The 277851-nt window shown below is 48.6% G+C and overlaps 15 protein-coding genes, 2 long non-coding RNA genes, 1 other non-coding gene and 1 pseudogene across 39 annotated transcripts; 8 read left to right on the forward strand and 11 right to left on the reverse strand.

Moving 5' to 3' along the window:
• Nucleotides 1-5854: 5854 nt before the first annotated feature.
• LOC110123796 (large ribosomal subunit protein eL34-like) lies at nucleotides 5855-8437 on the reverse strand (annotated as a pseudogene).
• A 99-nt stretch (nucleotides 8438-8536) lies between these two features.
• Nucleotides 8537-18445, reverse strand: HINFP (histone H4 transcription factor). 3 transcript variants are annotated; one of them, XM_020872008.2, is made up of 10 exons: nucleotides 18298-18445; nucleotides 13813-13997; nucleotides 12279-12508; nucleotides 11908-12019; nucleotides 11577-11729; nucleotides 10977-11054; nucleotides 10774-10894; nucleotides 10550-10688; nucleotides 10333-10457; nucleotides 8537-9508 (listed from the first exon to the last, which is right to left on the reverse strand). In XM_020872008.2, exons 1-10 carry the CDS (start codon nucleotides 18351-18353, stop codon nucleotides 9091-9093), a joined length of 1617 nt encoding a protein of 538 aa, XP_020727667.1. In that variant the 5' UTR covers nucleotides 18354-18445; the 3' UTR covers nucleotides 8537-9090. The 3 variants fall into 3 exon arrangements, with proteins under 3 accessions (XP_020727667.1, XP_020727668.1, XP_020727669.1); XM_020872009.2 differs by lacking the exon at nucleotides 18298-18445 and adding an exon at nucleotides 17279-17396; XM_020872010.2 differs by lacking the exon at nucleotides 18298-18445 and adding an exon at nucleotides 16850-17271.
• A 3387-nt stretch (nucleotides 18446-21832) lies between these two features.
• C2CD2L (C2CD2 like) lies at nucleotides 21833-36103 on the reverse strand. Of its 5 annotated transcripts, none has more exons than XM_070473488.1 (16): nucleotides 35475-36103; nucleotides 32047-32102; nucleotides 31061-31784; nucleotides 29001-29096; nucleotides 28308-28427; nucleotides 28041-28151; nucleotides 27837-27953; nucleotides 27628-27739; nucleotides 27377-27485; nucleotides 26399-26463; nucleotides 26178-26305; nucleotides 25914-26088; nucleotides 24883-24984; nucleotides 24602-24738; nucleotides 24229-24514; nucleotides 21833-22925 (listed from the first exon to the last, which is right to left on the reverse strand). In XM_070473488.1, the coding sequence occupies exons 3-16, from the start codon at nucleotides 31412-31414 to the stop codon at nucleotides 22714-22716; spliced, it is 2124 nt and encodes a 707-aa protein (XP_070329589.1). In that variant the 5' UTR covers nucleotides 31415-31784; nucleotides 32047-32102; nucleotides 35475-36103; the 3' UTR covers nucleotides 21833-22713. The 5 variants fall into 5 exon arrangements, with proteins under 5 accessions (XP_070329589.1, XP_020727612.2, XP_070329588.1 ...); XM_020871953.2 differs by lacking the exon at nucleotides 35475-36103 and adding an exon at nucleotides 32279-32385 and having other exon boundaries at nucleotides 24602-24735; XM_070473487.1 differs by lacking the exon at nucleotides 35475-36103 and adding an exon at nucleotides 32279-32385.
• Nucleotides 36104-36122: 19 nt separating this feature from the next.
• Nucleotides 36123-41226, forward strand: DPAGT1 (dolichyl-phosphate N-acetylglucosaminephosphotransferase 1). Its single transcript, XM_020871954.2, has 9 exons — nucleotides 36123-36453; nucleotides 36749-36869; nucleotides 37045-37258; nucleotides 37525-37671; nucleotides 39056-39140; nucleotides 39692-39880; nucleotides 40195-40282; nucleotides 40449-40604; nucleotides 40688-41226. Exons 1-9 carry the CDS (start codon nucleotides 36293-36295, stop codon nucleotides 40751-40753), a joined length of 1227 nt encoding a protein of 408 aa, XP_020727613.1. The 5' UTR covers nucleotides 36123-36292; the 3' UTR covers nucleotides 40754-41226.
• A 313-nt stretch (nucleotides 41227-41539) lies between these two features.
• Nucleotides 41540-43296, forward strand: H2AX (H2A.X variant histone). Its single transcript, XM_020871955.2, has one exon. The coding sequence runs from the start codon at nucleotides 42033-42035 to the stop codon at nucleotides 42462-42464; it is 432 nt and encodes a 143-aa protein (XP_020727614.1). The 5' UTR covers nucleotides 41540-42032; the 3' UTR covers nucleotides 42465-43296.
• A 318-nt stretch (nucleotides 43297-43614) lies between these two features.
• Nucleotides 43615-50932, reverse strand: HMBS (hydroxymethylbilane synthase). Of its 4 annotated transcripts, none has more exons than XM_020872012.2 (14): nucleotides 50738-50931; nucleotides 48274-48327; nucleotides 47851-47923; nucleotides 47431-47480; nucleotides 47286-47341; nucleotides 46828-46905; nucleotides 46542-46619; nucleotides 46352-46427; nucleotides 45131-45244; nucleotides 44845-44883; nucleotides 44604-44723; nucleotides 44323-44376; nucleotides 44109-44195; nucleotides 43615-44024 (listed from the first exon to the last, which is right to left on the reverse strand). In XM_020872012.2, the coding sequence occupies exons 1-14, from the start codon at nucleotides 50768-50770 to the stop codon at nucleotides 43851-43853; spliced, it is 1086 nt and encodes a 361-aa protein (XP_020727671.1). In that variant the 5' UTR covers nucleotides 50771-50931; the 3' UTR covers nucleotides 43615-43850. The 4 variants fall into 4 exon arrangements, with proteins under 4 accessions (XP_020727671.1, XP_020727672.1, XP_020727673.1 ...); XM_020872013.2 differs by lacking the exon at nucleotides 50738-50931 and adding an exon at nucleotides 50464-50571; XM_020872014.2 differs by lacking the exon at nucleotides 44323-44376 and having other exon boundaries at nucleotides 50738-50932.
• Nucleotides 50933-52747: 1815 nt separating this feature from the next.
• LOC139037306 (U6 spliceosomal RNA) lies at nucleotides 52748-52855 on the forward strand. The gene has a single exon (XR_011490127.1). It is a non-coding gene; the product is annotated as a U6 spliceosomal RNA (small nuclear RNA).
• A 1620-nt stretch (nucleotides 52856-54475) lies between these two features.
• Nucleotides 54476-64766, reverse strand: VPS11 (VPS11 core subunit of CORVET and HOPS complexes). The gene is made up of 16 exons (XM_070473486.1): nucleotides 64539-64766; nucleotides 63376-63520; nucleotides 63143-63278; nucleotides 62666-62829; nucleotides 61819-62066; nucleotides 60909-61110; nucleotides 60359-60510; nucleotides 59314-59500; nucleotides 58498-58644; nucleotides 58000-58188; nucleotides 57733-57894; nucleotides 57170-57309; nucleotides 56879-57081; nucleotides 56580-56751; nucleotides 55069-55291; nucleotides 54476-54983 (listed from the first exon to the last, which is right to left on the reverse strand). Exons 1-16 carry the CDS (start codon nucleotides 64727-64729, stop codon nucleotides 54819-54821), a joined length of 2826 nt encoding a protein of 941 aa, XP_070329587.1. The 5' UTR covers nucleotides 64730-64766; the 3' UTR covers nucleotides 54476-54818.
• Nucleotides 64767-64794: 28 nt separating this feature from the next.
• Nucleotides 64795-85374, forward strand: HYOU1 (hypoxia up-regulated 1). Of its 5 annotated transcripts, none has more exons than XM_020872044.2 (26): nucleotides 64795-64935; nucleotides 74797-74894; nucleotides 75134-75227; nucleotides 75423-75501; nucleotides 75656-75810; nucleotides 75934-76010; nucleotides 76441-76622; nucleotides 76867-76982; nucleotides 78093-78285; nucleotides 78498-78632; nucleotides 78775-78857; nucleotides 78950-79082; nucleotides 79253-79440; nucleotides 79684-79822; nucleotides 80371-80431; nucleotides 80567-80646; nucleotides 81145-81330; nucleotides 81427-81599; nucleotides 81682-81769; nucleotides 81892-82014; nucleotides 82146-82279; nucleotides 82361-82445; nucleotides 83064-83304; nucleotides 83397-83444; nucleotides 83718-83771; nucleotides 83885-85374. In XM_020872044.2, exons 2-26 carry the CDS (start codon nucleotides 74804-74806, stop codon nucleotides 83953-83955), a joined length of 3009 nt encoding a protein of 1002 aa, XP_020727703.2. In that variant the 5' UTR covers nucleotides 64795-64935; nucleotides 74797-74803; the 3' UTR covers nucleotides 83956-85374. The 5 variants fall into 5 exon arrangements, with proteins under 5 accessions (XP_020727703.2, XP_020727702.2, XP_020727700.2 ...); XM_020872043.2 differs by lacking the exon at nucleotides 64795-64935 and adding an exon at nucleotides 73742-73820; XM_020872041.2 differs by lacking the exon at nucleotides 64795-64935 and adding an exon at nucleotides 73875-73958.
• Nucleotides 71859-75426, reverse strand: LOC110123817 (uncharacterized). Its single transcript, XR_002309597.2, has 2 exons — nucleotides 75278-75426; nucleotides 71859-74792 (listed from the first exon to the last, which is right to left on the reverse strand). It is a non-coding gene; the product is annotated as an uncharacterized lncRNA (long non-coding RNA).
• A 25481-nt stretch (nucleotides 85375-110855) lies between the features above and the next one.
• On the forward strand, nucleotides 110856-117136 carry SLC37A4 (solute carrier family 37 member 4). Of its 3 annotated transcripts, none has more exons than XM_020872022.2 (10): nucleotides 110856-110913; nucleotides 112080-112412; nucleotides 113230-113462; nucleotides 113773-114016; nucleotides 114497-114655; nucleotides 114903-114988; nucleotides 115459-115572; nucleotides 115767-115832; nucleotides 116191-116329; nucleotides 116437-117136. In XM_020872022.2, the coding sequence occupies exons 2-10, from the start codon at nucleotides 112265-112267 to the stop codon at nucleotides 116601-116603; spliced, it is 1356 nt and encodes a 451-aa protein (XP_020727681.2). In that variant the 5' UTR covers nucleotides 110856-110913; nucleotides 112080-112264; the 3' UTR covers nucleotides 116604-117136. The 3 variants fall into 3 exon arrangements, with proteins under 3 accessions (XP_020727681.2, XP_020727680.2, XP_020727682.2); XM_020872021.2 differs by lacking the exon at nucleotides 110856-110913 and adding an exon at nucleotides 111005-111833; XM_020872023.2 differs by lacking the exons at nucleotides 110856-110913; nucleotides 115767-115832 and having other exon boundaries at nucleotides 111009-112412.
• A 641-nt stretch (nucleotides 117137-117777) lies between these two features.
• TRAPPC4 (trafficking protein particle complex subunit 4) lies at nucleotides 117778-121378 on the reverse strand. Its single transcript, XM_020872026.2, has 5 exons — nucleotides 120904-121378; nucleotides 120552-120726; nucleotides 119131-119234; nucleotides 118377-118503; nucleotides 117778-118104 (listed from the first exon to the last, which is right to left on the reverse strand). The coding sequence occupies exons 1-5, from the start codon at nucleotides 121076-121078 to the stop codon at nucleotides 118026-118028; spliced, it is 660 nt and encodes a 219-aa protein (XP_020727685.1). The 5' UTR covers nucleotides 121079-121378; the 3' UTR covers nucleotides 117778-118025.
• A 114-nt stretch (nucleotides 121379-121492) lies between these two features.
• On the forward strand, nucleotides 121493-123969 carry RPS25 (ribosomal protein S25). Of its 2 annotated transcripts, none has more exons than XM_070473491.1 (5): nucleotides 121493-121595; nucleotides 121833-121928; nucleotides 122474-122657; nucleotides 123010-123108; nucleotides 123412-123969. In XM_070473491.1, exons 1-4 carry the CDS (start codon nucleotides 121593-121595, stop codon nucleotides 123102-123104), a joined length of 378 nt encoding a protein of 125 aa, XP_070329592.1. In that variant the 5' UTR covers nucleotides 121493-121592; the 3' UTR covers nucleotides 123105-123108; nucleotides 123412-123969. The 2 variants fall into 2 exon arrangements, with proteins under 2 accessions (XP_070329592.1, XP_020727686.1); XM_020872027.2 differs by lacking the exon at nucleotides 123412-123969 and adding an exon at nucleotides 123209-123383.
• Nucleotides 123222-131186, reverse strand: CENATAC (centrosomal AT-AC splicing factor). 2 transcript variants are annotated; one of them, XM_020872025.2, is made up of 11 exons: nucleotides 131000-131186; nucleotides 130694-130857; nucleotides 130168-130266; nucleotides 127736-127802; nucleotides 127598-127660; nucleotides 127215-127279; nucleotides 126956-127061; nucleotides 125853-125883; nucleotides 123726-123815; nucleotides 123516-123648; nucleotides 123222-123431 (listed from the first exon to the last, which is right to left on the reverse strand). In XM_020872025.2, the coding sequence occupies exons 1-11, from the start codon at nucleotides 131117-131119 to the stop codon at nucleotides 123356-123358; spliced, it is 1014 nt and encodes a 337-aa protein (XP_020727684.1). In that variant the 5' UTR covers nucleotides 131120-131186; the 3' UTR covers nucleotides 123222-123355. The 2 variants fall into 2 exon arrangements, with proteins under 2 accessions (XP_020727684.1, XP_020727683.2); XM_020872024.2 differs by having other exon boundaries at nucleotides 123222-123648.
• A 10069-nt stretch (nucleotides 131187-141255) lies between these two features.
• FOXR1 (forkhead box R1) lies at nucleotides 141256-150952 on the reverse strand. The gene is made up of 5 exons (XM_070472872.1): nucleotides 150798-150952; nucleotides 143896-143970; nucleotides 143557-143801; nucleotides 143091-143317; nucleotides 141256-142118 (listed from the first exon to the last, which is right to left on the reverse strand). The coding sequence occupies exons 1-5, from the start codon at nucleotides 150856-150858 to the stop codon at nucleotides 141632-141634; spliced, it is 1095 nt and encodes a 364-aa protein (XP_070328973.1). The 5' UTR covers nucleotides 150859-150952; the 3' UTR covers nucleotides 141256-141631.
• Nucleotides 150953-157731: 6779 nt separating this feature from the next.
• On the reverse strand, nucleotides 157732-174432 carry UPK2 (uroplakin 2). Its single transcript, XM_070472804.1, has 7 exons — nucleotides 174334-174432; nucleotides 160243-160353; nucleotides 159866-160029; nucleotides 159257-159429; nucleotides 158933-159071; nucleotides 158633-158703; nucleotides 157732-158251 (listed from the first exon to the last, which is right to left on the reverse strand). The coding sequence occupies exons 1-7, from the start codon at nucleotides 174430-174432 to the stop codon at nucleotides 158115-158117; spliced, it is 894 nt and encodes a 297-aa protein (XP_070328905.1). The 3' UTR covers nucleotides 157732-158114.
• An 8426-nt stretch (nucleotides 174433-182858) lies between these two features.
• On the forward strand, nucleotides 182859-211403 carry BCL9L (BCL9 like). 5 transcript variants are annotated; one of them, XM_070473492.1, is made up of 11 exons: nucleotides 182859-183653; nucleotides 189843-189898; nucleotides 195553-195752; nucleotides 198369-198470; nucleotides 199714-200099; nucleotides 200828-200947; nucleotides 203979-204189; nucleotides 204345-204429; nucleotides 204529-206812; nucleotides 207284-207565; nucleotides 207999-211403. In XM_070473492.1, exons 4-11 carry the CDS (start codon nucleotides 198445-198447, stop codon nucleotides 209090-209092), a joined length of 4488 nt encoding a protein of 1495 aa, XP_070329593.1. In that variant the 5' UTR covers nucleotides 182859-183653; nucleotides 189843-189898; nucleotides 195553-195752; nucleotides 198369-198444; the 3' UTR covers nucleotides 209093-211403. The 5 variants fall into 5 exon arrangements, with proteins under 5 accessions (XP_070329593.1, XP_020727632.2, XP_020727630.2 ...); XM_020871973.2 differs by having other exon boundaries at nucleotides 195605-195752; XM_020871971.2 differs by lacking the exon at nucleotides 195553-195752.
• On the reverse strand, nucleotides 211279-224189 carry CXCR5 (C-X-C motif chemokine receptor 5). The gene is made up of 2 exons (XM_020872016.2): nucleotides 223858-224189; nucleotides 211279-214019 (listed from the first exon to the last, which is right to left on the reverse strand). The coding sequence occupies exons 1-2, from the start codon at nucleotides 223912-223914 to the stop codon at nucleotides 212952-212954; spliced, it is 1125 nt and encodes a 374-aa protein (XP_020727675.1). The 5' UTR covers nucleotides 223915-224189; the 3' UTR covers nucleotides 211279-212951.
• An 11286-nt stretch (nucleotides 224190-235475) lies between these two features.
• On the forward strand, nucleotides 235476-257146 carry LOC139037161 (uncharacterized). The gene is made up of 3 exons (XR_011489998.1): nucleotides 235476-235581; nucleotides 236156-236234; nucleotides 249866-257146. It is a non-coding gene; the product is annotated as an uncharacterized lncRNA (long non-coding RNA).
• Nucleotides 257147-277851: the final 20705 nt, after the last annotated feature.

The following is a 277851-nucleotide window of genomic DNA, read 5'->3' on the forward strand; positions in this document are numbered from 1 at the left end:
AAATGAGGGGTTCTTCAAAGGTGCAGAATGCCAAGTTTCTCTGCCCAAGTCATTGTCTCTCTCTCCTTGAGAACCCACACACCTCTGCCTCCCGGTCTGAGCTTGCCATCTTTCTTTTCCTAGAACCTGAACTCCCACCACACCCTTTGTACTCTTTGCATGGAACCAGCCTGAGACCAGGTGTCTGTCCAGATTTTCTCTGTGACCTGTCCTCTGGCTCCTAACATGGATTACTCACTGGAGGGTGAGAAGAAAGGCCACAGCTAGTAGGTATTCAAAATGCTTTATTTCCATTGGTCTCCGCTATTCCAGTGACCTCTGTCTCCACTCAGCAGCCTACTTCTTTGTGGACATACTCCGGATTCTTAATAGCTACATTTTCAAATGTCCCTTTTCACACACACATACACACACAACCCAATCAAAAAGTGGGAAGAAGACCAAATAGACATTTCTCCAAAGGAGAAATACAGAAGGCTGATAGGCACAAGAAAGATGCTCAACATTGCTTATTATTAGAGAAATGTAAATCAAAACTATTGATACTATGAGGTACCACCTCATGCCAGTCAAAATGGCCATGATTTAAAAAGTCATGGCCATTTGTTATTTGTATAACAAATGCTGGAGAGGGTGTGGAGAAAAGGGAACCCTCCTCGAGGGTTGGTGGGAATGTAAATTGGTACAGCCACTATGGAAAATAGTATGGAGGTTCCTTAAAAAACTAAAAATAGAGCTACCACACCATCCTGCAATCCTACTCCTGGGCATATATCTGGAGAAAACTATAATTCAAAAAGGCATTTTTACCCCAATGTTCATAGCAGCACTATTCACAATAGTCAAGACATGGAAACACCGTAAATGTCCATTGACAGATGAGTGGATGAAGAAGATATGGTACCTACATACAATGTAATGCTACTTAGTCATTCAAAAAAAAAAAAAAGCCATTTGCAGCAACATGGATGGACTTAGAGATTATCATACTAAGTGACGTGAGTCAGAAAGAGAAAGACAAATTCCATGTGATATCACTTACCAGTTCAGTTCAGTTCAGTTCAGTCGCTCAGTTGTGTCTGACTCTTTGAGACCCCATGAATCGCAGCACGCCAGGCCTCCCTGTCCATCACCAACTCCCGGAGTTTACTCAAACTCATGTCCATCGAGTCGGTGATGCCATCCAGCCATCTCATCCTCTGTCATCCCCTTCTCCTCCTGCCCCCAATCCCTCCCAGCATCAGGGTCTTTTCCAATGAGTCAACTCTTCGCATGAGGTGGCCAAAGTATTGGAGTTTCAGCTTCAGCATCAGTCCTTCCAATGAATACCCAGGACTTATCTCCTTCAGGATAGACTAGTTGGATCTCCTTGCAGTCCAAGGGACTCTCAAGAGTCTTCTCCAACACCACAGTTCGAAAGCATCAATTTTTCGGCGCTCAGCTTTCTTCACAGTCCAACTCTCACATCCATACATGACCACTGGAAAAACCATAGCCTTGACCAGACGGACCTTTGTTGGCAAAGTAATGTCTCTGCTTTTTAATATGCTATCTAGGTTGGTCATAACTTTCCTTCCAAGGAGTAAGCGTCTTTTAATTTCATGGCTGCAGTCACCATCTGCAGTGATTTTGGAGCCCCCAAAAATAAAGTCTGACACTATTTCCACTGTCTCCCCATCTGGTCCGAGTGCAGTGGTGTTTAAAATTAATTGATATCACTTTTATGTGGACACAAATATATGTGGACACATATATGACACAAATGAACTTATCCACAAAACAGGAACAGATTCAAAGAAATACAGAACAGACTTGTGGTTGCCAAAGGAAAGGGAGGTTGAGAGAGGGATAGAGTGGGATAGGGTGGTAATGTGGGATTAGCAGGTGAAAACTATTATATATAAAATGGGTGAACAATAATGTCCTACTGTATAACACAGGAAACTATTAAAATATTCAATAGCTTGTGATAAACCATAATGGAAAAGAATCTGAAAAAGAATGTATATATATACATATATATATATATATATATATATATATGTATATATGTGTATACCTGAATCACTTTGCTATACAGCAGAAATTAACACAAAAAATTGTAAGCTAACTGTACCTCAGTTTTCTAAAAAAACCCTTAAAAATGTCCCTCTGTTCTGACCACCTTTCCCTCCTGCCCTCTGATCTCCAGAGGTTCACTTCATTTGACTCTAACTAGTCTCCGAGGGTCTCTGTGTCCAGTTTTGATGTCACGATGCATCTCTGGCTGCTCTAGCTACCTTGATCCTTGACCCTAGACAATTCACGTCCAGGCTGGCAGATCATGGTTGAGGATCAATCCAGATCAATTTCTTCTTTTGCTCCAGGAGTGATGATATCTTCTTCAAAAAGGTGTCTGGTTGTGTTAAACTTGCCTCTGCCTGTTTTTGGATTTCAGCTTTGCTGACTTGTCAGGTGATCTATCCCACTCCTATATCTATTAATGGTATTTCTAAAACTTGACAATTCTTATAAAGAACCTTAATCCAACAGGTTATCCCTCAGTCACATTAATCCCCACTCTATCAAGAAAACAGAGACCTCCAGGCATGAAATGCCCCTTGCACCTTATACCTCCTACAAACTAAACCCATGTCCTCTCTCATTCTGCCTTCCCACTACTTTAAAGAAGGGGTGTCTCCAGTCCTTTCCAAGCTCCCTCTCTCCACTTGTCCTCCATACTCCTTCCCTAGTCAAGAAATTCAGCTATTTAGCATGCTAGGAAAAGTTTTCACAACCCCTGAACCCTCCCTCTCAGCCTCAAGCTCCTCTGCCACTGTACATGAAATGAGTATGCTCCTCATTCTCCAAATGCACCATAGTATTCCTGATCTTGCCCACATTAATTCATTCACTGATAATTTATATCCACTACATCATAATCTGACAGAAATGACTTTGTTCCCCATGACTATTCCTCCTTCTTCTCATTTTGGAGAAATATTTCTCTTTTCTACTGGCTCACTTTTTCCGTGCTCTTGTCTGAGGTTATGGACTTGCTGCAAAGAAGAGAAAAGAAAGAGAGCTTCCACCTTCCTGGACCACCTGCCCTCTCTTCCTACCTTCACCCCTTTGTGAAGAGTAAGACAGGTGTCTCCTTAATCTTCAGGCACCACGATCTGACTCTAGATGAAATTCTAATCAAATTAGTATTGGCAGCCTCCTCCCTCCAGGGATCTGCTCTCACCCACCCCCAGCCTCTAATATCCTTCCACAGGCATCTGACTGCTTAGACTCAATACTCTGTCTCTCCAGTTCAGCGCGTTCTAACCCAGGCACACAGAACCCTGGATCCCCTCCTCCTGGAGAGCTAGAATCATACAGTATCAGGTCAAAATGTCTTCTTCCCCTCCATGGTCCAGACGGAGCAATGGGATTTGGTGTGGGTGTGATCCATACGACTGGTAGGCAAGGCCCTTTTCCCAGGGTGCTGTCCTGGTCCTGAAAACTCTGCTCAGCTGAGGAATGAATGGCATCAGTAAATGCTGGAGTAACCACTCAAGGGGCAGCCCGTGCCATTGCTTAGAACACCAGCAAAACATGGGCACCAAAAAAATGAAAAATTGATGCCAGAATTTGATAGGTTATAAATATATGTTTGTGAAAGCATAATCATACTGTTCTTCCTTATATTTGCTTCCTGGGTTAATATTTTCATTCTGAATTATACACAAGAATGGGGCATCATGGGGCGCCACACTCTTATCAGGGTTCAGAGGTTTTAGTCTTCATCTGGTCTTTTTTTTTAATAATTTAAAAAAATTATTTATTTATTTGGCTGTGCCAGGTCTTATTTGTGGCACTTGGGATCTTTGATTGCAGCAAATGGGATTTTTAGTTGCAGCATCTGAGCATTTAGTTGAGGCATGTGGGATCTAGTACCCTAACCAGGAATGGAACTCAAGTCCCCCGCATCGGGAACACAGAGTCTTAGCCAGTCCCCATCTTCATCTGCTCTTGATTAGGAGAAAGGTCTCTAACTGACTTGCCTTTGGGGGTTTGCCTTTGGCCCTGTTAACCTGCCACTTTGAGACAGTTGTCAATTGAGTCTAACAAGTCAAAATTTAATAAGGATAAACATGAGGGCCTGCTGTTAGGCCCAAGATCACCACTGCAGACATCCAAAGTGAAAAAGCATGGTTTGGGTAATAACAACAGATATTTAGGGATTTCAGAGGGCAGTGGCTTCATAATAAACTGAGAACATGGTATAACTACCAAAACCATAGGCACTGAGGATGTGGGGATGGAGTGGGGACCCCAAACCACACAACACAAGAAAGTTTAGAAGAAAATTAGGGTACTTAGCCCAAAGAACTTCTGTTGTTTCAACTATTTGAAGGCCTAAGCAGGGGAACTAGAATTATACTTGTTTAGTGGAGGGACAGGGTGTGGGGTAACCGAATTAATACAGGATCCCAGAGGAGGGAGCCTGGAGATGCAGTAGTTTTCTTATGGAGTCTTCACTCGCTTTTCCTCTCTCCTCTATGTTACCATTTTTAACAATTACATTTTCAATGCCTTCTTTATAAAGTCATTTTTTAAAATTGAACTATAGTCAATGTGCAGTATATGTTAGAGGTATATAATATAGTAATTCACAATTTTAAAAGTTATACTCCATTTATAGTTATTATAAAACATTGGCTATATTCCCTGTGTTGTACAGTATATCTTTGTAGCTTATTTTTCCTTGGCTGTGCCACTTGTGGGAACTTAGTTCCCTGGTCAGGAATTGAACCCAGGCCCTCAGCAGTGGAAGCACAGAATCCTAACCACAGGACCACCGGAGAATTTCCACTCATAGCTTATTTCGTATATTAAAGTTTGTATTTCTTAAAATATTTGTATTTGTTTTTGGCTGTGTCCAGTCTTAATTGGGGCAGATGGGAACTTCCTTGCAGCATGCATGATCTTTCATTGTAGCTGGCAGGCTCTGTAGTTGCCACACGTGGACTTAGTTGCTCTGTAGCATATGAGAGCCTAGTTCTCAGACCAGGGATCAAATCCACATCCCCTCCATTGGAAGGCAGATTCTTAACCACTGGACCTCCAGGGAAGTCTCTTCTTAATCCCCTACTCCTATCTTGTCCCTTCCCACTTTCCTCTCCCGACTAGTAACCACTCATTTATTCTCTGTATCTGTGAACCTGCTTCATTAGCTTGTTACTTTATTTCGATTCTACAAATAAGTGATATCATATAGTATTTATCTTTATCTGATTTACTTCACTTGGTACAATATCCTTCAAGTCTACCCATATTGTTGCAAATGGCAAAATTTCATTCTTTTTTTATGACTGAGTAGTATTCCTGTGTATATATATATGTATATATTTACATACATGCTACATCATCTTTATTCATTCATCTATTGATGGACACTTAGGTTGTTTCCATATATTGGCAATGGGAAATAGTTCTGCTATGAACATTAGGGTGCATGTATTTTTTTGAATTCGTGTTTTTGTGTTTTTTTTTGGATACACACTCAGGTAGAGTTGCTGGATGGTATGGTGGGTCTACTTTTAGTTTTTTGAGAAACCTCCATACTGCTTTCCACAGTGGCTGCACTGATTTACATTCCCACCAACAGTGAACTGTTTCTCCACATCCTCACCAACATGTTATTTGTGTTCTTTTTTGATTATAGCCGGATAGGTGTGAGATGATATCTCATTATGGTTTTGATTTGCATTTCTCTGATGATTAGCAATGTTGAGCACCTTTTCATATGCCTATTGGCTATTGTTCTGCTGAAAGTTTTAAGTTTCATTTCAGGTTCAAAGGATTCCTTAACAAGAGAAACCACTCATTATACACAAATAAACAATTTTAATATTTAACAGAGAAGTATCTAACTTACTTTCAACATACAATCATTAAAAGAAAAGAGAAATAGAAACTGTAGAGGGGAGTAACAGCATATACATCACTGAACTGGACTGACTAACATCCGGATTCAAACAGCACTGGGATGTCCTGTGTAACAGCAATCTGGAGTCCCAACTGAGAAAAGGTCCCAGGTAGTGCATCCACTCACAGGCAAGACTTCAAATTGAAGTTTTCGGGACTCCCTGTTGTAATCCCAAGCTTCAAACTGACATCATCATGTTTACAAGCAAAAATGCAGCTCTAGTTTTTTGACCTTTCTACAAAGCTATTTATCTTGTGAATGATGAAATTTTTTAGGTCCTGAGGAATTGGCCAGATTATCAGGACTCAATTTCAAGACTCAATCTCTATCTTATCTATAATGTCATGCACCTTACTGGTACCAATTAGTACATTCACAAGCAAGCATGTAGTCAAAGCAGTGTCAAGGCAGGTCATAAGCAAGGTCAGAGGCCTGCTCTGCTTTCTTGTCTTTGAAACCTGAACAAGACTTCCTCCATCTTAATTTCCCTAACAGTTATCTGCATGTCCTCTTTGGAAAAATATCTATTCAGTTCTGCCCAATTTCTAATTTTTTCCTTTTGATGTTGAGTTGCAGGCGTTGCTTTATATATTTTGGATACTCTTTGAGTATCATTTGAAAATATTTTCTCTCCCTCTGTAGGTTGTCTTTTCATTTTGCTTAGTTTCCTTTTCTATGCATAAGCTTTTTAAAATTGGGTCCCATTTGTTTACTTTTGTTTCCTATACTTTAGGAGACAGATCCAAAAATACGTTGCTACAATTTATGTCAGAGTGTTCTGCCTGTTTTCCTGTAGGAGTTTTATAGTTTCTGGTCTTACATTTAGGTCTTTAACCCATTTTGAGTTTATTTTTGCATATGGTGAACACATTGGTGTTTCTTGAAGCGGCTCTTGCAAAGGCAAAGGAACATCTACACTGACTTGACCTTAAAGCCCTCAGGATTTCTGCCTGAATTCCTGCAGCAACCCCTTAACTTGTCGGCCTGCCCTCTCATTCCCCATCATGGCCAGAATCACCATTCTAAATCTTGATGCAGTCCTTCTGGGTGGCTTTGCATTCTTTCCCAGTCTTCTCTCTCTCTACAACCTATGGCCCTCAGTGCTTAAGACCATAAAGTCCCTCTTTAAATTCCAGACCTAGTCTCTTCTGCCTGGAATAACCTGCCACCCCTTTGTAGATGGTAGCTCTATTCGTTTCTTTGCCGAAGCCCTTCCTGAGCCCTTGCCCAAGTAATACTGTCAGCTCCTTCTTTTGAGTCTCCTCAATGAACCCTGACCGGCCACTCATTTAGGTCTTTCCTCACCTCTGTACTCCAAGTCACTCCAGGGCAGGTCCTGCCTTCATTTATCCATCTTTGTATCCTTAGCACCAGTCACAGTGCCTGAACTATAGGAAGAACTCAGTAAATGGCTGATGGAATTAACTGACTTTTCTTTCTGAATTCTTTCACCAACAGGCACACAAAAAAGTAGGTTTTTGTAGTAAGAATTACATTTAATTTTTGAAGGGAGGGGGGATAGCTTCCTGCCCATCTAAGACCCCTGAGAGTATTTCCTTGATCTCTTTTTTTTTTTTACTCAAAAATGGTTCATTTTTTATTTAGCTTTCTGACTCTGTGCTTGTGCTTTCAATACTTTCAACAATCTTCTGCTCTTCAATAAGGAAAGCGCGCTTAATCCTGTCCCAGACACATTTAGCACACATGGAACCACCATAGGCCTAGCTGACGTGTTTCTTCGTTTTAGACAACCTCATGAGAACTTTAGGTCTCACAGCACGAATGGCCTGGGCATACACCACATGCGGATTCTGGTGCTTTCCCAACCTTCTTGGTACAGAGGTAAACAATTCTATAACCAGGGGTTCGAGACAGTCTGGTTTTGTTAGAGGCTGTATTGTAGGACAGCATACGACGGTACGTCAGACGCTGCACCATCCTGAATGCCTCTAGATGCCGTCCCCGGAAGAGCTCCTTGATCTCTTGAGAGTGGCAGAGACTCTAAGAGCGGATATAGAGTCCTAAGATGTGACTAGACAGGCCTAAAAAAATGATTCCTATTTTGAAAGCTTCCAACCCCTTTAAGAATCTACTGAAAACACAGACCCTTTTCTTCAGGAAGACACACCTTCAGACACGTACCTTTCTAACTTGGTTCTGGGACTCCAAGTACCTGTTCTTCCCTAGGGACTTTCACATCCACCCCCACCCCATCCCCAGAGCTGCCTCTGCAGAACCGCTACCCTAGAAGCACTGGGCTCTAACCAGCACCGAGTGTGGTCGTGGTCGGGTGCTCCGTCTCCCTGGTGAGCTCCACTCGTCCATTCCAGAGTGTTCTACTGCCCACTGCTGGCCTGTGCCTGGGAACTCTATGGAGGTGGTAGATGTTCCAAGAGGAAATGGAGAAGTTTCACCAGAGGTGGGGTGAGGGGGAGGGAGGCAGGGAATAAGAGGACACTTAAAAACAAAACAAACCCCAGTCACTAAAAGGTAAACAAGCCTAATTATTCTGCTCCACTTCTGGGCAGCGGTATCTCATTACCTAGTTAATACCACCAAACATAAGGAAGAAGAAATGAGTAATGGCCCACACGTTTCTTTTATTACCAAAAACAATTGTTACGCACAAACTCAGTGCCTCCAATCCCATCCCTGAGGATAACCATGAAAGTCCTTGGGGCTATAAGAGGAACCATTCAGAGGGAAATGCCTTGGCTGGTTTTGAGGAAAGGGCCCTTGGAGGGATCAGTTACTTGGCATCCCTGGGCCCAAGGACCCCTACAGATAGGAATGGATGTGAGTTGACTATGGATTTTCATCCCTGTTTTTTAGCATGTCTAGGGGATTAGGGTTTTAAGCCTGACACTAGCCCCCTCTACAGGAACACACACACAACCAGGGTGCCCCCCCTCAAAGAATCAAAACTCTTCAGGATCACCAAAGAATGTGGACTGGCAGAAAAAGGATGTCCCTCAGCCCGCCGAGTGACACAAGCCAGCTCCAGAGTGGACCATGCTGCTCTCAGCATCACTCCTAAAGGCATCCACTGACAAGGGGTGCCCACTAGGGGCGCTGCCACCAGCCCGGCTCAGACTCCAGAGCCTGGAGGTAGCAAGGGTCGGGGCCTGCAGCCTTCACACCATCTGGACTTCTGGCTCCTCAGCAGCTCCCTGAAGCTCTCCTATAATGCCCCCCACGGGGGGCTCAGAGGCGGGTGGGGGCTCTCCCGGGGCTTCGAACAGCACATAATAGACGACCTCCCGCTCGCCCTGGGCATTGGTCTGGTTCACCACGTGGATGATAGGGCTGGACGTGTCCTGAGAGGCCGGGAGGGCTGTGCCCTCACCGCCCCCACCTTCCTCTTCGGCTTCCTCCTGGGGTCCTGGCTCCCTGGGCACTGTTTCCAGAATGATGTCCTGCAGGCTGCTCTCATTCAGAGATGCTCCCAGGCCCGATCCCTCCTGTGGCTGCCGCAGCAGTTGCTGGGTCAGCTCTACACTCTCATAGCGAACCAGCTGCAGCCGCATGTAGCCATCCTCATGCTCCTTGTACCTGGTGGAGGAGGAGGACGGAGGGTATAGCAAGCAGGGGCGGAGGGCACGGCGTGGACGGGGAGCAGACACTGGAGACTGGCGAGGTAAGGGACAATAGAAGGGAAGGAAGAAGCCCTGGGATTCTAAGTGATGGGTGTTAAAGACAAAAAAAAGTCTTTATTGTATAATATTTAGAAGAAAAGGCAAGAAGGCTCATTACTCAGAAAGGAAAGGGAGGGACTTCCCTGGTGGTCCAGTGGTTAAGAACAACCTTCCAATGCAGGGGATGGGGCTTCAATCCCTGGTGGGGGAACCAAGATCCCATATGCCACAGGGCAACTAAGCCCATGTGCCTCAACTAGAGAATTCATACGTCGCAACTAGAGAGAAGCCTGCACTTCTCTCTAGAAGCCTTCACAGTAGGGCTGCGATGAAGATCATGTGTGCTGCAACTAAGATCCGATGCAGCCAATAAATAAATATTTTTTGAAAAAAATAGGAAAGGGAGGGGAGGGAAGAGAGAGGAACTGTCTGTGTTGGACAGTAGGGCTGTCAAAGGGTTTATGAGAAGGCCATGAAGCTACTGATTAGGACCCTTGGGTTCACACTCTGGGCTCTGGTTCTGGCTGCAGGGCTTTTGGGATCATTTATTAGGTTTGGTATTGTTCCCTGGATTCAAAAATTAGATAAATACTCTTTGTCCCACCAATATTTTGGAGGTTCCTTGAGCCTAAATGGAGAGAGTGGACATCAGAGCACCATCAAATTCAAGGTTTTTAAATTGCTGAAAAGTATGAAGAAAAACTGCAGAAATCTTGGTAGGGGGGAGGTTGGGAGACATACCGAAAGCGGGGGTGCCCTGAGGGCCACTTGAACTGGTGTTTCTTGCGAAGGTGCACAGTGAGGTTGTTGCCCCTTGTGAAGCATTTGTCACACACGTGGCATCTGTACCTTGGCTCGGAGTCTCCCTGGTGGGGAGGGGAGAGTGAGGCCAGCTTCCCTCCTCCCCAGGCACCCCCCACACTTCTGCCGGCCCCTCCCTACCATCAGCCCCACTCACTTCATGCACTTTTCGGTAATGCGACTTGATAGAGTAGAGCGACCGGGCACTGAAGGTGCAGTTCTCGAAATCGCAGCTGTAGGCTGGCTCCTTGCTATGGGTATCTAGGTGCTTCCGGAGGTCGATCAGATTCTTGCAGCTGCCAAGGTAGGTCAGGAGGGATCAGAAAGCATGCAGGATCCTGGAACCCAAGTTTTGTGATTTCCCATCCTGTTTCCTCTTACCTGTAGTCGCAACAGTCACATTTAAAGGGACGGGCCTCGCTGTGGCGAAAGCGCATGTGGTTTCGGAGGGAGGACGGCAGTGGGCAGGTCATGTCACACAGAGGGCACTTGTAGTGGTTCACTGAGGAGCAGAGAGGCTGTGACTGGGAAGCTGGCCGAAGCTTGCAGGGCAGGCCAGGAGGAGGGGACGGCCGGCTACTCACCATGGTTACGCATGTGGTCCCGCAAAAGCCGCTCTGTGGCAAATCTCTTGGAACAGTGAGAGCACTGGAAGTGCTGCTCTGCAGTGGGTCAGGCAGAAGGCAGGTGGGGCACGGGGGTGGCAGAGAGGAGGAGAGCATGCTGGGAGAGGGGAACCCCCCCCAGGCAGAGGGAAACCACCTAAGAAGAGGGGAGCTTAGGGAACTATGGATGGACCTAGTATCATGGAAAGAGCATGGGACTTGGAGTGGAGAACCTGAATTAGAATTCTGACTTGCCCACTTATTAGCAGCGTGATCTCAGGTAAGTGATTTAACCTGAGCCTCAGTTTTCTCATCTGCAAAAACGGGGGATAAGAAGCGTACCTCACAGGGCTGCTGCGAGGATTCACTGAGATAAGAGCCGTGGCACACACTAAGCATGGAGTGAACAACGTCTAACGAGTCCCCATCAGCAGAGACTGTGCCGGTGACTGAGCCCTCAAGATAGATATGGCTAAGCTGCAGATACCTTCAGGGGTCCCTTCTCCTGGGAATGTGCCCCTAGCCACCACCCCTAGTAGGACAGCCTGCACCTATGCCCCTTCTTTTTCAATCGCTTACGATCCAACGAGGACTGGCGACGGATATGATCTAAGAACTTGGTGTTGTTGGCGAACATGCCCCCACAGGTGGGACAGGCCACCACCTTCTCCTGGGTATGGCTGCGGAGGTGCTCTCGAAGCTTAAAGCGGTCCTTGAAGGTGCAGGTACAGCCTGGGAAGGAAGGCCCAGTCAGGTCCAGCCACAAACCCCCAGAATAGGGTCTGTACCCCCAAGTCTCTTCAGTCAGCAGCCAACCCTGCCCTGCAGGACTGGTCCTACCCCTAGCTGCCCTGGTCCCTTAGCAATCCCAAAGTTTCTTTAGAAGCCAGAAATTAAGGAGTGGCCCTACCTTTCCAGCCACAGAGCACCACATTGTTGTCCTTGCCGACTACTTGGTATTCACAACACAGGCTGTGCGCTTCCACATGCCGGTAGAACCACTCGGGATTGTCGAAGGAGTTCTGTGCCACAAGCAACTTGGGGTAAGGACAGAGGATGGGTGGAGGGACTCCTACTCCCAGGTGTCCAGAGGGGGGTTTCTTGGTTCTCTCCCAAATTAATTGGTAGGGATAGGAAAGTTTGAGCAAGGGGCTACCCAGAAATGAAGAAAGGCTACTAACAGAAACTTCAGGAATACAGCATATCCCAGAAAGGATTAAGAAGTCTTGAGTTAAGATCCCCAACCCCTCTCCATCCCTACTCCTGGCTCTGTCTGCTGACCTCACAGTGCTCCCACAGACACAGGAAGTGGTCGGGAATGTCAGGGATGAGGTTGCGGCTCTGGAAGTCCAGGATGCAGGGGCTGAGGTCAGCCTGGCTCTGCAGGGCCTGCAGTCCCCACTGTTTCAGCTTGGTGTGGTAGCAGTGGAAGTAGACATGGCGGATGAGATCAGCAGAATTGTCCGGAGAACAGAAGCCACACTCCCGCCACAAGCAAGAGAATTCTTCCTCTGCAAAAAGGGGTTTAGAAGGAAGCAACTGATAACTTTCCAAAGCTCTCCTTCCACTTAGCAGCAAGGGACCAGGCTGGGGTGACCTGGTATACCAGGAGTTCATTTAGCAAATGGTAGCATTTAGTGACTACTAATTGTGTGCCAGGCACTGGGAATAGAACAACGAGTACAAAAAGAGTCCCAGTCCTTGCCCTTACACAGCTTTCAGTCAGGAAAAAAACACATCAAAATAATCATATGCATAAATAGAAAACTGCAACCAGGTGGAAAGGAAGCATGGTCTAGGCAGGGAGACAGTGTGTGCACAGCTCAGTGCCACTGACTCAGACACAGCAGGTGTGGCTGGCATTTGCTACTGTGGCTTGGAGTTTCTGCTCTTCCCTGAGGAACCTGGGATGCCTCCCACTCCTTCCTGTCAAACCATAGGTTTTTCCTTTCCCCCATATTCTGCCCAAGATCAGCCTTCTCTAGGAAGGCCTATCAGCTATCCCAGTCTACTTCCTATCTCTCTAAGCACCAAACTTTCAGTGCTCTATAGAGGTTTACTTGTTTTGAAAAGTAGGCACTTTTAAAAATATAATAATCACCTAATTTCCCTTCTGTATAAATATTACTTGACTTTTGAAGCTATTAGTTATAGGTTACAGTCACTGGATTCAAACGGAATTTGAGGTAGGGGGAGGAGAGCAATCTCTATCTGTAGAGACCTCTGTAGAAAAGTTTTTTTCAAACTGTGTTGTGACCTATTAGTGAGTAGTGAAATCAATTTAGGGCATTGCAAATCACAATTTCTTTTTAATTAAAGAGAATAAAATAGAACAATTCAGAAATAATTTAATCAAGGCAAGGATTGTTTTTGGTATTTCTTAACTTCTGTATACAGGGTTGTGACACAAAATGTATTTCTAACTAGTGGTCACAGTAAAAAATAAATAAATAAAAACACTGCCGGACAGTGAAAAAAGAAGACTGCCAACAGCTTGTACAATATGATCCTTTTTAAAAAATAAAATCCTATCTAATTTATATATATACATGCAGAGAGAGGTCAAAAAGAATGTTCACTAAAGTACTGTCAGTCAATTGACTTATAATGGCAAGAGGAAAGGTTCATTCCACATATCCTTGCTGGATGAGTTTTCCAGAATGAGTCTATAATGTTTTCATAAACAAATTAAAAAAGCACAATTAGGAAAATAAACCACCACTCTCACTGGCTGCTTTCTCCCTCTGTGGCAAAGAGAGTCAGATTTTCCACCATCCCTTGAGCTCTTTCCCATTCCTGTGTCCTGCTTCCTTACCAAGCAGGTCCTCCTCTTCCTCTTCTTCCTCCCCGGAGCCCTGCAGGTGCTGCTGCAGGTGCTGAGTGACGTGCTGGCAGAACTCCTCCATGGCAGAGCACACAAAGGAACAGGACCCCCACTCACACTGCAGCCCCAGGTTCTCCTTTCGGGGAACTTTCCCAGGAGGCGGCATGGCCTTCACTCTAGAGGAGGAAGAAATCGACACTGTAAGGATTCCACCCAAGTGCTGCTGAGGGTTAACACGGGACAGCCAGCCAGCCTAGAGCCAAGAGGTATTTTTCAGTGACCCGTGAGAAACGCTGTGCTTTTCAGTAAGGACAGAGTAGCAGTTCTCCAAACCCCTGGAAGCCGTCTGGTGTTCTTGGGAATGGAGAATACAACTGACATTATTGAGCGTGTGCCAGGCTCTGAGCTAAGAACTTTGACACTTTTTCAAGGTGCTTCAGAGCAACCCATCAAGAAGGAATTACTCCTACAGGAGGCAGAACAATGCTCAGGTTCAAAAAGATGGCTTTGAAAAATGACCCAGAGCTCAGACTCAGACTCCTCTGTCCACCACCTACTTAGTTGTGTGACCCTGGCCAAATAAACTTAACCCTTCTATTCCTGAACACCCTGATCTTCAGAATGGGGATAACAAACCCTTCTGCTTTTAATCTGCTATACACCAAGCACCTACTAAGCACATTGTGTCATCTAATTACCAACACCATCCTATGAGGGAAGCACTGTTTTTAATTTCATTCGTAGATAAGGGCATAAGGCCTGGAGAGGTTAACTGGTTTGCTCAAGATCACACACCAGTGGTAGGGTCAGGTCAGGCTGACTCCAAAGTCCACATTTTTCCTATGCACACAGATGAGCCTAGAAGCTCCTTATTTCTCACTGGATCACATTGTAAGTACTCCATCAGACTTATGAAGTGCCACACATACTCCTTTTGCCTAACCTATCTGGTGCTTTACTTCGCCACTGCCCTAATATCCTCTGAACAAAAATGTCAATTCTATTTCACATAAGAGGCAGTTGTCTGTCCAGTTTATACTGGGTGTACACAGTGTTAGGCACACTTAGGCGGGTAATAAACATTCGTTGAAGAAAGCTGAATAAAAAATAAAAAGGTTCTCAACCTTTAATATGCACACAAATGCAGAGGTTTCCAGCTCCTGCCCTAGAGATTCAGATATGGGAAGGCTGGGGTTAGGCCCAGAAATCTGCCCTTTAACTCAGCAGCCCAGTTGTGATGGGGCCTCCAGAAACAGAGTCTGAGGAACAATAAAAGGATAGTTTCCCTCATTAAAACAAAACACAGAATGACAGGTGACACTGCAAACAAAAATCTCTGGGGGAAGAAAAGACAGTAAGAGGCCCTGACTCTGTCCCCTGAGCATCACCTCCTTGAGGATTCTCACCAACTCTCACTGTGGTACCCAGGAAGGGAGTGGGGTATTGCTCCCTCTGGCCTTCCAGAAAGAGGTGGGAACTCTGAAAAAGAACTTTACTACACAATGAAAGGGGAAGACCCCAGAAAATACAAAATGCATAAAATCTTTCATACTTACAAGTATAACAACCTACTATATCTAACTGGTTACCAAAGGAACCCCTCCCCCTTTTTTGTCCACACCTCTTGGCATGTGGGATCTTAGTTCTCTGACCAGGGACCAAACCAGCAACCCCTGCCTTGGAAGCATGGAGTCTTAACCACTGGACAACGAGGGAAGTACCAGAAACCCCTTTTTAAGGAAGCCTTAAGGAAATGGCAACCTATTCCAGTCTTCTTGCCTGGAAAATTCCACAGACAGAGGAGCCTGGTAGGTTACAGTCACGAGGTCTCAAAGAATTGAACGACTGAGCAAGTAAGCACAGCACATAGCAGCACAGAGGGTATAAAAACCCAGGGCTTCTCTGGAGGCTCAGGGGTACAAAATCCACCTACTAGTGCAGGAGATGCAGGTTTGATCTCCACATTGGGAAGATCCCCTGGAAAAGGAAATGGCAACCCACTCCAGTATTCTTGCCTGGAAAATTCCATGGACAGAGGAGCCTGGAGAGCTACAGTCCATGGGGTCGCAAAGAGTCAGACATGACTAAGCATGCACAGAAGCATATGCAAACCACTGTTCTAAGTGTCTTATATTTATAAAAACTCATTAGTACAACAATCCTATTGAAGTAGGCAGCCTGATTATCCCACTTTACAGATGAGGAAATGGCCCAGATAGGTTAAGTAACTTACCCAAGATCACAAAGCTAGGAAGCGATGGAGACAGAATTCAAAGCCAGGGAGCATGCCTCCATTCTCCTCCTCCATCTGCCTGTCTTACCTCTTTATGTTTGATTCCCTCCTCACCAAAGACGTCATACACAATACCCAAAGCATGCTTTATCCAGCAGCTATTTTTTAAGTTTCCTCCAATAAGCTGTGAGCTCCTAGAAAGCCTGGTCTGTGTTCTCTTCAGTTCTAACTGCAGAGTCAGCACACACCTACTATGAGCTCTTTTAATGTTCAAGTAAATCTGTAACATTATTTTACTTTTGGACAAATCACCTAGCTTCTCTGAACCTGTTTCCTTAAAGGTAAAATAGGATATTAATATCACAGCAGTGGATGAGGGATTCTGACTGATATGATTAGAAAGCTCCAAACATTTACTAGCCCTGTGATCTTAGGCAAGTTACTTAAACCCGGGTTTCCCATGTATTATTAGCACGAGAATAATCATGCCTGTTTCACTGAAATGATTCCTGGATTAAAACACATAATGGATACTAAAATGCTTAGCCTAACTCAACAAGTGTTGGCTCTTCGTATCCTTGCTTCTAAGAATTAGATGATCCAAGCACGAATGGTACAAAAAGATCAACAAAAGGAAAACCCGAAGTATTCCTAACCCTTCCTTTCATAGGGAATCACAGTAAGAAGCAACGAGCAAATACTTGAGTATAAATTGCAACGCAAGGCACCGAGCATGAACCCTGAATGGTATTAAAGAAAAGAGGGACCAAGGTATGGAACCTTCTAAGGACTCACAATTTGGCTGAAGAGATGATTCTGACGTATTTAAACAACGACCAAAACAAAGAGCCCGGTGAGGGGAGCTGGACAGGGAGAAACCGCGGCGGCAGGCGAAGCAGGAAAGGTTGCCCTTAGCGGTGGGGACCGGGCTCCTGGAGCACAGGTAGAATTCGGAGACAAGGAAGGAGGCCATTCGGTTGGGGAAACCTCCCCCTCTCAGCCCCGCTGGCTTCCCCCTAAGGCGTGGCGACGATCGTGCTTCAGCTGCAACGAAGCCCCAGACTGGAAACCAAGTCGGGGTTGAGGGTGGGGGCGCTGCAGGCGCCAGGCAGAACAGCGTGGCCGAGCAGCAAGAAAGCGCCTCGCCGAAGCGACCGGAAAAGTGCCTGGCTTCAGCAGCCGGCCCAAAGCACAAACCGATGCCGCCTGGCATCCCCTGCTTACCTCCCGTCAGTCAGCTCCCGGGTCTCTCCAGCTCCCCTCCCACCTCGCACCATCTCCGGGAGGGAGCTTGAGTGACGGCCAATGATAGCCAATCGTCGCTCTCGAATCCCTCTAACAGCCAATCGCCTCTGCGACTGACGGAACCCGTGGGCGACCAAAACACGGAAGGGGCGGGAGTGAGCGGCAGCCGGCCGCGCGGGAAGGTAGCGCTGTGGACGCCAGTCTGCAGGCGAAGTGCAGGAGGGCATCCCTAGGGTCCGAATTTCCCCGACTGCGCAGGCTCGGAGCACGGCACCCACTGGGCATGCGCAGAGCTCCGGCTGTGCGCAGAGGTTCTCCCTCCTCTCGTTGGTTACAGCTCCAGCTGGCCGCGTGGGCGTTGAGACGGAGGAAAAGGCGGAGGAGGCTGGGTGCCCAAAACAACGAACCTCGCTCGGCCCAAACTGGGGGTCCTTCACCTTCTTAATCTTCCTGTTTCTTAAATATCAGTATTCCTTATGCCATCTTCTCTTCCTCCCACAACTCTGCCTCCTTTGTTACCAGTCTCAGTGAACGACTGCTGAAACCTGGCAGTCATGTCTGATTCCTCCCTCACACGTCACATCCATTCCATTGCCAACTCCTATAAATTCTACCCCCTTAACACAGGATCTCTCAAGTCCCCCCCGCCCTTGAGCTTCGCAGTCCCATTTCTCGTCCATTAGCGACGTCCATCCCGGATGTCTACACTGACCCAACTGGTTCCCTGCGGGCACTCCTGCTTCCCTCCAAATCATTCTCGACGGAGCTCTCAAAGTGATCTTTGCAGAGAGCAAATCTGATCAAACCACCACGCTGCTTTAAACGCTCAAAGCCCCAGACCATACTGAGGCTCTCTGGACCCTTCAGCATCTGGGTTCTGCATACTTGCTCTCCATCGTATCTTCAGTGCTTTTCGACCGATCTCTGCTCCCCACCCCGCATTTCTTTCAGCTTCCCCACCACACCTAGCCACCTTTCCTCTGCTGCCTTGTACTTACTGTTTCCTCTGCCTGGAACAATCTTCTGAAACTGACTGGAACTGATTCCTACTCATTCTTCTGGTCTCAAGATGTTTTTTTCCCCCTGGAAATCTTCCTGTACATCCCTTTTCTGTGTTTCCCTATTACAGCTCTATCACACTTCCCAGGTGGCGCTACTGGTAAAGAATCCGCCTGCCAATGCAGGAGAGGCAAGAGAGGAGGGTTGGATCCCTGGATGGGGAAGATCCCCTGGAGGAGGAAGTGGCAACACACTCCACCATTCTTGCCTGGAAAAATTCCCTGGACAGAGGAGACAGGCAAGCTACAGTTCATGGGGCCACAAAGAGTCAGACATGATTGAGCACACATTGTATTCTATTTGCCTATTTAACTTGTCTGCATTCTGCACTGACTCACTCAGTTCAGTGGGGGGGGACAGGGAGTGTGTGTGTGTGTGTTTCTATACTCAGTTCAGTGAGGGAGGACAGGGAGTGTGTGTGTGTGTGTGTGTGTGTGTGTGTGTGTGTGTGTTTCTATAACCCCATTGCTTAGCCTAGTAACTGAAACTCAATAAGCATCCAAGGCATACTTGTTTAAAAATTATGTACCTTAGTAAAGTTCATTAGGACTGATACTATATTTTCTAGCCTAAATATAAGCCTATATAGTTTACAAAATCATAAAACCCATTAAATGCTCAGTGTAAATAAAATGAACTTAAAGATGCTATAAAAAATAGCAGTCACAAGAAAATCAAATTTGTGCATGAAATTTTTTACCAACTGATTAAATTTTGTCCCTATTTTAAAATAAGGGTTTTAAAATATAATTCAAGTAACAAAAATGTTTTATCAACTTTATCCATTCAAAAGCACATAGCTTCAGTAATACTTCACAAATTGCCAACCATTTTAGTTCAGAATTAAACCACCATAGACGGCTCTTAGCTTTAATTTAGCAATTCCTAAAGAAAAATTCATTCACAGAGCTGTGTAGACTCAAACAATTTTTACAGAGAAAAAATTTCAGGATATCTCTGAAATGCGCACGTTTCCAAAATTTGAGACAGTGCTTTACTGTCTAGCATAGTTTACCTCCATCTCAATCTGCTTCTCTTGAAAAGAGGCCACAATTTTGGCTGGATAATTCAAGACACATCCTGAGATTTGTTCTTTAAAAGCTGCCACAAAACCTTGAAGCATAATTTATACTCACCAAAAACTCTGGGTCTCTCTTGAAAGTAGAAAATGGATAAGCTGAATTATGTTTTGTGTTTCTTCTGCATTCATTTTTTAAATGTCTGTTTTTGAAAAGTGATGAGACTCTTCTTCACTACAAAATAGGTGATTGCACTGGGCAACTCAGCACTGGAAACTGAGTAAGTTTTCCAGTCATCAGCAACTCAATCCACAGGTCCAGTAGGAACCTGAATACCTGCCCTCTCATCAAAAAAAATTTCTCGTAAAATTCTGAGTTCAGTGTGTTGGCTGTCTTGTCATGTTGGTAAACAAACTGCCCCTCTGTGAACAACTAAGAGTTTCATTTCTTAGATCAGGGGAAGGAGCTTGATAAATCTCTTTGAGTTTTGATAACTAGAATTTGCCATATCGCTCATACAAATTGGGCTTCCCTGGTAGCTCAGCTGGTAAAGAATCTGCCTGAAATGCAGGAAACCCTGGTTTGATTCCTGGGTCGGGAAGATCCACTGGAGAGGGATAGGCTACCCACTCAAGTATTCTGGGGCTTCCCTGATGGCTCAGCTGGTAAAGAATCCGCCTGCAATGGGGGAAACTTGGATTTGATCTCTGGGTTGGAAAGATCCCCTGAAGAAGGGAACAGCTACACACTCCAGTATTCTGCCCTGGAAAATTCCATAGACTGTATAGTCCAATCAGTCAGTTCAGTTGCTCAGTCGTGTCCAACTCTGCAACCCCATGACTGCTGCACACCAGGCTTCGCTGTCCATCACCAACTCCTGGAGCTTGCTCAGATGTCCATCGAATTGGTGATGCCATCCAACCATCTCATCCTCTGTCATCCCCTCTCCTCCTGCTGCCTTCAATCTTTCCCAGCATCAGGGTCTTTTCCAATCAGTCAGTTCTTCACATCAGGTGGCCAAAGTATTGGAGTTTCAGCATCAGTCCTTCCAATGAATATTCAGGACTGATTTCCTACAGGATTGACTGGTTGGATGTCCTTGCAGTCCAAGGGACTCTCAAGAGTCTTCTCCAACACCACAGTTCAAAAGCATCAATTCTTCCATGCTCAGCTTTCTTTATAGTTCAACTCTCACATCCATATGTGACTCCTGGAAAATCCATAGCTTTGACTAGATGGACCTTTGTCAGCAAAGTAATGTCTCTGCTTTTTAATATGCTGTCTAGGTTGGTCACAGCTTTTCTTCCAAGGAGCAAGTGTCTTTTGATTTCATGGCTGCAGGCACCATCTGCAGTTATGTTGGAGCCCCAAAAATATAGTATAGTCCACAGGGTCACAAAGAGTTGGACAAGACTGAGCAACTTTCACTTTCACTCTGTACAAATGAACCAAATATCCATATTCTGCCACCCTTTCAAAATGTTCTGTATTCTGTGGCTTGTATGGACAGGAACATGGGGGAATATTAACAACTCCAAGCTGACTCCCCAAAGGCAGGTACCCTAAAGCCTCTGTGATATAGGTTAGTCAAAATGTCAAGGTTGGAGTGACCTGGAAGATTATCTCGGCCACCCTTCACTTTATTATTTTTTTTCCACCCTTCACTTTAGAGATGAGGAAGCTGAGGTCCAGAAAGGAGAAGTGGACTTCTCAAGGTCACTTGCAAGGTCTGTGGTACACCCAGGTTTTCTGACCTTGGTTCAGTGCTCTGACACCCTGCAGCAGCTTATCTGCTTCAAGTCCTGAGTAAGATCTGGGAGAATAGGAACCAGGATCCTCGAATTTGCTAGTACCCATGATCCCCTGAAACTTGCCCACATTTAGGAGTGAAAGACTTTTTATGATGAAACCCTTATGAGACTTCACCCTTCCAATCTGTCTCTTTTGAGGCAACAGCTCACTCTTATTCAGCGCTGACTGTATGCCAGCCAAGTTCTAAACACTTTACTCACTTACTTCTCACCCACAACCAAAGGATAGCTATCATCACAGTCCCCACTCTACAGATGAGAAAACTGAGGCACTCTGAAGTTACATAATTTGTCCAAGGTCACACAGATAATTATGTGTGGAACTGGGACTCAGATCCAGAGGCTCTACTGCAGACTCTCCTATATTCCAGGAGGAGCAGCCTGTTCAAGGAAGGGGAATGAAGATGCCCATACTAGCTGAAGGGCTTTTTTTCTTCCTGATTGAAATTACCACTACAACTTGACCTTTCAAAGACACTGTGCTCCCATCCTCTCTCAACATGTCCCTCCCTCTCTGCAAGAACTTCACAGACCCAATATATGTGTCACCTACCCCACCTGGGTCCCTGTCTCTGATCCTCCCACTAGACTGACACCACAGCCTCACTACCCATTTGCCTTTCAAAGGATGACCATTTATCCAGTTTATAAACTCCAGTTTGACTTTAATAAATTAAATTCCAAGCCATCACACAGCAATGGACATCATCATCTCCCACTACACAGAGGGGCAACCCTGCTCTTGCTCCATCATCACACAGTCTGTAAATAAAACTCCTAAAGCCATCTCTCTGGGGAAGGCTTCCCAGCAGGCTGCTAGCTCCCTCCTTCCAACAGAGCCACTGCTCACAGAGAAGGCATCAAGTACAAAAATGGTAATAAAGGGGGAGGGAAGGATGAGGAGCAGAAGGGGAGGCAGGGAGTGGGGAGTACCTGCCCCCCATCCCGGGCACCGGCCCGGCATTCTGTGAGCTGCCAATGTCCTCAGAGGCAGACACTGGTGCTGGTCAGGGTGGGGACCTGAGGGAGGTGTGGGAGCCCCATCCCAAAGGGAATGGCCAACCCTCCTGGGGCAGGAGAGAAGGGCCACCTGGGAGAGATGCCCTCTATCAGCTGTTCACTGAGGGTCCGGGACCACACATATAAATAGAAAAGAGAATAAATAAGGGAGGAAGGGCCATCTGAGGAGCTGAGCACCCTGGGACTCCTCTGAGGGGGTGGGTGTCAACAGCAGGCAAACGGGTCTGAAGAATGCCCACAGGTGTCAGGACTAAGCCTCCTCTTGCTCCCAGCCAACCACTCCCTCTTCTACGTCCTTGGCAACGGGTGTCCACTTCTCACACGCTTCCCGTTGCAAGTACCCTTCCAGCTGGCCCCACAGCCCAGGGTGGACAGGGCTTCCCAGAACTCAAGGGGCTTCCCTGGCCCAGGCTGTTGGGAATCCAGGGAGGGGAATGGAAGGGAACGTGGGGAAAGGGCTGAGAGGACTCCCGCTCTCTCCTAGCTCAGAGGGTGAACAGGGCCCTCAGAGCTGAGGGCTGGGGTTGCCATTGGCCTTGGATTTGGATTTGAAGGAAAAGCGCTTGATAAGACGCCGAGAAAAGCTGCCAGCCTTCTTTCGGACGCTGGGTGTGGTCGCCGTGTTGGAGAGGTCATCGTGTGATTGGCTCAGACCAGCTTCCTTCTGACGTGGCCTCCTGCGGAAGATGAGCTTCGTGCCGCTGCGCAGGAAGCTCACTGTGGGGGGAGAGGGGAGGCTGAGGGGCGAGGTGGGGAGCAAAGCATGGAAGAGCATGAAGGGGGCCAAGGCATGGAATAGAAAAAACATGCCCACCCTCCTTCCTGTGAAAAACATGGCGGCGCTCGTGGGGTTCTGTGTGCACTCCTGAGGAGGAATGTCCCAGGGCTGGCTGCTCTGTGAGAACAGACTGACAGTTGGGCCTCTTTATTACAGAAAGAAAAAAGCTGAGCAGAGGTGTTCCTAAAAGCCTATAAAATCACGAAGGGACAAAGTGGGTTGACCTTGACTTGTTGACTAGATTCCAGGATGTGAGCAAGGAGCGGTGTGTCTGGAAAACTTTAAAGGGGTAAATTCAAGACTAATATAATGAGAAAGGTGCTTACACAGCAGGCTTTGGACTTAGGACCCTCATTATCCCAAGAAGTGATGCAGGCTTAAATCATAAACAGTTAAAGACATAAATCATAGATAGTTAAAATAGTTAAAGACGCACTGGCAGAGGGAGGAGGATATTTGGGGCAAGTCCTACAACCTTATAAATTAGAAATACCACAGGTATGCACCGACTGTGTCACTGCTACAGGGACACTCCTAGGGTTGGCCTAAGGAAGGATTTCTTATAGCGGAGAGAGTACGGAATGAAAGGAAAGGGGGAAGAAAAGAATAAGGGAAGGAAGATATGCCCTTAGATCCAGGAAGAGAGAAAAAAGGTTTTTTTAAAAAGGGAAATACTTTTGCGTCTCTTCTTATTACCCACGCCTGTTAGATCCAAGCCAAGACCCAAGGCAGCAAGTCCCCAGTCTCTACTCTGGCATGGCTGAAACAGTCTGGGAACTCTGATGATCCGTTGGAGGAGGAAGGAGGAGACTGGCCCGAGGCTCCCATGTCCCTAAGTGTCCAGTGGGACCCAGGTGATGAAACTGGGCATCAAAGAGGGGTGGGGGTGGGGGCTTCCCTGGTGGCACAGTGGTTAAGAATTTGCCTGCCAATGCAAGGGACATAAGTTCGAGCCCTGGTCCAGGAAGATTCCACATGCCTTGGAGCAACTAAGCCTGTGGACCACAACCACTGAGCCGGAGCTCTAGCGGCTGGGAGCCGCAGCTACTGAAGCCTGCACGACTAGAGCCTGTGCTCCACAATAAAAGAAGCCAGTACAATGAGAAGGCCACACACTGCAATAAGGAGTAGCCTCCCTGTCTGAAACTAGAGAAAGCCTGTGCGCAGCAACCAAGACTCAGCATAACCCCACAATAAACAAGTAATTTTTTAAAAAAGGAGAGGCTGTCAATATCACCCCACCTTTGTGATCCTTGAGACTGCGGGTTTCCAGGGCACCAGTAGACCCTGTTTCCGACTCAACATCATCCACGGAGGGCCTCTCAGAAATGTCCGAACGTGTTGTCTCATCGGCTTCCTGGACACTCGTGGGACTGGAGAGGGCATCTAGGGGTCCTGGGGACATGGCTGGGGGGTCTGAGGGAGGTGAGGAGGGACCTTCACTGGGCCCTGCATCATCCTGTATTGAGGCGTCCAAGGATGCCGCATAGCCCAGGGACAGTGCCAACTCATCCTGAGCGATGGGCACCTGGCAGGAAGGACAAGTTTTAATGGGCAACAGTGACCCATGAGGGCTTTCTCCCGAGCCCACCTCCTTTCCCTGGAGCCCTGTTACCTTGGAAACACCCGAGATGATAAGTGTGCTACGCTTGGTGGGTGTCTTCTTGGCTGCCCGCCCACTGGGTTCAGTCAGCTGGCGAATGGCTGTCTCTGCTACAGGGTCCAGGCCGTTGGAAAGGTGGCTCTCCCCTGCTGGATGATGGATACAGAAGACGGGCAACCTGACTCCTCCCCAGCTCCTTCTTGGATTTGAACTCCTGTGCCCCACCCAAAGTGGTTTTTGACTCTGGGACTCCAGTGTCAACCACCACTCACACTTCCCAAGTCCCTACTCACGGCTGCTGCTGTGGGACGTGCTGCTGGGGCCACCACTCTCACTCAGCACAGTCGTCGTCTTCTCGGTCACCTCCACCTTGGACGGGGAGCGGGAGGGGGAGTCTGGTGGGTGGGGGAGGGTCAGTGAGCTGGGAGGTGCTTTAGAGTGGTCCCCACCCCCTACTGTCTTTATTGAGAGGCAGACTTTGGCTGACTCATGGCTAGGGCATGATTAATCACAGGGGTGACTAAGAAGATGCCATGGGGACAAAAAGATACCACAGGAACCAATAGGAGTGTGGGAAAGAGCCAGGGGGCCCATCAAGGGCATGAAAATACTGAGAGTGTGCAGAGATGGCATAGGGGTCCAGTAGAAGTAGGGGAAATGCCATGGGACCCGTAGAGCTGGGAGCAATGTCATGGAGAGGCCCTGGGAGTAGGAGAATTGCCGCTGAGGTCACTGGGTTTGTTGGAGGCTCCCACGGGCTGCTACAGGTTGAGGGGTGAGGGAGGGGCAATTAGGCAGCTGGGGCTGGGAAAAGGGAAGAAGATAGACTTGTGAAAAGAAAGAGGGGAACTTGGGGAGGTGGAAGTATGAGTACTGTCATCGGGGCTGGTAGGTCCAGGCTTAAAGGGGAGAGGGCTAGTTAGGGAAATGGACAGATGTACGGGAAAGTTAACGGCTTCCCTGGTGGCTCAGATGGTAAAGCATCTGCCCGCAATGCGGGAGACTTGGGTTCTATCCCTGGGTCAGGAAGATCCCCTGGAGAAGGAAATGGCAACCCACTCCAGTATTCTTGCCTGGAAAATTCCATGGACTGAGGAGCCTGGTAGGCTACAGTCCACGGGGTGGCAAAGAATCGGACATGACTGAGCGACTTAACTTTCACTTTCAAGGGAAAGTTTGAGAGAGGCATAGGCGATATGGAAGATGTGGTCAGAAAACAGGGGGAGTTGGAATTAGGGCTTTCTTTGTCCTCTCCCTGTCCTGCCATGGATCTGCAGTCCAGGGCCCCTGGCTAGAGCTGGGCTCCCAGGCTCCTCCTCTTTACCTAATTTGCCATCTACCCGGGGCCGGGACTGGACAGTGGTGACTGTGGTGACAATGGTGCCATCCGGCATGATGGTCCGGTCCAGCTCAATCTTCTTGGTAGGTGTGATGCTGGGGCGTGGAGTTGAGGGGGTGGAAGTGCCCAGGTTCCGGGGGGAGCCCTCCTCATACTGAAGCTGCCAAGGGGGGAAGAGGAAAGAGGCAGGGCCTCAGGACTGGCCTTCCCCCGGATCTTCCCATCTCCCCCTCAGGGGCAGCTTCTCACCTCTATTGCCATGGTGGCTGCCTGCCCCAGGGCTTTCCCAGGCCCAGGGATGAGTGGGCATACCTGTCTTCGGGACAGTGGTCTGGAAGGGGAGGCCACAGACAGTGTGGCCTGGCCCAGGAGTTCAGCTGGGGAAAGGGGTGGCACTGTGAGTTGGGTCCATGACCAGGCGGCCCCACTCAGCACCCACCCAGAGGTGCTCCTTCCTGCCCCATACTCACTGTCTCCACAGCTGCTACTCCTCAGCACTTTGAGGATCAGCTCCCGGCTCTGGGGGCCCAGATCCCTGTGGCCAACAAGAGGTGGGGCAGGGGGGGGGCGAAGATTAGCAAACTGAATCCACCCTTGAGTTGATCACAGGCCAGAGGCAGAGAATGTGTGCATGTATGCTCAGTTATGTTTGACTCTTTGCGACCCCATGGAGTATAGCCCACCAGGCTCCTCTGTCCATGGGACTTCCCAGGCAAGAAAAGGAGTGAGTTGCTATTCCCTCCTCCAGGGGATCTTTGAAACCTAGGGATCAAACCTGCATCTCCTGCACTGGCAGACAGATTCTTTACCACTGAGCCACCTGGGAAGCCCAGAGGCAGAGAGAGATGGATGTAAATAAGATGGAACAAGTGCTCCAGTATGCTTCCAAATACAGACTCTTCCTTACAAAATGGGATGGGGCTGAGCAGGGACCATACTCCTCAGCTGGGCATTCAGATCTTCCAGGTTCCTGCCTTTCTAGTCTCTCTCTCTGTTGAATCACCCTCTTTTTCTTTTACTCAAGTTGTTCCATCTGCCATGAACCCTTGGTCTCTCACACTCCGTTGAAATCCTACTTTTGTTCAAAGGTGTGGTTTAAATGCCACTTCCTCCATGAAGCCTACTCTGATCTTTATTTCTATGGAATTAAGCTCCCTCACCTAAGCACTCCCATGGCACTTTTTATAAACCTGGACTGGAGCACTTATACCATCTTCTTGACGTACATCTGTCTCTGCTTTGAGCTGGTGATCAACTCAGGGTTGAGGTAGGTGCATCTTGGTCATGTCTGTAGCCCTTGGAACTAGGCCAGGGCCTGGCATACAATAGAGGTTCACACCAAAAATTAAGACCTGAAAACAGCTGATTCATGTCAGGGTTCTGCTGGAAGGACTTGATCTCAGTTCACCCGTGGGAGCAGGGGTGGGGGCTGGGGAGTCACTCCTTACAGTGTCAAGTCCTCGCTCCACTCCACCTCAGGCCCAGCCCTCGTGGGCTTGGTCCACTTCTGTTGCATGGGGTTGTCGAGTTCAGCTACACAGCACACTTCCCCAGTGCCTGTGAGGAACCAGAAACGTAAAAATGCTCATATCCAAGCTGAGAGGCCACTGAGTAGTAGAGAGGTCACACCCTGGGCAGAGGGGCCAGCAACGCCTGCAGCCACAGCCTTGGTAGCCCACCAGAAGCTTCTGGCTCTCACCTTCCAGCTCACCTCCCAGGTGAGATGCTCGAAGCTGCCTTAGGAATAACCGGATAGGTCTGGGGATGGATGGCTGGGCCTGGGGCGCTGTGGGTGGCTTCTCACTGGGAACCTAAGAGCAGGAGGAGGTAAAAAGAGCTGCAAGAATCCCAACACAGTACACTGGAGACAACATGCACACAAACTATTTGCTTGGAGTGCCTACTCACCAGGCCCCCAGGGGCAGAGCAAGCCCTAAGGTTGACCATCATAGCTGGCTGGGTGCTGACTATGGCATCCTCAATCAGCTCCTCAATAGTAGAAAGCTCTACTTGCTCCTCACCTCTCTGCGGGGAGGGGAACAAGGAGGTGAGGCCCTCAGCTCTCCCTCCCCCTCCCTGTTCTGTCTCTTCTCTCCAGCCCTTCCCCCTTACCTCCCTGGCCTGCAGCTTGGGAAGCACCGTCAGGCTGAGATCTGGGCGATCGGTGAAGGCCCAGGATACAAGCAGGCCTTCGCCAGGGATTTCCTCCAGGCTGACTTCCAGCTGGGGACAAAGGGACTGGGTTGACTTGCCCCACTCCTCCAACCCCCTAGGACACTCTCTTCCCAAATTCCATCTTAGAGAGGAACCAAACAGAAAAGGCAGAGGCAACTGAACCTCCCACCCCCTGCCCAACTCAGCTTCCCACACCCCCTCCACCTGTGTTGGTGGCAGTGTCAGAGTGACGTGGTAGGTCTCCATGGAGACGGCAGCAGGGGACTGCTGGGTCACAGAGACTGGGAACATCACCTCCTCAGCAGAGAGCTGGCAGTGCAGCACCTGAGACAGCCAAGGCACAGAGGCAAGGAGGGTTAGGCATGGAGGAAGGATGCTCAACTCGGCCCTGCCCTGTCCTGCCTAAGAGTGGGTCAGCAGACCCCTCTCCAGATTCCCTTGAGAATCACTTTTTGGGGGGTCCAACTCTTTTGCGACTCTTTTGTGACCACAAGGACTGTAACCCGCCAGGCCCCTCTGTCCATGGGATTTCCCAGGCAAGAATACTAGAGTGGGTTGCCATTTCCTTCTCTAAGGGGATCTTCCTGACCCAGGGATCAAACCTGAGTCTCCCGCATTACAGGCATATTCTTTACCACTGAGCTACCAGGGAAGCCCCTGGGGTAGTCATAAATACATAAAAGAATGATAAAATTCAGACTCCTCCAGAAAAATGCAGATATGCACACAAGTACTACATTTTGCCTGTAACTTCAATGGGATTCTCCAACCTCCTGAAGTCAATTCTGGGATTCCTAAGGCATTCACAGACTTCAGGTTAGAACCCTCAGACTAAAGGGAACTCAGGATCAGCCCCCACCCCAGTCCTAAAGAAGGCAGTACCCATCAGACCCTTACCATGGTGCGCTCTGATTGGTCTATGCAGGTCACATGACTGATGCTGGCTTTGGGTGGGAGTTGGGGCACTTCCTCAAAGGCGATTTGGATGGAGCTCTGGGGGAGTAACGTGGACATAGGATCAGGTCTCTGGAGCTGCCCCCGCAGGGCTGACCTAGTCAGTTGCTGGCTAGGCCCTGGCACTGCAGAGGCCTCAGCTGCAGGCTGGCTTCTGGCCCTTCCTTGGCTCAGGGCTTTAGGACAGGAAGTGTTTCTTTTGAATCCCACCTCTTCAGGGGTCTGCAGCTGTGAGGCAGACCTGGGGAGCTAGACCACCTCGGAGACCAGATCACCTTGAGCTGAAGACCCTAGATTCCTCCTTGAATGCCAGGAGCCTTCCTTCTCCCCCCACCTCTTCCCTACCCCTGAAGAAAGGTGTGCATAGGAAAAAATAACAGTAATAAAGGTGTTGGTGCCACCTATATATCCTAGCTGGGCGGGAAGAGGCATGGCTGAGCCAAGGGTGAAAGCAGTAGGGCCACTTATTCAAGATAAGAACTAAGCCTTCTTCCAGCTAAATGGGATGTGGAGGCACAGGAGTATGACTCTACTCATATTCTTGGAGATGAAGACTAGCTCAGCATGGCCTTGGGGAAGTTTACCAGAGGAACTGGGAAGAAAAGCAAGCTCAGAGGGCTCAGGGGCCAGGGACCTGGCTAATTCCTCAAGGCAGAGAGTAAGGTGGCATTAGGGAGCAGAAAGCTGCTTAGCTTAGGTGTTGTAAGAGCTTCCTAATTCTTCCACGGCAGCGGAAGCAAACTGCTGCAGCCCCATCCAGGGAGCAGGATGGGAAGAAGTGAGGAGGGGGCACAGCCTGAACACAGACAGAAACAAATCTACAGGGCTCATCTGCCTGGCAAACCGGGGAAAGCCAACTTCTCTGCTACCGTAGCAGTCTTGTCCGAAGGTCAGGCCAAGGGAGAGGGATGGTTAGAACCCCAGTCTCCCCACCCTCTCCAAGGAAGGCTAATGTCCAGCTGAGTCAGCTGTCGTGGGGAGTCAGTCCTGACAGAGGGACAAGGTACAGGGAGATCTGGATGGAAGACTGAGTTCATGGTGCAGACTGACAGATGCCATCTGGCTTTCTGGTCAGCTGGGTGAAGGAGGAAGAACAATTTTTTGTGTGTCTACTTCTGTTTCCAGGCATCTGAGCAGCTAGTTGAGTGAAGCCCTCCAACTAGTGGTGGCTGGAAATGGAGAACCCTCTGAGGAAGGCGGTTCCTAGGCTGTGAAGGCCAAGATGAGTGGGGACCCCAAGACAAGGAGGTCTTCACTTCCCACTCCCACCTTAGTCTTATGACCATGCTTCCTGCCTCACTTCCTGGGAGGCCAGCTGTTGGTGGTGCAATGGGAGGAAGTAGGCTGGGCTGGTTTGTGATTGACCCTCAAGGGACTGCTCTAGGCTCATATGCTGGGAGGGCCATGGATTGTCAATCTCCTTTCCTCCTGAACACCTTTCCTTCCACACAGACATGGCAGGGAGCATGAAGAAGGATGTGTTAGACTGGAGCCGTGAAATTACAGAGGGATTGGGGGTGGGTGGGATTCAGGTTTCTCGGGGACCTGCCTGGTCACACCAAGGATCTGGTGCATGAAGTGCTGACTGGGTGTGGTGGCAAGAGGACCAGGCAGATTCTTTCACAGGTGCACCTGTCTCTTTTCTACGCCTGCCAGCCCTGCTCTCTCCCCATTGCCCCCCCTCCACACACACAACTAGCACCCAGGCTAGGCGGAAGTGCCCTGGGGCACAGGGATTAGTGTTGCTATGAGAACAGCAAGTTGTGCACCGGTTTGAAGCCAGAGAGTACCTAGACCACAGGAATAGAAAATTTGGGATATAGCTGGATTTCCACAACGCCCAGTCACACCTGAACCCTTCCCTCTGACCCCAGAGGGGAAGAGATGCCATGGGGTTCCTCAGTTGATCCCCACCCCCATATGGTCCTCCTGGCCTGAGCAGTCCTTCCTCGAAAAAAAAAAAAGGCAGAGTGGGGGGACCATCTAGGTCCTGTCCAACTCACCCCATCCCTGCAGGCCTGCTCGTTCAGCGCTCGCACCCAAGCCCGCTGCCAGTTCTCCCGGAAAGACTTGAAGGCGAAGAGAGATGCCAGAAGGCCCCGGACGCCTGGCTCCTCGGGTGCGCCGGCCCGTGTCGCCCTTAGCCTCAGCAGCGAGCGCCACACGCCCAGCTCCCGCAGGGAGCCGGCGGGCTCGGCAGCGAAGGCGGGTCTCTGGCCCCGGCCCCCGCGGGCCCGCGCCAACCACAAGCCCCGGGCATACTGCAGCAGCCAGCCCAACACCGTGAGCAGTGAGGCGGCGAAGAGGATCAGCAGGGCTGCCCAGCCCACGTCCCGTTGCCCCCAACCCGGATCCATGCTCGGCGCGGGCTCCGGTCCCGGTTCCAGCTCAGGCTCAGCCGCTGCCCCGGGGGAGCATGGCCCGAGCGGGCCGTGGGGCGGGGGCGGGCTCCCCCGGGGCTGGGCGCGCGGGATTGGGGGCTCTCCGGGGTTGGGTGCCCGGGACTAGTGGGTGCCACAGATCGAGGAGAGGAGGTTCCTGGGGGGTCGCGACGCCGGAGTCCCTCTCTCCGTAATCCGGGGCCCTCCTCGGCTGATCCACCAGTGCGACCGGGTTAGTCGCCGGCCAGCGCCCGACTCCTCCCACGGCGGGGGCCCCGCCGGACCCGGGCGGAGACTTGTCTGCAGAGACGCTGTGGCTCACGGGCCGGCACCGGCTCCCGGAGGGCTGCGTGCGCAGAGCTGACACTGACAACACGGCCGGCCCCCCGCCCCCACCCTGCCTTAAAGGAGCCGCACCCGCGCGGGGCGGGGCTTAGGGAGCCGGGAACTCCAGCTCTGGAAGACGATGGGAGGAGGAGAGGAACGGGGAGGAGGTTCCTGGGTGGGAAATGGGAGGGATCTTTAACTACCCCGCCCCATCCTGGAATCGGGGGTACTCCTGCTCCCCTGAGCTCAAGGTAAGAGTAAGCAAGAGTAACTGCACTCACCAGAGAGGCCGCCTCTGCTTTCCCCAACGCTCCTTAGCTTTCCGTAGTCTGGACCCCTGTGAGGTTAAAAAGGAGGTACCCCCTGTGGATAGCATCAGCCCCTTATCCCAACACTCCCAGGTTCCGCAGCTTCTTGGTTCCTGTGTCCTGGCCGAAGCTAGGCTTTGGGTGTGTAGCTGCAGAGCATCCCTCCTAGATAGAAGTGGCTGGCAGAGGTCCAGCTGATACCTACCGGAGAGAGGTTGAGAACATGGAATATTGACCCCTCTCATCCACTCCCATCCTTTGGAGCCAGGACCAAGAGACACCCTATTAACCTCCTTGCTCGTGTGGAGATACTTCCCAAGCCTGGGGCTGCTTCTGTTTTTAAAAATAATGTATTTCCATAGTAACAGCTTCTGCCTAAGGAGCACGTGTAGAGGGGGTGGTAATGAGAAGGGAGCTGGCAGTGCAGCACTGGACTATCAATAGATTCAGCCAGAGGACTGAAATATGTGATATCTCAGCATGCATCCAAAAAATGATGTTATAGGTACACTCTGGCCTCAGAATCCATCCCTTTTCCTAGATGTAAGGGGATGGATTCCATTCCCATAGGACAGAGGCTTGTCATTGCTTCCTGGAGGCAGGGGAAGGAAAATTCTACAAAAGGATTCAGAGGAATCTCCATTCCCCAAGAGGCCCTTTTTCTCCACGTACATATGGCAGGCCTTCCTTAGAGAGGTAAACAGGAAGGTGTTAAGTATCTCTCTCCCAAATCCAGTCATTACTCTGAGCAATGAGCACATGGAAGTAAATAATGTCCTCTTAAAGTGTGGGGTTGCAGAGCTAAGCAGAACCTGCCAGGTTAGCGACAGGGTGCCTGAGCCATGGGAGGTGTAGGAAAGCCTGGGGCATCCCCAGATTTCACTCTAAGGAATGGGGTGTGGGTGACCTTGCTGTGGCCCTGCCCATGCATCATCACTGGATCCCACAAACTATAGGTTTCCCTTGTAGCTCAGTTGGAAAAGAACGTGCCTGCAATGTAGGAGACCGGGGTTCGATCCCTGGTTCAGGAAGATCCCCTGGAGAAGGAAATGGCATCCCATTCCAATAATCTTGCTTGGAGAATCCCATGGACAGAAGAGCCTGGCGGGCTACAGTCGATTGGATCCCAAGAGTCAGATATGACTTAGCAACAAAACCACAAACTACAGAAGTCTTAGAGTGTGGATTTTAGGGGCAAAAAGAGTGGGGACCCTGTCTTAACTTATCTCTTTTTCCTCATATTCAGTCAAGATACTTTAATATAATGAAGTCAACTCCTTCAGGAAAACAATCATGTTTATATCAGTTTGTATCCCTACAGTACTTAAAAGTTTCCCAAGCACAAATTCTTTGTAATTTTAAGAAGTCTAACAGAGGGACTTCCCTGGTGGTCCAGTGGCTGGGACTCTCTGTGCTCCCAATGCAGGGGCCCCGAGTTTGGTACCTGGTCAGAGAATTGGATCCCACGTGCCACAACTAGGAGTTTGCATGTCACAACAAAGATCGAAGGTCCTCCGTGACGTGGCTAGGACCCAACACAGCCAAATAAATAAATATAAAGAAGCCTAACAGAAAATATTCCAATATACCTGTAAACACTGAGAATTTCTATACTGTTTCCATCTTTTGAAAATCTATTTGTATCATCCAAGTGGAATGGGAGATCTTGGGGCTTGCTGATAAAGGAGAGGCAGGAAGAAATGGAAAAAACTCAGTCGCCTGGAAAAAGCCACAGATATGGTCCTGTAAGTATCATAGATCCAAACCCTCCAAAGCTGTCTCATAATGACTTGTTCAGCACTGTGAAACATTTCTAGGACAGTCTTTTCAGGCAATCAGACTTAATAATGCATTGGCTTTGCTTACAGGAAGGTACTCATGGCTCCCTAGCAGGAGATGTGCATATCAGACCTTGCCTGCTCAGCCCAAGAAACCAGCTGAAACCATTGACAACCCACCTGATCCATGGATCCTAGGATGAGCGTCAGCATATAGGCAGATGCTTTGAATTTGTATCAGGACAGGCACAAAATTTCAAGTATGCCCAATCATGCGTTTGTTCCTCCTTGTGAGTCTGATAATCAACTGGGCATTTACCATCATGGGAACAAAAATATTCTGATTATATAAGAAGTATCCAAGTAACCATGTTCTGATAGTAACATGTATTCATGGACCTTGAATCCCCGGTGTCTTGTTTTTGAATAAGTCCCCTACCCTCTTCCAGAGAGGGTTATAGGGGAGGGCTAACGATCTCTGGAGAAAAAAGAGAAGACAAAGGTTCCCAATGCCAAGATGGGAAGATTTATTAGGATTGGCCTCCTAATAAAACAGGAAATAGATACAGATTATTCCTCAGATCTCCAGGGAGCCTCAGTCTGCTCCTGATCAACAAGATAACTGAATGCTGCCTCCTCTGGGGCTCTCACAAGCTCCTCCTTTCCACCTGCTCCTGGTGTCTCACTTTCCCTGTTTGAAAGGCCCTTCCACTCTTGTCACATACTGAAATCCTTGGAGATATTACTCTTCCTCAAGGTCCTTTCACTTCCCCTGGTCACAACTAATTGTTCTCTCCTTTGCCCTCTGTACCTCTTTCAGATGGAGACTGATTATATGTATTGATGCCTTCTATACAGATATCTGTGTGCTTAGCCCCAGGGAGACACCCTGTGGAACAGAAAACACTTTGCCTCTAGGGGGTTTCCAGTCTAAGAGGCACAGATGCACATTCATGTACCTATGTGCAGCTGCACACTCACACACACAAAAACAATACCAGTGGGATAATAAGTACTGAAAAACTGGTGGAATACAACTATCAAGTAAATACTGGCTTGGTATATATATAAGCCATATAGATGACTTTATGTTGTTAATCAGAGCCACCTTCAAGTAGAAAGGACATTTGAGAGACAAGATGGACTACCTTTGACCTAAAAAGAGTCAACCTGACTCTGACTCCTATTCAAAAGAATGAAGAAACTATCAGCATACTTGAGTTCGCTCCTCAACTTCCTCGTGATGATTTCTTCCCTGAGGACTGGAAATCATTTGCCACCTAAGAGCCTGTGAATGCGTGTAAAAGGGAAACAGGTGCCAAGCAAAAGGCACCTGAGCTGGAGGGAGAACCCTGCCTGGGAATTCCTCAGGTTACAAGAAGCCAGCCACTTTTGGGTCTGCTTCTCCTATTTAGGTCTTTCCAAAGCCTCGGCCTCACCTTCTCGGACTGGAAGGCTGCCACAGTCTAATGATCCAGTAGGAAGGAAAGTCAAGTATTGGGTTAAATCCAAGACCTGAGAGCACTCCCCGCCCCATCAGTTCTGAAGTGCGCAGCTCTGTTGCCCGGCAACTAACTGCTACTGCGGGGGTAGAAGGTGGGTGGGATGATGAAGGAAAAGTACCTGAATCAAGGACACCGGACATGAAGTGGGAGGGGCTTCTCAAGTGTCGGCGCTTAAAATTTACATCATCTTCTAAACTGTAGCTGAGTTTCGGGGAACTGAGTTGTGTTTACCTTGGCTTCCTTCTCAACGTTGACTACCTTGGCAACAGGTTTTCTACCAGGAGCAGGTGCTGCTCCACATCCTTATCCCGCCTGCCCCCTTCGCCCCCGCCCCTTGCGTTCCTGTAGCCATCTTCCCGGTTCCTGAGGCTTCCCAGAGTAAACGCCAGGCATTGGCTCTTTTAGCGTGACCAGCGGAGGCCAACGGAGCTAAACCTGACGTGGAACCAAAAATAAGCCGTGTCAGACACGTGGTACAAGGAAGCGTTCATCTTGGAACCTGGCAAGGAGTTTTTCCCCTCTGGGCTGTACATCTTTAATATGATGTTGGGAAAGAATCTGCTTTTGTTTGTCCTTCTTTAATTGCTTTTCCAGATCCCTGGTGATGATTCATCTCTCGAACAAAGGGTGTGGTTTAAAAAATCACACTTCTGTCCCCACTATTATGCCCGTATTAAAAATGGCCGCCTCCTTCCAGTGATCGTTGCTCGGCGAACTAGATCCGGGCGGAAACAGTGGGTAAGCAGAGGCAGAGAGGCAGAGCCAAGGTTGCTTCATAGAGGCTCGCGGGAGTCAGAAGGCGGCTCAGGTCAGAGTTCTTGGGTTTTGCTCAGGCTGCTGTAGGAAGAGCCAGCCTGTGGGGAGCGGCCACACCTTACTGCTGGAGCTTGTCCATTAGCTAAGAAGGCGGCCGAGTGGGCCCCCTGGCAGGTCACCATGTGGGCCTTCCCGGAGTTGCCGATGCCGCTGTTGGTGAATTTGATCGGCTCGCTGATGGGATTTGTGGCCACACTCACCCTTATCCCTGCTTTCCGAGGCCACTTCATCGCCGCGCGCCTCTGTGGCCAGGACCTCAACAAATCCAGCCGGCAGCAAATGTGAGGGGCCGGGCAGGGGGGGAAGGGGTGTGGGCAGAGGCGGGGACTGGAATGCTTGACTGCGCTCGAGATAAAGCGCTAACCTAGGAGCCAGCCCGGGATTCTGGGAGGTGGAGGGCAGATCTGATTAGTATTGGGGAAGGGATGGAGGCGGAAAGGTGGGACCCTTGGGTGTATCTGGGATTCCAGTGGTGGTGCCCTTCCCCGCCAAGTTAAGTGACGGTACTGCTTGCATTAGTGACCACGCCCCCTTTCCTCTTTTCCCCTCTCCACCTGACATGCTGCTGGGCCACAGCCCAGAGTCCCAGGGAGTGATCAGCGGTGCTGTTTTCCTTATCATACTCTTCTGCTTCATCCCTTTCCCTTTCCTGAACTGCTTTGTGGAGCAGCAGTGTAAAGTCTTCCCCCACCATGAAGTAAGTGGGTTATTGCGGGCGGCTGCCTGGGGCTAGGGCTAAGAGTTAGTGAAGACAGTTGGGGTTATTTGGATTTGCGGGGAGGAGCTGAGAACGAACGAAAAGACGGGTCTTCTTGAAAGGAACGGTGAAGTGGGAGTAGACTGGAGCCATGACATGCCCGAGCCTCCCCCAGTTTGTGGCCCTGATAGGTGCACTCCTTGCCATCTGCTGCATGATTTTCCTGGGCTTCGCGGATGATGTACTGAATTTGCGCTGGCGCCATAAGCTGCTGCTGCCCACAGCTGCCTCACTACCTCTCCTCATGGTCTATTTCACCAACTTTGGCAACACGACCATTGTGGTACCCAAGCCCTTACGCCCGATCCTTGGCCTGCATCTGGACTTGGGTGAGTAGCACGGCCACTTCTGCCCCTATGACCCCTATTTCAGGGCACCCTTGCCAACCACCCCCCTACCTCGGGGGGGCGGTATCTGGCCGTGCATCCTTCCTGGTGCTCCACATTCTCCTTCCTGATTTGTCCCCCCATGTCTTCTTAGATCCTTTTGTTGACCTTTCATCCCACACTCAGTCCTCACCACTTTTGTCAAAAGAATATCCTTAAATCCTCATTCCACAGGCGGCATTACTTTTCTTACTGTCTTCTTTCCGCAGGAATCCTGTACTATGTCTACATGGGGCTGCTGGCAGTGTTCTGTACCAATGCCATTAATATTCTAGCAGGAATTAATGGCCTTGAGGCTGGCCAGTCACTCGTCATTTCTGCTTCCATCATTGTCTTCAACTTGGTGGAGCTGGATGGTAGGTGGGATTGGAATAGGGAGAGCAGTCTGAGTATTAAGGAAGCGGCCTGATCTCTGGCTTTGGGGAATTCAGAAAAAATGTGATATGTAAGTAATTATGGAAAATAAGGGGAGCTATTTACCTATTATTAGTAAGTCACAAATAGTAACTAAGATTTGTTAAATGTGAGAAAGAAAGCCCTACCATTTATAAAGGGATTGTCACTAATAGGTAGGCCATAGTCTTCTCCTGTTGAACATAAACAGTTTTATAAAACCCCAAATCAGACAGGGTAACTCTTCTCTGTGACCAAAACCAGACCCCCTCTATAACTGCGTCTGAGAATAGACAAAACCACAGGAACACAGTACATCTCACAATGACCAAGATCCCCTGCTGGCTAAAATGAGTGGTAGCTGGTTCCTTCTGATAACAGCTCAGTTCTTCTCACTTCTTGGATAAAAATTACTAAGCTTCTCAATCATGGCACTAACACTGCTGACAGCACCCAGTCCAGGGCAAAACTCTGCCTCCTTGCATCCTCCGCAGAATTACTTAAATCGTATAACAAGTCCTCCTAACACCTCCTTACTGAGGCATCCTAAGGTTCCCCACAGTGTGTGGGTTCCAAAGTGTCCCTTGTTACACCTCAATAAACCTAGCTTTGACTCCAGGCATGTTTCTAGTGGTCTATGGCTGAAGGACCTCCATAAGTGCTTATTAAAGTTAAGCACTTTAAAAATGTAATCTCACTTTAAACTCTGTAGCCACTCTATGTGGCAGGTTTTTTTTTTTTTTTTTTAAGTTTGAGGCTAATTACATTACATCATTGCAGTGGTTTTTGTCATACATTGACATGAATCAGCCATGGATTTACATGTATTCCCCATCCCGGTCCCCCCTCCCACCTCCCTCTCCACCCGATCCCTCTGGGTCTTCCCAGTGCACCAGGCCCGAGCACTTGTCTCATGCACCCAACCTGGGCTGGTGATCTGTTTCACCCTAGATAATATACATGTTTCGATGCTGTTCTCTTGAAACATCCCACCCTCGTGTGGCAGGTATTTTTATCAATCTTTTTTCACAGATAAGAAACTGAGACTCAGAGAGGTTAAATGTGTCATGATCAAGGTCACTCAGGAAGTAAAGCTGACATTCAAACCAAGGTGTGAATGGTCTGAACCAAATGTAAGACAGTAACTAGTTTAGGAGGGGTTCATGAAAGAGGTGAAGTACTGGAAATTGCCTGGGTGATATAAAAGGGGTATTGAGTCCTTGAGACTTTAGAGAGGTGGACTGTATAGCTTGGGACAGAGCTTAGAGACAGAGGAAAATAGGACCATGATGTGCAGGGGAAGTGGACATCAACTTTTCCTTCTTTCTTTTTCCCCTTCTTCCAAAGGTGATTATCGAGATGATCACATCTTTTCCCTCTACTTCATGATACCCTTTTTTTTCACCACCTTGGGACTGCTCTACCATAACTGGTAAGTAGGCCTGTGGACAGCGGGGACAGCTCTTTGGACATGTGGCAAGTATCGTCCTGATTGTGACCCATCTCCTGATACAGAGGCTAAACCTGCACATCTCTGTATTGTTCTCTGGGTCTTTAGTTGGTAATATTCTTAAATCTTGGGCTTCCCCAGTGGCTCAGTGCTAAAGAATCCACCTGCAATATAGGAGACCTGGTTCAATCCCTGGGCCAGGAAGATTCCCTGAAGCAGGACATGGCAACCCACTCCAGTATTCTTCCCTGGGAAATTCCATGGCAGGCTACAGTTCATGGAGTCACAAAGAGTTAGACATGACTGAGCAACTTAGCATGCATGCATTCGTAAACCAGTCACTTGGGCAGATGCTGTGGAGCCCCCAGGAATAGAAGGAATCAGGGCCTTGGTTCTTGGAGAGTTGCTGGGAGAGCAGGAACCCTCTCTGAGCCAAATCTAGCCAGGGCTAGCCCAGTGCCCAGGATGTGTGATGTGAGATAAAGGATTGCTAACACCTCTTGCTGCTGGCTCAGATCCTCTCCCCCACACAGGTACCCATCTCGGGTGTTTGTGGGAGATACCTTCTGTTACTTTGCTGGCATGACCTTTGCCGTGGTGGGCATCTTGGGACACTTCAGCAAGACCATGCTCCTCTTCTTCATGCCCCAGGTGTTCAACTTCCTCTACTCACTGCCTCAGCTCCTGCATATCATCCCCTGTCCTCGCCACCGTATGCCCAGGTAGCTTTGGGGCTTGAAAGGGACATCGTAGCTTTGTCACTTGGGATGCCTTAGACGTTTGCTGTGCAAAGGGAGTGGGCCCAAAGAAGGGCTCTCTCCATACAGTTAGCCCGTTATACATTACAGAGCACATTTAGTTACATGATCTCATTTAATGTTCACAGAAGCACAGATCACACAGAAGTATGCAGCAGAATCAGAAATAGATCTCAGGGTGTTTGACTCTACATTCAGTGCTCTTTCTATGAATTAACCACAGTGAGGAGAGTTCTTGGTGTAGTGGCCCAGTCACATGAAGCTCTCTTCCCCCGCAGACTCAATACCAAGACAGGCAAACTGGAGATGAGCTATTCCAAGTTCAAGACCAAGAGCCTCTCTTTCTTGGGCACCTTTATTCTAAAGGTAACAGGGTAACAAGGAGGTAAGGCTCTAGGCTGCCATTCTGAATTCAGGGAATGGGAAAACCTAGGCCTACATCAGACCCAAGGGGAGTTTGCAAGCATTCAGCAGATCCCATTCCTGAAGCATAAGTATTAGCAAAAGTTCTCTCCACTTTTGGCCCCTCCAGGTAGCAGAGAACCTTGGGCTATTGACGGTGCGCCACAGTGAGAATGACGATGGTGCCTTCACGGAATGTAACAACATGACCCTCATCAACTTGCTACTTAAAGTCTTTGGGCCCATGCATGAGAGAAACCTCACCCTCTTCCTGCTGCTGCTACAGGTGCAATGCTCTTGGGGGTGTGGTTTACACCTCCTTGTCTCCCTTTCTCCAGGGTTCTTACTATAATTCATTTCTCCTTTCAGGTCGTCGGTAGTGCTGTCACCTTCTCCATTCGGTACCAGCTTGTCCGACTCTTCTATGATGTCTGAGTCCCCTGATCCATTGTCCTTTGCCTCACAGCCTCCAGGGTTCCTGACTCAGGCCACCATCTCCTGGACCAAGACTGCCAACTGGCCCAGGCCTCTCCCACCCTTCATTTTCCTCCAGATTTTGTTCTCAGCATTTCCTTTCCCGTGATTATTGACACCTGGGCCTGTCTTGCTCTCTAATGACTGGTGATTGGGCTTTGCCTATGACTTTCTTCAGCTTGCCACTCTCCCTCTCCATCCCATCTTTGCTGCCTCTTAAGTTGGGGTACTGTAGCTTTTATGCAATTGCCCACAACTCTGACACTCAAGGAAAATGCTGGACTTGGAGACAGAACCCTGGCTGGGGATAGGGACACAGGTTCAAAGGTGACTTGACATTTGACTATAAATTAAGTATCCTGATGATTAAGAGTAGACCGGGGGGCCAGGTGCTCCCAGTGGTGACAATAAAGTATTGTCTTTTTCTTATTGTTCCTATAGGTGTATTTCCTACATGGGCATTATAGGGTGGATGGGGAAGGTTGAAGGAGGTATTTCCTCAGAGAGGATGCCTATCTCTGTCCCATCCTTTTTTCTTTCTTTCTTTTTTAAGCACATCAGGCGCCTCCTGGCAAGAAGTGATCAGAAAGAACAGACCAGACAGAACATGTTGAATAAATGTGAAATCCTTCTGATCAGGTGGCATAAAGAGCCATGATTGGCGTTATCTGTTCTCTGGGAAAGGATTGGACTTTCAGGGGGTCTCATTCCTTCCCCTTTTCACTCTCCTTTTGCCAGGTAGGAGGAGGGAGTGACCAGACATAGGACGGGAGGCAGAGGTAGTTGTGGTGTTGACTCTTTTCCTTTAAAAGTCCTAGGCCTGCCGTGCGCAGACTTCCCAGACGCTCTTGAGGTGGCTTCCGACTCTACCCTTTTCGTCTTCCGGTTCTGGGCTCGGGCTGTAGCGTTTAAATCTGGCGCGCTTCACTTGGATTGGCTACAGCCGAGACTGGCTGGCTGTCGGCTAGTCTCTGCGCCTCCTCGCCCGTTCCCCGGGCAAAAGGTTTTCAAATTCGACCAATCGGCGGACGCGTTCCCTCAGCGGAGGCGCGTCACCGAAGAGTTAACCGCAGCCAACTAGAGGCGGGTATTAGAGAAAAGAGCCAATCAGGAGGGCGCGGGGGTGTGCCCTGAGGGGCTTATAAGGGCGGCCCCTGGGCGCGCGCGGAAGCGTTAGACTGCGGCGGGTGGTTGTTCTTCTGTTGGCCCTCCTCCTCACCGCTCCTCTACCTCATACAGCATGTCGGGCCGCGGCAAGACCGGCGGCAAGGCCCGCGCCAAGGCCAAGTCGCGCTCTTCGCGAGCGGGTCTCCAGTTTCCCGTGGGCCGCGTGCACCGGCTGCTGCGGAAGGGCCACTACGCCGAGAGGGTGGGCGCCGGCGCGCCGGTCTACCTGGCGGCGGTACTCGAGTACCTCACCGCTGAGATCCTGGAGCTGGCGGGCAACGCGGCCCGCGACAACAAGAAGACACGGATAATCCCCCGCCACCTGCAGCTGGCCATCCGCAACGACGAGGAGCTCAACAAGCTGCTGGGCGGCGTGACGATCGCCCAGGGAGGCGTCCTGCCCAACATCCAGGCCGTGCTGCTGCCCAAGAAGACCAGCGCCACCGTGGGGCCGAAGGCTCCCGCGGGCGGCAAGAAGGCCACCCAGGCCTCTCAGGAGTACTGAGGGCGCCCGTGCCGCCACCGCCCGGCCCTCCCCTCTACACCACAAAGGCCCTTTTAAGGGCCACCACAGCGCTCACGGAAAGAGCTGGGCCACTTCGGGCTCCGGGCCGGGCGGCCGCGCGCTCGCCCCTTCCCGGCCCGCCCCGCCCCTCCCCCCGCGGCTCGCTCCCGCCGAAGCTCGGCGGAGGGCGTGCGTTCGAACGCCGCTCGGCCCTGAGAGCGAGCTCGTGACTCGGCCGGCTTGGCCCCAGAATGCCGATGGGCTGCGGGGAGGCCGCGGCACCTTGCGGAAGGCTGGGCCGGCCGAGCTGACGCAGGGCTGGGGAGTGCGGGAGGAAGGTGAGTCTGTGCGGACGGTCGCCGGCGAGGCAGTGCGCTCTGCTACAGCTCGGTGCTTCGGACTGGACTCGATTGTCGCCGCCGGCGGAGTCAATCGGTCGCTTCATTTCGTCCCGGGACCACTTTTGCTGCCGGATCCCGGGCCTCGCACGTCCGCGCTCCCTCCATCTTCATTCGCAGGCCTGTGCGCGTCCCGGAAGAAACCCTTCGCGGCGTGAGCGTCTCCAACGGTAGCCGGGCTTGGCGGCGTGGGGTCTGCGGGAGCCCTGCCCCCGGGCCCGCCCCTCCTCCCCGCTCCCTTCCCGGCGGGTCCACTTCGCCAGCCAAGCACCTAGATACCAGCACAAGTCCGTTAATCCCCGTCTGGACTGAGCCGCCTTTGGCTTCGGAACTGGAATTTTGCAGCTAACCCATTCAAAACTAGTACTTTAGGTATTGGGGGGAGTTTCAGATGGACTAATTTTATTAAAGGGTTGTTTTTTTCCTAAAGAAAAGTGAGGTGTCTTCATTTGGCGAAAGGGTTGTAGAGTCGACTCTAGATACCTAAAGATAGTGGGAGAGGGGGAACCGATATAAGGCTTTACTGTTAACTGGAGCGACAAATTGTAGCTTATTAAGATGATGGGTCTTAAAAAAGAAAGAGAAAAAAACGGTGGGTCTTTCTTGGCGTTCCCTGGGAGACGATTCTGTCAGAAAATGGGAACTATTGACAGGCCTTTTTCAGGAGAACTTTAAAAGGGTCCTAGCCTCTGAGGTCAGGCATAAAGGGTTTTGAGTTTTGTCCTTTTCTGCAGCCCCACCAAAAACAAATACCACCTTCAAATTTGGTTTATTAGTAGAACTGGTTACATTCAAAGGCTGTGGCTTATTAAGATTTTTTTTCTCTAAGAGAGGAAGCCCCCACCTACTGGGGAGGCAAGGCCCCACGGTGAGACAAGTCTCTGCCCCTGCAGTTCCGCCCTGTGGGGTAGTCACTCCTCAGGTAGCAGAGGGCTGGGGTGTAGGCACCGGGCACCAGCAAGGCAGGCACCTGTGCCCCACAGGCCAATTAGTGGGCTTCATTGAGCTGCCGTGCAACATCCAATATGTTCTTGGCGCCTTTGTTCAGCAATAAGGTGGCCAGACTGATGCCCAGGTTCTCAGCAGCCAGCTGGGGTTGTCGTGGAATGTTGTGGGCAGTGATGCCCACCAGCTGTGGATCATCCTCAGGGCCATCTTCATGCTGGATAGGGAAGAAGGGTTGGGTTTGGTGAGAACGAAAGGGAAGCTAACATAAAGGTGTGTCCCTTCCCTCCAGCCCTGGCACCTGGACAGGGACGTGGATGGTGGTCTGCATGGTGTCCTGCATGGTCTCTGCACCATTCAGACTCCAGACTCCTCCAGTCAGGTACAACTGGGAAAGAAAATGGCTGCCTCAGTAGACTGTCAGAACTACTTAGAAACCTGTGCTCTTCATGCCGGTGGATACACGGGAAACGCGAGTCCCTTCCCTGCCCTCCCACCCATCTTCCCCTGCTTACTTGCCCATCCTTAATAGCTGTATGCACTGCCACTGGCACACTGCAACCTCCTTCCTGCAACAAGTTCTCCCTGTTAGCTAAGACCCTTATCACCACCCTGTAACCAGAAGCCCACAGAGATAAAGCAGACCCCCGCTAAGGACATAACGGAAAATGAGGCAGGGGCCCAGACCTGTCCTGTCCATTCTTGAAAGAATGAGTTATGACTAAATACACAGCATTGAGAAATCTCCCCATTACCCTTCCTAATACCCACCCCTCCACAGGAGCACAGGTCCTACCAGGTGCCTCAGGAAGGATCGTTCAGCAATGCAGCGAAGTAGAGTCTCAGGATCGTGCAACACACCCACCAGATCCAAGATGTCCTGGTCTTTGGCTCGAACTTCCACACCCAGAGCCCCCTGATGGGAAAATAGCCTAAGATACCAGAACCAATCTTTTTCCAGCTAATAGAGCTAAGGGACAGTACTTGGTTGAAAACAAAAGGGGACAACAACACATGGCTTCGCTGGTCGAGCATACCTGACCCACAGCATACATGCACTCCTCAGGGTGCAGGATCTGTGGGGGCAGAAGAGGCAGTCAGAAGGGTGGAGGTAAGGGTGCCCAGAAGCACACAGCACTGAGTTGGGGTTTCCCTACCTACAGAAAGCCTGGATAAGCAAAAGTGGGAGTCCAGCCTCTGATCCCCAACCTCCCCAACCTGGGACTCATTTCCAGCTTGCACTGGCTAGAGGTGGGTATTCAGAAAGAATATAGGCAGGAAGGAGATGAAGATTACTAGAGAGGGGAAAGGGACAGGCCCTACCTGCCCCACCCGGTTCTGCCAGCCCATGCGCTGCAGGCCAGCTGCAGCCAGGATGATGGCACTGAACTCCTGCAGCTCATCCAGCTTCTGCAGCCGCGTGTTGAGGTTTCCCCGCTGTGGAGAGACGCTAAGGACCACAAGATCTGGGCAGGCTGGAGCCTGATACTGTTTCCTCTGCCTGAGTCTCTCTAGCTGCTAACTTCTCACCTTTGAGTTCTCAGCTTGGTGACAACTGCTAACACTTACTCATACTTGCTATATGCCACACACTGTCCTGAAGTGCTTTATATACATCAATTCACTGAATTTTCACCAAAGCCCTAGGGTGATAGAGTAGGCAGTAGTAGTACCATCTCCATTTTACAGATGAGGAAATGATACAGAGAGGTTTTAAGTTATTATATTTAACCTTACCCAAGGTTACAACACCTCTGAGAAGCCTTCCTTGACCCTCAAGTCTGTTTAGATGTTCCAGGTATAAGCCTCCAGAGAATTCTCTACTTTCCACATTGAAGCACTTAGCAAATACTACTTTGAAAATCAGCTTTACAAACATAACTGTAAAAATCAAAATATGGTGGAATATAAAATAAAAATGGATTTATGGTTACCAAAGGGGAAAATAATAGGGTAGGGATAAATTCGGAGTTTGAGATTAGCTGATACAAACTACTACATAAAAAACAGATAAACAACAAGGTCCCACGGTATAGCACATTGGAACTATGCCCAGTATCTTGTAATAAACCACAATGGAAAATAATATGAAAAGGAATATGTATATATAACTGAATCACCAAATCACCAGAGGTTAACACAACATCGTAAATCAACTATACTAAAATTAAAAAGTTTAATTAATTAAAATGGAAGCAACTGCCAATCCCACTGCCTCCATGTAATCATTATTCAGCATCACTCTGTATTGTCAATGCCTGGTTGTTTGTCTCCAGAACTAAAATGTAAACTATGTTAGGAGGGACAATGCTGATCTTCCTCACCATATCCCCAGTGCCAGACACTTGCTTGGGGCTAAAAAAACATGAAAGGATTATGAATGGATGGATGGATAGATGGGTGGGTGGATGAATGGGACAACATGCAGTCTACTGCATTCACAGTCCACCTCCTCTGGAAGTCCTTCCCACTCACAACTCCCAGGGCCCTCTGGACTTTGTCTTCCTCCTTGGCTGCTGCCTCCTCCCTTCTCTGAAAGGATACAATACTCTTGAACTCCAGATGTGGGAACTTTCTCTGCAGCTGGGCTGCTCTCCGCAGGGAGCTAGTTCCTACCACGCTGTGCAGAAAGATGGTTTAAAATTATATTTAACCCTAAGCAGGAACTGTTCTGAAATCTCTTCCTTCCACCCCTCCATCTGCTGTACATATCCCAAGATGCCTGTCCACTCACCTCTTTTCTGGCAAGGTTTCTAGAGTCTTCCCAACAAATTTTGGGTGAAAGACAACAGCATCATAGGGGCTTTCCCGCCTGGAGATGGAGAGGTCATAGAATGAGGGAAGGATCTCAGTTCAGGTCACTTCCAGTCTCTCTAAACAGTCAACTAACTAGCATTTTCTGAGTTTTCTGCCATGCATGACATTCCTTAGGTTAGGGGAGACAGCCTAGAGACAGAAGGCCAAGTTCCAAGGGGAAAAGTCAAGGTTAATGTGATTTCCCTGACTGGAAGGGATCTTACTTGCAGACAGCGCCAATGGTGAAGCCAGGAGGAAGCACCGTGGGCAGGTCCTTCAGCGAGTGAACAACCAGGTCCACTCTAGGGAGATGGGAGAGAGGCAAGAAGAAGAGTCTGAGCAGCAGGCCCCAACCCTTCTCCACTCACTCCTGCCTGTTTGTCACTGGTGGAGCCTATAGCAGTTCAGGAAGCAGGCATTTCTGAGACCTTGGGTCCCTGAGACTTGCTCCCCCTCCTCTCTTCCCTCTCACCCCTCTCCCCCAGCCAGTCCAGCACCCCAGGCAGCCAGATGGCTCAGATCCAGGACTCTCTCCTTTTCTGAGGCCTGAAAATCTCACATTTGAGCCCCTCTCTAGCCTATCTAAGCATTTAAGCCTAACAGTCTAGCTGACACCCAGATGTGATGTGCACTGGGTCCTAGTGAGAGCTTGGGAGGGTGTCATGCTCCCGATTTCACTTACTCATTCCTCTCCAAGGCATGCTCCAGCTCCTTGGTGAACAGGCTCTTCTCTCCAATCTGCCAGGCAAGAAAGAACTTCAAGGTGAATCTTTGGGGGAAAGAAAAGAGAAGCAGGGAGGAAAGGGTTGGATGAAAAATGGTGTTACCTTAGAGAGCGCGGTATCAAGAATCTTGTCCCCCGTGGTGGACATAGCAACTGAAGAGAAAGTCAACCAATTAGATGCTCATGAAACTGCACTTTCTGAGCCCCTCCTAAGCCCAGCTCTTGTGCTAAGATCGGCACTGGAGAGAGAGGCACAAAAGTGACAGATCCTATCCCCTGAGAAAGTACAATCTAGGAGGAAGACCAGACGCAATCATAAGAAGACCCAAAGCAGAAGATGTTAAAATGTTAGGCTAGCCCAGGTAAGCTCAAAGCTGGAGGTGTTCAGAGGAGGAATGGGCCCTCCAAACTGGGGATAGCCAAGAACTCTCAGAGGCAATGGGACCAGGCTCTAGTCAAAGAAACCCCCTCCAGCGGGGGTAAAAGCTTCCCATCAGCTTCCATTCCTGTCCAGAAAACTCACTTATTTCAAACTGCAGGCCTGGGTATAAAGCTTTCAGCATTGCCACCACACTGTCCGTCTGTATGCGAGCCAGCTGGGGGGAGAAATTCAGGTTAGCCCTGTACTCTGGCCACTGCCCTAGGCTCAAATCCTCACAGGGTCATGGAGATCCTGAAGGGACTGGAATTGAGAGAGGCGATTGAATGGCCACCTAGGAAGGGGAGGGGTCTGGACTAGGAGTCCTCTGTACCCCCAATAACTTCCCCAGCCTAGGGACTATCTCTTCACAGAATGCCATCTGTCATTCTGCATGGGATTTAATGCTCAGTCACCCCATTTCCTTCATCCCCAGGCTGCTGAGAACCCTCTGGGCCCCCCAACTTATAATACTATGAACACAGAACTCTTCGGACAAACCTCCTCCACCCTGGTACCTGCACTAACCTGGCTCTTGCGGGTACCCACTCGAATCACTCTCATCTTTGGGGTGTCTTCTTCCTGCAAAAAAAGTCCCCAGGTTACAGTTCCCGCTGCTATTCGAGGTCCTCAAAACCTTGTCCAAGAACCAGAGTCACTGGCTTGGAATAAAGGATCCTCAGCCCCTTCCCTGTGGCCACCTGAGCCTCAGAGTGGGGAAAGACTCTCCAAGACAGTCCCTTTAACTTCCCTAATACCTTCTGCCTCCTCACGGATCCAGAGAAGCAGAGACCAGAGGGAGACGACAGCAGGACCCGCTGTTGCTGTAATGCCAAGGACACTAAACCTGAAGCCCATCTAAGCAAAGGCACCAGGAATGCTGCACCCAACCAGGTGGATAGAGAGATAAAGCCCATCAGCCTGGCCCCAGAGAGGGCGGGCCTGCAGCAGGCAGGGGCAGGGCAGCTGGGGCCACACAGGGGAACTTGCGCTGAGTCACTGAGGACAAGTTCAGCATCCCCAACAGAGCAGCACTCAAGAAAGCGTCAGTGCTACCTAGGTACTGTAAGACCTACCCAATAGCTGCCACACTATGGATCCCGTAATCTGGTTGGTATGCAAATGTAAAGGACTGGGGTCAATAGATCTGACATATAGTCCTGCTCAGCCTCTTGGCAGGGTGACCTTAAATTCACCATCTTTGTTTTTCATCTATAAAGTTATTTGTTCATCTATAAAATGAAATTTGCACTTAAGTATCTTCTGCTTTTGATATTCTATAAGACTAAGAGGATAAACTGTCTAATGTCCCTTCACCTAGAATGTGGCCTCTGATTTCACCAAGAAGGAAATATTAGGATGTCATAGACCAAGCCAAGAACTCTGGGACATACCTCTTCCTCTTGTCAGGGTACCTTGGACAAACGTAATCAGTGCCAACCAGGGAGAACTGAGTTCTCCAGTCTGAGGTCCTATTTCTTTCCAGATCAGACAATAGCCCCTACAGACACTATCAACTTTCCCTATTCTGGAATCTTCATCCTATGGAGTTCTTCTGCAGCCAGGTATCTGGGGCCTCTGTTACTAGAGGAGGTAACAGCTGGTTGCTCTCAGACTCTAGTCTGCTCCACAGCTATCACTTCTCCAATAAATAAACCCTAGGGTACCCTGAGCAAATTAGACTAAGCTCAAAATGACAAACATGGCCACTAAAATTCTGGGCCACAAGGAGCCCACAGAAACATCCCGGAAACTGCAATGTTCAAACTATCCCTTAGTTTTATTGACTCTGCACAGAATATTCAAGTAAAAAGATTCTTATCAAGTACATATATACTAGAGCTATTGCTATTAATCTTCATAACAACTTAGCAGGTAGAGAGGAACCTGTTATAGAAGCAAAGGCTGGCTGTGAAGAGCAAAGCAACTTGACCAGGGCCACAGGTTAAATCATGGGTGCATGCCTGTGCAGGTTCAGTCATGTCTGACTCTCTGTGACCCCACGGATTGTAGCCCACCAGGTTCCTCTGTCCATGAAATTTTCCCAGCAAGAATGCTGGAGCAGGTTGCCATTTCCTACTCCAGGGGATCTTCTGACCCAGGGACCGAACCTGAGTCTCCTGCATTGGCAGGCGGATTTACCATTGGGTAAAGAATTCTTTACCACTGAAAGTTGGAATCCACATCTTGTTACTTCTAGTCCAGCTCTCAGGTATGTCAAAAATGGCAAAGAATCCCACTCCTAACCAGCAGGTAGTTCAGGAAGAGATAAACAGCTTCTCCCCTCCTTATCTCAGGCTGACTTTGGCCTCACCGGCTCTGCACTTTACATCTGCACAAGCCCAAAGTTAGGACCCCAGGCTAAGGATAGGAAGGCTCGAGGGCGCTCCCCACCTACAAAGGTAGTAACTCAATGGTGCCTCAGCGGGGGAATTTTGAGTGTAGGTTGGGGCTAGGTGGCCGTTAAAAGAAAAAAAGGGGGAGAAGGTGCACTTCCAAAACGTTTGTGTGTAGTTCGGAGACTTAGAGGTAAGCTCTCTTCCCTCGGTCCGAAGTGCCTCGGACCTGTCTCGAGTGAAGGGATCCCATGGAATAGCACCCTGTCTCGTGTACATGAATTTTCCTGGGTTGGGTCACTAAATCTAGAGCCGTGGACTCCAGGCCTCATGGAATGCCATTCAGATCCCCGCAGCAACGTTGTTCCAGTCCGAGACAAACCTTTTGCTCTTAAGTCTGTCCTCACCGTTCACAGATTCCCCTAGGGCAACACGGATTTTAAGGGCAACACGGATTTTAAGGGCAACACGGATTTTAAGGGCAACCCAGCTACTGGCCCTTTAAAAACTATTCGGGCCAAAGGGGGTTGAAAAAAAAAAAAAAAGACAGATAATCGTCCCGACCAATAGGTGACGGACAGTGGCAACTTGGGGCCAATCGTTGCACCGCTAGTGCGGAAGACTGAGGTTGAGCGGGTCACCGGCTCTGAACTCACCGCCGTTGCGGCCGCGTTGCCATTACCAGACATGGCTGTGCTCAGCAGGTAGGCCGGGGGCTGCCGCCAATGTCCTCCGGTGTCGGGGAAGCCGAAGGCCCCTGCCGGCCGGACACTGGGCTCGCGCAGGTCTCCAGCTTCTCCAGCAGCCACACTCCCGGCTCCGCTAAAGGAATACGTCACTTCCGGCGCCGCCCGACGGGGCGGGACTTCCCCTGGGCGGGAATTAGAACGATTGCAACAGCAAAGACCTTACCTGGGGTTACCATCGCTAGTGATATTGCAACCTTACTTATTTAATTTATATGCAGAGTACATCTTGCGAAATCCCGAACTGGATGAAGCACAGCTGGAATCAAGATGGCGGGGAGAAATATCAATAACCTCAGATATGCAGATAACACCACCCTTGTGGCAGAAAGCAAAGAATTAAAGAGCCTCTTGATGAAAGTGAAAGAGGAGAGTGAAAAATCTGGATTAAAATTCAATATTAAAAAAACTAAGATCATGGCATCCGGCCCCATCACTTCATGACAAATAGATGGGGAAACAATGGGAACAGGACGGACTATTTTCTTGGGCTCCAAATCACTGCAGATGGTGACTGCAGCCATGAAATTAAAAGACGCTTGGATGGAGAAGGAAATGGTAACCCACTCCAGTATTCTTGCCTGGAAAAGTCCATGGACAGAGGAGCCTGGCGGACTGCAGTCCATGGGGTTACATGACTGAGCATGTGTGCACGAGGGTGGAGGGAGATGGGTTGGTAGCAAAAAACTGGTAGAACTAAAAATAAATAAAGACGCTTGCTCCTTGGAAGAAAAGCTATGACCGACCTAGACAGCATATTAAAAAGCAGAGACATTACTTTAGTGACAAAGGTCTGTCTGGTCAAAGCTATGGTTTTTCCAGTAGTCACATAAAGATGTGAGTTGAACCATAAAGAAAGCTGAGTGCCGAAGAATTGATGCTTTTGAACTGTGGTGTTGGAGAAGACTCTTGAGTCCCTTGGACTGTAAGGAGATCCAAACAGTCCATCCTAAAGGAACTCAGTCCTGAATATTCATTGCTAGGACTGATGCTGAAGCTGAGGCTCCAATACTTTGACCACCTAATGCAAGGAACTGAGTCACTGAAAAGACCCCAATGCTCGGGAAGATTGAAGGCAGGAGGAGAAGGGGACGACAGAGAATGAGGTGGTTGGATGGCATCACTAACTCGATGGACAGGAGTTTGAGCAAGCTCTGGGATTTGGTGATGGACAGGGAAGCCTGGTGTGCTGCACTCTATGGGGTCGCAAAGAGTTGGACATGACTGAGCGACTGAACTGACTGAGAGCTCCTACTCTCCAAGGCTAGCTCCGGTCTTCATTGTTTTGAGACCCAGGCCCAACTATTCATTTTATTTTTACCTAGCCAGGAGTACCGATGTCCTGTGGCTAAAATATGCTCCCCAGATTTACCCACAAAATAAGTTCTTTGTTGTCCCTACTGCCCCCCAAAAGTCAATAAGCCAAAGTGTGAGTCCCTGAGAAGAAAAAGATATTAAGCCATACTATGCAGGGTTGCGGACTTCCCAGGTGGCGCAGTGGTAAAGAACCTGCCTGCAAGTACAGGAGACACAGGAGATGCAGGTTGGATCGCTAGGTCCAGAAGATCCCCTGGAGGAGAAAATGGCAACCCACTCCAGTATTCTTGCCTGGAGAATCCCATGGACAGAGGAGGCTGGTAGGCTACAGTCCAGGGCATCTCAAAGAGTCCAACATGACTGAGCACCCATACATGTATGAGGGTTGGAAGTAAGGCTACTTGAGCAATTTACCATGCCCCCAGGCTGGATTCAAAGTCTACAAATGAAAAGGGTCTGCTCTTGAAAGTTAATCATCCAGAATTCTACAGCTTTATCTCCTTAGCTGTGTCACAAGCAATTAGTGCAGCTTATGCAGTGCTTCTGCTACAACCCTGAAGTAGGCAACATTTTTATTTTTATTTTAAAAAATATTTATTTTGGGTGCTCGCTTCGGCAGCACATATACTAAAATTGGAACCATACAGAGAAGATAAGCATGGCTCCTTCACAAGGATGACAACGCAAATTCGTGAAGCGTTTCATATTTTGCTCTTTTTCCCATGGTCCAGATATTGCCTCCAGCCCAAAGGAAACGCCTTGGGCACGCAATGCTGAAATTGTTTTTTTTTCACTATTTAAAAAAAAAATTTATTTTGGGCAGGGCTGGGTCTTCATTGCTGTGTGGGCTTTTCTCTATAGTTGCAGTGAGCCAGGGCATTTCTATTTTTATAATGAGTCAAAACTGGCTCAGAGATCCAAGGTCATGCCTAAACACAAATAACTGTGAAATGGGAGTGCCAATACATTTTTAGTATTAGCCAGGAAAGGACTTGTTAGTAACGCTTTACCCATTAACAGTGCTAATAATTGTCTATTAATCACTTCCACAAATCTGGACACCTGTCGTCCATACCAGCCCCTGAGGGCTAAAAGTGTCCAAACTTGACTTACCTATGTGTGTTTCAAAAGCACCTAGTATTTGACAGAGATGTTTTGCAGTTGAACTTTAAAAGATATGGGGTGGTCAACAGCCCCAAAGCAGATGAGAACTGGTGGTGTCCTAAAGCTAGCTTTTCTTCATCAACATGCCAAGATCCCTGCCCAAGGGGGCTATCTGTACACTACCAGGTACAATTCCTGCCATGTGCAAAGAAGCATGGAAGACTGTCATGTCCAGGCTGCCCCCCCAAATCCTTTCCTAGAGTCTGACCTGTCTGCCTCCTATTTTTTGAATTCCCTTACTCCCCTCCTTGCAGGGAGAAGGTGTCTTTAGAGCATGTGCTCTCTCTTCTCCATTCCTTCATCAGTGAATACAGTTTCTACTCTGCTATACCAAACTTGATTTCTACTGGCATTTGCAACTTCAAGCAAAGGATCCATTGAGGAGTCACCAACCTGCTGGGGACCAATAACACATCCATTGATTGGCTCCTTAAAGCTTCATAACAGCCATACCAGAAAGATGTTGTAATTCCTTATGCATAGACGAAGAACTGAGGTTCAGAGAAGGTTCAGAATTGCCTTAAGTGGAACTAGGATTCAAGCTCTGGAGAGCTGATCCAAAGTCTGTATTCTCAGCTGCTTCCAATGTAGTGCACTCCACCTTTTCTAAATACTGCGTAAACCACAATGTCCAAGTTACTTCTTTTAATCAAACAGACCCATAGGAGCAATTTTCCAATGGGCAGTGTAACCCAAATGACACACAGACACCTATAACAACACAAACTTCAGCTGACAACTTCCAAGACAGAAAAAAATGTTTCATAAAGGCCCTTTTTATCCTGCTTATCATCTGGTGCTGAATACAGCAAGACACCGACCCACCCATTATGAAGGCAAGCTTCAGTCCAAGGCCCCTCACCAGACTCCGCCTCCTGCCTGAACACCTTGTCCACACAAGAGCCAGAGACCAGCCTCACTACAGAGCAGCCTCAGTCCAGGCTGCTCTTGGGCCTCAGGCCTTAGCCTTTGCAGACGTTCTTCAGTAGACTGAACTGTGCTAAATGCCAGAGGCCTGGCTTGTTACTGGCATGAAGTCTCGTTAACATCATCTTTAAGGAACTCTGTAGCAAGGGAAAGGACGCTCTAGGAGAGCAGAGGTAAAGAAGTACATTTTGCAGTTAAGAATCACCAAGAAGTCTCCACAATAAATCCTTCAACCCCGAAATCATTATATGTTTTTATTTATAGACTCTGGGAGCCAGGACCCAAGCACAGCCTGGTGCTCTTGGATAGAGAATAAAGCAGCTATTGTCCAGACTCTGAGGTTACTGAGGTGCCCTCCCCCGCTGGTCTGGAATGATCTACACTGCTCAGAAAGGCAACAGGAGGAAGAGTGGATTGGCCAGCCAAAGGAGGAGGCAGGAAAAGAAAGTCCCCTTAAGTCCTGAGGGCAATGGCATCAGATGAGAGGGGGGTCCTGGGTAGGTCTCCCCAACTCCTACGCAACAGCGCTGTCTCTGCGTTCCTGCTGCCGGGCCTCTACCGTCACCCCCCTTCCCACTAGCGCCTACGTGCCCCTCCTGGCGTGCATGAGCAAGTCGCGCTGCAGCCCGGCCTCCAGGCTCGCAGTCAGTCGGGCTGTGGGCGGGTCGGTCAGCAGAGTCAATTTGTTGAAAACACCTCGGCCAAAGTAGTCAGCAATCACAGAGAAGCTGTCGTTGGAGCACTTGAGCTGAGGAAAGAGAAAAGGTCAGAGTCAGAACCCAGAGGAGGAGGAAAAGTGGGGCAGTCATGTGGCCACTCCCCCCCCCCACAACCTGGTGCTGGAACTGATCGTGGAGATCTCGCTTCTGTTCCTGGGCCCGGATCATATCCATGACCTTGCGGTTTTCAGGGAGGCAGGTGGGGCAGTCAGCGTCACTTTCTGAGTAACTCTCAAAGCAGTGTTGGTGGAAGGAGTGGCCGCAGAGAAAGTGGACTGAGGGCAGCTCCAAGGCACTGTTACAGATGCTGCACTTGGTCTTCTGGAAAATCTTCGGACTACAGGCAAAGGAGACCAGAAGAGTGGCAAAGAGTGAGGGCAGGGCCAGGAGCCATGTGGAAAGAGGAGATAGCTCGACAAAACAAGGAGAGCAACGTCCCCATTAAGCAATGACAAGGGACTCCCTTGAAGGTCCAGTGGTTAAGAATCTGCTTGCTAATGCAGGGGTCACAGGTTCAATCCATAGTCTGGGGCAACTAACCCTGTGCCCTCCAATTACTAAGCCCATGCTCTAGAGCCCACAAGCTGCCAACTACAGAAGCCCACACATCCTAAAGTCCATTCTCATCAACAAGAGATGCCACCATGATGAGAAGCTCAAGCACTGCAACTAGAGTAGCCCCTCACCACAACTAGAGAAAGTCTGTGTGCAGCAACAAAGACCCAAAGCAGCAATGAATGAAGGAATGAATGAATAGGAACTACGAGGCCCTGATCTTCCTACCACCTAAAGGAGGTCACAAGAGGATCCCACGTTGGGCCTTCAGGGAGTCTCAGCACACTCCCAGCATGTCCATCCAATCCATGGGGGGATTGCTATCTCTCTTTCAATTTCCACTACTGCCACTAAATTCTTTCAGGTCTTAATCGCATGTGACCCTTTCCTGACCTTTTTCTTTCCTGACCTTTCCTGACCCTTTCCTGAAACAAGACCTTTCCTGACCACTTTATCAATTACAACACACCTAAACCTCTCACCCTATTCCTCTTCCTCAATTTTCTTCTTAGAACTTAGCACCATCGAACACACTACAGTAGTATGCTTATTTAACACGTTTACTGTCTATCTCTACCTCCACAACATAAGCTCTGTGAAGGCAGGACTTTCTCTCTGTGTTAAGAATGGGGCTTGGGACAAAACGGACTCAGTAAATATTGATGGAATGAAGAAACTGGACATGACTTAGTGACTAAATAACAATAACAAATATTTTATAAAGTTAATGGCAAAGTTAAGGGTTAATGTCTACTATAAATACTTGTAAACTATCCACTTTTTTGTCAACGTTTTTTACTTCCGAGGGCTTCCCACCACAACTTAGATGTATCTTTAGGAAAGGTAAAATACAGGCACATATAGAGAGAAAAGTACCTGCTACAAGATAACAAAACCCAATAAATCATGTTCTATGTAATAAACCATTCTTTGGAATTCCAGCATTAAAACAGATCTTCAAGAATGAAATGCTGATACTTACTCCATATAATCCTTTGTATGTAAAAAATGACACCCTGTGAAGAACAAGCTTATCCCTGGATACCTCTACACTCCTGGATGCCAAGTACCTTGCCTTCAGCTCCTGGATCTCCTGGCGGATGCGGGTGGTCTCCTCTCGGTAGCGCCGCACCCGGAGCTCGTCCTGGGCGATCTGCTGGCTCTGTTTCTGCAGTTTTTGGACCAGATAGTCCCGGATGACAGACAGGGTGGCCGTGGAGTTGTGGGCCAGGGTCTGCACCACTGAGATGGGGGGAAGCAAAACCATGAAGCACGCAGCTTTCTGGACAGAGCTGAAGGACTCCTGCCCCAGAGCCCGACCGCCAGCAGCCTGTACCCACCTAGCCACCCAGCCCGCCCCCCAGAGTACCTAGAAGGGGTGGCATGAGGTTCTTGCTCTCGATGTGCTTGAGCACAGCCGCCACATACTCCTTGCAGTCCTCTTCCTTGCGGGCAAAGTAGCTGAGCGCCTGCTCCCACAGGGAGGGCTCCTGCTCCCCGTGGCGCTCACACACGGCAATCACCTGCCGGTACTGCTCGTGCTGCATGTGGTAGTGCATGATCTGCTGGAACCTGCGGCCAGGCGGGGTGTGCGTCAGCGGCCGACCCTCACTCACGCGAGCGACTCAGCTCTGCCCCTCCCCAGTACCCCGACTCTTACAGTTTGCCCTGCTCATAGAGGTAAAGGACTCCATCCTGGAAGTCGTGCATCTGGCAGAGGACCAGGGCCTTGTCAAAGACATCACAGAAGCGGCCACTCTTCAGTAGGGAGATGGCCTCTGCGTGAAGCTTCTCTTTGACCTAGAAGAGAAGGGTGGAGCTGCCGGACATTAGGGGAAAAGTGACTCCTAAGGAAGGCAACTACTCTTCCCCTCACTCCAATTTCCTCTTTTTTCTCCCCAGTATTTATTTATTTAGGTTACGCTGGCTCTTAGTTGTGGCATATGGGATCTAGTTCCCCGACTAGGGTTCGAAACCAGGCCCCCCACACTGGGAGTGCAGAGTCTTAGCCTGCCTAAAACTCTGGTTTTAGACCAGCAGTGAAAGTCACTCAGTCGTGTCTGACTCCCTGCAAGGAAGTCTTCAATTTTCTTTTCATGGGGAACCATTTAGCCCCTCAGGGTGAGGTGTTATTGATCTAAAGCAAGCAGCAAGTGGCAACCAGGGAAGAAATGGAAGGGCTGTCTTTTTCTCAACACCTCTGGTAGCTCTGCCAGGCCTCACCTGTGGATCCTCCTCGTGGGCCCAGTTCTGGAGTCGCAGCTCAAGCAGCGTGTCATAGATGCCCTGCGGGGAGTCAGGTTGCACCTCACTCATGTGCTCTAGGAACGCCTTCAGCTCTCGAGGGTTGTTGGCAAAGATGGGGATGAACTCCTCCGAGTTGGCCTAGGATGGCAAGGGACGAGAGAGGAGGCCAAGTGAGTGGGCCTGCTACCCATGCCCCTAAGATGACCCCCATATGTTCAAAAGCCGTTCTCCCTGAGGCCTCACCCTGCAGCCTGGAGCCTCCCTATCACCTCGGCCTTCAAGGCTAGGCCGATAGTCGGTACAGAGTCCCTTCAGCAGCTGGGTTGTCTGCTCTGGTATATGGTGCATGAGGATCTTGCCATAGCGTTTCATGTTGCTCTCCGCCTGCTCAAAAGGCAGCTTGCCAATATATCGGAGGGCTTCCTGATAATTCTGTGGGGACAGAAAGGGCAACGGAATTGCATGCTCCTGCCTCACCCATCAAGACACATTTTATTTCTATTACTATTTTCTTCTTTGGGCTCCCTGCGTGGATTCTCTAGTTGTGGCGCACGTGGGCTCAGTTGCCCCACAGCATGTGGGCTCTTAGTTCCCTGACCAAGGACTGAACCCATGTTCACTGTATTGGAAGGAGACCCTTTAACCACTGGACCCCCAGGCAAGTCCTAGAAGGTACTTTCATCATCCGAGGGATATCCCAGAAAAAGAACACGGCCTGCCCGAGTCAGGAGGCTCACCTACCTTGATGTCCTCTAGCTGGATCTTTAAGTACCACTCATGATGAGCATGGTTCTCAGCCAAATAGAGGGCGTGAGAGTAGTAGCCAGCCTGCCGGAGGACCTTGATGGCTGTCTCCACATCAAAGTGGACTTCACTCTCACTCTTTGTCTGTCAGGAAGACGTTAGACAAAACCATTCACAGAGAGGTTGTGGCTGGGCAAGGGAAAGGAAATATGCATCTCATTCTAAGACCAGATTCTTAAGGTAACAGTAAGGTGGATTTTTTTTTTTTTTTTGCCACACCGAGTTGCATGTGGAAACTTAGTTGCCCCACAGCAGGGAGCGAACCCATGATGCCTGCAGTGGAAGCAAAGTCTTAATCACTGGACTTCCAGGGAAGTGCCACAGATGATGCTTTTAAAACATAGTTATCCTGCCTCTCCACAAGTGTTCCTCTGCCTCTACTGTTAGAGGGATGCCTCTAGGGACACTGGGCTTCCTGAGGCTTAGATACCACAAGAAGTTCTGGCATCAAGAAACAAGACGGGGGGAATTCCCTGGAAGTCTGGTGGTTGGGACTCTATGCCTTCACTGCTGGGGGCCCAGGTTCAGTCCCTGGTGGGGGAATGAAAATCCCACAAGCCACACAGTACAGCAAAAAAAAAAAAAAAAAAGAGAGGGGAGACAGGAGAGAACTCACAGAAAAGGCTATTTCTCTTCCTTGCCTACAGACCAGAGGACCAGAGGCTTCTGGTTCCTAAATACAGGCAGCTCTTCCCTCTCCCTGCAGTCCTGGTGAAGCCCCTCAAGGAACCCTCTGCCAGCACCACTCTGCACCTTGATGAACTCCTCCAGCTTCGAGCTGTCCTTGAGCTTGGTGTAGCAGTTGAGCAGCAGGGTGGTGTGGTCGGCGTTGGCCAAGGACTGCCGGTGCAGGGTCTGCAGGTAGGCCGTCAGGTTATGGATGCGCTGGGCATCGAGGAACTTGCGGATCACGTATGATGGCTCCAACTTTCCAATGGTTCTAGGGAGACACAGGTGTCCAACAGCATCAGGATCATCATACTTCTCAAACTTTCATATGCATAGGAATCACTTGCAGGTCTCGAAATGCAAATTCTGTTTCAGCAGGTCTGGGGTGAGGCATGAGATCCTGCAATTCTCACAAAATCCCAGATGCTATCGATGCTACTAGACTGGGGACCAGAGGAGCAGCAAGGCTCCAGAACACTGGTTCTGAAAACAGGAATTCTAGAGAGGTTGGCAAAGAAGCTAGACAGGGTCTTAGAACCCTTCACTAGGTCAGAAAACTAATTAGTACCAAGAAAAGAAACGGTGGAAACAAGAGATGAATACCCTTTCCCCTTTAAAGAATTTGATCAAAATGAGTATTAACAAAGGCCAAGCTAACATTTAAAATAACAGGTACTTTTCAGCTCAACTTCCTTGAGAGCTTTTCTGGTAGCTCAGACAGTAAAGAATCTGCCTGCAATGCAGGAGATCTGGTTTCAATCCCTGGGTTGGGCAGACCTCCTGGAAAAGGCTACCCACTTCAGTATTCTTACCTGAAGAATTTCCATGGACAGAGGAGCCTGGTGGGCTACAGTCCATGGGGTCGCAAAGAATCAAACACAACTAGTGACTAGCACTTTCACTTTTCATCAGCTCAACTGCATACTGGTCATGTAGCATCTGACCCTAAATATTCCCTTTCCAATAAGGTATACTGTCTCCTCATTTGAGGAATCGCAATTTATGTAGGAAAAAAGGACAATTCACGATGGAGTCCACCATCCGCCCCAGTCCCCAAGTGCAGATTTCAGTCTAGCTGGCTCTCCGTTCCTGCATTCACAGGTTTATCCTAAAGCGCCTCCAGACTGACCGGATATACTGCTGGACAGCACCATCGTGGTTGCCCTTGCTATAGAGATGGTCCCCATACTGCATGAAGATCTGGGCCAACCCATCACTGTCTAGATGCTGGCTCTTGGCCAGGTTAATCGCCATCTCAAATAGGTTCTTCTTAAACAGCATCTGGAAAGGAAGAGAGATTAGAAAACTGGAAGAAGGAGGCCTAAGAAGACACCTTCCCAGAATGCACCCACAACACACAAGCCAGACGGTTATGAAGTTCCAATCAGCCTAGATCTTAGGGTGAGACCCCCAGACACCCCAAGACTAACATTAGCTCACCTCACTAGGTTCTCTGCAGGCAGGCAGAGTGGACCCTGAGAGTGGGCTCAGGCCCCCAGCCACTGCTTCCCTCTAAAGCCACATCTCAGACCACTGACCTTGGAATCTTACCCTAAAGAGGCTGAGTAAGGCTGTGACCCAAAGGGAAGGAAACACCCTGGCCAAGGCGACTTGGGGAGTCTGTTCCTAGAGCCGTGTCTGGGTGCCCATAGCCAGCTCTGGGAACCTGGTGGCCTTGCCTCCAGTTTGGTCTGTGTGTCCTTCTCCTGCAGTGCGTGGACCCGCCCATCCCGCGTCAGCACGTACAGGGAGCCCCACTCAGCAAGCACATCCACTATATCCTCAAAGACAGCGCTATAGGCTATGAACTTGTTGCACAGGTCATAGATGTTGAGAATCTGTTTGTCAGAGCTCTGGGAGTCCCGGCTGGTAAACTCTGACCTGGGTGGGAAAGAAAAAGCACCGGATATTTATCTGTACCACCTCAGTCTCAGCTCCCCTCTATTTCCTTTCCCTTGACAACTCTGGTGCTACCTATTCCTCCCAAAACAAGTCACTGCTAGCAGCTCATCCTTCAATACACAGCGTGGTGCTGGCAGCTGTGGGAAGAGTATGTGTAGACCTGATCTTACCTTTAAGGATCCTATAATTAATACAGGCAACAGATTGAAAACTTAAGTAATTCCAACATCCAAGATTTAACAAATAATTAGTGCTGAATGAAAACTAATATCTGACAAGGATCGCCTGCAACACGCTGAAGATTCTGTCCCACTTTCTGATGACTCAGGAAAAAAAGAAAGAAAAACCACCCTGTGTTGCATCTCCCAGCATTTTCCAATCTCTCCACTATTCAATCCCTTGTTCCTCTACCCAATTCATTTCGCCCAAGTAATTAAACAACCCAATACCAGGCCCCAAATTCCCTGGACCAGTGAGTGCAAAAGGATTGCTCAGCAAATGTCTGCAGCAAAAGCACACTTTTCAGCAAAAAAAAAAAAAAGTTATAACTGAGTCTAGGTGTAAACACCTCTACAAAAAGTACAAAGTAGGAGGTTGACAGGATGTAGGCATCAGGAGTTTGAAATCAGGTTAATTCTAGGGAACAAGCCCAGGCCACTCCCTTTTGCTTCTCCATAGAATCCTTACTTGGGAGAAACCTTCCGGTCACGGGAGACAATGACAAGATAGCCTCTAAACCAGTGAGCGATGAGTTTATGGCCCTCAAAGGCAAAGCAAGGCCCACGTTCATCAGGCTGGTACAGATAGACACATTCGTCTCCCGCCACTATGAACTGCAGGTCCTGAGAAGGGTCGCTGAGGGCTGAGCAGCGCAGGCCGCAACCATGGGTGTCCAATTCCACACGAGGATAGTCCTTTCCAGAAACTATGTAGGACTGTGAGAAGTAAGAGAGGGGTTAACAGGCTCCCTTTGAGGAGGTGGCATCTAAATGTTCCCAAAGGTATCCCCACCTCCATACTGGCTCTCTTAATTCTTAGCACCCTAAGACTTTACCTGGATGCTTGCCTTCTCCATTAAATGGGCCATTACCATCAGCCATCTACTAAATATATAAGCAGAGACCACATTTTCTTCCTCTGTACACACTATCACTACTTACTACAGATATTCAGCAAGTAAGAGAATTTTACTGCTTTATCAGAAAACTCTGGCTGAAAAGAAAACTATTGGTGTGAGTAAGCTGTTATATTAGAAGCACAAGAACCAAAGAAGTAACTTGTCCAGCATCACTTAACAAGCCTATTAAAAGAAAAACTTATGTCTTCTGCTACAAGCCCAAGAGTTCTTTTCCTAGCTCTAACTCTTCCCAGTCTCCTAAGTAAAGAAATAAAATATTAAATTAGGCGAATGTTTCAAGGCTATGATTAAAAATATAAGAACCTCTTTTGTCAGTTCCTTACCCTAGCCCACTGAACAATAAAAAAGCCTTTCCTACTTGCCCCTAACAGTCATACCAGGAGGCGCTGGTCATACCTGAACATTCTCAGTTGTCACAACAAACAAGTGAGTGGTCTTTCCTGCTTGGCGAAAGGCCAATCCAGTAACAGGATAGTTGCCCTTGTGCAAAATCTGGGTCTTGCTATGTCGGTCCCGAGTGATGTCCCCTTTGTTCAATGTAACACTGCCATCTGTGAAACCTGTAGGAGAGTGGGGAACAACATTTTATTGAGGCTGAAAAGGCACAGAAGCAGAAAAAAACCTTTAGAGGCACTTTTAGAAGTGACCATCTTTCTCCTCATACCCAACCTCTCCAGTGGTTACCATGAAAATTAGTACTTATTTTCAAAAAACAAAACTATATGCTTTCCCATCCTAAACTTTAAAATCTCAAAAGGCCTCACTTTAGTACAAAATAGTCTCATGAAAACAGTGAAAATGAGCTGTAGAAGCAACTCTGAAGGAACTCTATAAAGAATCATGGGGTGTTAGCTTTGCCTTCTTTCTTCTTACCAATGGCCATAAAGTTGAGATTTTCATGGACAGTCAAACAAGATACAACAGTCGGTTCTGTCCCCGGGATGGCAGGGAAGATTCGAGTGCAAAGTGGATTGCCACCATCTCTCTTCTCCAGGTTCCAGATCTTTACCTGGGGATAGACCTCAGATGTGTGAATGCTAGTCACCCTCCAGCGAATAATCATTCCCAGGCCTCTGGGTCTTTCTTGTTTCCCTTCTAGGACTCACCAGGGGGTTGATGCCTTCTTCATCCTCACCAACAGAGGCCAGAATATTGTGCTGCTTCAGTTGGTACAGGTGTGTCACCCGTAGTTTGTAGGCCTGGAAACCTGTAAGCTGTAGGGAGCGGGGCAAGAACCAGATCTGGCCTTCCATATGTGCAGAGCAGTCAAGGAGCCTCCTTTCCAAGGGGAGATTCTTACATTTAGCCCAAATAACAACTACCCCCCAGAGCTTCCCTGGTGGCTCAGATGGTAAAGAATCCACCTGCAATTCGGGAGACCTGGGTTCGATCCCTGGGTTGGGACGATCCCCCGGAGGAGGGCATGGCAACCCACTCCAGCACTCTGGCCTGGAGAATCCCCATGGACAGAGGAGCCTGGTGGGCTACAGTAACTGGGGTCCCAAACAGTCAGACATGACTGAGCACAGCACAGCACCCCAGTGGCTCAGCTAGTCAACAACCCACCTGCCAATGCAGGAGATGCAAGAGATGGAGGTTTAAACCCTGGGTCAGGAAGGTGCCCTGGAGAAGGAAATGGCAACCCGCTCCAGTATTCTTGCCTGGGAAATTCCATGGATAGAGAAGTCTGCATGGGTGTCAGTTCATGGAGTTGCAAAGAACTGGGCATGACTAAGCATGCATGCACAATAAAAAACAAAATCTACACAACTGTTTAAATTTTTCAAGGGTTTTGCCACATATTATCTCTGGAAACTCCCCATTTTAAAAAGAGTACAAAGGCCAGAGATTAGGGGCAGCATTATACAAAACAAAGCAAAAAACCATGGTTTCATTTAACTCTTCTCCCACAATATGGGCTGGGGAGATAATGACACCTTACATATTCATCTTTTAAAATCAACTTGCATCTGTTCTTTTGATCGACCTTAAAAACAAAAACCTTGCCCAACTGTTATTTTACGCCCCTTTTGCAGATAAGGAAATTGAAGTTCAGAGAGGTTAAACGACTTGCCCAGGATTATTCGCTCATTTGGCAACAAGCTAAAGAGAATGGACTTCCTCTTTTCTTCCCTCAGACCACAGAAGGAGCATTGAGCGCCCATCTAAAGGACACTGGCACGTAACACGAACCCCTCTGACCGACAGATTTCATCCAGCTGGATCTCTTCAGGGATTCGAGGAGGGAAGGGACAGCTCCACAAGAAGGATATCTCCAAAGACTAGGCTCCCTCTGCCTGAGTCGCAGACTGTGATGCCAGGAGGGAGGCAAAGGAACTTGGAAGCAGCGGGTCCAGAGGCAGGCGCGGCTCCGGGAGCAGCCCCATCATTGCCTTGTGGCTCCTTCACCAGCTCCTTGTCGAAGAAAACGAAGCGCCGCCACTGCAGGTAGGTCGCCATCTTGGCCGAAGGTCCCCGCCTTCGGGGAAGAGGTCACATGACAGGAGCCGGCGTATCACATGACCCGTGGACGGCCTGGAGTCGGGGTGCACCTGCGCTCTCCTCTCGAAGTGACGGCTTCCCGCTGCTGGGACAGTGGGCGCGGCCGCTTGAAGCAGGGTTCACCACCCGCAGCTCGCTCCGCAGTTTTCGGTTTTGACGGCTCTGTAAGTGCCTTGGCTGAAATGCTTCTTAAGAGCTAAACTTTCACCTCTCTGAGCATCAGTTTCCTCTTTAAATTGGCGGGCAGTGAGGGATCAAGATGAGGGATGACACGCGATTTGTGAATTGTAACCCGCTGTGCCTAGATGAATTACCTTCTGCCTCACAGGACTGTTTTGAGGCCTAAGTGAATCGGTGTATATGAAACTGGTTTTTCGTCTGTAGGAAAGGAGAAATAATATCAGCGGTTTGTGTCTGCCTTAAGGTACAGAGTGTAACTATAGTCAGTGTGTTTTTATGTCCCTCTGTCAGAGGCATGCCGTTTATTGGGCACCTAAAACATGTTTCTTAAGGAAGCTGGGAAATACTTCTGGGGCACAAATTCCAAGAACCTGGGCTTTCTCTCCTTGCCATAATGACAGGGTATAAGCAGAGTATAGCAAAGAACCTTGAAGCCGCGGCACTGAGCACTGCGTGATTTTATAGGTGACAAGGGCCGAAGACCCTTCATGGTACCCACGGGTCCCAACTTGGCCTAAACCAGCTGTCTGTGTGGAAAACTGCAGGTGTGCTGTGTTTGCGCCACTGGAAGCTACACATGGGAGTGACACAGAGTCATTTGAGACAGTATGCAATATGAAAAAGTGGCCGTATGATTAGTATTTGTGAAGTTTATTTTTGCATCCCTGCTCCCCACAGCTTATTTTGAGAACATGTTAGGCTTTATTCCCTAGATTCTGGATTCTCAGCAAGCAGGGCCTGTGTGTTGCTTACCGAGAACCAGGTCTAACAGCCTGGTAGATACTCCAAGTGGATTGAAGTAATGGATGTGGATGATTTTCCTCTTACCCTCTCCTTGATCTAGTTGATGGAAAAAGTTGTGTCTATTTGTCTAAATAAATAAATGAGGGGAGGGCACACAGATTTCCTGATTTACAGCCCAGATTTCTTTCTTCTTTGTCATGCAGGTATTAGAACTGTTTTGGATCTCAGTTTGTGGGCACAAGCACAGATAGGGGCTAGATGGGACCCTCTTTCACCTTTGAGTTATGTCCGTTATTAAGGCTATGGATAATACTTGTTAAAGGAAGCAAAGTGAAAGCAAAGAGAGATGTGGACAGTGGAATGACATCTTTGTCGTTGATGTGTTTGCTCCCCCTACTGTCCAGTGGTAGAGGCTCTGATGTCTAAGCCACTGGATCTTCTGTTGATGAGGGTACATGCTCATATACTAAAATTGTTGATGAGGGTACATACGCAGAGACTGGCCCTCCAGGGGACCCATGGCACCTCTTCAGACTTGCTCCCTTTCTTTCTTTCCTCTTTTTGACAAATTTGTCTTTGGTTTTCCTGGAATTGTACTAAATGCCCAGCATATATACATGAAATAGACATGGTGCCTGCTCTTCAGGGAGCTTGACCACCACCATAGGAAACAGACATAAAAAGGACTGACAGTAGTGAGCCCTTAATTTCTTTTTTCTTAAATTGAAGTAAGTTTATTTAAAAATAAATATCAATCAATAAATAAATTGAAGTAAGTTGATTTACATTGTTTCAGGTGTACATCAAGGTGATTCAGTCATATATATATTCTTTTTCAGATTGTGTCATATGATACTCATCTTTAACTTACTTCATTTAGCATGATAATTTCTACGTCCATCTATGTTTCTGCAAAAGGCATTATTTCACTCTTTTTATGGCTGATATTATTAATATATATATAACATCTTCTTTTTATACCACATCTTTATCCATTCATCTGTCAATGGACATTTAGGTTGCTTCCATGTCTTGTTATTGTGAATTGTACTTCTATGAATATTGGGGTACATGTGTCTTTTCAAATTAGAGTTTTCATCTTTTCCAGATACCAGCCCTAAGTTTCATGTAGTGAATTATACCTAACAAGGTGCTTTTACTCTTCATAGACTCTTCATAGCAATCACCTGCAGAAGTATTATTATCTCTGATGAGAAACATTCTCAAAGAGGTTCAGGTGATTCTCCCTGAGCAAAAACATCAAAGTCCTTTGGAAATAAAACGAGTTCTTCAGTTCCCTGACCTTTAATTCAATAACTTCCCCGGGGTGTGAAGCTAGGCTACACTTGTCAGAACATACACCAGGATTTGTCTTTTAGGTATGCTTTTCTGAATCCAGGAACTTCAGTGTAGTGAGGATGTAAGAAGGCAGACTACACAGAAAGTGACTGTGTGTTCAGATTCACTTCCAGTTCTGCTCACTGAGAACTGGAGTTCTGAAGGGACTAAAGGTAAAGACGCAAATCAATTCTTTAGCTTGAAATTAACGAGCTCATGACTCAGAATCAAGAATTACCTAGCAATGCCCTCTCTTTTGCACTTCAGCAAACTGCTGCCCATGATGTACAACAGTCATATCCACTAGAGCAAAACAGGAACACTTCTTGTTCCAGTTACAAACTTTTATTTTCTATCATTCCCCCCCCTCCACACACACACATCTGGCTCTCTGGGTAGAAACCATTTTCTTAACTACTGAGAAGTCTGGGTTTTTTTCTCTTAGCCCCTAAAAAGGCTAGCAGCACTTTCCAGTTTAGGAACAAAAAGGTCAACCTAGTAAACTCAGAGGTCTTACAGTATAAGAGAGCACAGGTCTTCAAGGCAACCATGAAGCAGGAGAAAGGCACAATTAGCTGATTATTGATTGTGAAAATCTGGCCTGCAAGAGGGAACTTCCTCATGAATTTGGTAAAGTGCTTAACCAAGCTTTTAGACTGCAGTGGTGCATATCTTTTAGTTTTATTTCTCTAGACTGAAAAAAAAAAGCTAACTAAAATGTATTTGGTGCTTAGGATTCCCTAGCACTGTGTGAAGCACTTTACCCCCTTCTTTAATTTTGACACCAACCCTGTGATGCCAAAAGCTCAGCTTCTCTGTACACAGGTGCTGAATCAAATCTCAAGAGTTTTGAGTGAAGTGGAAAAGAATAGTTTTATTAGTTTGCCAGGCAAAGGGGGCCACAGTGGGCTAATTCCCTCAAACTTGTGTGTCTTCACTTGGAGAAGATAGTGAGTTTTAGAGTAATTATTCAAAGAGGGCGTGATCAACTTGTGGACATTCTTCTGATGGGTTCATGGTGATGCAAGAAGTCAGCATAATTAACCTTCAGGTCAACTAAACTGAGGTCTACATGCTTGTGGGCAGTATACCATCATTAACCATGTAAACTTCTCTCACCTGGAAGGGGTTTCAGTATCTGCAAAGTAACTCAAAGATATTGTTGTATGTATCCATTGATGGGGAAACCGGACCTTGCCCCAAGACTGCTCTTGACTGTTTGTTTCTCCCTGGTCTCACATCCCCTCCCTTCCCTAGTTAACAACTGCTTGAATCTGCCTACTGGAACTCAGGGAAAGTGATGGAGGCTGAATGAAGGCTGTTTCCTACAATCAAAGAAATGGGGACACAAAGCCCTTGTGCCCAGGAGCCCTACACGCCCTTTTTGGTATGACCTGTGAGGCATGTACCCGCATGCCTCTTTGAAAGATGTTGACACTGAGGCCTAGGAGAGCTACACAACAGACATTTCTTCTGTAATTCTAAAAATATTGCTATAAAAGTAGGAAAAAAAACTTATCCTGGTGCTTCTCCTGCCTAAGTTTACAGTAAATAAACCGTCTAGTCTTGTGTGTGACACAAAATAATTTCTGAAATTATTATTGAAGTGTAACATGCAAACAGATTAAGTGTACATACTACAATCTATTGAATTTTCACAAAAGCCACTGCAACCAGCATCCCCAAAGCCAGCCTTATCCCCTCTTCTTACTGTGAAAGGGTAAGTACCATCCCAACTTCTATGACTAGAATTTAATTTTGCCTGTTTTTGAACTTTATACAAGTGAAATCATAAACTGTGTGCTCTCTGGTTTCTGTTTGCTTTCACTGAATACTGTTTGTGGGATTTATTTAAGAATTTGAATGTAAGAGACCAATTGCTCTATAGAATTCCATTGTGTGAATCTACCACTATTTATTTGATCTAATTTTTTTTTACACAACTTCACATGGCACTCAGATCTTAGTTCCCCCAATGGATCGAACTTGTGGCCCCACCAGTGACAGCACTAAGGTCTAACCACTGGACTGCCTGGGAATTCCCTATCGATACAGCTATTGCTGGGCATTGGGGCAGTATTCCATTTTAGTGCATTTTGAATTAAGCTATTACAAAGTCTCAGTGAACAAAGTCTCTTAGTGAATCTGTTCAAATAGATACATACCTAAGAATGGGGTAACTGAGTGACAACACATTTTTTTAATTCACCTGGACCAGGATGTTCACCATAATTGACATTGGCCTCAGCCCTTGACATGGTTATATAATGTATGCATGGTTTATAATGTATGCATGTGCTCTGACTTAGGTGTTCATTTTATTCATGTTCTGTGAGATGGCAGCTTTCTCCCTTGGGCTTCTGCACAGTGTAGGGGAGGGGAGGTAGTCCTCAAAGGTTATTGTTGTTCTGGAGCAGAACTAGTGGATTCAGCTGTCTTGTGCTGTGCTGTGCTTAGTCACTCAGTCGTGTCCGACTCTTTGCGACCCCATGGACTGTAGCCCGCCAGGCTTCTCTATCCATGGAGATTCTCCAGGCAAGAATACTGGAGTGGGTTGCCATGCCCTCCTCCAGGGGATCTTCCCAACCCAGGGATTGAAGCTAGTTCTCCTGCATTGCAGGTGGGATCTTCCCAACCCAGGGATTGAAGCTAGTTCTTCTGCATTGCAGGTGGATGCTTTACCGTCTGAGCCACCAGGGAAGCAGCTGTCTTGGTTCATCTAAGTCAAATGTTCTACATTAAAATTTTCCCACTGTTTTACACCTTGCTCTTGTGAAACTCCAATCTGGTCAGAGAACAAAACAGGTGACTCCCCAGAGCAATTGCACCTGCTGCCCCTCCCAGGGGGACAGACATCCAGGTCGAGGAGCATAGCTGCTGCAGACTGTGCTCCCACCGAGGATATTCTGGGAGTGGGAGCTCACATAAGGAGCAGGACAGACTGACTTTCTTACTCTCCCAGTAAAGTCATTCAGTGATTACAACAATCTGTGGGAAATTCTTAAACAGATGGGAATACCAGACCACCTTACCTGCCTCCTGAGAAATCTGTATGCAGGTCAAGAAGCAACAGTTAGAACCAGATATGGAACAAAGGACTGATTCCAAATTGGGAAAGGTGTACATCAAGGATGTATATTGTCACCTTACTTGTTTAACTTATATGCAGAGCACATCATGTGAAATGCCAGGCTGGATGAAGCACAAGATTGAATCAAGATTGTTGGGAGAAGAAGTAAAATAAAGTGAAAGTCGCTCAGTCGTGTCTGACTCTTTGTGACCCCATGGTCTATACAGTCCACGGAATTCTCCAGGGCAGAATACTGAAGTGGGCAACTTTTCCTTTCTCCAGGGGATCTTCCCAACCCAGGGATCGAACCTAGGTCTCCTGCATTGCAGGTGGATTCTTTACCAGCTGAGCTACAAGGGAAGCCCACCCAGAGAGATATCAATAAACTCAGATATGCAGATGACACCACCCTTATGGCAGGAAGCAAAGAACTAAGGAGCCTCTTGATGAGAGTGAAAAAACTGGCTTAAAACTCAGCATTCAAAAAACTAAGATCATGCATCCGGTCCCATCACTTCATGGCAAATAGATGGGGAAACAATGGAAACAGTGATAGACTTTATTTTGGGGGGCTTCAAAATCACTGCAGATGGTGACTGCAGCCATGAAATTAAAAGATGCTTGCTCCTTGGTAGAAAAGTTATGACCAACCTAGACAGCATATTAAAAAGCAGAGACATTACTCTGCCAACAAAGTTCCGTCTAGTCAAAGCTATGGTTCTTCAGGTAGATGTGAGAGTTGGACTATAAAGAAAGCTGACTGCTGAAGAATTGGTGCTTTTGAACTGTGGTGTTAGAGAAGACTCTTGAGAGTCCCTTGGACTGCAAGGAGATCCAACCAGTCTATGGGACCAAACTATGGGAAGTTTGTTCTGAATGTTCATTGGAAGGACTGATGCTCCCGCTGAGGCTCCAATACTTTGGCCACCTGATGCGAAGAACCGACTCATTGGAAAAGACCCTGATGCTGGGAAACTTTGAAGGCAGAAGAAGGGGACGACAGAAGATGAGATGGTTGGATGGCATCACTGATTTGATGGACATGAGTTTGAGCAAGCTCCAGGAGTTGGTGATAGACAGGGAACCCTGGTGTGCTGCAGTCCATGGGGTCGCAAAGAGTTGGACAGGACTGAGCAACTGAACTGAAAGTCATTCAATAGGTTTTTAATAAGTGTGCAACACTGAACATACTTGTTTCCCAACAGATTGACCTCTGAAGGAAAGGACAGGTCATTCCCATCTCTGGAATCCCAATACCTAGCACAATGCCTGCATGCAACACAGGGCCAATAAATGTTAAAGTGCATATTCTGTTTGAAAGAGTCTACCCTACTGAATTGGGGAAGGAAAGGGCAGCCCACTCCAGTACTGTTGCCTGGAAGATCCCATGGACAGAGGAGCCTGGTAGGCTGCAGTCCATAGGGGTCACAAAGAGCTACTTCACTTTCACTTTCACCCTACTGAATAGGTGGTCAAAAGTATAGTCAGTTATTGAGAAACAAAATCTTGGGGACTTTGCTGGTGGCTCAGTGGTTAGGAATCTGCCTTCCAAAGCAGGGGACACAGGTTCAGTCCCTGGTTGGGGAACTAAATCCCATGCGCCACTGGGCAACTAAACCTGTGCACCACAACAGGCTTAGAAAATAAAATCTTCCTCTGTGAAACTGAAATGACAACTTCTATGTTCATCAGTATGACTAAATAACTCCCATGCTATGGAATGTTCTACAGCAGTAAACAAGATGAATCTGTACATTGGTATGGAAAATACGCCATGATTTATTTTAACCAAAGAAAAAAAAAGCAAGTTGCAAACAAGCTAATTGTATAACATTTTATCATTTAAAAAAGACAACAGCTACATGTTTCAAGAGACATACATGTATGTAAATAGAGGAAAAGACCTGGAATGTTACACATCTAGTAACAGCAGATAACTCTAGAGATTGTGGATATTAAAGAGATTTAACTTTATGGTATATTATAACTTTTACAAGATTACATTTGTATATTATTTGTGTAATTAATAAATTACACAATTTATTGTATAAATTTATTGTATAAATCACTGGGTTAGTTTCAAGCGAATTTCTATTTCTACCAATTTCTTTACTACCTGAAGACTGAACTATTCTTAAAAGGAAGGAAAATAGACCTCCCCTTGATACTGCCAGTAGCTTGATCTTCTAAGCATAGACACCAGACTCAAATCTGAACTCAGCTGGATCTGTTTACTTTAACCTTTGCTTTTTGTCGCTTTTAGTCACTAAAAGGAGGCTGTCTACAACTGTACATATATATAATGACCTGGCTAGGGGAACCTGCCCCCCTGCCTGAATGTTAAAGTGCCTTTATTCAGCTCCTATGGATACACTCTGACCCTGCCCACCTGTGAATGGTTACAGAAAAGAAGAAATTAACACATCCCTTCCCTGATGCTTATTTTGCAGGATTTATGACCTTTTTACTTTACTTCCTCACCACCTCCTTCTCTCTGTTCTATAAAAGAAACTGATAACCAGACCCCAATCAGATGGTACTCTAGGGTGCTAGCCTGCCATCTACTTGATTGCCAGGTTTTCCAAATAAAGTCTCTAGTCTTTGCCTCAACACCTTGTCGTCCAGCTATTGGCGAGTAGACAGAGCTTGGATTCTGTAACAGCCCTAAGCATTATTTAAAAATGTAGGGAAAGGACCAAATAAGATTTCCTTAACCAAGCCCGGGCTGTCATAGGCAAGGCCTTCAGAAGAACCTTCTGTAAAGCGAGGTCAGGCAACGATTTCATGAGAGGAAGCAGTGATACCATATTTAAGAAAAGTGCGCTGATGTCAATAAAACTGGGAAAAGAAAGTGTTTTGTCTCAGGACCATGCAGAGTTCTATGGGATTGTGAAGTACAGAGAGAGGGAGTTAGCAGCATCAGATACCTTTCCGAGGTGCTCTCATTCAGAAAGAAAGTGAACAGGCATAAAGGAAAAGAAACAGGAGGTGGTGCATCTGTGCTTAACCAATTACAGCCTCACAAAAGCGTCTTTTGTGTCAGGGATTTGCAGTTCGGAATGTTCTTTCTCAAACTGGAGTAAAGAGCCCAGGCCAACTTATGCCACTAATACAAGCGTTATCTCCGACTCATCAGCGAACACCTCTCTTGGTGGCTTTAAGTTTCCGCAAAGAAACAAAGCGGGGGTTGAGATGGACTAAGCAGTCGTTCTCTGATTTCCAGCCAAAGCCTAGGGCAGTTCAATACCGACCAGCAAGCTAGCACCTCTTCCGCGTGGCTGCCTCAGGGATGCAAGGATGCCTGCTCCCCGGACCGGGCTCCCAGATGACCAGAAAAGGAGGCCCGAGTGCTGGACTGCCCGTTTGCCAACTCGCTCCAGGCACCGGCCACTCCAGACCCGGTCAATCAGACCTTCAGCGCCGCGGCCTTAAAGGTCCCTCGAGCACACCGGGATGGACGCTGGGCCGCGCGTGACGTGGACCAATCGGCAGCGGGCATCGGCGGTTTTCCTACAACTGGTTGACTGGCTTCTCCTTCGCCTCCGCTGCGGTGGCCGGAGACGGGGGAGGGGGCGGGCCTAGGACGTGGCCCAATGGGGACGCGCGCCGCGGCGGCGAGGGGCGGGGCCAGTCCCGCGGCGCAGGGCCGGGCGGCGGAGGCGCCAATGAGCGCACGCCGCGTCCGGGGCCGGCTGGTGCGCGAGACGCCGCCGAGAGGTTGGTGGCTAATGTAACAGTTTGCAAGCCGAGGGGAGTTGTGGAGGGCGCGGGTTTGGGGGCCGCGCTGCTAGCCTCGTGGTTTCGTCTGGCGCTGCGTTTGTCCCAGAGCTGGGGCCACGGGAGCGGAGGCGAGAGGTAGCGGGGGTGGGGATGGCGATGGGAACCGGCCACCCTTAGAGGAGGCAACGTGCTAGCTCCGGGGGCGGGTCAGTAGAGGGAGTGAGGGCCGCACGGACGCCGGTACGCTTAGCCCCGCAGCTCGGTCCCCAGGGTGCCTTCATGCCTTAGAGGTGGGCTGGCACCCGTTTCCGGGAGTGGGAGCCGCCGCCGCCTTTGGGAGGTGAGGCTTGGGTGAACTCGGAATACTCGCTGTCTTCTCGACGCGGAACCTTATCGTTCCAGGCACAGCGTCTGTGTAGGCAGCGGGGCCGAAGATGGGATGGAGAAGGGGAGCGGGAGGGACAACCCGAAGGGATGCTTAGAACGAGACGTGCCCTTTTTCCATCCCTGCCTCCTCCAGCGTCACCATCTCTCAGTTCCCGGCCAGGCTTTCCCCGCCAGCGGGGGAGCTCCAGGTTGTAGGGAGGTAGTCTAGTCCTGAGCGGGGATCCCTGCCGGCACCCCAGGTGTGTGACGGCAGGGACAGTGCTGGGGTGCGCCCGTAGAGCTGCCTATGCAGTGGCCGGAAGGCCTTGGTCTCCTTCCTCCTGGCCTGTTACCATCACTGTTTAGGGATGTGGTGGCCAAAGGCTTGAATCCCCGGTGGTTCACCTGGGCTTTCCTGTGGTCACTTCTGAAGGTGGTGAGAGTGCTTGGTTCTCATTAGAAGGGAGAGGAGGGGTAGGATGTAGCCTGTCCTGCCCTGAGTGAGGATGAAGTAGGTATGAATTTTAAAGCTTCTCTGTTGTGGATGACGTTCTGCCTCCTTCACTCAGGGCATCCAGTTACAAGTGTTGTTTTTCTTCTCTCCTAGGGACACAATGGTAGCCACAGTCAGAAGGCAGAGGCCGAGGAGGCTAGCCTGTTGGGCCTTGATGACTGTGCTCTTGGCAGACCTGTTGGCACTGAGTGGTATGTACCCCAGCAGAGGCGTCAAAAGAAATATAAATGAGTGAATGATGGATGACATGTGGCGGGCAGGGGTTATGAAGCTAGTGAATGGGAAACCTCTCGGCTCTTAGGTTCCCAGACCCAGATATTTTTGTCTGTCTGCTGCTGTCACCTTCTCCACGGAAAGCGGTGTGCTTTGATTAGCGGGGCCTCAGGAAGGCGGGGAAAGAGGCTAATTGATAGATCTGTTTCCCCTTCAGACACACTGGCAGTGATGTCTGTGGACCTGGGCAGCGAGTCTATGAAGGTGGCCATCGTCAAACCTGGAGTACCCATGGAGATTGTCTTGAACAAGTGAGGGCGGCCCCAGGGTCGGGGGGGCGGGGTGGGGAGAGGGTCCGCACCTGAGGCCCAAATGTGGTCTTGGTAGTGCCCTCAACAGACTTTGTGTTTGCATGATTGTCGGGTGTTGTATGTATGTGGGAGTGTTGAGTCTCCTGAGAACACACCGTGCTGTAGGCACGTGGCCCCAGTGTGTCTTTTCTTCAGGGAGTCCCGGAGGAAAACCCCAGTGACGGTGACCCTGAAAGAAAATGAAAGATTCTTTGGCGACAGTGCGGCCAGCATGGTGAGCTCGCAGCCCACCCCCTTCCCAGAAGCAGTGGGCAGAGGAGAGGCTATGACAGCCTCCAGAGTCTTGCTCCCTGGTCAGTCTCCGAGATAGGTAGGTGATGGCGGGTTTGGGAATCTTAACATTCTGCTCTTTCTTTACCTCTTCTCAGGCCATCAAGAACCCAAAGGCTACGCTGCGTTATTTCCAGCACCTCCTGGGGAAGCAGGAGAATAACCCCCATGTAGCCCTTTACAAAGCTCGTTTCCCCGAGCATGAGCTGGGCTTCGACCCACAGAGGCAGACTGTGTACTTCCAAATCAGCCCGTGAGTGCCCTGCTGGGGAAGGTGGGCTCAGGGGGCCTGGTGGGATCCCTGTCAACATGTGCTCACCACTGTCCTTGAGTGGATGCTGGGCTTTCCTCGCCACTAACCATCCCCCTCCCCCAGGCAGCTACAGTTCTCACCGGAGGAGGTCCTCAGCATGCTTCTCAACTACTCCCGGTCTCTGGCTGAAGATTTTGCAGGTGGGTGGCCAAGGTGGGACCAGTGGCAGCCACATTCCCTGGAGACAAATGAAGGCAGTTCTGAGTCCCCAGGAACATTTAGTAATATCTGATGACATTTTTTGTTGTCACAACTGGGGAGCTGCAGCCACTGCCATCTACCGAGTAGAAGCCAAGGGTGCTGCCCGTCATCTTAGACTGCACACCTCTGCCCCCCAAAACAGAATTATCTGGCCCAGGAACTTTCCTGGTGGTTTAGTGGTTAAGACCCTGAGCTTCCATTGCAGGGGACACAGATTCAGTCCCTGGTTGGGAAACAAAGATCCCACATGCCATGTGGTGTGGCCAAGAAAAAAAAACATCTAGCCCAAAATGTCAACAGTGCTGAGACTGAGAACCCCCCATCTAAGGTGTGGAGCTGGTGGGAACCCTATTCTGTTGTCCCCTGCAGAGCAGCCCATCAAGGATGCAGTGATCACCGTGCCAGCCTTCTTCAATCAGGCTGAGCGCCGAGCTGTGCTGCAGGCTGCGCGAATGGCTGGCCTCAAGGTGCTGCAGCTCATCAATGACAACACCGCCACCGCCCTCAGCTATGGTGTCTTCCGCCGGAAAGATATCAACAGCACTGCCCAGGTGAGCCAGGAAGGAGCTACCGACTGGCCTGGCAGGGTGGCTGAGTCTGATGATGGAAGCCACTTGGCTTGTTTTGCATCTTATTTGCATGCTGGCCTTTGACAAATGCAGCAACAGCCCCCTCTCATCCCCTTTTGGAGTTGTTTGATTTTCGTTTGAGTCAGTGCAGCCCCTTGGAGGCAGGCAGGCAGGCACCCTGGAGTTGGGTTAGGTTCTGGTGACAGTGGCCTTGATGTCTCTGCAGAATATCATGTTCTATGACATGGGCTCAGGCAGCACCGTGTGCACCATCGTGACCTACCAGACGGTGAAGACTAAGGATGCGGGGATGCAGCCACAGCTGCAGATCCGGGGTGTGGGGTAAGTGGGTGCTGTGAGGAGGGCTGCTTGCTGAGATACCCTGGGGTCCCAGTTTCTTCTTGGAGGGTCAGCGGCCTCACTTTCCTGCTCCCTGAAGGAATACTCTCCTGGCTAAAGCATCAATCTTTGTAGGATACCTTTCCCAAAGAGCATGGGGTAGATGGAGATGTGGGGAGATAGTTTGGGAATGTTGAAGGGCAATGAATGTCCCAAGCTGCTTTTGAGGAAATCCACAAGGCCATAGGCCACATGAGGAGTGTCAACTTCAACTATTTTTTTGTTCTTGGCACCTTTGGTTTACTTATTGTTAATGTTATGTTATTTCATGAACGTGTTCTTTTCTGTCCACTTTTACCGCTTCCACATTAGTCCAAACTGCCGTCACCTCTCACCTGCAGAATAACGTATCTCACTGCTGCCAGTGTGGCCTCCCTCCAGTTCTTTCTCCACATTTCAGCCAGAGGGTTCTTTTCAAACCTGTCTGTATCCCGTGTTTTGTTGTTGTTTTTTTAATCTCGTTTCTTTAGAAACCCTTCAGTGGCTCCACACCTTGGTCTTGGCCTATAAAGCCACCTGTATGTGCCCTGACAACTCCAGCTTGGCTCTGACCCTGAGCTCCAGCCGTCTTTGCCCTCCATTGAACTTACACACTCTTGTTCTCTCACACCTCACCATCTGCCTAGAATGTTCTTTTCTCTCTTCTTCACCTCGTTAACTCCAGCTCATCTTCAAGTTTCAGCTCCAGCATCGCTTCTTCACAGAACTTTTCCAGACATCTCTAAATAGCTGAAATTTCACTTATTTATGTTCTAGTGGCATCATCTGTTTCTCTGTTATAACACAGAGGATTGCTAAAATTTCACACTGTGGTTGATTGCTCAATTATAAACTGTTTGATAGCAGGGACCGTGTCTTTTTTTTTTCTCCCTTATTACAGTTGTATTTCCAGAGACAAATACATAATTTGGTGCCTAGTAGTTACAGTTGAATAAATGGCCAGTTGGACTATCGCTGAGAGGTGTTAGCCGTGGGGGTGAGAGCCAAGTTCTTGGGTGGATGAAGGGACCCCGTGTGTTCCTCACACTTTTCCCTCTTCCCTTTCCTACACAGGTTTGACCGTACCCTGGGGGGCCTGGAGATGGAGCTCCGCCTGCGTGAGCACCTGGCCGGGCTCTTCAATGAGCAGCGCAGGGGTCAGAGAGCGAAGGATGTGCGGGAGAACCCTCGTGCCATGGCCAAGCTGCTGCGTGAGGCCAATCGGCTGAAGACCGTTCTGAGCGCCAATGCCGACCACGTGGCCCAGGTGCTCACATGTGGCTCTTGAGGGCAAAGATTGCCGCCTTCCCTACCCCAGAGGGTGGAGGACCCCGCCACCCTGAGGTCGATCCGGGTGGCCCATCCCTTGTTCACGTGCTTCCTGCCTGCCTCCCAGCATCCTTTTCTCTTGGTGTCTGACTCCCCCACCCAGAGAGCAGGACCCGGGTGAGTGCCCTGACCTTCCTGTTCCTTTCCCAGATCGAGGGCCTGATGGACGATGTGGATTTCAAGGCAAAGGTGACTCGAGCGGAGTTTGAAGAGTTGTGTGCAGACTTGTTTGAGCGGGTCCCTGGGCCCGTGCAGCAGGCGCTGCAGAGTGCAGAGATGAAACTGGTGAGGCAGGGTCATTGAGATGGGCGTGGTGGGGAGACAGGCGGGATGGAAAGTGAAGAGGTGGCAGAGAGGAGGGAAGAGGCTGTGCTGAGGAGCAGGGTGACCTCGGAGCTGACCCATCCCCTGCTTTCTCCCCGTGCAGGATGAGATTGAGCAGGTGATCCTGGTGGGCGGGGCCACTCGCGTCCCCAAAGTGCAGGAGGTGCTGCTGAAGGCTGTGGGCAAGTGAGTGTGGGGCCTGAGCAGCAAGAGGGCTGAGGGGAGGGGGGCCAGGCCAGGCTGCAGATGGACGGTCCTGAGCCTTGGGACATTCACAGGGAGGAGCTGGGGAAGAACATCAATGCTGATGAAGCCGCCGCCATGGGGGCCGTGTACCAGGCGGCCGCGCTCAGCAAAGCCTTCAAGGTGAAGCCTTTTGTCGTCCGGGATGCGGTGATCTACCCCATCCTGGTGAGTAAGCCTGTGTGCTGGGGTGGCGGGCTCCCGATACCTCTCCCAGGGCCATCTTCACTGTGTGCTCGAGCCTGTCCCTCTGTCTTCCTGCCATTGGCATTCCCCACCCCTCTTCCCCCAGTCCCTGCTCTGCTTCTCCAGCGGGTCTCCCCTCTCCTGCCATGTAGGTGGAGTTCACGAGGGAGGTGGAGGAGGAGACTGGGGTCCGCAGCCTGAAGCACAATAAGCGCGTCCTCTTCTCCCGCATGGGACCATACCCTCAACGCAAAGTCATCACCTTTAACCGCTACAGCCATGACTTCAACTTCCACATCAACTATGGTGACCTGGGCTTCCTAGGGCCTGAGGATCTTCGGTGAGGGGGTGGGGCCAGCTGGGGACTCCACGGAGGGAGGGCGTGGGGTCTGCGGGTGACACAGGGGAAGCAGCCTGTGAGCTTGGGCTTGGGTTTGGGCTGAGCTGCTTCTCTGGTAGGTGCTTCCATCCCAAGGGTGTCCTGGGGGAGGCCCTGTGTCTTATACCCAGAGGCTGTGTAGACTAGAGCTTGGAGGCAGGCTTGTGGGGGGCTCCCCTGAACGGCTTTCTCCTCCCCACCCAGGGTATTTGGCTCCCAGAATCTGACCACGGTGAAGCTAAAAGGTGTGGGTGAGAGCTTCAAGAAGTATCCTGACTACGAGTCCAAGGGCATCAAGGCTCACTTCAACCTGGACGAGAGCGGCGTGCTCAGCCTGGACAGGGTGAGAGCAGGAGCCCCCGTGTGCCGGGGGGGCCCAGGCGCCACCAGCCTCTTCCACAGTGGTTCCTTGTGGTATTCGAACATGGTTAATAAAATGCTATACCGTGGTCAATAAAATGGGTTTGGGAGTTGGATAAAGCTTGGGCTAAACAAGGGATCTGGTGTGGGCCATCTCAGAGCCTGTGAATGCTCCCGGACGTTGTAATTTTCAGGGTCTAGGATGGCTGAGAAACCTGCTTATTAACAACAGCTGAGGGTATTTGTATCTTTTAGAACATACTGTGGGCAACAATGGCCCATTCTGTTGAGTGGAGGAGTGTGATGGTGAGGAGGGGGGAGCTCCAGTCCCCTCCTCAGAGGGCTTTTAATCAACAGGGGTGGAGGAGACTCCATCCAGGAGCCCTTGAAGGAGGCGGGGGAGAGGACCGGCTAGCACAGCTGGAAGTTGTGCACAGGGTTGTGCCTGAACAGTAACCCACGAGGCAGGATGTTTGTGGAGAAAAGGTGGGTTAGCATGTGCTTGTCTTCACCTCGGATCCCTGTTTTCAGGTGGAGTCTGTGTTTGAGACGCTGGTGGAGGACAGCCCAGAAGAGGAATCTACTCTGACCAGTAAGATGAGCGTGTGCACATGTGTGAGAGTGTCCTTGTGTGTCTTCCAGGGAGGTGGGCAGGCCTTACCCTTAGGGTTGGAGGTGGAGTCCCTTCTGTGGTGCTCTTTAAGTCTTTGGGTTTTTCTCTTTCTAGAACTTGGCAACACCATCTCCAGCCTGTTTGGAGGTGGCAGCACACCAGATACTAAAGAAAATGGTACTGACACAGTCCAGGTAAGGCCAGGATGGAGCCAGGGAGCACGGAGGACAGTGCATGGGACCAGGCAGCAGCATGGTTTGGGGTGTCGACCCCAGCTTCTCAGGATGTGATAGGCCCCGCCTCCTTCTAGCCTTTGGAGAAGGGAATGGCTGCCCACTCCAGTATTCTTGCCTGAAGAATTCCATGGGCAGAGGAGCCTGGTTTCTACAGTCTATGGGGTTGCAAAGAGTTGGACACGACTGAGCGACTTTCTTTCCTTCCTCTTAGCCTGAGCCGGGTTCACCACACCCTTCTCTGGACTCTGAGCCATCCCAAGGCTCACTGTCACCTCCAGACACTTCCTTTGTCCAGCTAGACTGCCTCAGTCCAGACACCCATTGCCCATTTCCACACAGTGGTCCTCTGTCTCCCCCTAAGCTGTGTCATGGGCAATGAGCCCTTCAAAGCGGAGCCAGTCCTGATCCACGGGCCTTGCTGGTGACTCTTCAGAGGTTGTGTCTGCTTGTTTCCAGGAGGAGGAGGAAGGGCCTGCTGAGGGGAGCAAGGACGAGCCTGGAGAGCAAGCAGAGCTCAAGGAGGAAGCTGAGGCCCCAGCAGAGGACACCGCTTCGCCCCCACCCCCTGAGGCTAAGGGGGCTGCAGCCCCTGAGGGAGAAAAGGCCACAGAGAAAGATGGCGGGGACAAGCCCGAGGCACAGGTGAGCAGAGAGAAGTCGGCCTGGACCCAGAGCCATCCCCTCCTGTGCAGGACAGGAGGGCTGATGCTTTCCTAACACCCTCGTCTCTCCCCACAGAAGCCAAGCGAGAAGGGGGAGGCGGGGTCTGAGGGTGCTCCTCCAGCCCCGGAGGAAGAAAAGAAGCAGAAACCAGCCCGGAAGCAGAGGATGGTGGAGGAGATCGGGGTGGAGCTGGTCATCCTGGACCTGCCTGACTTGCCTGAGGACCAGCTGGCCCGCTCGGCCCAGAAGTGAGTAAAGGCTGCGAGCGTGCAGACGGTGGGCACAGGTTGTGGAGCGGCACCCCTTACACCTGCTGCCCCTCGGCCACAGACTCCAAGACCTGACACTCCGGGACCTGCAGAAGCAGGAACGGGAGAAAGCAGCCAACAGCTTGGAAGCCTTCATCTTTGAGACCCAGGTTGGTGGGTTGGGACACAGGCCTGCCTCAGGATGAGGGACGGGGTTGGGGAGGAGGGTCCTGCCCCAAGAGCCTTGCCCCGAGGGTCTGCTGCACGCTAGTGCTCTGGCGCACCTCCCCAGGATAAGCTGTACCAGCCTGAGTACCAGGAAGTGTCGACCGAGGAGCAGCGCGAGGACATCTCTGGGAAGCTCAGCACCGCGTCCACTTGGCTGGAGGATGAGGGCTTTGGGGCCACCACAGCGGTGAGAGGGCTCCCCGGGTGCGGCAGGCAGGATGGGGAAAGAGAAGAGAGCTGGAGTGTGAGGTCATAAAGAAGGATGCAGGGCGGTCATCCCCTAACCCCTCTGCTCTCTCCCACCCCCACACCCATCAGATGTTGAAGGAGAAGCTGGCTGAGCTACGGAAGCTGTGCCACGGGCTGTTTTTTCGGGTGGAAGAGCGCAAGAAGTGGCCCGAACGGCTGTCTGCCCTGGATAATCTCCTCAATCATTCCAGCATGTTCCTCAAGTGAGTGGCCCCTGTGCTCTTCTTCCCCACTCAGTCCCGCCCCTGTCTCTCCTAGGCTGACTGTCTCCCCTCTGACTGCAGGGGTGCCCGGCTCATCCCAGAGATGGACCAGATCTTCACTGAAGTGGAGATGACAACGTTAGAGAAAATCATCAATGAGACCTGGGTAATCCCTGTATAAATACTTAACTGGAGTCTTATCTGGCAAGGTGTGCCATCCTTGGCAGTGAGGGAGATGCAGAGAAATGGAGACTTGGCAGTCTCTGCCTCCTGGCTTGGCAGCTCATTGGAAACGCAAAAGATGGCTGCGTTTGAGATCACGTCTGATCAGTTCCAGACCAGGGTCACAGCCATATGTCCTCGACTAGAGGGGTAGAGGAGCCCATCCCTGCGGGGTCAGAGAGAGCTGCTCTGAGGATCTGGGGCTTGAACTGAATGCAGAAATTGGGTCAGGGTTTGGGGAGGTGAGAATGACTTGTTGTGAGATGCAGAAGCCGTTCTGGATGTGGGGGCTGTTTTTTGAACCAGAGCACCAAAGCGATTGAAATAAGGAGAAAATCAAGAGGTTCAGCTGTGGTTAGTCCATAGAAATAGGATGGAAGCCAGAAATGGGCAGTTTGGCACTCCCTTGTGGAGAGCCTCGAGGTATGTATCTGCTTCTGGGGCTGACAGTGACGGGCAGTGATTTGAGGTCTGAGGGGAAGAGCCAGAGGTTGGTTGGGGTGTGTTTCGTCTGGGACAGAGGCATCTGCTGGCTCCAAGCCTGTCCTGACCTCGCCCACAGGCCTGGAAGAACACAACCGTGGCCGAGCAGGCCAAGCTTCCCGCCACAGAGAAGCCCGTGTTGCTCTCGAAAGACATCGAGGCCAAGATGGCAGCCCTGGACCGTGAGGTGCAGTATCTGCTCAATAAGGCCAAGTTCGCCAAGCCCCGGCCCCGGCCCCGGGACAAGAACGGGACCCGGGCAGAGGCTCCCCTCAATGCCAGTGCCAGTGACCAGAGCGAGAAGGTCATCCCTCCACCAGGTGAGGACCGGGGACTGGTTCAGGCATCGCTGGGCAGGAGGAATCTTTCCCTTCCCTCCGGGGACTACCTGTTCCTCCTGGTTTCCCTCCAGGCCAGACTGAAGACACGAAGCCCATCCCAGAACCCGAGGAGGCGGCTGGTGAGCCGGGGAAGCGGACGGGAAGCGTGGACGTCATTTAGCCCCGAGGGGTTGGCAGACTGGCAGGACAGCCTCTCTCTGGACAGCCCTGGAGCTTTGAATGGCCTTTACATTTTGTAGATGGTTGTTTCCAAAAACAGAATAGACCAGGTGTGGCCCACAGATCCTAAAATACTGATATTTACTGTCTGGCTCTTGTCAGAAAAAGTTTGCCAACCTCTCCATCAGCCCCTTCTTCCCTCTTGCAAACACTAACATGTTCTTTCCACAAAGCAGGATCTGAAGCAGCAGACTCTGAGCCTCTGGAATTAGGGGGTCCTGCAGCAGGTGAGGGTGGAGGTGGCGGGCTCTGCTGGGGGGCAATGCCTGCCCTGAGCTGGTCCTGTTCCCTCCGTCTCACCTCCCTCCACCCTTTGCTCTCTTCCCCCGATTCCTCCCAGAATCCGAACAGAAGGAACACGCAGAACAACCGACAGGACAGAAGCGAACTTTGAAGAATGATGAACTATAACCCCCGCCTCCCAGTTCCCCACTCGTCCCTGCCCCCTTCTCTCACCACCTCTATTTATTAAACACCAAGGACTGGGGGAGGGTTTGTTCCCCCCACCCCAGAGGCTTCAGTTCCTCTTCTCTCACCTGTGACTGGAGGTGCAGAGAAGGGGAAGGAAGGGACGGCTTACTGGTTCCTTCTGGAATAGTTCTGTGGTTCAAACTGAAATCGTTCTTTTCCCCAACCCCACCCGCTGGTTCCCTACCCATCCAGGTCCTCGTTTGGGAAAAATCACTATTGTGTCTTAATTCTTTGCCTGCGGGTAGGTGAGAGCATGACCATCAGTAGTTGGTTGACAGACCTGGTAGTGGGAAGGGTGTCCTGGGTTAGAGGGTCTCCAGTCTTTTCTGGTTGTCCTTCCCTCCATTTTCCACCACAAGATCAATGCCACACAGGCCAGTGTCTGCAGAACGTTGGTTTCCAGGTTTGGTTTCTGAGCTCCTGTCTGTACTTTTGCCTCCTCCAAGGTTTTTTGCCTCTAAAAATCCCCATTCCCTGCCTCTTCCCTGTGAGTCTCCTTGCCTTCCTCTTGCAAGTTGGACAGTCCTCTGCCTTTTGGCCAGAGCCTGTCCATCTGGACTGCCTAAGTCACTCGAGATCGACCCCCACCCACACGTACAACCCCAGTGGCCAGAGTAGACAGGGAGAAAGTGAAGAAGGGAATCCAGCCGCCTCTCCAGGGAGTGAGATGTGTAAGAGCTCTGTAGCTCCCCCACCTGTGGACTCTGTGCCAGGAAAGGTGTGTGGAGTGGCTGGCGCAGGGTGCCAGCATCCTGCAAGCAGCTGTTGAAATCTGCATCTTCCTGGTAGCCTGGTACTCCATGGCCCTTGGACTTCTGCCCCACTTCTCTCCCTATTGTTCTGCCCTCTCAAAGCCTTTCCCTCACCCCCGGGCCCCCTGGGCTGACCAAAACGTGCTTTCTACTGTGAGCCCCTTGTCCCAAGACCCTGGGGGCAGGAGAGACTGTGGCAAGAATGTAGAACTGCCACCTCGCTCTCTTGGAGGCAGGCCTTGTGGGCAAAGGAAGAGGGTACAGGCTGGCCCTTCTGTAGTGCATTGCTCTGCTGGGATGGGGGCCCTTTACCCACCACGTTGATGTTGGGCAGCCCACCCCCCAGGGTCCCATCTGTAGCAGGAGCCAGGGCTGCCCCCCCCACTCCCAGGGCATGGGGGAGCCTGGTTGTGTCTGTCTCTTGTCTTTTTTTTCTTTTTTTTTTTGCCACATTGGCAGAAATGTGCCCTGAGGGTCCTATCCTGTCCTATATGTTTGAATTGTTTCACTAGCAGTTGAGGCTGGTTGGACAGATCTTGAGTCAAATTGTACTTTGCTCCATTGTTAATTGAGAAACTGTTTCAATAAAATATTCTTTTCTACAGTTTTTGTGCTGTGATTTTTTTTTTTAATGTGTTTATTTCTAGGACTTAACCTGGTAATCCAGTGGTTAAGATTCTGTGCTTCCAGCGCAGGGGGCACGGGTTCAATGCCTGGTTGGGCAAGTTCCACATACCACATGGGATGGCCAGAAGAAAATATGTTTATTTCTTAAATATAAATAATGCATGTTTATTATGGCAAGTTTAGGAGGTAAAAAATTTGAATAACAAAATTATCTATAATACTACCACCAAAACATCGTTAACATTTTGAACTTAGTTGAGATTCATGCATATAATTTTTCTTCATGAAAACAAAATTGTTTTATTTTTCCTGTGACATTATTTGGACCAGGTATTTTTAGATAATAACCATTTTTAAGGTAACAGTCTCATTTTACAAATAAGAAATTGCAGTTCAAAGAGGTTGAGTGGTCCAAGGAATCAGAGGTATTGAGAGGCTCAGCTAAGTTTGAATGTAATGCTGACCCTATAATAACCCTTTTCTCGTTATCCTGACACAGGAATGTGTTGCTACAGCTTCATTTGTAAAACAGTTGATTTGGTGGTTCATTGGTTGCAATGAAGCCATGTTTCACCAAAGGAAAGTCACTGTAGTCATTAATCATTTACATGTCTAAGCAGTTGAATAAAAAATGACCATGAAGGTTGTGTTTTTCTATAAAGCTTGAACAACTCAGGCAAGTTTTGAGCCTGAAGCTTTTTTTTTTCCCCAACAGACTTTTTAAGGGCAGTTAGGTTCACAGCAAAATTGAGCAGAAAGTACACAGAGTTCCCATATACCCTCTGGTCCCATACATGCACAGCCAACCCCAGCATCAACATCCCACACCGGAGCAGGTGGTTTGTTACTATCTATGAACTATTATCATAGCTATTACAATCTGTGGTCTATCACATAGCATACAGAGTACTCACCATGCTAAAAATCCTCTGTTCCTTGCAGATTCATCCCTCCCTCCCCTTTATAACTCCTGGCAACCACAGATCTTTTTACTGTTTCCATAGTTTTGCCCTTTCCAGAATGCCATGTAGTTGGGAGTCCTATGGGACATAGTGTTCTTTTCAGGTTGGTTCCTTTCACTTAGTAATATGCATTTAAGGTTCCTCATTGTCTTTTCGTGGCTTGACGGTGTCTTTTTAGCACTGACTAGTGTTGCATCCCAGGGACGGTGGAGCCTGTTGGGCTGCTGTCTATGGGGTCGCACAGAGTCAGACACAACTGAAGCGACTTAGCAGCAGCAGCAGCAGCAGTGTTGCATCGTCCAGATGTATCATAATTTAAACATTCACCTACTAACAGACATCTGGGTTGCTTTTTCAAATTTTGGCAATTATGAATAAAGCTGCTTTAAACATTTGTGTTCAGGTTTTAAGTTTTCTATTCATTTGAGTATGTAATTATAATATGTATATATTTGAAGTTAACATCATGACCATGTTATTAGCAATTTTTAATATATTCTTATTTTTAAAAATAATTTTATTTACTTATTTTTGGCTGCAGCGGGTTTTAGTTGCTCTGGTGGACTTTCTCTAGTTGCAGCGAGCGGGGCCTACTCTTTGTTGCAGTGTGCAAGCTTCCCACTGTGGTGGCTTCTCTTGTGGAGCACAGGCTCTGGGTACATGGGTTTCAGTAGTTGCTGTACATGGGCTCAGTAGTTGTGGCAAACAGGCTCAGTTGCTCTGCGGCATGTGAAATCTTCTTGGACCAGGGATGAGACACGTGTCCCTCTTGTTGGCAGGTGGATTCTTATCCTCTGTGCCACCAGGCAAGTCCAGTTCTCAGTTTTTAAATAGCCATTTTTCTGCAGGGTTGATTTTTTTTCCCTCTAGTTTCCATCATCAGGCAGGCATCATCAACAACTTTGCAGTCCTCTTACTAGATATGCATGGTTTATGGAATCTTTTCCTCTATTATTGCATACTTAGAGTGTTTCTGCTACTCAGGACTATAGACAACAGGATTCAGACATAAGGTTGTATTCATGATCTCTTAGGTTACATTAAAAAGGCAGGAATATTTAAGGCAACGGTTATCAAGAGTTTTGCCAGGGGGCAGTTGATAATGTCTGAAGGTACTTTGGGCTGTTGTAACTGGGGAGAGGAGTGAGGATTTCTAATGAAAAGATGTCAAAGATGCTGCTAAAACATTCTGCAATGCACAGAACAGCCCCCCACTACAAAGAATTACCCAGCCCTGGGGAATTCTCTGGTGGTCCAGTGGTAAAGAATCCACCGTGCAACGCAGGGGACACATCCCTGGTCAGGGAACTAAAATCCCACAGTCCTCAGAGCGACAAAGCCTATACACCGCAGGTACAGAGTCTGTGCTGAAACTAAGACCAGATGCAGCCAAATAAACAGAGAAGAAGAAGAATTACCCAGCCCTAAAAGTCAATAGGGCCTTCCCAGGTGCCTCAGTGGTAAAGAACCAGCTCGCCAATGAAGAAGACGCAGGTTCAATCCCTGGGTTGGGAAGATCCCCTGGAGGAGGAAATGGCAATCCACTCCAGTGTTCTTGCCTGGAGAATCCCATGGACAGAGGAGCCTAGTGGGCTATAGTCCATGGGTTCACAAAAAGTGAGACATGTCTGAGTGACTGAGCGCACATGCATGCAAATGTCAATAGTACTGACACTAAGCAGCCCTGATATATATCCTCATAGTATTTTCTTTCAATTCTTTGCTAATGTGTGTGGGAAGCAGCACTGTTCACTGATTAAGAAAATGGGTTCTGGGAACTGGGCTCCTGGCTATTCCTGAGACAAATCTTTTGGCTTTGGTATTTCTTACATTTTTAAAGGAAGATGAGACGCAAGCTTGAATGATTTCTAAAACCAACACTGCATTAATACTATAATTTTGCCAAACTGGTAGATGAAAAGTGGCATCAATTTTATTTCATGATTGAGGTTGAGCATCTAATTGAAGAACCATTTATATTCCTCTTCTTGGTGACATTTGTTCTCTAACATTTGTCCATTTTCCCATTAGGTTGTTGGTCTTAATGATTTTTAAGAATTCTCTATGCATTAAAAATCAATCCCTTGTCCACCACTTATAAAGGTAATGACTTCCCTGGTGATCCAGTGGCTAAGACTGCCCTTCCAATGCAGGGGTCCTGGGTTTGATCCCTGGTCAAGGAACTAGATCCCACATGCCACAGCTAGAGATCCTGGGTGCTGCAACTAAAACCCAGTGCAGCCAAATAAATAAATACATAAATATTTTTTTTAAACCTACAATAATTAAATTTGTACATTACTGGCATATAAGAAACATTAGCCAGTTACTAAGAATTCTGAAACAAAAAGTGAAAACAACATGGGGATGGTAAGTAGAGGAATTAAGAAGAAGGGATTTGTTTTGTTAAGAGGATGATACCAATTTTGAACAGCTTAAGGCACTGATGAAAAAATCAGCATGACTATAGATCTTAATAATTGATGATATGCTTACAAAAGACTCACTTTAAAGAGACAAATAGGTTGAAAATGAAAATACAGAAAATGATATTTCATGCAAATAGTAACCAAAAAAGAGCTGGATTATTTCATTATTATTATAATTATTATTATTAAATACCAATTTAAACTTTAAAACAGACATTAAAGGGGACTTCCCTGGTGGTCCAGTGGCTAAGAATCTGCCTTGCAATGCGGGGGATGTGAGTTCCATCCCTGATCTAGAAAGATCCTGCGTGCCAGCAGAGAAACTAAGCCCATGTGCCACAACTAGGGACCCCTGTATGGCCACGAGAGACCCCACATAATGCAGTGAAGATCCCCTGTGCCCCAACTAAGACCAGATGCAGCCAAATAAACAAATAGTTTTGTTTATTTGTTAATTTTTGTTATAAAATTTATTAATTTTATAAAATAAAATTAAACAAAAATAGACATTACAGGACTTCCCTGGTGGTCCAGTGGCTAAGACTCTGTACCCCTGATGCATGGGGTCCAGGGTCGGGGAACTATATCCTACATGCCGAAAATAAGACCTGGTGCGGCCGAATAAGTGAATACACATTAAAAAATAAAACAGTGAATTTTGTGCTATATGAATTATATCTGAATTTTTAAAATATGTGTAATTAGTGTTATTACTATTTTTTATTTTTTTTAGTGTTATTATTTTTAAAATTTGCTCTATGTAAGCAGTCATATTATAAAAGGGGTATATATAGAGAGAAAATTTTGTAGGGCAGAGTAGTGACTTATTTCTATTTTTTCTTGATCAGTATCTTCAGACTATTCTCTGTTTTTTGTTTTTCAAAGAGTCTAGCTTTGATACACTGTATTATAGTTTGTTTTTTGTTTCCTTAATTTCGGCTATTATTGCTGATTCCTTTTATTTTCTTTGAATTTATTTTATTTAAAAACAATCTTAGGGCTTCCTTGGTGGCTCAGTGGTAAAGAATCCACCTACCAATGCAGGAGACATAAGTTTGATCCCTGGTCCAGGAAGATCCCACCTGCCACAGAGCAAGTAAGCCCATGTGCTGCAACTACTGATCCCGTGCTCTAGAGCCCGGAAACTCTAGCTAATGAGCCCATGTGCAACAACTACTGAGGCCTGCACGCTCAGAGCCTGTGTTAGGCAACAAGAGAAGCTACATCAATGAGAAGCACATTCACTGCAACAAAGGGTAAACTTCACTCATCGCAGCTAGACAAAGCCCTTGCAAAGCAACAAAGACCCAGTGCAGCCAAAAATAAAATAAATAAATAAATAATAATAATAAATATATATATATATATATATATATATAGTTTTTTAAAAAGAGAATTGTAGATAATTTGAGGCTTTTGATGATGTTATCCTCCTTCAGAGAGGAATTTCTTTTGGCTATTGTAGGTAGTGTAGAGGAAAATCGCCTTTTTTTTCCCCCTAAAATTGTATTCCCCAGTTTTATTGAAGTATAACTGTCAAATAAAATTGTATTACACTTAAACTGTATTACAAATAAAAGTATAATATTATTTAAAGTGTAAAAGTGATGATTTGATATATGTACGTATTATGAAATGATTCCCAAATCAAGTTAGTTAAGATCTACTCTCTTAGCAAGTTTCAAGTACAAAACAGTGTTATTAACTATAGTCACCATGCAGTACATCATTAGATTCTCAGAACTTGTTCATGTTTTATCCTTCGACCAACCTCTCCCCATTTCCCCAACCTTGTAGCCTCTGACAGCTACCACTTTGAGTTCAACCTTATACTTTTTGGCTGTGCTAGGTCTTAATTGCACCATTCAGATGCTCTAGTTGTGGTGCTTGGGCTTAGTTGCCCTGCAGCGTGTGGGATCTTAGTTCTCCGACCAGGGATTGAACCTGAGTCCCCTGCACTGGAAGGTGGTTTCTTAACCACTGCACCACCAGAGAACTCCTCTTTGTCCATTTTTAAACTTGGGATATTTGGGGAGTTTTTGCTATTGACTTGGAAAAGTTTCCTTATATATTTTGAAGGTTAATCCTTACTGGTTTGCAAATATTTTCTCTCATTCTGTACATTGTCTTTTCTTTTCTTTTTTTTTTTTTTTGGTTGTTTCCTTTGCCATGTAGAAGCTTTTTAGTTTGATGTAATCTCATTTGTTTATTTTTGCTTTAGTTGCCTGCACTTTTGGTGTCAAATGAAAAGGAAAAAAAAAAAACTTTGCCACGACCAATGTCAAGGAGCTTTTCCATGTTTTGTTCTAGGAGGACTATATCTTCAGCTCTTAAGCTTAATTTTTTAATCCTTTTGAGTGGACTTTTGTGTATGGTGTAAGATATAAGTCCAATTTTATTTTTTTGTATGTGGATATCTCATTTCCCAAATGCCATTTATTGAGGAGATTTCTCCCATTGTGTATTCTTGACACCGTCATCACAAATTAGTTGACTGTATGCATGCGCATGTGCTCAGTCACTTCAGTAGTGTCCGACTCTTTGTGAGCCCATGGAGTGTAACCCGCCAAACTCCTCTGTCCATGGGATTCTCCAGGCGAGAATATTGGAGTGGTTGCCAAGATCCTCCAGGGGATCTTCCTGATCCAGGGCTTGAACCCAGGTCTCCTGTGTCTCCTGTCTCCTGTATTGCAGGCAGATTCTTCATTGCTGAGCCACCAGAGAAACCCCAGTTGACTGCATATATGTGGGTTAATTTCTGGGTTCTCTACACTGTTTCATTGATTTATGTGTCTATTTTTAATGCCAGTATCATACAGTCTGATTATCCTAGCTTTGTAATACAATTTAAAATCAGAAAGTGTGATACTTCCAGACTTGCTCTTCTTGCTCAAGACTATTTTTTTAGCTACTTGGGATCTTTTGTGGTTCCATATGAATTTTGGAATTGTTTTTCTATTTCTGTTAGTAATGCCATTGGAATTTTTATAGGGATTGCACTGAATTTGCAGCTAGCTTTGGGTAACATGAACATTTAAAGCATTATTAATTCTTTCAATCCACAGACACAGACTATCTTCCCATTTGTGTCCTCAATGTTTTTCAAAAATGTTTTATAATTTTCAATATACAGATATTTCACCTCCTCAGTTAAATTTATTCCTAAGTATTATATTCTTTCTGATGCTACTGTAAATGGGATTGTTAATTTCTTTTTAGCCTTTTAAAAAAGTTATTTTTGACTGGGTTGGGTCTTTGTGCTGTGCATGGGCTTTCTCCAGCTGTGGCGAGTGGAGGCTACTCTCTAGTTGTGCTGCACAGGCTTCTCATTGAAGTTTCTTCTCTTGTTGCGGAGCACGGGCTCTAGAAGAAGTGGGTTTTGTAGTTGTGTCATGAAGGTTTAGTTGCCCTGTGGCAGGTGGAATCTTCCCAGACCAGGGATCAAACCTGTGTCCCCTGCAGTTGTGGGCAGACTCCTAACCACTGGGCCATGAGAAAGAAAGTGAAAGAAAAGAAAGTGAAATCGCTTAGTCATGTCCCACTCTTTGCAACCCCATGGACTGTAACCCGCCAGGCTCTGCTGTCCATGAGATTCTCCAGGCAAGAATACTGGAGTCGGTTGCCATTTCCTTCTCCAGGGGATCTTCCCAACCCAGGGATCGAGCCTGGGTCTCCCAAATTGCAGGCAGATTCTTTACCCTCTATGCCACTAGGGGAGGTCCTTAATTTCTTTTTGGGAGCCCATCCAGCAGCCAGGCAGATCTGCCTCTTGCTTCAGCAGTAGTTGGTCAGAACAGACCAGGGGCTTTCCTTCCAGCCTCTGACCATCCTGTAACCTCCTCTCCAGTCACCACCTCCAGGACTATCTTCTTAGCCATCCCCTACCCCTAGGACCAACCAACAGGGTTTTGTGTGGTGGCTCCTTACTGTCATCAACCATGAGCTCCCAGATTTGTCAGATTTATTCCACTGACATGGAGACTGTGGCCCACCATCCAGTCAACCAGTGTCTGGGAGTCTCTGGCCTTCTACCTCTCTGGGCTTCTACTTCAACTGCAACAGTGCAGCTCTGGAGGATGTGGGCTGCTGCTTTCTGCCAGTTGGTCAAGAACTGTGAGGGCTCCAAGCATCTTTAGAAGATCAAAACCAGCTCACCTGCTCCGCCCTCTTCCAGGACTCAGAGAAGCTGGCCCAGTAGGGGTGAGGCAAGACCTGGAGGCTATGGAAATCACCATGGCCCTGGAGAAGACACTGAACCAGGCTCTTCGGCATTTGCGTGCCCTGAGTTCTGCTCACACATACCTGGATAAGAGCTTCCTAGAGGTGAGACAGGCTGGGACTCAGGACTGGGACCTTTACTGCAGTGCTTGCACCTGGACAACTGAATACATCTCTGCAGCAACAGAATACAAAGAAACTATAAGGGACTAAAAGCAACTCCATATATGCACTGCTGCTGCTGCTGCTGCTAAGTCGCTTCAGTCATGTCCGACTCCGTGCGACCCGATAGACGGCAGCCCACCAGGCTCCTCTGTCCCTGGGATTCTCCAGGCAAGAATACTGGAGTGGGTTGCCATTTCCTTCTCCCACAGTTGGGGCAAATTAGGAACAAGATACAAAAAGATCAAAACCCAACTGCCACTTCTGAGATGTCAGGCCCTGCACACAGCATAACCAAGGGGTTGGACAGATCACCCAAGCCACCCCTCCACCTTGACAGGGGACCCATCCCTCCCCTCCCCCACATTTTTTTTTTAATGGCCAAATGGCAAATGCATTGGATCCTGGGTTCAGATTTTTTTTTAATTTAATTAATTTAATTTATTTATTTTTGGCTGTGTTGGATCTTCATCGGTTCTCGGACTTTTCTCTAGTTGTGGTGTGCAGGTTCTCATTGCAGTGGCTTCTTGGGTCGGAGTACCGGCTCTCGGGCACTCGGGTTTCAGTAGCTGCAGCATGTGGGCTCAGTAGTTGTGGCTCCCAGGCTCAATAGCTGTGGTGCATGAGCTTAGTTGCTCAGCAGCATGTGGGATCGTCCCAGGCCAGGGATCGAACCTGTGTCTCCTTCACTAGGCAGATTCTTTACCATTGAGCCACCAGGGAAGCCTTCCCCTCCCCCACTTAAGGGACCAGCTTACACCTCCCGCCTGCCTGCCCCCCCCCCCCCCCCCCCCCCCCCGCACCCCGACCCCACCGCAGGGAGTAAGCAAGGGCACTGGTTACTTATTCTCGCTCCCTCCAGCTGTAATCCCAATAAAGTCTTGCTGAATTTTTTTCCTGGCCTCCTATCAATTTCTACTGATTAAAGATTTCACGAACTCTGGTCTGTAACAGAGAAAGGTGAAAGTCATCAGGAAGACGGTGGCCACATGACTAATCTCGGCAAGGCTGGCAGCCTCTGGGCTGAGATGGGCAGAGAATCCTTTCTAAAGGCCCTATGAGTAGCCCCCCAAAGCTCAGTAGCCTTTGAGGGGCCCCTCTGCATCTCCCCGGAATAAGGGCTTTGCCTGAGCCTCTCCCTGCAATCTCCAGACAGGTTTTTAACCACCCTGGAGCCCACCAAATGGAAACAAAGCTTTTTGAAGAAAAAAAACCTCTTTCCAGATAATTCTTGTTAGTGTATAGAAACTGGCTTTGAGTATTAATTTCATATCCTGCAACTTTACAGAATTCACTGAGATAACAGATTTGGGGTTTTTTGGGTTTTTTGGTGGAGTCTTTAGAGTTTTCTCTATATAAAACCATGTCACTTGAAAGCAGATAACTGTAAGGGTAGGGGAAGATCATAATTCAGTGACCTCAGGACCATTTTACCTTCTTTTGTTTCTCTATTTTTTAAGCATGTATTTCACTCTCACATGTGAGACAGATTTGAATAAAAATATGTGAGGTAAACATCAGGTTTTTATTTCTTTCTATATGCCAAAGACAAGTGGAGAATAACACAAATTATCCTTTCTAGCCAATAAAATTCCTATGAAAATAATAAGTTCAGCTGTCAAAGCTAAAACAAATTATCTCTAAATATAGTAGCAACCCAAATGCGGTGAGGCCAAGAAACAGCTTTCAAACCATCACAGCCACAAAACTAAGGTTAACTGAGGAAATGGCTTGTTCATTTTGCCTTCTTAGAAATGATCCAAAAAACTGATAAGAACAGATAATACACTTGATCTTAGCGAAAAGACTTTACACTATCATACGTAAAACAGGTAGCCAGTGGGAATTTGCTGTATGACTCGGGAAACTGGAGCCTGGGCTCAGCGACAACCTAGAGGGGTGGGATGGGGTGGGAGGTGGGAGGGAGGCTCAAAAGGCAGGGGACATGGGTATACCTAGGGCTGATCCACGTTGATGTATGGCAGAAACCAACACAATATTGTAATTATCCTTCAATTAAAAATAAATAAATAAAAGACATTTTAAAATAAGTTAAATCTGGAACAGGAAAAATAAAAAAAGCGCTCGCCGTACCAGGATATCCTTACCTTCTGCAGAGAGAGCTAGGGCAAAGTGCCGGGGGTTGGACAGTGTCATCCACTGCACAGACAGGGAGTTCTACTAGGGGACAGCCAGGCTGCCCTTCTGCAGCCGCCCCAACCCACGCCAGCTACCCTGCTCCTGCCAAGACTTAGCACTGAGCCCAGTGATTGGAAACCCATCCCTAATGTCCCACAGAGCAGGGTGGAAGTCCCAGGCGTGCCCAGTGCTCAGTTCAGGTGTTTCCTAAACTGTTGTCAGAGAAAGTGCTAGCAAGGACACGGGGAGTAGGAGGGGGAGTTGCCCCCCCCAAATAAAAAGTAAAAGATTATTGAGGACTCCAAAAAGCTGTTATGTATGTGTATTATCTCTTTCTATGTTTTTCATATTACAAGATTAAACAGAGACAATTTAATGACTATTTACTTATGAATACATTTTAAATAACAGTAGGGCTTTCCTGGTGGTCCAGAGATTAGGAACCCGCCTTGCAGGGAACACGGGTTCCACTCCTGGTCTAGGAGGATCCCACATGCTGCAGGGCAGCATGCTCTAGGGCCGGTGCTCCACCATAAGAGAAGCCGCCACAGTGAGAAGCCTAGGCACCAGACACCGCAGCTAGAGAGTTGGCCCCGCTAGCCAGAACCAGAGAAAGCCCATGAGCCCCAGTGATGACCCAGCAAAGACAATAATTCATAAATATTATTAAACAATAAATATTACATAAATTTAAATAAATATTAAAATAACACTAGTAAACCTACTACCACATGTCAATGTAAATAACATATTCTTATGAAAAACAATTATATTTTCAGAATTATGAGGGAATTCCCTGGTGATCCAGTGGTTAGAAAATTGTGCTTTTACTGCTGAGGACCCTAGGTTCAATCCCTAGTTGGGAAACTAAAAAAAGAAAGAATTTTTAGAACAGCGGGGTTGTTTTACACCATATTTGTGAATCTCTTTGATGTCTGGTTTGAAACAAGACCACTGCATCCTCACACCTGCTTCAGCATTCAGTGCCACCCCTGCTATTTTGGTTGAAATATAGGAAGAACCTCCAGCCTCATACAGATATGTAGTTGGAAAAGGAGAAGTTGTTTAATAATTGCCTTTTCAGACAGTTGTGAATATTCTTTTTTTTGGTCTACACTTAATTAGACAAGTGGCAGTTTCTTAAAGATTAGTTGCAATGTGGAATCAGAAACCAACTCAGGAACTTTTCATATCTTATCCAGTTAAAAACCTACTGACCTATTTTGCACTTTGAAGGGATTTTTTTTACCCCTGTGTGATTTTTTTTTTTTTTTATATCATGCATTGGTAATTTGGAAAGTGTTGGTTCACTGAATTACACAGATCTTCAAGTGTTAGCACATTTCATGACATGATACCAAAAAATGATTCTGATAATACACCACCAACCTTATTAGAAACATGTTAAGATGGTGGGAAGTTGTCAAGCTCAAACTTTATTGTTGGCCACAAATACTATCAGTTGTTTTCCTTGAAGTGATGATAGCTTACAGTGAACAGTGTCGGATTCGTGATCTCCTGGAGAAGAAGAAGATTTAGCTTTGGGACTAGGGACCAGGCTTGATCACTCAAGAGCTTTTGTGTAGCAGTTTTATTAAAGCATGAAAAGGGAGAGAGAAAGCTTCTGAATAGACATCAGAAGGGGAAAGGAAAGTGTCCCCCTGCTAGTCTTTAGCGAGGGAATTATATACTTTTTAAATTAGTTATTACAATAAATCAAAAGAATGTCTCAAGGTGGTAAAAATTTTACCAGACCCACTCCCACAATTTACGTTTTAGGGTAACAGGATTAGAATTTTAAAATAGAAAGAGCCTATCAGACGCACTCCCATAATATACCATATTACGGGATATATCCTAAACTATCAGGATTAGCCAGAAGGTTCTCAGCAAGGAGAGACTGACCTCAAGCAGGACACATCGCTGTTATATAATCCCTACTGCAGAGTTTAAACTGGGTTGTTTGTTGTTTAATCATCAGTTCCTGGCTTAAAGAAAAAAAAAACGTTTTTTGGGACTAAGACTAAGGAATGTAGAAGAAAAAAGAAAAAAAAAGTTTGTCCTTTCCGCCCCCTTGAGAACCCCAGACTCCCCTCTCCTTGGGGACCCCCCCAACTTCTTATCAACCTGCCTAGGAATTGACTCTCTCAGAGACAGGGTTACGCTGTTCATTTTGGGGAAAACGTTTGCCAAATGCCTGAAGTCTAGATAACCATAGCTCCTCTCTCACTTGTTCTTTCAGGTAAAAAGCATGTTTCTTTGAATAAGAGGCTAATTCAGCTCACAACTCAAACAACTGCAAAGATGCATTTCCTTGGACAATCATGGTACTTCCAGAGGCAGCAGAAGTGTTTTAGGCATACTTCACATTTTATCACACAAAATATTAAAAAGATGTGTACTTAGAAGTTCAAAATTAATAAAATTAATGAGTTTTCCTGCTTCATCAAGGACAGTCTTAAGTGAAACTGACTTTTTTCTTTTTTTTAACTTCGTGCAGTGGTGAAGAAAACAATGATTACTAGTGTGGCTTGATGTCACTGCTGATTCATGCCAAGGGGGCAGCAGCTTAATTTTCCATTGCTTTTGTACCACCAGTGTAGATATTAATATGGTGAAAAAGGGCAAATTACACATCACTATTATTATAAAGATAGTTTTGACCTCCCTACCGCAAAAGACCTTAAAGAATTCAAAGGTAATACTTTGAAAAACCCAGGATTTGAGCTGATTTGACAGGACTTTAATTTTAATTAACTATTAATTTATATTTATTAAATTAATAATTTAATTTTTAATTTAACTTGGCCATGGCAGGTGGCTTGCAGGATAGCAGCTCCCCCGACCAGGGATTGAACCCCGGCCATGGCAGTGAAAGCCTGGAATCCTAACCACTGGGCCACCAGGGAGCCCCCAATTACACTGTTGTCTTTGTGAAGGTTGTGGTATTCCATGTGGGCCCTTATTTCCAGAATGCGATCCTTCAGGTGGTCCAGGTTAGCGCCTGGGCAGGTTTTCAGGCTGCCTTCTCCTTGAAGGCCTGGAACTTCAATTCTTGTCCCCCAAATCCTCGACTTCCAAGAGCAGGGATGAGCTTCCCTTCCTATCCACAGTTTCACTTGGATTGCAAAAGCAATCCTTTGTGAGACAAACAGCACCAAGTGCTGGGTTCACTTCTTTGGGCTTCTCTTCACTCTGGGATCTTGACCTCTGTGGCAGATCGATTGGAAGTAATGACTCTAGTCCTTCATCTATAACTTTTCGTTTATTTACTTGGTTGCGTTGGGTCTTTAGGCGTGGCATGTGGGATCTTTGTTGCTTCATGTGGCATCTTTGGTCGCCATGCACGGACTCTCTAGTGGTGGCACAGGGGCTCCAGAGCAGGCGGGTTCAGTAGCTTCAAGGCACGTGGGATCTTAGTTCTCTGACCAGGGGATCAAACCCTGATCGCCCGCACTTCGAGGAGGATTCTTAACCACTGGAGCACTGAGGAAGTCCCTATCTACAACTTTTGCAATGTGATTTTGCAACTCCTTTCATCAAGAGGTGGAGACTTTCCCCATCCGTTGAATTTTGGGTGGTGTAAAATCACTGCAGATGGTGACTGCAGCCATGAAATTAAAAGACGCTTACTCCTTGGAAGGAAAGTTATGACCAACCTAGATGGCATATTAAAAAGCAGAGACATTGCTTTGCCAACAAAGGTCCATCTAATCAAGGCTCTGGTTTTTCCAGTGGTCATGTATGGATGTGAGAGTTGGATTATATAGAAACCTGAGCACGGAAGAACTGATGCTTTTGAACTGTGGTGTTGGAGAAGACTCTTGAGAGGCCCTTGGACTGCAGGGAGATCCAACCAGTCCATCCCAAAGGATATTGGTCCTGGGTGTTCATTGGAAGGACTGATGCTGAAGCTGAAACTCTAATACTTTGGCCACCTGATGCGAAGAGCTGACTCATTTGAAAAGACCCTGATGGTGGGAAAGATTGAGGGCAGGAGGAGAAGGGGACGACAGAGGATGAGATGGTTGGATGGCATCACCGACTTGATGGACATGGGTTTGGCTGGACTCTGGGAGTTGGTGATGGACGGGGAGGCCTGGCATGCTGCAGTTAATGGGGTCGCAAAGAGTCAGACACAACTGAGTGACTGAACTGAACTGAACTGAACTGAATTGTCTGCTTTGGCCAATAGAAGACGACAGAAGCAATAGTGTGCCATTTCTGGAACTAAGCCTCCTTAAGAGGTTGGCATGCTTCAGTTCGGCCTCAGACCCCTACTGCAAGAATTGCCATGAGACCAAACCGAAGCTACTCTGCTGGGACATGCAAGACTGCATGGACTAGAAAAAGACTGTCTCACCTGAGTCCATCTTAAATCAACTAGACACCAGCCGAGACACTCCTGACTGCAGACATGTCCCCTGAGCCTAACCTGGATCAACAGAACTGTCCAGGTGTCCCAACTACCCCATGGACTTGTGAGCCATAATAAAATTCTTATTATTGTCTTAAACAACTAAGTTTCGGGGTGATTTTGTTCTATAATAATAGCTAATTGCAAAAGCTAATTGATACCTTGCCCCTTTGGTAGCTCTCTGACACCTTCAAACACCTATTAATACTTTATATTTTGACCAGCTTTTCTATTTGTTACTGGTGGGAAGATTAGTCTGAAATAAGCTAGTCTGATGTTACTCAAAGCAAAACATCCTTGATGACTTCTTGCTTTTCCTCATACTTTCATGAGTCTGCTTTATCTTTTTGAGAATATTTAATATGTTGATTTTAGGTTCTTGGCCCACCAGTCTGCCTTGTCTCTTATGTGCGTGCTAAGTCACTTCAGTTGTGTCCAACTCTTTGTGACCCCATGGACTGTAGCCCACCAGGCTCCTCTGTCCATGGGATTCTCCAGGCAAGAATACTGGAGTGGGTTTTCTCTTATAGGCTGCTCAATTTGTTCTATCTTATTTATTTTTTAAGTCTTTATTGAATTTGTTACAATATTGCTTCTGTTTTATGGTTTATTTTTTTGGCCCAGAGGCATGTGGGATCTTAGCTCCCTAACCAGGGATCCAACCCACACCCGCACCACCTGTATTGGAAAGGAAAGCCATAACCAGTGGTTCACCAGGAAAGTCCCTCAATTTGCTTTGTCTACTTTTTGTACTTATTTATTTTATTTATTTTTGGCTGTGTAGGTCTTCATTGCTGCACAGGCCTTCCTCTAGTTTCGGTAAGGGGTGCTACTCCCTAGCTGCAGTGTGTGGGCTTCTCACTGTGGTGCTTCTTGTTGCAGAGCACAGGCTCACCAACTGCAGCACACTGGCTTAGCTGCTCCACAGCATGTGGGATCTTCCCGGATCAGGGATCGAACTTGTGTCTCCTGCTTTGACAGGCGGACTCTTTACCACTGAGCCACCAGGGAGGCCCTGTTTTACCTAATTTTTTAAAAAAATTTATTCTTATAGTGGTTTTTTCACTAGACTTTGCCCCCTTGAACTCATATTCCCCTAGGGATATTTGCTACTTTGGCACGTGACTCGTGAGAAAGGGCGAACATTCTGGTTGCTAGCACAGGCCCCTCTTGGTGAAGCAGACTTGCATTCGGAGGAGGGTATGAGATGTGATGGAGAGACGTTAAAATTATCCAGGGCAGTACAACTGCCTTTTGATGAGCTCTTTTCCTCACTTAGAATCATTTTGTTATTCAGATTTTGAGGTGTTGAATTAAATGCTAGGATCCAGCTAGTCTGCCTGTTGCTAAGTCACTAAGTTGTGTCTGACTCTTGCAGCTCCGTGGACTGTAGCTCACCAGGTTCCTCTGTCCATAGGATTTCCCAGGCAAGAATACTGGAGTGGGCTGCTATTTCCTCCTCCATGAGATCTTCCCAAGCCAGGGATCAAACTCCATATCTCCTGATTTGCAGGTGGATTCTTTATCCTTGAGCCACCAGGGAAGCCCTATCTGCCTGTACCCACAGACAGGGGATCTCAAAGGACCGGCCCGGATAATGCTGAGGGAATGAGTTGAAGATCTGAAAACTCTGTCCTCCTTTGTCTCCTATCCACAGTTCATGGTCCCTGTCACTCTGGGCTGCCTTCTACCATCCTCCATCCCTACTCCAAACACAAACAGGATCTTATTATCCATCTTTCCTGGAATGCCTCCATGTTTTGATATTAATTTGACAGATCCACCAGCTGCCCTTCTATTTCTGAATCTGGGCTGGGGTTGGTCCTGGCAGCCAACAGCTATTGATACTTACATCTTATCATAAATATCTTTATTATTATTATCTTTCAATGTTGTCAAATCGATTGTGCTTTTATTTGGTGATTTCTTCACACTATCTCACCCAGAAACCAATTTATCGATTTCATTTTCTTCAATATGTGTGTTAGTCACTTAGTCGTGTCTGACTCTTTGTGACCCCATGGACTGTAGCCCACCAGGCTCCTCTGTCCATGGGATTCTCCAGGCAAGAATACTGAAGTGGATTGCCATTGCCTTCTCCAGGGATCTTCTTGACCCAGGGATTGAAACCGGGTCTCCTGCATTGCAGGCAGATTCTTTACCATCTGAGCTATAGGGAAGTCCATTTCTTCAATGGCACTGTTTGTCTGGAGTTTATTCTGTGTGTGGTTTGCAACAGATATCTAAATGGATTTTTTCCCTAAATAACTAAACAATAATCTTACACCATTAATTAATTACCTCCCCCCAATTGATTTATCATGGTTTAAATTACACATGTGAAGGCTGCTAGGACATGTTGTTCCTTTCTAATGTCTGGCTAGTGACTTCCTTGGTGGTCCAGGGGCTAAGAATCCGCCTTCCAATGCAGGGGATGCTGGTTCAAACCCTGGTAGAGGAACTAAGATCCCACACGCTTTGGGGCAATTAAGACAGAGTGCCACAACTACTGAGCCCACAAGTAGCAAGAGGCCTTCAGTGAAGATCCCTGCATACCACAACTAGGACCTGGCACAGTCAAATTAAAAAAAACAAAATGGCCTGGCTATACTCTACACCACATAATTACCATATCCTTACAATTGTTATTGCTTGGCAGTGGAAATTCTCTTTACTCTTTTTAATTTGTCGAGTTTCTTACTCTGATATTTTTTATTCTCCCAGATGATCTCTAAAATAATTTTGCCCAGTTTCCAAGAAGTCCTATTGGGCATTTTGATTGGATTGAAATCGCTTTTAAAACCTCAAATGAAGGGGATTCTCTGATAATGTAGCAGTTGGGACTTCGTCCTTTCACTACCTACGTTCAATCCCTGGTCAGGGAACTAAGATCTTCCAAGCAGCATGGCCAAAAAAAAAAAAAAAGGAAACAAACAAACAAAAAACTCCAAATGAATATGGAAAGGATTGATGTTTTTGCTGTATCAAAATCATAGGTTATTTTTCAGGCATGTAGTATGATTTGCACTTATTCACACTAGGTTTTATTATCTAGTAAAACCTGCTTACTTGGGGGGACGTCATCTTCTTATTTCCTTTCCCAACTTTTCTTGGGCTTCTCTTGTTGCAGAGCATGGGCTCTAGAGTACACAGGCTCAGTAGTTGTGGCACTTGGGCTGAGTTACCTCTTGGCATATGCAATCTTAGTTCCCTCATCAGAAATACAACGCACATCCCCTGCATTAGCAAGGAGGATTCTTAGCTACTGGACCACCAGGGAATCCCCACAAGCTGATTCTTAGTTTTTTGTGTTTCACTCTACTTAGCTCAAAATTCTTAATTCTATAGAACATGTTTATGTTATAATAGGAAAAAAAAATCAAGATATAAAAGCATTTAGATGGTGTGAGCAACTGTTCATCTAGCAATGTAAAGATTATGACAGTAGTGTTTTGTATCAAATACTATCTGGGCACTGTGGTGAAGGGGCCATCATCCATCCTCAGGGAATTTATGTAGTTGGGGAGGCTAACAAGTAAATGGGCAATTTCAACTCAACAGGAAAGATTATAGGATTATATTTATATATGCTAAGGTATACATGTGTATGTATATAGAAAAGAGTAAAAATAGAAACACTCAATTTTACATGACAATCATCAGCTAGTATTGAAAACTTCTTTTTGGTGTTTTCCAAATTTGCTCTAAAGATAATGTGTAACATGAAAAAAATTGAAAAGTTAAAAAGAAATGGGGCTCCCTCTGGCCAAATGTGGGACAATTTGAGCATTAATAAAAATAGTGGTGGACTTCCCCAGTGGCTCAGCAGTAAAGAATCCACCTACAGTGCGGGAGCCCTAGGAAACATGGGTTAGATCCCTGGGTGGGGAAGATCCCCTGGAGGAGGGCATAGCAACCCACTCCAGTATTCTTGCCTGGAGAATCCCATGGACAGAGGAGCCTGGCGGTCTACAGTCCATAGGGTCCCAAAGAGATACAACTGAAGTGACTTGGCACCACATAGCATGACACAGATAATGGTAGCATGGAATATAATACAGCAAATACAAAAACCTATGAATCCACATTGATCCTAATCTTTTCAAGGTTGGAGGAGGGGGACAGGTCTTTACAGGAGACTACTAACATAAATACAATAAGAATGATAGAATGAGAAAAACTCCAATTTGCAACCACCCATATTAATAAATGATTCAGGCAAGAATCATCAATGGATGCTGAGACCACTGGGTGAAAAATTGTTGAAACAGGAGGATACATTTGTAGTATCAAAGTATGGTCCCATAGATTACTAATTACAAAGAGCAAAAGCTTCCTACCATATAGAAATCAGGTGGGTGTCATTTTAACTATAAATGATCAAATTTATCACATGCCTCCTGATGTGGTCCACTGAAGACACACCACCATCTATACAGGTACTTCTGCCAAAATTATTTAACATGATCTGTATTGCAAAAACAAGCAGACAAATTCATATGAGGGACATTCTTGAAAAGCAACTGACCTAGACTTTTGAAAAATATTAAAGTCATGAAAATTTCTTTTTCTTTTTTTTTTAAAAACATGTTTATTATATCTCCTTTTAGAAGTGGCATCTACATCCTCAACCTTAACTCAAATGGACTGAAACAGGTAATAAAGTGTTTTGAAACACTGATTTTGTGTGCTTGCTTAGTCTGACTCTTTGTGACCCCATGGCCTGCAGCCCACTAGGCTTCTCTGTCCGTGGAATTTTCCAAGCAAGAATACCAGAGTGGGTTGCAATTTCCTACTTAATCTTTCTTTCTTTCTCTTCCTTTTCTTTCTTTACTGGAAACTCATTTCTTTTTATTTAGGCCTTAGGAAGAAAATTAAATTTGGTTACTAATATTACTTTTTAAAATATCTAGTTTTGGGAGGTACCCTGATGGTCTAGTGATTAGGATTCCAGGCTTTCACTGCCGTGGCCTGGGTTCAATCCCTGTTAGAGGAACTAAGATTCCACAAGCTCTGCAGCACAGCACACCACCCCCCCTCCCCCCCCCAAAAAATGCTACTTTTACACAGATAGGACCAAAGGAGATCAGTCCTGGATGTTCATTGGAAGGACTGATGCTGAAGCTGAAACTCCAATACTTTGGCCACCTCATGCAAAGAGTTGACTCATTGGAAAAGACCCTGATGCTGGGAGGGATTGGGGGCATGAGGAGAAGGGGACGACAGAGGATGAGATGGCTGGATGGCATCACCAACTCAATGGACATGGGTTTGAGTGGACTCTGGGAGTTGGTGATGGACAGGGAGGCCTGGTGTGCTGCGATTCATGGAGTTGCAATGAGTCGGACACGACTGAGCAACTAAACTAAACTGAACTGAATCAGAGAAATAATTTCTTCTGTAAAAATTGGCCAAATTTTATAAAACATCTAATGTACAATATAATTCAAATTATACAAAGCCTGCTTGGGATCATATCATTCTGAACATATGACAGACTCTACCACTGGACCAACAGGGAAGTTCTACTTTTAATACAAAGACTAAGTGGGAGCTTTGAATGACTGAATTTAACAAACATCATTTTATAGTTGCTTTAAGCATCTTTTTTGTTTTGAGGATTCTCCATTTCATTGAGGCTATCAGTAGCTTGGAGTTCTTCAGCAAGTTCTTGTTTCTCTGACTGTGAGTCACTTTCAGAATCATCTGGACTTTCAGAGTCAGGAGAATCCTCTTCCTCCTCATCCCCACCATTATCTCCAGCCACATCACCTTCTCCATCATGACTTTCTACTTCATTGTGGAAGGCAAGTCCACAATGTTGTTGATATCTTTCAGATAATTTACTGTCCATACTTCGCTAATACTAAGACTCCAGTCAGTCAGTTCAGTTGCTCAATCATGTCTGATGCTTTGTGACCCCATGGACTGCAGCATGCCAGGCTTTCCTGTCCATTACCAACTCCCAGAGCTTGGTCAAACTCATGTCCATCGAATCAGTGATGCCATACAGCCATCTCATCCTCTGTCATCCCCTTCTCCTGCCTTCAATCTTTCCCAGCATCAGGGTCTTTTCCAATAAGTCAGTTCTTCACATCAGGTGGCCAAAGTATTGGAGTTTCAGCTTCAGCATCAGTCCTTCCAATGAATATTCAGGACTGATTTCCTTTAGGATGGACTGGTTGGATCTCCTTGCTGTCCAAGGGGCTCTCAAGAGTCTTCTCCAACACCACAGTTCGAAAGCATTAATTCTTCGGCACTCAACTTTCTTTACAGTCCAACTCTCACATCCATACATGACTACTGGAAAAACCATAGCTTTGACTAGACGGACTTTTGTTGCCAAAGTAATGTCTCTGCTTTTTAATATGCTGTCTAGGTTGGTCATAGCTTTTCTTCCAAGGAGCAAGCATCTTTTAATTTCATGGCTGCCGTCACCATCTACAGTGATTTTGGAGCCCCCAAAATGAAGTCTGTCACTGTTTCCACTGTTTCCCCATCTATTTGCCATGGACTGATGGGAACGGATGCCATAATCTTAGTTTTCTGAATGTTGAGTTTTAAGCCAGTTTTTTCACTCTCCTCTTTCACTTTCATCAAGAGGCTGTTTAATTCCTCTTCATTTTCTGCCATAAGGGTGGTATCACCTGCATATCTGAGATTGCTGGTATTTCTCCCAGCAATATTGACTTCAGCTTGCGCTTCATCCAGTCTGGGATTTTGCATGATGTATTCTGCATTTAAGTTAAATAAGCAGGGTGACAATATACAGCCTTGACATACTAATTTCCCAACTTGGAACCAGTTCATTGTTCCATGTCCAGTTCTAACTGTTGCTTCTTGACCTGCATACAGATTTCTCAGGAGGGAGGTCAGGTGGTCTGCTATTCCCATCTCTTGAAGAATTTTCCACAGTTTATTATGATCCACACAGACAAAGGCTTTAGTGCAATGAAGCAGAAGTAGATGTTTTTCTGGAACTCTCTTGCTTTTTCCATGATCCAGTGGATGTTGGCAATTTGATCTCTGGTTCCTCTGCCTTTTCTAAATCCAGCTTGAACATCTGGAAATTCTCAGTTCACATACTTTTGAAAACTGGCTTGGAGAATTTTGAGCATTTCTTTGCTAGTGTGTGAGATGAGTGCAATTGGGTGGTAGTTTGAACAGTCTTTGGCATTGCCTTTCTTCTGTATTGGTATGAAAACTGACCTTTTCCAGTCCTGTGGCCACTGCTGAGTTTTCCAAATTTACTGGCATACTGAGTGCAGCACTTTTACAGCATCATCTTTTAGGATTTGAAATAACTCAGCTGGAATTCCATCACCTCCACTAGCTTTGCTCATAGTGATGCTTCCTAAGGCCCACTTGACTTGGAAATCCAGGCTGTCTGGCTCTGGGTGAGTGATCACACCATTGTGGTTATCTGGGTCATTAAGATCTTTTTTTGTACTGTTCTTCTGTGTATTCTTGCCACCTCTTCTTAATATCTTCTGCTTCTGTTAGGTCCATACCATTTCTGTCCTTTATTGTGCCCATCTTTGCATGAAATGTTCCTTTGGGATCTATAAGTTTCTTGAAGAGGTCTCTAGTCTTTCCCATTCTATTCTTTTCCTCTATTTCTTTGCAATGATCACTTAGGAAGGCTTTCTTATCTCTCCTTGCTATTCAAAGCTAGTGGAGGTGATGGAATTCCAGTTGAACTATTTCAAATCCTAAAAGATGATGCTGTCAAAGTGCTGCACTCAGTATGCCAGTAAATTTGGAAAACTCAGCAGTGGCCAAAGAATTGGAAAAGGTCAGTCTTCATTCCAATCCCAAAGAAAGGCAATGCCAAAGACTGTTCAAACTACTGCACAATTGCACTCATCTCACATGCTAGCAAAATAATGCTGAAAATTCTCCAAGCCAGGCTTCAACAATATGTGAACTGTGAACTTCCAGATGTTTAAGTTGGATTTAGAAAAGGCAGAGGAACCAGAGATCAAATTGCCAACATCCACTGGATCATGGAAAAAGCAAGAGTTCCAGAAAAACATCTACTTCTGCTTTATTGATTATGCCAAAGCATTTGACTGTGTGGATCACAAAAAACTGTGGAAAATTCTTCAAGAGATGGGAATAGCAGACCACCTGACCTCCCTCCTGAGAAATCTGTATGCAGGTCAAGAAGCAACAGTTAGAACTGGACATGGAATAACAGACTGGTTCCAAATCGGGAAATGAGTATGTCAAGGCTGTATATTGTCACCCTGCTTATTTAACTTAAATGCAGAATACATCATGCAAAATCCCAGACTGGATGAAGCGCAAGCTGAATCAAGATTGCTGGGAGAAATATCAATAATCTCAGATATGCAGGTGATACCACCCTTATGGCAGAAAATGAAGAGGAATTAAACAGCCTCTTGATGAAAGTGAAAGAGGAGAGTGAAAAAGTTGGGTTAAAACTCAACATTTAGAAAAGTAAGATTATGGCATCTGGTCCCATCACTTCATGGCAAATAGATTGGGAAACAGTGACAGACTTTATTTTGGGGGGCTCCAAAATCACTGCAGATGGTGACTGCAGCCATGAAATTAAAAGATGCTTGCTCCTTGGAAGAAAAGCTATGACCAACCTAGACAGCATATTAAAAAGCAGAGACATTACTTTGGCAACAAAAGTCCGTCTAGTCAAAGCTATGGTTTTTCCAGTAGTCATGTATGGATGTGAGAGTTGGACTATAAAGAAAGTTGAGTGCCGAAGAATTAATGCTTTCGAACTGTGGTGTTGGAGAAGACTCTTGAGAGCCCCTTGGACGGCAAGGAGATCCAACCAGTCCATCCTAAAGGAAATCAGTCCTGAATATTCATTGGAAGGACTGATGCTGAAGCTGAAACTCCAATACTTTGGCCACCTGATGCGAAGAACTGACTTATTGGAAAAGACCCTGATGCTGGGAAAGATTGAAGGCAGGAGAAGGGGGTGACAGAGGATGAGATGATTGTATGGCATCACCAACTCAATAGACATGAGTTTGAGTAAACTCTGAGAGTTGGTGATTTACATGGAGGCCTGGCATGCTCCAGTCCATAGGGTTGAAAAGAGTCAGACATGACTGAGTGACTGGACTGACTGACTGACATGCAATATATAATCCTTGACTGGATTCTAGATTTTTTAAAAGCTCTAAAAGACATCTTTGGAAAAATTGGAGACATTTAAATATGGACTATATATTAACAAAAACATTTTTTTTTGAATGTGAGAATTGTAGTTAGTTATATAGGAGAATGCCCTTGTTCTTAAGGCAATACAGGCTAAAATATAGAGGGGTGAAGCTTCACAATGCCTTCAAGTAACTTTCAAATGATTCAACAACAAACACATGTATAGTTATACAGAGATTTTCAAAACATAGCAAAAAATTTAACATTTGAGAGGTGAAGGGTATTCTTGCAACTTTTCTATTGGTTTGAACATTTCTAAAATAAAGTGATAGGAAAGTTAACTTAATCTGAGCAGTAGTTACAAGGGCATTAATGTATGTTTTTAAAAAACAAAACATTGAACTGTACACTTAAGATTTGAACTTTTTTTTTTTGTTTTCTTACCTTTTTTATTTTATACCTTAACAATAAGTGAGGGGGGGAACAATGGCTCCCTGTCTGCTAGGTGAAGTAAGGATTCTAATATGGCTTGGTTTTGGAGAGAATAGTTTTCCTGGCCCTGGGCTCTACCTCTTGAAAGCACCGGTGCCTGATATACACTAGGCTCTGGCTCAGTAGATATCTGTTCAATTAATCAAGTTCAGCCACAAATTGTCCCATCTTATCTTGCCCTCTCCTCTACCTCTTCCCTTTCCTGATCATTTTTCTGCTGTTAAAAAACAAAATTCAACTAAGTAAATTCTAAAGATCTTATTGACTTTATTCAACAATTTATAAATCAGGACACATCCAATTTAGCACTTAGAAACGCACTCTGAGGAGCTGTACAAAATGAAAGGCTTTTATAGGTAGAAGGAACAAGAAATTAAACTAGGCAAAAAGCAGATTGGTTATTACCAGGTTACTTTCCTTTAGGGAATGGTAGAGGATCTATCAAGTAGATGACATAACTAATACTGATCAGGCAACTCCTGATTAACTTATTTAAGATCCCATTTCTGGGAGAGGCAAAACTGTATTGAAGTCTCCCTTTGTTGACATGGGGCTTAGCATAAGCAACTCAATTTTGGACCTGTTGCTGTATTTTTTAACATCACTCTAAAAGAGCTTTACTCTTGGGACTTCCCTAGTGGCCCAGTGGTTAAGAATCCGCCTGCCAGTGCAGGGGACACGGATTCGACCCCTGGTGCAGGAGGATCCCACATGTCATGGAGCAACCTGTGTGCGCCACAACTGAGCCCATGCACCCTAGAGCCCATGCTTAGCAACAAGCAAAGCCACCGCAACGAGAAGCAGACACACCAAAATGAGAGAGTAGATCCCGCTCACCACAACTAGAGAAAGCCCACACAGCAACTGAAGATCCAGAGCAGCCAAAAAATAGATAATTGATTAAAAAACAAAACAAAACACAGCTTTACTCTCAACTTTGAAGCACTTAAAATAATTTCAGCAATTCTTTTATATACTCGGTGAAAGCAGTTATCTAAATTTTCGTAACTCTAAATCTGTTCCACCCTCACAATCACCCTATGAGGTTGGTAAGAAACTGGGGCTCATAGAGATTAATTACCCAGAGTCACGCTGTTCGAAGTAGTGGGTCTGGAATTCAAATTTAAGCTTACTCAGGGTCCACACTTTAAACATTCCAGCTATTTTAACTATGTCCCCAACAGTCTGACCACAAAATAAATGTTCAAATTGTTCTTACTGAGGCCTGCATTAATTTCTTACAGAAAACATAAGACATCTCCCAGACGATGTGAGAACAGTGACTGGTAGCGGGAGGCACTCACTACAAAATGGTTTCTGGAAGCCCATCAGTTAAGAAGGGAACATATGACTCCAACCCCTAAGCGGCGCTGTCCTCCTCCGAGGACCAGGGTGACCCGCAAGATTAAACCTAAACCGTTAGAGCAGGATTGACTCTCAGGACTGCAAGTCGCAGGCGGAGGCCCCGCCCCATCCAGGGCGCAGGCGCATGCGCCCGGCAGGCCCGGCCGGCCCCGCCCCTTGCTACTCCGGCTCCCACCTCTGTTCAGGTAGGGGGCGGTGGGCGGGGGAGGGGCGTCTCCTGAGGGCGGAACTGGGGCGCGAGTCTCGGGTGTTACGGCTCTTTTGTCCGAGGTCCAACTTTCTACTCCACAGAGCTGTTTCTGCGGCTGCCGGTTCGGGGGCAGGGGCACTCGCTGTCTGGGACCAGACCGCGCCGGCTCCTTTGTGTTGCACGACTCCTGGTGTCTCCGCACCACTCCAGCCCCTGCCCTCGGGCCCTCGTCCATTCCCAGCCGGAGTCGGGTGTCCTGGGTAGCTTGAGGACACGGGGCTGGGCAGGTGCCGAGAGCACGCCGCCTCGCTCCCTCCTTCCCCTTCTTACCGCTCGGCTCCACCCCGCCAGGCCGAGCCACTCGGCCGCCGAAGCGAGGGCCATTTGGGGCCTCCGAGCGGCCAACTGCTCCGCTTGCGCCCACGCCTTCTGCTCCAGTTGCTTTCCCCACCGAGCCGAAAAGCCGGGGGACGTGTTGCCGGGGCCCTGGGAAGCGGGGAGCTTGGGCACTGCGCCGGGAGTCCGCCGCTGCACCTTCCCGCCCACGGGCCGTCCGGTCACGGTCCCTGAAGCCCCAGCCTGCCAGACCCGAGCCCATACTGACGTCAAGGATAAAGGCGATCAGACCTCAGCCCCTAGCGGGGCTTTCGATGTGACACTGTGTGTCTTGAGCTAGGGAGTTTCTCCTGCCTCGCCTTGCTTACAGTTCTGCAACTATCAATACACAGTTACACCCCACCGTGTGCTAAAAAGCATCGGGAGTTACAGGGCTTGAAGTCAGCTCTGGAAGACTTGGAAGAGAGGTTGTTTGGCGTTCGTGTCTGATTGAATGTGTATGTGTAGAAACTAACGCAGCACCTAGTGCGGTGCCTCGCAACCAGTAATCCCTCAATAAACTTTCCCTGAATGAATGAGGTAAGTGGCTGAGGAAGCCGGCTAGATCATTCCACCCCTGCCTCCCCTGGGCGCAAGGAGACAAAAGTAATTAGGTTAAGTCTTTAATCACCGCTGGTCTCATAGGCTCGCGGAGGCGGAAGCGCCGTGAAAGAAATCCTGGTGACACCAGGTGCTGGCCTAGGTCAGGGACACTGCCTTCCCTCCCGAAACCCCTCCAGCCCCCACAGCTTGGGCGTCAGTAATCTATTTTCTTGTCTCCCTCAGGACACCGGGTTCCCTAGGAGCCGCCCCAGGCTTAATGATTGTCCAGAAGGAGGCTATAAAGGGAGGCTGGGTGGAGGAGGGAGCAGAAAAAGCCTAACTCAGCAGACCTGGCACTTAGAGCCCGCCAGCCCCAGCCGTGGTCAGAGACTTTGTGTCCCAGCCAGTAGGGCCTGCTCCCTGCCACCATGGCAGCCCGAGGCTATGGCTATTACCGAACCGTGATCTTCTCGGCCATGTTTGGAGGCTACAGCCTGTACTACTTCAACCGCAAGACCTTCTCCTTTGTCATGCCGTCGTTGGTGGAGGAGATCCCTCTGGACAAAGATGACTTGGGTGAGTCCTGGCAGGGCCGGGTGGTGGGCCCAAGAACACAGGACCAGCAGGACAAGCTGGGTGTCTGTGCAGTGTGGTGGGTATAGGCACGGAATATGTGTGGATTGTCTGCACAGCTGAGCCAGCGCATGTGCAGGATGAAGCAGCTCTGAGATCCATGTCAGTAGGCACTGGTAAAGGACTGTGGGTATGGTCTATGCATGTCTGACGGCTGCGTTTCTGATGTGTGTGCACATGTGTGTGCATGCATGGGTGCCTGTGACCAACAGGTGTCTCGGAGGCACTGTGTGTTAGGGGGATTCTGAGCAGTTTCTGCACTTTGTGGGTGCAGGCTTAGACCACAGGGTGAGTGCTGGCTGCTGACACTGTGAGCGCTGGGAACCACGGAGTTGGCACAATGACTCCATGTGGTCTAGCAGGCTATCCCTTCAGGAGGAATAAGGTCCTTGACTCCAATTCTAAGCCTTTGCCCCATGTTCAGAGGTGGGGCAACAGAACTGCGAGAGGCCGAGTGAGGGGGAAATCAGGTACATGAGAATCACAGGGAGGAGGGCTGTCCTGCCCCCGACAGCTGCTGCTAGAACTCTCCAAGAGGCTGACAAGTCATGGGTCAGCCTGGGGCTAATGCTAATAGAGAGATAGGAGGAATAGCCTGGCACCATGAATGAATGTCAGGAATCCTTCCTCTTGGAAGGAACCTGTCTCACCCTGCCAAGCACCTCTACACACCTGACCCCATGACTTCCTCCACCCTCCTGTGCCTTTGCCCTGTCCCTAACCCCCCAGGTGTCCTGCTCCCTGCTCCCCTCCTCTGCAGGGCTCATCACCAGCAGCCAGTCCGCTGCCTACGCCATCAGCAAGTTTGTGAGCGGGGTGCTATCTGACCAGATGAGTGCTCGCTGGCTATTCTCTTCTGGGCTTCTCCTGGTTGGCCTGGTCAATGTAGCCTTTTCCTGGAGCTCCGCGGTGCCTGTCTTTGCTGCTCTCTGGTTCCTCAATGGCCTGGCACAGGGGCTGGGTTGGCCCCCATGTGGCAAGGTCCTGCGGAAGGTGAGTGTCTGCTTCCAAGGAGCCGGTTCAGATTGGCAGAGAGGACACCTAAAGACTATATGGGTGCACCGGCACCTCCACCCCAGAGCAGTTTCCTCAGGAGTTTCAGCCCAGCTCCTGTTGCTTGTCAAGATATTTCAGGAGGCTGAATGTGGTGGGATCAGGTGGCAGATGAGGGAATTGGCCTTGCCAAGTAGAAGCGCCCTTTCCCTCCTTCCTGTAACGTGAGCTCCTGGGTCTGTCCCACCTGACCCCACCTTCCGTATGGACTGGAGGCTGGGCACCTACTCTGTTCCTCTCTGCCCCACAGTGGTTTGAGCCATCTCAGTTTGGCACTTGGTGGGCCATCCTGTCAACCAGCATGAACCTGGCTGGAGGGCTGGGCCCCATCCTGGCAACCATCCTCGCCCAGAGTTACAGCTGGCGCACCACGCTGGCCCTGTCTGGGGCACTGTGTGTAGCTGTCTCCTTCCTCTGTCTCCTGCTCATCCACAATGAACCTGCTGATGTTGGACTCCAAAACCTGGACCCCACCCCCTCCAAGGGCAAGAAGGGTGAGTACCCACCAAAGCCACCCTCTGGGAACCTTCATCATTCACCTAGCAGACTCTCGCTGAAGACAGCTGTATGCTTGGCCCTGTGCTAGCCAATGGATGTCAGGGGAGGGATGGTGATGGAGTGGGTGGGGAGTAAGTAAAACTCCATCCTGAGAGACAGTTAAGTGCCAGACAAGTGGCAGAGCCAACAAATGCTATGACTCATGTTATAGCCTGGTCCTTCCTTATAACAAAGCCACACTTCCTTGTGTGGACAGCATCCTAAGCTCAAGTGTCTTGGGTACCTCTTCCATCCTCACTGGTCCTCACATTCAGTGGAGGGGAGAGGGCAGAACATTAGGTGAGGGGTTACCTTTGTGCTGATCCTTGTGTATGTGGATGGACTCTGTCCCTGTGGCTAGTTAATGAATGGTGGGGGCTTGAGGTGGGCAGGGCAGCTGGAGCAGAGTCTGAGGCCTGGCCTCCTCCCACCCCCAGGCTCCTCGAAGGAGGAGAGTACCTTACAGGAGCTGCTGCTGACCCCTTACCTGTGGGTGCTCTCCACTGGCTACCTTGTGGTGTTTGGAGTAAAAACGTGCTGTACTGACTGGGGCCAGTTCTTCCTCATCCAGGAGAGAGGACAGTCTGCCCTCGTGGGTGAGATGAGTGTTGGGATGGGGCAGGCCTAGGGAGCAGGAGCCAGTGCAGGGGATGGGAAATTCAGGCCCAGTTCCCTTTGTCCCCTCTCCTCTTTCCCTGAGGCCAGACACTACTCAGGCAGCTGTAGTCAGTCACGCTTGGGGACCCTGTGCCTATCTGGGTTTAAGCCAGTCTGGGACAACCCCAGGGTGTAACGCCCTTCCACCCTCCCTTTCCCTCTTCCTACTGCAACTCCTCACTGCAGGTAGCTCCTACATGAGTGCCCTGGAGGTTGGGGGCCTTGTAGGCAGCATCGCAGCTGGCTACCTGTCAGACCGGGCCATGGCCAAGGTGAGTGGGCAGAAGGGACAGGAAGGAGGAGGGTCCCTTTAAATCTTCCCAGCATGACTGGGACACCAGAAGTGTTAGCCTTGGGCACATGTAGCCTGGCATGTGCTGGTTTAGGCCGGGTGAGGTGGGAATGTTACCAGGATATTTTTCTTCGTTAAGAATGTGGAGTTGAAGCTAAATGATGTCAAGGAGAGCCAGCATTTCTCTCCACCTAGCTTCTCCACAGCCCCAGGAAAACCAGGTACAGCCTGCCAGCCCATGTCCTCAAGCCTGCCCAGGTGGAGGAAGGGATGTTGTGGAGTTTGGCCTCAGAACATAAGCAGGTCCCAGGGCCTCCCAGAGCTGCCCTGGGCCAAGAACTGCAGTGGGATTGCCAAAGACCAGTCAGCAGAGGCCTGCTGTGTCAGAGTCCAGGGGTGGGGGTTCTCTGCTGCTCCTGGGGCCTGACATTGCCAGGACTGTGCCCACAGGCAGGGCTGTCCATCTACGGGAATCCCCGCCATGGCCTGCTGCTATTCATGATGGCTGGCATGACAGCATCCATGTACCTCTTCCGGGTCACTGTGACCAGCGACTCCCCCAAGGTAAGTAAAGAGGGCCTGGCTCACGGCAGGGACAAGGATGAGAAAGCAAGGGCCACTGACTCTCTCTCCCTCTCCCTGGCCTTTTTCTGCTTCAGACTGTCCTTTTCAGTTGTTTGTACCTCAGTTCCCCTCTTCTTTACTCTGGTGATCCTCCTTGACTCTGGGCCTGGTTTCTTCTCTCTGTGCTCCTCTAGGATATTGCTTTCTGGACTCCGGCTCTTCACCCTCTTGCTGAGCTCACAGGCTTTACAGAGAATGAGGTGCTCCATCTTTATCTCTGGTTTTTCTCTTGGTCTTGTCTCAGCTTTATCTTACCCCACTCTGCCTTGTCCCCAGCCAGTCTGGCTTGCACAAATCCTGAGAGGGGACAGCATCTAACTCGAGAGGGATGGCTTCTCTACCTTCCTCACCTACCCACACAGGTCCCTTAGGTTGGCTTAGTGTGGCCGCCGCTCCTCCAGTCTGTAGTCAGTTGTACTGGGACACGGTCTGTATGTGGGAGCCACTTTCTCCTTACAACAACTATTTGTTCCCGGGGCCAAGCATTCTCTCCTGTGGCAAGGGCAGGTAGGTAGCAGTCTTTCTGACTCTAACTGCCACCCTGCACTGCCCTTACAGCTCTGGATCCTGGTGTTGGGAGCTGTGTTTGGTTTCTCCTCTTATGGTCCCATCGCCTTGTTTGGAGTTATAGCCAATGAGTGTGCCCCTCCGAACTTGTGTGGCACCTCCCATGCCATTGTGGGACTCATGGCCAATGGTAAGTGATACCCCCACTGATGCCTTGCACTCAGGCCAGCGAGGGGCTGAATTAAGCCCCTCCGGCTCCAGCCTCACAGTGACACGGGCTCTTCTCCTCCCTGACAGTGGGCGGCTTTCTGGCTGGGTTGCCCTTCAGCACGATTGCCAAACATTACAGTTGGAGCACAGCCTTCTGGGTGGCTGAGGTGATCTGTGCGGCCAGCACAGGTGCGTTCTTCCTTCTACGAAACATCCGCACCAAGATGGGCCGAGTGCCCAAGAAGGCTGAGTGAAGACAGTGCAGGCTCCAGAGCATGCTGTCCTACTTGTGGCCTTTCCCCTCCGTGGTGGTAGGGAGGGAAAGAAGGGAGGGGGCCGTCTTCACTAGCACCTTTTACTTTCCCTTTCTGCTCCTTTTCCCTTATCTACATGGCACTGGAAGTTATCAGTAGTTAATGAGGTCCCAGCTCATCTCATCTCTATTTAAAGGACAACCTTTGTTCTTAGACTCCATTAGCTCCTATTTCCTGCCTTCAAATAGGAAACCCCCTGCACTCAGGAAGTCTCCTATACCCTTCTCCCTCTCCTGAGCCCCACCCTGTCTCCATCTCACCCCATCCTCACCTGAGGTGAGGCATCTCCTGCCTGCAGCAGCTGGGCAACCATGGCCCGAGACTTCTGCCAGAAGGCCTCAGCAAGGAGGCAACTGCTCCTACCAATACCTTGGAGTTCAGGGCCAAAAGGTCACTCTCACCAATACAAGGATACAATAGGTGGGAGGATAGAAAGATTTGTTATAGAGAATTAAAACTAGATTTGATACTAACCTTGTCAGTGAATCATTCTTTCAGAAGGTGTAATACAGAGATAGCTTTGAGAAATACTCCCTTAATACCTGCATTCTCTACCCCAAGAGAGCGAGGGAAAGCTGAAGGGTAAATGGACTCCTTTAAGCTCCTGCCTCTTCTGCCTTCAACTTCATACTGCAGAATTCAATGCACATTTTTAGAGATGACGCTACTGGGTGTCAGGCAGTTTAAATAACTTGCTGGAGGGAGGCAACAGTATAGTCAGAAAGTCTAGGTTCAAGGTCTACTGGTAACTAGCTTTGAGACTTTGAAGCAGAGAGTTTGTACTTTGCTAAATCTTGTCTGTAACACAAACAGGATGAACATCCTGAGCTAAGGGAGAGGATGAAGTGAGATAAAGCAGTAAAATCTGGCTGTGAGCCCTTGATATGTTCCATTATTGTTTTCATTATCATCATCACTACCACACCACCCAGGAAGTCAGTGGCAATCCAAGACTCCTGCTTCAAAGTCCCGTGTTCATTCATTCACTTAATGAATATATATTTGTTTTGTTTTCTACTGGAACACAGTATCTCAGCTTCCTTGATTCCCTTATCATTCCTGTTTCCCCTTCTGAGGCTTTCTCCCCCAAAGCATCAATTAGGATAGCAAACACTGAGCTCAAAGGAATGTTTATTACAACATTTATGGGCCTACCTCCTATAAATAACCTGTACAGAGTTGGGAAGTAGGACCATGACAGATATAGGAGGAAAGAGAGAATCAGAACATGTCATCAGGCTCAGCATCCTCCCATTTTCAAGTGCACTAACAATGCTGCCAGGATCTCCATCAAAGTGGAAACCGCAGGATTCCTGCTGTAGGATCTCTCAAGAATTTGGTGGGGTCCACTGTAGGTTCAGCCTAAGACCCAGGTCCAAAGGTTCCAGCCTTCTCTGCCACCTCCAGGGCTAACTTCAGGTTCTGGTCAAACAGTTCACACCTAGGCCAGGCCCAGGAGGCACAAGTAAAGACAAAGTGTTAGGCCTGGCTCTCTCCCCACCGTGGGTACAGAGGCAGAGGCAGTGGAAGCTCTGCTTGAAGGCCATCAAACTCAAGGAAAGTCCTTGCTTTCTCAAAAGAATAATTAAGTTAAAGGCTAGTTACTTTTTATTTAAAAATAACTATTACACTTCAAAATGACATTGGGGAAGCAAATACAAGGAGAGGAAACAAGGAGGCTTTGACCAGAATCTGCAGACTGGGACCGCTTACCTGATGGGCATTTCCAGGGAGTAAAATGGATTCTTCAGGGCAAAGTCTGAGTAAATCTCATAAATTTTTCGGAGAAGAGAATCTATCCCAGCCTGCCTAGGATCCGCCAGCACCACAAACTTTATCCCTGGAGAGGGACCAATGATTACCAAAGGGTAGAGAATCAGCAAATAAAACTGTCCTGTTTGTACAGCACTTTATGTGCTCATTTTCATTTTATCCTTATTGCCTCATAAACCATGAAAAGCAAGACTTTGAATTTACAGGGGAGAGCAGAGAAGTGAAATGACTTTATAGCACCACCCAGCTGATGGAGTGACTGGGCTTTGGGTTCTAGCTCTGTTGCTTACTTCTGGCCTGGGTGCCCCTCAGCACAAAGTGCCAGGCAGGGAACAAACTCACGCAGTTTTCCATGCTCTGCCTTCACGAAGTGAGGCAATGCCACTCAGGATCCAAAGGCCATTTTCAACTGGCATTCCAATTTTATTCTGGAACAACACTTACACCTTCCAAAATGTGTGCAACATGAGAGAACACTAAGATAAGTTTATCTGTGCACAGGATAACGAGGGCTGAGCATGGAAAAAACTGGCGTCAAGATTAAATATTGGCTTTAGATTCACAAAACAAATAACTGTGCACTTGTCCCAGAAAAGGCTAACCACCACCCCCTTGCTTACCAGAGCCAACTGTGGTTAATGCCTTCCTCCAACCAGACCCATCGCATGCCTTTGGCCTGTCTGGAAGCGCGTACCTGTCAGTGTCTGGAAGCAGTGCAGTTTGAATGTATCTGTCTCCAGCATCTCAATGCCTGAGCTGCCCTGTTCAGGAGACAGCTGGGAGCCAATTGCGAACAGCCTATTTGCAAGAAAGGCAAAGTTGGGAATGCACCTCATTGCTATAAGGGAGGAGTGCTTCTCAAACTTTTCCACCGAGGTGACCCTTACCTTCTGAACACTTAAAATTACAGCTTGAAATAGAAGCAACAGTGTGAACTGCCTGGCAGCAGTATCAAAATTTCGTAAGAATTCATTTGAACTCTGCATGTATTTTACAATCACATTTTGCTATAAAACATACTACATTGAAAACTTTGGGTAAAATTAACACTCTGGGATTACCATGCCATGTTTACCCACCAGCTGACTATGCATATCCAACACATCTTATGATACAACTGACAGCAGGAAAAGATCTTAAAGATCATTTAATCACCTTACTTTAAAGATGAACATATTAAAACTCAAGAAAGAGAAGGTAACTTAGGCAAACAAAACCACACCACTGCCAGCATTACCTAAAGCCTTGTCAAACTGGATCAATTCTTTTCATGACACAGAACTGACAATTTAGGAGGAGGTAGAGAAGGCTGATGGGACCCTACACTCAGACGGAGAATAAACGACATTGGAGGTGGACAGCTTGCCCAAGATCCTTGACACAACTTGTACGATCATTATTTTCTTGACTTCTTGAAACTCAGCATACAAATCAAATGTTTTTCTATCATAGGCATGATCCTATGCTAGTTTTGGAAATCAATCCAATTGTTGGGTTTGTGACCAATTAACTATTGTCTAGTAGTTCTGGGTTACCTTGGTGGACTTCACCCCTCAAATGCTCTAACTGGCTGGCCCTGAGAAAATTTACTTTAAAGAAAAATTATAGTTATGTTCAGGTCACTCTTGGTATGACTAGATGGACTCCCCTCACCAGGCCAACTGATAATGACTACTCTGACCCCAGTCATAAATATGAGTTTTCTTCTATTACTCAAGCTCAATCAGAAAAACAAGCAAAGGTTTAGCCAAGGAATAAAATCTCCCACAATTATGGAATGGATTTATGTAGATGGGGTGTCCCTGGTGGCTCAAATAAATGGTAAAGAATTCCTTTGCAATGCAGGAGACCCAGGTTCCATCCCTGGGTGGGGAAGATCTCTTGGAGAAGAGACTGGCTACCCATTCCAATATTCTTGCCTTGAGAACTCTATGGACAGAGGAGTCTGGTGAACTACAGTCCATGGCAGGTGGGAGGGGGGTTACAAAGAGTGGGACACAGCTAAAGGGCTGTGTTACTTTTTTAGAGAAAGGTAAGCACCGCCAGTCAGCAAGTCTCTGAGCGCAGAACTACACTAATCCAGTCAGCCTATGAGCCAAGAGTTGTGGGACTTACGAGTGGAACATGGAGGCCAGCATGAGCTTCTCATTGGAGGTGAGGCGAGGGCGGCCGAACCGAATGGACACTGGGTAGTTAGCAGGGTTGCCCAGGTACTCCAGCACCTCTTTCCCATCGGCCGTATACTTGCCATTCACGTCCACACCATTGATAGCCAGCACTGCGTGGCCCACTGCAATGGCGAAGCTAAGGGTCAACAAAGCCTCAGACTGCGGATCCCGCCAACAGTACAAATGACCCGGCCCCCAATTTCATCCGCTGCCCTCCCAGAGATAGCAGCCCACCAAGGCAGCACCTGGCCCCGCCTCATCCCCCCCAACCCAGCGCCCCGGGAACGAGCCTAACCCACCCCGGATGCCGTCTCGCTGGCCAAAAGCTACCAGCACACGCTCGTCGTGCAGCTTAAGCAGCAGATCCAACGGGTAGCTGAAAGTTTTCTCAGCCTCGGCCCGTGGGGCGTAGCTGTCCAACTGGTAAATAAGGCCGCCAGCTTTGTTCACCACATAAACACTGAAAATCGCCATAGCTGCCGCTGAGGCTGCCGGACTAGGACACAGCCTCTTCCTCCCGGCCCCGCCCCGGAAGCACGGCACGGGACCCGCTCTCGCGCTCCAGACCGTGCTTCCGTTCCCCGGCCCGCGGGGCCCGCTGAGACGCTTGCGCACTTGGAGCACGCCTGAGTGCCAATAACAGAGGGACTTTAGATGCCGGGACCTACGAAATTGTTCTCCTTTCTTTTTTACCGGATCTAAGCGCCAGGAAAGTGTAAAACGTGACTGCCTCAGAACTGGCCGCAAAATCGAAAAGTCAGGGATAACGCCGAGAGTGTGACGTTGCGGAGGTGGACCCTGCTTCCGTAGCTAGTTCCGGGTCTGAGCCCAACCTGTGCCTCCGGACTTCCTCCGCGCGGCTCCGCCCCTTGTCCCGGAAGCAATCGCTGCAGTCGGAGGTTTCTGGGCTTGCTCGCGGGGCGCACTTCCTTTTTATCCGACATCTTAGCAAGGCGACAGTGGTCGCGGTTGTTCTCCGGCCTTCACTATGGTGAGCTCGGTGTAGGGGAAAGTGGCGTGGTTCTGGGAGCAAGCGGTGCCGGCGCGCGTTTGGGGCAGCATCGGCGGAGGGCTCACACAACTGCTAGGCCACGTGTGGAGATGGGAGGGCTGTAGCTTCCCCCATGTGCTCCGGTAGTGGAGTCTGGGCAGGGTGAGGGGCGAAGGAGTAGCGGGAGCGTGGAGGGCTGCCTTGTGACCTGGCCGCATTCCGGCTTATCTCCTACAGCCGCCCAAGGACGACAAGAAGAAGAAAGATGCCGGGAAGTCGGCCAAGAAAGACAAAGATCCAGTGAACAAATCCGGGGGCAAGGCCAAAAAGAAGGTAGGAGTAAAGCCCCTCAAACGGTGAGGGATGTTGGGGGCGTCTAGTCTCATTTACCTGTACTGTAACAAATGGCTTGTAAGGTTGTGGGGTTTAGAGTCAGGTTATTAAGAGTTTACACTCACATCACCATTTTGGTTTTGACTCATATAAAGAATGGGGGTGTATATGCTACTCGGAAATAAAAAGTGTGTACTGAGCTACTTTAATTGGGCTAGTGGGGCTCAGCCAATATCCGAAAGCCTCAAAGATAGTTTATTTTCCCCCCAACGTAATGTCTCCGGTGCCTTCAGCAATATCCAGGGTCTCTTATACTTTGAACTTGGCTCTATGATTAGTTGAGCCTTCATTTGCTGTGTTTGCAGATTCTGAATTTTATAGGTTTCTGCAGCCCAAGGGACAGACCCACTCTTGTATAACTCTGCAACCGTGTAACAATTCTTTGAGTCAGGTTGTTCCAGAGAAGGGAAATACTGGTCCTTAGAAGAGCACTGATTTTTTTTTCCCTCCTTTTCTTCCTTTTTTTTTTTTTTTGTGGTGAGCAGAAGTGGTCCAAAGGCAAAGTTCGGGACAAGCTCAATAACCTAGTCTTGTTTGACAAAGCAACATATGACAAACTCTGTAAAGAAGTTCCCAACTACAAGCTTATAACTCCAGCTGTCGTTTCTGAGAGACTGAAGATTCGTGGTTCCCTGGCCAGAGCAGCCCTTCAGGAACTCCTCAGTAAAGGTGAGAGGAGGGTGTGTTGTACTGGTCTGTATGCTTTTTGCACCTTGGTTTGGGCTGACCATGTTAGCCATTTTAAATGCAGTAGGTGGAGGTTAGCAATACAGTTCTAGCATGTTATTTAGGCTATCGGTAGTGCCTACGTGGAAACAGTGATTTTCAAGTTATAGTAAAGTGTTATGAGGGTAGTCATCCCAAGAGCTGGTAATGAGTCCCTTCTTTTTAAGGGGTGAGTCAGGTTAGATTACACCAAGAAATACAGACATGTCTCGAAAACTCATGCTTAAATTAAGAATTTTTAGTTTGTTGAGTTTTTATAGTACTATTGTGTGAAAATTTTATTCTCTCTTTCTAGGACTTATTAAACTGGTTTCAAAGCACAGAGCTCAAGTGATTTACACCAGAAACACCAAGGGTGGAGATGCCCCAGCTGCTGGTGAAGATGCATGAACAGGTGAGCTGATAAAGATTCGTGAACCTGGGGCTCCTATACGAAGTACACATCCCCTTCACAAGGGTCTATAGTTCTGATTTGATTTTTTTTTTTTTAACAGGTCCCACCAGCTGTACATTTTGGAAAATAAAACTTTATTAAATCAAATAAGTGGGTTTGTCTGTTTCCTAAGAAAGGCAGTTACAGGATAATAGCCTGTAACAGATTTGTTGTCTTGGCTTTGAGCCTTATAGTGGTTGGAAATACATCAGGAAGCCATTAGCTTTTTTCCTTTATGTGACTGCTGTTTGTTTCTTGCTGCAGCTTCAGTTTTGAATTGATGCCTGAAAAGAAATGAAAGGTTAGCAGCACAAAGAGTGAGATCTCCACGGGGCAAGCAGGTTGGGCTCCTGACACAGGGCTCATACCTGGATTGCCAGCGGCGTCCATTATTCCAGACCCGGCCAAAAGAGGGCAGCCAGCCAGCACTGGTGCTGGAGCTATGGTCAAAGTTGGCCCCAACTCTGTCTGGTGGGAGCTTCTTCAGTTTCTGTTTTTCCTCTACAATGAGTAGTTTTATTTGAGTGGGAAGACTTAAAGAGTAGGAAGCCTTCATCACCATTCCTGTATTAACTTACTTTCTTTGAGAAACTCTTCATAGGAGGGTCCTATTTGTTGGTTCCCAGAGCTATAGTCCTCATCTTGGACCATCCAGGGAGGTGTGGCACCTGGAAAAGGAAGACCTTTTAAGCAGAAATGAAAACATTTCAGGACTTCTGGACCATGGGAATTAGGCTTAAGCTTATTGCGGGCATGACATAACAAATTGCACACATTTAAGGTGTACAATTTGAAATGTTTGGAATAAAGTCACACCGTGTATCCTTGTGCCACTTTAAATTGGTTTTTTAGCGCACCTCCTTTATACCCCTTTCCCAGGCCCGGGCAACCACTGATGTGTGTTCTGTTGCCATAGATTAGTTTGCCTCTTCTATAATTTTGCATAAATGAAATATAATATGTACTCTACCTTTTAGCATATTCTGAGATTGTGTGTTGCATGTATCAGTCATTCCTTCCTTGTTGAGTATTCTTTGAATTGTTCAAATTTGCTGGGGCATGTTTAGATTTTTTCAACTTTTAAAGAAACTGCTGAACTCTTCCAAAGTAGTTAAATCATTTTGCATTCTCACCAGCAGGTTATAAGAGTTCTGCATATATACTTTTTTTTTTTTTTTTTTTTTTTGCTGTATGACATGGTCAACTTGTTCCCTGTCCAGGGATCAAACCCACACCTCGTGCATTGAGTGCAGAGCCTTAACCACTGAAGCACCAGATAAGTTCATAGTTCTAGCTATTTTGATGACCAACTTTTTAAATGCCTTTATTGAGTTTTGTGCTGCACTTAAGTTGCTTGAGTTGTGTCTAACTCTGGACTGTAGCCCACTGGGCTTCTCTGTCCATGGGGTTTTCCAGGCAAGAATACTGGAGTGAGCTGCCATGACCCTTGCAGGGGACCTTCCCAACCCAGGGATCAAACCCATCTCTCTTAAATCTGCATTGGCACGCAGGTTCTTTACCGCTAGTGCCACCTGGGAAGACTGTTGAGTTTTGAGAGGTCTTCACATGTTGAAGATAGTTTCTTCATCAGATGCTTTTCTTTTTTTGAAAAACATGTTTATTATTCTAAAGTTTCGCAGTGTTCCATTTTTCAAGCAAAATATTTTTTTCCCTTAGTTGAAACACAAAGAGGCTGTGTGGCTGTGGCAGGTCTAATGCTACTATGGTGGGCATTATGTAAGGTACAGAGACAAGTAGTTTTAGATATTAAATACAGTTCCCTGTGCTATACAGTAGGACCCTATTTAGTTTATACCCTTTTTTTTATTTCCTTCTCCACAACTGCATGTATTCTTGCTATAAAAGAATTATCCTTAGTTGTTTTTCTTTAATATAAAAATATTATGCAAATTATTTTTAAAAACACAGAGGTTGAACAAAAACCCACATAAGAATTACCATGTCAGGTGGGAGGGGGGACCGGGATGGGGAATACATGTAAATCCATGGCTAATTCATTTCAATGTATGACAAAAACTACTGTAATGATGTAATTAGCCTCCAACTAATAAAAATAAATGGAAAAAAAAAAAAAAGAATTACCATGTCCCTGTAATATTATCAAGTGTGAAACAGATCACCAGTCCAGGTTGGATGCATGAGACAAGTGCTCGGGGCTGGTGCATCCCAACCCAGAGGGATGGGATGGGGAGGGGGCTCAGGATGGGGAACACATGTAAATCCATGGCCGATTCATGTCAATGTATGGCAAAAACCACTACAATATTGTAATTAGCCTCCAACTAATAAAAATAATTGGGGGAGGAATAAAGCTGCTAATACTTAAAAAAAAAAAAAAGATGTGAGAAAGACATCAAGATAACAAATGTTGGCAAAATTATCATACACTGTTTCACTGCCAAGTAAAACATCCCTGGTGAATAAGTAGCCAATTGGATAAGAAAATAAATTAAGAACAATAAAAAGAAAAAAAAGAATTACCATGTCCCAACACATTTACTAACTTTAAAACATCTTAGATATGAAAGTTAAAAAAAACCTGGTAAGCAGGTAAACATGTCTGTTACTTTTCTGAGTTAGATGCATCTGACACAGGTGTCGGGTACCCTCCTACCAGCGAAAGACCTACAACTCAAAAAAAAAAAACCCTCTTACAGTTTGAGAAACATTGCCATGGGCCTTACCTGAGTGTATATTACCAATTCCTGGTGTATCCTGTAGTGGAAAATGGGAAAATTAAAAGAAAGCCAAGAGATGATAAGGATACTCAGCCTAGAAGAAGAAATTGTACAGGAGGCGGATGGAACCACTGCCACAATGCTAATGTTGCACTGAGTTTATGTTAAATCTCACAGAGCTTAGTAAATCACTGAAAGACAAGTCTTGTCCCCACCATACTCAAGGGCTCAGGCTGGAGATGTCCAAAAATAAAGTACCTACTACATGGTAGGTAAACAAAACCCTTTCCTCACAGAGCATACATATTACTGGGGAAAAGAACTAAGTATGAATTACACAAATTACATGCACAGCTTTTTACATGGTATGACATAAGTTTTTCATGAAAAGGTGACATCTGAGCTGAAGGGGAAGGTAAGGGTAAGTAGAGAAGGGAAGGAAGACATCATTTAAGACAGTGGGAGGGAAGTTAAAGAGGAAAAGGACATAGTTGTGGCTGATTCACGATGTATGGCAGGAATCAACAGTATTGTAAAGCAATTATCCTTCAATTAAAAAATTGCAATTACATGTTCAAAAGTAAAGAGCATAGCAGGAGGCTGGAGGATAGGATGTAAAGATAGCAGGTGATGAAGTGTTTGGGACAAAACTGCAGGAGTAGAGGTTGTTCCAAGGTGAAATAGAGGCCAAATTCAGGAGATAAGGCATACTCACTGAGCAATGTGAGAGAGGAAGAAAAGGAGGTGGACATACTCATTAAGGGAATGTGAGAGATGAAAAAAAAAAGGAGGTGATAATCCGTCTACAGTTACTAGAAAGAGGAGTGGTGGGGGTTAGGTGCCTGTGGGGTATCTGTAAGTGTCCTTGTGTTGAGCTGGAACTGGATTCTGCACAGGATGATTTAGGAATTGGTGCTCCTATGTGACAATGTAGGTAGTGGATACCATGGAGGGTGAGGAATGAGAACATGATACTATGGAACAGGGCAGCAAGAGGGAAAAGCCTACTAACACAGGAACAGCCAGAATATACAGAAAAGCCAGGGGAGATGGGTGTCCTGGGAACTGAGGGGGCATTAGCCCTTTCCCAACGTGCTTATCCATTGTACCTGATGACCAATGAATGTCAGAGGTTGTCCTGTCTCCATCCAGTCAAGCTCTGGGGCTGGTGGCAGGTCCAAGTATGAGGGCTGCTGTGAGGTGGAGGCTACTTGGCTGAAAAAGACAAAACAGGAGCCAGGCTGGCAGACTAGGTCCTTGAGCCATGAGGACAGCAAGAATGAGATTTGTTTCCATGTGTCGATCAAAGTTACAGAATGTCCTGAGATGTCAGAATGTCCAATAAGAGGTTTCCTAACAGTCTTTTACCTGTTTGTCCCTTTCCGGCTTCCAGGTGCTGAAGAGCCCTCTTCTGGGTCTGGCACTGTCTGAGGCTGAGTTTGATTCAGGAAAAATAAATGTGTCTAGAATGCTTAAGAATTTGCCTAGGCCATGCTCCCCACCTCCAGAAGTAAACAAATTGACAAATTGAGGATACTGCCCCATCTGGCAACTTCCCTCCCTCCCAGCCCTGCCCACGTTTTCCCCACTGGTAAGGCCTGCCCCCTGGTGGGCAGGGAAGGGAAGTCAAGACAAGCAGATGGAGTCCATAAATTTTTCATCAGAAGAGCTGGTAGGTGAAATGCTGGACCTGGGAGAACCAGGAATCAGTGGATTTGGATACTGCTCTGGCTCTTCCGAGGGAAACCAACCTCTAAGACAGACCGAACCATCTCCTGCCGGCTTTGCTCCACCTCTCGGATCTGAGCTGCCATCTGTGGGAGAGGGGTGACTCAGACAGGTACCAGAAGATGGGGCTGGGTCCTTCAGAGGCCGTTCCTTTAACTCACCTCTTTAATCACTTCATCCTCTTTTTCCTCATAGGAATCCAGACTTTTCACCATGGATTTCTTGAATCTAAAAAGGAAAGGGACAAGTCACCCCAGAATCCCAATCCCTGCTAGTGTGAAAAGATCCTCAGTAGATCATTTTTCTCTAGATTCTGAATAGTGTCAGACTCCCAGAAACTAAATCTCAGTAGTACAATGAATACCCATGTACCTCTCACCCAGATCCACTGTTAACCTTCTGCCATGCTTGCTCCAGTTCTCTTACAAACACATTTCCTTTCTCTCAAGAACATGAGACTTAATTCTAAATTTTTCAGCATGCATTTCCTGGGAAAAGGAACAGCCTATGAAACCATTACCATACTTTAAAGAAGAAAAATCAGTTACCCTTTTCTGATGTCCAAATTGTCCCATATTTGGGACAATATATTTGCAATAGTTTTTATCCTACAATACACACAAAGATATCTGCATATCAGTACTACTATCAACGAGACTACTAAGTAAAGCTCAAGATTTCTTTGCAGTTCTTCAATCCTTGGAAAATATCCTTCTAAGGGTGTACAGATTTTTGTTTTCAAATGTTGCTTGAATTCTGGGCCTCCCTGGTGGTCCAGTGGTTAAGAACCCACCTTGTAATGCAGGTGATACCAGTTCAGTCCCTGGTCCTGGAAGATCCCATATGATGCGAGCCAGCTAAGCTCGTGCCCCCAACTACTGAACCGGCACTGTGGAGCCTGCAGGCTGCAACTAGAGAGTAGCCCCCCCTCCACAACTAGAGAAAGTGCACACGCCGCAACCAAAACCCAGAGCAGCCCCCAAAAAAATTTTTTTAAAGATGTTAAATTCTTATTTTTTTGTCATTGTTACCAGTTTGATTAAGTTACATGATAATTTGTCTTTGCCTAATTTTAATATGTAAAACATTAATGGCTCTACCATGGTGCCCTGGCAGACCTTACAGGCAAAGCCTTGAACTGCAACTTATCAAAGTCTTGACAAAAGGTTTGAATGATCCTCCAGGAACACAAAAGGACAGGAGGTCTGAAAGGAACTGCTAGGAGGCCATCTCCCACTCGTCTCCTTATCTCCCAGAGGAGGCCGTTACGAAACAGTTTTTCACTAACTCCCAGTTCTGATGGGGTATGGGGCTTTCTGCTCTCAGATTAGAGCTGCAGATATAAAGCCTGTAGCTGCAGTCTAGTCTTGGCTCCCCAACAACAGTATCCCACAGTTCATGCTACAGTCACCCAGCCCTATTTGTATCACTGTGGTCCTTTTTGGTGTGTGGGACAACCTGGGAAGCTGGCACTTTGGGCTTACTCTTTTCACTGCCTATGTAAGTAATAAGCTGCCTGAATCTAAAAGTAGCTCATTTGTATCTTTACGGGTCAAATCAGTCAAGCCTGGCCTGGCCTAGTCTTGTGTGAGCTTGAAATTTATAAAGTTCAAAAATCAAAACTATATTTACATAAAAAGTTCAGAGAGTCCATCCATATAATTCTCAGTTATAACCTTTCTGCTAACTACCCTTTATTCATCCACCAAAAATTATACAGAGCTGGGTCAGGCTATAACAAGTAAGTGGCCTCAGTTTCTTTTTTTTTTTAATTTTTGACCACTTTTTAAAAAGTCTTTAATTTGTTACAATATTGTTTCTGTTTTGGCCACAAAGCATGTGAGATCTCTGCTCCCAAGAACCTGAACCCCCTGCACTGGAATGCAGTCTTAACCGCTGAACCACCAGGGATGGCCCTGGCCGCAGCTTCTTATTTCCTCCCGGCCTGAACAACAGACTGGAAGACAAGGTGATGGGGTTTAAGTACTTCTTAATTCCTCATTATTCTCCACACTGAGTAGAAAGGAATACTAATAAACACTATGTATTTTCTTAACTTTGGGATCCCCTTGGGTTCCACTCTCCATAATCTCAATACAGTCCCAATAAAAGTGGTGATGTGAGGCTGCCTGAGTCCTCTTTCTGAGGCAGTCACAACTCAGCCCCTCTGTGCTGCCAAGCTTCCTGCACTCCAGGTAGTTGGGGCCCGCCAAAGACAGTTAAAACTATTAAAAGTGAGCACTGGGTAAGCATCAGTTTTTTGCACTCTATAAAAAGCATCTTCTATTTCTAAAGAAACTTAGTAGTCTCTCTGTTACATATTAAAGTGGTTGACTATGGTCAGCTTTTATTATACGCTTCTCTATTTGCTAAATATATTGTAAATCCCACCCCCCCAAACTAGATTATAAACCTTTCAAGGACTCTGTCATATTTCATTTGTGTTCAACATGGTGCCTAGAATAATGAGTGCTACAAAGACAATGGTCACTGATGAAGTCCTTACTAAACTTTACAATTAGGAGAGGAAGCTCCTGACACAGATGCAAAGAATCCACACACTGCTACCTCATCATGTGGAGGAATGACTCACCGTGCAAAGTCCTGGGGGGAGATCAAAAACTTCTCTTTCATCTGGAACTCAGCCTTGTTTTCCCACCAGAATTTGTTGGTTGCTTTCTTGTGCTCTGGACTGAGAATGGAAAGGACAAGTAATCTCAATGACAGATTACAGAATATTACATGGCATTTGATAAATAAGGCAAACTGACACCTGGGTACTCTGGGCAAGGCTGAGAGAATACTGACAGTAGTTTCCTCAAGTTCTCCAGTTTCCCCCTTCCAATAAAAAAGTGACAATCTGAGAGGAAGTGATGGGAAGGAACCTTGACTGAGCCAGTTGTCCAATGAAGGCCATCCCCAGCACTGAGACCACTGGAACCATAAGGCCTAACCCTCAAGGTTGGCCATGCCTACAAGATGACTGAATCATCCAACCTTATCAAATCACAAAAAGTTTTTCCTCTCACCCCCCCTAAACCCTCCCTCCGTTACTTTATAGATTAATATAAACCTGTTAATACACTACCGCTGTGAGGGGTTCCGGGCCCGGCGCTCACCTGGCCAGATGCTCCAGCAGCCCCCCGTGCAGCACGGTCAGGTTCCCGTGGCTCAGGTGTTTCCGCACCTCACAGCCGCAGCACAGGCACCAGCACCATCGCTCGTGCTCGGGCACGTAACGCTCCACCTGGGCGGCGCGGACGGCCTTGCGGGCGGCCTCCACCTGCGGCGGAGAGGATGCCAAGGCAGACAGGCTAAGTAGGACCCCGGCGGGATCCCCAGATCCCACCCCCTCGGGCCTTCACAGCCCCGCCCGCAGCCCCGCCCCGGGCCGTCCACGGTCCCCTCCAGCCTCCCGTCCGTACCTGCGGCAGGAGCCGCTCCAAAGCCACCTTTAGCTGCCGCTGGTGCTTGCGACTGTAGACATGCCCGCGACCGCAGAAGAAAGTCTGACGGCAAAGAGGACAACGCTGCGCCGGCGCCATCTGGCCAAGACTGGGAAGCCGCGACGCAAAGCTTCTCCTACGCGGCCCCGTGACCTCTGACCTCTGGGGGCGGAAGAACTCCGGGGCCCCGCGCCCCCAGCGGCTGGTAGGCGCCACTGCAAGTCCTTTAGCTGCTGCGCACGCTTTTCTCCCGGCTCCTCCCTGTGCGTAAACCCAACCAGTCACCAGCATCGCCAAATGCTGTCTGGCTGGGAAAGGTGAAGGGAAAGAGCGCCCCAATAGTTAAGGGAGACCGCACACGTATCGGGAACACTGACAAGGACCCGTGCAATGTAACAAATCGTAACTCGTGTTTATAGGGTGCTCAGTGTGTGTCCAGAACTTTACACGTACTCTGTGATTACAATAACTATGTATGTGCTTGCATGCTGAAGTCGCTTCAGTCGTGGCTGACTCTTGTGTTCCCAAGGACTGTAGCCCACCAGGCTCCTCTGGCTATGGAATTTCCCAGGCAAGAATACTGGAGTGGGTTACCATTCCCTTCTCCAGGGTATCTTCCTGACCCAGGGGTCGAACCCCGGTCTTCCTCATTGCCAGCAGATTCTTTACCGTCTGAGCCACCAGTGACCTCTTGGAAGCAGAAGGCGGAAAGCCTAATCTAAGACCTAGTCGCTCACACCCATGCCCCTACAGGAGCGATCTGAACGCGGCCCCTGTAAAACTGTAAAGGGGGAGCTATAAAGGGTTCAGAATTATTGCTGACATCTTTAATCTGTAAACATGCTAAACTAGTGGAACTTTATTCTTTACAAGTCACTTCTAGATCATAGGGCTGAAATCCCCAGACTGTTGTTGTGATCTGCACCCTAGAGCTCCCTCCAAAAAAGCTGGGACCTGGCCCAGACTTTATTTGTAGGACTTGCAAACAGAGCCGTCACAGGGTCCCCAGCTTCCCTGACCATGTGTTACCTGTACTGGTGCATTAACCTGGATGGGTTACAATGTCTGTGGGTGTATACAGTCAACTCTACATAATTCAGACCCAGGAAGTAGGCAGACTCCCCTTCAGAGCTTGACTTCCTGTTGGCGCTTCCCCTTAGACTCAGGCCTTCACTAGATGTGATCCATTTTAATGACCCTTGTAGTTCTCAATTCCTTGACCTCTCCTCACTCCGCTGGCAGGGGTGATCCTGGACTTTTTTCACCAAAAACTGCACCTTCTCTGACTTCAAACTCTGAAGTTCTTCTCTGACCACCATCTTCTACCCTTCCTTGTGGCCCTACCTTCCAGCTAGTCTTTAACTGCAGGGATGAATATAAGCACTCTTATCCATTCACTGAGAAAATTATTCAGCATTTGCTAGCTGCTAAATACTTTGCTCCTTTAAAGGTTTAAAAATCTTTAAAGTGTGGCCTCCAGGTCAGCAGCATCAGCATCTGCGAGCTTGTTAGAAATCCAAGCGCTTGGGCCCCACCCCAGACCTACAGAATTGGAAACTCTGGAGTAGGGCCCAGCAATCTGTGATTTAATGAGCCCTTCAGGTGATTCTAATGACCAGTCAAGAATTGCTGGTCTAGGACTTCCCTGATGGTACAGTGGGTAGGAATGTGCCTGCCATTGCAGGGACCATGGGTTCAATCCCTGGTCTGGAAAGATTCCATATGCCTTGAAGCAACTAAGCCGGTGTGCCGCAAGTGCTGAGCCCACATGCCAAGAGCCAGTGCTCGCAACAAAAGATGCCACTGCAATGAGAAGCCCATGCACCACAACTGGGGAGTAGCCCCTGCTCACTGCAACTAGAGAAAGTCTGCACGCAGCAAGGAAGCTCCAGCACAACCAAAAATAAATAAATAAATAATAATAAACAATAAAAACCTAGCTGTTAAAAAAAAAAAAAAATCACTGGTCTAGCTCTTAGGTCCTCTTGGCTTTGCTTTACCCACTGGAACCCAGAAATATTTTCACCACACTCTCATGGCAACCTATTACTTCACTTGACTTACCAAGCTCTCTCATTCTGTCACACCCCAACCATCAACCCAGCTATCTCATCTGTCTCTGTCATTTGTTCCAAAACTGCATTAGGTAGTCTACACTGTCTGCTTCAAATTCTAACTTCTCAGCCCTCTGCAGTTTGGCTTTTGAAACTGTTTCTCTAAAGTCCTCCACTATTTATTGGGCTGCCATTTGAACTAGATTGTGTGAAATGGAACTCACCATCTTCCTCCTCAGATCATTCAGTTTTCATCCTCCCAGAAAATACCACCAAGTTAAAGCCTGGAGTTTTGGAGTGAGTTATCTGTGACACTCCTTTAGTCCCCACATCTACCCTGCACAAGTTGTCTTATTGGATTTATGAGATGTTTAAAATCTGTTCTCCACCTTTTACACTCACAGAGTACACTTTATTTCAATTCCCTTCCTTTCTTGTTTTGATTCATGTAAAATCTTTGACTGGTTTCCAAGTGTCTGGTGTACTTTACCTCCATTTATTCTCCAGACTCTGGTCTAAAGGTAGTCTCTAAAATGACTTTCCTGATTAATGTCTAAATTGCCTTCAAGAAGTATCTTAAGTTTTGCAGCAAGAATTTTATACTAAGTTTCCTAACCTCCTTTTCAGTCTTATACCCCACACGCCCTTCCCCTTCTCCAGGCAATATTCCTACAGTTCCACAGCTTCTTTGCACTTTAGCATCTCCAGCCCTTGGTTCTCCAGCCTAGAATTTACTTCTTTCCAGCTCTGCCTGGTAAATTCTATTATATATAATAGAAATATGAAACTGCTGTGAAATATGAACTAGAATGGAATTTCCATAAGGCTGGTGATTTTGTCTGGAACATAGTAGTACCTCAATCTATTCATAAACTCTTGGATCAATTCATGATTGAATGAATGAAATGTCACCCCTTTTGTCAAGCCTGCCAGAGTGGATCCTGCAGGATTAATTTTTCAATTCCAAGATCCTTTGCTCATCTTGTTGTCATTTTGTTCAATAATCAGTTGAAAATCTAACAGTTGAAAGAGCAAGTGTAGGGACTGTGTTTTGGTCATGCCTGACTTGGCAGAACTAGCAGAAAGGTGTCATCAATGCATGTTTGTCAAAATCATCAAAACTCCAGAAACCCTTGTGTTGACATGCCCATGGGGTAGTAATCTGTACTGGGAAGAGCCTCAGAAACATGCAGCTAACAGCCTCCTAATTATGTTGCAGAAAGAGGGCCTGAGAGTGGGCTCTTTTCTAACGCTCAGAAATGAATTGTCCAAGGAAATACATGTGCTGACAAAGCAAGAGACTTTATTGGGAAAGGGCAGCTGGGCAGAGAGCAGGAGGTAAGGGAACCCAGAACTACTCTGCCCCCTGGCTCACAGTCCCAGGTTTTATGGTGCTAGCGCTAAGTTGCTTCCGTCGTGTCCAACTCTTTGCTACCCTATGGACTGTAGCCTGCCAGGTTCCTCCGTCCATGGGATTCTCCAGGCAAGAATACTGGAGTGGGTTGCTGTGCCCTCCTCCAGGGGATCTTCCTGACCCAGGGATTGAACCCATGTCTCTTAAGTCTCCTGCATTGGCAGGTGGGATTTTTACCACTAGCACTTATGGTCATAGAATTAATTTCCAGGTTGTCTCTGGCCAGTCATCTTGCTTGACCCATATTTGATCTCAGGGTCCTTTCTAGTGGCCCACGCATCTCTCAGCCAACATGAATTCCAGTGTGAAGGATTGTGGGAGGTTGGTAGGACAGTATTATGGCTTCTCCGCTCTCCTTTTGGCCCCTCCCAAACTCTCCCAGTTTTTGGTGGCAGCACCATGTTCCTTACTGGGACCTCCTGTTGTGAGATAACTTAAGCAAATGGTCATTATTGTGCCTGGCCAAGGTGGGCAGTTTCAGTCAATGGTTCCCTAACAATTAATAGTATCAACCTACAAAACAGCCTAGTGGATAAGTTTAAAGTTATAAAAAGTAATTTCTTATTAAAAAAAAAAACTGTACCAAGGTTATAAATAAAAAAGATTGGCCTCCATCTCTCTGCTACCTGCCAGTCCCCAAAGATGACTACTACTGTTCGATATCTATATTCTTCAAGGCACTTTCTGCTTCAACAACATATGTGTATCTATATAAACATAGTTTCTGTCACATTTGGAATCATATCGAACATACTGTTCTGCTACTGTTTTTTTCACCCTAAAAATGCATTGTGGATATCTTTCTACATCAGTATATTGAGTGTGATTTAAATACTGTCTGTATATCCCTCTGTCAAATGTGTTTACATCTTCAGCTCAGCCTTATCTTCTGAACTCCAGACTTACAACAATTATCATCTTGACATAACCACTGCGAGGTCTCAGATTCTAAACACAAAACTGCTCACACCTACTACTCATTCACCCAGTCACTCAAACAAAAACCTCAGTCACTCTTTTCTTCTTCTGCATCTAATCAATCCTGTTGACCTGTTGATTCTGTCTCCACCCTATAGCATCAAATTGGGCTGCTTCTCCCCCTTTCTATTGCCATCTGGATTCTGCAGTCATCTCCCTACAGGCTTCCTGCTTCCACTTTTGCCCCTACAAGTCACCTTCAGTGAATAGCTAAGCATCATTTTAAAAATTAAAGGGAGTTATGTCAGTTACTTCAATTACTTTTCGCTATACTTGGGAAAAAAACAAAACCTCTCAATTTCACATCATAGCTTAGAAGGGTCTGGTCTCTGCCTCCCTTCCCAACATCACCTTGGTTACCATATTCTGTAGCCCATCCCCATTCTCTCAACAGGCCAAGATGAGGAGGTTCCTACCTCCTGAGCTTTGTCTATTCTGTTCCACCTACTAGAACACTTTTCCTCACCATGCTTCAGCCTGGCTACTCATTAAACAGGTCTCAGGTAAAATACCTTTCTTAGAAAGGCCTTCTCTGACCTCCTCTCCAATCGGAGTTGAGTATCCATATTGTCTCTCTCACAATAACCTAAGTCTACCTTATTAAGATTTATCATCATTGTACATTATTAGCACATCTGTTTAATATCCTTTGAGACTGTGAGGGAGGTTGCTATCTGTGAGGGAGGAGTCATTTTGGGTTTCACTCTATCCCTAGCAGCTGGCACTGGGCCAGGGATAATGAAAGATCAAAATGAATAGTTGTTGAATGAACAAAAAAGAGGAGGTAGGTGTAGGACTATAATAGTCTATTAGAGAACAAATGGGCAAAGGCACATTTTTCTCTGAGTTCCTTTTCCCACAAAGGCTATATTGTTGTGTTCCTTCCTTCTGATCTGTTGCCTTTTGGGATCCACTTGTGGCTTAAACCAAACATCAACAAGAATGTGGACAGGGATAAAGATGTGTACATAGTACAGGTGAGGCAAGCTAAGTCCAGATCAGCTGAAACCAGAGCTTAGGATTCAGGACCCTCTTCTTCCTGGGACCTGTATAGATAAGGGCGGTCGGTAAGGGGACTCTGGCTACAGTGTGTTGGGTGGGCCCAGAGCCGATGACACTAATGACCTGGCCCTCAATCCTTCTGGTGGATGCCATATATTAAAAAAAACACAACAGCATCCAGAGAGTCCAGAGAAAATCACTCCAGGTGGGCCAGGGAAAGGCAGTTCTCTTTTTTTCAAAGAATATACTTGGTGGCTTCCCTGGTAGCTCAGTGGTAAAGAATCCACCAGCCAATACAGGAGACACAGGTTCGATCCCTAGTCTGGGAAGATCCCACATGCTGTGGAGTAACAAAACCCATGTGCCAACAACTATTAAACCTGTGCTCTAGAGCCGGGGAGAGGCAACTACTGAGCCCAGGCACTGTTAACTACTGAGGCCTGAGCCAGACAGCCCATGCTCTGCAACAAGAGAAGCCACCACAATGAGAGCCCATGCTCTTTGTAACTAGAGAAAAGCCCCCACACTAATGAAGACCCAGCACAGCCAAAAACTTTCAAAAAGGGGGAGGGGGGGTATACTTGTTTTGTTTTTCCCCAGTGGCTGGAGACTTTATTTTGGCTGTGCATGCAGGATCTTAATCCCTCAACCAAGGATTGAATCTGTGCCCCCTGCATTGAGAGCAGAGTCTTAACCACTGATACAACAGGGAAGTCTCAGAAAGGCAGTTTTTTACTTGCTCCAGCCGGGAATCTGCACGAGTCTGTCATCTCTTTCTTGGCACCAGTCACTTTCTCTTCCCTGATTGACCCCACCTCCCCAGCCTCCTGAACTGCTTGCCCAAAGCATCCTGACCCCTCACCCAGCGGGGCAGGGCTGCCTCTAAGCTCTTCTGGAGAAGAACTAGCTGTTGTTTTCCAGACCTGGAAAAAATACCCTGTGCTCATGTCCTCTGTGAGAAGGCTTCCCCGGTTCCTCTCAAGTTAATTGCTCTCTTCTTTGGGCTTCCAGAGAACATGGACTCTGTTAAGAGAAGTTACTAGTGACAAGTAATAGCAAACAGCATTCTTACTACCTAACGGGCCCCATGCTAGGCTCTGGAGTTTGGACGTGAAAGGGACTTATTCCACTGTATTTTCCTCAGTGGTTGCCAAGGTCACCGAGGGCGAGTGCCTCTGGAACAAGGACTTATACATTCCTTGGTTTGGTGGTCTTCTATGTCATTAGCCTTAACACCCTAGAATGGAGCAAATACTCTAAGACCATCTTTATTGCTACACATGAGCTTTCTCTTTCTCTAGTTGCAGCGAGCAGGGCTCCTCGTCGTTGAGGTGCTCGGGCGTCTCACTTTCTTGGCTTCTCTTGTTCAGCACAGGGTTTAGAGCAAGTGGGCTTTAGTTGTTGTGGTACGTGGGCTTAGCTGCCCCATGGCACGTGGGATCTTCCGGGACAGGGGTCAAACCCGTGTCCCTTGCATTGGCAGGTGGTTTCTTAACCACTGGACCACCAGCGAAGTCCCGCACAACCATCTCTACCACCCTGAGGTGAGCCTTGCTGGCAGAATCACCTACCTACACGTATCATTAAAACCAAACAAACTGGAGGACTTCCTTGGTGGGCCGAAGGTTAAGAATCTGCCTGCCAAGTAGGGGACTTGGGTTCAATCCCTGGTCCTGGAAAATCCCACATGATGAAGAACAACTAAGCCCATGCATCTTAACTGTTGAGCTCTGGAGTCTGGGAGCCACAACTACTGAAACTTGCATGCCCTAGAGCCTAAACTATGCAACAAGAGAAGCCACCACAATGAAAAGCCCACACACCACGATGAACAGTAACCCCTGCTTGCCGCAACTAGAGAAAGCCCACGCACAGCAACGAAGACCCCGTACAGCCCAAAATAAATCATAATAAAATTTTAAACAGACAACAAACTGTAATGCTCTGTAATATAACAGAAAGATAATGGGAGATAAATTTATAAGAAGAATATATTCTAATGGATAAACTATATTTGAAAACATGAAACAGTTGAGCATTTGCACATTCTTACAATAAATAGCTGAAATGTCATTCAGATGATTATTGAAAATCCTTTTCCTTTATACTGGCTACCTTGACACCACCACATATTTGTTTATACATGTAAAATCCTTGTGGTCACAACAGATACAAACACAGGCCAATACGGGGATGTGGTACTGGTGACTTAAATACCAGAGCAGCTTTGCTGTCTGTGATTTTCCAAAACGGCAAACAACTCTTGGTAAACTTCCAAACGAAAAAAAGGACAGTCTTCCTTCATTTTACATAAGAGTTGCATTCCTGGAAAAGTCAGTGTATAATAAAACAATACAACAAATAGTTTCTGCTTAGATGTAAAACCAGGTTAGGTTCTTGGCTCAGCTCATTCATAGGTATAAGGGTCTAAGCTATAAGGGTCAGCTCTTCAAGGTGAGACACTGTCTCCCACACTGACATTGGACACTCCTGGGCCTTATGCCCCAAATCACTGCACAACCATAGTGCCCCCCAGGGACAGTGAAAGCCCTTGGCCTAGCACTACTTTCGGTGCATGTTCCAGAATGAAGGCAAAGCTGCAACCAGTAGAGAAGAGATGGCTCTGGTGATAGACTGGTGACCAGGGAGAGACTTCATTTCTGTTACCAAAAATATGCAAACCACGCATGAACTGGGGCCTTTCTTCCAAGGTAGAGATTTTGGTCAGGTGGGATACTGCTTGTACTTTTCAAGAATAGCACTTTTCAGAGACCAGGGAGGAAGCAGTCTGATTTTAGTGATACAGACTACAAAAATGAACATAATGACAATCACACTCAATGACCTGACAGTAACAGTGCATGTATGCTCAGTCACTTCAGTCGTGTCAGACTCTTTGCGATCCCATGGACTCTATAGCCCGCCAGGCTCCTCTGTCCATGGGATTCTCCAAGCAAGAATACTGGAGTGGGTTGCCATGCCCTCCTCCAGATTTTCCCGACCCAGAGATCAAATCTGCATCTCTTAGGTCTCCTGCGTTGGAAAGCCAGTTCTTTACCACTAGCGCCACCTGGGAGAATAACAGTACCTACTCCTTAAGGCTTTTAATCCAGGTTTAATTGTATGGATGAACCCTGCAAAAGCACATAAAATGATGTTTGGTCCAATTATAAGCACTCAGTGTTAATGTTAATATGCCAGACATGGGAGTATACACTTTGCATTGTCCTATTTAGTTCCAAAATCAAAATCTGTGTGTACTTATATTATCCCCAATTTGCATGCAAAAGAAATGGAAGTTTAGAAGCGTTAAGAAAACTTGTGCTAAAAAAGATACAGTGAGAGGGGACAGGTGATTTGCTGAGAGGGAGCTGACCTGGGAGTCAGAGATGGAGAACAAGACTATTGCTGGCAATAGCAAGGTCCCAGTTCCCACTGAGAGTTGCCAAGCACTGAAAGTAGATATAGGCTATTACTAGCCCACCAGCCTCCTGGAGCAGAGAGGGTATCCTAACCAGACATCACAATGAGCAATAAAATAGCTACCCTTTATTTAGAACTGTGTATCAGTTTCAGGAGGAAGCACTCTACTCTATCCCCCTCGATCTCCACACTGATACAGTGCTAAGAAGGCCATCATTAACTCGTTTGTCTCATCAAGACACAGAAAATGGCTGCCTGAGGCACGTTCTTCTGCAAGGAGGATGCAGGAGAAACAAGCAGCTACATCAGAGCTGAGAGCCAGGAAGGAGAGCAGGGAGGAAAGGAGAAGTGAGACTATCTCAACCCTGACCAACCACAAAGACCAGGGAGCTGCACGGACAAGGCGTGCCCTTCCTGAGACTCAAGCACCACCCACTGCTACCTCTGGGGACGAGTGATATCCAGTCTCCTGGGACCATGTCTGAGGCTGGAGCCATACTTCTGTGCAGGCCAGCTTCGGGGTAACGGGGAGCAGCAGCAGGACAGGTATTTCAGCCCCATGGGAAACCCAGAATCATCTTTGAGCACTGTGGGGAACATCTGTGGCATCCTGATACAGTTCTGAATCTTGTTCCCTTCTTATCCATCCCCCTGGCTTCTCTCCCTATAGCTCAGGTCTGATCCTGACAGCTGGCTTTGCCCTGGACAGTCTCCTGCAATCCAGAAAGCCACCTCAGCCCAGCTGAGATCTATAGCCTCTGCAACAAGAGAAGCCGCCGTGATGAGAAGCCCAAGCACCACAAATAGTGATAGTGAACGTTGCTCAGTCATGGCTGACTCTGTGAGAGGCCTCTGTCCATAGAATTCTCCAGGCCAGAATACTGGAGTGGGTAGCTGTTCCCTTTTCCAGGGGATCTTCCCGACCCAGGAATCAAACTGCGGTCTCCTGCATTGCAGGTGGATTCTTTACCAGCCTAGCTACCAGCCCTTCCTTACTTGCCGCAACTAGAGAAAGCCCAAGCACAGCAATGAAGACACAGCGCAGCCAAAAGTAAATTGTTTTAACAAAGAAATTCTTTCCTCTCACCTTTCTTTCTCATTGCTCCCTCATGGCTTCCCAGAAGGTCTTCCCTTCAACTATTCCATAAACAATATGTTTCCCTAGGCCTCTCCTCACTGTCCCCAGCTGATTACATCCACTCCTGTGAGTGGGTGGTGATTTGGGGGGCCTTTTGCAGGGCTGGCTGCTTTATGCTAGCCATCTCCCAAGGAAAAAAAAAAAAAAAAAGAGAGAGCCCGAAGAAGTTTGAGTATTTTCTTCCTTTGAGGAAAGAAGAGTATGGGCTCCCTTTACTGCACACCAGGCAACTGGCCCATTGCCTCTGGAGCATCCAACATCTCTGAGGGCAACCCGTGTCCAACCTCAGAGCTGACCTGCACCTCCCGTGCTACCTCATCCTCAGACCACACACACGCACACGAGGCTGCTGCAGATTACTTTAATAAGGCATGGGTTGATGGTTGGTTCTTGGAACTAAAGGTCAAAGAGGGAGGACATCACATCTGAAAGGAAAGAAGAAAGTCAAAGGGATCTGTCTGCCCCCTGCAGCTGCTGTTCCCTAAGCCTGGAATGCTCTCTCACGGCAGATGATGTACGTACTTCTCTCTAGCTCAAATGCCACCTGGTCTCCAGGAGAGGAAAAAGCCCCCTTTTGCAGAGAATCTCCCGTACCATGCTTCTCACATCATGTGGTCACCACTTCCCCAGGCTGTAAGCTCCCAACACCTCACGTTCCATGCCTGTGTATGTGAGGATCCCTCAGGCAGGCACCATCCCAGCATCTCAGAACACCTCTGGCCTCTCCCCTTCCTCCAGAAACTGCCCCCCTCCACCTTGGTGTGACCCTGGCTCCTTCCGTGCACACCCAGCCTCGGGTCAGGATCTTCAGGTCCCTTCCCTGGACCTCGCGTGTGACAAGGCCTCACACCTGGCTGGCTCATGCACTGTCGGATCCTTTCCAGCCGGGTGGAAGCCAAGGCACGGGCCTCTTCTGCAAAGCGGCGGTGTCCCTCGTCAGTCAACTTCCAGAGGCACGATCGGGGCCGTGAGCGGGCCCCACCCTGCATGCCGACCGGCACCTTCTCGAAGCTGTCTCGGAAACAGAGATTGTGGCGCACAGTATTCTTCCAGCCTTCAGGAGCCGTCCGGAAAAAGGGGAAGTGTTGTCTGTGGACATGGAGGAATAGTAAGGAAAGGGGTGGTCTTTCTGGAAGATGCCTCTCCTGGAGAACACTCTCACCCAGGGGCCAGGAGCCCTCAGCCCTCCTCTCAAGGTGGTGACGCAGAAGCTGGCCCATGCTGCACTGTGCTGACTAGGCCTGTGGCTGCGCAGCTGGTACAAAGCTTCACCCTCTGAACTCAGTCCTGCACCCACTCCCAGGCTCGCTTTCCTTCCTCCCTCCTACCAAGGGCTCAGGACTGACAACTGGAACAGAGCTGAAATCAAGCCAACCAGCTCCTGTCAGAGGAATCCTGGTCAAGGAGGACACCTCTTGAGGATTAATATTCTGTGATTCTGACCCTTCTAACAGAGGGAAAAGGTCTGAAAAACTCCTCATACTCATGGGTACCTGACTGTCAGAAAGCAATGTAAATCCTTTCTCAGCTCGGCTTCCCCGGGTCCCTGGGGGACAGGCCATGCCAGATTAGTTTAGTCCAAAGGGAAAACATGAAAAACTGCTGGGGGATCTTGAGAGGGAATATGAGAGAACTTAGGACCCAGGTGAAAGTATGTTTTGAAGAACTAAGATAGGGACTTCCCTGGTGGTCCAGTGGTTAAGATTTCACCTTTCAATGCAAGCGGTGCAGGTTTGATCCCTGCTCAGGAATCACATTCCTCATGGTCAAAAAACCAAAACATAAAACAGAAACAATATTGTAACAAAAACTTAAAAAAATATATAGAAGAACTAAGCTATAGAAAGGTTGGAGTCTCTTAGATGTGAGGGGTGGTGGTGGCTATCCTATGTGAGGTGAGGACACACATTTGGGGACAACCTGGAAGCAGAGCCTGGGGATCCTCTGGGATACATAGGGGGGAACTGAGGCAGCAGCCCAGGGCCCCGGGCCAACTGGAAGGTATCAGAACAGGGCCCTGCCCCCTCCCTTCGCCCTCCTCACAGGGCCCCTGGCACATACCGAGTGAAACTGTAGATCTGTTGCACGTTGAGGCCACAGGGTGCACTGTTTCTTAATGCCAGTGCAATTAGGTGGAAGTAATTGAGAGGGGGCCGGGACCAGGGCCTCCTCTCCTGGCTGTTGGCTTGCCGAAGCCTCCGACTCTGGAGGGCGGCCGGTTTGTGAGAGGATGGGAGAGCCACAGAGGAGCAGTCATCCTGGTCCTCGGCCTCCTCCTCTTCTGTGAGCTGGAGGAGCACAGAGTAGGAACTGGTCCTGACTCCATGGTCTCGACTCCAGGGGTGAGGTGGCAGGAAGGGGTGGTGGGCCAGGGCCACCATCTGGGCTTCTCCCCAACCCAGGAGAGAGGGGGGAACAGCTAATTTCTGAACCCATTAACCCTTTGTCAGTCCTAAGAAAACAAAGCCCTTTGCTGCGTCATCCCTGGGCCCACCCCCTGCCTAGAACCCACCCCAGAAATCCCTACCTCCCAGTTGCTGGGGAAGGTGGCAAACCGCTTCCAAGGGGGAGATTGGTCTCCAGGAGGTGACAGTGACTCCACCTCTGTGGCCTCCGGGCATTTGGCAAAGTCTTCTTTTGGGACTGGCTGAAGGGAGGGAGCTGTGGTTGTCAGATTCTTCCCCTTACTGGCTTCTGGGACCTCCAGCTTTCCTAGGGGGAACATGATGTTGGGGTTTATCCACATCCACAGGTTGGGCTCAAAATCTGGACCTGCAGTAGAGAAAAAAGGAGACTGTGGCCCATAGCTCAAGGACTTTGGGTGTCCCACCCAGGCCACAAGGCCATGTCACTTCCCTCCACTCACCATCTTTATCAGGGTTGGGTTTTTCCCCCAGAGGTAGCATTGGTGGCTCAACTATTCGGAGTTTATATCTGGCAACTGGGAAAGAGAAAGAGAGTCAAAACATCCTAGGATTTCCATTGTGGCCCCAGGGTTCTGGGCGTTGAAGCCTCCCTGGGAGGTGACTGTGGGTCCTGCCTGGGAAATGATGTCTTATTCTATTGGTTTCCTCTTACCTCTCTGACCTTCTCATTTTCCTCTGTGTCCTTCCCTTCTCACCCCACATTACGTCCTTGGACCATCTCATTAATTCCTGTTACTTCAGTCAGTCACCATCTATAAACTCAAAGCTTCCATATCTTTATTTCTAGCCTAGACTTCTCTGCTAGCCCTTAAATATAACTGTCTATGGGATAACCCACAAGCACTTGAACCAAGCAGGCTACAGTCAACAAGGTCAAAAAAAGAGTCAGATACAACTTAGTGACTAAACAACAACACATATATATATATGTATTCTTTTTCAGATTCTTTTCCATTATAGGTTATTACAAGATACTGAACATAGTTCCCTGTGCTATACAGTAGGTCCTTGATATATAGTAACATGTATCTGTTAATCCCAAACTCCTAATTTATCCCTTCCCTCACCTCCCTTTTGGTAACCATAAGCTTGTTTTCTATGTCTGTCAGTGAAAATCATTCTTGTCTCCTCTTTCCCATAGAGCCACAGCCAATCAATCACCAAGTTCTACCATCCCAGTCCAAGCCTGTAACCTAAAAGTTCTGTTTACCTTTTCTTTATCATATTGCAGTTTTGAGCCAACTCATTGGAAAAGACCCTGATGCTGGGAAAGATTGAGGGCATAAGGAGAAGGGGGTGACAGAAGATGAGATGGTTGAATGGCATCATCCACTCAATGGACAGGAGTTTGAGCAAACTCCAGGAGATAAAAACAAGGAAGCCTGGCATGCTGCAGTCCAGGGGTGGTAAAGAGTTGGACACAACTGAGCAACTGAACAACAATTGCAGTTTTGAGTGATCTCCTAAAATGTTAATTCAATGTTGCCACCCTTCACTGTAAACCTTTTGACGGTTTTCCATTGCCATTGGGCCAAATCTAAATTCCCTAAGATAGTCTATAAGGCCCTGGCTCCAGGCTCTCCATCCATCTCCAACAGACCTTATCTAGGAAGATCCTCAGTCAGTTCAGTTCAGTCGCTCAGTCGTGTCCAACTCTTTGCGACCCCGTGAATCGCAGCACACCAGGCCTCACTGTCCATCACCAACTCCCAGAGTTTACTCAAACTCATGTCCATCGAGTCAGTGATGCCATCCAGCTATCTCATCCTCTGTCATCCCCTTCTCTTCCTGCCCCCAATCCCTCCCAGCATCAGGGTCTTTTCCAATGAGTCAATTCTTTGCTTGAGGTGGCCAAAGTATTGGAGTTTCAGCTTCAACATCAGTCCTTCCAATGAACACCCAGGACTGATCTCTTTTAGGATGGACTGGTTGGATCTCCTGGTCTTCCCATAAGCTGTTCCCTTTCCTGGAAATCCTCTTCCTGCTTGCCTCATTAATTGCTACTCATCCATCAAGTCTGTTTAAACATCTTTCTAAAGCAGCCTTCTCTGACTATCTGTCCAAACACTCATATAGCACACATTTTATTCTAATTGCTTGCTTAGAGTCTGTCTCCCTCACTGTTCCCCTCAATGGGACATGGGAGGAGCTCAATTTAAATTAATGAATGGATACATGGTGGGCTCATCAGAGTAAATCAGGTATGTATTAGAGCTAGCTGCTTGGTATGGATCTGGCTTCTGGTCCAGTTAGGGGGAACTGGTTTTGTCTTCCTCATTGTCCCCATGAGTGTCATATTACAGAAGAATCTAGGTCTTTGTCTGGAAAATGATGATATACTTATTGGAAAGCTCAGTATCTAGAAACGAAAAAGTAGTAAGAGATATAAGAAAGAAAAAGGCAAAACTATAATCATTTACAGGGAAAAAAATAGATTAGCATAGAAAACCATATAAAATTGATATAGTAATAAAAATTATTAGAACTAATAAGAGTCCAACAGGTTTGATAGATATAAGAGCAACATACTAATCACCACTGTTCCTCTATACCAGCATTAAGAAACTGGAAAATAAAGTTTTTTCCAAAAAGATACTGTTTACAATAACAACCAAAGTTATAATGTGGACCTTTATGTGAAAAAGATGTAATTACTATTTGAAGACCTAAAAGAGTTCAATAAACCAAGACATATAGTACATATTATTAAAGATGCCAATTGGCTTCCCAGATGGCACAGTGCTAAGAACCCATCACCAATGCAGGAGATGTGGGTTCAATCCCTGGGTTGGTAAGATAACCCATTCCAGTTTTCTTGCCTGGGAAATCTCTGGACAGAGGAGTCAGAGCTGGCTACAGTCCACGGGGTTGCAAAAGAGTCAGACACAACTTAGTGACTAAAGCAACAATAAAGCTGCCAATTATTCTCAAATTAACCTATACATTTAATGCAGATATTATAACACATAAAAATTAGAAGGGTCTGCACAGTAAAACTCACAAGGGGAAAAAAAAAATCAATAGATGATAAACCAGAAAAAAAAAATCATCTCCCAAACTGTCAATTCTCTGACAGACAACGCCTACAAATCAAAAAATAAAAGGCTAAGACAAAGCTGTTTGTGGGTAAAAGATACAAATCCGTAATCAGAAGAAGGGGATACCTGAAGACGCTCAACCTCACTAGTCAGAGGAACACAATAAAAGAATGAGATAATACTTTACATGGAACTGACAAGAATTATAAAGACAGGCAAAAAAAAGCATTGACAAAGATGCAGTGAAACCGGATCCTTTATTACACTGCAGATCTGAATAGCAACTGGTACAGGTGAAGAATAATCAAGCAGCACTACAGATTACTGTCTGCCACTGGGTGTGTCTATTCTAGTTAACAGAGGAACTTATACACTAATCTTCACTGTTGCCATCACCTACCTAACTCTGGTCCATTCCCCTCGTTTAAAGGAATTTAGTTCCTCGCTCACAGTCACTAATGATACTCCTGCCTTAAATCTTGGCTGTTTCAATTGATACATAGATGATTCTCCAAAGACCCTGGCCTCGAAGGTTTTTTTAATTCTTCTGCTCCCCAATTTTTGCCTTCCATCCTAATATAAACAGTCCTTCTCAGTGTAATAACCTGAGCCAGTAACTGCAACCTCTCCATAACCTCATTGCTGCACCCTGTAAAAGTGTTGCACCACCTCCCCTTTCCAGCCATCTTCTTCTCAACACCAACCATCTTTTGATACCAGTGATAACACCAATCCACTGATCTATGGCTTTGAAGCACTGGTTTAGAGAGCTGGATTTAATCAGGGTTGTGGTTTGGTGTAGCAAGTGTTCCAGAGCCAAAAGAACTAACGGGTGTATGCAAGAGAGTGATTGTGTCTGACTGCAGGATTCCAGGTTAAAGAGAGGACTTCCCCTCTAACTCTATTCTTTGAGAGCAAGAAAAATGGTGATAGGATCATCAGACTGGTGATCTCAGTGGATCAAAGGATAAGGCCTCTGTCCCTTCTGTCCTTGCTCTGACACAGGTGGCTCTGTGCCTCCTCAAGCATACAAAATGTACCTTTTTTTTTTTTTTATTGGTGGGGGGAGCTCTTGGAGGTTTGTGGGATCTCAGTTTCCTGACCAGTGAGCAAACCCGGCCCTGGCAGTGAAAGTGCCAAAAAAAAAAAAAAAAAGAGTCCAAAAAGCTGGACTGCCAGGGAATTCCTGTCTCCTCTCTTTTCTGATGCTAATAAGACTGACGGCAGGAGAAGAAGGGGGAGACAGAAGATGAGATGGTTCGATGGCATCACCAACTCAATGGACAGGAGTTTGAGCAAAATCCAGGAGATAGTGAAGGACAGAGGAGCCTCAAGTGCTGCAGTCCATGGGATCGCAAAGAATTGGACATGATTTAGCAACTGAACAGCAAGAGCAACACTCTTTTCTGTTATTAATTTCTGTCTCTGGACTATTATCAGCATTCAAATATGCTGTTAATTCTCTGATCTTATTAAAAAGAACTTGTTGGCACTTCCCTGGTGGTCCAGTGGTTAAGACTTCACGCTCCCAATGCAAGCGGCTGTGTTTGAGCCCTGGTCAGACAACCAGATCCCAAATGCTGCAACTAAAGATCCTGCACATGTCAACAAAGGCCAAAGATCTCACAAACTGCAACTAAGACTCAGTGAAGTCAAATAAATAAATACAAATACTTTTTAAAAAACAAAAACTTTTGCTCCCACTTTCTGTGCCAGGCCACTACTCCATATTTTTGCTTTCTTTTGAGGCAGAACTCCTTGAAAAAATTGCCTGTACTTTCTGTCTTCACTTCCCCTCCCTGCTACTCTTAAATCCTTGCCAATCAGACTCCTCCACCACTCCCCCAAAACCACTATGCTTAAGGTTGCACTCCACCAAAACCATACACTCAAGGCTCTGCTTTGATAACTCCAAGTCAGCCCACCCCTGATCTGATCTCTCCTGTGACCACTCCTTCTTTGAAACACTTTCTTCACTTGATTTCCAGGAAAAGACAATCTCAGTTTTGATTCTCAATGGTCATTTCCTCAGTTTTTGTTGGTTATCTCTCTTCTCTCCAATCTCTTTAGAATGGAATGCCCCCTAGGGCTCACTCTGTTTTCTCCCCTTAAATGCCACACGTGTAACAGACTTTCAAAATTCCTCTCTCTCTCTATAATTAAAACATATCCAGCAGCTTACTCAACATTTCTACTTGGATATCTAAGAAATATCTCAAACTTGGCATGTAAAGAAGAGAATTCCTGATTTTCCTCCCCAGATCTTCCACATCTTCCAACCTTGAACTTGGTCAGCCAAAAGCTCTGGAGGAGTCATCCTCTAATCTTTTTTGTTTTTTTTTTACATAATACATCCAATCCATCAAGAGAATCCAGCTCGTTCCTCCTCACCACATCCTCCACCACCACCCTGGTGGTCCAGTCCACCATCAGCTCTTGTCTGGATTACTACTACAGCCTCCTAAATAGTTTCCTGGTTCCCAGTCTCTCTACACTTCAACCCAGCAGCCACAATGATCTTTTCAGACTATAGATCATTCAGGATGAGCTATGTAATTTGCAAAACCCAGTGCAAGAGGAAAATGTGGGGTTCCTTGTTCAAAAATTATTAAAAATCTTGACAGTGATAATAGGACATTAAACCCAGTATAAACACCCTATGTAATGGCACAGGTCACTCACTATGTTGGCAATCAGGTCATTCCACTGTTCCAAACGTTTCAACCGTATTAAACCTTACTCAGAGTTAACCCTAATGCCCTCAGAGGGGAAGAGGGCTCTTCCTGACCTGCTCCACGCTCCACACCCTCTGAACTCTTCACTAACCTCTTTACAAGTTCCTCAAACACTCCAGGCATATACCTTTCTGAGGACTTTTTACACGGGCTATTTCTTTTGCTTGAGAAACTTTTCCTCTAAGGATGGTCCAGCTCACCATCTCACCTCCTTCAGCTGTGCTCAAATATGTTCCTGGGACTTTTCTGGTGGTCCACTGGCTAACACTCGATGCTCCCCAAGCAAGGAACCCCAGTTCAATCCCTGGTCAGGGTACTATATCCCACATGCCGCGACTAATATATATAATATATATTACAGACACACACACACACGTGTGTGTGTATGTGTGTATATATATATTAATATGAACTGCCTGTGTGACCCCAGTGGAATATCAGCTCCATGAAGACCTGTCTGTTTTGCTCATGGTGTATCAAGAGTGTCTGGAAAAGTGCCTGGGAAAATTGGAGGTGCTCAATTAATATTTCTCTTTTTTTTGGCCATGCCTTGTGGCATGCAGGATCTTAGTAACCAGGGATTGAACCTGGGACCCCTGAATTGTGGAATCTTAACCACTGGACCACCAGAGAAGTCACTTGATAAGTAAATATGTCTTGAATCAAGACACAGGAACGTTCAGCATTACTCATGGTGACATGGCGTTCCAATGGAGTTTTGTCTCCGTTAGTAACGAAAATTAAAATATGAAAAGATAATATATGCAAATGATAGACTATCACACAGCTCTCAGAAATGATTAATCAGATCTTCACTTAGCAACCCAAATAACTCTCAAAAACAATGTGAATTGGGGGGGGGGGAAGCAAAGAGTATTATGTACAGTAAGGTTACCTATAAATGCAAAATAATGCTAAGCAGTTTTCAAAGATACATCTATAAAGACATTAAATGAATTGGGAGTGTGGTAAGTGAGGAAAGAGGGTGGGGACTGAAGGAAGAAAATGAGTTAATCCAACTACTTTGCCCAAACAGATGGCAATTATATATCAAGAATGTAGTAAGCAATTACCTCAACTCTCAACACCTGAGAACCAAACTAAAAAAAGTTTTTTTAAAAGACAACGGTCAACTATCCATTCAGCAAATACTGAGCGGCTCTAGGCGTCAGACAATGTATTAAGAGAGGGATATGACCACAGACAAAACTGACTAAAAAAAAATTTTTTTTTAAGAGAAAGATGAGCGAAACCCGTAGTGTGCCCAAACGGCGTTGGCGCCACGGAGAAAAGGCTGAAAAGAGACCTAGAAAGTTTTGCGACGGCGCCCGTGGACGAGGGTGGAAAAGCAGTGTTCAGGCAGGCCCCTGCCTTCCGTGGGCTTCCAGTCGAGGCTGGGGCCCCCTCGCCTCTTGGAAAAAGTTGGGGGGGGGGGGGTAGGGGCGCAGCAAAGCGGGCAAGGAGTCCAGAATGGCAACATCGGAACGGGGCTCGTGAGGGCGGCGGGGAGGAGGTCAAGGAGCCGGAGCCTCCGGCCTGGCGCGCCCATCCCCCCCCCCGGACACTCACGGTTCTGTTCGGCTAAGGGCAGGTGCGACGTGGTGAAGGCCAGAAAGGACTCGTTCCCCATGTCCCAGTCCAGCAACCCCGGGACCTGGCCATGGAGGCTGGCCCAGAAGTCGACGTGCTGCAGTTTCAGGTCCACGGTTAGGAAGGAAGAGGAGGGCCAGCCGGCACCAGGTGGGGGAGCTGGGAGAGACTGAGGCTGAGGCCTGGGAGGCACGTCCTTAAACCCCCTGGCGGTGATTGACTTGAGTGGAGCCCGCTCAGGTGTGCCTCGTTTGACACCCTCGGTCTCTCGGGCCTGCACTGTGCGCCCCCACCCCCACCGCGGCCCGCCTTTTCCACAACCCCTCAGGCTTTCACTTTGGGGTTTGGGGACCTTGGGGCTTCAGAAGGGAGGGATCCCAGGCTCTCTTTCCCCTCTACATTTGCCCCAAGCTCTTTTTTTATTTGGTAAATCAGTCTACCAATCAAGAATGATCCTGCGATGGTATTAGTAGCTACTTTCTAGAAGTTTGAGGATTTCATGGTTTATCCAAGATCGCATCTGTAAGTGTAAAGTGGAGATGGGATTAAATGATTTTTTTAATGAATTTTTGTATGTCATTTTTTTGGAATGGTGACTCTTAAATTTTGTTTTTCATACTTTCAAATTTACAGAAAAGTCCCAAGAATGCTATAAAAAAAATTGCAGTATACCTAAGTCCTGTAACCAATTATACCAATTATTAATGTTTTATCACATTTTTTTTTTTCTCTCTGTGTAAGACATACATTATCTTTTTCTGAACTACTCGAGAGTAATTTGCTGACATCATGCCCCTTTACCCATAAATACTTCAGTGTGTATTTCCTGAAAACCAGGATATTGGTTTACATAACCAGAAAATCAGAAATGAGAAAATTAAAAAATTTAACAAGGATTCAATGAAAGTGAAAGTGGCTCAGTCATGTCCGATTCTCTTTTTTTTGTTTTGTTTTGATAGGTAAGAAGTAGACTTATTCAGATTCAGAGAGAAGCACACCCCGAAGACAGAGTGTGGGCCATCACAGAGGCCGAGTGCGGCTGTGTCTGACTGTGACCCAGGCCAGGATCCTGGAGTGGGTGGCATCCCCTTGTCCAGGGGATCTTCCCAACCCAGGGATCAAACCCAGGTCTCCTGTATTGCAGGCAGATTCTTTACCAGCTGAGCTACCAGGGAAGCCCTTATGGATTCAATACTGTGTTTAAAATACAGATCCTATTCAACTTTAACCAATTGCTCTAATAATGTGCTTTATATGACTTTGTTTTATTATCTAGAATCCAATTCAGGATCATGCAAGGCATTTAATTTTTATGTCTCTTTAGCCTCAAATCTGGAGCAATTTCTCAGACTTAAATCTTTCATAACATTGGCATTTTGAAGAGTATAGGCCATTTATTCTGTTGAATGTCTTTTAGTTGAGGCTCCTGTTTCCTCACAACTAAATTATGTAATTTTGGCAAGAATGTCAAAGAGATGCTGTTTCCTTACTAGTACATCACATTAAGAGACCCGTGATGTCAGTTTGTCTCATTATTAGTGGTATCCATTATGTTTTTCAACTGTGAAGGTACCGTTTTTTTTTTCTTTTGTTATTAGTAAGCGATTTGTGGGGAGATATATTAAAGTGTTCTAAAATCTTGTTTCTCATCAAGTTTATACCCACTAATTCTAGTGTCCATTTATGATTCTTGCCTCAATCAATCGTTACTATGATGGATGTGAAATGATTATTTTATTTAGTTATTTTTTTGACTGCACCTCGCATCTTGTGGGATGTTAGTTCCCTGACCATGACAGTGAAAGCAGAGTCCTAACCGCTGGACTGCCAGGGAGTTCCCTGATTTTTCTAAATCTATCATTCTATCTCCATTTATTTAGTTGGCATTCTTTTGTAAGAGTTTCCCAGGTGGCGAAGTGATAAAGAATCCACCTACCAATGCAGGAGTTGCAGGTTCAATCCTTGGATCAGGAAGATCCCCTGGAGAAGCAAATGGCAACCCACTCCAGTATTCTTGCTTGGGAAATCTCATGGACAGAGAGGAACCAGAGCGGGCCACAGTTCATGGGGTTACAAAAGAGTCAGACAGGACTAAGCATAGCACAGTACATTCTTTTGTAAAGAAGAACTTTTCTTTATCTCATATTTGTTTGTTATCAATATGGACTCAAAGGATTGATTCTTGTGTTACAGAGTGGATTATAATTCAGTACTGTATTTGTTTTATCCTTAAATTGTTCATATTTGGCCAGAGGGTGAGGCAGCCCCCTCTGGTTCCTTTGTACATTCTGGGTTTTCCCATCAGAGCCCATCCACCCTGTACTGTGTTGCCAGTTGCTTGCCTACTAGACTGGAAGCTTTGAGAGTAGTACCTGGTGTATAGGAGACCCTCAATAAATATTGTTTTAACTATGGTTAAAATAACAACTTCCTTTTTAAAAATTTACTGGCACCCTACCTTTAGTATCAGTAATAACAGTAAATTTATGATAATTTCCCTAGTTATAAAATAATACATGTCTGATACAGAAAACTTGGAAATATAGAAAGCACAAAGAAAAAGACAAGAAAACAATAACCATTCTTGTTATCCACCAGAGATAATAATTAATTACATTCTGATGTATAGTATTCCAATCTTTTTCCTGTGTTTCATTTTGTTTTATATCAAAAGTTATTGTAATGCATCTACCCTTTTATAGTCCCTTTTAAATTAATGTATCATTTGAGAATGTTAATATCATGTAAATCATATCTCTGATGAAGTTAACACCCAGAATGTATAAAGAACTCCCACAAGTCATCAAAAAATCCAAACAACCCTGTTTAAAAACGGGCAAAGGACTTGAATAGACATTTCTCCAGAGAAGAAATACAGATGTCCAATAAGCACATGAAAAGATGTGCTTTTATATCATTAACAGTAGAGAAATGCAAATAAAAACCACAATGAGATACTACTTCATATCCAGTGGGATGGCTATTATAAAAATAAACAAAGAAAATACAGGAAATAACAAGTGTTGACGAGGATGTGGAGCAATTGGAATCCTTGTGAATTACTGGTGGGAATGTAAAATGGTGCAGGCTCTCAAAAAAAAGAATTACTGTATGATCTAGCTGTCTCATTTCTTGGTTTATACCCTGAAGAACTGGAATCAGAGATTTGGATAGGTCTTTATATCCATGTTCAAGACTGCCTATTCACAGTATCTAAAACATGGAAACAGGGACTTTCATGGTAAGAATCTGCCTTGCAATGTAGGGGACTTGGGTTGGATCCCTGGTTGGGAACCTAAGACCCCACATCTGTGGGGCAACTAGAGAGAAACGCACACACCTCAGTGAAGAGCTCACAAAAGATCCCCTGTGCCACAACTAAGACCCAAGGCAGCCAAATAGATATATTTTAAAGATGGTTAAAATCATAAATTTCAAGTTTGTATTGTGTGCTTTGTCACTCAGTGTGTCTGACTCTTTGCCACCCCATGGACTGACTGTAGCGCAACGGGCTCCTTTGTGCATGGGAATTCTCCAGGCAAGAACACTGGAGTGGGTTGCCACTTCCTTCTCCAGGGGATCTTCCTGACCCAGAGGTTAAACCTGTGTCTCCTGCATTGGCAGGCAGACTCTTTACCGCTGAGCCACCAGGGCGGAGAAGGCAATGGCATCCCACTCCAGTGTTCTTGCCAAAGGAATCCCAGGGATGGGGGAGCCTGGTGGGCTGCCGTCTCTAGGGTCGCACAGAGTCGGACATGATTGAAGCGACTTAGCAGCAGCAGCAGCAGAGCCACCAGGAAGCAAAGAATGAATGTGCAGTGCTGTGCTGAGTCGCTCAGTTGTGTCCGACTCCCTGCAACCCCATGGCTAGAGCCTGCCAGGCTCCTCTGTCCATGGGGATTCTCCAGGCAAGAATACTGGAGTGGGTTGCCTTGACCTCCTCCAGGGCATCTTCCCAACCCAGGGATTGAACCCAGCTCTCACGCGTTGCAGGCAAATTCTTTACCATCTGAACCACCAGGGAAGCCCTTTATGTTGGTATTACCATGATTTTTAAAATGTTTATATCATCCCCCTACCCACATCCATTTGACAGAACTCTAGAAGCAGAGCGCAGGCAGGAGGGAAACTGAAAATAAATAAATAAATAATGTACATATCAGTTATTTCCAAACTTTGCTGCATGTTGAATTCCCTGGGGATCTTTAAAAAGTACTAATGCCTGACTCCCACCCCCAGTCATTCTGATTCTGGTGTAGGATATGGCCTGGGTGTTGGGAATTTTAAAAGTCTCCTGGATGATTCTAATGTGTGGCACAGTTTGGCTCCCTGTCTGATGGTCTTGTTGTTGCTGAGTCGCTAAATCATGTTCAACTCTTTTGGGACCCCATGGATGGGGGCCTGCCAGGCTCCTCTGTCCATGGGATTTCCCAGGCAAGAATACTAGAGTGGGTTGTCATTTCCTCCTCCAGGGGATCTTCCCAACCCAGGGTCTCCTGCTTGACAGGCAGATTCTTTATCACCATTGGTCACCTGACACAAAGGGCCAACTCGGAAAACACCATTATAATGGGAAAGATTGAAGTCGAACGGAGAAGGGGGCAGCAGAGGATGAGATGATTAGATAGCCTCATAGACTCAGTGGACCTGAATTTGAGGAAACTGCAGGAGATAGTGGAAGACAGAGGAGCCTGGCATGGAGCCTGCACTTCATGGAGTCACAAAGAGTCAATAAGACAGCTACTGAACAACAACAACGAAACCAACTGATGCTCTTCCCACCATACAAGAACAGTGGGCACCATACCTCCCTTGGCTGGTACAGTTAGGATGGGAAGAAGGGCCTGAAGGATTCTCCCTGACCCTCCTTCCTAACTTCAGGCCTCAGGGGAGTTGGACCCACCCAAACTAAGGAGGGTCCCGTGTTCACCTCATGTCATCTATCATGACACTTATTGAAATTTTTTATTAAATGCATTTACCTGTTCACACTTTGGGGAATCTCTTTTCCCCTAAATTCCCTGTAAGTTCCATGAGGGAGGAAGAGTGTCTTTTCACAGTTTATTTCTAGCACCTGGCACACAATAAATGCTAAGTTAGTGTTTTGGAATTAATAAATACTGTTGCTCTCTTCCATTGCCTCCCTCTCCAGGATCTTCTGACTCCGTGTCATTTATTATTGTTTTTGCAGAATTTTTGGCACTTTTCCTAGCCCCCCACCTTCTCTTCAGTGGCTTGTTGATTCAACCATTTGTTCACTTATTCTACAATATATATTGAATATCCACCATGTCCCAGGCACCACAAAGGTACTGTAGGCCCTTGGGAGCAAAGAGACAACTCTCAGGTAACATAAAGTCTGGAGGAAAGACCACTGAATAATCACATTAACATAGTAATAAACAACAGTAATGCTATGAAAGAGCGAATGGGAGAACCCAACCTAGTGGTGGGGGCGGGGTGGAGGTCAGAGAAGGCTTCCCTGGAGAAGCTGGGTTAACTATGCAAATAGAATGGAATTGGGGGTGGGGGTGGGTGGTCTTAAAAGTAGTACAGGCCTCAGGAAGGGGCTTCCATGGTGGCTCAGATGGTAAAGAATTTGCCTGCAATGTGGGAGACCCAAGTCCTCCCTGGATTGGGAAGACCCCCTGGAGTAGGAAATGGCAACCCACTCCAGTATTCTTGCCTGGACAATGCCATGGACAGAGGAGCCTGGTGGGCTACAGTCCATGGGGTTGCAAAGAGTCAGACATGACTGAAGCGACTTAGCACGCACACAGGCTTAAAGAAGAGTCTGTGCAAAGGCCTCGAGGCAAGAGGGAATGCAGGACATTAGAAGGAATATAGTGAGAGCTAAGAGGTAGTTACGGGACAGATTCAGGGCTGGCCTTGAAAGGCACCACAAAAATTTTGGTCTTTACCCTAAGAGCAAGGCAAAAATTACTGATTCTTAGAAGGAATTATTTATTGGGGAGAACACAAGTGAATGAGGGTAACCACTCCCACTGTCCCCTTGGTTACTCGCAGTACCACTTTTGCTCCCTCTGGCAGGGTGTTTCACTTCTTCTCTCTTCTCCTTGTGCCCTTTAGCCTGTTCTTCACTCCCCCTGAAACTGTAACCCCTCTTCCCCGCCTCCCTGCCCCATCCGCAGAACCCTGTCCTTGGGTCTCACTCTGGTAGCCTTCTGGTTTTTTCCCTTTGCTGTGCTGGTTGTTCATCATGATGAAGAAAGCCAGGGCTTTCTCTAGTTGCAGAGCACAGGCTCTAGGGTGCTTGGACTTCTCTAGTTGTGGGATCTGAGTCCCCCCACCCAGGGATCAAACCAGCACCCCCTGCATTGGAAGGCAGATTCTTAACCACTGGACCACCAGGGAAGTCCTGGCCCTCTGGGTTGTTTTTTGTTCAGAGCCTCTCTTTCTGCAGCACTTCCCCTTGCTCTCCCGGCTACCACAAAGGCCCTCAGGCCTCTGGATCCCAGCCTTGGCTTCACTCCCACCCCAGGGCCCTTGGATGGTGCAAAACCTACCGTCCAGGTGTGTGTCTGAGAACTCTGACTCTTGGATTTTTATCTCATCGCACCTTCCTGCTTCCTGGGAAAAGTAACTTTGGGGTTTCAGGGCAGAGAGAAGACTGGGAGCAGCCGCAGCCTGGACATAGATTCTGTACGTTTGCCCAAAGTGAAAGTGAAGTAAAAGTCACTCAGTCATGTCCGATTCTTTGTGACCCCATGGACTATACAGTCCATGGAATTCTCCAGGCCAGGATACTGGAGTAGGAAACTGTTCCCTTCTCCAGGGCATCTTCCTAAACCAGGGACCAAACCCAGGTCTCCCGCATTGCAGGTGGATTCTTCACCAGCTGAGCCACCGGGGAAGCCCAAAGTGGAGCCCACCGAAGAGAATCACACAAAGCAACGTGGCCTCAGGCTTTACTGTAGGGGCTTTACTGTAGGGGCTGAGCTCACTGAGGGGGCGAAAAGTTCCCGTCTGTCAGGGGTAGAGCGGTGAAAGAGGTGCAATGGGAGAAAAACCAATTCTGACAGGAGTGGGGTGAGGGCAGTAATAGGGAGTGTTGGGCCAAGGGGACACCTAGGGGATGAGAAGGGGACGGAGGGAGGAAAGGGCTGTAGTGGAGAAGGGAGGGGAGATGACGGCTCTGAGGGAGCCCAGGCCTGCTGCCTTGGCCTGGGAGCGGACCATCTTCTCAGCAGCGGAGGCAGGAGCAGACGCAGCACCCCGGGCTGAGAACACAGACAGTGCCTTGGACTTGCTGCCTGCTGCCTGGTGCTGTCCTCCTCACTTTCGGGCGCCCAGTGCTAGGGTGATGATCAAGCCCAGAACCAGCAGGAACATGGCGACCGAGAGCAGCACCGTGATGACCACCATGCCCCCTGTCCGGGCCATTGCCAGCCCAATGGATTCTGCCTTCCTTCCTGTAAGAAGAGAGGAGGGAGGCAGTTCTAGGCAGGAAGGGCCCCCACCCTGCCCAAGGCTCCCAGCATGGCCTCTCATCCATTCATCCAGCCAGCCATCCCCTCATCCATGTATTCATCCAACCAACCAACAAATCATCAGATAAACATTTATGAAACGTCTCCTATGTGAGGCACTGAGGACTCAGAAATTAATCGGACACAGTCACTACCCACAAAGTTTAGCGGTCCGGAGAAATGTATCAGCAGCCACTTAAAATGCCAGGGGCTCAGTGTGAGGATAGAGGAAGGCAGAGAAGCTAAGGGAGGATAGGAAGGGGCAGGTGGGGTTTGGGGCAAGAGGGGCCAGGGAAGGCTCTGGGGCCCTGAGACGTTACTCACGAGGAAGTGTGGACATTGGGATTTCTCTGCTGGACTCGGTGGATGCCCCCTTTGTCACGAGGTAGGAAACGCTTTTGTGGTGAGGTTCGGGAGAGGAGAGAATCCTTGGTCAGTGTCCAGGACTTAGAATATGAGGGAGTCCAGGCCTCCCCCTCCACAGCTGTGCCCAGGAGAGGCCTGTTCTGTTAGCTGTGCCCCCGCTCTCTCCCCCATACTCACCACATCCCACCAAAGACAGGACCCAGCTCCTCTTCCTATAGCCCTTCCCACCCGTGCCCCAGGCCCAGGTCTGGTACTTACTAGTATTTGGTTCCTGGCACCAGGTTTGTCACCTGGTATGCAGTGAGCCGGGTGACTGTGAAGCCAGACCCGCTGTCCACCACGCTCACCAGCTCCCTGCGTCCGCGGCACGGAGGCACCACGAAGCTAGATCTCACCACTGGGGGGAATCAGTGGTGAAAGGTAGGGTCAAGCTTTGAAAGGCCCCAAGGAGGAGGGCAGTATTTAGAGTATGGATGGTGGGAAAAGGGGGTCAACAGGAAGGGACAGTGGGAGGAGGGATGCCTGGGTATCCTGGGAAGGGATCTCTGGGGACTAGGGGGTGCCTGGGAGCGGGAAGCAGACCTTTGCTGTCATTGGCTCGCCGGACAGTCAGGGTGGCATTGCCCCCTGTGAGGTGACACGGGGGCAAGGCAATGAGCAGGCTTTCCGTCATCACTGGGGACAGCAGACCAGAGAGGCTTGAGATGTTGAAGTCAGCTAGGGGGCCGGAAAGGAGTTCAGGGGAGGATCGATCCCTTTCTCACCAACAGATCGGCCATCCCGCTCCACCCCTGGGGGTCCTCTCTAAGGATGAAGAGTCCCTTCTACTCCGTGGTCTGTTTGCAGAACACGAGTCTTTGCCCATAGGACCACCAGGTGGCAGGCTTGGGCTGCAGAAGCTGGGTACTCCTCCAAGCCTCCAGATGCAGGGGTGCTAGAAAAGGGCAGCTCCCAGCCCCACCCCTGTCCAAAGCCTTGGTCTCTTCCCCACTCCTGCCTGCCTCCTGGGTCTGGAAGGGGACAGGCGTGTGCCCTGGGTCCAGTGACAGATGCCTGGTCACCGCCATCACCAGGTCCCCAGCCCCAACTGGCCAGACCAGCCCCTCTTTGACAACCCTGGAAAGCACAGTGCGTCCTCTCCAGAAAACCCCTTCCAAACCCCTCCCCACCCTGACCAGAGATGGCCGAGACCTGCAGCCCCGGGGGCCAGGACAGCCAGCGGAATCAGGATCCAAGACAAGGTCCACATAGGCCGCGGAGATGCCATCGCTGGGCTGGGAGCTGGGGTGGGTGCTGGCGGGCTGTGACTGCCTAAGGCAACTGAGGCCCTGCCCCAGGGGCTGTCTGGTTTTGTCCTGGGGGGGGTGGGAGGAGCTCGAGGGGAATCCTGTCCAACCTGCCCCTTGGGCACCAACGGCCTCAGGGGAGGCCCCCAGACAGGTTTTTCAGGATGGGGAGCTGGCCCTCAGGCCAGGAGGGGGAGGGCCTGGCTGGATCTCAGTGGCTTAGTCACCGCAGAGGGGCAGGGGAACTGAGGTGGGGGTGGAAAATCCTTCTGGGACACCCACGTGTAAGAGCACGAGTGTTCCCTCCTGCAGGAGCATCTGGAGCCCGGCCTGTAGAGGACCATCCCCCGTGGTGGGGGTCTTCCCAGGAGGGTGGCCAGTACTGAGTTTGCCCTGGTGTGTGGGGAGAGGGGAGTCACCCTGAGGGGCTCCTGAAAGGGCCTTGGCTGGGTAGGAACGGGGGAGAAACAGAGAAACTGGCAGGACAGGGTCAGGGCATCAGAGCCCAGGGCCCCAATTCTTGGCATCCACTGAGGCCCAGGCACTGAACTCTGGGAGAGGCAGAGGGGCATGGGTGCCTGGAAGCACACAGGGCTTCCCATTCCTATGGAGAGTGGGCCAAGGATGCCACGGAGGACTTCCAGAGATCGGAGAGGTGGGCATTGACCTGCCCAGTGGGGGTGGGGGATGCATACTGTCAGCCTTGGTCAACAACATTTGCTGAACTGTTTGAAAATAAAGGAGAGAGAGAGAGAGAGATGGGGAGAAAATGAAAGAAAGAGAGTTCTCCAAACACCCTCCCACCCCTGTGCTCTGTTAGAGAGCCGTGAAGGAGCTGTGAGCAGAGATGACAGGAGGAGGAGAAAGCACCTCTCCTGGGCCCGGGCAGGTGCTTTGCTTGCCCTACACTCACTGTCACTGTCAGCCCAGGCGGTGGATGTTATTGGCTCCTTTCGTGGATGTGGAAACTGAGACTCAGTCAAAGCCACTTGTGGAACGTGGAATACTTTGTCAGGACAGGTCGTAGACCTCTGCAGAGAGCCTTTATGTGTGTCTTTCTGCTCGTGGAGCCACTCTGGCTCCCCCAGTCCCAGAAAAGGGCCAGGGTCCCACCAGGGAAGTGAGGGGCTAGTGAGGGTGTGTCCTTAGCCCCACAGTGAGAAAATCAGCTCACATCCTGGGGTTTGAGCAGGGGATGACAGTAAAGACAGGACTCCTGGACCAAAGCGGAGAGTGGGAGGGCCTCAGACCAGCGCTTCTCCAAATTGAATGTGCATGTGAATCACCGGGGATCTTGTTAAGATGCACTATCTGATTCAGTGGGTCTGAGGTGAAGCCTGAAATTCTGCATTTCTAACGAGCTTCCAGGTAAGGTTGATTGATGCTAGTCTGGGAGGCACACACCAGATGCTCAGTATGGCCTCTCCCTCCCCCCACCCCCACACACACTCTGGATCCTCTGCTGGAGATCAGAGTCAGGTGTTTTTCCCCTGTCTCCCAGGACAGGCTGCCTTTGGGTGAAGAAATGAATTCTGTTTTCCCTGCGCCTTGGCTTTTGTTCCCTTTTAGATAAGATCTGATTATTATTCTGCAAAATGAAAGAGGATCTTTGGCACATTGAAGAACTTTGGAGAGAGGGAACAGACTAAATGGTGGAATTCCAGGGGTGAGGGATCTTCTTAGTACTCTTCAAATCCCATCCCCAGCCAGGAGGATGTTTACACTTGGGCTTGGGAGAGATCACTTCCCATTTCAGTCACAAACCAGCAGCAGAAAGAAGAGATTGGGTTTATTGCAGACTGGGTCATGTTGTGTCTACTCCTAAGCTCCCATCTCCATCTGAAATAATGAGTGGGACAGACTGGGGTAGGGGATGACAGAGCTCTGACCAGATTTTAAAAGATTAAGAGGGGCCTGTGCCTTTAAACCCTCCTTTCTCCCTTCAATCCTCCCCCCTTCCCCACCCTTGGCCCTCCCCAGGTTTCTGGAGGAGCTGAGAGTTGCGTCTTCTCCCTGCCCTGCCGAGCTGCTCACTGGCTGCTCTGGAGGCTGTGCTTTGGGGTCTCCATGGAAACCATTAGTTGCTAAGCAACTGGAGCATCATCTGTGCTGAGCTCTCGCATCTAATTATCCCATCACAGCCGCCGAGAAGGGTTTGGGGAGCTGAGAGGAGGGGGAGGACAAGCACAGGAGCAAGAGGATAACTCTTTTAGCAGAGCAGATTCATTGACAACGCTGAAGTCATTTAAAGCCACAGCACTCTTCCTCTGGAGGATTTCCTCATGGCTTGGAGAAATCGAGCCAGGGCCACAAATGCCTGGGGTCTCTCTCTTGGACTCACTCTTTCTAGACTGTCTCTCTCTTGGTTTCTCGATTCTCAACTCACTCAAGTTTCCTCCCTTGCCTCCTTCCTTCCAAATAGCAAATAGTTATTAAATACCAGTTATGTCCCTGGAACTGTGCTAGGCACCAGGGATATGAGGGTAAGATAAATTTTTGCCCTCGAGGAGTTCCTGATTGTTTTATTCTGCTCCAAAGATTAGCTCCTGAAACAGACCTACTCTTTCTAAACTCTAAACTGTGGTTCTTTCTTTCTTCCTCTCTTTCTCCCTTCATTGCTTCCTTCTTCCCTTCCTCCCTCCCTCCTTTCTTTCATTCTTTTTAAATTGAACTACGGTAGTTTTGCAACCAAGAGAGCTTGGATCAGAACCCAGGTCTGCCTGACATATTATACTTTTGTTTCTCCTTTGTCAATGCCATTCTTAGTCACTTAGAAGAACATGTCCACTTGGTTCCATGGGCATGTCAACCTCTGGTGGGCACTACCATGTAACTTTAAGTGAGTCGCGTTGAACCTCAATTTTCTCACCTATAAAATGGAAAGACTCTTTCCTTACCATCTAGCAACATATGACAGATGTAAAAATGCTTTAAAAATAAAGTTGCAAAAGGAATGTAGAGACCATTGTCAGAATCTATAGTAGCAGACCGGGGGAAACCCTGGCGACTTGGATCTAGAGGTCAGATGCAGTGCTCACCAAATGTTGGTCCAATGATGAATGGTAGAGCATCTGTCCTTGAGATATGAGGCTGGAAAAGGCTGTGAGAGTAAGAAAATCTGGGTTGTTCAGTGATAGAATGCAACTGGATGCTTCTTTATTTTTTTTTCTAATATTGCCCATGACACAACCACTTCCCTCAAATCTTTCAGCTTTCTGACCTTGACCAAGTTAACTACCTAACTACTCTGAGCTGTAGTTTTCTCTTCCATAGAAAGGGTATAAAATCTGTCTTATCAGGATACTATGACTATCACTCAAGGTAATTTATTTAAGAGTGCCTAGCACTGTATTTGGTTCAATAAATATTAATTTAAGTAATTTATCTTATCTTCTCTTTTTTATTAACCCTTGGTGCAGAAGAAGACTAGAGGCTCAGAGGCAATAAATAACATTCTGAAGGTCTCAGAGTGAGCAAAAAATGAGTTGGGATAGAATTCAGAATTTGCTTTTCCAACCATGTCATTGATGTAAGGGCTTCCCAGGTGGCTCAGTGGTGAAGAATCCACCTGCCAATGTAGGAGATGTGGGCTCAATTCCTGGGTCAGGAAGATTCCCTGGAGGAGGAAATGGCAACCTGCTCCAGTATTCTTGCCTGGGAAAGCCCATGGACAGAGGAGCCTGGCAGGCTACAGTCCATGGGATTGCAAAGAGTTGGACATGATTGAGCGACTGAGCATGCATGCATTGATGCAAAGGAGGTGGCTGGGCAAGAAGGGTCGTCTGGGACGGGGGTGGAGGGTGAGTGACTGTGGTGGATCAGCTGTAACACACATACTGAAGGGGTACCAGGCACAAGGGAACAGCCTGCTCACACACTTATTCATTCAATAAATATTTGTTGAACAGCATCTCTATGGTGGGTACTACACTAGGTGATGAAATACAGAGACGACAAGACACAACTCCTGCTCTCAAGTTGCTGATTTTTGGAGGGTTGCAGAGTTAGCCTTCCTAAGTGGGAAGGGATATTCCAAAAAAAAGGGAACAGCACATGAAAAGGCTCAAAGATGTGAATTATCCCGACACCTGGAGCTGTGAACAATACATCTTGGCTAGAAAGATATATTCAAGGATGAACATGGTGACAGCTCTAGCCATCAGTTAGGCCACCAATGGCTTTGTAAGCTATGCTGAGGAGCCTGGCGCGCTTTTTTTAGATTTATTTATTTTTGGCTGGGCGGGATCTTCGTTGCTGCTTGCAGGCTTTCTCTAGTTGCGGCGAGCAGGGGCTGCTCTGCAGTTGTGGTGTGCAGGCTTCTCATCGCGGTGGCTTCTCTTGTGTGGCACAGGTTCTAGAGTGATGGCTCAGTAGTGATGCACAGGCTTAGTTGCTCTGTGGCATGGAATCGTCTCTGACCAGGGATCAAACCCGTGTCCTCTGCGTTGGCAGGAGGATTCTTAACCACTAGACCATCAAAGAAGCCAGGAGCCTGATTCTTTTGCCGAAGAAAACAGGAAGCCTGTGAGGAGTTTTACTTGTTTAAATATCTTTCGGGAAACAGTGTGGGAATGGATTGGCAGCAGGTAAGAGACTGGTTCATTGTGTCAGGGTTGGTTTATGTGGCCAATAGAATATGACAGAAATGACAGTAGGTCACTTCTGAGGCTACGTCCTAAAAGGCATTGCATCTTCCCACTTGCTCTCATAGATTGCTCACCCTGGAGGATATGGGAGCACCTCCATTGGGAGGTCCACGTGGCAGGGAATTGAGGCCTTCTGTCAAGATCCAAGGAGGAACTGAGGCCTCCAACAGACAGCCATGTGAACGGGCGAGCTTGGAGACAGATCCTCCAGACCCAGTCAGTCCTTCAGGTGACTGTGGCCCAGGCTGACACCTTCACTGAAACTTCATGAGACAACTGGCTAAGTCTTACTCAGATTCCTGATTCTCAGAGTAAATGTTTGCTTTTATAAGCCACTAAATTTGGAGATTAGCTGCTATGCAAGACTTGATAACATTCTTTCCTGGAGAATTCCATGGACAGAGGAGCCTGGTAGGCTACAGTCCATGGGATCACAAAGAGTCAGACATGACTAAGCGACTAACGCTTTCACTTTTTTTACCAATATATTGGGCAAGTCAGATGAAAGTGACATTTTCATGTGAAGTCAAGTGAAGTGAAAGTATATAAGTCTGGAGCACAGTAGAGAAGTCTGGGATGAAGAAAGGGAAGGTGGACAATGGCTAAAATCATAAAGTAAGGACTTCCCTGGTGGTCCATTGGTTAAGAATCCGCCTTGCAATGCAAGGGATGCTAGTTTGATCCCTGATCCAGGAAGATTCCACATGCCAAGGGGCAACTAAGCTCATGAGCCACAATTACTGAAGCCTACGTGCCCTGCAACAAGAGAAGCCACCACAATGAGAAGCCCTTGCACTGCAACAAAGAATAGCCCTTACTGGCCACAACTAGAGAAAGCCCACAACAGTAACAAAGACTCCACACAATAAAAAATTTTTAAAAATCAGAAATGTAGAAGAGTCCTGGAAGACCATGGTGGAAGGGAAGGATTAGAAAGCCAAGTACAGAATACTAGGGAACACAGTGTCTAAAGGACAGACGGAGGGAGAGGAGCTGACGAAGGAGGAATGAGCCTTAGGAAAACAACCAGGAGAAAGTGGATAGGTGGTTTTGCAAAGGAAGTGTCAGATGGTATGAAGGTCAGGATTGAAGTCCAGGACTCAAAAATGTCCCTGGGGCACTTCCTTGGTGGTCCAGTGGCTAAGACTCTATGCTCGCAAGGCAGGGGGCCTGCGTTCCAACCCTGGTCAGGGAAATAGATCCTACATACTGCACTTAGAGATCCCGAGTGCTATATCTGAAACCCAGCAGACCCAAATAAATAAATATTAAAAAAAAAAAAAAGTGTCCCTGGGCCTAGCATCTTGAGGGGTGTTGTGTGTCCTTCGGAGTAGGTTCCTGCAGGTGAGCGGGGCAGCAGCCAGATAGTAAGAGTTCAGGGATAATTGGGAGTAGGTGGAGTTAGAACTGTGTAGATCTCTCTTTGAAGAAACTTGGCTGCAAAGGGAAGGAAGCAATTGTGGGTACAGAACAATCTCATCTGTTTTGTTTTTAAAGTTGAAGAGGGAATTCCCTGGTGGCCCAGTAGTTAAGACTTCATGCTTCCAATACAAGGGGCACAGGTTTGATCCCTGGTTGGGGAAATAAGATCTCACATGATATGCCATGCCATGCCTTGCAATGCAGCCAAAAATTTTTTTTGAAATAAAATAGAATAAAGCATGTTTAAAACATAAACTAAAGATAAAGAGAAGGGAAGGTATAATTTATGGGGAGGCTCCCGGAGGAGGGAGAAGATGGCGCTCAGATTAGAAGTGGAGGTATTGGCCTGTGGCGGTAGGAATGGAGGTATTAGCCTGTGGCGGTAGGAATGACACTTTCCAGCAGAGAAGAGAATAGGAGCAATGGTGCAGAGAAATCTTATACCTGTGGTGGGGGGCGGGGGCGGGGGGAAACGGGTTGGGAAAGTCTGGGAGATGGAAGAAGAAAGTTAAGGGAGCTCCCTCCTGACCTGGAAAGTAGAAAGCTCATGGGGGGAGGGAGGTTTGGGGCCTGAAGAGCTGCTGGGGGAGAGCAAGACACAGCTCCCAAGAACCCTGCGGAAGGCTGTGGAGGAAACAGACAGCTGAGAGTGGGGACCGCTGGTCTTCAGGGGCACGGACTGTGTTAGTCAGGGTTCTCCAGAGAAACAGAACCAACAGGATGTGTATATATAGACAGATTTATTTTAAGGAATTGGCTCATGAAGTTGTGGAGCCTTGGCAAGTCCAAAATCTGATGGGAGAGGCTGGCAGGCTGGAGACTCAGGAAAAGAGTTGCAATTTTGGAGTCCAAAGGCAGTCTGTTGGCAGAATTCCTTCCTCCTAGTGGGGAGAGGGTGGAGGTCACCTTTGCTACATTAGAACCTTCAACCTTCTCCCATATTGTGAGAGAATCTACTTTACTCAAAATCCACTAATTTAAGTGTTAATCTCATCCAAAAAAAACACCATCACAGAAATAACCAGAATAATGGTTTGACCAAATATCTGGGCAACATGGCCCAGCCTGGTTGATACATAAAGTTAACCATCATACGGACCTTGACATGTTGGGAGTTTTTCAAATTGCTCAACAGCTGGAGCATAGAAATGATAAAACTGTCTGGTTGTAGTGACTCAGGGTTAGGGTTTTCAAGGCATGGAAAGTTGAGGGTATTGGCAAGAGTGAAGGGATGGAGAAAAGACCTAGACTGGTTTCGAGAAGGAGCAATAGATAGGACAGGAAAGAGGATGGAAGGAGCAGGTGTTCAGTGAAGTCAAGGCAGAACAAGGCGTGGAGAGGTGAAGGAGCAGGGGTTTGTGGACCTGGCAGGAGGTGACGGGGGCTGTCTAGGTGGCTGCTGAGGAGACAGAGCCAAGGTCTTCACTGCAGCTGGATGGGATCAAAGTGTTGTGAGGCTGGCAGGGACTGCAGACCCAGTGTCTCCAGGGTCCAGGCAGATAACAGAAGTAGTAAAACCAGGTGGGGCCAACTAGAGAGAGTGTAGCAACATGAGCTCCGTCTACTGAAAGAGTTGCTCTGGGGAAGGGGGAACATAGTGTGGTCACGCCTCCGCGCTTTTTCAGGAGAAGCCAGAAATCTGAATTTTTTGGTAAAAGTCATATTTTCAAATTTTAAACTAAATATATATTAGGAAAATGCACTTTGTGAGCCAAACAATATACACCTCCGAGGCCAGCTTTGCCCTGGAGTCCCCAGGTTGTGTCATCTGGGACATAGGATGTTGGAAAGGTATTTGAGGCTGGGGCAGAAAGGCTGGATGGAGGGTGTGGAAGCAACTAGGGGCTCGGTGCAGCCAGTTGGTGGGATCCTGGGCAGGAGGGTTTGTCCTGGGAGGAGTGGGTGCATAGGTGAGGGAGCGACTGCCCTGCCGTTTCCACAGACGGCAGGAGCCTTCAACGGGGTTTGAGCAGGGAAGTCGAATAATTCATTCTAGTTGTAGAAAAATTACTGAAAGTGTAGGTGGAGGCTTGATTGTGGGGTAATTAAGCCTCTCCTTAGGCTGAAGGAAAGCTAATCCATACAAGAAATAATCATGGCCTGAATTAATTTATTCAATAAATGTTTATTAAATGCCTCTACATCAGTCAACTGTGCTAAGTGCTGGACATTCAGAGGTGAACGAGACATTGTTCTCCCTTAAATTATGGTCCAGTGGGAGAAACTGAAGAGGCCACTACTCACTGTATCAAGGTTTTAGTGGAAGATGTAATAGTAACAGCTATTATTTACTGAGTGCTTACAACATGCCAGGCACTGTGCTAAATCCTTTATGTTTATTTTCTTGTTTAATCCTCATGATAACCTCTATTATTATTGTCCTTATTTTTTCCTTATTTTTTTTAAATAGTTAAAAAATATTTACTTACATGGCTGTGCCTTGTCTTAGTTGCATCATGAGGAATCTTTTACTTGTGGCATGCAAACTCTTAGCTGTGGCATATGAAATCTAGTTCCACAACCGGGTGTCGAACCGGAGCCCCCTGCACTGGTAGCGGGGAGTCTTAACCACTGGATCACCAGGGAAGTCTCTCTCCTTATTTCATTAATGAGGACTCTAAGGTCAGAGAACTTAAGTGACTTGCCAAAGAGACACCTCACAGAAGGGGCCTGGGTAGTTACAAAGGGCTTCCCAGAGGAAGTGGTGATTAAGTGACGACCTGAAGGTTGATAGGAATTAGCAATGTAAAGGCTGTGAGGGAGGAGTGGGGAGGGGAGATTGTTCTAGGCTGTTAGGGACCAGGGAATGGGCCCATCAGTGGGGGCAGGGTAGGGGTGTGTTAGAGTGGATTTTGAGAGAGTCACTGGAGAAGTAACTGGGACCAGATGAAAAGTTTTGTAAGCCCCATTCAGCAATTTTAGTTTTTTTAAATATTATTTATTTTTGGATGTGCTGGGTCTTCATTGTTGTACGTGGGCTCTCTCTAGTTGTGGCGAATGGGGGCTACTCTAGTTGTGGTGCAGGGGCTTCTCATTGCGGTGGCTCATCTTGTGGAACTCTGGCCCAAGGGTGCTTGTGCTTCAGTAGTCACGGCACATGGGCTTAGTTGCTCCAAAGTATGTGGAATCTTCCTGGACCAGAGGTTGAACCCGTGTCCCCTGCATTGCAGCTGGACTGTCAACCGCTGGACCGCCAGGAAAGTTCTAAGCAATTTTATCCTAAGGCTAAAAGGTTTTAAACTGGAGAGCATCATGATCAGATTTGTATCTTATAAAGATGGCTTTTGCGGCAGTGCAGAGATTTTGTTGGGTGAACAGCTGGGAGATATTTTGGACATCTCTGACATGCTGTGGAGATAAGATTCCAGGCAAAAGATGATAGAAGAGGAGATTTGGGGGTGATGGTTGGGCTGGGAAGGCTGTGGAGAGGTGTGAAGAGCAGAGTTAAGGATGCCTCCCAGGTCCTGGCTGGGGCAGCTGGGTGGAGGATGGCAGTGTCACTAGCTGGGCATGTGTCGGGGTGGGGAGGGGCAGATTTGTGGGAAGAGGAAGGAGATCACTGAACTTGCTGAGCTGAGGTGCTGGAGGACACCCAGGTGGAGGTGTATGGAATGTGGGCGGGTGCGTGTTCTGGAGCCCCAAGGGCTGTCAGCTCAGGTGTGATAGCTGCAGCCTTGGAGAGAAGGATGTGCCAAGCAAGAGGGCAAGGTCACGGAGAGAACCTAGGGAACACCAATACTATGGGCAGAGGAACAGAGGAGCTTGCAAAGGAGATTGAGTGCATGCTTGCAAGCTCAGTCGCTTCAATTGTGTCCCACTCTTTGCGACCCCATGGACTGTAGCCCGCCAGGCTCCTCTGTCCGTGGGATTGTCCAGGCAAGAATACTGGAGTGGGTTGCCATTTCCTTCTCGGGAGAATCTTCCTGACCCAGGGACTGAACCCGAGTCTCTTTTGTTTCCTGCATTGGCAGGCGGGTTCTTTACCTTCAGCACCAACTGAGGAGACCAAGAAGCTTCCCAAAAGGAAAAAAGAAGAGCCAGGAGAGGTATCCCAGGTACAGAAAAGAGAACACTTCCAGGAGGCATGTTCCCCATCTAGCTGGTGCTCAGCGAATAAAGGCCATGACGTGTGCTCTTTGCATGTGGCAAGTAGAGGAGTCATGGGGACTGCTTCAGACTAGGGGACTCTTGAGTGAGGGGGACGGGGCTGGGCACGAGGGTGTTGAAGGCTGGCAGGTCTGGGAGGAGTGGGGTCTGAGGCTTGGCGACGGGCTGGTTGACCAGACAGTCTGGGGAGGGCAGGTGTGAAGAAGGACATGGAAGAAGCTCTTTTTCTCACCGCCCCCCCCACTCCCATGCAGTCCAAACCCTTTTGGGTCTGGAACCTATGATGGGAACAGGGAAGGATGGTCAGGAGGGTCATCCTGGATGTTGGTGGCTTACGGAAGAGATGGTGTGAATTGAAGCAACAGAAGTGGGTCGATCTAGATCAGCTTTCCCTTCAGGCCTCAGGATGAAGCTTTACCTCCGTCCCCACCCCCGCCCCACCCTCACCCCTGCCCCTTCCCCCTCCTCAACCTTCTCTACAGGGGTAGGGGGCAGGGACCTGGGACCTCCAGCTCAGAGACAAGCTGGAGCCACTACATGCACACACACATTTTACACACATGCACACACACACACACACACACACTTCCTGGTTAGGGTGCGGCTCAAGCCAGCCCCCAGAGAGAGTTGTTTCAAGGTAGCCAGGTGTGCCAGAGGGCCAGAATCCCCTTGAATCCCAGGGCACCCTCCTGAGGGGGAGGGGTGGTCTTGGCAGAACTGTCCAGGCCATAGCCCCAGACTTGGCCTTCTCCCACCTCCCCAGGCCCTGTTTAATATGCGCATCAGCTACAGTGCCCTTTGCAAAACTGTTATTTGTACAGAAGCCCGAGGGAGGGGGAGGGAAGCCGCGCCCCACTTCGCCCCCTCCAGGCACTTCACTTGCAGGGACCTGCAGTCAAATACCAGCCCCGAGTCCCTCTGGCTCACTAGCTCAGAGACTTGCAAACCGAGACCGCCGGTTCCCGGCTCCCCACGTGGCCGCGCTGGAGTTCCTCCGCAGCACTGCCGGAAATGGTCTGGCCTCTGCGCTTCCCCCACTCCCACGGTCCTCCCCACCTCAGCTCTTCCTCCCCACTCCCCCAGCCCTGAGCTCTGAGCACCCCAGCGCCTCCCACTGAGCCCAGAGTCTGACTGCTGTGGTGTATTTGCCTCCGGTTTCCCCAACTCTGTCTCTCCGAACCCTTTCCCCAACTCTCTCTCTCTGTCTCTTAACTCATCTACCCCACCCCTCCCCACTCCCAACGGCGCCCATCCTGCCCCGTCCAGTCCCAAGGGGGTGCAGGAAAAGCCAGGAACTGCGACATAGGTTCTGCAAGGTAGGCAGTGGGCTAGGAAGGGAGGAAATGACTTTGGAGGAGATGGGCCCCACTGCGCCCCACTCCGGCTGCTGCTTGCTAGCTTGGGGCCTTGTTCGAAGTTTCCTGCCTACCAGTGGAGGCGATCAAACCTACCTCCAAAGGCTTCACTGTGGATGGAATGAAATAACGCCTGAGGTGCCCAACACAGTGTTTGGCACATAGTAGGTGCTTAAAACAAGTTCCCTTCCCTCTCTTCACTGTGGGGCTCTGATGAAGAGGTAGAATGACAGAAACTAGGGTCAGTGGAGAGAACTCTCCAAGATCCGAGGAGGCCCGGTGTAGGGGGGCGCCTAGGGCCCTCTTTCGCTCCTTGCTCCCCACTGGCCTCGAAAGACCTCTGAGAAAGGCAGTCCTATGGGTTAAGGAGGTCTGGTGGGGAGAGCCTGAGGTGGGGACACTGCCTCTGGGTCTTGAGCAACCCGCCTTTCCACTCCCCCAACTCATAATCCGATTTATATTCCTACTCCCTCCTCTGGACCTGTCACCATGGCAACAGTTTTCTCAGTTGCACTTCATCAGTTTCTCGGCAAATCTTTTTTTCTGCCCCCTCCTTGAGTCTCATTTTCCCTTCTATCAGTCTGCCTTTTTCTGTACCTATGGTGCTCACCTTTACCCCACTCCCCCCCCACTCCCCCACCCCTTCAGCTTTTCTGTTTCTCTCTTGCAGCTTACTTTGTCCCTGCCTACCCCTGTCTCTACACCTTCCCCTTCGTCTTTTCCTTCTCAAGTCCAGGATTGTAGCAACAAGCTAGAGTCTATTGGCTGGACAAGAGCTTGAGTTCCTTCTGACATCAGGGTAGAAAAGCGGAGAGTTGTGGAGGGACACTTACGGGTTCCAGTGAGCTCTGGACAGAGGTCAGTGATGTGAAGATGGATGGAAGGTCTCATTGCTATTCAGTTCTGACCAGGGGGGAGGAAATGGGAGTGGGGGAACGGGATCAGAGTTTTTTCAGTCCCAAACAGAATCAGTGTGGCTCTGGGATGTCCTGCATGGCACAGTCCTTGGTTCACTTCCTAACTCACCCTCAGAGACCTCACTCCATGCCTACAACACCCACTGGCATGGGGTGTGTCCCAAATACATGAATTTGGCTCTGACTTCTCTCCAGACTTTACTCAAGTCTCTTACTTGCTCAGGGTCAGAACCAGGGTATACTTCTCATCATGCTTGATTCAACAACTCTAACCATGAACCTGTCTTCTGAACACCATCACCCCTCCTTACAGTACTTCCCCATCACAACCCAGTGTAAAAACATTAGTGCTACCTGTGAGTCCTCTCTCTCTGTCATCCTCCATATGTAGCTACAGGTCAAGAGGTATTAACTCCTCTTTGTAAGAGGAGAATCTGCTTCTATCTCTATACCTTTTCGTCTAAAGGACTTGAGACCAAGTGCCCAGTGAGTCATTTGGGGCTCTCCCTATAGCCTCTTTCTCTCCTGGGCCTCCTAGAAAGATAGTCTCCTCTTAGAAACCAAACCCATCTGAAACATGGCTTTCTTCTCTCCCTTTTTCTTTACCTGATTTATTGAGTGTGCGTGCTCAGTTATGTCTGACTCTTTGCGACCTCGTGGACTGTAGCCTGCCAGGCTCCTCTGTCCATAGGATCCTAGCAAGAATACTGTAATGGATTGCCATTTCCTCTTCCAGGGGATCTTCCCTACCCAGGGATCAAACCCATGTCTCCTACATTGGCAGGTGAATTCTTTACCACTGAGCCATCTGGGAAACCTGATTTATTGAACAACCATTATGTATTAGGCTCTTCATATACGTCATTTAATTTAATCTTCACCCTAATCTATAAAGTAGGTATCATTTTACAGAAGAAGGAGTTGATGCTCAGAGTGGTTAATTTGTCCAAGTTCTACAGCTAGTAAGCAATAAGGCTAGGACTCAAGTCCAGATCTGTGGATTTCCACAGTTAGTGTTTTATTCTGTTGCTATACCTATAGTCTGCTTCCATGTGACTCTTCTACTCAAAATATCTGTTCTGGTTCTGAGCCTTCTGACTTTCTTAATCTTCTGTTAGGCTTGTGAGGTTCATTATGATCTGACCCATTCCACCTATAAGACCCTGGATCTTTCTACTTCTCAGTATGACATGGACTGGTATCAACCAGGAACATTTGTTTGGTTTAGGACTCGCCTTCATCTCTGTCCTGTTAAATATTTTTAGATAGTATATATGAAAATATAGTTTCACATTTCACAGAGGTAAACCTCGAGGTATAGTAAATGCTTTGAAAGACAGGGTAAGGATCCAAATATCATCTCCATGCATAGAATGGTAGGAAAACCTAACAAGATGAAATGATCAGAGATCTGTGTAAGATAGCAACACACACAGACTACACGTGTCTTAGAGGCATTTCAGGTAAAACAGAATCAGGGGGTTTAGTAAATTCAGTCTGAGTCATCAGCGTAACATGGTCACCAAAAGTGAATCCAAGTTTAAGCCATATTAATAGAGGTATAGTTTTTGGAATAAAGGAGAAGATTGATAGTCCTGCTTTACTTTAAGCTGGCCATGTGTCATTGTGGGCATACCATTAGTGAACTGGGAATGTTTAGGCCGGAGAAAAGAAGAGTCTGAAATCCTTAGAGCTTAGATATATGAAGGGCCAGAAGGTAATTCATGGACTAATGAATAGAGACCACTAGGAGATAGAATTCAGCTCAAAGGAAGGAAAAACAGATGTTCAAAAGTAGAACGGACTGCCCCATTACTGGAGATCTTCATCAAGATGCTGATATACTGCTTGCTTGGGATGTTAACAGAGAGTTGAGAATCAGAAAGAATTAGAGCTAAGTAGTTGGTCTTTGAGACCCCTTCCCACCAGGATCTGTGATTCCTCCTGCTTCGGCTCCATCTGCGCCCCTCGCCGAGGCCGCTGTGCTCCCCTGTACCTGAGGCCAGTTTCCTGTTTCTCTTCCATGTCTACCAAAGGATGCAACCTGCACTGGTTGCATCAACCCCACATCGTTTAATGATTTAGCATCTTTTATTGTTCTTTAGTTGTCCCCATTTTATAAGCTCCTTTAGGGCAAGTGCCTTTATTATCTGTTACAGGATAAAAACTTATTAACCAATGACTGTTCTCAGACGCCCTCTGCCCTGCAGCCCCTCACCCCCGAGATAAATTTATCCCTCACTTGCTGTTGGAAATCTTGTTGTGGCCTGCTCAGGGCTTTTGTAACATAGAGCTGGGAGAATAGGAGGTGACAGATAAGACTAGAGAGACAGGAGACAGGTAACTTTCTTGTGTGTTAGGGAGAATCTGGGTAATGGGTGAAGGAAAAAAGAAAATAATGAAACCGGAGAGGCTAAGCTACTCTATGAAAAAGGAAAAAGAAGGTGACTGGTGAAAGAGACAGAAAACTTTTTTGAATACAAAGAACAGAGAGAGGCAGAGAAGGGGGCTGATTTAGGGTTTGCAGAGAGCCATTTAACTGTTGCAAGGTTTAGCAGAATAGAAGAGGAAAGGGAAAAAAAAAAAAAGAAGAAGAGGAAAGGGAATTTGAACAAGATGTGCTGTAGGTTAAGAACTGTATCACTTTCAAGAGATAAAAGTAAATAATGCTCTGTGGTTACCTGAATGGGAAGGAAGTCCAAAAGGGAGGGGCTGTGTGTATACATACAGCTGATTCACTTTGCTGTACAGTGCTGTTCTAAGTTGCTTCAGACCTGTACGACTCTTTGTGACCCCCATGGAGGGTAGCCTGCCAGGCTCCTCGTCCACGGGATTCTCCAGGCAAGAACACTGGAGTGGATTGCCATGCCCTTCTCCAGGGTATCTTCCTGGCCCAGGGATCAAACTGGAGTCTCTTACATCTAACCTGCATTGGCAGGTGTGTTCTTTACCAGTAGTGCCACAGTAGAGACTAAAATAACATTATAAAGCAACCATAGTCCAATAAAAGTTTTTTAAAAGAAAAAAAAAAGGAGATACAAGTAAAAATTGTGATTCCTTTTCGAAATTATTCTTGTTATTTGGGACCCCAGAATATACTCAAGGCTACACATTTGTCACTTTCATAAGACCTAGCATGGTGTCAAGGTATCAGTGCCTGCATCAAGCAGCACCTAGTTCCTGCGGATAGAGCAGACAGTCCTGGGGTTATGGGGTCCTGCAAAAAGGCAGAAAGTGAAGTGAAAGTGTTAGTTGCTCAGTTGTGTCTGACTCTTTGAGACCCCATGGACTGTAGCCTGCCAGGCTCCCCTGTCCATGGGATTTTTCCAGGCAAGAATACTGAATCTTCCTGACCCAGGGATTCAACCCAGGTCTCCTGCATTGCAGGCAGACTCTTTACCGTCTGAGCTACTGGGGAAGCCCAAAAAGGCAGAAAGGTTAAGCTTTTACCCTACCTCAGAGTTATAGCTTTTAAAAACACATCGTAATCTGAGATTTCAAGTTACAAATGCTCCAGGAGTTAGAATTTGCTATAGGTCTCGACAGATGGTGAAAATGAGGCCCAGGGAAGTTAATCAACTTGCTCAGAGTCACAGAGCAGGTTTTAGGCCTGGGAATATGCCTGGCCCAAGGCTCTGTCCGCAATCCTGGGATGCCTTTTTAGATTGAGTCAGAGACCTACGTGCATGTAAATAGGGTCATGATGAGAGAGGAAAGGGCGGCTGGGAGACTGGGAGTTCTGAGCACCCCTCCCTCTGTTCAGAGCCATGTACCAGGCTCTGGGGGACGTCCAGATAAGGAGGCCAAGCCTGCCTTCCCAGATCTTATGGCCTCACAGGGAAATGAGCCAGATGCAGGAAGAAGTCCAATGGAAAGTTGGAAGCAAGTGCTGCAGTGGTGTCGTGGAAAGAGTCTGGACTGGGAATGAGGAGACCCGGGCACCCCTTCCAGCTGTCACTCACCAGCCATGTGATTTTAGGCCTGTCCTTTTACCACCCTCTGCCTCGGTTTCCTTACCTCTGAACATCCTATCTCTTCAAAATAAAAGCTCTGTGGTGCTACATGGGCTTCCCTGGTAGCTCAGATGGTAAAGAATCTGCCTGCAATGCAGGAGACACAGGAATTGCAGGTTCCATCCCTGGGTCAAGAAGATCCCTGGAGAAGGGAATGGCAACCCACTCCAGTATTCTTGCCTGGAAAATCCCCAAGGACAGAGGAGCCTGGCAGACTGCAGTCCAGGGGATCACAAAGAGTTGGACATGGCCAAGTGAGGGAAGAGCAAATTAATGCAGCTGCATTATATTGATATTTAGGGGGTGCTGTCACCCAGGGCTCACCCCTCCTTGCACAACCTCAGAAAGGCACTTGCTTTGAGTTGATGACAAGAATTAAATGTTCCCAGGACTCACAACTGCCAGGCGACCTGGGAAGTGAGGAGTAGGAGGTGACTTGAGTGGCTTTCTCTGGGCCCTGCCTCCGCCAGCCTCTCCTAGGCTTATGAACTCTGCCTTCTATTCCCAAGCTGGCCAGAGCCATGTGATTGTTTTTCTCTGAACAAACTAAGCCTGCTATTTAACTGCTATCTTCCTGATAAAAAAAGAGCCTGCAGATAAGCTCATCCAACTCGCTTGAAACTAAGGTCCAGAGATGAGGCTAACTAGTCCAAGGTCATATACTCTTGGCTTTCAGGCCAGTTTCCTTTCTTTTGGAACTTGGAGAACTTAATAGAAATGGATTGTTGGGGAATGCAGCCTTGGCGATCTCTCTCTTTTTAAAAAAATTATTTATTTTTAAAATTCATTTTTATTTTTACCTGGCCTGGGTCTTTGCCACTGCGCATGTTGGCTGATGAGCAGGGGCTACTGTAGCTGTGGTGGGCAGGCTTCTCATTTCGGCGGCGGCCCTTGTTTCAGAGCAAGGGCCCTGGACACTGGCTCAGTAGTCGTGGTGCACCAGCTTAGCTGTTCCGCTGCATGTGGTATCTTCCCAGACCAGGGATCGACAAGCAATAAAACCCATGTGCCCTGCTTTGGCCTTCAGATTCTTAACCCCTGGACCACCAGGGAAGTCCTCAATAGATAGTTTTTGAACAAATAAGTAGATGTTAGAGAAGGATTCCTGGAGGAGTCAGGTATCATAGCCTCCAAGTAGGACAGGATTGTCCTTGGTTGGGTGAACTGCTTATGGGAAACAAGTCTTAGATAGAAGATAATGGGAAATGGGAGAGGGAAGGAAGTGGGGCAATTAGGGGGAAAAAAAGGAGACAGGAACCCTTGAAGGTCACAACCTTCGCTAACCTGGGAGGGTTTCTGGGTAGAGGGGAGGAAGGGTGTTAGCCCTGCCTTCGATAGGAGGAAATGGTTGTGAGCACCTCGAATCCATCAAGAGGCCTCCTGTATGGGGGAGAAATCTGAAGGCAACTGAGCTTGAGGGGAGGGACACTGATGGGGGATCATGTAGCTGATGGGAGTGTTGAAGCCTGGCTAGAGGTCTGCTTTTGCTGCTGGGGTCTGGAGGGAAGCAGATTGCAGGGGGTTCTGGGAAGGCCTGGAGATAGAAAAGAAGATGAGGGACAGCTTCCCTCTACTGCCCCCCCCCTTCATTAGGTTGAGACTCTGGCAGGATAGGGTGTCTTCTATTTTTGCCTATCCTCCTCCAGGTGTCTGGGCACCTGGGACCCACAAGTAGAGTCCCTAGGGCAAACATCTGGAAGTGACTGAGGCAGTCTGATAAGCGGGGATGGCATGGCAGGGATTGTGGAAGCTCCACCAGCCTCCCCAGAGGATCCTCTCTCTCTCCGAAGACTCAGTTCCTGCAGAAGTACTTGAGCAGTCTCCAAAGTTTTCCTTCCACCAATCCCCACCTGAGCGCATCTTTTGCAGAGACTGCTAGTCCAGGTCTAGCCACCAGGGGGCAAAAGAGCAGCCCCGAGGTCCGCGTCTCTCAGCTTCCCCACTCGCTCACCTGAAGGCCAAGATGGGCGGTGCCTCACCTGGCTCTCACAGGGCGCCTGGGAGCTCCGTTAACCCCTTCCTGCCTAGACTGAGGCACTGCCTTCAGTTAGAGTCTTCCGTGGCCGAACTGGGCGCGCAAATCTGACGGCGGAGGAAGTGCTGCTTAGGAGAGGGGCTAGGGTGGAAGTGAAGTCAGGGTTTCCGGCTCCTCGGGCTCTTGTCCTAGCTGGGGCTGGGGGAGGCTAGCATTCCCCGCCTCGGTTGGGTAGCTACTCCCGCAGATGGGTGAAGGCGCCCTCTGGAATCCAAAGAGGCCCCGGGCTGCGGTCACCTGCGCGGGGCCTCGCGGGAGGGATGAGGAGAACGCCGAGGCCGCCACGGCACCCAGACTTCCGGGTTCCCCGCAGCCTTCTATCTGTCAGGGCTCTTTGCAGCAACTAGTGGGGGTGGCGGCGGGAGGGCGGCCGAAGGGAGGAGGAAGAGGCACCGAGGGTTAGGGTGGCGGGGGAGGGTAAGACAGTTAAGATTTGGAAGGAGAGCGGGCTGGGCTGGGTTACGCAGCTCTCAGGTGCCGGTTTTTGTGGGTCGCTTTTCGAGGACTAGGCAGCTTTCCAGGGCTCTGACAAGACCGAGTTCCAGAGACTGCGTTCTGGGCCATAAGGTGTTAAGCCGTGGGTGGGAGTGGGGTCTGGAGTCCCTCCCTCTTGCCCTCCCTCACAAGCGTCACCACCTAGGAGTCCACCGGGCTGGCGCTCAAGGAGTTAAGTCTGCCCGCAATCTGCAAAGACTGGAGCCGGGGAGGGGGAGGAGGGGGGAAGGAGGGGGTAGAGGACAAGGGTAAGCAGACTGCAGGGAGACAGCGCCAGGAACCCCCTCCCCAGGGACCTGGCCCCTGGGCCCCCAGCCCCAAAAGAGGCCCTGCCCTCCCCGGGGTCGTGCTCTCTCCCCGCAGCCCTGCCTCCACCCTTCAGCTTTGTGTCCCCAGGAGGGTGGGCTGCAGAATTTCCAGCCAAGCCTTGGCTGCCTGCTCAGTTTTTCCAAACCCTCCAGTCGGGGAAGGCGGGAGCCCTGTCAGGATAAGAGTCCCTCCCCCCCACTGCCCCTGCCGGCCCCCTTTCCCAGCCTCCCTCTCTCCCTGCCCCCCGCACGTTTTCCAAACTCCTTCCCCAATCCGACCCTGGCCCCTGCGCCCCCAATCCCCACCTCTATTTGCCCCCAAGTTCCAAGTTCAGGTTGGAAGGGGCCAAGTGGGTCCCACAATTCTGGAGAGGCGCTGATAAAACCTTACTCCGCGGGCCAACCCTGAGACCTGCTAGGCGCCCGCCGGACTCCCAGCCTGACGCCCGCCCCATCCCAGGACGTGGCCCCAAAGGCCACCAGGGAGGGTGGCCCAGGGGTCTCCCGCCCCGGAGTGGAGGCGGTGCCGGGGGCGCCGGTCGAGCTGGGCGGCGGGCCCTGTGCTGCTGGTGCCAGGCCCTGGGGCAGGCTTCGAGGAGGGGCAGAGTGTTCCGAGCTCTGGCACGGCTCTGTCCAGCAGGTCTATTATATAATAATCACCATCTATCAGGAAGCCAGGCAGCTGGAGTGAGTGGAGAAGCCAGGATGCCCAGATCCGTTCCTTCTCCAGGGCTCAGGAAGGTGTCTTCATCAAGGTGGGGGGTGTGGCAGCAGCCCAGAGGTGAAACCAAGTTGGGGGTCTAGGGGCAAGTGAGGGGCGCTGGGCAGTCTGAAGGCGGCCCCCACAAGCCCCGCCCCAGAAATCTGACTGACAGTGCCCTGAGCCAATGATTGAAGTCACTGTGGGGGTTCAAAGTTAACCCTTTCTTGGATTTTTCGTAGCTTAGGGGCTAGTCCCTTCCCAGGAACTGTTCCCTAGTTCAGAATTCCTCCCACCTGCCCGAGGTCGGCGATGAGTACCAGCTGGAGGGTCCTTTCAAGCTCGTCATCCCAGGTAGAAATCTCAGATAATCAATAGACCTAACACCGCCCACCCCCTACCCCCACCCCAAAAGTTAATTGCATTACAAAATGTGGTTGTGTGTACACGTTGTGTTTCCAGAAACCGACCCGCGGAACGCTGGCTCACCCACACTGCACCACGAATGAACAGGCACTCACACAACGAACATGCCCGAACTTCCACTGACATTCGCTGACACACCTGTGACACTCCTCGTGACATAGTGACACAGCTACGGGAAAACACACGGTGATTCCCAGAACTCGCCAGTAGAGGGAGCCACTCTATTCCAGCAACGGGCCACGGGCCTCTCTCCTCTCCTCCTCGCTCACTCCAGGGTTCCACCCAGAACTCGTGGCTGCCCCGAGCTCCGCATCCCAACCTGGAACCTACGCTGGGGCAGTGAGTCACTGCCCCACCCAAGGGAGTGCTCTACATGGCTGCTCCACGGGACGTGCCGAATACACTGAAACTTACACGGTGTGCCACAATTAACTGACCCCTTGCAACATGGCCATCACTCCCTGCTACAAACATTGTTTTCCGGACCTGCTATGAAACCGCATGGACTCTGTGGGGGTAGGCGAGGGTGGGATGTTTCAAGAGAACAGCATCGAAACATGTATATTATCTAGGGTGAAACAGATCACCAGCCCAGGTTGGATGCATGAGACAAGTGCTCGGACCTGGTGCACTGGGAAGACCCAGAGGGATCGGGTGGAGAGGGAGGTTGGAGGGGGGATCGAGATGGGGAATACATGTATATCCATGGCTGATTCATGTCAATGTATGACAAAAACCACTACAATATTGTAAAGTAATTAGCCTCCAACTAATAAAAAAAAAAAGAAGAAAAAAAAAAAAGAAACTGCATGATGCCAAATAGATAATCACAAGCCCCTGGGGTCTTGTCACGTATGTAAATGGGAAACTGACCCAAGTAACTGAATGGACCATTCCTTCTAACAAGCAAATCCTCTTTGAGAAAGAACCCTCTTGTCTTTTGGCTCATCTTATACCCTCAGGACCTAGAGAGGGGAGAGGGGGTGAAACCCTACTTCTATGGGTCAGGTACCATCCTAGGCTCTGAGATCCCTTATACCAGAGCTGAGCCTCTCTGGGCTTTAGTTTTCTTTTCCTTTAAGTGAGAATAATATCTACCTCATAGAGCTGTGATGATTCAATCCCTGACCCAGCTTGATGTTAGCATAGCAGATAATAGACACTTGTCAAAGTTTTGTTGATTGGCTCAAAGCAGGATCAAGAGATAGTGTGTATGAAAATGCTTTGTAAATGTCAATGTTAGGCACCCACAGGGAGTGTTATCTTCTTTCAGGGTTTCTCCCCCTTTTCTACCTGGGCCTCCCCAGACCTTGCTCAGCGCTCAACTCCAGGTACCATCAACCCATCAAGTGAGTATTTACTGGATCCCTATTATGAAGCCAGCACTTGAGTGCTGTGGGTTTATGTAGAGGTAGAGAAGGCATGGTCTGGGCCCTCAAGAATCTTTTGGGTCAACTAGACGTGCACACAGGAGAGTCAAGATAAAACATGCAAGTAGGTACTCAGTTGGGTGACGTAGATGTAATAGTTGGTCAAAAGTGTAGGAGGGGGGGCAGGGGAGAGCTCAGAGGAATCAAATAGCAGGAGCAAAGGGGCTTGCTAGTGTCCTTCCTTTCTGAAGTGTCCATGCTTATTCCTTCTTGGTATTAATTCTGGGTGCTTGGGGACAGTGGGATCCAGGGAAAGTACCCTGGGATAAAGAGACCCAAACTCTAGTCCTGAGCTTGCCACTTTTGATCAGTGTAACCCTGAGGAAGTCCTTAACTAATGCAAGCCTTGGTGTCCTCATCAGTGTCTTGGGGCCATAACATCTTTCCCACAGGTTTTTGGCAAACATTGATATAACATATGTGAAATGCTTTTTTAAAGTCCTTTACTTCTTTTTCGTTGGATCTATTCTCCTGTAGGGTCTTGGGTGTTTTTGCATAGCACTTTGAGACTGGGAAAGAATTCTTTTGGTAAAACAAAGGTTTCATTTTCACAAACACTTTATTAGTATCCACATTGCACTCTGCTGAGGATTGAGATGAAAAAATTCAGTCCACATCCTCAAGGACCTCATGGTCTACTAGGAAAGAGTATATAGGAAAGTGAATAAAGAGATGTTCAGCGCATAATGAATGTGGGTGGGTACAATGAAGAGGGGACCTAGTGGAGGGCGTGCGTGTGTGTGTGTGCGCGTGTGTGTGCGCGCGCGTGTGTGTGTGCGTGCATGTGTGTGTGCGTGTGTGTGTGTGTGTGTGTGTGTGTGTGTTGTGGGGTGGGTGGGGAGGTCTAGGCAACTCCCACTGCTTCCAATCACTGTAGATAGGCAGGTAGGCTTGTCAAACCTCTCCCCAGCTTGAGATGTTAGCACGTCTCCTCCCCAGTCCTTGGGAATGGGGTGGAGGGAGGGATAGAAGCCCCCACCCCGCCCCCCCGGCCAACCAGCCTCCCGCTAGCCGGCCGGGCGCCTTACCGAGTCAGACCACTGGGAGGCTGGGGGAGCCGGGTTGGGCGAGGAGGCGAGCGAGATGGGGGAGCTCTTATTTTGACAGGGGCCTCTCCGGGCTCTGGTATGAAGGCAGAAGGAGGCAGCCAGAGAGCCCCGATGCTTATTCAGGCTGGGGAGCGGAGCCGAGTGGAGGGGCGAGCGAGGCTCCGGCAGCGCAGGGGAGCCCGGGAAGGCGGCGGCGAGCGGCGGAGCCAGTGGCCGGACATGCCCCGGACTCGGGGCCGCTGCACCACCGCCGCCGCCCGGAGCCAGCCGGCCGGACGCCCGCACGCCTGGGTCCCCCGGCGCCGCGCCGCCCGGGGGCTGCGACCCGGACCCTCCGCGTCCGACCAACAATAAGCGCCCAGACAGACCCCTCCCCGCCCCGCGCCCGCCTTCCCCGCGGGCCTCGGGGAAAGTGAAAGGAGGAGGCGAAGGAAGGAAGGAAGGAAGGAAGGGAGGAGGAGCAGGAGCCGGAGCCGTGAGGTTGGGGCCGAGACCCCAGCCCCGAGCCCCGAGCCGGGCGGGTGTGCGCGCTCTCCAGCCGCTGCCCGGCGCCCACGACCATGCTCCGCGGTTGGGAGGCAGGAACCCAGGCTCCCAGCGACCCCCGGATACCCACTCCCGAGCCGGGCTGGTGTTGAGATCAAGGCGTCCAGGATCAAAAGATCACCACCTGCCCGCCTTCCTCCGCACCTCCAACTGGCGAGGAGGAGGACCCCAATCCACCCACCGACCCTGACCTGGTCATGGCGTCCAACTCCGGCCTGGCGTGAGGACCCCCGACCCGCGCGAGGTGAGGGGTAGGCTGGGATCGAGGGCGAAAAGTCATGTCAGGCCAGCTGAGGCGCGAGGAGGGAGATCCAGTTCGAACTGGGGCGGGGGGACACAGTTTGATTGTCTCTGGCCCTCTGGCACGCGCCCTCAGGCTGTATAAGGGGTGGGAGACGCCCCCAGGGTTAGCGGAGGCTACTCTTGGGTCCCCAATCAGGTTGGCAGCCCCAGAGCACAGTGGGGAGGGCTTAGGGGCAGCCAGGGGACCCTGCCACCCTAGCGCAGAGAACAAGGCCGGCCTTGGGCCAGCTGGAGCAGCAACCCTGCCCTGGGGGCTTCTGGGAGATGTAGTCCCCCTCCCAGGCTCACCAACCCCTTGGGTTTCAGCCCCCAGCACTCCTCTCCTGGCTGATAGGAGCCTCCGGAAGGAGGTGCACTGGGATTGGAGATTGCTGGGGGTCCCCCTCTGCCCCCAAGCACTGTCTAGGAGCAGCAGGGGCTGTGACTGGAGAAGTCTCCCCAAGACTCTTAGTGGTGTGGGCTTGGTTGGGGGGTGGGGCAGTCACACAGTTCCTTGGAGGCTCAGAGGGGATGGCCCCTGCCTTGGTCTCGAGAGCTCTTGGGAGAGTAACATGATGAAGAGAAGGGAGGCTTAGGGCTTCTTGCTTGGCTGGAGTATGCCCTGTCCCAGGGCTGTTGGAATTTGGTTTCAGGGGACACTGAGGTCCTCTTGGGAGCTGAGAGAGAGGGTGTCCCTGACAGTCAGGGAGTTCGGAGGGTGTCTCTCTGGAGCAGGGAAGCCAGGATCAGCTTCTGTCTGTCTGTCCAGCTTCCTTCCTTCCGGGTTTTTCTGACACCCCCTCCTCCCTCCTCCTTCTGTCTGTCTGCTGCTGGGGTGTGGGTCTGTGTCTGTGTCTTCGGGGGCCTCTGATGCAGGGAGGAAAGTGTTATTCTGGGAGAGGTGAGCTGGGCATGTGATTGAGCCCTGGGAAGGGGGCTTGGAGGCCCCCTTGATCTTTGGCCTTGGTTTCCTGTTTTACCTAGGAAAGCTGTCTTCACACAGTGTCTGCTGTAACCCTGCTGATGCCTCTGGAGGAGGGCAGCTCTCTGAATGAGACCTGCAGGGTGGGTGGGCTTCCGCTCCGCTTGCTCTTCCTCCATCTTCAGCCTCTCCAAGGATCGGCCACTTCTGGGCTGGGGCTGCCTGGCTTGTCTGCTGCCCCCCAGCCCTGGCTTGGCTGCCTTCTCTAGGTCAGGACCGTGATTTCATGGCCCCAGGGGAAGAGCATGTTCAGGCCCTGTCTTTCTGGTATCAGCTCTGAGGCGCCTGCTGATAGAAGCCTCAGGACAGAGTGAGAATGGGAGAGAAAGGTAAGGGGCAGGGAGGTCTGGTATCAGGACGGAAGGTGCTGCCTTCCCTCAGCTGATCAGGTTCCTTGGTCTTAGAGCACCAGGCCTGGAAGATCAGCCTTCTGGCCAGTTCCCTCTGGAGGTTCTTTGCTAACCTGTGTTGCTGCAGATTGGGGTGGGGCAGGGGTTAATGTTGGGGAGAATTCTCTCCTGAAGGGGAGACTATATATAGTCTTGGATACAGAGTATCTCCTGTGGTTGGGCTAGCAGGGCTCTTATGCTGGACACAGCTTCTGGAGGGCCATATGGAGACTCAGGGTGAGTCTCCAGGTACTGAGGTTGAGGGTCCAGGTGGGAAGAGATGACAGAGTCCCGGAGAGGGGCTAGTGTTTGTGATCACAACAGTGATGATGTGGGACCTAGTGAACTTGCTTTTTGAGTCTGTGTTGGGCACTTATGCTTTCTCTGGATAGTTTCTGCCTCCCAACTTCTGGGTACGTGAGTTAAACAGGAGCCCTGGGCTGGGGACTCAACTTCCATGAACAGGCAGGGCAATAGCCTTCTGGGCAAAGGCCTAGTGGGTGGCAGTGTCGACTCAGCAAGGGCTGGAATGCCTGGCACCTGCTTTAGATTAAAGGAGATGCCTGCAAAGGGGGCTGCCTGCCTGCAGGGGGAGGGGCTGGGATGGAGCTCCGTGGAGCCCAGGAGTGGGGTGGAAGGAAAGGACCAGGGTTGCAGACAGCTCTGGCAGGAGTGGAGGGAGCCACCAAGAACAGCAGCCCCACCTCCAGGGAGTCCAAGGCGGGAACTGGGGGCTCTCCGCAAGGCCTCTGGCGCCACAGGCTGCCACTCTGTCCCAGTGCCCTGGGCGGGCAGCTGCGGGGAGCCAGGGTGTCTCGGTGTCCAGTCTGCCCAGGACTGGAAGAGGCCTCCAAGGAGGTGGGGGGTGCTTGGGGGTTCTCCTTGGCCTGATGCCACGTTGACTCTTCTGGGGACTCCTGGGTTGCTGCTAGTGAGGCACCCTGAGAGCTTGGGCACCCAGGGATGCCGGAAAACAGCACCCTTTCCCGGTGCCAGGAGTCCTGGACTCTGCTAGGTTGCTGACTTGGGGGGGAGGGGGCAGAGGGGATGACACCGTGGGAAAGTGGGCAGCCGTGGGAGCCAAGCGGGCACAGGCTGGGTGCCGCGGGCAGGGAGCCTCTGCCAGGCCTGCTCTCCCCAGGGTGGGGCTGGTTGTTCCAGGGACTGGCTCAACCTGTTGAGCGCCTAGCTGCTCTAACCTGGCATCTGTGTCCCTGCCTGCCAGCCCCGCCAGCTGCCCACCCGCAGCCACACTGCGGGGGCTGCCCCCCACGGATCTGTTGCCAGAAGGCTCTGACAGGCCGAAGGGCCAGTCGAGGCTCCTCCAGAGGCTCCTGCAGAGGCTCTTCCAGGGTGTGCCAAACTTCCCCAGGTCTTACCCTCTAACTCCCAGTTGGAGGGCCAGGTAGCCAGAGCTAGGAGCGAAGGGCGAGGTGAAGAAAGCCACAGCGCTGAATCCACTGCTGGTCACTCTGGCCTCCCTGAAGGCAGCCTGGAGTTACCGCCTGGAATTTCCTCCGCTGGGTGCCAGGGCCGGGCCTCCAGAGCCCCACCCCCAGCCTGGCCTGACCTCCCCTCCCGGGGAGAGACTTTCCCTGGGGGTTGGGGGAGGGGCGGTAAGGACATTCTGGTGCCCTGGGAGGAGAGGGGTGACTTCCTGGGTGTGGGGGTCTGTAGTACTGCCTCAGCCTCCTAAGTAAGGGCTGGCCCTCCCCATGGAGAGGGGAGACGCTCCGGGTTCCCTGGGAGATGTCCCCTACCCTGCCCAGAGTGTGTGTGTTGGGGGGGGGGGCGGCCCTGGGTCCCAAGGAGGGTCCCTGACCCGCCGCAGGCCCTTGCTGTCCTCCCACACCCTCTGCCCGGTAGCTTGAGGCCTGCCTCCGGGCTCTGCTAGCCAGCAGCCAAGGGGAACCAGCTGCCACTCCGCCGGGGAGAAGGTGGCCACCACCGCGCCCCCAGGTAGAGGGGGAGGGCCCAGGCAGTTTCCCCGCTGCCTTCTGACTTCTCCAGGCAGTGGCTGGAGCAGAGGCCTCCCCTTCGCCTCCTTTCCACCCTGGGCCCTCCCAGCTGGGCCCTCCCAGCTGGGCCCTGGCCACCTGCCCCTCCTAACCTTGGTGTCTGGCTGAGTCCCCATCCCCGGGGGCCGGGATGCCCTCTGTCCAAGTCCCTCCTCCCACAGGCTGGTGGCCCTGTGCTGGCCTGTCTTCCTCTCCTTCTCCCCTCCCCCCACCCCCAGCCTCAACTGAGAATGGCCCTGAATCCAGCATTTCCAGCATTTCGAAACCAGGATTGTTTTGAAATCCCTGAGCACTTCTCCACCCTCCTCTGACTCCCCTCCTCCCCACTAGCCCAGAATTTAGTGCTCTAATCTGGCTTCATGCTGTGCATTGCCTGGGTGTGTGTGTGTGAGAGAGAGAGAGAGAGTTTGTGCTAGCACATGGCCATGTGCATACTACTCAGTGTGTGTGTGTGTGCGCGCGTATCCCAATGTGGGTCTACCTTCTGTCAGCAGTTCTGTGTGACCGGCCGACGTCATTTGTGTTTCCTGGGCCCCCTTGGGCTTTCTCTGTGAGTGTGGGCACCTCTGTGTGTCTGAAGGAGTCGGTTTTGGAGAGTTTGTGTTATTTTAAAGAGGTATCTTGGTTGTGTGTGTTTGGGGGTTGCGTCTGTTTCTCTCCCAGGTACACATGTCAGAGTGTCTGAGGAGTGTGTCTTTGATACACGTGTGTGTGTGTGCACAGGCACACACTCAGTGTGCTCTATTCCCGCCTCTATCCTCCTCCCTCGGAACACGTCTGGGGGTGTAGCCACAGGTCTCCCCACAGCTCCCTGGGACATGAAGTCCTCTGTCCTTTGAAAGGGAGGTTTTCTGGAGGGAGGCCAAGGCTTCTGGCAGTTCTGTGGTCCTTGGAGAGAAAGTGTGCAGTGGGGAGACTTTGGGATAAACTGTCCCCAGAGCTGGACTCTCCTCCTCTGCCCTCCCCAGCCACCCGGCATCTCAAGGGGTCTGATGCTCCCAGTCCACCCTCTTCTTGTCCTGGTGCTATCAGAGGGATTCTGACAGGGAGGCCCAGTGCTCTCCAGAAAGGGATGGGGGAAGGGACTTAGCCCCCCCCACCCCCGCCCTTGGGGTAGCTTGCTTCATTGGAGACAAGAAACAGCCAGCCTCACCAGACCTGGGAGCTTTCAGAAAAGTTGACTTTGCTAGTTAGGGGCAGACAGCAAAACAAAACAAGACACTCATGTTTCCAGCCTGAGCAGAAGACAGAGGGGTCTGGTCTCTTGGGGGGTTATACCACCCCAGAAATATGAAGCATTGGGTATGGGGCCAGCTGCCATTGTAGCCTTGACCCTGAGAAGTCCTTCTTGTTCTACAGTCCTTTTTCGTGTTCTACAGGATGAGAGGTTGTTAGGGGGAGCTTTCTTTCTTTCTCTCTTTTTTGTGCCAAAGCTAAAATTGTGATGGTCATGTTTGCACGGGATATAGGCACTTGGAACCCTGATGCCTTGCTATGACTCAGTTTCCCATCCTGGGACCTCAGGCTATAATTGACTACTTTCTTCTAGAAGCACTTGTAGCAAGTCAGTGAAGAGGAAGAGGGCTGGGGCAGGGGCTGGTTGTCGGAGTCTAGGGCCTTTGGAGACAGCAGCAGAGGTGAGCAGAGAGAGAAGCTGTCTCCTTCTAACCCCCCTTCCCATGGCCTCTGGGAGGAGGGGAGGGGTAAGGGCACAGGTTGGTACAGTGCTCAGTGACCCAGCAGGGGGAGGGCCTTGGCAAGGAATCTTTAGTTTGTTTCTCAATCTCTGTCTCTGAGACCTGTATGCCCGTCACTGCAGACACCTTCAGGAGATGAGCCCAGGAAAGTCACCCAGGTGATGGTAGGACAGGGCGGTACCAGATGGGGACAGGTGGTCCCATGTTCTGGCAGGCACGCTACGCTAGCCCCCCTAGAATGGGAAGCTGGGCCCAGCAGGAGGTCCCCTCCCCAATCCCCCTGCCCTGGCCTGGGCACACCACAGGCTGGAGAGGGTTAAGTCTGGTTGGCAGGGACAGCGCCCCCCCCCCCCCCCCCCATTGCAGTGAGAGAGGGAGGGAGGGGTAGTTAGCAGCTTGCTCTAGTTGGCTTCTGTCCCAGAATTCTTCGGAAAAGAACTCCCCTTTGACCCCCAGTACAAACTGAGCCGAGCCACCAGCCTCCCTCCCGCCTGCCTGCCTGTGGGAGCTTCACCCAGCCCCCTCCCGCTGAACTGCTAAGCCCGATTCTCTCCCTCCAGGCCCTCCCAGCTAGGCCCGGTCCCCAGGACTGGAGTCTTTCGGGGACAAGGGAGGCCACACAGGGACAGAGGACCCACGCCACTCTTTTCCCTGACACAGGATAACCCTGGGGTGGCGGGTGCTGGAAGCTGGGGTCCTCAGGCCTCCTCTCATCCATCCCTCACACCCAAGTCCTCAGGCCAGGACGAGGGAGTCCTGCCCACCCCACCCCCGACCCTGGGGCTGAGCCCTAAGGCATCTCCAGGGCTTGCTCCTTTCCTGCTTCCAGGGGAGGGAGGGGGAGCCGTGCGGTGGGGCGGCTGGGTCAGGCCTGGCTCCCGGCCAATCCACAGAAGCCGTGGAGCGGGGGGTGGTGTCCGAGTAGCTCCGGGACTTCCTGGAGCTACAAGCCCGTCTGTGTACATGCTTAGCGGTGTGCGTGCGGGGGGTGGGGCTGGGGTTCTGGGAGGAGCAGGGGTAGAGATTGCTGGCCCGGGGCTTCGAGCTGTGACCCTCTCTCCACAGGGAGCCCCAGCCCCGATCACACCCTTGAGCCCGAGCCCGACACGCGTTATCCCGAGGTGAGAGGTCTGTGTGCTTGTGTGTGTCCTCACACCCTCCGCGCTCAGCTCTGCCTGCCTCTGCCGGAGCCTCCTGCTTGGCTTTTTGTCTTGAGCGCCCTCCTCCTGGCTCTCTGCCCCTACTTCTCCTTTCATTCTCCTCCCCCAGAGGAGGGGGTGCTGACAGCTTACAACCTGGGACCCAGTGGGGATGGGGGCGGGGCCCGGGCAGGAAGGGTTAAAGCGCCGAAGCCGCAGTTCCAGTGAAAGTCCCAGCCGGGGTAGGTGGTGGGGAGCTCCAGCCCAGTCACCCCTGGAGAGCAAGGTACGGTTTCCTTCCTGGTCATCCCAAGTGCCTGCTACCCCTTGCCTGCTGGCTTTGGCCTGAGCTGGCTGAGTCAAAGCCAGGGTGGCCACCAGCCACGGTAATGTGGTTTCTGCCCTGGCTCCTAGACACACACACACACACATGCACGCACTCGCGCACGCACGCATGCACGCAGGCACACGCACACTTTCTCCCTATTGCCACCCCACCCCCTCCTTCCCTCGTCCCTCCCTCCCCTTCTTTCTTACTTAGCAACAACTCCCTGAATTCACAACAAACACGCCTGTAGGATCCCAGACTAGGGAAAGCTGGAGAAAGTACAGGACTGGGAGGAGGCCCTTCTAGACTGTCCTCAGGAGGGAAGGGCTTCGAATCCCCCCACCCTCCCTGTTGGAGGCAACCACCCCCCAGGGGCTGGGAGGAAAGTGGTCCTGCTTCCAATCAGGCAATGAAAACACTGGGGGGCAGCAGCCAGGTGGGGGGGCAGGGCTGAGACTCCACCCATCACTAGTGGAGTCCCACTTGACCTTTGACCCCCACCTGCAAAGTGGGAGGGGCCACAGACTCCTCAGCCTCTGGGCCTCTCAGCAGGGGCCTGTGCTATTGTCATGGTAACTTGCTGGGCTCCCTCCCCAGACTCTTAGGGACCAGGATGGGTGACGGGTGGTAGGTTGGGGCCACGTGGGCGGGGCTGGGGTGGCCCAAGAACTTTACTCTCAGAGCCCCAGCAGGCCAGGCACCTGGGTTGAGGGGGCGGGGAGTTGTGGCCTCTCTTTGATCTCATCCCGGAGTAGGAACTGTGGCCTCTGGCTAGGACCTGCTGCGCTTCAGGTTTGGAGGGAGTCTGGAATGAGGGAGTGAGGCACCAGGGTGAACCTGTATTGTGAAATGGTTAAGAGCAAATGGCTGGAGTATCTGGGTGCAAATCCTGACTCTTCTAAGTTTGGACTGTCTGCCTTAGGCAAGTCATTCAATGTCCCTGTGCCTCGGTTTTCTTCTCTGTAAAGTGGGGATAAGAGACTTTTCTTGTAGAGTACTAAATTAGAGAATTAAATTAGATAATGGCTGTGATTAGCAGCTTGATGTTACAGAGTAAATGCTCAATAAATATTAGAGATTTTCCTAATTATTATTAGTCATAGGAACTCCTGATCCTCCCAGAGGCTTTAGCAGGGAGAGATAGGGGTGGGGAAGAAACAGCCTTTCCAGTGCTTGAGATTCCTAGATTCTAATAGCCTTCCGGACCCACCTTCTTGCTGCCTCAGTTTCCCCACTGCTGGTGCTGGCAGGCATTATGATTGCAAGTTTGGGAAATAGCTGTGGGCCTGGAGAAGGGCCTGAGGGCTTAGGGCCTGCCTGCCTCCCCATCGCCCAGCACTTCCCAGGGCTGAGCCCCTCCGCCCCCAGGCTATTAGCTCAGATCAGCTTCAACACCCCTCCCACCATCCCACCTCCTGCTGCTCTGTTCCTTTACCAGGCTGAACAGCCCTTAAAAGACACACTCCTTCAGTGGCTTCAATGGCTGCCTCCTCTCTTTCCTGGCCTGAGGGGTCCGGGACCTTCCTTGGGGAGAAGAGTAGAAGTGAGGAGCTGTGACACGGCTGGCAGCTGTCAGGCCTGCCTTGGGGCCCAGGGCATTTTCCCTGAGTGTGGCGGGGCAATGCCAAGGTCTCTGATATGTGTAGAAGCCCAGATGGGCAGGCCCAGCACCTGCTGCACACAGATGGGCAGGAAGTCCATCCTGAATCCCAGGGGAGGGGTGGGGTCATATCGGCATCCAGAGGACAACCCCAGAACCCTTTCCTCTGCTACCCATGCATGGGTAGCCCACATGGGTACATGTGGGCAAGGCTGGGAAACGTTCTGTTTCAACCCTGTGTGCCCTGGGGCAGGCCAGGGGAGAATGCTGAGTGACTCTGGGTGAGCAAGGTTCCCAAAGGCCCTGGGATGAGAGTGGGATGATGGAGGGGCTAAGGCTTGGGAACTTCAGGGTGAAGATCCCAGGACAGGGTAGCAGGCATGCCCACCAGGAGGGAAGCTCTGCAGACACGTGGTTTGGTCTTCTCGGGAGTAAAAGTGATCAGATGTGGCAGAGTGCCTGGGATTCCAGGACTCCTGGGGATCTTCTCTGGCCTGGTACCAAGGTGGGTGGGCTGGAGCCCCTGGCTCTACTCACCACTTCTTTTTGGGAACAGAGGAATCTCTTCCCTTCCATGGGCCTGGGAGTGAGGCATCAGTGTTGGCCTGAGCCATGCCTGACTGCTGGGCCGGCCATGCCGCCTTTGCCCAGCCCCTGGGGCCTGTTCCTTGGGCAGGCTGGGGCTATTTTTGGGATCGGGCTGGGGCTCTGGGGCTGGTTTCAGATGTTCCAATGTGAACAGGAGAAAATGGGAACAGATGGCTGGAGGGTTCCAATCAGTGGGTCCTGCTGGGAGCAGGTTATTTTTAGGGACTTGTTAACCCTTTGGGGGCTGTGGAGCCACCCCAAGAGGGACAGCCCTCTTTAGCTGAGAAGAGGATAGGTCTTCTCTCTGGATCTCTACTTTCAGAACTGCATGTCCCAGTTGCTCTTCTTACCTTCTCAGACCCTCCACTCTTTAAAGAGGCCCATGGTAACAAAGTAGGCTCCTGCTTCCTCCCAGCCTAGACCCTGAAGGGAGACTGCCAAGGGGTTGGGGTGGCTGGTGGAGAGGATGTGGCCACTGTTGGAAGGAAACTCCCCTTTGCTTTTCTCCTGGGGTTCTGAGACAGCCCTGAGGGTAAGAGAGTGGATAACTGCTCTCTGGATTCAGGCTCTGGGTTTGAATGTTGATAAACCCAGTGAGGCCCAGAGGAGTCCTCGCCCGAGGGACCTGGCCTCTGTGAGGACAGAGGAGGAGCCAAGTTTTTGTACTTGTTACCACTGAGATGATGCCTGTGGGCCCGATGTCTTGAAAGTCACTCCGTCATGTCCAACTCTTTGTGACCCTATCGACTACAGCCTGCCAGACTCCTCTGTCCATGGAGTTCTCCAGGCAAGAATACCGGAGTGGGTAATCATTCCTTTCTGCATCCCATCATCCCAACCCAAGGATCGAACCCAGGTCTCCTGCATTGCAGGCAGATCCTTTATCGACTGAGCCATCAAGGGCAAATCTCTCGACAGTGCCCATCTTTACTAAATGCCCATGGATTTGGGTGCTATGTAGTGGGTAAATAAGGGGGCATCATGGCCCGAGGTGGTTTGTTGAGGGCTATGGCACAGGCATTCTGTTGGCTAGTTTCGCTATTAGCATTTCACTTGATACATTGATCCTCATTCTGCAGATGAGGAAACTGAGGCTCTAAGGGCTGAAGGGATGGATAAAGTCCTGTCATTCAGAGCGGGTGGGATGTGATTGGCAACCTTGTCAGCCTGACTGCAAACCCACCTCTCATTCCACTGCATAACTCACTGCCTGCCCTGTCGTGGCCACAGAGGGCAGCAAGGCTGCCAGGGCTAGGCCTCCTCAGGGAGCAGGTCTGAAATGAGCCTAGGGACTGAGGCCTGGGGGCAGGGGGCCCTGCCTGTCACCACTCTCACAATCCCCTAAGCCCTTCTGGTCTGAGGGTGCCAGGACTGACACCAGAAACCCCATGTGGCCTTCCTGTCTTCCCTGCAGGAGGATCACAGGCATACATCCTGTCTCGTCAGCCCCCACCCCCACCCCGTCCTGGTGCACATGCCCCTGCTTCCTGTAGGGTCATGGCAGTCTGGATGGCAACGTGGGCAGGGCTGGAGGGCCCTCCAGGTGCTGCCGGTGCCAGGAGTCTGGGCCTGGCCGGCGAGGTGAGGGCTGGGAGGATGTCTCTGTCGCCGGCAGCACCTGGGGGAGAAAGCCGGCGGGCAGGCGGGCTCTGGGTGAGGGCCCGCCCCTGGTGTGCTGCCTGTGCCAGCAGTCTGCCCGCACTCCGCAACTCCCACAATGGCCCCATTGTTCCCAGCCGCCAGGCAGTTTGGAGGAGGTTCCTGGGCCACCCCTAATCCCCCCCTCCAAAAAAGGGTCCGATTAACCCCTTGGAGGATAGAGGCCAGGTGAGGGTCCCCAGGGAGCTACCCTGCCCATTCGTCTCTTCTGGGGATCCGGGCTGGGGACACCACCACATGTCCGCAGCAACAGGGCACCTGGAGAGCCTGGGGTCCCCCACAGGGGAGGGAGTAGCCCCTAGACCCTCTCCCACCCCCACAGTGGTGCAGGTGCCAGGGGGCAGGAAGTGCCAGAGGGGTGGCAGGCGGAGACCAGATATATTTGGGCCGGTGGGGCTAATTCCAGCCACCACCTCCTGCCCTACTGGCTCCTGAGCGCCTTTCCTTCCTGTGAAACCAGAGCTGGGTTGGGCCTAGCTCAGGATTTCGGTGGATTTAAAGAGGCAGCACCCTCCCTGGCAGCCCGGCTTCCTCTCCCCCTCCCCAGGTGGGGTCTGGGGCCGAGAGAAGGCTGGAGAGCCTCTGCTCCTCCCTTGCCCCGGGCTAACCCCTGGCCCTTGCCCCCGCTGGGGTACCAGGCTTTTGGCACTCCTTTCTCCCAGAGCTTTGAGCGGGTGGGGTGGGCGGGGGTGGGCTGTGGTTTCCTGTGTTGGCTGTTTGTGCCTGGCCCAGAGTGCCCGCCGCCTGCCTGGGCTTCCTGCCCTGTCTTGTTTCCTTGTGCCCCCCACCTCCTCCCCCGCCTCCCCCCTGGGGGGAGGGAGCAGCCAGGGATTGGGCAGTAGCCTTTGGGGGCACCCCACTGCCAGGCTATGACTGCTTCTTGAGGCCTGACCACAGTGGCCCTGGCTAGGGAGCCAAGTGAGGTGACCTCCAGCTTGTCTAGGCAATGCTACTTAGCCTGGTGGTCCCCACAAGGGCAGAATCCACCCCTCACCCCTGAAGCACCCTTCAAAGACCCCAGGCTGGAGGGTCTGGGGCCAGGAATTTCCATGTCCCAGCAGGGCTGGGGTTGCCAGACATCACCTTGGGGCTTCAGGTGGGGTGGGGCTGGAAACTCCCAGACAAAAATGGTTGATTTGCATGGTCTCCTTTGGCAGGAGGTGGGGGGAAGTGGGGAGAACTGCTAGGAACCAGGCTGAGGGGAAGGCCCCCCCAACCCTGGAAGTCCCCACACAGAGGGTCCCCGGCAACACCTTGGTTCTTGAGCAGATTTCCTGCTGGGCTAGGAATCCTTGACCTCCCCACCCCGCTGAGTCACCACCTCAGGAAGAGGAAGTGACCTGGGTGATAGAGGAGAGATTCTAGGGACCCTGGAGAAAGGGGACTCAGGACCTTGTTGTCCTGGGGGCTGCCTCTCCCTAGGCCAGTGGCCAAGGATCCCACCCCTAATACTCCCAGCAGGTCTCTGTTCTTTCAGCCACACAGGGTTCCTAGCCACCCATTTCCTCTCTAGAGGCGTCTGCCCACTGCCTGCGGAAGCGTGGACCCTCCAAGCAGTGTTCTCAGTGCCTCTTTGGGGTGGTTTGGAGCTGGGCTTTGAGACTGGTGTGCTGGTAGGCAAATCAAGCAGAGGCTCCCAAGGTGGGAGCCGCTGAACAGAGGTAAGTGGCCACTGCTGTGTGCTATACCTGTGGCAGTTCTGTGTTGAGCAGGGAGCTGGCCTGTCCCACCTGGAGGTCCTGGGCATCCATCAAAGCCTTCCTGGTCTCCCTCCCCCAGCTGAGGTCAGGTCCACTTTGACCCTTAGGTCACTGCTCCCTGCCCCCGGCCTGTCCCCCCACGTTGCACCAGGAGGGCAAGATCTCAGGCAGGCTTTGTCTCAGCAGCCTCCTGGGCTCCATTCTCATGGGTCTGCTCCTGGCTCTTCACGCAGGTGACTGGCACCTGCTCCCTGTTTGTAAGCATGTCACTGCTCCCCACCCCACCCCACCCCCTAAGAGGAGCCCAGGTCTGTGTTCGCAGAGCTGCATCCCTTTCACCCCCCTCAGGGGCTCCTGGCCTGGTGCCAAGAAGCCCCCCTCACTTTGTTCCTGCCTCCATCCCCAGGGCTTTCCAGGTCTCTTCCGGGGACTCTAAGTACATAGAGCAGGAGGGTCTCTGTGATCTGGGGCGGGCTGCTGAGGGGCAAAAGGGGGAGGTGTGAGATGGGAAAGTCCTGACTCATCTGTACTTGACTCAGCTCGTCCTGCTGGGTGGGAGCAAGGGGGTGGAGTCCTAGAGGGGAGGGCAACTCAAAGATTCTTCTGGAGAGGAGCCTTGGCCCCACTGGGTACCCTGGAGAGAATGAATTTTCTAACAGCCCCTTCCCAAATTACTAAATGCCCCAATATTTGAAGCTGTAAACAGAGGAAAGTAAAGTGGGTAGCCTTTGCCCTACTGGAAGCCCATCTGTCTGATGCAGGCACAGACACGCCGTCATGACTGAAGGGGAGGACACTGCAGTGTGGGGGAAACACCAGGGGAACAGGGTCTTGGTAGGCCCATGTAATAATGGTCATGCGACCCAGGGGCCTCTGACTTCCTTCTCCCAGATCTCAGTTTCCTCTTTGTGAAATGGGGATAGAAATACTGCCGTGGCAGGTGGTTGGTAGTTTTGAGGATCAGCGAGGTGGGGAAGGGGGAAGCCTGGGACACATATCAGTCATGGGCCTGCCCCTAAGCCCAGGTGCCCTCCGGCTCTCTCCACCTCACCTCTCCCCCGACGTGACTGGCCTGAGGACTGGCCGCCGGCTGCTGTTCAGCCAGGCCTGGAACCGGAGCGATCTTCCGCTGAGAAGGCCAATGTGCCCTGGGGTTAAGTTAGGGTGAGACTCCCACAGGGTCCCTGGTGTCCCACAGGGCCTCCTAGGTCCCAGCCCGGCCTGCAGCAGCCCGCCAGGGAATGTGCCCCGGTGTCTGGCTGGGCCTGTCACCGGGACGGAGCTCCCGGCCCAAGGCTCCTCCCCTCCCCCACCCCTTCCTGGGATCTGCGGGAGGGGCGGGGGGACAGGACCGGGGGCAGTCGGGTGAGGCTTCCGTGTTTGTGTAAGTCTGCTGGCTGGTGTATCTCTGGCCCCGTGTGTGTTCCTTTGTCACTACCGGGCTCAGCTCTCTATGGGTCCCATGTTGTCGGGCCTCAGTCTTTTCATCTGTCCAATGAGTCGACGCGCTCCCTCTCTGCCTTCTGGCCGCCTCTGGAAACGTGCGCCCCTGGCTATTTCTGCGCTCTTGCTTCGGCCAGCGCCTCCCTAGCCATCCCGCACACCTCCGCGGGCCGGCGTTTGAGCGCGCCTCTAGTTTCCTGGGCTCCGTGCGTGTCTTTGTCTCCCCGTCCACGTGTGAGCTGCGAGTGTGTGTGTGTGTGTGTGCGCGTGTGAGTCTAGAGTTCGGGTGCTGGTGGGTCCCCGGGGCTTCTGCCTGGCGGCGCCCGGCGCGGAGCTGAACCTGGGCCCCACCGCGGCGCGCGCCCGGCCCCTCGCCGCCCTTGGCCGTGGGTCTGTCGGGGCGGCGCGTGCGGGGCCGGGAGAGGCACGCTGCAGCCCTGCCCGTGGCCCGCTCCCCGGCTCGCTGGCTCTGTCGCTCGCTCGCTCGCTCTGCCTCTGCGCTCGGGCTCTGCCGGAGGGGGCGGGGTGGGGTGCCGGGGCGGGGGGAGGGGAGGCTCCTGCATTCTTGCGGTCGGGGAGGAATCTGAGCCAGCGTTACTGGTCTCCAGAAGAGCCCAGCTGCAGCCCCGAGGCCCCGCCAGGCCTCTCGCTGCCCGCCCGGGCCTGCTGGGATGGGCACGGGCTAGGCCTCGAGCTGGGGGCGGGGCATCGCCCCCACCCCCGGCCCCCTTCCCGCCCCGGCGCCCGGGGGTAGGGCGCAGCGCTGGGGCGGGGCGCCAGGGGTTCCCCCGCCCCCTCCCCCGGGTGAGGGGCGTGCCTGGGGGCGGGAGTCCCCCCCTCTCCCCGGGGGCCTGACAGACCTCTCAGCCGCCCCACGCGGGCACCTTGGCAACCTATCTTTTTAGTGAATTCTGCCCCTGCGGCCCCGGGGGCCTTGCTAGAGACTGCAAGCTCCCTGAGGGTAAAGTGCGGGAGGGATGGATTCAGACCCCGACCTGGAATCCTTCCCGGCCGTTCCCACCCTACCCTGTCCAGTACCCTAGTCCCAGGGCTGTTGGGTCCTCCCGTCTCCCCTCCCCTCCTCGCACCCCCTCCCCAAGTCACAAGTTTTCTCTTTGGGGCTTGTTGCTGCAGTCCCTGCTCCAGTACCGAGTACCTGGCTGGGCCCTGGGCACGCACAGGGGCCGTAGCCCCACTGTGTGTGGGAGCCATGAGGATCCTGGCTAACAAGACAAGGTGTGTGGGTGTCGTGGAGGGCGGGATGTGTGTGTGGAGTGAGGGGAAGGGATGGGCCCAGTGTTGATGGGGCTGAACCGTGCAGGCTTGGAGAGCAAGACCCCCTGGGTACCTGGCTTTCCGGCCACCGGTGAGCTAAGGGGGGGTCAGAATCGGAATGCCTGCCCCCAGGCAGGAGCCCACAGCTTTAGCGCCTGAGCCCAGGGGACAGAAGGGAATGGCAAGCAGCTAAGCTTGCAGTTCTAGTCCCTTCCAGTCCTTTCCTCTTAAAAATGGTTTGAGCAGACCCCCGCCGGCCCCGCTGTTGGGTCCGCTGGCGCCCTCTGGCCTCGGTCTAGCTGGGGGTGGGAGCTGGAGGGGCGGTGCCTGCCTCCCTCCCCTTCCCCGGGAGAAGCCGGCAGACAGGGCCAGGCGGCAGCAGCAGGACAGCAGAGCTGAAATAAATCTGAGCTGGTGTGGAATGAGGGGGGATAAATATCCTCTCCCGTGATGTGATCTTTCCAGCGGCTATTAATAGGTCTCCGGGGAGGGGGAGGCGGTGGGGGGAGCGGGCTGGAGCTTAAAGGGCCCGCAGCCTAGGCTGCTGGAATCCTTGGTTTCAGTCTGCTCCATACACCAGTCCCCTCCCCCTTTCCTCTTGCTCCTGCCTGCCGGCCAGACCTGCTGGTGCACCCTCTAAAGACATTCCCCTCCTGCCCTGGGGAGCTGTCTGGACCAGTGGGAACCACAGTCTGGTGTGCTTTCTCCCACTTCCCCAAGGGGAAATGGGGCTGGGCCAGGAGCAGTGACCCCCCCAGGTCCTGGATTCCTTCCCTGCTGGTGTTGGGACACATGGAAGCTGAGGTTGGGGGGCCTTGGAAGGAGTGTGAAGACAGCAAACCCTTGAAGAGAGAATGCTTAAGAGTTGGCCAGGTGCTAGTGGAGGGGGTTGCCATGGAGGCTTGCCGTCTGATGGATGCTGGGGCTTAGGGGCCGGGTTGGATTCTGCCAACGTAAGGCCCGGGTTTTCATTTGGGGACTGGAGGGTGGAGGGGTTGCCCCATCTTCATTCCCCAAGTGGAGAAGGGCATCAGCCCTTGTCCGAGGAGCCATGGAGGGAGATAGGGGACAGCTGATAGTCTTAAGATGCCACTCAGCTCCCACCTCCCCAACCATTAGGTGAGGCAGGATGGGGTGATGAAAATCCAGGCTTGCTACACCCCTGGCACTGCGATTAACTTTTCATGTCTCTTCCACCTCCCAGGTTACCCCACCCCAGGAGGAGAGAAGCTCCAGGGAGCCCGCCGCTGTCCCCCCGCGGCCACTGCCCCCCTGCCCCAGCCAAGCCAATGCACCCAGAAAATAAGTTGACCAATCATGGCAAGACAGGGAATGGCGGGGCCCAATCTCAGCACCAGAATGTGAACCAAGGACCCACCTGCAACCTGGGCTCGAAGGGCGTGGGGGCGGGGAACCATGGGGCCAAGGCCAACCAGATCTCACCCAGCAACTCAAGTCTGAAGAACCCCCAGGCAGGGGTACCCCCTTTCAGCTCGCTCAAGGGCAAGGTGAAGAGGGAGCGGAGCGTGTCTGTGGACTCCGGCGAGCAGCGAGAGGCTGGGACCCCATCCCTGGATTCAGAGGCCAAAGGTACCCCATTTCCTGATGCCTAAGACCCCAGCATTGTCCACCATCCTAGACACACAGGGGCTGGGAGAGGATCTTTCTGCACCCCTGGCCTAATCCTCACTTGCCATTCCTCTCCAGCATTTATGCAGGGGCGGCCTCTTTCTCTACCACCCCCCACCCCGGTTATACCCACCCATCTGCTCATACTCAGGACTGGGTGGAGATGTTTCATCCTTAGGGCCACACAGAGTGATGGGGCCTCCCGTCGGTCAGTGTCGGTCAGCCTCAGGCCTCTCCTGCTTTCCCACCAAAGCCCCCAGAGGGGAAATGGGAGGTGCTCTGGGGTGAGGCGCGGACCCACACACCTCCCGGGAACCTCCTGGTGTTCCAGCTGGTGGGAGCAGGCACTGGGGCCTGGAAGAGTAGCAGCAGCTTCCCCCTCCCCCCCCCCCCCCCCAGCCCTAATTAGAACCAGTTGTGGTTGGGGATTACGTTGGGCTTGGTGCTGGCTGGGGGAGGGGAGACAGGCAGCCGGGCTGTAGAGAGAAATCAGAAACAAATGGTGTTATGGTGGGGGCCAGGGGCTGGCAACGTGCCCACTGTGGCCTGTGGCCTGGGCAGTGCCCCCTGGGCAGTGGGGCCTCTGGGGGAATGGGCTTGGGGAGGCCCCCGGGTGTGGGAGGACCGGCCCTCGCGGGTACTCGCTCACTCACGCTGACCCCTGCCTCCCTGCCTGCCTGCCTGGGCAGAGGTGGCACCGCGGAGTAAGCGGCGCTGTGTGCTGGAGCGGAAGCAGCCGTACAGCGGGGACGAATGGTGCTCAGGCCCGGACAGCGAGGAGGAGGACAAGCCCCTCGGGGCCGCCCACAGTGAGTGCCCATCGTTGCCAGGATGTGTGGCCCACGGCGTCCCCGGGGAACAGATGCCCTGAGGGAGCCTCCCTCTCCTCACCTAGGGCTTTCGAGGGCCCAGGCTGGGCCAAAAGGAGCAAGGAATCAGGAGCCTGGGCTCCTCCCCTCCTCCCTCCCATCTCCGACTCAGCCCCTCCCGGCACCGGCAGCGCAGTCCCCGCCTTCCAGGTGCTCAGTAGCCCCTGTCCTGAGGGACCTGGGTGGGGCGGATGGAGCCTTAGGTGGCCGCTCCAGCCACACTGGCCACACCTCCTCCCGCGATTTCCTGGCCTCTGCTGCCACCTACTGGTCAGTAGAGGGAGGGCAGTGAGGGTTCAGCATCCCTGGGAGCTGGACAGCTGGCTGGACCCTGCAAAGCTGTGCTAAAGAAGCCTGGGTGTGGGCTGACATTGACTGTGTCTCTGGCGCCCTTCCCTAACCTCTAACTGACTTCTGGGGCTCATCACCAAGACGAGGAGTGGGTGTGGATGGGCGCCCACCTCTCTCATTCTTGCACTGATCACTGTATATTTGGGTCTTGCACAAGTGATGGGGGAGAACCAGACATACTCCTGCCGTTGGGAAGCCTGTGCTTGTTGATCTGATGCTTTTCCTCCAAGCTTGCATCTGTGTGTGGGGAGCAACAACTCAGTGCTTAAGAACTAGTCAGAGAATGTTACGCTGTGAGCTTTTCCAAGGCTGGGACTGTAGAAAGGAAGAAGAGAAATTATGCCGGACAGTTTGTTGCTTTGTTTTATTTAATTGTGATAACAGTGCTGGGAGGTAGGTGTTATTAGGAAGCAAAAGAGGAGACAGACTCAGCAGATGTTTTTAGAAGGACTAGATCATGTCTGTGGAGATGGTGTTTGGGATCAGACACTGCCTGTCAGCTAGCCGGTACTTTAAACATCACCTGGTCCCAGTACCCCCGCCCCCCAGGGGACTGACTAGTGGTTCAGAAACACTGGCCAAACCCTTCTGTGGTAGATGGAGGTAGACACTGCTTCCCAGGACAGACCCTCCTCAGTTCACTTTTACAACAACTAGGCTGTACCATCGTAGAAACATGAAGACACAAGAAATCAAAGAAGTTGCTAATATCCCATATGGAGTACCAGGGCAATCAGTTACTGTTTTAGTTATACTGACATTAGACTCTTGAAGAGTTCTTTTTAACAGTAGGGCAGAAGTTAAGAAGTTAATGTAGAAGTTAAGAGCACAGACTGTGCAATCAGACCCCCCTTGGATTATATCCTGGATCTTCTACTTATCATTTGTATAAGGTTGGAAAAGGGCCTCCGTTTCCTCATCTATAAAAATTATATTTCCCTCTTAGGGTTGTTATGAGGAGTCAGTGAGTTGATACATGCAACACACTTAGAACAGTGTTAGCTTTTTTTGTTGTTATCATTGTATTAGAATTTTCATATTGAAATAAAGCCCGGGGACTTCCCTGCTGGTCCAGTGATTGCCAGTGGTTAGGACTCTGCACTTCCAACACAGGAGGCACAGGTTTGATCCCTGGTCGGGGAACTAAGATCCCACGTGTTATGTGGCGCAGCCGAAAGAACAAAGAAAGAAAGAATAAAACAAGGCCTGTCTCTCTCCCTCTAGCCTTTCCCCAGGAGTCCTAGTTCTGTGTATTGAATATGCACCTTCCTCTTCTCCAGGAGAGCCCTCACACATTGAGGTTGGCTCTCAAGTCCCCAACCCCCAAACTTTTGGCTCTATGTAAAATTGGAGGGACAGGGTCCAGATCAGGGCCGTTATGAGGTAGGAGAGTCAGAGCAGATTTCTGCAAGGAGAGGAGCCTGCCCCTGAACTGTGGGAAAGTGGCTACTTCCCCAGTTAAAGGGAGTCCACTTGGAATAGTAAGTCCTGGCGCTGTCTGCGGGCCACACCTGTACTGGTGGCAAAGGGCCCACTCATTCACTAGACCCAATAATGATCAAATAAAGTGCAAGTCGCTCAGTTGTGTCCAACTCTTTGCGACCCCATGGACTATACAGTCCATGGAATTTTCCAGGCCAGAATTCTGGAGTGGGTAACCTTTCCCTTCTCCAGGGGATCTTCCCAATCCAGGGATCGAACCCAGGTATCCTGCATTGCAGACGGATTCTTTGCCAGCTGAGCCACAAGGGAAGCAGTAATGACCAAGTGTAGATCTTTTCTAGGCTAGAACTTACTGTCAAGTTGGTGACCGTGGATGAAAACCTCCCTCAGTGCTGTGGGTGGCCAGTCTATCCCGGGGAATGAACTCCAGTGTGTTAGGTGTTTGTAACTCTCTGTTCCCCAGTTTTTTTAGTTTGTGACACAGTTGTGAATTTGCTGTAAAAGTAGATTTCTTTGACCAGCCTCTCCCTACTCCTGCCAGACTAGAGTTTAGTGTTTCATTTCACAGATGAAGGAATGACTCCTTGAGGGAGGAAGTATCTTGTTGATAGGTTGCCGATCAGTTAGGGGTAAGGCTAGAATGAACACCATTCAGCTTTTGGACCATCAGTTGTATGAGCTCTTTGCCTGCTTCCCTCACCTGGCCAGCGTGCACACATAAATACACACCCGCTGCACAGACCACGGGGAGGGGTCGGAGCCGGGCCAACTGCAGGGCTCTGCACCACCTGTCTGTCACCTTGGGGGAGTACTCTCACCCTTCGGAGGCTGTTTCCTCCTCTCTCGAGTGGAGTGCACTGACTCCTTCCTCCCAGGGTGTGATGGTAAGGTGGAGTCACTTCCAGAGGCATAGTCAGGGTGCGCCAGGCACGTGGGGGCCTATTGGTTTCCGTCTCTTCTCTACGCAGTCCGCACAGTTGCCGTCCTTGTCAAAGACTGGGCTCGGGCAAGTTTCTGGAAGCTAGACTAGAGAAAATGCTAGATTGTGGCACCAGATGACCCTGTGGGCAGGAGCCTCTCTATCCCTGGGCATCTCTGGGATGTGACGGCGGGGCGGGGACTCCCCCTGGCTCTCCTTTCTAAACCTAGGCCTCTTTCCTGTTCCTCTCTTGTGCAGATTGTAATGTAGCGGACCCAGCCATGGCGGCCCCACAGCTGGGTCCCGGCCAAGCCCCCCAACTGCCCCTCAGTGAGAGCAGCGCGCCAGGCCCTCCGCATGGGCCCCCGCCTGGCCTTCGGCCTGACGCCCCCGGGGGCGGAGGCGGCGGTGTCCCCGGAAAGCCCCCCTCCCAGTTTGTGTATGTCTTCACCACCCACCTGGCCAACACGTAAGTGGCCCCAGCCACCATTTGCCCAGCACCCCTCAGCCCGGGGTCCTGGCTGCCTGCAGGGGTTCAGGGCTGGCTGGGAGTGGGGTGGGTGAGGTGGAGGGCTCCATCCCACCCAGCGCTCTGAGCTGGCTGTGCCCGACCCTCCTGTGCAGGGCTGCGGAGGCTGTGCTGCAGGGCCGAGCCGACTCCATCCTCGCCTACCACCAGCAGAACGTGCCGCGGGCCAAGCTGGACCAGGTGAGTGTGTCGCCTGGTCCGGGCATAGGGCTCCATGAGCAGTGGATGGGCCACAGCCTCCCCGACCCATCTCATGGGTCTGCCTTTGTCCTCTCGCAGGCCCCCAAAGTGCCGCCCACCCCGGAACCGCTACCCCTGAGCACGCCGTCAGCGGGCACCCCTCAGTCCCAGCCTCCACCTCTGCCGCCACCGCCACCCCCAGCTCCAGGCAGCGCCCCCCCTGCTCTGCCTTCTGAGGGGCCTCCTGAGGACGCCAATCAGGACCTGACGCCCAATTCAGTGGGAGCTGCCAGCACGGGCGGCGGAACCGGGGGGACCCACCCCAACACCCCTACAGCTTCCACCGCCAACAACCCGCTGCCTCCTGGAGGAGACCCCAGCAGCGCCCCCGGCCCCACCCTGCTCGGGGAGGCCCCCACCGGTAATGGGCAACGGAGCCTGGTGGGCTCGGAGGGCCTGTCCAAGGAGCAGCTGGAGCACCGGGAGCGCTCCCTGCAGACGCTTCGAGACATTGAGCGGCTGCTGCTCCGCAGCGGGGAGACTGAGCCCTTCCTCAAGGGGCCCCCCGGAGGAGGGGGTGAGGGGGGACCACCAGCACCAGCCCCTCCTGTGCCCCAGCAGCCACCCACGGCCCCGCCCAGCGGCCTGAAGAAATACGAGGAGCCCTTGCAGTCCATGATTTCGCAGACTCAAAGCCTCGGGGGCCCCCCGCTGGAGCATGAAGTGCCGGGGCACCCCCCGGGCGGGGATGTGGGGCAGATGAATGTGATGATGCAGAGGCTGGGCCAGGACAGCCTGACCCCCGAGCAGGTGGCCTGGCGCAAGCTGCAGGAAGAGTACTACGAGGAGAAACGGAGGAAGGAGGAGCAGATCGGGCTGCACGGGGGCCGCACGCTGCAGGACATGATGGGCATGGGGGGCATGATGGTGAGGGGGCCGCCGCCCCCCTACCACAGCAAGCCGGGGGATCAGTGGCCCCCTGGGATGGGCGCCCAGCTGCGGGGGCCCATGGACGTTCAAGATCCCATGCAGGTCCGGGCTGGACCCCCCTTCCCTGGCCCCCGTTTCCCAGGCAACCAGATGCAGCGGGTGCCAGGGTTTGGGGGCATGCAGGGTATGCCCATGGAGGTGCCCATGAATGCCATGCAGAGGCCTGTGAGGCCAGGCATGGGCTGGACCGAAGACTTGCCCCCTATGGGGGGGCCCGGCAATTTTGCCCAGAATGCGGTGCCCTACCCAGGTGGGCAGGGTGAAGCAGAGCGATTTATGACCCCTCGGGTTCGTGAGGAGCTGCTGCGGCACCAGCTGCTGGAGAAGCGGTCAATGGGCATGCAGCGGCCCCTGGGCATGGCCGGCAGCGGCATGGGGCAGGGCATGGAGGTGGAGCGGATGATGCAGGCGCACCGGCAGATGGATCCGGCCATGTTCCCTGGGCAAATGGCCGGCGGAGAGGGCCTGGCGGGCACTCCCATGGGCATGGAGTTTGCCGGAGGTCGGGGCCTCCTGAGCCCCCCCATGGGGCAGTCTGGGCTAAGAGAGGTGGACCCGCCCATGGGGCCCGGCAACCTCAACATGAACATGAACGTGAACATGAACATGAACATGAACCTGAATGTGCAGATGACCCCGCAGCAGCAGATGCTGATGTCACAGAAGATGCGGGGCCCTGGGGACATGATGGGGCCTCAGGGCCTCAGTCCTGAGGAGATGGCCCGGGTGCGGGCCCAGAACAGCAGTGGAATGATGGGAGGCCCGCAGAAGATGCTTATGCCCTCACAGTTTCCCAGCCAGGGCCAGCAAGGATTCTCCGGGGGACAGGGACCCTACCAAGCCATGCCGCAGGACATGGGCAACACTCAAGACATGTTCAGCCCTGACCAGAGCTCAATGCCCATGGGAAACGTGGGTACCACCCGGCTCAGCCACATGCCCCTGCCTCCTGCGTCCAATCCTCCGGGCTCTGTGCATTCAGCCCCAAACCGGGGGCTGGGCAGACGGCCTTCAGACCTCACCATCAGTATTAATCAGATGGGCTCGCCGGGCATGGGGCACCTGAAGTCGCCCACCCTCAGCCAGGTACACTCACCCATGGTCACCTCGCCCTCCGCCAACCTCAAGTCACCCCAGACTCCCTCACAGATGGTGCCCTTGCCTTCGGCCAACCCGCCAGGACCTCTCAAGTCGCCCCAGGTCCTCAGCTCCTCCCTCAGCGTCCGTTCGCCCACTGGCTCGCCCAGCAGGCTCAAGTCTCCCTCCATGGCGGTGCCTTCTCCAGGCTGGGTCGCCTCACCCAAGACAGCCATGCCCAGCCCCGGAGTCCCCCAGAACAAGCAGCCGCCTCTGAACATGAGCTCTTCCACCACCCTGGGCAACATGGAACAGGGTGAGTCAATGGGGCTGGACAGGTGGGCCCTGGACTCACCTCTCAGGTGGGTGTGTTCTTGCCCAGCGTGTGTGTGTGTGTGTGTGTGTGTGTGTGTGTGTGTGTGAGAGTGAGTTAAGGGGTCTGTGCTGGGGCCCAGAAGTGGGATGGCTCTGCTGGAGGAGCAGTCGCTGCCCCCCATGTGTGAGCTTCCACAGGGAACACCGTATTCATCTAGCAGGGATTTCAAGGGGGGGAGGGTCATATTTAGGATCTCCTTTCTGCTCAGGGCCCTGAGGCTACAGGAATTGCCTAGAGATGGGTGGACTCTAGTGATCATGGGGGAACCCAAATGGACAGGACACCTGTGCCTGGGAGTCAGGTGGAGGTCTGGGAGCTGACCTCTTCCTAAAGCCACAGTGTGAGCAGCCAAATTCATCCCGGCCTCCCCAGTCACCAACCCCTGCTCTCTCTGTCTCCCCGCTTCTGTAGGTGCCCTCCCACCCAGCGGCCCCCGGAGCAGCTCCTCAGCGCCTCCCGCCAACCCCCCCGGCGGCCTTGTGAACCCCAGCCTGCCGTTCACTTCCTCCCCAGACCCCACGCCATCCCAGAACCCCCTGTCTCTGATGATGTCCCAGATGTCCAAGTACGCCATGCCCAGCTCCACCCCGCTCTACCACAATGCCATCAAGACCATCGCCACCTCAGACGACGAGCTGCTGCCCGACCGGCCCCTGCTACCCCCGCCGGCACCGCCGCAGGGCTCTGGGCCAGGTGTGAGGACAGGGAGGGGGTCCCAGGGAGAAGAGCCCACACGGGCTCTGGGAGGGCGAAGAGTGGCCATGGCCAGCGATCGCCCCTGTGGTCACGCTGGCTTTTTTGTGCTTCCAGAGGGCCCTGGGCATCAGGGGGTGTGATGTCCTGGGACACAGTTCCCACTGGTCGTTCAGTGAAACCAAGCCCGGCGCACTGGAGTGGTCTTTCCAACATCTACTGGTGTGTCCCTGGGTAACTGGGCCAGAGCTTGGGTCTCTTGGCTTCTCACCTAAATGCCTCGAGTCCCTGCTCTTGCAGCTAGGGCAGGCCAGTGGTGAAAGCCGACATCCCTGGCACCAGCCTGGCTGGGGCATGGAGAAAGGACTGAGTTCTGTAATCTGCCCCAGCTGGGTGCACACAGTTCCTGACCCCCGTTTCTCTTTCCCCGCAGGGATCAGCAATAACCAGCCCAACCAGATGCACCTGAACTCAGCTGCTGCCCAGAGCCCCATGGGCATGAACCTGCCAGGCCAGCAGCCCCTGTCCCATGAGCCCCCACCTGCCATGCTGCCCTCCCCCACCCCTCTGGGCTCCAACATTCCACTGCACCCCAACGCACAGGGGACAGGAGGGCCCCCTCAGAACTCGATGATGATGGCTCCAGGGGCCCCGGACGCCTTGAGTGCCCCCTGCGGGCCAGTGCCCAGCTCCTCCCAGATGATGCCCTTTCCCCCTCGGCTGCAGCAGCCCCACGGTGCCATGGCCCCCAGTGGGGGCGGGGGTGGGGGCCCTGGCCTGCAGCAGCACTACCCCTCAGGCATGGCCCTGCCCCCAGAGGACCTGCCCAGCCAGCCGCCAGGCCCCATGCCCCCGCAGCAGCACCTGATGGGCAAAAGCATGGCCGGCCGCATGGGCGACGCATACCCCCCGGGCGTGCTCCCCGGGGTGGCATCAGTGCTGAATGACCCCGAGCTGAGCGAGGTGATCCGGCCCACCCCGACGGGGATCCCCGAGTTCGACTTGTCCAGGATCATCCCCTCGGAGAAGCCAAGCAGCACCCTCCAGTACTTCCCCAAGAGCGAGAGCCACCCCCCCAAGGCCCAGCCCCCCAATCTGCATCTCATGAACCTGCAGAACATGATGGCGGAGCAGACCCCCTCCCGGCCCCCCAACCTCCCGGGCCAGCAGGGTGTCCAGCGGGGGCTCAACATGTCCATGTGCCACCCCGGACAGATGTCCTTGCTGGGCAGGACAGGTGTGCCCCCGCAGCAGGGCATGGTGCCCCACGGCCTGCACCAGGGGGTCATGTCCCCCCCGCAGGGCCTCATGACCCAGCAGAATTTCATGCTGATGAAGCAGCGGGGCGTGGGGGGTGAGGTCTACAGCCAGCCCCCCCACATGCTTTCCCCGCAAGGCTCCCTCCTGGGCCCCCCGCCCCAGCAGAACCTCATGGTGTCCCACCCCCTGCGGCAGCGCAGTGTGTCTCTGGACAACCAGATGGGCTACCTCCCGGCCCCAGGCGGCATGGCCAACCTGCCCTTCTAGCGGGTTCGGCGAGGGGCTGGAGCTGGGGCCATGTTGCAAATATGATAACCTGAAAAAAAGTTTCTTCCCCTCCAGTGTTGGGATGGCCTGGGTCAAGGGGTGGGGAGGAGGGGGCTTGTGTAGGGAGCGGCATTTGTGGAAACCAGATGTGCTGGCAGCTTACGAGAAGTGGCAGAGTGGGGTGGGGGATCTGGGGGTGGGATTGGTTCCATTTTGGCCGCCAGGACCGCCGCTCCCCTTCTCCTCCCAAGTCCTATGGAGCCTTTCCTGTTTCTCTGCACCCACCCTCTTCAGCTTTGCTGTCTGAGTCCTGTATCCTGTATCCCTGTATCGAATCCTTGGCCAGATTGGAAGGAGAGAAGTCTCCCCGTCTTCTCTCTCCCCATCCCACTGCTCTCTCCTCTTGGAGCTTCACTTCCCTCCTCTTGGTTTCTCTGCCCCCCTCCGCCCCATTTTTTCCCTTCTGTCTTCTCCTGCCTCGGTTCCTCTTCCTGCTGTGGCTGACCCCCTCTCCCACCCCAACCTGCAGGCGGCTGGCCAGGTGGGCAGGCGCCAGCTGTAGCTGTAAATAGAGCGCTGCGCTTTTGTGCCGGTTTGTGCGTGTGCTGTATTTCTGTGTTTTGATAGAAGTCACTCAGAAAAAAAAAAAAAGGATAAAGGAAACCCTCCCCGTGCCCACCCACTGCCCCTTCAAATGATTGCCCTTTCCATTTCCCCTGGACCCAGGGACATGCAGTCCGACATACCTACCCTCTGCAGGGCAGTGTCTCTGGGTCCAGAAAGGATACCATTCCCGAGCCCTCTTCCAGCGGTGAAATGACATAGCTACTATCCCCACACCTGAACTGAGGTCAGACCACCTTAGGCTTCCACCTGGTGGGCCCCAGCAGGGCTGAGACCTCCCAGGGCGGCAGCCTGTCTGCTGCTGAGTGATTCAGGAGAGCGTGTGCAGGTGCATGCGTGTTTGCCCCACACAGGTGACACGGGGGCCCTGGCTTCCCAGCTGTGGATGTCTGGTGTCCCCTGCTGCTACATCTTAAGCCAGAACTTGAAGTCCTTGGTCCCCAGTCTGGGCTGAAGGAAAGGACGAGGCAGAGGCTGAGCAGGCGGCCCCCCACCCTGGGCGTGGAGCCTTGGAGGAGTAGCCTGGGGGCCGCAAGCATCCTCTGCTGCAGCGGCTCCGGGCCAGGTAGCCCCCAGGGCCCTGGCTCTTTCCCCAGGCTGCCACCTACTTCCTGTCACCAAAGGAGGAAGGAAAAGGGTTAGGCTCAGTCAGTCTGTCTGTCTCCACCTGCTGAGGACAGAATAGAGAAAGTGTTCGGCGCGGAGCAGGGCCGCGTCCTCCGCGTCTCTGCCTCCCAGTTCACTGGCACAGTCCCTCTGCCCAGAGCTCGGGGCTCCCTGCCCACCCAGGCGCAGCCACTGCCTTCCAGTCAGCCCCCGGCCCTTTCCCAGAAGAGCTCCCCCCTCCTCTGGTCAGAGCTGAAGCCATACACGGTTGGGTGTTTTGCCCCCGCCCCGCTTGGCCCCAGGAGTAAAACACTTCTCCTTTTCTCACTTCCTTCCCTGCCTTGTGAGGTGGCGGGGCAGTTCCCTGGCTGAGGCCTTCCGTGCCCGCCTCCAGGACCCAGGGCCGTTTCTCGGCTAGGTGTCTTCTGCCATGGCCCGTCCCTGGCCTTCCTGACCTGAGGGGGCCTGGTCTCCCTTTGGCAGCTGTGATACAAAGGGAATTTGTCCTCGCTTCTCCCAGTCTGGTGCTGTCCTCAGTCCCCCGTCGGCCAGGTCACGCGCTTCCTCCAGGGCTGGCTGTGGGCTCCTGCCTCCCCCAGCCCCTCTCCAGGGGGCCAGGGCCTGGGGCTCTGGGTTCAGGGGCCACCTGCCCTCCGCCCCTCCAGACGCGTTCCCGCCCTGTGTCCAACCTGGGCCCCGTGCCCCTGAGTCTCCCACCCCGACCCAAGACTCCCCAAGCCGACTCTTTTAAGTGTTTCCTGCCCAGAGGAGAGACGGGTCAGACTGAAAAGGGCCTGATGCCCTCCCCCTGTCCCTCTCCTCCCACCTCTGCCACCAGGCTAGCTTCCCAAGGTGAACTCCACAGGCCAGCTTCCCTCCATCCGTGGCCACACCCCCAGCCATTTTGTACCATTATATAAATATATATATATAAATATAAATATATAAATACAATATGTGAAGACATCTTCTTCGTTTTTATTTTGAGACAATTTTTAGGCTTGTTCCGGGGCTCTCTGTGCTGCCTGTACTGTATTGACCTGTTTTATAGGTGCCTTTTTATTAAAAAGACAAAATTAAACATCTAGTTTCTTGCTTTCTTCTTTCATGTCTGGCTCCTCCACTGCCCAGCTTACTACTGGAGGCTGGGAGGAACAGGGGACCCCAGGGTTCTCCAGTGTTCCACGGTGAAGACAAGAGTCCCTTGGGTTATAGATCTAATCTTCCCTGCAGAGAGGCTTCTTAGGGACCTCCACTGACGGGCTTGAGTGGGCCTGAGCAACCAACGTGTGCCCTCGGCAAGTGCAGGAGTCCTTGATATCCCATCTGGTCAGGCCAGAGGCCGGGGAGGAGGCAGGAGAGCCCTCCCTGGGTGGCAGGCAGGGGGCAGGGGCAGGAGAGGTGCGGAGCTGCTTCCTCCGGTTCCATTTGAGTAGTACCCTCTCAGGGCAGGGCTCAGCTTCCTGGAGCCTGGGGACTTCGCTGCCCAGGCCTGCTTGTCACACTGCCCAGCCCAAGGGGGTGCTCCTCAGCTCTCACTGAGGCCCAGGGAGATGGCCCAGCCTGCAGGCAGGGGGCTGGGTGAGATGACCCCCAGGGACCCTTTAGGTCTGTCTGTCTCCTCAGGAGTTCTCTCTCTCCACTGACTCTTGGCTAAGTGCCCCCTCTGCTGTGGTCAGATTCTCTCTGCGGCTCCAGGGGTTACCCTGGCAACATAGTTTGTGGGGAGAGGGGTGGAGGGAACACATCTCTCTCCTTCCCCATCAGCTCCCAGATCCACCAGGACCTTGGACCACACTGGGAGCTCTCTGCCCTGGGCAGAGAAGACAGCTGGCTTTGGTGAATACTTGGGCCTCCTTGGAGCTGGGGAAGGAGAGTCTTTTCCTTTCCTTGGTTGGGCTCCTCTCAGCTGTCCTTACATCTTCTCTAGGACACTGGCTGGTCTCCGAGGGTGCCTGGAGTCTGCCCTTAGTCTGTAGACCTCCCAGGGCCCAGTGACGTGGGGCTGGCACAGCGCCATGTTGAACAGAGCCAGGCAGCCACGTGGACCGGGTCAGCCTGAGCTTTCCGCCTGGTCAGAACACCGCAGGGCTGGGGACCTGAAAGAATGTCTGGGCTTCTTAGTCACCGAGACATGTCAAGGCCACACACGCTCTGTTGCCAACTGACCTCTGGCTCTAACCTCCATCCACCCCCTGGTGCTCAGCTTCTAGCTTCTTTTGGCAGGTGAGGTGAGGAGATAGGAGTGGTTGTGGAGGTATGTGGTCCATAAGATGACAGACTATATTCTGGAAGGGGAATGACTTTCCCTATTGGCAGGGGCAGAAGTAAAAGTTGCTCCTTGAGCTCTGGATGGATAGGATGAGCGCAGGCAAGTGTGGTCCTCTCAGCCCAAGGGCACAGGTATCCTTGGCTCTGCCTTTGGGACGCTGTCCCCTCCCTGGACCCCAGCTTAGATGTGGGGCTGGGAGAAGAGCCTGCAAGGATGTCCTGGAAAGAGGGGTTGTTTCCTCCAGCTGCCCCATATGAGGATACTGGCCAAGGCGAGCTCTTCGGATCCCAGCTCCTGTGATCCCAGCATCTCTGCCTGCCCCAAGGAAAGCAAAAACAAAGGGGAGGGGGCTGGGACCTAGAAGGTGGTGAGGGAGGTGGCGTTCTCTGACTCTGAGAGGCTGCTCTTGCGCCAGCTGGGGAAGAACTGGCAAAGGGAGGCAGGGCCGGTGCAGCCCAGCTTGGTCAGGAGCCGTGACAGGTCACTGCGGAACTTCACGCCGGCAAAGGTGTAGAGCATGGGGTTGAGGCAGCAGTGGGCCAGGCCCAGAAACTCGCTCATGGTGATGGCCATGGAGAGATAGCTGTCCAGCTCACAGCTGCTGCCGAGCATCTTCAGCCTTGCTAGGGTGTCGAGGAAGATAACGATTTGGTAGGGTGACCAGCAGAGAAAGAAGACACTTGTCACCAGAATGGCCACTCTGACCGCCTTCTGCCGCTGAGGGCGCCGCTGGGCCTGGCACAGCCTGTGCACCACCCCGACGTAGCACCAGGCCATCACCAGCATCGGCAGCAGGAATCCTCCGATGTGGTAGAGAAAGCGAGAGGTGAACCAGGCGTTGGTTTCTGCTTGGTTCTCCTGGGAGAAGGTGCAGTGCGGCAGGGAGTCATTGTAATGGGGTTCACTGACCTTGGCGAAGAGGATCTCCGGCAAGGCGAAGAAGAAGCCCGCCAGCCAGATGGTCGCACAGGTGATATGGATGGAGAGGAGGCGGCGGTGGCGGTAGGCGTGGACGGCGTGGACGATGGCCAGGTAGCGGTCCACGGCAATGCAGGCCAAGAGCAGGCTGCTGCAATAGAAGTTGATCTTGTGCAGAGAAATCACGGTTTTGCAGAGGAAGGTGCCCAGGACCCAGCCCACGGAGCTCTCGGCCACAGCGAAGGGCAGGATGAAGACCAGGAGGAGGTCAGCCACCGCCAGGTGGAACAAGAAGGTCTCCGTAGAGCTGCGCGTCTGCCGGTGACGCTCCAGGATCACCAGGACCAGAATGTTGCCCATCATACCGAGGAGGAAGATGAGGCCATAGGCCACGGGCATGAACACGGCCTTGAAGGAGGTCAGCAGGGGCCCCTCGACGGTGAGGCAGACGTGGTTTTCCTTTATGGGGGTCTCCGTACTGTCATTGTAGCTCCCTAATTCCTTGTACTCCAAGGACAGGAGACAGGAGAGCAGAAACTGAGAACCAGTCTTTCCTCTCAGAAAGGGATCCTGACTCTCTGGTAAAGGTATCCTGTTCCCTTCCCCCACAACCCTGCAAGCTAACTGCTTTTGTCCTTGCACCCCCAGGCTGCCCACAAATCAAATCCCAGTTTCCCTTCGTGTTCCTCCAACAAATCACTTTGCTTTTTCCAACTTCAGTTTTTGTCTGTAAACATCCCTCACTGGGTAGTGACGAAGACTAAAGGAGGCAATGTGGCATGGGAACATGAACTCTGGAGGGTGTACACCTGAGTGTCATTTCTCATCTCTGAGTCCTCAGGTGTGGAAGGCTGCAGGCTCAGGGGGCTGGGATCAGGACTTCCATTTGGGGAATGAATCTGGTTGGGATAAGGAGTTCCAATTCTGGACGGGACAGGGGGCACTAAAGCCTGCGTGTGTGTGTGCACCCAGTTGCTCAGTTGCATCTGACTCTTTGTGACCCCATGGACTGTAGCCCATCAGGCTCCTCTGTCCATGGGATTTCCCAGGCAAGAATGCTGGAGTGGGTTGCCGTTTCCTTCTCCAGGGGATCTTCCTGACCCAGGGATGGAACCTGCATCTCCTGTGGCTCCTGCATTGGCAGGTGGGTCCTTTACCACTGAGCCACCTGGGAAGCCCTACTAAAGCCCAGGGTCCTGCTGAAGGGGTGGATGCGGATATGGGCTGTTGGCTTCCTCTCATTTTGTCCGCTTCTTCCTGAGTGCCTTCCTTATAACCGAAATTGTTGTGAGAGCCTCTTGTTTTGTTTAAAGTGCACAACAAGCTCAGGTGTGTAATATCTCTGTTTCACCGATGTTTTGCTAGAGAACAGGTCTGCTTGAACCCATGTTGATGTAACTTCCACCAATACACGGCACTGCCTGGGCTGCCCTGCCTGCTACTCCCTGTCACCTGCACACTCCTTGCTCTGCGCCCTTCTCACTTCAAAAGCAGAGAGCCCAGAGGCAGAGGAGAGCGATAGGAGGAAGTAAGGGAGGCACGAGGGTGGTGGTGGGGTGTGGGGGTGGATACCTGCAGCAGGGGGGTGCTGGGGGGGCTGGGGAGGGCTCCAAGTGAAGGGCATGTGCCCACTCTGTTTCCGGAAGCTCACTCCTCCCCCCACCTCCCCCCCTCTGCCAGCACTCAGGTTGTTTACCGAGCAAACCGCAAAGGAAGGCAGGGTGCCTGTTTTCATACCTTTCACTCACAGCTGTCCCCCTGCACCTGCTCCTCCTCACTTCCCAGCTCTGTTCTTCCCACCCCTCCCCTAAACAGACCCCCCTCCACGGCATTTCAAAACCACTCATAACCAACTTATGTGGGCTCAAAAAGACACTTCTAGAAATGATGAACCCCTGGGAGAGAGGAGCAGGGACTTGGCACCCAGGCTCTGGGTGCCCTCCTCCCTGGAGAGTGAGGGTCTCCCCACAAGCGGGGGTGGCTGCACTGCTAACCAGGACCCCAGCTGGGGGTCATCCACTTGCTCTCAATGGTTGGGAAGACCCATTCTCCAGCCTGGGTCTTTCCTTCTGGTTCCTGGGGCAGGTGGTTCTGGAAGAAGGGGTTGGGGGTATACATAAGTTTAGTGGCAGAGCCATAGGCTTGCCCCGATCTCAGCATCCTCTACCAAAGCCCTAGCCCTTCTTCACGCTCATGCTCAGGTCTGAATCTCCCCACAGTCCCATTCCCACCAACTTCTCCACTCTTGTCCAGCTCTTACACAGAGGGCAGGATGGATGGATTTTCCAACCCACGAACCTCATCACATCAGTGTCCTGCTTAAAATCTTTTACTGTTCCCTGGTACCTCTAAGCAGTGATTTTCTTATCTTTTTTCCCCCCATTTTCATACTTAAAAAAAATTATTGGAGTATAGTTGATTTAAAATGTGTTAGTCTTATTTAATAGCAAAGCCAATTATAAGAAAAAGTCATGTTTGGGATCAAGTTCATCAATAGAAGGTTGGAAGACACCAATATGTGTGCATACACACAGCAGACTACAATGCAGTGCTCAAAACCAGATGAGGTTTATCTGTATGTTTTCTTAGGGAGAGATGTGTACCTTACATCCCTCAACTTCAGAACTAATTGGAGGGCATCCCATAGAGGACGAGTCCATGACTTTCTCTGCAGGTTTTACCAGGGATGGGGTAGAGGGCAAGGAGAGAGCCTCCTTGAAACCAGGACACCCTTGTCACATGCAGTGTTTCACATACTAGATTTTGTTTTAGAATATGCTTCTGCTTTCATTCAAAAGCCATAAACTTGCAGTACCAGTGTGCCAAGTCAATTTAGTCGTGTCTGACTCTTTGTGACCCTCTGGATGGTAGCCCACCAGGCTTCTCTGTCCCTTGGATTCTCCAGGCAAGAATACTGGAGTGGACTGCCATGCCCTGCTCCAAGGGATCTTCTCGACCCAGGAAGAAGAAGCCACATCGAACCCACGTCTCGTGTCTTCTGCATTGGCAGGTGGGTTCTTTACTGCTAGTAGCACATGGGAATTAGGGTGAGGTCTAAACTCCCCTACAGGACCTTTACATAGTTGCAAATGTATATTTCCCTGACCTTTCAAACTTCATCTCTTTCTCTTCATAGCTTTATTCCTCTCCTTCAGAGTCCTCTCCTGACTGTCTGCCCCCATCACTCCAATATAGTCCTCTCTCTAAAATTCTTCCTTGTGCTGAGGAGTCCTTTCTTCCAAAAGCTTACCTGATTCTATGCTCTGTCAAGGCCCCACTCAATCCCACCTTCCTATGTCCTTCCTAACTCTTCTGGTTGGAATTATTGGGTTGGCCTAAAAGTTTGTTCAGGTTTTTCTGTACTGTCTTACGGAAAAAGCTGAACAAACTTTTGGGCCCTCCCAGTACATTCTCTCTTCTTCCGTCACAAGTGCCTTTATTATATCACTCAGGGCTGGGATGTTCATGGCCTCGGTACAGGGCGAGCTCCTGGAGGCAGGCCTTCTGTGTCCCCCTTACAAGGCAATGTGTTCTGCACATGCCAGATGGGCTTCAGAGAGCAGTTTCAAAAGAAGACCAGAGACCCTCATATTCCAGGACTTCAAGGCAGTTCCTCTCTGTGCCCCAGCAGAGACTCAGACACTCCTTCTTACCCTTCTTCAGGTCTTGCCTCCTTCCAAAATTCTTGACAGCCTCAAGCCTATCGAGTTCTCTATCCATACTGGGAGCTATTTCCAACATCGTCATTGAATAAAACCCTTTGATTCATCCTGGAATTCAGCAGGAGTTAAGGAGAAAGCAGTGAGATGAGCTGTCTTCATGCAGAACAAAGCAATGGAGACAGAAGCACAGGTGCAGGGTTTGGCAGTCAGTGGGACTGGGCTGGACTCCATCTACCTCGTGGTGGGAGCCTGGTGGTCCCACCACCCAGTACAGCCAGCCTACCTGGCCCAGGACCACTCAAGACCTGCTGGCTAAAGCAGCTAGGTTGATGGGTTAAAGTCAACACAGAGAGATGTGTCCCTTGGACCCCAAAACCCCCATTTCCTGAACCAGGTTTAGAGAAGGATGGCTGGGGTAGGGGGTTGAGGGAGGGCTTCCCAGGTGGCGCTAGTGGTAAAGAATCTGCCTGCCAATGCAGGAGATGTTAAGAGACCCAGATTTGATCCCCTGGAGGAAGGCATGCAAACCCACTCCAGTATTCTTGCCTGGAGTATCCCATGGACAGAGGAGCCTGGTGGACTTCAGCCCATGGGGTCACACAGGGTCGAACACAACTGAAGTGACTTAGCACACACACATGGGAGTAGGGAGTTAGGGGAGTGGGGGACTGTCTCTTCTTTCTTGCCGAGAGGTGGTTGTTCAGAATGCTCAAGCAGAGAGGAGAAGATGGAGGAAGCTGGTTTGAGGAGTACTGAGAGGCTGCGATACCACTCAGCAGGAGGTGTCAAACAGATGGTTTTTGGGGCCTGGGAGTGGCACGTGTTAAACTATTTCCCACAGCCAGGGGATCCGGCACCCTTCCCCTTCCCCAAATCATGGACAGAGGTAATCGCACAAGGCTGACTCTGGCCCAGCGGGAAATCGGAAATCGGGAATCCTGAATGTCATGGGGAATGGGGCATGGAGGGGCCCCCCAAGACTCACACCCAGAGGGAGTTCATTGTGGGTGATATGGCCTTATTCTTTGCTATGACAAGTTTCTGGAACCCACGCCCTCAGGCACACATACCCTCTGACAGCAGTGTGTGCCCTGTATAGCCTCAGACATGAGCCAGGTGGGGCCATGACAGCATGTAGCATGAGCAGGTGCCCAGCGGATAGCAGCCTAACAAAGGCTGGGGACCAGGCCTCAAAGGAGGCAAGAAAACACAGTAACTGGGATGAAGCTGAGCAAAGAGCCAGGAATCTAGGTAGAAAATTTCTATGACCACTGGGGAGGGGCAGGAATGGGGATAGAACATTCTGTGTCCTGGTATTGAGGTGCCAGGAGAAGGGAGGGTGGGATTGCAGTGCTTGGGGTTGCAGACTTGCCTGGTGGTCCAGTAGTTAAGCATCCACCTGCCAGTGCAGGGGACATGAATTCAATCTCTGGTCCTGGAAGATCCCACAGGCTGCAGGACAGTTAAGCCCGTGGGCCACAACTACTGGGCCCACGAGCTGCAACTAGTGAAGCTCAAGTCAGTAGAGCCCATGCTCTGCAACAAGAGAAGCCACTGCAACGAGAAGTCCTCGCTCCTCAACTAGAGTAGCCCCCACTCGCTGCAACTAGAGAAAGCCCGTGCAGCAATGAAGACCCAGCGCACTCAAAAATGAGTCAATACCAATTTTTTAAAAAACTGCTTGGGATTGCAAATGTTACTCTTCCTCCCCTGCTCCGCCCTTCTTTCCTTCCTCTGGATCCCCTGTGGGACCCAGGCCTCCCCCTGGATAATTAAGGCCCCCAGGCCCCATCTGACTTCTTTAAATAATGAGGCTACCTTGCTGCCCTGCCCTGGCCTGTGTGAAGCTCACAAACATTTGCTGACGGTCCCTGTGTCAGCAGGCAGGCATGGGCGGGGGGGGGGGGGTGTCTCGGACCCTCCCCAGGGGTCTGCCCGGGACCCTTTCTTTGCTCTCACTCTCAGCCCTGTCCTGGGTGGCACAGCTGGGGGACGTGTTCAGACGATGCAGAGCTCTCTACAACCCAGAAATACAGGCCCAAACTGACCAGATGGAATTGATCAGGAAAAATGTAGAAACCGAGATGGGGTTTCAAACTTTAACTCTTCAGGGGCAGATGAGGGAAGACCTGACTTAACTGTTTATGAGAAAAAAGACCCGAGAGTTTGTTGACAGCAAGCTTCAGATGAGTCAACAGACTGATGTGGCTGCCAGGAGGGCTCCGTTACCTTATCTAGGTGAACAGAAACCTGTAGGTGGGCAACTGCCACCAACCCAGTTCCTTTGGGCTGGACCAGGGTGACCACTGGTTAAGGGGTCTGGAAATCCCCGCCCTGGGAGGAAGCTTCCAGGTCGCTGGCTGTGGCATCCATGGAAGAAAAAACTTGAGTCAAAGAGAGCTGGCTCCTTCAAGGACTGTAAAGAGCCCCCATGGTGAAGGGGTAGGATGGACTTATTGTGTGAGGTTCTAGAGGGTAGACCGGGAGGAACGGTTCGAGGTTGGGATCAGGGGTGTTTCAGTCAAAGGAGAAAGAACCTTCTAACAGGTTCTAGCTATCCAACAATGGGTTGGGGCCCTTGGGAGGAAGAGGAATATTTGAGGCCAAGTGTGTGGAAGGCATTCCTGCCTGGAAAGCAGGCTGGGCACTGCTCTCAGATGCGCCCTGCTCACAGCTCCCAGACGCTCCACGTCTCGGGCTGTCATTCTCTGCCCTGAGCTGGTTCTCAGCCTTATCTTCATTTGCTTGGGAGTCATTGCTTCTCCAGGTTGTCTGGCCTGCAGGGACGGAATGGCTCAGCCTAACTTTGCTTCTCAGCCCCCAGGAGGGGGGCAGGGCTGCTGAGGGCTTGGCTCGTCCAGGCCCAAGCCCAGGGCTCCAAGGGCCTGAGTCATACTGACTGTAAGAGGTATGGGGAGCACACACAGGCTCCATCTCCTTTTATGTCCCTGGCTGGACATTCCCAAGCCAGAGTCAGGAGCCGTGAGTGGGGCCAGCCAGGCCGTCTCTTATTCTAACTTTCAGTGGCTTGAGGGATCGGGTGGGGGGGTCTGGAGGAAGGAGGCTGGGCTGAGGGGCAAGGGCGGAGGTCTGTACCCGCTCTTCCTTTAGAGGGCCCACACTCCCTAAAGACCATCTGAGACTCTGGCTTGCCATTTGTCTCACCGCCCCCCTCGCCCCTTTCCTCAACCCCAGCCTTCAAGAGTGCCCTGCCAGGCTACTCTTCCATCTCCACCCGAGGGTTTTGGCCATGAGGAACAAGACACTACTCTGGGTGTGGTTCTGGGTGGAGACTTTAAGCTACCCCTACCTCTGCACTGAGTCTCTAGGCTTCAGTGGGTCCCCCTTGGTACCCCAAATCAACTTACACTTTGGGGACAGAGCCACACTGTCCAAGGGACAGGATATCACATCCCTTGGAAACATTTTGTCCCATCATTCCCAAAAAAAGACTCATTCTCATGTCCTGATTTTCAGCGCGAGTTCAGGGCCACTTTTTCAGCCAATCTGCCAGAGGAGTGGACCAGCCACAGTCTGCTTCGTCCCTGAAGGCGAGAATTCCTGATGGAGATTGTGGTCTGTGTGCCTGAGTCCAGGTTTGCTCCCACACCGACCCCTCCCCAGGCTGGCCCTGGGTCTCCCCCTTATTGGACCCTGCCATTCACCCCCAGGCGGGGCCCCTTCCACTGGGGTTCCTCTGGGAATTTCTGATTGGTTTGGGAGGGGGGTGAGCCTCCCCTCCCCCAAGGTAAACCCCAGAAACAGCCTGAACTGGTTTTGGTTCCTCTTCTTGACACCTCCTTGATGAAATGGGACAGTGCGTGTGAACGGCCTTTGCATCCTGTGATGCTCTGATCACGCTGAAGTCATAGTTTGTGGGGGTCATCCCTGGGGAGGGGTCGGGGAATCCAGGCCCTGGGGCTGGGCCAGGCTCCCCCTACTCTATGACTGGTGTGCAGGGTGGGGCTGGAGATGCAGCTTATGACCGGCCCCTGGAGGTACCTCAGGTCCTAGTTCTATCTAGAGGAGGCTCCATGCTTTCAGGTCCAGCTTCCTGTGGATAGAGGCTTTTCCTGGTCTGCCTAGATCTGCCTTCCCAGCAGGATGGGTCCCTGGCATGCCCACTCCAGGGACCTGGCTACTTGTTTCTGGCACCTAGCTATCTAGATGTCTTCCGTTTGGATCTTCCATTCACAGCAATTAGCAATCCATCTCAAGAAAATGGACATTTTAAACAGTTGATAGATGTTTAAAATAGATGCAAGAAGAGGGAGGGGAGACAGGATGGCCAACACTTGGTTTATGGCCAAGAGCCCCCCTGTCCCTGCACTGATCTGAACCCAGCATTGGAGTCTAGAACTCAGTGTTCTGGGAAGCTGAACTGATACTTGATTTGGACAAGGAGAAGGAGGGGAACAGGAAACAAAAAGAATAGAAGCCAGACTAACTCCAGAGGGAGATGGGGAGCTGAGACCCCCAGGAGAATAGCATGAATCAGCACACACTTGGTGAGAGGCAGGTGCATATAAGACTCTTCTGCCACCCTGACATCCCAGGGACCCTGTGTGGGGAGATGCTATGGGGGAGGCTGTCGAAACTGCTCAAGGTCCTGCTGTGAGGGGGTGGGGGTGGAGAGAGGGTCTGTGCTTCTGAGGAGACAACAGCCCTAGAGAGAGAATATATAGGAGGTGAGCATGGGTGGGATGAAGCACTAGGAGCTGGCTAAAGATGAGTCCAGGGCCCAGACGGTCCTGGGATTCCTGGCTCCTGGCCTGACTCTGATGGGGATGGGGTGGTTCAGGCCCACTGGGTTCCCTGGCCCGAGACCACCCAATTGAGGTATGACATGAAGTGAGTCACCAGTTTCTCTCCCCGGCCTGCGGGTTTTCTTTGGTATGTGGGACGTGCCCCACTGTCCCCCTGCCCCCTGCCACCACCTGTCTCTAGTAGGTCACGCAGTGGAGTGAGGCGTGCTGTTAGGGGAACTCTTGAGGTTTCTCAGAAGCCAGAACCAGCCAGGCCTCGAGTTGGTTACTGTGATATCCAACTGGGTCAGGGCTCGTGGTCAGCCTGAAGCTGCGGGCAAAGGAAGATGCCCTGTAACCTAATCAGGGAAGGCCGGGGGCCAGGGCTGGGGGCCAGGGCGAGAGCATGTTGCCTTGTCAGGCCTGGGGGTTTTAATCTGATTGGACTCAGGGCCAGCTTTATGGGCGTGCTACCAGGACAGTCACGCAGCACCCAGCACTTAGACGAGCCCCATGCGTGGCTTGCTGCTCTGTTGTCACGGTCTTGAAATTCTTAATAGGATCCCTACACGTTTAGGTTGCATCAGATCTCTTAATAGGAGACCTACATTTCAGGTTGCATCGGGTCCTGCAAATTAAGCAGCATGTCTGATAAGACTGATGGTTCTGACTCTGCTTTTATCTGGGGGATAGGATCTGAGAAGCCAGATTTTGGGTAATTAGCCCTTCCCCCACCTCCCCATGTTCTACGTATACTTCCAAGTCTTGGGGTCTAGGCAAGTGAGAGGCAAAACTTTCCAAGCAAGTATGGGAACACAGTTGATGGATTTACAGTACAGACTCCAGTCAGGGGAGCGAGAGGGAGTCAGGGATCATCTCAGGGTGAGTTTAGGGCCAGGAGAGCTGGTGGGTAGAGGAGAAAGGGTTTGGACCTTTCATGATCCAATCTAGACTGAGTGAGAAATTCTTCCCCTGGAAGTGTCCTTGGCCACGGGGGAAAGGGAGCAAAGGCCACAAGGAAGTTTCCAAAAGATCCGTGCAAACCATTCTCTGCTGCCCTCACACATACGCCTCCGGTCTCTGGTTGAGTGGTCCCCTACATACATCTCTCACGGACCCAGTGATGACCAAGCCAACTGGGCTCCTCTGTGTCACAGGACAGGCGTGGGTGGGTGTGAGAGAGTGATGCCGGGGACTGTTTTTTTCAGCCCACCCAATAATACCTAGTCTCTAGAGAGCCCAGTCTTCAAAGGGAGACCACAACATACTCTAAGACATTTCTAGGATTAACATAAGATTCTTCCATGCACTTGATACCAGCTCAGTACCACCTGCCCCAGCCCACTGGGGTCCTCTCCTTTGCCAACCATCTCCTCAGTTTAAGCACATAATCCTTGTCTACAAGCTTCCAGTGAGTCATTTTTACTTCTTGGCTAGCTCTTAAGCTATTTAAGGGCCAACACCAGGTTCTCAACTTCTCTACCCAAGAGAGAGTGTTATGCCCTAAAAACAATAATATAGCAAGAGATGACTAAATATACACTGATCGGTCAGCTAGCAGTGCCAACCTCTGGACATGAAGAAAAGTTCCAACATATTTTCCCACCTACCCCTTATTCCAGCCCTAAGGGATGAGAAGAGGAGATCCTATTGAAGAGTTGAGAGGCAAAGTGACTTGTTCTAGGTCCCAGAACATGCCAGGGAGGATGCAAGACCTAAACCCATCCTTCCAGTTCCCTTTAAATAAAGGATGTCTATGTAAACCATAAGCTCTATTTATCTGCTGCATCCATGGAATGAGAAATCAAACCTTAAAAGGCAGGGGCCAGGGAGCCTGCCTAGAGTCTGCCGATCCACTGTGAGAGGGGACTATCCCATCTTCCCTTGGGCCCCAGGCCCAGGATATTTAGAATTCTTGGGCAACCTGTCTGTACTCACCAGGTCCTCCAGGTTGTAGTTCATGAGGTCCATGTCCAGGGTGAGGGGGTAGTTCATGGTTGTAGCCGTATGTCAGCAGACTGGCCACTCTCTGATTTTGAGAGCTTCTCCGCTTGGAGCCTATAGAGAGGTGGCAGCCGTCAGCTGCAAATTTAAACAAATGAACTGCGCGCTGTCTCCTGGGGCTGCATAGGGCCCAAAGCCTGTCTCACAACTCATCACTTTTTTTTTTCCACTGGGTCTTTTCTGTTTTTTTGAAGAAAAAGGGAAAATCCCCACAGCATCAGTGCTAGTCAAGCATTTCAGCTTCTTTCCTGGCAATAGTTATCTCAGGTGGGGCTTATGACTGGTCTGAAGGCTGCCCCTCACTTCTCCTCCCTGTATCTCCACCAGCCTCCCAACAGGGAGTTAGTTACGCCTGGTAATGAAAACTGCCACACTGGTTGGTCAGGGGTGCTTTGTGGGAAACTCCACGTAGAAAGGGAACAGGAGGTGAGCTCTTGCAGGCCCCCTCCTCCAAGCTGCCTCCCAGTCCTCATCTTTCTCACCACTATGGCAACCCAGCCTCCACTGTGCCTGGGACCGAAAGTCCCTGGTCCTGGGAAACCCCTCAGTCCAAGGCAGACTGGGACACCCTATTTGCCATCATCCTTTTGTCCAGGCAGGGGCAAAACCCCTTCCCTTTCCAGCTCAAGTTCAAAAGAGGTTAGAAATTTTCAAAAGGAACAACACTATAATATTACTGGCAGACAAAAATGAAATTACCCGAATCACCAAGCACAAAAACAGCCACAGAAGAGTCATTTTCTGACTCAAAAATAATGATGTTCCAGCTATAAATGAACTTGGTTGGCACATAAATGATAAATGTCATAGACTTTCCAGCTAGAGTAGACTTTTACAGGGGAGGACCCTGATGCTCGGGACCTACAGGTAACCAGTGGCAGAGCTAGGACTTGAAACCCAGGCCTCCTGACTCCATATTCAGTATTATCTCTAATGCACCAGGCTGCTGCTCTTATAGGCTTGTCAGAACCCTTTTCCTTTCCTTCAACTCTGCCCTGATTTGAAGGGCAGTTGAAGGATTCTCTGGACCCCTACCTTTAAGAAGCTCCTTTGTAGACACGGATCAACTTCTCCTCCAAGGCTCACCTTTGTGTGTTTTCTTCCAGGAAAGGTCCACAATGATACAGAATCAGTGAGAACACACACAGAGGCTCCTACACATGAAGTGCTCTTTCTGGCCCCACCTCATCCTCCCCTTCCAGCCAAATTGCCATTTGCTGGGATTCTACTTGCTCTAATGTCCTCCTTCTCCTTTTCTTCCATATTCATCTTCCCCTTTTCTCTCCCCCACATCATCCCCAACAGATACGTCTTCCTTGGAATTCAACAACCTGAGGAGTTTTCAGCCTCTCTATTTAGTGTTGAGGTCTTTCTTTCCTCAATCTCCTTTCAGTGCCTTCAGTAACAGCTTTTGAAAGAGGAAGAATTTCAGGACGAGGGGCCGGAGTTCCTCTTCTGCATTTCCGTTCCTGAAATCATCAGGACGGGGTTGCTCCAGTGTTGCCTGCGTGCTTCCCATTCTTCCAGTCCCCCATCCCAATATCTCTGCCCCTCAAGTCCATGGATATGTTCCATTTAGCTTGTGCTACTCTAAGGAAACTGATCAGAATCTTCCTGGTGGCTCAGTTGGTAAAGAATCTGCCTGCAATGTGGGAGACCCGTTTCAATCCCTGGGCCAGGGAAGATCCCCTGCGGAAGGAGTTGGCAACCTACTCCAGTATTCTTGCTTGGAGAATCCCATGGTCACAGGAGCCTGGTGGGCTACAGTCCATGGTGCAAAGAGTCAGACACGACTGAGTGACTAACACACACACATGTCCAGAATCATGTAGGAATAGGAAGGGAATTTGGAAGAGCAACCATTCCATTCTCACTCTCCCCTCCCCCACCCCCAGCAAATTCACATTTCCTGTCACTACATCCTCATCAGATGGTCACCCAGTATTAGTCAAACATCAACAAGGGTGAGAAGTTTGGTCCTTTCAAGAGATCGTGTTTTAATACAGGATGACATAATCAATCTATTCTTTGACCTCTGTGTGACTTCTGATTAATGGTCTTGATACAATCTCACTAGGACAAAATACAGGAAGATAAGTTTTCTTGTTCCATACTACATAACTGCAATTAAAATGGTCTTCCTAGGGGGCTCCCACTCCACTTGACAAAACGCCTAACAAATTTCATTTCAGTGGTTTCAGTCCATCATCGGGCTTCCCCGTTGGCTCAGCACTAAAGAATCCACCTGCAAAACAGGAGTCGCAAGAGATGCAGTTTCAATCCTTAGGTCAGGAAGATCCCCTGGAGAAGGACATGGTAACCCACTCCAGAATTATTGCCTGGAGAATCCCATGGACAGAGGAGTCTGGCGGGCCCCAATCCATAGGGTTACAAAGAGTCAGACATGACTGAAGCGACTTAGCACACACACACAGTCCATCATCTCAGCTTATAAAGGTAAACTTGAAATTCTGATTCAGTCCTTTGTTGATATGATGCTAACTTAGATAAGCCTGCTATCCTTGGGTCTATCCAAGTCCTGATGGGAAATATTGACAGAACAATGCCAAAAACAGAAGCCTGCTTCATGCCATTAGAGATCTACCATTCTCAAAAGTCAGGGAAGATTTCAAGGATGAAGAAGGACATGAGCTAGACTCCGGAGGGTTGGATAGAGTGACCTGATGTGCCTGGAGGGGAGGATGCGAGGTAGGGGGCGTGGGAGATGATGAGGACTGCATGAAGAAGTGTGTGGAAATAATTACTCAAGATGCAATGGGTGTGGTTATGGTGGTGGTGATGATGATGATGGTATGGGGGGGTGGGGGGCCGGCAGCAGCAAGAAGATGGAGGAGGTTGGAGTGTACATTGGACAAGGTAGGAGTTGCTCTCATGGCCGTCTCGCTTATTCTTCCCAGGGTTTTCCATTCACTTTGATGTGTGGCAGGCTCAGAAGAGGAATTTGGTAAGAGGCTCAGGATAACTCCTCAGATGTGGCAGCAGGCTATGGCTGTGGTTGCCCCATGATGCTGTGGGCAGCAAGGCATCTGACTTCTCAGTGACTGACCTGGGTTTCATGGAGACGAGAAACCTGTGCCTGTTTCCCGAACTCCTCCGCAGTCCCGTAACTTACTGTGCATCCTGGGCCGTCCAGATGGCCCTTCCCGTCTCTCCAGATGCTTGGAGATGCTTCAGGTGCCCAGGGCCCACTTGTCCCAGTCACTGACCTTTGATGGTCAGCTGGGTTTGCCCTAAATGAATAAATACCTGCTGACTATGAGTTCTAATGTTATCTTAGAAGGTTCAGAGAGTAACTGCCTCTAGGAGAAAAGAGGATCTTCAAACAGATAAAGTCAGACTAAGCCCCCTAGAACTGAGAGGGCAGTGCCTAGCCTGTGACCCCTTGATTTTAAAGAGGAGATGGCAGGAGTTCCACTGGTGTGTGAGGGGGACATTTCCAGATAAGGCAGCCCAAACTTCATTTCATCATGCAACTTGCTTATATTTCTTTATGTGGGATCCCAGTCCCCACCCATGGGTAGCCTACCCAAGGCAGTGTTGTTTTCCAGTCTTCTCAACAAAACAACCACTGATGGTTCTGACAAGAGTAGACTTGTGTCTGCCTTAGGCAAGATGGTGGTTTAATACCAGCTCAAGTGGATTTTTCTCAGTGATTTTTGCTTCACAGTTCATGGATTTGTTGCTTCTCTTTATTTCAAATATTAGACTCCATCACTTGTCTTGGAGTTCATTTCCTATATTCCACAGAAAAGTTAAGTTGTGCAGCAGAGTGTCTGGGGGGCAAGGAATGGGTTGGGGTTTTCCCCTATTCTTTCGCTATCCTGGGATGCTGCCTCTCTCTGACCTGGACTGAGATCTCGCTCTCTTCTCTCTCTGGGTCTCCCCCAGCAGTTCAGAGCAAAGCTCCACGGGTCCCCACCTAGCAAATCAGCCCAAGGAAGTGTTGGGTATCTGTCTAGGATAGGACAGTAACTTTCGTACAGTATTTACCAATCTACAAGGTCACACAATATTAATATTTCACTTTCCTTAACCTTTATCCTTACCTTCACATTAAACTCTATTTAATCCTCAAAACTCCTTGTGCAGGTAATGCATCACCCGTGGCCATACTTTACGGTGGGGGAGGTATGAGGGAACAGAGCCTCAGTCCCTCCCTGTGAGTACAGGGAGAGTACTGGGCAAAGGGACAGGGCCTGAAACCAAACCCAGACCACACAACCCTCTCCCAGAGATTCAGTTTTGCAAAGGACAGGCACGTACCTGGCCATCTGAGGGGAAAATTCCACCTAAATTTATGGGCTGTTTATCAGGTACTTACTGTGTGCCATGAACTGCTAAGCTCTTCGCACACATCATTTCCTATGGTCCTCTGAACAGTCTTTATGTGTTAGGTATTTTTATCACATTATCACACATGTGGAAACTGAGCTTCAGGCAGTAGTGGGAAGTAGTTGTGAGTGTTAACAGCTCACTCAGCCACCAGTGACCCAAAAGCACAATAAAAATCAACACAGGAAGTGGGGTGGTGAAGGTTCTCAGTGCTGGAGCCAGCACCCACGCATAGCTCCTCTCTCATTAGGTTACAGGTAGGAGTCCTGCGGGGAGGAAATGAGCTGCAGGTGCTGGGGAGGTACATCAAGGTTGCCTCAAGGTTATAGGGGCCTTGAGCGTGTCTGGGAAACTTCTGTCTGGGGCGGGCTCTGTGGCCAGGGTTAGAGAGGGCGTCAGGTGCCTGGATCAGGTGTTTGCATGCTGAGCACGGCTGAGCCCCATCCAGAGGGGCGATGTGAAGATGGAGGGAGGTGGGATTCAGGTTGTGCACTGGGAGCACCTTGTCCAGCATGCACCCGTCTGCACATTCATCTACACATGTAACTTGAGAACGTCTTCAAAGCAACATACATGCACGCATTTGAACCCAGTGCAGGCAAGTCCAGCAGTGTGGAAGGTACACAGTGTAGGAAGTATATACCCAGTATTCCTTTACATGTCCTGTGTGCGAATATGCTGTGTAAACTGTGCAAAGAAAGCCAGGTTTTGTAGCAAAAGGCCTGGACTGGAGGCCCAGCATTTCCATTTTCCAACAAGTCTGCTTTTAGACCAGATCTGCCTAGATATTCCAACACACATAAAATACAGAATGCCAAACAGGGCATCCTTAGGAAAGTGGTTCTCAAATATCCTGCCTCAGAGTCACCAGGAAGGCTTGTTAAAAAGATGGCTGGGCCCTCCCTCAGGTTTTCTGATTCCCAAGGTCTGGGATGGGACCTGGGAATTTGAATTCCTAACAAGTGACCAGGTGATGTTGATGTTGCTGGCCTGGGACCCACACTTTGAGAACTGCTGCCCTAGGCTACACGGCATTGGCACCTGGAGATGGGTGGCCTTGACACAGCCCAACCCACCCAGCACGGCTCTGAGCCTCTCTACACAAACACTGCCATGGCTAAGGCTTCTCTAGAACAACTCACCTCACACAGTAGGAACCACAACCCACAGATGGTTTCCCCCAGAGCACTGGCTTCCCTGGGCCCCAAGCTGGCACTGCTGAAATTTAGGTCATGGCTCCCATCTCTGGCCCCTTTCTTGTCCATCTCAGCCTTCACAAGAACTTGTGAAGCTTAAGTCCTTCTGGTTAACCCTTCAGCACACTGTGTAACCCAGTCACTTTGACCATGGCCCATAGTATGAAATATGTCTTATATCACAGACTTGTTGGCATGTGTACACACACACATGTTTCCCAAATAATACTTATTCTTTACTTATTCTTAGTATGTGTGACATACTCATATTTTCTTCCCTTGCTGTCTTCCTCCCCACCTCCCTCTGGGTCTCTTGCCTCTGTCTCTGCTTCTTTCTCAGTCTGTTAGTCTATCTCTCCTTGTTCCTTTTTTTCTTCATTGGAACTCAATCCACCAAATTGCTTTAATGCATCCACAAGTTAAGTACACTCCCTGGGTATAGAAATTAAAAATAAAACTTCCCTGAGCCTAATTTCCTAATCTGTATGCTTATAAAGTGCCTGCACTGCCAATCTTGCTGCTATTTATCTTGAATGATATCATATATGTAAAATGTCTTTTTTTTTCCAAATAGAAATCCTGCATAGGTACAAACTGCTATTAAACACACACATTCTGACTTCCTTGGTGGTCCAGCGGCTAAGACTTGTGCTCCCAATGCAGACGGGGCTGGGTTTGATGCCTGGTCAGGGAACTAGATCTCACAAGCTACAACTAAGAGTTTGTGCACTGCAATTAAGACCTGGTGCAGCCAACACACACACACACACACACACACACACACACTTGTTAAAGGGGCTTGGAAAGGAAGGAGGTTTAGGCAGGACTCTGAGGGAAGGGAATGGGGAATGCCTGAGCCCCAGCAGAGGTCCACAGGTGGGTACAAGCATATCTTGGGGAGAGGATGGTGGGCAGCTTGTCTGGACTGGAGCCAAGGAAGATGTGTGAGAAGGACAAGAGGCCGGGAAGGTGGGTTCTGAGGAGGCACAGGGAGCCTGTCTAGGTATTTGGATCACAGATGGAGAAACTGGGAAACGTGATAGCTTCTTCAGCAACAGAACTTCACAACAAAGATGGAATTTAAGGAAGTTTGATCATTTCAGCTTCCAAAAAACACTTAATCGTCTACTATATGCCAAGATGAAGCAGTGAACAAGACAGACTAGCCTCCCAGATATCTCTTGGGAGGATGGGTAATGGGTCCTCAAATCATTATTTTTTAGGCTTGCACTGCACCCAATACTGGGAAAATAAAAAGAAACAACCCTAAACATGATTTCTGCTGATTGCACACGTAACTTACACTCTGGAGAGGAGGCTGGCAGTCAACAAGCCAACAATTTGCTCAGTAGTTATAGTATCTTATAAAAGTCTATAAGTGCTCTAAAGGAAAGGAATAAGATTCCCAGAAAGAGAACAATAATGTGAACTCAATCTCTGCAAACTAATAACGGCAATCAGAATACTCCCAGATTAATTTAGTTTATGAAGTCCTTTCCCATGCTTTGTCTCAGAAGGACCTCATTTGAAGTCTGTGGAGAAAACCAGCCAGGAGTTCTTCAACTCTTTTTTTTTCTCAATTACTTTTTAATTATTTATTTTACTTTTATTTTTAAATTAATTTTTATTAGAGTATAGTTGCTTTAGAATATTGTTAGTATTTACCGTACAGCAAAGTGAATCAGCTATGGTGGTGGTTGATTTAGTTGCTAAGTCATGTCCGACTCTTGTGACCCCCATGGACTGTAGCCTGCCAGGCTCCTCTATCCATGGGATTTCCCAGAGAAGAATACTGGAGTGTGCAATTTCCCCCTCCAGGGGATCTTCCTGACTCAGGGATTGAACTAGTGTCTCCTGCATTGCAGGCACATTCTTTTACCCCTGAGCCACCAGGGAAGACTAAGTGAATTAGCTGCCAGTTCAGTTCAGTTCAATCGCTCAGTAGTGTCTGACTCTTTTCGACCCCATGAATCACAGCATGCCAGGCCTCCCTGTCCATCACCAACTCCCGGAGTTTACTCAAACTCATGTCCATTGAGTCGGTGATGCCATCCAGCCATCTTATCCTCTGTCGTCCTCTTCTCCTCCTGCCCCCAATCCCTCCCAGCATCAGGGTCTTTTCCAATGAGTCAACTCTTTGCATGAGGTGGCCAAAGTATTGGAATTTCAGCTTCAGCATCAGTCCTTCCAATGAGCACCCAGGACTGATCTCCTTTAGGATGGACTGGTTGGCTCTCCTTGCAGTCCAAGGGACTCTCAAGAGTCTTCTCCAACATCACAGTTCAAAAGCATCAATTCTTCGGCACTCAGCTTTCCTCACAGTCCAAATGTCACACACATATATGACCACTGGAAAAACCATAGCCATCAGCTATACATGTACATACATCCCCTGTTTTTTGGATCTCCTTCCCATCTAGGTCACCAGAGAGCAGTGAGTTGAGTTCCTTGAGCTGTACAGTGGGTTCTTACTAGTTATCTAATTATACGTAGTGTCAACAGTATGTTTATGTCCTGAGAAAACCAAGGCTCAGCCAGTCTCATGAGTTACTTGAGTCTATCCAGTAGGAAAGGAAGCTCAGTCAGTTCTTCTGACTCCAGACCCAGTGCTCTGCCCTCCAAGGAGCAAGAGATGAACCAGCCCCCAGTGGGGCAGTTAGCCTGCTTGTTCTAGAGAAGATGAAAAGTGGCAAAAAGTTCATTTTCCCTGTCTACACGTTCTCAGAGCCTCTACAGTGAGGCTAGAGCAAGGAACTGTGGTCAGTAAGGGGGTAGATTAGGGGCCTGGCCTGGGATGGCCCAGAATGGAGTGGGCAGGACAGAGCAGCCTTGAAAGGCGAAGGCAGGAAACGAGAAGCAGGACCGTGAGCGGGCATCGTCAAAGGCATCCACATCACACCTTCTCCGTCTCCGTCTCCAGCAGTGAAAGTGAACCGGGCCGAGGCGGAGGTGATGGGCCAACGAAACTCACCACCGCGTTCACCTCCGAGACTGGGGACACGGTGAGGCAGGCCCACCTGCCGTATCAGCACCTTGATCACGGAGCTCATCAGAGAGAGGTTTCCAAATGACTCGGCCCTGCTGCCCCAGGAAGGAAGCCTTCTGGGCTGCTGTGTGGGGGCTGCTGGGTGTGGGCCAGGCACTTAAAAGAGAGTAAACGATGACACAGCAGCGGGGGACAGGGCTGCTGACACTGTGGTTCCAGCTGCTAAGGAGGAGGCTGGGAGAGGCCAAGACGGGGCAGACACCTGGCCTTACCCATCAAAGGGGGATGCTGGGAAAATCCCGTAATGGCTCCCTGTTAGCAAGAAAACAAGCACCAGATTCTGTAATTTGACATTTTTGGTCTCTGTAATCTGGCCCAAATGTACTGTTTGTCAGGTAGTAAATATTTAGAGAATGTCCACAGTCTATTTCTTTTTTTCTAGAGGTGGGGCGCATGCCACATGGCATGTGGGATCCGGTTTCCTACTGGAGATCAAATCCACGCCCTCTGCATTGGAAGCACAGATTCTTAACTATCGGACCACCAGAGAAGTCCCTCCACTGTCTATTTCTAAAACTTCAGCCTGCTATTACTCTTCAGGCACATCATCTTCCAACCACACAGACTCCTGTAGTTTTTTCCCTTCCTTTCTCCACCCCTTCCTGTCTCCACCTTTTACTGAATGTGTTTCCTTTAATCTCAGCAGTCCTTTCCCCATATCTCTGCTGGACCCAAAACTGACTATCCTCAAGGCCCATCTCAGTGCCCCTTCTCTGCAAAGATTCTCCTAAATCAGAGTAATTTTTTCCTCCTTGAACTTGATCTAGCACTTTATCTACATTTCTTACTTTTCACCTGGCATCATAATTATTTATGTATACTCTTCTATTAGGCTATGAGAGTTTTCAGTGACCAAGTCTTTTATGAGCCATTTCCCCACTGTCCCAAAGAGCTTTGCACCTAGTAGGTGCTCAGTAATTGTCTTTGATTGACTGACTCACTGAACGAAGGAATGAAGAGGGAATGAGAGGGTGGCCAGTGGAGGAGAGGTGGGAAGTCTGGGTAGGGTCCCCGGGGGTTGGCTTTCCCTGAGTCTTTCTGTGGACTGAGCCTGCAGTGTTTATCCTGGAACTGCCAGCAAGGTCAGGAGAAAGAACACAGGCTCAGTAGCTGTGTGACCTTAGGAAAGTCTCTGCCTTCTTCCTCTTGTGCAAGTGATCTTACGTGCATAGTCACTCAATCGTGGACTCTTTGCGACCCCTTGGACTGTAGCCTGCCATGTTCCTCTGTCCATGGGATTCTGGCCTCTGTTCAAGTCAGAATACTGGAGTGCGTTGCCATGCCCTTCTCCAGGGGATCTTCCCAATGCAGGGATCGAACCCATGTCTTCTGTGTCTCCCACATTGCAGATGGATTCTTTACCGGCTGAGCCCAAGTGACCTAATATCTACCTCAAAATTTTATTGTGAGGATAAATATATGATCAATACAGGAAAACAGTAGTATTCAATAAAGTCATTGACCACTTAGCCAAGTGAAAGTGACTTTTTTTTTTAACTGCTTCTTTTAGGTGGGGTGGGGTGAGTGAGGCATTTGCCTTACTCCTCTTTGTAGCAGAGACATCTGCACAAGAGTCCTGCTAGATTATGACTTAACACAGTGTCAGGCACACAGGGCAGTTGAATTTGTAGTCTATAGAGGTTTGATGAATGATGGATGAACACATGCAGGATAATTGAGTCAATAGCCTCTGGAATCTAAAATCCTACTTCTAGAAACTAAAGGAATGTAAGCTGTTGCTGTTACGGTTGTTCAGCTTCAGGCAGAGAAATTCTTTTCCTCTAAGTGGTTGATCCAGCCCTGTGACCCTCCAGGGCTTCTGGCTAGATGCCGAGGGGAGGCTGTGGAGGCAGTGGTGGAAGAGAGGCTCAGCTTGTGCGAAAGGGCAGTCGCCCTGTGCTTGACGGCTGAGCCGGAAAAGAAACAATGCTTTTTGTCCTTATCAGGTCTAGGGTGGGGAAGAGAAAGCCACAAGTCACTGAGTCTTATGAATCAGTGCAGTGCCCAGAGAATGGACATTGGCCAAGGCTGCACAGCTGTAGAGTTCTGTCCTGGAGATTGTCCAGGGAGGCTGAGCCCTGGTCAGCAGCAGAGAGGGCTCCTCAGGCTGAGCAGTGGGGAAAGACAATGGCTGGGGAGGTGCCTGGGGATAGGGCAAAAGGAGCCCAATCTGGCCTTGACAACTTCCATGTAAAACAGGAGGGAAGGGTGCAGGGCGCAACCTTTAAAAGAATATCCTAGCCATAGGACAAGAACTGGTTAGAATTAACTGGGTCCAAGATGGCGGAAGATTTGACTTCCAGTGGATCTTGCTGTTGTTTAGTCACTAAGTTCTGTCTGACTCTTTGCAACCCCAGAAACTGCAGCACACCAGCCTTCCCACTCCTTCACTGTATCCTAGAATTTGCTCAAATTCCTGTCTATTGAGTCAGTGATGCTATCCAACTATCTCATCCCTTTTCCTCCTGCCCGTAATTTTTCCCAGCATCATGGTTTTTCCAAAGAGTCAGCTGTTTGCATCAGGTGGCCAAAGTATTAGCGCTTCAGCTTCAGCATCAGTCCTTCCAATGAATATTCAGGGTTGATTTCCTTTAGGATTGACTGGTTTGATCTCCATGCTGTCCAAGGGACTCTCAAGAGTCTTCTCCAGCACCGCAACTCAAAAGCATCAATTCATCAAAGAAAGCACTCAGCCTTCTTTATGGTCCAGTTCTCTCGTCTATGATCTTGAGCCTCTTTATATCCTCATTGTAATATATTAGCATCTGAATGACCCACCCACAGGTGACAGTCCTGAGCTAACCATAAAAAGCTAAAAAGTGGGTGGTGGCCCAATTCTGCAATTCCCCACCCCTTCCCCCAAAATAGCTGGACTACTCCTCCCACTCATTAGCCTATGAAATTACCCACCTTTATAAAAACTGACAACCCCATACCCTGGTACCTCTCGCCCACACTCTGTGGAGTCTTTCTCTCTAAATAAATCCACTTCTTACCTATCACTTAGCATTCTTTCTGTGATGAGACATCAAGAACCTGAGCTTTGTTAAGTCCTGAGACCAGGTGAGTGATTGTAATTAGAAGATCATGGGTTCAAGTCCCAGTCTGGTTGCCGTGGTTTCACATGCGCCCAGTTCCTCCTGTGAGATGGGCCGAGTTTGGAACACATCACAGAAGGTTCTGGGACCAGCAGCACAGAAGGCTGATGAGGGTCTCCTTCCTGTAATCTGAGACTAGTGCACGGGATGTGGCATGTGTGGGTGCGCCCTGGAGCGAAACCTGCCTTGCTGCTGTCCAGAGGTCACCGAGCTGCTGGTCAGAGGACCCTTGTGAAACCGTACAGCTCACACTGGGTCTCAAACCCATCACACCTCAGATGGGACTTGAACCCAGCCAAAACTCAGACTGTTGAACTCCCGGGCTGGGACTCGAACCCACTGTTTTTTAACTGAAATTGCACTCCTGGTTTCAGGACTTAAAGAACAGGAGTTTTGTTTCGTGTTGGAGTCTCTCCTATGGACCAGACTTTTTTTTTCTAAAGCGACTTCTTCCAGGCTTATTTTTAAAATCTAGTTATACAGTATATGAACACTGTATATACAGTTATTTTACAGTTTTTTTTATAAATGATTTACAGAAAAAGCCCTATGATCAAGACCAAAAAATGTGCTTTCCCTTCTCTCCAGACCTGTTCCAGGTACTGCTGAAAAGATAAGGTAAGCTTTGCTTCATTTTTCTGTAAAGGATGTCATGTTGTTCCTATTTCAGTAAGTCAAACTTTTGTTTTAGAGACAATTTTAAAAGAAATTGAAAAATAGCAAGAAATTCCTTGTAATGTTACAATGAAAATTAATGCAACTTTTGTGCCCCATCTTTTTCTTCTACATATCTTGCAAATTTGAAATCATAGTATCTGTGTGATTTTGTAGCCTTTTCATTTAGCATGCTCTCATAAGCATTGTTTGTAAATTTTTAGCAAGAAATGTCAGTGCTTAAAATTGTTCTTTTCCAGACTCTTACTGTTTCCAAAATGATAAAAGAATAACTAGAGTGACTAGATATTAACTAAATGTATTCACAATTATTATCAGGAATGTATTCAGTACTGTATGCCAGGTTTTGTTTTAGGATGTAGCAGTGAACAAAATAGACAAGGATCCCAGTCTTCACAGAGCTTACTTTCTAAAGGTGAAGGACAGAAAATAGGCAAAATAAATAAGAAAATTAGATAGTGCATTAGATAAATAGTTTGTGAGAACGACACATGTACTATTAAAAAATGTAAAGCTGGAAAGGAGGAGAGGGAGGGCTGGAGCTGCCAGGAAATACATAACATTTAAAGGGGGACTTTTGGGTGAAGATTTGAAGGTTACAAGAGTGAACCAAGAGGCTAACTTGGGGTAAAAATGTTCCAGGCCTCTGCTAGCAAATACAAAGTTTCAGAGGTGTGGGAACATGTAAAAGGCTGGTCTGACTGCAGTAAAGTGAGCAAAGTGTAAAGAAGATGACAGCAGAGATGGTGGGACCAGATTGTATACAACTTCATAGGTCCTACAAGGACTTTGAGTCTGACTCTAAACAGGGAGTCTACAGCCACACCGCCCCGAATGTGCCAGATCTTGTCTGGCCTCAGAAGCTAAGCAGGGGTGGGACCTGGTTAGTACTTTTGGAGGCTTCCGTGGTAGCTCAGACAGTAAAGAATCTGCCTGCAGTGCAAGAGACCTGGGTTTGATCCCTGGGTCAGGAAGGTCCTCTGGAGAAGGGAATAGTTACCCACTCTAGTACTCTTGCCTGGAGAATTCCATGGACAAAAGCAGGCTACAGTCCATGGGGTCGCAAAGAGTCTGACACGACTGAGCAACTAACACTTTCACTTTTCACTGAACTGGGAAGTACTGGAGGGTTTGGGGCAGAAGAGTATCATAATATGACCTTTATAAACTTAGTTAAAATAGGCTTTCCCTGGATTCTATGTTAAGATTAGACTTGGAGGGACTTCCCTGGTGGCGCAGTGGATAAGAATCCACCTGCCAGTGCAGGGGACATGGGTTCGATCCCCAATCAAGGAAGATCCCACATGCTGCGGAGCAACTAAGCCCCTGCACCACAACCCGTGAGCCCAAGCTCTAGAACCTGCAAGCCGCAACTACTAAGCTCATGTACCTAGAGCCTGTGCTCTGCAACAAGAGAAGCTACTGCAGTAAGAAGCCAGCACCCCACACCTAGAGCAAGCCCGTGTGCAGCAATGTGGACCTAGCACAGCAAAAATAAAATTAAAAAAAATTTTTTAAAGTAGACTTGGGATAAAAAAAATAAAAAAGAATAGGCTTGAGGAGAATAAAAATGAAAGCAGGGAAATCAAGAAGCTATTCCATTAGTCCAGGTAAGAGGTGACAGTGACATGAACCAGTGTGGTTATAGTGAAGGTAGTGAGAAGTGGTCAGATTCCAGGTGTATTTTGAAGGAAGGGCTGTTGTAATTTGCTAATGGGTGACTCCAAGGGCCCTGACCTGAACAGGCAGCAGTGTGGAGTTGCCATTACCTAAGACAGAGAAAACCTGGGAAAAAGCAGGTTTAGGGAGGGAGATGAAGAGTTCAGTGTGGGTCATGTGAGGCTTAAGATATCTATTAGATGTCCAAGAGGAGTAGTCCATCAGGCAGCTGGGTATTGAAATGTAGAGATCAGAGGAGAGGAAGGAGCTCAAGATGTCAATTTGGAAGGAATCCAATGGTATTTAAAGCAAAGGTAGTGAGTGTAGCAGAAGAGATGAATGATTCTGGCCTAAGGCACAAGGTTCAAAGGTCAGGGAAATGCATTCATTCATTTAACCTTCACAACAAAACCTCTGAGGAAATGACTATGATTGTCACTATTTTGTTGTTGTTTTTAGTCGCTCAGTTGCATGCGAAACTTTTGCGGCCCCATGGACTGTAGCCCACTAGGCTCCTCTGTCCATGGGATTTCCCAGGCAAGAATACTGGAGTGGGTTGCCATTTCCTTCTCCAGGGGATCTTCCCGACCCAGGGATTGAACCGCAACTTCTGTGTCTCCTGCATTGTAGGTAGATTCTTTACCACTGAGCCACCAAGGAAGAAGCCCTGTCATCATTTTACAAGTGATGAGATTCAGGCATAAAGAGATGAAACAACTTGGCAAAAGTCACATAGGCAATAAGCAGCAGTACTGGGATTTGAACCAGCCAGTCTGGTTCTAAGTACCATGCACTTAACCTCTAGGTTATGTGGGTGGGTTCTAGTCACGAGCACGAGCATGGGTGGAGAAACTGAGCCTTGGGCTAACTAATTTGCTAATTGGTGACAGAGCTGGGATAGGAAATCTCTCGTTGACTCTCTGCTTTGAGAGATCTCTGCTTTTTTAAAATCATTCTGCCATGGTGGTGGTTTCAGTCGCTAAGTTGTGTGAGATTCTTGCAACTCCATGGGCTGTAACCCACTGGGCTCCTCTGTCCATGGGATTTCCCAGGCAGGAATACTGGAATGGGTTGTCATTTCCTCCCCCAGGGAATCTTCCCAATCCAGAAATCAAACCAGGGTCTCCTGCATTGCAGGCAGATTCTTCACTGATCGAGCTACAAGGCAAGCCCCAACATCTCTCAAGTTAAAGCCCTTAAACAACCGGGCTTTCCTCCTCTCACACAAACATTTTTTGACTTCTTACTGTGATTGGAAAAATGGGATGCCAGGTCTAGCTGCCAAGGCAGCCTCGGACCCTGCGACCCTTCCCCTCCCCTCTCTCCCGATCAGGGAGCCCATGACTGGATATGGTTCCAATTTCCTGAAGCTCGGGTCTTAAGGTGATTCCTATATAATGGTACTGTGTGGCTATTAGCAAGTTGCTTCCCTTCCCAGCCTTAGTTTCCTCTTCAGTAAAACAAGAGGATTGGGTCAGGACAGTTGTTCCCGAGCTGGCTCCATACCTGATTCATCCACTTGGGGACTGTTCAGAGTCTGTATTACCCACAACAGACCTATTGAATCAGACTCTGCTGGGGCGAGGCCCAGCCAGGAACTTGATGGTTCTGACACATCTCTGGTTAGGACACCCTGGGTGAGATGATCTTGAAGGTCTCCTCTCAGTTCTGTGCGCTGATCTTGGACTGAGCTTCTCTGATGTCTCTCAGGCCCAGAGCAAGGTGGACTTCTGAGTAGAGGTCAAGAACTTGAGTTCTCATGCTCATCAAGCCCGTAATTCAGCTCAAACAGTACGTCCCTCTGGACCCCAGTTTCCCCAACAGCAAGAATAGTTTATTGAGGGCGGGGCATAGGATTGCCCCAGAGTCATTCACCCAGCAAGTGAATTCACCCAGCAAGTTGAGCATCTACTGGACTCTCTGCCAAGCTCTACAATTTGCTGGGTCTGAGTCTAAATCACATGGAAGGGTAATATCACAAGAGGTGAGGGTGGGAGGGTGGCTGCTGCCAGGCAACTGGTCCCAGTTACCTAGACTTCCAGGCTTGGATGCCATACATCCTATTTTAGCATAAGAGTGATAGTCCCCTCTCCCTAGACCCTCTTCCTGACCCTGGCAGCTCCATCTGGTCTCCACAGCAACAAGCAAGCCTGCCGGACTCTAGGAGGGAAGAATATGCAAAACTGGCCAAATAAAAAAATCATTAGCTTTTCTAGAGAATCACAGTAACAAGTTCTAAAATATTAGATTAAATAATCCCATTCCAAATAGCACACCCACAATCTCAGTGATCAGCATGTGGGCCCCAGCACCATAGCAGCATCACTTCAGAGCTTGCTAGAAAAGCAGAATCCTAGGCTCTGCCCCAGGCCTGCTGACTCAGAGTCTGCTTTTCAAGATTCCCTGGTGATGGTATGCACATCAGAGTTTGAGAAGCACTAAACTAAAAATAAAATCGCCTCAGAAAACCCCCTGACAAGAAATGTGTGCGAGACCAGCATGAAGACAAGCACGTGACTTCCCTGACAGACAGCACGTAGCACATTCCTGGATGGGGCGACTCAGTGGTGTGAAGACGTCTGTTTTTACCACTGCAGAACGTGTCAAAGAGATTTGTGAAGTTCATCTGAAAGAATAAAGGGCCAAGAATAGCTTTTTTTTTTTTTTTAAAGAAAATAAAAATAATGAGATGAGATTTACCCTGTCAGAAAGAAATGGGTGATAAGTAAGAATTCGGGTTCTGGAGGAAGCAGACCAGGCATTGAATCTGGCTCTACCACCTCCCTGAGTTTCCTTCCTTGAGCAAACTTCAGGAGATAGTGAAAGACAGAGAAGCCTGGCTTGCTGCAGTCCAAGAGGTCGCAAAGGGTCAAACACAACTTAGCGACTATTACCACTTCCTGGACGTGTCCCTGTTGTGGCATGGTGTCCCGCCAAAATTCACATGTTGAAGCCTTAACCCTGCAATGTGACTGTACCCAGAGAGAGATCTGTCTGTCTCTCTCTCTCCATGCCTGAGAACAAAGGAGAGGTCACAAGAGAGCACAGCAAGAAGCAGGGCATCAGCAAGCCAGGGGGAGAGTCCTCACCAGAAACCAGACTCCATCAGAACCTGGATCTTAGACTCTCCAGTTTCAAGAACTGTGGGAAAATTAATTTCTGTTGCTTAAGCCACACAAACTGCAGTGCTTTGTTGTAGCAGCCCGAATGGACTAACATAGGCACCTTTGGAAAGATTTCTAACATCCTGTAGCCTCAATGTCCTTATCCAGGAAAGTGGGGAGAAGAATACCATTTAGAGTATTGTTTTTGTTTTTTTTAAACTTTTTATTTTATGTTGGAGCTTCCCAGGTGTCACAGTGGTAAAGAATTTGCCTGCCAACGCAGGAGACACAAGAGACACGAGTGTGATCCCTGGATCTGAAAGATATCCGGGAGGAGGAAATGGCAACCCACTACAGTATGCTTGCCTGGGAAATCCCTTGGACAGAGGAGCCTGGAGAGCTACAGTCCATGGGGTTGCAAAGAGTCTGGCATGATTGAGCACACAAGTAGCCAATTAACAATGCTGTGATAATTTCAGGTGGATAGCAAAGGGACTCAGCCATACACAATATAGGTATCCATCCTCCACAAACTTATAATATTGAGAATCAACTGGATGCAAAGCACTTAGCACAATGCTTAGCCCTTATCAGCTGTTCAGTGAACAAGTACAATGGTAACAGCTGTGCCACTGGAGCAAGAATTCAGAGAAAGACCAGTGGAACAGAATAGACAACTAAAAAACACACCTCAGTATTTATATAAGCTCTGGGAGTGAGAAGAAGTATTATATTTTTATTAACTGTTGTTTCATTCCCCCATGCAGTATAGGTATAGCACATGCTAGGTGCTAAAAATATTTGTTGACTGCCTGAACTAGAATTTAGCACATACTAAAGGAGGACTTCTATTAATATTAATGGTAAAAGAAGTTGAATGATAGATCATATCATTATAGTTTATAAAGAAGCTTTCAAACCATGACCTGCAGTAAGAAATATGTGAGACATCTCAGGCAAGTAAATACACTCATAAATATAAATTCATAATTAAAACAACAGATCATAAAGCAATATTTATCCCTATTATGTCAGATGGACTCTGATCTGTTCTATCCTATCCCATTCTACTCCTAGTCTATCCTATTAGAAAGAAAATTCTTGTCCCTACCCAGTAAGCTGACCTCACAATACTTATGAGTTGCCATCAACAGACTGAAGACTACTACCTTGTAAGATTAATTTCCAATTTGAAAAAGGAAAAGAAATTATAACTAAATAATATAAAGTTTTGAACTGAGAAAGGTCTTGAGAATTAAAAAACGATGGGATAGGGACTTCCCTGGTGGTCCGGAGGCTAAGACTCCAATCTCCCAATGCATGGGGCCCAGGTTGGATCCTTGGTCAGGGAACTAGATCCCACATACCACAACTAAGACCCAGTGCAGCCAAATATATAAACATAAATATTTTTTTAAAAAGATATAATAAGGGCTTCCCTGGTGGCTCAGGGGGAAAGAATCCACCTGCCAATGCAGGAGACATGGGTTCAACCCCTGGGTCAGAAAGATCCCACATGTATCAGAGCAACTAAGCCCGTGCACCACAGCTATTGAGCCTGTGCCCCAGAGCCCACGCCCTGCAACAGGAGAAGTCCCCGCAGAGAAGCTCATGTACTCTGGTGAAGAATATCCCCTGCTCACTGCAACTACAGAAAACCCCGTGCCGCAACGAAGAGCCAGCACAGCCAAAAATAAATTAATTAATAAAAAAAAGAAAAATGATATAATGAATTTACAGTAGGCCCTTGTTGGTTATCCATTTTAAATATAGCAGTGTGTGCTTGACAATCCCAAACTCCCTAACTATCCCTCCCCTTGCCCTGAGCAACCATAAATTTGTTCTCTGAGTCTTTGAATCTCTTTCTGTTTTGAAAGTAAGTTCATTTGTACCATTTCTTTTTAGATTTCACATATAAGGGATGTCATAATATATTTCTCCTTCTCTCATAGTAAACTCTTTAAAAAAAAAAAAAGAAAAGAATGGGTAAAATGTCACAGCTGCTGCTGCTGCTAAGTCGCTTCAGTCGTGTCTGACTCTGTGCGACCCCATAGACGGCAGCCCACCAGGCTCCCCCGTCCCTGGGATTCTCGAGGCAAGAACACTGGAGTGGGCTGCCATTTCCTTCTCCAATGCATGAAAGTGAAAAGTGAAAGTGAAGTCGCTCAGTCATGTCTGACTCTTAGCGACCCCATGGACTGCAGCCTACCAGGCTCCTCCGTCCATGGGATTTTCCAGGCAAGAGTACTGGAGTGGGGTGTCATTGTCTTCTCCGAAATGTCACAGAGGCACATGTTAACAGGTTTGGCTATTTAAGCCTTTTAAAACATCCGTCAGAGGGTTTTAGTGGGGAAGAGGCAGCTGTGACTGAAACAAGACATGTCTGTGACGGGGAGGGAAAGAGGACACTCAGTCTTGACCCTTCCTTCTTTCTCAAACTCACCTGCCTCTGAGCATCACCAAAGCGTTTAGATTCGGCCTCTGTCTGTGGCCTTACCTCCCTCCCCGCAGCCTCATCTTACTCCCACCACCATTGTCTCTCACCTGAGCTGCCGCCTCCACCTCCTAACTGGTCTCCCCACTTCCACTCTGCACCCCACAATCCTTTCTCCTCACAGCAGCGAGAGTGAGACTTTAAAGTGTAAGTGAAGTCTCTCCCTTCTAAATACGCTTTCTGTACAATCCAAATTCTTGCATGAGGCCTGGCCGCTGCCCACCTCCCGCCTCATCCTCAGATGCTCCCCTTCTCCTCCCTCCACACTCCCCTCTTGACTCTGGCCTGTCCTCGGTTGCATCTGAACTCAGCACTCTTCCCTCTCCTCCCTTCTCCCCTGGCTTCTCATTCCCCGTTCCTCAGCCTGGGTCACCTGCACCCAAGCACAAGCAGCTCCCCCTCTCCTAGTGTTTTTCCCCCCGAATGTATAAATATTTGCTATCTGTTTCCTCCTTTCTTTCCTGCTCACCTCCCTTGAATGGTCTAAGTTCCTTGAGAGCAGGGAACACTCAGTCTTCTTGTCTACAGCAGCTTTGGTACGCAGCACAGTGTCCAGCCTGTAGTAAATGGTCAATAAACGTCACTGAGTGTAGGGCATGCTAAGACAGGAGCAAGGGGGACTCCAACTTTGCGCCTGTACTTTAGAGGCCCCTGCTGTGGCCCTCCCATACTCTGCCCTTCCCTACAGGAAGCAGAGAATATGTGTCCACCAGGCTTTTCCCCTCAAGTCCATGTACCTGGGATCCTAGAATTCCCTTCGCAGTGCCCCTCACCCTCTTCCACAGCCTTCAAGGGCCTCTTTCCTGGGTCCATCACCCCAAGGACAGGTTGGCTCATCTATGTGTGCATCCCTAGGCCTGAAAAGTGGCCAATAGTGACTGAAGTTTGGGTGTGTAGTAGAACCTAGATGTGCTGGTTGAGGTGGCCGCAAGCATGCCCCCAAGACCCTGTTCGGGATGGGGCGGAGGTGTGGGGTTAGAAGGGGGAGAGGCCAGCCCTGCCTGCACCTCCACATTCTGGAGAGAAACTCTAAGGAGTCCAGGAATTCTAAATTAGAGCCAGGACCTCCTGGTTGTTCTGAACGTATATTTCTCAAGGTAGGAGGATAGGCTATATGTATATACATACATATTTAAATGTATTTTATTGAAGTATAGTTTATTTACAGTGTTGTTTCTGCTATATAGCAAAGTGATCCACACATACACACACAGATATAAATATATATATATATATATATATATATATATATACTTTTATTTGTTTATTTTTAATGGAAGGATAATTGCTTTATAGTATTGTGTTGGTTTCTTCCAAACATCAGCATGAATCAGCCATAGGTATACATTATTCTTTTTCACGTTCTTTTCCATTACGGTTTATCACGGGATATTGAATATAGTTCCCTGTGCTATACACTAGGACTTTGTTGTTTATTCATTCTATATATAATAGTTTGCATCTACTAACCTCAAACTTCCAAACCATCACTCCCCATCCCCCATCCCTTGTCAATCACGTTTGTTCTCTTTGTCTGTGAGTCTGTTTCTGTTTCATAGATAAGTTCATTTTTGTCATATTTTAGATTCTACATGTAAGTGATACCATATGGTATTTGTCTCTCTTTCTGACTTTCTTCACTTAGTGTGATAATCTCTAGGCACAGAGGATAGACTATATTTTATCTAATAAGTCTCTTAGCTTGACTTATGACTTCTACTTATTTATTTAATTTTCTTTTCAAGTGATAATTTTATTTTTTAATTGAAGTATAGTTAATTTACAATGTTTTGTTAGTTTAAAGTGTACAGAAAAGTGATCAGTTATATATATAAAACTGAATATATATATGAATATATATAAAACTGAGTATATATATGTATATATATAAAACTGAATATATATATTTATATATATATATATAAAACTGAATCACTTTTCTGTACACTTGAAACTAATAAAACATTGTAAATTAACTATACTTCAATTAAAAAATAAAAAAGAAAATTATCAAAAGAAAAATAAATAAGTAAAAGTATATATAATATATATATATATATATATATATATGTAAAACTGAAAAGTGAAAAATGTTATTCACTCAGTTGTGTCTGACTCTTTGCACCCCATGGACTGTAGCCTGCCAGGCTCCTCTGTCTATGAGATTCTCCAGGAAAGTATACTGGAGTATGTAGCCATTCCCTTCTCCAGGGAATTTTCCCAACCCAAGGATCAAACCCAGGTCTCCGGCATTGCAGGCAGATTCTTTGCTGTCTGAGCCACCAGGGAAGCCCCATATATAAAACTAAATATATATATATTTATATATATATATTAATAACCATACATATATAACTATGTATATAAGAATATATGTCAAAAAAGAATATGTATTATTCTTTTTGAGATTCTTTTCCATTATAGGTTAATACACAATATTGAATACAGTTCAGTTCCCTGTATTGACTTATAGCTTTTTTTTTTCCCACTTATAGCTTTTAAATATTAGATATATGGTCTATGGACATCCATTTGCACTCTTGCCCTGGGCCTGGCTGGGTGAGGCACAGGCATGACTGAATGAATGGACAGCAACTTCTTGGGGCTGAGCTCTCCTTCCTGTGGATAGGGAGTGGGGACACACAGACTCTGGGAGTTGGAGCTCCATTGAAACTTGACTCAATCTCTGCTGCCTCGATAGGAGGGGAGGAAATGAAAAACTGTCGTTTCAAAGCTGATGTTAATCCATTTTCACTCTAGGGAAACCGCTTAGGGGACTTTTAGTTATGCAAATATAGAGCAGAACTACTCCTCTGAAAAGGAGATGCCTCTGGCCCAGTGGCCCAGTGGTCCAATGGCCCAGGAGAACCACTTCTGGTCAGATAATGGCGATGGCCTTTGTTGTAGGCAGAAAGGCATCTCTTCAGATTCTATTTCCAAAAAAAAAAATTTTTTTTATATAAAGTGTAAAGTATACAATAATGATAAATGAACAATCATGTGTCAGATATTATGATAAGCACTTTACATTGATTATCTCATTCAGTTTTCATGATACCCAATATTATCATCTTCATTCTATAAATAGGGAAGCTGAGGTTCATAGAGTTTGAGTAACTAGTGCAGAGGTCATGCAATTAAGCAAGTGCAAAGCTGGGATCTGAACCTTCATCTGACTCCAGAGATAGAACCACCTCTATCAACCTCTGGAATTGTTAATAATCCTCTCCTGTGGAATGCCCAGACTAGAAGGGTGTCCTTAAGACTGACTCAGACAAGCAGAGCAAGAGAAGCCATTGTTTTCTATGAGGTGAATGCCAACTGGAGTCATCCTTCTGACTTCTAGACTTGTTTCTTGACCCAAGACGGAGAGGGTGGAACCACTGTACAACCAGGGCACAAAGATGCAACAGGCAGGAAGGGACCAAGGCCCTTTCCCACTCTGGGGCAGGCCAGGAAGAGCTGAGCCCCACCCAGGTGATCAAGCCAAGTTCAGAAGGGTGATGTTGAGGACAGCTTCAAGGTGATGCTGATAGGGATAGAGTGTCTCCCAGAAGCAGAGGGTCCACTGGACAGGGGCCAGTGGCCAGAGTGACTGCTGGGGTGATCCATTTCAGCAAGTCGAAGGAAATCTGAAAGCACTTCCCACAAGCAGCCTGAAGCCACCTCCTGGACAGAGCTGCCCCCCTGATGCAGATTGGGGACTGGGCACTGTATTGGAGACCTGCCGGTCCAAAATAGAGGGATGGATGTCCTTATCCTTTTGGGTGTGGAGGCCTGTAGGACTCAAGGGAACTTTTGTTTGTAGATTTAGCATTTTTTACTTTAAGCTTACAAACCACATTGTTAGCAGAGCACAAATGCCGCCTGCCTCCTCCACTTGATTTGCATTTTTTGAGTATCCAGGTCAGAGGTTGAGCAAAGAAATTGTAATAACTCCATCCTCTCCCACCCCTCCTCCAAGAAAAAAACCCTGCCTATTTGTTGCAGCTCAATGGTTGCACTTTTATCGATGCTTCTTAACATTATGCTGTAAACTGTTGGTTCATATTTAGCTTGTGGTTGACCTAAACCACCAGATCTTTTTCATACAAACTGCTGTGAGGCCAGTTTTTCCCAGCCTAAGCTTCTAGTACACGTGCAACTGATCAAAAATAAAGTAAAATGTAAATGCAGGGCATTTCACTTTTTAATCTTTATTTGATTCTGGTCTGCTGAACTACTGTAAATATTTTACTCTGTCACCTTTTATAATAATCCCTTTGCAGCTTTGTATTATCTGCAAAACTGATGAGCATCAATTACTTTGTAGTTACTGAAAATTAATTACAAAACATTCATTAATAATTAATGAAAATGAAAAATAGGGCAAGACAGAGCCTTGTGGCATAGCATGACATTGGGGGTTCTCATAGTGTGGTCTGCAAATCCTGGAGTTCCCTGGGACTCTTTCAGAGGATCTGTGAGATCAAAACTGTTTTCATAATAATGCTTAAATGTCTTTATCCCTCTCATTCTATCGTGAACAAATTCTGAATTTTCCAGAGGTAAGATGACATGTGATATTGCTCTAGACTAAGCAGAAGTAGTTACGAGAATCCAACTGTCTTCCATGATCCAGATGTTAAAGAGATTTGCAAAACTGTAGAACAAAACCGCTCTTTTTTCACTATTTTTTTTCTTTTTGGAAGATATAACCATTTTAAATTAAAAGTTTATATAATATAAAATAGAGAAACAACAGGGACCTACTACATAGTACAGGGAACTATGTTCAACATTTTGTAATAAACTATAATGGAAAAGAATCTAAAAAAGAATATGTATATATGTATATAAATATGTATAAAATAATATGTATATAAATATATATAATATGTATATATGTGTATATATGTGTGTGTTTATTGTGTGTGTGTATATATATATAAACTGAGTCACTTTGATGTACATCTGAAACTAACACAACATTGTAAATCAACTATACTTCAATAAAAAAAATCAAGTCTTGTAGAGCCTGTCTTCTGCAATGAGAGAAGCCACCACAAATGAGAAGCCTACACACCACAACTAGAGAAAGTCTGTGTATAGCAACAAAGACCCAGCACAGCCAAAAAATGTCTAAAAAAATTGTTTAAAGCTTACATAACATACAATAGATTTATCATTATTTTAAAAGCAATTAATAAAACATTTAATGTATTTTATTAATTTTAATTTCCAATACAATAATTTTCTATTAAGAGATATAATCCACATAAATGAAAGTTCTGAGGGTCCTCAATACTTTTCAGGGTCAAGGGATCCTAAGACTACAAAGCTCAAGAATCACAATGTTAGAGATATCCCTCCAGGCTGATAGCAAGCCCCTACTCTATGAGTTGCCATGAGTAATGTGAAGATTTGCAGAATTTCCCTAGCACTTTTCTTCTAAGGCAGAGACAGTATTGTCAGGCAGACACTGAGGATTACAGAGACTGGAGCTCTAATTCTGGCTGTGTCACTAACCAGCTGTGTGATCCTAGGTGCTGTGCTGAGTCAGTCATGTCCGATTCTTTGCAACCCCATGGACTGTAGCCCACCAGGCTTCTCTGTCCATGGGGATTCTCCACGCAAGAATACGGAGTGGGTTGCCCTCCCCCAGGAGGTCTTGGATCTTCCCAACCCAGGGATCAAACTCAGGTCTCCTGCATTGCAGGCGGATTCTTTACCATCTGAGCCACCGGGGAAGCCCATGATCCTGGGTAAATCCCCTCATTTGTCTAGAGAATTGTTTCCACATTTGTAAAATGAACTTTATGGGATTGACCTTTAGGGTCAATTTTTTAAAAACTAAAGCACTTCAGGGGGAAGGAGGAAGGGACAGGTATTTATTCTTCGTTTTACCAATAAGGAAGTTAAGGTTAAAGATGTTAATGAGAAAGAAATGCTCAAGGACATGTCTTGAGCTGGTATCAGATTCAGGATTGAAGTTGACATCCTTGTCTTCTGGGCTAAGACTTGATGCATTCAATTGGTAATATTAATAATAATAGTATTTGCATGTATATAGCATTAAAAATAAATTCATATTCTGAAACAACTCCAAAATTTCTAAAAGTTGGACAGACAGAAAGAACTTTATAATTTTCGTGACTATGGGAGCCAGCTTCTGAGGTGGCCTGCAATAATCCTTTCTTCTGGTATCTGTGGGCTTGGGAGTCTCCACCCACATTCAATAGGGCTGACCCGTGTGACCAACAGAATATTGGCCAGTAAACTGAAGCAATCGGGTGTGTCATAAAAGACATTGCAGCTTCCACCTTGCTCTTTCTTAGATTGCTCTAGGGAAAGCCAACCCCAGTGTTCTGAGGACACATAAGCATCCCTTTGGAGAGTCACATGTGATGAAGAACTGAGTCATCCTGCCAACAAGCAGCACCAACTTGCATTCATGTGGAATGCAAAGGAGGTCAGAGGTCTTTGCAGACTCGAAAATGACAAAGGCCGAGGAGTAGGTCGAGCTCTAGGATAGAGCAATGAAGGTATACTGCTGGACCTGCCAACTAAAAGAAAACTGCGTTGGATGGTCTCTTCTAAGAGGTATGGAATAAAAAGCACTAGTCAAATCAATAGCAAACTAAGTACCATGGGATATGTTGCTTTGCTTTAGTGAAGAAATCATACTGAGAATAGCAGTTGTGACTGAGTCATCAAGTTTGGATAATCCATCGTCATTCTCCAAGTTCCATCAGTCTTTGGAGAGACAAATAGGTGATCTGAATGGGGCATATGGTAGGAATAAGTACCTCTGTATCTGTCAAGACCTTGTTGGTGACAGTGATCTCTTTAGTCCTTCCAGGAATGCAGTACTGTTTTTGGTATACTAGTTTAGGAAATGGACACAGTTCTAGTGACTCCACTAAGCCTTTTCTTTTCTTTTCTTTTCTTTCTAAAAAATATGTATTTATTTGGCTGAGTTAGGTCTCAGCTGTGGCATATGGAATCTTTAGGTGAGCATGTAGGATCTAGTTCCCTGACCAGGGATGGATCCTGGGCCCCTTGAATTGCAAGCAGGGAGTCTTAGCCACTTGACTTCTTCTGTCATGATAGCCTTTACTTCCTGGGTCAAGGGAGTGTCTACCCATTGCTGACTTTATCTTCTCAGATACCTGCTGAGTACATCTAAACTGCAGTATACATCCTTCTATGTATTCTGGAACTGAGGAAAAATAATGGGATGGTTTCTGGGAACCACTGGGCTTGTTGTGATATGAAGCTAAGCCAAAACTCTGAAGATCATCTGACTTTCCTAAGCCCTTACTTTGACAGAACCACAGTGGCATTTTGAGTCTCCAGGGATTAGTTTCAGTTCAGAGCCAATGTTCAGTACTCCCCTAGAAATCTGGTTATCTCCCCTTCCTAATGCACAGTTGCCATGGTAAATGGCTGCAGGTTCCTTCAGGAGAAAGGGTTGGTAGAAGATTTACAATGTGACTGGCAATAGAGCAGGGTCCTTCCTCAAGTGGCCCCAGTCTTCCCTTCATTCCAGGAAGTTGGTACCGGCTCCAATCTAAGAACTGGTTGAAGAGCTCTTGCTCTATTGTTAGAAGTCAGATTTCTAATCACCACAACTAGAGTGTTTCACTCACACTAACCAAGTAAAACTCCTGTCCCAGGGACACTCTGATCAGTTAGCCACTGCCAGGGCTCTGTAGCCCAAGCCACTTGGATGCCTCTTTGGTCTCTCCTGCCCGTTAAGTAACTACTCTAACTTGTCTAGGTTACTAAATGCCTCCACTTTGCTTCTGACACCTGATAGCTTGCCATTCCTACTGAGTTAATTCAGGAAACCCGTTTTGATGACTGTTCCCCTGCCTGCCTTTAGAGAAAGCACTGCAGTGCTCTTCAAGGATGCTGGTGTTCTAACCAATGCCTGTCTCCAAACCCTGGTGAAGGGAGTATCTTCTCGATCCTACCCAGGAAGACTGTACATTGGTTTTATGTTATCAACCTACTCTGGTGTTCAGAATACTTTTCTCCTCAATATTGGAATTTCTGACATCTCGCTTCCTTCAGTGAAAGCCCTTTTTGGATGCAATCAAACTATTAGAGCTATTTCCAGCCAACATGAGCAAATACATTAAACCCAGGATCTCTGTTTAGTGTACTCATGTCAACACATTCAGCCCAATCCACAATAAATATTCCTTCCATCCTGACCCAACACCTTTAGGATCCATCCTCACACATTTTCTCTGGGTTTCTGTCCATATACATTGGCATCAGAGGGGGTCTGGATGAAAGGTAAAGAGTATCATTTGTACTATTCTTGTAACTTTCAGTAAGGGTGAAATTCTGTCAAAACAAAAAGCGAAACAATATATGAACTGACAAACTTTCAATATTCTTTTGGTGTGTCATGGGTCACGCTGGGGCCTGCTGTCTCTTGAATCAGGTCACAGATCCAATAGAGGTGGTGGGGTTAAGTTTCTAGGAGGATGAGTTGCCTGTAAGGCAATGACTTCTGGGGACATCATTACAGGTTCTTCAGGTAAAGGAAGAATAACTTCATTTTTACTGCCCAGGGAGGGTCGGCAGAACTTAGAGGTTAAGGACTTCTTAGTTTCATCAGAATCTGTCCACGTGTCCCGATCCTAAGATTCAGGGTCTCATTCCTTCCCAGTCAATGTCTTATTTTACATGAGACCCTGCTTGGTTATGAATTCAATTAGTATGGAAATTCAAGTTCCCTGCCAAGTAAAAATTGAGGGCTTGGTTATCAGAAATCTTGACCCTGAGGCTACAAGAAATAAAGGTTTCCTCCATGGCAGTTAGAGAAAGTTTTTGGTCTCTTTCCCAGATTTTAGGCTGGGAATTTAAAGGCCTAGGTTCATTATTTTCTTTCTCTGAACTCTCCAGCACACTTAGAAGCAAACAACAAAGCTCACTGTTTGTACTAAAATGTTCTAGGACTGCAAATATTCGGTTACTCTAAGGTTTGCCTTCCATAGGCATTTATCACAGTGAGCATTATCTACAAGTGGGAATTAAGTGACTGCTTTGCCACTGAATGCCTTGGAACACTTTCCCACTGGCAATAATCATTAATGTGTTTAAATTTCATTAGATTAGAAAACCAATTCCAGATTCCCATCCTTAAGAATCTATTTCCCTGAGACCACAGTCAGAACCAGTAAGTGTATCAGTCAGGAAAACTTAACCACTGTGAATTATGAAATAAGAAGTTTACTATGGGAGGGACTTCCCTGTTTAGTCAGTGGCTAAGATTCTGTGCTCCCAATACAGGGGGTCCTGGGTTTGATCATTGGTTGGAAACTAGGTCCCATATGCTGCAACTAAAGATCCTGAGTGCCACAAGTCAGAACCTGCATGCTGTAACAAAGACCATAGATTCCCTGTGCTGCAAATAAGACCCGGCATGGCCAAATATTAAATATTAAATAAACAAAAGTCACCTCAGCCATCACAGTGCAAGACCATTAATAAAAGTGTAGTTTTCTATGGGTTAGAGCTTACACAGTTTTGGAAAGAGCTGGAGAAGTGAAGGGCCAACAGAGAAGTCAGGATCAGGAAAGGAGTCATGAATATGGGAAACCCAGCACATCCAGCAGACACGGGACACTGATGGGAAAGCTCATGAAAACTGCCACCTCTGCGGGTCTACCAGCAAGTGTCTGGAGGTGGGCCCAGAGCCACTGTTGGTCAGCAGGGTCAACAATTGGGAAGCATTGCAGGACTCTAAGAAGCACAGAAGGGGACGACAGAGGATGAGATGGTTGGATGGCATCACTGACTCAATGGACATGAGTTTGAGCGAACTCCAGGAGACGGTGAATGACAGGTAAGCCTGGCGTGCTGCCATCCATGGGGTTGCAAAGCATCGGACATGATGTAGGGACTAAACAACAGCAACAAAGGAGAGCAAAGCAAGAACAGGCTTGAGCTCATTTTTAATACTTGTTTCCAACAGTCACCACATCAAACCACAATGATCTTCAGAGAATCATACTTGCTGCTTCATTTCTGCCCTCTGAATCTCATGCCCTTCCCTCATTTGACTAATTCTAACCTGAAACCATCCAGGGAACAGGATTTTGGCAAACATAGCTCCAGCTGAACCGAGTTCTCACAATACAAAGCACTGAAGTACTGTGCAATGTGTGAGCGTGGACTGAGAAAAACAACCCGTAACAGACATTCTGGGGGACTCCCCTTGTGGTCCAGAGGTTAAGAATCTGCTTGCCAATGCAGGGGACATGGATTGGATCCCTGGTCCAAATCCAGGAAGATTCCACATGCGTTGGGGGAACTAAGCCCGCTCACTACAACTACTGAAGCCCACACATGCTACAGCCCGTGCCCCACAATAGGAGAAGCTGCAGCAATGAGAAGCCCATGCATTGCAGCTAGAGAGTAGCCCCTGCTTGCCACAACTAGAGAAAGTCCAAGTGCAGCAGCAAAGACCCAGAGCAGCCAAAACTAAAATAAAAAAGACATTTTGGGGATATTGGAACGGTTTCTATATAGACTAGCTATTAGATGTTTAACAGGGACTAATGGGTGTTTTTCTGGCCGTGATGTGTGATTTGTGGGGATTTTAGTTTCCCGACCAGGAATTGAACCTGGAGCTGTGGCAGTAAAAGTCCAGAATTCTAATCACTAGACCACCAGGGAACTCCCATGAAAGAGATTATTTTAATTTTTATGCTTGATCGTGGCACCGTGATTATGTAAGAGAATGTTATTATTAGGAGCTAGGTGCTTAAATATTTAGGGGTGAAGTTTCCAATGGTTTAGCATTTATTTATTTTTATTACTTATTAAGTGACTATGGTAGACTGTTAATCATTGCTGAATCTAGGTGGTGGATCTGCAGATGTTTCAACTTTTCTGTGTGTTTGAAATTTTTAATAATTAAAATATTAAGGAAAAGAGAAGACTGCTATGTTTATTACTTCCTCTGGAAACCTTTCCTGCCCATCTCCCCTCTTTTCCTCCAAGGTGGCTATGTTGTTTCTTTTACTCTGCAAGCACCCCAGATGTAGCATTGAAGCATTTATCACATTGTATTTCACTTTCTTGTTTTCTCATCTCTCTCCACCTCTAAACTTTGAAGTCTTTAAAGGACACAGGTGGGACTTCCCCGGTGGTGGTGGTCGGTGGTCCGATGGCTAAGACTCTGTGCTCCCAATTCAGGGGGCCTGGGTTCCATCCCTGGTCAGGGAACTAGATCCCACATGCTGCAGCTAAAGATCCTACATGCCACAACTAAGACCAGGTGCAGCCAAATAAATAAATATTTTAAAAAGTAAAGGACACCTGTGTCTCTGGTCTTTAACTCTTCCAACGTTTCTTCCTGTTTCTGGCACAGAGTAGGTACTCCCTAATCTTCATTCAGTCAAGAACAGAAGAAAATCTAATTGAGGAATTCCTTCAGGGATACCATCAAATTAGGGTTCAAGTGAATCTAAGGAAAGCAAGGTTTTGAGTTTAAGATTTGTTTCACATTACAAAAGTAATACATGCAAATAAAAAAATAAGTAGTGAAGTGAAAATGAAATTATTGTTTCATTCCTGTTTTATACATATACTCCAACCCAGGAGTCAAGAGTTTAAAATGTATCCTTCCAGAACTATTTCTATGCAATTATAAACACCCCCCCCAAATGTTGTTTGGTAACTTACTTTTTTCTTTAACTTGATGATCCCCATCCTTGTATTGATAGATCTACATCATTCTTTACACAGGCTACCTTGTAATTCATTGTATTCAAATACACTTACTTATATAACAACCACAAGATCATGTAGACAGAGGAACAGTTTCTGCATGAAACCAGTGCCATCAACCAGGGGTCCCCAAACTCCAGGATCTGTGCCTGATGATCTGAGGTGGAGCTGAGGTAATAGAAGTAAAATGCACAATAAACGTTATGCCCTTGAATCATCCTGAAACCCTCCCCTCTCCCTGGTTCCTGGAAAAATTGTCTTCCAAGGAACCAGTCTGTAAAGTGCCAAAAAATTTGGGGACGGCTGCCCTACAAAATGGTATTTGGTAACTCAGTAATCAAAGGAGTAAGAAGAGCCCAATGTTGAACTGTGGGTTCAGAGGCAGGGTAAACTGGCTAGGAAGGGACTTTACCAGAGTCTCAGCTTACAGAAAGACTTGGCCTTTTCAAGGAATAAAAGAGAGAGCAAGATGATAACGATCAGAGTATGAAACTGAACTGAGCCAACTGACACATGTGTGACCATATGAGCCCCTCATCTGCATCCGCTGACACCTTCCCAGTAAATTAACACAGCCCTTCGCAAACTCCGCACAGCCACCAGGGAACAAGTGAAAGTGGTCAGCGTATGGGCCTGGTTCATCTTGGAGAAGAAAGTCCCCCAGGTTTCCCAGTGACAACAGAAAGTTACCCAAACAAGTGTTGATGAAATCCTACCAGAAGGCTGTTTCATGGGCCTTTCTGATCTCATCAATTGGGCCCCTCCACTGCTTTCGCTTTCCCTACTGGTTCCTCATGCACAAAAACAAGCTTGTTTTGTCCTGTAGTTCTCCCTCCTCTTTAAGGGTCCTCATGCTCCCTAACTATCCAATCTTATCTCCCTGTAAATTTCTAACACTCACCTTGTGTTCCGCTTAGACTGTTACAGTGTCAACAAAAAGATGCTGGAATGCACTGAGACTGTTAAAATGTGTTGTACCTTCTTGGTGGTGTTGACCTAAACCAAAGCACATGATGCTCCCATTCACATCAATTTACCTACACTGCTATCTCATAAGTGTATGTTTTGGGTTCTTTCTGCTGCTAACAGCAGGTATTCACATTCTCTCCAGGAAGAATGCTGACTTTCATTCAGTAAAAAAAAATTTTTTTTTAATGTTTATTTATTTGGCTGAGACAGGTCTTAGTTGCGGCACTCAGGATCTTTGATTTTCATTGTGACATTCAGGATCTTTTCTTTTTTTAGTTGTGGCATGTGGGATCAGTTCCCTGACTAGGGATCAAACCCAGGCCCTTCCATTGGGAGCTCAGTGTTAGCCCTTGGACCATCAGGGAAGTCTCAAGAATGCTGACTTTTCAATACTAAATATTGGTAGCATTATCTCTCAATTTTTAAGATGATTCTTTTTTTTTTAGCATTTATTTTGTGTTAACCTTTTAGAGTGTCATTCAGTGTTTTCTGTTATCAAATGTCTGTATCAGGTAGAGATTATGTTAACAAGTTATTGAAATACATAATCTTGTCACAATATGTTGGTTTATAATAACAGTAAATGTGCATTTATTATTACATTGCTTTTTTGTAGCAAGCCTCTGAAATGTTTAGTATAATCTCATTACAGAGAACTGATTATTATTATGATCACTCACTGTTATTTAAAACATGTAAATAAAATGTTATGAAAAATACAGAAAAGTTTATAACATCAAGAATTCCTGGGGATTTTTATTTCTTATTCCCAGATCCAGAAGGTTGTAAGTTGATAAATTTTGAAGCTGTTCATATCGTGAGGGGGTTCATAATACTGCTATATGTTGTCATATGTGTTTAAATTTTTCTGTAATAAAAAGTAAAACAAAATTGGATCATACTACATTCCTGCCTAAATTTCAAGGGCTTTCTAGTGCCTTTAGGACAAAAGCCAAAAGTTTTTAAAGCTTGCATAAATTTGACCCTTTCAGCTCTCTGGCCCCAACTCATCTTGTTCTCCCACTACTTTCCAGCAACGGTAGTCTTCTTTCAGTTCCTCAAACTTACCAAATATTTTCCTGACTCAAGATCTTTGTCCATTCTGTTCACTCAGCTTAGAACACTCCTCCTGGCCCTATTTCCCTGGTTAACTCCTACTTATCTTTAAATGTGAGCTCCTGGGATTCACTGGTGGCTCAGTGGTAAGCAATCTGCCTGTCAATGCAGGAGACATGATCCACGGCTCATGCCACGGAGCAACTGAGTCCCCGCACCGCAACGGCTGAGCCTGTGCTCTAGAGCCTGGGAGCCGCAACGACTGAGGCCCACGTGCCCCAGAGCCCGTGCCCTGCAACAAGGGAAGCCACCGCAATGAGAAGCCCAGGCACCACAGCCAGAGAAGGGCCCTCACAGCAACGAAGACCCAGCACAACCAAAAGAAAATAACAAATAAATGAATAAATAAAATCTCTTGGAGGCTCTACTTGGAGCAACCTCCCCTACCCTGCACCACCAAGTCTAAATGAGGTCACCCTCTGATAATCTTACACAATCTCTTCATAGCACTCAACACACTTCGTGTTGAATATGTCTATTCATTACTTACTGTTTAAATGACAGTCTCCCTCAGTACGTAGTAAGAAGAGACAGTATGTCTGTTTTTCTCACCCCTGTTTTTCCTGTACCTAGCATAATGCTTGGTATGAAATAGGCCTACAGAAAATATGAGTTTAAACAATCCCAACTGTGCAAGGGAGGTATATATATAACATTTAGAAAATAAAGTAAAATTGTTCTTAATGACTATACAACAGCTCTCAGTGATCACCAAGTTTTTTGTATTGCTCACAAACATGTTCTAGAATCTCACCCAAGATCAACAATGAGCTTGCTTTTTGTTGTTTCTGGAGTCTGCCTTTCTTCCTAACAGCTTTAATTAAGCCTAAAATGGGTCCTTCAAGGTTGACTGAGAAAAGAAAATAAGCATAGGAGATCTAAGAGACATGGCAAGCAACTGTAACGTGTAGACCTTGTTTGCCTACAATTTGACTGACTCTTGTCCCAAGATTTAGTCTGGGGTGCAAGTAAAAAAGGTGATTTTACTATAGATCTTACAGATTTTTAAGAGACAGCAATGAAATATGAAAAACCTTATTCCGATAAAAATTTGGCAACTTAGATGAGATGGAGACAAATTATAACAACTGACTCAAGAAGAAGTAAAGTACTTGAATTGTCCTATATCAATCAAATATTTGAATTTGGAGTGAAAAAAAAAAAATCTTCCCTTAGGCCCAGATGGCTTCTTTGTTAATGGATATTAGTAAATGGAATTCAGCAAGTAAAGAGGATAACACAGCATTTCCAGGTTTGGTTTGAAATCAATTAACGTAACTTACCGTGTTAATAAAACAAAGGAGAAAAGCCTTATGGCTATCTCAATAGAGGCAGAAAAAAGCATTTGAACAAATTCAAAATTAATTTGTAACAATAGCCACAAAACACTCACCAAGTTTTGTTTTGTTTGTTTGTTTGTTTGGTCCAAGATTCACTGTGTATGTAGCCTGCTGCTACTGCTGCTAAGTCACTTCAATCGTGTCCTACTCTGGGCGACCCCATCTCTGGGATTCTCCAGGCAAGAACACTGGAGTGGGTTGCCATTTCCTTCTCCAATGCATAAAAGTGAAAAGTGAAAGAGAAGTCACTCAGTCGTGTCCGACTCTTCGCGACCCCATGGACTGCAGCCTACCAGGCTCCTCCGTCCATGGGATTTTCCAGGCAAGAGGACTGGAGTGGGGTGCCATTGCCTTCTCCAGTATGTAGCCTAACTTTCATGTGATTTCACTGGGCACTGAGCCTCCCTCTATAGCCAATCCTGAGGGAGCCAACACACAACCTTGAACAGATGTTTGTGAGACAGGAGAGAAGGGGACAGGGTGTGATTTTAAAAGAATGACATAGCCGTTGAGGATACAGTATAAACTGGCTAGAACCAATGAGGCCAAAGATGGCGGAAGACTCGACTTCCAGTTGATTTGAGCCTCATTATACGTTCATTGTAGCACATTGCTGCTGCTGCTGCTGCTGTCACTTCAGTCGTGTCTGACTCTGTGTGACCCCATAGACAGCAGCCTACCATATGCTAAAATGCACACTCAGAGGTGCTGTGACAGTTCCAAGGCTGAACATAAAAAGCCAAAAAGTGGGCAGTGGCCCAGTTCCTGGAAATTCCCAATCATTCCCCCAAATAGTTAAAATAATCTTTCCACTTTTTAGCCTATGAAATTACCCAGCCCATAAAAACTAACCACTCAGGTACCCGGAGGCCCCTTGCCTTCTGAGTCTGCTGACACTGTCTATGGAGTGTGTGTCCCTTAATAAACTTGCTTTCATGTTAGTATGGCTTGCTCTTAAATTCTTTCCTGTGTGAAGCTGAGGATCCTTCCTTGGTGGCCTGCCCCAGGGACTCACCCAAGACCTGGGACATGACCACTATCCTCTTGTGCCCCATTCTCTTGCAACATTTGAGAGCCTATAATGGGTTAGTTATGTTCTAGGAGCCGAGGATACAGATGTGAACCAACAGAAGAAGTCCCTACCTTAAAGAGTTTGGAAATATGTTTGAGTTTATTAAAGGTTCTAGGAGAATTCTCTTTCCTTTCATCCTACCCAAACCACTTCTAAAAAATCATATCAGTGCCTGTCTTCAAAACTTCTCATCCCATGGGACTGCCCTGGTGGCCCAGTGGTTCACACTCCTTGCTTCCAATGCAGTGGGTGCAGTTTCCATCCCTGGTCAGAGAACTAAAATCCCACATGTTGTGTGGCCAAAAAATGAAACAAAACAGAAACAACCCCCTCAAAGAGCCCCATGATAACATAAATAAAAACCATATTTAAAAAAAAAAAACTTCTCTTCCCTCCCCAATTCTCCAGAATTTCTCTTAGATTTTGGGGTAAATGGGCTTTCCAGGTGGCACTAGTGGTAAAGAGCCCACCTGCCAATGCAGGAGACGTAAGAGATTCGGGTTTGATCCCTTGGTTGGGAAGATCCCCGGAGAAAGGCATGGCAACCCACTGCAGTGTTCTTGCCTGGAGAATCCTAAGGACAGAGGGGCCTGGTGGGTTACAGTCCATGGGGTCGCAGAGTTGGACGTGACTGAAGCGGTTTAGCACGCACACATGCATGGGCTAAATAGTGACTAGTCCTGCAATTTCTTTCAGTGCCCTAGGAGGTAGTTTATTTGGGCTTTGGAGTCTTTAAAACACACAGAGCCTCACTTCTTACCTTTCCCGTATCTTGGACTTCAATCCCCGTTTAACTCCATGCTCTTTAGTGGAGCTCTAAATAGGAGATGCATGTTTTTCTGTCTGTCACTTGCAAATCTGGAACCTTATGCCTGAGCACTAGTTAGTGATCCTCTTGTTCTAAACACTTAAAAACAACAGCTTTATTGAAATATGATTCATATACAATTCAAAGAGTTTTTCTGTTTAAAGTATATAACTCAGTATTTCTCAGTATATTCACAGTGATCTAATTTTAGAATGCTTTCCTCTGCCCTTAAAGAAATCCCGTACCCATTGGTAATCAGCCCCAAGCACTTTTAAAGAGGCTCTCTGACTCTCCTTAGCTGGTTTTCTCAGGCCTCATTCTAGGGGTGATCTTCCTCCCTGGCTTCAGTCTCTCTGGAACTGCATCCATAACTGGTGCACACATTCTCTCATGTGTATATTTGAACTTTCCCTTCTTCTATTTTCTTCTCTTGGGATCATAGTGGATATTTTCTTCACAATATCCAGCCCACCTCCCCCACTAGTGCAGCAGCGAGCATAAATTGGAGTTCCCGCTCCTGGTGAAAAGAGGTTCTGACTAACCTGCACTTAAAATTTTTACTTCCTCTGTACTTTTCAGTTATATGAGTCAATAAATTTCCTTTATTAAGTCAGTTTGAGTGGGCTTTTTTAATAAAACTGATTATGGGATCCTACTTACCTTATTCACATTAATTTTTAATAGCTTTATTGAGAGAGAATTTAAGATACAATTTATGTACGTATGATCCATCCATTTAATGTGTATACACAGATGGATGGTTTTTAGTATAACCACAAAGTTGTGTGACCATGACCAGAATGAGTATTAGAATACTTTCATCACTTTTAGCAGAAACCCTCTATGCAGTACCAGCCACTCTCCATTTCTACCTGTGGTAGACATCTGACTTCCACAGCTACAAGATAATAAATGGCAGTAATAGAAAGTGAATAAGCAAATTAGAAAGAATGACATTTGTAATTCTTCTTTAGAGAAATGTCTATTCAAGTCTTTGCTCATTCTTCAACTGGATTATGTATCTTTTTATTGTTGAGTTATAAGAGTTCCTGGCTTCCCTCATGGCTCAGATGATAAAGAATCTGCCTGCAACGTAGGAGACCTAGGTTCAACCCCTGGCTCAGGAAGATCCCCTGGAGAAAGAAATGGCAACCCATTCCAGTATTCTTGCCAGGAAATCCCATGGACAGTGGTGCCTGGTGGGCTACATTCCAAGGGGTCACAAAGAGTCAGACACAACTGAGCAACTAACATTTTACAAGAGTTCTTTATATATTCTGGGTACAAGTCCCTTATCAAATAAATAATTTGTAAATATTTTCTGACATTCTGTAAGTTGTCTTTTCACATTCTTGGTCATGTTTTCTGATCCACAAAATATTTAATTTTGATAAAATCCAATTTATTTTTCTTTTATTGTCTGTGCTTTTGGTGTCATATTTAAGAAGATTTTGTCTAACCTAAAGTCATGAAGATTTACTTCTATGTTTTCTCTTAAGATTTTATAGTTTTAGCTCTTACATTTAGGTCTATGACTCAGTTAAATTTTATGTGTGATGTAAAAAAGTGGTCCAACTACATTCTTTTGCGTGTAGATATCCAGTTATCCCAGCATTGTTCACTGAAAAGACTATTCTTTCTCCCACTGAGTTGTCTTAGCACTTTGTTGAAAATTGACTGGCCATAATAGGACTATTCCTGGACTCTCAAATCTGTTCCACCTATATGACTCTCCTTATATCAGTATTACCTAGCCTTTAAAAAAATTTTTAATTAATTAATTTGGCTGTGTCAGATCTCAGATGCTGCATGCAGGACCTTCGCTGTATGATGTGGGATCATTTGTTGGGCTCCAGAGCAGGTAGACTCAGTAGTTGTGGCACTTGGGCTTAGTTGCCCCATGGCATGTGAGATCTTAGTTTCTCAACCAGACTGGAGCCAATCAAAAAAGATATTCTACATCCAAAGATATAAAGAAGAAGTCACAACAAGATGGTAGGAGGGGCATACTTGTGATATAATAAAACTCATATTCCCAAGATGGGCAAACCATAAACTCGTGGTGGTTCAGTTGCTTCAGTTGTGTCCAACTGTTGCAACCCCATGGACTGTAGCCCGCCAGGCTCCTCTGTCTGTGGGATTCTCCAGGCAATAATACTGGAGTGGGTTGCTGTTTCCTTCTCCAGGGGATTTTCCTGACCCAGGGACTGAACCCAGGTCTCCAGTATTGCAGGCAGATCCTTTACTGACTGAGCTACGAGGGAAGCCCAACTGGAAAACAATTATACTGCAGAACTTCTCCCATGGAAATTAGAGTTATGAGCCCCACGTTAGGCTTCCTAGCCTAGGGGTCTGGCATCAGGAGAAAGAGTCCCCAGTGCATTTGGCTTTGAAGGCCAGCAGGGCTTGATTGCAGGAGATCCTCAGGCCTAGAGGAAACAGAGATTCCACTCTTGGAGGGTGCACATAAAGTCTTGCATGAAAGAAAACCCAGGGCAAAAGCACTGACCTCATAGGAGCCTAGGCCAGAGCTACCTGCTGGTCTTGGAGGGTCTCTTGAGGAGGACTTAATTAAACTTAAAAACTTTTTGCACGGCAAAGGAAATCAAACAAGATGAAAAACAACCTACAAAATGGGAGAAAATATTTGCAAATGATACTACCGACAAGAGATTAATTTCCAAGTATGGTTTTTACAGCTCAATATAAAAAAAGCTCAAACAACACAATCAGCAAATGGGTAGGAGATCTAAATAGGCAGTTCTCCAAAGCAGATATGCAGATGGCCAACAGGAACTTGAAAAGATGTTCCATTTTGCTAATTGTTAGAGAAATGCTAACCAAAACTACAATGAGGTATTACCTCTCTCCTGTCATAATGTCTATCATCGGAAAGTCTACAAATGGGGGTGTTCCCTGGATGCCTAGTGGTTAGGATTCCAGGCTTTCACTGCCGTGGTCTGAGTTCAATCCCTGGTCAGAGGAACTGAGATCCCTCAAGCTGCACAGCCCAGTCCAAAAAAAAAAAAAAAAAGCATTCAATCTTTCTCTATGCAAAAAGAAAAGTCTACAAATAATTAATGCTGGAGTAATAAATGTGGAGAGGGTGTGGAGAAAAAGGAACCCTCCTACACTGTTGGTGGGAATGTAAACTGGTGCAGCCACTATGGAGAACAGTATGGAGGGTCCTTAAAAAACTAAAAATAGAGCTACCATATGATCCAAGGATCCCACTCTTGGGCATATATCCAGAGAAAACTATAATTCAAAAAAGATACATGTATTCCTATTTTCTTTTTTTTTTTAATTCCTATTTTCATAGCAGCACTATACACTATAGCCAAGACCTGGAAACAGCCTAAATGTCTGTCAACAGCAGAATGGATAAAGAAGTTGTAGTGTGTGTGTGTGTGTGTGTGTGTGTGTGTGTGTGTGTCTGCATGTGCCTACATATATATATATATATATATATATATATGTATACAATGAAACATTATTCAGCCATAAAAAGAATGAAATACTGTCATTTATAGCAACATGGATGAACCTATAGATTATCATACTAAGTGAAGTAAACCAGATAGGGAAACACAAATATCATATTATATTGCTTATATGTGGAATTTGGAGAAAAAAAAAAGATACACATGAATTTATTTACAAAACAGAAATAGACCCACAGACATAGAAAACAAACTTATGGTTATCAAAGGGGAAGGGGGAGGGGATAAATTAGGAGATGGAATTAACAGATACACACTACTGTACATAAAATAGATAGCCAACAAGGACCTACTACATAGCACAGGGAACTACACTCAATATTTTGTAATAACCTATAAGGAAAAAGAATCTCTATCTGTCTGTCTGTCTGAATCATTTTGCTGTACACCTGAAACTAACACATTATAAATCAAAATACTTCAATTGGAAAATTTTCAAAATTAAAAATTAAAAAAAGAAATCAAAGCATTTCCCCAATTTACTAGAAACTATGCAAAGCATCTTTTCTCATGATTGCATTAATGTTCTACTGTGGGAATAAACTGAAATGTATTTAACCAGTTTCATTTTTTGGTACCTAAGATGTTTCTATTTTTTTCAGACTCATATAACACTGAATATTTGTAAATAATCTTTGTATATATTTTGGATAATTTTTTAGGATAATTTAACAGGAAAATACTTGTTATGCATCACCAGATTATTTCTCTAAAAGCAGCATCAATTTGCCTTCCCATCAGCAGGACATAAGAATAGCCTGTGCATTGCATGCTTGCCAGCACTGGATAGTCTTATTTTTTTCTTTTCTTTTTTTAACTTTTGCAAGTTTTGATAGATAAAAAATGGTACCTGGTTTCAAAAATTTGCATCTCTTTTGTTATTAGTGAAGTTGTACATTTTCCCACGTGTCTTTTAGCCATGCATGTTTCCTCTTTTATGAACTGTTCAAGTTCATTTACTTTTCAGGTGGGGTCCGTGGCCAATTCTGACCAATTACTTTGGATCCTAGCTTTCCTGTTCCTAACCACCCTCTTAACACACCTGGGTCATTTGCTCAGAATATACAGAAAGCAGCTTTCTAAATAAAGAGGATATTAAACAATACATAGATATCTAGAAATGGGCTTTTCTTTGTAAAGTGGAGAGATTGAAAAAGTGGGGTCAGAGTACAAATATCCATTTCTGAAAGGACTATTAGCACTTTCTGACCAGATTCAACAGCCTGAAAAGTTGACAAATACAGCCTTGGGCAAATGACCTCAGTCTTGAGAATTTCCATTCTTAAAAATCTCCAAATTTAAGTTCCCATTGTCTTACATACAACCTTAAATTTAAGTGCCTTAAGACTGTGGTAAAGATCTAAATGTGCTTCCCTGGTAGCAGTGCAAGAAACCCAAGTTTGATCCCTGGGTCAGGAACATCTGTTGGAGAAGGAAATGGCAACCCACTCCACTATTCTTGTCTGGAAAATTCCATGGACAGAAAAGCCTGGTTGCAAAGAGTCGGACATGACTGAGTGACTAACACACACAGAAAGATCTAAATGGTCTTGTATTTGGAAAAGATTTGGTATGGGGGGGCCCTGCAAAAGTGATGCAAAGTCATTATCTATGCCCAAGGCAGGAAAAGAAAAACTAAACACAAACTGTCTTAGGACAGGTATGGATTAAATGTCAATAAGGATGAGCCAATTGTCAGCTGAGTGAGTTTCTGGCTCAGATCATTGAAAAAAATCTGGTTATTTCGTATGAAGAAATTGAGAATTCCTTGATAACTTTTTGGATATAATAAGCATGTCCTACGGGAGACTGAGATGGGTTAATTAATCTGGATTTCAGGTGGCCCGTGGAAGGCAAAAGAGTGTGATCTCAGAGGGCTGTGACATCATCACGTCATCCACCCATGTCTAAATTAGACCAGTCTATTAACATGCAGGAATTCTGGGCCTCAGTGGGAATCCCACAGAAGTCACATTACAATGTGAAGGTTAAGGGGGAATACCAGACCGGAACCTGACATTTCATTCTGCTTCCCTGGCAGGACCTTTTCAAAGAAACAAGAACTGAAATGTAGCTTGAACTGGCATGCAAAGCAGGCCGCTATTTCAGTCTGAATCATGAGTAGGGGCCTCAGTGGGCCATGTGAAACTGAGGGGCAAAAGAAAGCTGAACACCAAGGCAGGAGCTGCACGTGATAAAAAAAATTGAAACGGTCTGGGTGACTGGACAGTTCCAAGCATTAGCACCCTGGGAGCTGGGCCAGGAAGCAGAATTTTATAGCATTTCCTTTCTGGCTAGAACCGTGCACCAGTGGTATATTCTCTCTCTCTGCTCTTTCCCAGGATTCCTGCAGCTACGCCCCTGGTCTGCCGCAGGACTGCAGGACGGCAGGTCTCTGAGAACTGCTTGGCCATGTACTGCAGTGTGGCCACGTCGCCTCGTGCTCTGCCCCTCCCCCTGCCAGCCCAGGGTCACAGCAGCCTTCGGGGTTGCCAAGGAGCTGGCATCACTCAGACCCAGAGGGCAGACCAGCGGCTGAGGTGGCCAGCCACGTCAGTCATCTGCAACCCAGAGTGTTTATGTTCCCTGCAGTCCAGCGACGCAAGAATCTGTCAACAGTCCTCATATTTATTCTGCTTTCTTGAGCCTTCAAGAAGTGAAGAGCTGTCATGAACACAAAGCAAAGAAAGCTCTAATGGGGAAAAGGTTCAGGCTGCCTTCTTGAATTACCTTTCCTGCTTTTTTCTGCTAAGTCGTTTTCTTCCCTTCCTCCTGTGTGTCTCCCCTGATGGAAAGCCTTCCTTAACTGTGGCTAAGACCTGCTCACTCAGGTTCCTGTTCATCTCTCCTCTGACCATCAAAAAAAAGTTTTCATTCAAGGTAAAGTTACCTCCTAACCCGGGAAGCTGAAAGAGTGTTTAGAGAAAATAAATGGATTTTACTATTAGCTTAAGTTAACACATGTCTTCAGTACATAGTAAGCTGGGAAAGACTGAAGGCAAAAGGAGAAGGGTGGGGGTGGGGGCAGAGGATGAGGTGGTTGGGGGCAGAGGATGAGATGATTGGATTCAATGGACATGAATTTGAGCAAACTCCATGACGTAGTGGAGGACAGAGGAGCCTGGTGTGCTGGAGTCCACGGAGTTGCAAAAAATATGACACAACTTAGCAACTGAAAAACAACATATAGTAAGCACCAAATGTATTTAATTTGATTGATAATATCATAGGACTTCCCAGGTGGTGCTAGTGGTTAAGAGACTCAGGTTCAATCCCCGGGTCAGGAAGATCCCCTGGAGGAGGGCATAGCAATCCACTCCAGTGTTCTTACCTGGAAAATCCATGGGCAGAGGAGCCTATAGTCCATAGGGTCCCCAGGCAGGCTACAGTCCACAGGCGAGCTACAGTCCATAGGGTCACAAAGAGTCAGACATGACTGAGGCAACTTAGCACACACATGTACTTGAGAGCCAAGGCAATTTTATTTTTATATTATCTATGCACACATCATAATTGAAATCCCAGGACCTTTATTTAGATCGACCTAAGTCTAACTCTAGGCTTTACCACTTAGCCCAGTTGTGTCCTGGGCTTCCGGGGTAGCTCAGATGGTAAAGAATCTGCCTACAATGCAAGAGACCTGGGTTTGATCCCTGCATCAGGAAGATCCCCTGGAGAAGGAGATGGCAACCTACTTCCAGTATTCTTGCCTGGAGAATTCCACAGGCAGATGTGGTCTTGGACAATTCATTTCACTTCTCTGAACTGCTTATCACATGAAATGAAGATCCTAATATGATGCCTCATAAGGCTTTTCAGAAGATTATACACAAGAGCCTCTTGTTCACACTCGTGAACAGTTAAGCAACAACTGCATTACTCTGTGTACATGTTATTTCATACCTTCTCTCTGTGCACCTCTTCTTTGTGACCATGATCTCTATGAGGGTGGTGCCAGGCTCTACCACCTGAGTTGGTGGTTGTCCAGCTGATTGATTCTACATGTATCATGCCAAGAAAGCTGAGATACAGTCTCATGGTACTCGAGGTGCCTTCCCAGGTGGCGCTAATGGTAAAAAATCTGTCTGCAATGCAGGAGATGCCAGAGACACAGGTTTGATCCATGGGTCAGGAAGATCCCCTGGAGGAGGAAATGGCAACCCACTCCAGTATTCTTGCCTGGGAAATCTCATGGACAGAGGAGCCTGATGAGCTATAGTCCATGGAGTTGCAAAGAGTTGGACACAACTGAGCACATACACAGTAGAAAGGCCTGGATCATTGATCTTGAGACACAGGATTAATATCTGCGTAATGAACCAAGCATGCTACGTCAGGCCATGATACATAGTTATGAAGTTTTAGGAAACTCAGTTGTTTAATTATTTGGTTATTCACCCACAAATTTACTGAACATCTGTTATGTTGGAAAGCATACAAGTTCTCTTTCCACCTAAGCTTAGAGTTTCATTATTTAACTTAAAGAAATAATGGGGCAATTTAACTAATATTCATTGGCAAGCATTTCAACTATGTAAGGGAACATTGTGGTTTATTAAAATAAACCAGAACCTTCGAAGCTTAGCTCTTGAGAGAAAATATCTAGATAGAATAACTGGCTGACCAGGGTCTTGACTCTGCCCCAGGTGCCCCCTCCTTCAAGTTTCCTTTTTTAATTGAACTATAGTTGATTTACAATGTTGTGTTCATTTCTGTGCTATCAGTAGGACTTTGTTGTCTATCAGGTTTCCTGTGTCTTTGCTGTTTCCTCTTTAACCCTCTGGCCCAAGCATAGATTATAAATCTTTTGTGTATTGATGAAATCAGCCGGAGTACTCAACAAAATACTCTATTAAAAAAAAGTATGGGGGGGCTTCCTGATGGCTCAGTGGTTAAGAATCCACCTGCCAACGCAGGAGACACAGGTTCAATCCCTGGTCCGGGAAGAACCCCCGTGCTGTGGAGCAACTGAGTCCAGGCACCACAACTATCAAGCCTGTGCTCTAGAGGTGGGGATTTGCAGCTACTGCAGCCTTCTCACCCTAGAGCCCACGCTCCACAACAAGAGAAGCTACCACAGTGAGAAGCCACTCATTCAAACTAGAGTAGCTCCTGCTCGCCACAACAATAGAAAGTCGGCACGCAGCAATGAAGACCCAGTGCTGCCAAAAATAAATAAATGAATTGAAAAAAAAAAAGAACAAAAGGGCATTCTTGAAAGCAATATGAAGCATTGTTATGACTTCGGACAACTGGTGGTATTTACTAAAGCCGATCACAATCATATACATGCAAAGACTCGGCAGGTTCATTCTAGGAATGTACCCAATGTGCATTTTTTGTGTATATTTGTTCACCAAAACCATGTGCTAGGATGATGATAGCAGTATTATGTGTAATAGCCAAATATTGAAAACATCCTAAATGTCCATGTGAAGTAGAATAGATAATCAGGGTATCTTTACACAATGGAATACTACGTAGCACAACAAACAGGCTACAACTCCAGGTAAAAAATGAGTGAATCTCACCAACACAATGTTGAGGGTGAAACCAGACACAAAAGAGGATCTGCTGTGTGGTTCTGTTTATCTAAATTTCCCAAACAGAGAAATCTGGGGTGTTTGCAATCAAGTCATTGTCATTGGAACTAGTGACTACAAGGGGCCCAGGGACTCCTGGAGGGCTAGTAATGTTCTCTTTCACTGATTGAGGTTCTGGTTACAGGGGTGGAAATTCATTGAGGTGAATTCATTCATTCACTTATTACTTTTGCACTTTTCTGTATATACAGTATATCTCAATAAAATGATTTTTAGAAAATAGTAGAGAAGAGTCTGATTTCCTGATCATCTTCTAGCTAACTCATGAGCTTGGTCTGAATGATCTGTAACCTGCTCAGACTGGGCAAATACCCAAGCACTTTGCATATGTTCCTGTTTCCTCTGTCCCCTGAACACTCACTGGGAGCAGGTGCGCTCTTATTTCCCACCACACAAGAGCTGATGTCTAGACAGTTGTGTCACCTTGGTGGCTTAGCTTACTACCCCCCTGGGTCTTCTAGTCAGTTTCTGTTTCCCAAATGAGGGATTTTCCCGACCCCAGAAAATTGGTAGGACTACGATGAATGATTCAACAAACGTGTGTGTGTGTTCTGTCGCTCGGCTGTGTCCGACTCTTTGTGACCCTTTGGACTGTAGCCCACCAGGCTTCTCTTCCATGGGATTTCTCAGGCAAGAATACTGGAGTGGTTGCCATTTCCTTCTCCAGGGGATTGTCCCCACCCAGAACCGAACCTGCATCTCCTGTGTCTCCTGCATTGCAGATGGATTCTTTACCCAGGATTCTTTATCAGGGAAGCCTGATTCAGTGAATAGGCGTATCTATTGGGTGAGATCCCAGCCCCTGTATCTAAGCATGACTATGCCCCTAATATGGGCTTCCCTAGTGGCTCAATTGGTAAAGAATTTGCCTGCAATGCAGGAGACCCGGGTTCGATCCCCTGGAGAAGGAAATGGCAACCCACTCCAATACTCTTGTCTGAAGAATTCTATGGACAGAGGAGCAGGGCAGGGATCGAAAAGAGTCAGAAATAACTTTGTGACTAAACTTTCACTTTTTCATGCCCCTACCATAGACACAATAATAAAGTAATCCTGTAATAAAATAATTACTGCATTCATGCCATAATTTCTCCCCTTTCTTAGGAAAGAAGCTTTATGAGGGCAGGAATTTTGTTTTATTCACTGCTTTATTTTATTATACTCATGCTGCTGTAGCCCTAGCATGCAGAACAGCCCCTGTCACGTAATAGGCACTCAATTAAACTGTTTTGGGATTTCCCTGGTGATCCAGTGCCTAAAACTCCCAGTACTGGGGGCCTGGGTTCAATCCTTCCTCAGGGAACTAGATCCCATATGCTGCAACTAAGAGTTTACTTGCTACAACTAAAAAGATCCTGCATGCTGCAACTAAGACCTGGCACAGCCAGATAAAATAAATATTTTTTAAGTGTTTTGAATGAAATAATTATTTTCAAAGAAAAGAAACATACACAGAGGATGAGTGTATGTTCTAGAATTAGACTGCTTAGGTTCAAATCCTAATTTCACCACTTGCCAGCTATGAGATATTAGACAAATTATTTATTCTATTCATGCTTCATTTTTCTCATTTGTCAAATGGAGGAAGTACTAGTACATCTTCCTCTTAGAGTTACTATGAAGTTTAAAGAACACTTGTAAGTATCATATATAGAAACAGCTTGGTGACCACTCTGCCAAAAGTGGGCTTGTCCTATCTCTTAAAAATGCAAGGAAATTGAAGTATTCTGACCATCTGTGTGGCATACAATAGAATAAGTAATAAAAAGAAATTTAATAAAAACAAAATAAATGAAGAAAACACTTAAAAATGTTAAAATTCAAGATCCAAGCAAGATTTTTTTTTTGTAGGTACAGACTAGTTTAACCTAAAGCTTATATGGAGTCCTAGAGCTAAAGCTGAGTTGCTCAGTTGTGTCTGACTCTGCGACTCCATGAACTGTAGCCCACCAGGCTCCTCTGTCCACGGAATTCCCCAGGCAAGAATACTGGAGTGGGCTGCCATTTCCTTCTCCAGGGAATCTTCTTGACCCAGGGATTGAACCCAGGTCTCCCGTGTTGCAAGCAGATTCTTTATCATCTGAGCCACGGAGGAAGCCAGAGTTAAAGCTAAGAGACTGAGAAAATACAGACCATCAGGACACTACTTATTTCTCCTGCTCTGATCCGCTCTTGTACCAGGTCTAATTAATCCTGTGTCTGACTTCTTCCTGAGGAGGCCAGAGGTCCCATTGGAACAGCCTTCCTACAGCAGTGTCCCAATCCGGGTGGCCAAGCGGAAGTTGGCTAGACGAGACATTGACACAAGTTTACTGGTGGTGTGGCTGCCATAATTGGTGCGGCTGGTTCAGGGGCCGGCTTTGGAACAGCGTTTGGCAGCTTGATCGTTGGCTATGCCAGAAACCTGTTTCTGAAGCAGCAGCTCTTCTGTTATGCCATTCTGGGCTTTGCCCTGACTGAGGTATGGGGTTTTTCTGTTTGAAAAACCCTCCTCATCCTCTTTGACACGTGAGGCTCCTTGGAGATAACCTACCCACCCTTGCTTCTACAACACCATGCCCGGTGCCGGAGAGAACTAAATTTTGACATTAAATACAATGTCTCTCTAAAACAAATAAATAAATAAAATAAAATTTTTATGAGGAGGCCAAGAAGCTAGAACAGTTAAAACAATTTTGAAAGAGTAAAGTGGGAGGAATCACCATCTTACGTTAAGGCTTATAGACACACAGATAAATGGAACAGACCAGAAGACCCAGGGATAGACCCACACAACTATGCCCAACTGAATTTTCACAAAGGGACAAAACAACTTAATAGGAAAAGAATACCCTTTTCAATAAGTGGTGCTGGAGAAATTGAATATCTATAGGCAAAAGAAAGACAAAGAAGAACTTTGACCTAAATCTCATCTCTAATACAAAAGTTAATTCAAAATTGATCATGAATTTAAATGTAAATATGATATCTGGAAAAGAAAAAGCCCTAATTAGAAAAGATACAAGGGAAAAAAAATTAAAAAAATAAAAGATACATGGGGACTTCCCTGATGGCCCAACAGCTAAGACTCTGCACTCTCAGTGCAGGGGACGTGGGATGGATCCCTGGCCAGGGAGCTAGATCTCATATACCACAACTAAAAGTTCACATGCTGCAATTAGAGCCAGCGCAGCAAAAAAGAAAAAAGATACAAGTACCCCAATGTTCATAGCAGCACAGTTCACAGTAGCCCAGACATGCAAGTAACCTAAGTGTCCATCAACAAACAAGTGGATAAAGAAGATGTGAAATATACATGTATGTGCTACTCAGCCATAAAAAAGAATGGGATAATGCCATTTGCAACAGCATGGATGGACCTAGCGATTACGAGACTAGGTCAAACAAAGACAAATATATGATATCACTTATGTATGGAATAGAAATGAACTTATTCACAAACAGAAACAGATTCAAAGACTTAGCAAGTGAACTTATATTTACCAAAGGGGAAAGTGGAGGGGAGGAGGGGAAAATTAGGAGTTTGGGGTTAACAGATATATATTACCATATGCGGGCTTCCTAGGTGGCTCAGTGGAAAAGAATTTGCCTGTCAATGCAGGAGATGCAGGTTTGACTCCTAAGTCAGGAAGATCCCCTGGAGAAGGAAACGGCAACCTACTCCAATATTCTTGCCTGGGAAATTCCATGGACAGAGGAGTCTAATGGGCTCCATGGGGTCACAAAGAGTCAGACCCGATTCACTGACTGAGCAGAGCACTCCAATGCATAAAATGGATACCAACAAGGACCTACTGTACAGCACAGGGAGTTAGAGGTTATTCTTGTAATAACTTATTATGGAAAATAATTTGAAAAGGAATCTATCTACAACCATAGGACCCAGCAATACCACTGCTGGGCATACACATTGAGGAAACCAGAATTGAAAGAGGCACATGTACCCCAGTGTTCATTGCAGCACTGTTTACAATAGCTAGGACATGGAAGCCACCTAGTTGTCCATCAGCAGGCAAATGGATAAGGAAGTTGTGGTACATATATACAATGGAATATTACTCAGCTATAAGAAAGAACACATTTGAGACAGTTCTAATGAGGTGGATGAAACTGGAGCCTATTATACAGAGTGAAGTAAGTCAGAAAGAGAAACACTAATACAGTATATTAACACATATATATGGAATTTAGAAAGATGGTGACGACGACCCTATATACAAGGCAGCAAAAGAGACACAGATGTAAAGAACAGACTTTTGGACTATGTGGGAGAAGGCGAGGGCGGGATGATTATAGAGAAGAGTATTGAAACATGTATATTACCATATGTAAAGTAGACAGCCAGTGCCAAGTTCGATGCATGAAGCAAGGCGCTCAAAGCTGGTGCTCTGGGACAACCCAGAGGGATGGGGTGGGGAGGGAGGTGGGAGGGGGTTCAGGATGGGGGAAACAATATGCACCTGTGGCTGATTCATGTCGATGTATGGCTAAAACCACCACAATATTGCAAAGTAATTATCTTCCAATTAAAATAAATAAATTTTAAAAGTTAAATTAAAAAAAGAAATCTGTCTACCCATCTGAATGATTTTGCTGTACACCTGAAACTCACGCAGCATCGAAAATCAACTGTATTTCATTTAAAAATTAAAAAACATAAAATATGGAAAAAGTTAATCACTATACGATTCCATTGATAATGACATTCTCGAAATGACAAAACTGTAGAGAACGAGAGATGATTGATGGTTGTTGGGGCAGGGATGGTGTGTATATGTTGCTCACAAGTGTGAAGTGATAGCGCATCTGTTGTGGTGATAGAACAGTTCTTTATCTTGACTGCGGTGGTGGTTCCATGAATCTACGTGGTTTAAAAATTGCATATAACTACAAACATGTGAAAGAATGCATACTAAAAAATGGCAAAAGCTGAATAAGATCCAGAGTCTAGTTAAAAATACTGTTCCATGTCAATTTCCTGGTTTTCATATTGTGCTACAATTCTATGAGATATTACCATAGGGGAAGCTGAGTGAAGAGCAAATAGTACTCTATATTCTACTGCTTCAGCTTTCTGTGAATCTATAATTATTTCAAAATAAAAAGTGTAAACTTCTCACAGCACATGATACAATAGTAAGTGCTCAGTGAACATTAACCATTATTCTCTTCTTAATTATTGCCATTATTATTATAAAAGGAGAATTACTCATTCACAGTCTTTGGCACAGATTAGGTGATCAATAAATATTTGTTGATTAAATGAATGAATGATAGGTATGGAGGAAAGATGGAAGAAAATATTAATAGATTTTATTTATTTTTTTAATAGATTTTAAAATTGTGGGCTTCCCTTGTGGTCCAGGGAACCTGCCTGGACCTGCCTGCCAATCCAGGGGACACAGGTTCAATCCCTTCTCTAGGAAGATCCCACATATTTCAGGGCAACTAGATCCGTGGGCCACAACTACTAAAACCACATGCCCTAGAGCTTGTGCTCCACAAAAGAGAAACCACTGCAATGAGAAGCCCACGCACTGCAACGAAGGGTAGCCCCACCTTGCCACAATTAAAGAAAGCTCACGTGCAGCAACGAAGACCCAGTGCAACCAAAAATAAATAAATAAGGATTTATTAAAAAAAAAAGATTGGAAGCAGCCTTCAGGGAACTTCCATGCTAAAGGAAGAAACAGACATGAAAATAACTAAACATTTATTTTTAGTGGTGGTTTAGTTGCTAAGTCATGTCTGCCTCTTGTGACCCCATGGACTGTAACCTGTCAGGCTCCTCTGTCCAGGGGATTCTCCAGGCAAGAATACTGAAGGGGCTTGCCATTTCCTTCTCCAGGGAATCTTCCCAACCCAGGAATCAAACCCGGGTCTCCTGCATTGCAAGAGGATTTTTACCGACTGAGCTACAAGGGAAGCCCCTTCATGGAGGTAGTGGCTTTGAACTGAGACTTGGAAAATAAGTTGATGGAGAAGAAGGATGAAGAATATAATCAGAGATGAGAATATCAAGGAGTTTGAGGAGGGTTTCAAATGCAGTTAAAGAGCTTAGTCCTATATTCTGCAGGCGAAGGAAGGCTATTAAACAGTATACGCTAGGTAATTTCAGTGTCAGTGTGAAGGATGGATGAGCATGGGAATAGTGTAGGGAAGTCTCTCAGTCGTGTCCAACTCTTTGTGACCTCATGGACAGTAGCCTGCACCAAGCTCCTCTGTCCATGGGATTTTCTAGGCAAGAATACTGGAGTGGGTTGCCGTTTCCTTCTCCAGGGAATCTTCCCGGCCCAGGGATCGAACCCAGGTCTCCCGCATTGTAGACAGACGCTTTACCGTCTGAGCCACCAGGGAAGTCCCTGGAAAGAGTGTCGGCCACCTGTAAATGTATAGTCCCTTACTAGGAGATCCGGCTTTCCAGGTGGCACAGGGGTAAAAAATCCATCTCCTGCCAATGCAGGAGATGCAGATTCAATCCCTGGGTCAGGAAGATCCCCTGGAGAAGGAAATGGCAACCCACTCCAGCATTCTTGCCTGGAAAATTCCATGGACAGAGGAGCCTGTTGGGCTATACATTCCAGGGGGTTTCAAAGAGTTGGACGTGACTGAGCTACTGAGCAGAGCACTAGGAGATTACAGTTTAACTGAGTTGACAAGACATATTTATGTTAATATTCAGCAGTCACATGTCCCTGACCAACTTTTCTCTGGTCTGGACGGACTTTTTAGAGGACTCTTCCTGACCTGTTACAAGAAGGAAGTTAAAAATATGAAGAAGAGTGTTCCAGTCATCTCCGTTTTGAATAATATCTATTTTCTAAAATTCCAGGACTGAATGGAAATGAACTCAGTATACAGGCCCATTTCTTCAGAGGTAGTTCTTAACTTCCTCCAAACAAATAGGTATCTTGTAGGAAAAATATTAAATATGAAATCTAAAAACAAGTGATTTCTATAAAGCTAACACAAAGAAACTCTGCAATCAATTAAAGATGTTGTGATTTGGGGATTTGCACTTCTCTTTATTTCTCCACCTAGCCTATTTCCTGTTTCTAAGGTACTTTGGTTGCCATGGAAACATAAACAAACATAACTATTTTCCCCTAGTTGGACTGCTGAATTCCACTCTGAGCTCTATCCCTCTGCTTTCTCCCTCATGGCCACTTCCCATAACTCTGCAATTAACCATCACCTTTTTCTGCCAACCCACCTATCCCCCTTCTCTTTGCCTTCTTAAATTTTATTCCTAGTCTCCCTCTTCTGGTGTGATAGCACTCTTGAGTGTGTGGATAACTATTTGCCTCCCAAGTTATACATTCTTTGTGGAAACTAACCTCTCACCAATGAGATTGCCTCCTGCAAAGACTTGCATTTTTTTTTTTTGTGGCACTAAATAGATTAGAATTATGAATACTTTGGATATTGACACTTTGCTTTCTATTAAAGCTGTGTAAGTAAACAGTAATCCATTTTTATAAGAAGATGAACAGCACAGAGCTTCAAGAAATTAGTGACATGTATACAAATTGGTGGGCTTCCCAGTGGTAAAGAATCTGCCTGCCAGTGCAGGAGATGCCAGTTTGATCCAGGGATCTGGATCTTCTGGTTGGAAAGATCCACTGGAGTAGGAAATGGCAACCCACTCCGTTATTCTTGCCCGGAAACTCCCATAGGCGGAGGAGCCTGGTGGGCTACAGTTCACGGGGTTGCAAAGAGTAGGACACGACTGAGCTACTGAGCATGGCACAGCACATACAAGTTGGTACAAAGTAGTGATCAAAAACAATGAGTGACCTAGGTAAAATTAAGAATCAGAGGAAGTGGGAGTGGGTGAGAGAGATGCATTGGCAGATTGGGATTGACATATATACACTACTATATATAAAATAGGGAACTAATGAGCATAGACTATACAGTACAGGGAACTCTACTCATTGCTCTGTGTTGACCTAAATGGGAAAGAAATCCAAGGAAGAGGGGATATATGTATACATGTGGCTGATTCACTTTGCTATACAGCAGAAACCAACACAACGTTGTAAAGCAACTCTACTCCGATTTTAAAGAAAAAGAATTAGAGGAAATGGATTGAAGGGAGAGATGAAAATCTGGAAAGCTCATAAATGAACTATGTATTAACCATTCTCTCTCCTTCC

This window comes from Odocoileus virginianus, chromosome 10 (assembly GCF_023699985.2).
Source record: "Odocoileus virginianus isolate 20LAN1187 ecotype Illinois chromosome 10, Ovbor_1.2, whole genome shotgun sequence".
NCBI classification, from domain to species: Eukaryota; Metazoa; Chordata; class Mammalia; order Artiodactyla; family Cervidae; genus Odocoileus; species Odocoileus virginianus.

Coding starts and splice junctions, on each gene's coding strand:
- HINFP (XM_020872008.2), bottom strand. CDS start 18,353: ATGAGTAGGAATCAGTTCCAGTCAGTTTCAGAAGATTGTTCCAGGCAG. Junction 12,509..13,812: donor GGAAGAGGAGGACCTGCTTG/GTAAGGAAGCAG, acceptor CCCTTTTTGCAG/AGGAAGAATTCTCTTGCTTG. Junction 10,895..10,976: donor GGACCACATGCGTAACCATG/GTGAGTAGCCGG, acceptor TCTGCTCCTCAG/TGAACCACTACAAGTGCCCT.
- SLC37A4 (XM_020872022.2), top strand. CDS start 112,265: ATGGCAGCCCGAGGCTATGGCTATTACCGAACCGTGATCTTCTCGGCC. Junction 113,463..113,772: donor GTGGCAAGGTCCTGCGGAAG/GTGAGTGTCTGC, acceptor TCTGCCCCACAG/TGGTTTGAGCCATCTCAGTT. Junction 114,989..115,458: donor CAGACCGGGCCATGGCCAAG/GTGAGTGGGCAG, acceptor CTGTGCCCACAG/GCAGGGCTGTCCATCTACGG.
- C2CD2L (XM_070473488.1), bottom strand. CDS start 31,414: ATGGATCCGGGTTGGGGGCAACGGGACGTGGGCTGGGCAGCCCTGCTG. Junction 24,985..25,913: donor CCGGGTAGATGGCAAATTAG/GTAAAGAGGAGG, acceptor CCCACCCACCAG/ACTCCCCCTCCCGCTCCCCG. Junction 22,926..24,228: donor CAGTCTCAAGGATCACAAAG/GTGGGGTGATAT, acceptor CTCCCCCCACAG/TGAGCTTCCTGCGCAGCGGC.
- HMBS (XM_020872012.2), bottom strand. CDS start 50,770: ATGTCTGGTAATGGCAACGCGGCCGCAACGGCG. Junction 47,481..47,850: donor AGGCCTGCAGTTTGAAATAA/GTGAGTTTTCTG, acceptor CTTTCTCTTCAG/TTGCTATGTCCACCACGGGG. Junction 47,342..47,430: donor TTGATACCGCGCTCTCTAAG/GTAACACCATTT, acceptor CTTGCCTGGCAG/ATTGGAGAGAAGAGCCTGTT.
- BCL9L (XM_070473492.1), top strand. CDS start 198,445: ATGAGGATCCTGGCTAACAAGACAAG. Junction 204,190..204,344: donor ACCACCCACCTGGCCAACAC/GTAAGTGGCCCC, acceptor CCTCCTGTGCAG/GGCTGCGGAGGCTGTGCTGC. Junction 206,813..207,283: donor CCTGGGCAACATGGAACAGG/GTGAGTCAATGG, acceptor CCGCTTCTGTAG/GTGCCCTCCCACCCAGCGGC.
- FOXR1 (XM_070472872.1), bottom strand. CDS start 150,858: ATGGGGAACGAGTCCTTTCTGGCCTTCACCACGTCGCACCTGCCCTTA. Junction 143,971..150,797: donor GCCCTTAGCCGAACAGAACC/GTGAGTGTCCGG, acceptor TCTCTTTCCCAG/TTGCCAGATATAAACTCCGA. Junction 142,119..143,090: donor CAGATCTACAGTTTCACTCG/GTATGTGCCAGG, acceptor CCATGTCCACAG/ACAACACTTCCCCTTTTTCC.
- CENATAC (XM_020872024.2), bottom strand. CDS start 131,119: ATGGCGCCGGCGCAGCGTTGTCCTCTTTGCCGTCAGACTTTCTTCTGC. Junction 127,280..127,597: donor TGGTTCGGTCTGTCTTAGAG/GTTGGTTTCCCT, acceptor AATCAAACTCAG/CCTCAGACAGTGCCAGACCC. Junction 123,816..125,852: donor AATTGGTAATATACACTCAG/GTAAGGCCCATG, acceptor TTCCTTTTCCAG/GTGCCACACCTCCCTGGATG.
- DPAGT1 (XM_020871954.2), top strand. CDS start 36,293: ATGTGGGCCTTCCCGGAGTTGCCGATGCCGCTGTTGGTGAATTTGATC. Junction 37,259..37,524: donor TGGCCTGCATCTGGACTTGG/GTGAGTAGCACG, acceptor TTCTTTCCGCAG/GAATCCTGTACTATGTCTAC. Junction 40,605..40,687: donor TCTTCCTGCTGCTGCTACAG/GTGCAATGCTCT, acceptor TTCTCCTTTCAG/GTCGTCGGTAGTGCTGTCAC.
- RPS25 (XM_070473491.1), top strand. Junction 121,929..122,473: donor GGGGCAAGGCCAAAAAGAAG/GTAGGAGTAAAG, acceptor TGTGGTGAGCAG/AAGTGGTCCAAAGGCAAAGT. Junction 122,658..123,009: donor TCAGGAACTCCTCAGTAAAG/GTGAGAGGAGGG, acceptor CTCTCTTTCTAG/GACTTATTAAACTGGTTTCA.
- UPK2 (XM_070472804.1), bottom strand. CDS start 174,432: ATGGAAGAGAAACAGGAAACTGGCCTCAGGTACAGGGGAGCACAGCGG. Junction 160,030..160,242: donor GAACACTCGTGCTCTTACAC/GTGGGTGTCCCA, acceptor CACCCCCCCCAG/GACAAAACCAGACAGCCCCT. Junction 158,252..158,632: donor CCCAATGTCCACACTTCCTC/GTGAGTAACGTC, acceptor CTCTTCTTACAG/GAAGGAAGGCAGAATCCATT.
- H2AX (XM_020871955.2), top strand. CDS start 42,033: ATGTCGGGCCGCGGCAAGACCGGCGGCAAGGCCCGCGCCAAGGCCAAG.
- TRAPPC4 (XM_020872026.2), bottom strand. CDS start 121,078: ATGGCGATTTTCAGTGTTTATGTGGTGAACAAAGCTGGCGGCCTTATT. Junction 119,235..120,551: donor CTGGCCTCCATGTTCCACTC/GTAAGTCCCACA, acceptor TCTTGCAAATAG/GCTGTTCGCAATTGGCTCCC. Junction 118,504..119,130: donor CTGCTTCCAGACACTGACAG/GTACGCGCTTCC, acceptor GTCCCTCTCCAG/GGATAAAGTTTGTGGTGCTG.
- VPS11 (XM_070473486.1), bottom strand. CDS start 64,729: ATGGCGACCTACCTGCAGTGGCGGCGCTTCGTTTTCTTCGACAAGGAG. Junction 60,511..60,908: donor ACACACAGACCAAACTGGAG/GCAAGGCCACCA, acceptor CTTCCTTTCCAG/ATGCTGTTTAAGAAGAACCT. Junction 59,501..60,358: donor GCTGTCCAGCAGTATATCCG/GTCAGTCTGGAG, acceptor GTGTCTCCCTAG/AACCATTGGAAAGTTGGAGC.
- CXCR5 (XM_020872016.2), bottom strand. CDS start 223,914: ATGAACTACCCCCTCACCCTGGACATGGACCTCATGAACTACAACCTG. Junction 214,020..223,857: donor ACTACAACCTGGAGGACCTG/GTGAGTACAGAC, acceptor CTGTCCTTGGAG/TACAAGGAATTAGGGAGCTA.
- HYOU1 (XM_020872044.2), top strand. CDS start 74,804: ATGGTAGCCACAGTCAGAAGGCAGAGGCCGAGGAGGCTAGCCTGTTGG. Junction 74,895..75,133: donor AGACCTGTTGGCACTGAGTG/GTATGTACCCCA, acceptor TTTCCCCTTCAG/ACACACTGGCAGTGATGTCT. Junction 82,280..82,360: donor CATTCCAGCATGTTCCTCAA/GTGAGTGGCCCC, acceptor CTCTGACTGCAG/GGGTGCCCGGCTCATCCCAG.